This window comes from Andrena cerasifolii, chromosome 3, assembly GCF_050908995.1.
Source record: "Andrena cerasifolii isolate SP2316 chromosome 3, iyAndCera1_principal, whole genome shotgun sequence".
Taxonomy (NCBI): Eukaryota; Metazoa; Arthropoda; class Insecta; order Hymenoptera; family Andrenidae; genus Andrena; species Andrena cerasifolii.
Genome location: NC_135120.1, coordinates 22,320,498 through 22,553,466, shown reverse-complemented (window position 1 = coordinate 22,553,466; position 232,969 = coordinate 22,320,498). Strand labels below are relative to the sequence as shown.

At 43.7% G+C, this 232,969-nt stretch overlaps 16 protein-coding genes across 35 annotated transcripts; 7 read left to right on the top strand and 9 right to left on the bottom strand.

Annotated features, from left to right (window-relative positions):
- Positions 1 to 19,648: 19,648 nt before the first annotated feature.
- Positions 19,649 to 26,853, bottom strand: LOC143366603 (large proline-rich protein BAG6). Of its 5 annotated transcripts, none has more exons than XM_076807755.1 (21): positions 26,706 to 26,853; positions 26,342 to 26,434; positions 25,552 to 25,672; positions 25,284 to 25,472; positions 25,001 to 25,196; positions 24,817 to 24,935; positions 24,581 to 24,740; positions 24,383 to 24,506; positions 24,093 to 24,293; positions 23,828 to 24,017; positions 23,623 to 23,754; positions 23,329 to 23,542; positions 23,004 to 23,251; positions 22,782 to 22,928; positions 22,622 to 22,703; positions 22,420 to 22,540; positions 22,007 to 22,310; positions 21,783 to 21,916; positions 21,504 to 21,713; positions 21,279 to 21,386; positions 19,649 to 21,203 (listed from the first exon to the last, which is right to left on the bottom strand). In XM_076807755.1, the coding sequence occupies exons 2-21, from the start codon at positions 26,402 to 26,404 to the stop codon at positions 20,781 to 20,783; spliced, it is 3,486 nt and encodes a 1,161-aa protein (XP_076663870.1). In that variant the 5' UTR covers positions 26,405 to 26,434; positions 26,706 to 26,853; the 3' UTR covers positions 19,649 to 20,780. The 5 variants fall into 5 exon arrangements, with proteins under 5 accessions (XP_076663870.1, XP_076663873.1, XP_076663869.1 ...); XM_076807758.1 differs by having other exon boundaries at positions 22,809 to 22,928; positions 26,509 to 26,775; XM_076807754.1 differs by having other exon boundaries at positions 26,509 to 26,774.
- An 8,880-nt stretch (positions 26,854 to 35,733) lies between these two features.
- On the top strand, positions 35,734 to 54,798 carry Ltl (leucine-rich repeat-containing larval translucida). The gene is made up of 8 exons (XM_076809116.1): positions 35,734 to 37,046; positions 41,222 to 41,390; positions 43,779 to 43,912; positions 46,203 to 46,464; positions 48,461 to 48,739; positions 48,826 to 49,071; positions 49,886 to 50,087; positions 52,269 to 54,798. Exons 1-8 carry the CDS (start codon positions 36,667 to 36,669, stop codon positions 52,484 to 52,486), a joined length of 1,890 nt encoding a protein of 629 aa, XP_076665231.1. The 5' UTR covers positions 35,734 to 36,666; the 3' UTR covers positions 52,487 to 54,798.
- Positions 54,799 to 54,811: 13 nt separating this feature from the next.
- On the bottom strand, positions 54,812 to 56,321 carry LOC143367374 (uncharacterized). Its single transcript, XM_076809118.1, has 4 exons — positions 56,045 to 56,321; positions 55,378 to 55,599; positions 55,098 to 55,304; positions 54,812 to 55,010 (listed from the first exon to the last, which is right to left on the bottom strand). The coding sequence occupies exons 1-4, from the start codon at positions 56,187 to 56,189 to the stop codon at positions 54,859 to 54,861; spliced, it is 726 nt and encodes a 241-aa protein (XP_076665233.1). The 5' UTR covers positions 56,190 to 56,321; the 3' UTR covers positions 54,812 to 54,858.
- A 414-nt stretch (positions 56,322 to 56,735) lies between these two features.
- LOC143367371 (uncharacterized) lies at positions 56,736 to 59,909 on the top strand. The gene is made up of 4 exons (XM_076809114.1): positions 56,736 to 56,962; positions 57,357 to 57,404; positions 57,740 to 59,732; positions 59,822 to 59,909. The coding sequence occupies exons 1-4, from the start codon at positions 56,912 to 56,914 to the stop codon at positions 59,833 to 59,835; spliced, it is 2,106 nt and encodes a 701-aa protein (XP_076665229.1). The 5' UTR covers positions 56,736 to 56,911; the 3' UTR covers positions 59,836 to 59,909.
- A 200-nt stretch (positions 59,910 to 60,109) lies between these two features.
- On the bottom strand, positions 60,110 to 61,545 carry LOC143367373 (uncharacterized). The gene is made up of 4 exons (XM_076809117.1): positions 61,289 to 61,545; positions 60,700 to 61,199; positions 60,426 to 60,617; positions 60,110 to 60,351 (listed from the first exon to the last, which is right to left on the bottom strand). Exons 1-4 carry the CDS (start codon positions 61,543 to 61,545, stop codon positions 60,110 to 60,112), a joined length of 1,191 nt encoding a protein of 396 aa, XP_076665232.1.
- A 97-nt stretch (positions 61,546 to 61,642) lies between these two features.
- LOC143367370 (uncharacterized) lies at positions 61,643 to 69,656 on the bottom strand. 3 transcript variants are annotated; one of them, XM_076809111.1, is made up of 12 exons: positions 69,512 to 69,656; positions 68,699 to 68,773; positions 68,155 to 68,357; positions 68,006 to 68,073; positions 67,851 to 67,928; positions 65,590 to 66,056; positions 64,643 to 64,802; positions 64,358 to 64,540; positions 63,781 to 64,272; positions 63,575 to 63,710; positions 63,269 to 63,491; positions 61,643 to 63,166 (listed from the first exon to the last, which is right to left on the bottom strand). In XM_076809111.1, the coding sequence occupies exons 2-12, from the start codon at positions 68,722 to 68,724 to the stop codon at positions 62,608 to 62,610; spliced, it is 2,595 nt and encodes an 864-aa protein (XP_076665226.1). In that variant the 5' UTR covers positions 68,725 to 68,773; positions 69,512 to 69,656; the 3' UTR covers positions 61,643 to 62,607. The 3 variants fall into 3 exon arrangements, with proteins under 3 accessions (XP_076665226.1, XP_076665228.1, XP_076665227.1); XM_076809113.1 differs by having other exon boundaries at positions 64,643 to 64,799; XM_076809112.1 differs by lacking the exon at positions 69,512 to 69,656 and adding an exon at positions 69,320 to 69,342.
- Positions 69,657 to 70,181: 525 nt separating this feature from the next.
- LOC143366925 (protein zer-1 homolog) lies at positions 70,182 to 74,609 on the bottom strand. The gene is made up of 9 exons (XM_076808398.1): positions 73,837 to 74,609; positions 73,280 to 73,547; positions 72,882 to 73,191; positions 72,588 to 72,793; positions 72,326 to 72,497; positions 71,888 to 72,211; positions 71,666 to 71,815; positions 71,342 to 71,594; positions 70,182 to 71,275 (listed from the first exon to the last, which is right to left on the bottom strand). Exons 1-9 carry the CDS (start codon positions 74,309 to 74,311, stop codon positions 71,076 to 71,078), a joined length of 2,358 nt encoding a protein of 785 aa, XP_076664513.1. The 5' UTR covers positions 74,312 to 74,609; the 3' UTR covers positions 70,182 to 71,075.
- A 460-nt stretch (positions 74,610 to 75,069) lies between these two features.
- On the bottom strand, positions 75,070 to 78,864 carry Rnrl (Ribonucleoside diphosphate reductase large subunit). The gene is made up of 11 exons (XM_076808397.1): positions 78,703 to 78,864; positions 78,490 to 78,578; positions 78,129 to 78,306; positions 77,670 to 78,033; positions 77,272 to 77,576; positions 77,033 to 77,195; positions 76,567 to 76,955; positions 76,295 to 76,482; positions 75,870 to 76,178; positions 75,593 to 75,781; positions 75,070 to 75,495 (listed from the first exon to the last, which is right to left on the bottom strand). Exons 1-11 carry the CDS (start codon positions 78,737 to 78,739, stop codon positions 75,238 to 75,240), a joined length of 2,469 nt encoding a protein of 822 aa, XP_076664512.1. The 5' UTR covers positions 78,740 to 78,864; the 3' UTR covers positions 75,070 to 75,237.
- Positions 78,865 to 79,057: 193 nt separating this feature from the next.
- Positions 79,058 to 84,386, top strand: Gat-1b (GABA neurotransmitter transporter-1B). Its single transcript, XM_076808400.1, has 15 exons — positions 79,058 to 79,288; positions 79,397 to 79,636; positions 80,885 to 81,182; positions 81,294 to 81,513; positions 81,586 to 81,687; positions 81,763 to 81,931; positions 82,014 to 82,146; positions 82,216 to 82,350; positions 82,446 to 82,549; positions 82,633 to 82,757; positions 82,849 to 82,961; positions 83,021 to 83,152; positions 83,233 to 83,436; positions 83,518 to 83,685; positions 83,792 to 84,386. Exons 3-15 carry the CDS (start codon positions 80,949 to 80,951, stop codon positions 83,891 to 83,893), a joined length of 1,941 nt encoding a protein of 646 aa, XP_076664515.1. The 5' UTR covers positions 79,058 to 79,288; positions 79,397 to 79,636; positions 80,885 to 80,948; the 3' UTR covers positions 83,894 to 84,386.
- Positions 84,131 to 85,278, bottom strand: LOC143366934 (male-enhanced antigen 1). Its single transcript, XM_076808414.1, has 3 exons — positions 84,829 to 85,278; positions 84,677 to 84,748; positions 84,131 to 84,599 (listed from the first exon to the last, which is right to left on the bottom strand). Exons 1-3 carry the CDS (start codon positions 85,066 to 85,068, stop codon positions 84,384 to 84,386), a joined length of 528 nt encoding a protein of 175 aa, XP_076664529.1. The 5' UTR covers positions 85,069 to 85,278; the 3' UTR covers positions 84,131 to 84,383.
- Positions 85,279 to 88,851: 3,573 nt separating this feature from the next.
- On the top strand, positions 88,852 to 96,153 carry LOC143366899 (DNA-binding protein D-ETS-6). 2 transcript variants are annotated; one of them, XM_076808348.1, is made up of 5 exons: positions 88,854 to 89,210; positions 89,953 to 90,195; positions 95,062 to 95,326; positions 95,597 to 95,730; positions 95,791 to 96,153. In XM_076808348.1, exons 1-5 carry the CDS (start codon positions 89,060 to 89,062, stop codon positions 95,913 to 95,915), a joined length of 918 nt encoding a protein of 305 aa, XP_076664463.1. In that variant the 5' UTR covers positions 88,854 to 89,059; the 3' UTR covers positions 95,916 to 96,153. The 2 variants fall into 2 exon arrangements, with proteins under 2 accessions (XP_076664462.1, XP_076664463.1); XM_076808347.1 differs by having other exon boundaries at positions 88,852 to 89,210; positions 95,597 to 96,153.
- Positions 96,154 to 99,048: 2,895 nt separating this feature from the next.
- LOC143366922 (putative ATP-dependent RNA helicase DHX34) lies at positions 99,049 to 105,275 on the top strand. 3 transcript variants are annotated; one of them, XM_076808391.1, is made up of 15 exons: positions 99,051 to 100,426; positions 101,094 to 101,260; positions 101,350 to 101,556; positions 101,633 to 101,765; positions 101,833 to 101,981; positions 102,067 to 102,299; positions 102,387 to 102,573; positions 102,647 to 102,841; positions 102,913 to 103,122; positions 103,204 to 103,572; positions 103,643 to 103,818; positions 103,900 to 104,010; positions 104,077 to 104,198; positions 104,588 to 104,846; positions 104,921 to 105,275. In XM_076808391.1, exons 1-15 carry the CDS (start codon positions 99,739 to 99,741, stop codon positions 105,195 to 105,197), a joined length of 3,483 nt encoding a protein of 1,160 aa, XP_076664506.1. In that variant the 5' UTR covers positions 99,051 to 99,738; the 3' UTR covers positions 105,198 to 105,275. The 3 variants fall into 3 exon arrangements, with proteins under 3 accessions (XP_076664507.1, XP_076664508.1, XP_076664506.1); XM_076808392.1 differs by lacking the exon at positions 104,921 to 105,275 and having other exon boundaries at positions 99,049 to 100,426; positions 104,077 to 104,211; positions 104,588 to 104,718; XM_076808393.1 differs by lacking the exons at positions 104,077 to 104,198; positions 104,921 to 105,275 and having other exon boundaries at positions 99,049 to 100,426; positions 104,588 to 104,735.
- Pig-v (phosphatidylinositol glycan anchor biosynthesis class V) lies at positions 105,247 to 107,555 on the bottom strand. Of its 2 annotated transcripts, none has more exons than XM_076808401.1 (2): positions 107,446 to 107,555; positions 105,247 to 107,370 (listed from the first exon to the last, which is right to left on the bottom strand). In XM_076808401.1, the coding sequence occupies exon 2, from the start codon at positions 106,874 to 106,876 to the stop codon at positions 105,401 to 105,403; it is 1,476 nt and encodes a 491-aa protein (XP_076664516.1). In that variant the 5' UTR covers positions 106,877 to 107,370; positions 107,446 to 107,555; the 3' UTR covers positions 105,247 to 105,400. The 2 variants fall into 2 exon arrangements, with proteins under 2 accessions (XP_076664516.1, XP_076664517.1); XM_076808402.1 differs by having other exon boundaries at positions 105,247 to 107,061; positions 107,446 to 107,537.
- Positions 107,556 to 108,191: 636 nt separating this feature from the next.
- On the top strand, positions 108,192 to 138,725 carry Tsl (membrane-attack complex domain containing protein torso-like). 4 transcript variants are annotated; one of them, XM_076808412.1, is made up of 5 exons: positions 108,192 to 108,226; positions 115,138 to 115,755; positions 116,128 to 116,276; positions 135,073 to 135,736; positions 136,212 to 138,725. In XM_076808412.1, the coding sequence occupies exons 4-5, from the start codon at positions 135,101 to 135,103 to the stop codon at positions 136,605 to 136,607; spliced, it is 1,032 nt and encodes a 343-aa protein (XP_076664527.1). In that variant the 5' UTR covers positions 108,192 to 108,226; positions 115,138 to 115,755; positions 116,128 to 116,276; positions 135,073 to 135,100; the 3' UTR covers positions 136,608 to 138,725. The 4 variants fall into 4 exon arrangements, with proteins under 4 accessions (XP_076664527.1, XP_076664526.1, XP_076664525.1 ...); XM_076808411.1 differs by having other exon boundaries at positions 116,044 to 116,276; XM_076808410.1 differs by having other exon boundaries at positions 116,032 to 116,276.
- LOC143366930 (tetratricopeptide repeat protein 5) lies at positions 136,911 to 140,936 on the bottom strand. Its single transcript, XM_076808403.1, has 8 exons — positions 140,369 to 140,936; positions 139,823 to 140,173; positions 139,504 to 139,746; positions 139,374 to 139,427; positions 139,103 to 139,288; positions 138,651 to 138,823; positions 138,415 to 138,559; positions 136,911 to 138,337 (listed from the first exon to the last, which is right to left on the bottom strand). The coding sequence occupies exons 1-8, from the start codon at positions 140,450 to 140,452 to the stop codon at positions 138,218 to 138,220; spliced, it is 1,356 nt and encodes a 451-aa protein (XP_076664518.1). The 5' UTR covers positions 140,453 to 140,936; the 3' UTR covers positions 136,911 to 138,217.
- Positions 140,937 to 141,110: 174 nt separating this feature from the next.
- On the top strand, positions 141,111 to 232,727 carry Ubl3 (ubiquitin like 3). 7 transcript variants are annotated; one of them, XR_013084856.1, is made up of 6 exons: positions 141,111 to 141,583; positions 219,718 to 220,093; positions 221,917 to 222,025; positions 223,299 to 223,484; positions 224,990 to 225,179; positions 225,259 to 225,465. XR_013084856.1 is itself a non-coding variant. In XM_076808415.1 (5 exons), the coding sequence occupies exons 2-5, from the start codon at positions 219,995 to 219,997 to the stop codon at positions 225,055 to 225,057; spliced, it is 462 nt and encodes a 153-aa protein (XP_076664530.1). In that variant the 5' UTR covers positions 141,111 to 141,583; positions 219,718 to 219,994; the 3' UTR covers positions 225,058 to 225,465. The 7 variants fall into 7 exon arrangements, 6 of the variants coding, with proteins under 6 accessions (XP_076664530.1, XP_076664533.1, XP_076664531.1 ...); XM_076808415.1 differs by having other exon boundaries at positions 224,990 to 225,465; XM_076808418.1 differs by having other exon boundaries at positions 141,119 to 141,583; positions 223,320 to 223,484; positions 224,990 to 225,418.
- The last annotated feature ends 242 nt before the right edge of the window (positions 232,728 to 232,969 follow it).

The following is a 232,969-nucleotide window of genomic DNA, read 5'->3' as shown; positions in this document are numbered from 1 at the left end:
AGTTACTTCTTTTAATTAGATCTATTAAATGGTAAATGTTTTATCAATTGTTTAAACAATTAGAAAAAAGTTATAAACAAAAATATTAATAATGTTTTTTAAAATTCGTTGTTTCACGTGAAATCTGAACTGAATGTTTAAATAATTATGAAACAGCGTAAATCATATTTTTTTCCATACAATTTCAATTTTTGTTGTATTGCGGAAATATGCTCCTCGACAATCGAATAACTTTTGGATCCCATTGTAACGTGCCTTAAGGGGAAAAGTAAGCCATTTTTAAGATTTTTTCAGAAATAATTTACAGTTTTCATACAAAAACTGTATTACCTATCTTTAGTACGAGTCTTAAAGCAGCATAGGTAATACAATTTTTGTATGAAAACTGTAAATTATTCCTAAAAAAAATTCTTAAAAATGGCTTACTTTTCGGACGGTCGCAGTGGTATTCCCCCTGAAGCTGCACGACGAGCAACGTTCTTCTAACATTTATTAGGAAATAATACGTGACACGTAGTAAGAAAGTAAGATAATTTATGTATATACCTATTTTTTTTACCATCAAAGTGTTATTTCATGTCTACTGTTGCATGGAGCATTGATAATGAGAATAACTTCTATCAGTAACGCATTTCGATGTATTTGCTCACGCATGGTATAGAAATGGATATACCTATTGTTGAGAAACCAAATAATTTTGAAAATCCAGTACATTTCGCTTTTCGACAACAAGAGTTCACGTGAGTGAAGTTATCCTCCATTTTGTGAAAAATTACAAAATCCCAAAAATTTGCGTTGTAATCAGGAGGAAATTCCCTACATATCCACAAAGTTTCAGAATTTTTTTAATTTTCGGGTTCGGGATCATCCCTTGTTAGATATCATTCAAATGCCCCAATATCGAACTACATCGCGCACAGTTGAAATATCTTTACGAATACCTACATCCACGCAGTATCTAATTTATTAAACGCAGCTTTATTTATGCCACATACTTCCTCTTCAGCCACCCATAATCTCTCGATCCCGTCGTTCGCTACCCCTCGGTCGCAATACCAGAAGACTTCCTCCAGGGTCGCGAGCTCCTCTTTTTTCCCCCCTTTCGGTTGCCGCACATTCGCTCCGTTCTTGCAGCCACGAATCTTTCGGATTGGAGTTCACTCTCTCTCTCCCCGGGTCATCTGTCATCCTTGTCACGCTCGTTTTAGCCCCTTCTCGTTTTCGTTCCCGCTATCTCGACCCGACCGACTGTCCGTTTCATCCTCGACCTCGTACTTGCAGTGTACCTCCCCATCCCCTTTCTCACCCCCTCGACAACACGTTGGATGTCCTTCCGCCCGGCTCTCCCCGCACCGCCCGGGCTCTTTTCGTCCCCGTGACTCTGCTCCCCGACAATGTCTATAGCTGACGGTATACACGCCGGTTACTACAGGCGTGTACAACCCCTTTGGACGGGGTGGCAAGCATCGACGACCTTTCCACCTCAACTCCCTGCAAACAATTATTATCACTTTACCCCCACTGCACTCAGCCCGGTGACACTTAATCTTGGCGTTATTTAGCGAGAAGGAAGAAACTGGGGCGAGGGGTGAAGCGGAGGGCGCAGTCTTGCGGGTTAGGAGACACGGAGTGGAGCGACGGGGCCTTAACGAGGGGTGACACGCGAGCCGTGCTCGTCACGAAAATTCCCGGCTCGCACAGTGTATGTATCACGGAGGCAAATGGAGGAAGATATTACGAGAGGCCCGCTAATGACACAGTGGCCGAGCAGCGTGCTTTAAAGATCGTAATTCAGGCTGATCGTGCGCAAAGAGAGGGGGAAATCATCACCCCCCCCCCCTTGGAATTAAAGTGGTATGGGCGAAACTGACTTCCCTTTTTTAACCGACTTCGAAAAGAAAGAGGTTCTCAGTTCCAGGTGTTTGTATATATATATATGTATGTATGTGTGTATGTATGTATGTACACGTATTATGTATGTCCCCGAATTTCTCCATAATTACTGAACCGATTTTGGTGAAACTTATTGCATTTAGTTTGGCTTCCATCAACTTAGGTCATGGAAAAAGAATTATCAAAATCGGTCAAGTAGTTTTGAAGTCACACCAAAATATAAGAAATCTGTTTCATTATAATACATTGTATGCGCGGATAGGCAAAGGACGGAGTATCAGGCGTCCGAGAAACAGAGATATTTATTATAATATATATTGTATATCATGTTATATTTGTATCATAATATATATATTATTTAAACAAATGCAGTTATATAACATAAATAACTAAAAAGTACAAAATAAAAAAATTTAAAAGAAATTAAAATCGAGTTAAAAAAAATAAAAAAGTGCTAAAAAGTAAGAAATAATTTTGTTCCTTATTTAATCTACGACTCCCAATATTTTTATGTCCGCGCCATATTTACACAGTGCAAATGATGAGACGCCGACACGACAATATTGAGAGTCGTAGATTAAATAAGGAACAAAACTATTTCTTACTTTTTACCGCTTTTTTATTTTTTTGAAGTCGGTTTCAATTTTTTATACATTTTTTTTTATTTGTAACTGTAAACGCACATGTCTTCTAAGTTTTAAAAATATCCTTCCCCACAAGATACATATTTTTTTTGAGACAGATACACGGAGCAATCGACAGCGCAGTATCAATCCTCGTTTACTTTATTAGTTAACGTTTACCAGTGGCAGGCACGTTTCGCTGGAAATATGCAAAACACGAGAACCGCTTGCCGGCGTACAAGAAACAGATATCCGTGCCGCATAATTCGAGCCGCGAAAGCTGAAAAGGGACGCGTCATCGCTTGTCATCGAACTGAAACACCCGATACGAATTCCTTGCCCAGCTATCTCCTGACACATCGGCGACTCCTTTAATCGCGTAAGCCCCGCGCAGAAATACGACGATCCCCCGAATATCAAGCGCGGGCGTCCAGTTAACCGTGCGATAATTCGTTCCTCCTTTTCTTTCCCCTTGTTTTCGAACGTAACGCGAGCCTCGCATCGCGAGAGGAACCGGTTGCCCTCGCCAGCAAACAAACCGGAGAGTTAACATCGCGTTTCACAGCGTCGACTTTGACGAACGGCTGACGGTGCCTCAAACATCTCCGCCTTTGTCGTATTTACCCAACGCTTTAGCGACTACGATCCCCTTTTCTTCCACGGCGACTGTCTTCTTAAAGCCGCCCGCGGTAACTGCTCTGGCAGCGCCCGACAGGTTCGACGGTGCCCTCTTCCTTTTTTCTCTTTCTTCCCTTTTTACCGATAGAAATCTGATGACGAGTGGTGAATGGCGCGTGACCATTGTACAAACAGTTGCCACCGATTCGCGTTTATCAACAACGATGACGAACATTTAGGATCATCGATGTTTATAGTTTGTTTAGCGGGAATGTTTGCCAGCGTATGGTTTATTAACGCCAATGGAATCCGCACGGGGCTCCGCTATTTATTTACGCCGCTCTATTGTTCTGGTCGGATTGTCGGGCTAGAATTGATCGGCGAACATGAAATCGGTCGCGCGAAGGGCGTAATAAATTTAACCGGATCCGGAGGTGTAAGATTACGGGCGACGTATTGCGTGACTCTGGTCGTGTAACTCTATCGATTACCGAAAGGAAAGCGGCCTTCTTTCACGTACGCGCGGCGCGCCGCACTTTCGATCCTCCCGTTCGTATCGCGCACGCAAAAACCTTAAAGCGGAGCATGTCTCTTAATAGTCGCACGTACTGACCGAGGAAGCAACAGCGAAAGAAGTGGCGCGAGGAGTGGAATGAAATTTCAATTTTAGGATAAGAAGAAATTTACAAAAACCAAGTTTTCAGCAGAATCTTTTGTATCCAACCGCCTTTTTGTGTAAAGTATTTTTCATCCATCTTGCGCGTAGCTAAATTTAAAAAAATATATAAAAAAAGTTTTATGTTAAACGATTTTATTAAAAATGTAGTAAAAACTAAATTAATATGCACTGAAAGCTGAAAAATAATTCTTTTCTTGTACTTCAATTTTGATGGTGTTGAAATGGGGTTTGATCAGTTTAAATAAAATCGTGGGGCACGATATTTCAAAAGAGGATATGAAACAGTTTAATACTTTACCTTCTGGTTGCACGTGGTACCTCGCGATTTTATTTAAAGTGATCAAACACCATTTTAATACCATCAAAATTGAAGTACAAGAGAAGAATTATTTGTTGTTATTAGTGCATTTTAATTTAGTTTTTACTACATTTTTAATAAAATCGTTTAACATAAACTTTTTTTATATATTTTTTATTTTCTAGTTTTTAGTGTTTGTGAATTTACATTTTACAGCTCAGGCTCCTTTACAAATATCTTTCATTGCTGTATACAGTTTAAAAGTTTGCTTAAACATTGTAGTGCTACTAAGAAAAAGTAGAGACTGCTTAGCAAATCAGATAAGAGCAATACTAAAATGGTGTAAACTGGAGAGTTGAAGAAAATTTACTTTTATTACGAGTGTTACAAGTTTACTAAGAAAACTATGTACATGAAAATATTTTATTAAATATCTGAATAATTGAATAAAATAGTTCTTTTATGGATAAAGCGAATATTAAACGTAATAATCAGTATTATTTACACTAGCGTCAGGTACTGGGACGTGTCCAGGTATTAGGACATTTACCTTATCATTTGATAAAAAATTTATTTTACAGTCCACGAGTTCCAACACAAAATAGAAAAATAACCAGATTTTCAGGGGTCAATCACACCCCCTTAGACTGACTTTGGGCATCAAACAAAACCTGAGTTGCAATCAGAAGGAAATTCCCTACGCATTCACAAAGTTTCCGAATTTTTTCAAATTTCCGGGTTCGGGATGCTCCGTTGTGAGAACTGTGTTCTCGGAATTATCGCGACAAGATCGGCGAGCGACGATGATAATCGCGGAATGGCCCCGACAGAGCCGCGGAACGTGACTCCTCGCGAGGGCCGCGCGCGTGCGGTCGCCTCGTTGGAAAACGTGTTTATTGGTTAATTGCATCATTCTTGCCAAGTGCCCCGGCTGCCAATTGGCTCTGGCCATCAATCGGTACGCGACGTGTGGACACGTCCCCTGGATATCCGGCCCGAAAGCATTTCGCGGCTACGTCGGCCCGAGCCGCACCTCGAGCCGGCGGGGTCTCCTTTCCCGATTCCGGCAACGACGACCGTGGGCTCCTCGCGCGGTAATCATCGACGACGAACATAAACCGATCATTGTCACTGTCGTTTTACGAAACGCTCCGGCCGTAGGAGTCGCCCAACCGACGCGGCAGATCTAATCGAACACCTCTATTCATTCGAGCGAGCCGACTAATTGACGACGCGCAGCTCGATGGACAGGTAAAGGACAATACCAAGTTTATGGAGTGACAGGCTCGTTCCTACTGAAATACACGCCGCCCGAACCTATTGCCCTGTCCAGCGTCCCATCAGATCCTCCATCCTGCTTGATCGTAATTTCGTATCGTAATTCTATTCATTGCTTCCACTTAAAGAGTTAACGAGGCCGGGTCGCGGACCGGAACGGTGCCGCTTCCGACGGAACGATCGAAAAATCATTTTCCACGAAAACACCCGTAACGCCGCGATGTGCTCCAGTGACCGTCACTGTTTCCACGCTTCCTGATAACGGCCGCGCGCGCCAGCCCACCGGTATCAGCCGGCCGTGCGAGAATTAATTGCCAAAGCGGCGATAGATCAAGCGGAAAGTTTTATCTTCCGCCTCGAACGCGCGGTTAGACCGGCAACAGGCGCGGAAAAGTAACGCGACGCGGGAGGGATCTTTCGGGCAGAGTTTGTGTATTATTCGACTAGCACGGGGAGGACACCGTGTGATAGACGTCGATTTTTATGAGCCTCGGCACGATGGATCTAGGGTTGATGTTTCATGTACTTATTGGAAATTGGTTATTAAATAAATCAGCCTTCTAGTTTTATATTTTAATTTTATTTAGCGGCTAGGATAGAATGTCTTTCTAAGACAGTATACAGAACAGAAGTGAGCTCTTCTCTAACAACGGACTGCTTTATCACCGTTGCCAGATATTGAAAGAAAAAGACGCTCTACACACGTATCATTATCTTTTACTATATTCAGCTTTCCCTGGATGTTGAGTCATTTTTGCCTTTTAATAATTACAGTAATCCAACAGTACTGTCAGTGTCCCTATTACTGCCACTTTATTTATTTCACTTAAAAAAAATGTAACGTATAAAGAATAGACATATAAAGAATGTACTGTAATAATAAGAAGAACAGTCCCAATTTTATGATAAATTATTTCTTAAACTATTCATTATACATTGCGTGTTGGCAGTAATAGGGACACTGGCAGTAATTGGGACATTTACCCTATGTCGAAAATAAGTAAAAAGGTGTCCGAGCGTTTTAGCCAATAGGCTTTAATAATAGAGAGATTAACATTTAAATTATTCAAAATTTCATAGTGGTCGTGGTGTTTTAGTCAGCAAAAATCCCTCAGTACCTGGCGCCCCCGGGGGAATCCCCTCTAGAGGGGTCGGGGTGCATTTTGAAGATTTCCTCGAGTTAAAAAAAAAATATAATAAAATAATTAATAAAAAAAATGTATAAATTTTTTAACGTGGAGACATCTTCAAAAGGCACCCCGACGCTTCCAGAATTGAATCTCCCGCGGGCGCCAGGGTAGTGTGGGATTTTTACCCACTAAAACCCCACGGCCACTATGAAATTTTTAATAATTTACATGTAAATATCTCTATTGTTAAAGCTTATTGGCTAAAACGCTCGGACACCTATTTACTTATTTTCGACATAGATCCATCGTGCCAAGACTCACCAAAATCGATATCTATCACATGGTGTCCTCCCCTTGTAAGTTTTTATTCAAACGATCTCCAACAGAAATTTCGAATATAATGAAGTTATTCGAGAATGACTTATAAATTTCCATTCGACTAAATTTGTATTCGTTATTCATCGTTCGAAGAACCTCCGTGGCGAATAAGTGTCAGAGGCTCGGCCTCCGACCCGCGCTTATTCGTCACGGAACTCTTCGAATGACGAATAACGAATAAGAATTCAATCGAATAAAAATTTATTCGACTAATGCGTAACTAACTCCCGCCTTGGGGCAGCCTGAGCGGCAGCTCGATATTTCAAAAGCCGTCTCGAATCGTCGCGTAATAAAACTACGATAAACCGGGTAAAAAATAATTCTGGCCCGGGCAGATAACGCGCGGGGAATCAGGGGGCCGAAAAATGAAAAAAAAAAAAAATAGGAGAGCGGTTCTTTGGCCCGTGGAAAAGGAATTTTATCGCGCGCCGTTCGACTGCGCGCCGCGCTTCCACCGGGGGACGGAACAAAGGGGGACGTAAAAAAAAAAGCTCGTGAAAAGAGAAGATGAAACCGAGACTATTACTTTTTAATATATCGTCGCTTTTTATTGCGCTTTAATTGTTCCCCTTTGTCCGGCGATGTCGACGACGACGCGGAGAAATGTGGTCGCGGTTCATACGCGGCCATATACCATACGGGCGGGGCGAACAAAAAAGGAAAATATGAAACACCGTTCCTCCGTGAGGTAACCTCTTACCGGGGCGCTCTGACATTGCGGTAAGTGCAAGATAAAAAAAAAAAAAGAAGAAGAAGAGGAGAGGAGGTAGACCGTAACGGGAACGATATTAAAAAAGAGGTAAAGAGAGAAGCGGAAGGGAACGGCGGTGGAAATCGGTAGGAGTGTTTTCGTCACAGCGCCGAGACGAGGAGAAATGACATTACATACCGCGAAGGCGCGATGCAGAAAAAGCTCTCGAGCGTCGAGCAACGCTTCGCGCCCGTCGACGACAGCCCGGCGACGGCTATACACCGTCGTAGTCGACGGCTGCAAAAAAGCGCTTGAAAAGCTCCGGTTGCCTCTGACTCGAATGATCGCCCGGATTCGAGGAGCGCGGCGATTATACGCGCGCGCCATTGACGCGTTCACGAACGTTTACGCGTCCAGAAGTGCTCCTCTTTTCCTCTCGGCGACTGCGGGGGCTGAGAAACAATAGCGTGGAACTTGATGTTTGATTCGATCACTCGCGGAACCGTAATTATTATTCCCCGTTGTTACGTATGTCATAATTCCGAGATTAGGGGCAATGGCAACATTACGTCTGCCTATTTCAAACATTTTTGTATCTTTTTTTAGACGTACCTGCCCTTGTATTTCGTTCAAGAGTGGTCGCGATATTTATTGCGATTAGGGTTTGCGGTATCTCGTTGAATCGGGAATACGACATCGAGATTGTGGTAACGATTAATTCAACGAGATTTGTTGAACACGCTCTTGACAGTGTCAGTTTCGAATTCGAGGAAACTTCGTGCCCAATCTTCGCTACGCCATTGAGTACTCGCGGCGAATGTACAGGGTGTCCTGTTGAACGGGACTGCTTTAAATGTTTCTGTGATTTTCAATGATGCGGTTGCCGCGTACTGTGTAATTTATAATTTTATTGGTAAACACGACTAGGTACTTAGAAGTAAGGGATTCTTATACAGAGAAATGCGCCGCCTATGACACAGTTCGAGAAAATTTGACTTTTTTTCGGACTTGTAACATTCAATAGCTGTTTTTTTTATAGCTTTTCGCCCCCTGAAAACGAATCCGCAAACCGTTTGTCGCCATCACCCTCAGTTTTTGAGAAATTTTGATTTTGAAAAAATTTGCGAATTTTCAAATTTGAACATCTTTTGCGTCGAAACGGTAATACTTATTCGGTTGCTCGTTGCGTGAAATTATTGTATGAATCCTCCTGAATACAACGATATATGTTATTATTGCATTATGAACATTTAAATATGTTTAAACAACGATGAAAGGGAAAGGGAGACCAGAAATGCACCCATTTTTGAAGATATCTTTCAATTTATTTCCAAAACTAAGGGTTTAGGAGAAAATCTGACTATTCCACGAGATGCAGCAGACATTTTTCCATCGGAAAGCATCAACAGAAGTGGTAAGTCATGTTTTGTTTTCAACACAGAAGCGAAATAGTTTGGCAAAACGCGCGATGCCGACAGTGGTAGTCATTACACTAACAAGGGAAGATAGCGAACCCGAAAATTCAAAAAATTCTGGAAGTCTGTAAATACGTAGGGAATTTCCTCCTGATTACAACGCAATTTTTGTTTGCTGCCCAAATTCACTCTAAGGGAGTAGAACTGATCCCTAAAAATTCGGTTATTTTCTGATTTTGTGTTGTAACTCGTGAACTGTAAAATATTTTTTTTTACCAAATGATAGATCTAATTAAACGAAGTAACTTTTGTCTTGAAACTTTTTTTCTATCTCTTACAGTTCGCGAGTTATAACACAAAATCGGGAAATAGCCGAATTTTTAGGGGTTAATTTCACCCGCTTCGAGTGAATTTGAGCAGCAACCAAAAATTGCGTTGTAATCAGGAGGAAATCTCCTATATGTTCAAAAAATTTCAGAATTTTTTGAATTTTCGAATTCGGGATCCTCCCTTGTAAGCGGCAGTGGATCGCGCGCCGCCGTTGACTACCACTGTCGGCACCGCGCTTTTTGCCAAACTATTTCGCTTCTGTGTTGAGAACAAAACGTGACTTACCACTTCTGTTGATGCTTTCCGATGGAAAAATGTCTGCTGCATCTCGTGGAACAGTCAGATTTCCTCCTAGACCCTTAGTTTTGGAAATAAATTGAAAGATATCTTCAAAAATGGGTGCATTTCGGGTGTCCTTTTCCCTTTCATCGTTCTTTAAACATATTTAAATGTTCATAATGCAATAATAACTTATATCGTTAGTTTTCGAGAGTGTTCATAGAATAATTTGGCGCAACAAGCAACCAAGCAAGTATTACCATTTCGACACAAAAGATGTTCAAAGTTGAAAATCTGTAGTTTTTTTTCAAAATCGAATTTCTCAAAAACTGACGGTGATCGCGACAAACGGTTTGCGGATTCGTTTTCAGTGCACGAAAACCTATAAGAAACGGCTATTGAATGCTACAAGTCCAGATGGCTGTCGAACTGTGTAATCAACTTGTCGCAACGTAATTGGCGAAGACTTTAACAGTATTTTATTACACCTTTCTGGACTTCTTATTATTTTATACGCGAAAATGAAGAAACAGTATCGTGCCGCGCGAATTCCTGCCAGAACGTCGTGGCCGTTTCTGTTTTTACACCCTGTACGCGCGTACGTGGCCGGCGGGGGCTGACTGCGGCCTAGCAAAGAGGGTGGGTTCTCTGAAGGCTGACGGTTTGCGAACACGCGACGGCAAAGTGTACACACACCCGACGTCACAGAAAACCGCCGGCGTGTATAGCCTACCTATGGAAAATGGTGAAGCGTGTTTCTGCCCCGGCGTCGAATCAAACACGCGCAGCAATAGTTCCCCGACGCCGACGCGTCTATTTACGACGACGGAGCGGTAAAGTTTCCAGGCAGGGGCTAGCCGTCGCGGCCCTACGCTCTCCTCGGGTTAATAACAAACACCCGCCCGGCTCTTCCCCCGTTGCACGCGCGTCGCCGTAAAAACTGATCGTCGGAGGCGAGAGAGATGGACGAGGAGCGACGAGTTCTCTGGGAGTGCGTAAAGTACCGCGTATAACGTGCGTGCTAAAAGGACGTCTTCAACGAGAGTGGAAGAACGGGAGGCGAGGAAGTGGAGAGAGGAGCGATCAGCTCGACGCGACGCGGAGCAACGTTTCGTCTTTCAGCGTGTCGATGATCGCCAAGAAGACGCGCTTCGCCGCCGCAAAACCATAATTCCTCGTCGGCCGGGAAGAAACCTCGGCCGCTTCTGACGACCTCGGTTACTTTTCATCCGTCAAAATTCAACGGGTACGGCGGACAGACGGAGGAGCAGGAGGATGTGTGCGGACACCGAGCGGGGGAGGAACGAAGGGGCAGCCGATAGCCTGACGGAGATGAATGGAAGGAAGGAGGACGCGAGCGGGTATCGGGCGGCAGACGAGGACAGACGATGGAACACGGTACACGGCGCGAAATGCTCTTCACTGATTTCCTTCTCTAAATATGGCCGCCTTCGTACATCCTCTCTTTCTCTATACCGAGGCACGGTGCGGCGCGCAACCCCCTTTCCGATAACCACCCATAACCGCCCCTGCTTGCCCGAGGTTCTACTTGATTGCCAAGGCGTCTTAACCTCGGCCCCGGTCTAGTCCGCGCGGACTCGCGGTGCTCTGCTCGCTGCGCGGAAAAACCAGCGAGACAGCCTATAAGAGAGCGGTTCTCCGGCCGGCAGCCAACCTGAGCGCGGAAAAATCCACGGCGACGCCCAGTGGGCGAATAAAGAGGCGTAATCGGGAACGAAAAAGGCCAATCCTGCCGGAAGAGCGCGGTAACACCGACCAACTGGCTTTCATACGGCGCGCTCGTTGACAGCCAGCCGTTAAGTCCGCGCGGACTGTTCCCCACGACCTTTATTATACCTTTCTGCGCGTATGCGTGCCGGTGTACGTGTGTATAGACGCGGCTGCCACGACGCACACACCGAGAGGGTAGCCTATACTCCCGCTGGATCTCCTCGAGTTCCGACCCGTCCGTAGTAGGGGGGCTCTGAAGAAGGAAGAGGGTACGACCCCTGGGGGTCGCGCAAGAAAGACGAGAGAGGCAGGGGGGGGCGGACGGTCACCAAATGAACGAACATTTCCGTGGCACGGGTACCACGAAAAACGTTGGAGCGCGGAGAATAGCCGTTGCTTTAGTCGTAGTAGGGGGGGGGGGGGGGGTGGCGGTGATAGTTCCGATGTTGGTAGTAGTTGGAAGTCGTCGGGACCACTCCACACGAACTGGCCCAGCCAATTAATACCAACGCCTTTCGCTCCCAGACTCCGAAAAATCCCCTTGTTCCTAGCCGCGACAACGAGCAGCCGCGAGCTCCATTCGACGATATCGTTCCCTGGTAGCCCGACCGTTTCGTTGACAAGTGCAACGAAGGTGTTATCCCCACCGCGCGCGCGCGCCGTTGAAAAAGTTTCGTCGAATCGGACGCTCCGGTTCCAGCTGGGCTATACAAGGTGTCCCGGGTTTTATCGATCAAGCTATGACAGTTCCGTTCCAGGCCGTTCCTTTCCACGCGATATAACCCGCCCTTTCAATCTCACGTTCTCGGCACCGGCGCGAGCACTCGGCTTCACGTCTATCGCTTTGTCTCCGGCGGAAAGTGTTCGACGGGAGGATGGAAGAACGGGCCCGACAGGGAGAGACAGTCCAAACAGAGAATCCGGTTACTAGCTAATGAAATTATACCCCTGCCCCTTCCCGCGAAAGTCAGTCGACACGATACCGCGCTATCGGGCGATTACAGACTTATCGCGCAATCCGAGGCAGCGCGGTTCGCGTCCAGCGCGAGAGTTCGTATCGGCTCCGAGCGGCGGTTCGCGATCGCCGGCGTTTTCGATGATGTCGAAAGGGCAACGTTAATAAACCTCGGGGAACTATTGCGTCGCGTCGGCGCCGGAATCTAACGAATACGCCGACGCGGCCAATTATATCGTTGTTCAGGGTATTTACGAATGTGGCGACGGGCGGACGGACACGCGTCGGTCCGACCCTACGGTACTCATCGATGGAATCGCGAAAAATCGACGCGAGGCAGAATCGCTCCGGGAATAATGCCTAAGGAAAATTGGGGGACTGGTCGTAATACACGCTTGATATTAATTTTGAAGAGAACCACGAACTTTTGAGCGACAAATCTGGTAACCCACAGCATGCGAGAGCTGCTTCTTGACGATATTAGCACCGTCGGTTTTAGTGACAGTTAGGTACTAATCATTTTGTGGTTATAGCTCAGAATTTTAGGATTTAGAGCACGTAAGTAAATGTTGTCTTAGCAATTTTATTTCAATCAACCGACAGTAGAAACCGTTTGAATTTTTGCTTCTTTGTCGCAAACGAATCAGTACATATTGGTTTATTGTAATGTCTAAGCGTTTTAATAATTTGATGTTCAGTTTCTCGTTTGCTGAGATAAAACGCAAAAATTCAAGCTCTAGGTGAATTGTAACATGTACTAAATGGTGATAAAGCAAGCTATTTGCTAACACACCGGAAAAAGATGCTCTAGGACAACAGAACAATCGAGAATCCAAAAAGTAGAAGGAAAAAGTGTAGAGGCAAAAGTAAAAAAAGCGAAGAAGATTTTGATAGAATCAGATGATTGTTTAACCAATGTACCGTGAAATGGGGGAACATTGGCAGCAGGGGATAACATTGGCACATGCCGGGGTTACATTGGCACCTATACGCATTCGAGATCGAGATTTTAGGGACTGAATTGTTTCAACGTTTGCGGTTAGATATCCAATAATCGCCTGTCAAATAGATAACTTTGTTACGTTATACATTATATTATTAATAACATTAGATCGCAATAATGCCTAGATCTTATACAGCGTCTACCGGGAAGAGGAAGTATAAAGCATTTATAGATTCCGATCTTGATAAAGCTTTAGCTGATGTTAGAACTGGAATGTCTCAACAGCGAGCTAGTAAAAAATATAATATAAGTAGAGGTACTATTCGAAACCATTTGAAACGTTCTTGTAACAAGCCTGTGGGGCATCCAACTACTTTAAGCACTGATGAAGAAAAAGTTATAGTAAATACAATGTTGGCGGTGGCTACATCGGTTTATCCTTTAAACCCATTTGACATGCAAGTAATGGTTAAAAAATATCTCGATAAAAAAGGAGTAAATATCCGTTACTTAAAAAACAAAAAATAATTTTACCGTATATCAAATGTTTAATAATGATCTGTGTTTTCATTTATATTTTTTAGACATGTTTATTTCTGTTCATATTTGTATTTAAACAAGTAAAACTGATGTGTTACAATTTACCCCGGACTGGTGCACATTGTAACAAAGGTACAGAGTTGTTTAAGGTGAAGCTAGATGTCTATTTAACACTATTTCTACCACGACCGGTGAAATGACCGTTTTTAAAATTTCGATTAGAATTTCCTACACACAACGTAATTGAATCGCCTTTAAACTTCACGACTTTTCCTCAAATATACGTATGTACATGATATGCTTCTGAATACAGTTACGTAGGATTATCGGATAATGTCTTATTCGGTGTACCATGTACTTTAGCATGTCTATCTTTTGTTATATTAGGTACAGTTCTTTTTCCTTGTAAACATTTATGTAAAGAGGGCTTCGGTCCGTTTATAAATAAAATAAAATAAAATGAAAATAAAAAATAAAAGAAACTATATATTTTTATACGTATGTACATCATATACTTCTGAATAAAAGAAACTATATATTTTTATATAGTTTATAAATAAAAAAAAATAAAAAAAAGAAACTATATATTTTTATACATATGTACATCATATACTTATGAATAAAAGAAACTATATAAAAATAGAAAAAAAACTAATAAAAGAAACTATATAAAAATATATAGTTTCTTTTATTCAGAAGTACATATGATGTACATACGTATATTTAAGTAAAAGTCGTGAAGTTTAAAAGCGATCGAATTAATTTTTGTCAAATTGGCTATTACCTTCCTTCGATATTAAAAAATATAAGTTGCGCCAAAGACCAGCCATTTGATCAGTCGCGGTAGGAATAGGTATACGCGAAGTGTCGGTAGGAATAGCGTTAAGTGAACAAGATTTTTTCACGTACTATCGCGCAATCAGTTCACCACATACGTAAGTAGTAAACCACGCAAATTATTTCCTGATTTGGGAAAACACTTTGGAGAAAAAACTGTGAAAACTTTAATCTCTCACAATCTGCCCCGGTCTGCCCTACAGAAAGTATGCGGTTGAAATTACAGCCTATGGACCTGTTAACCGAAGGAGGTAAGCTACCTCGTCACTCGACCGTGTTCATTCCGAGAATCTTCGGCTCGTCTTGATAGCGGATCAACACTTCCGGGACACATGCCTACACGCGCAGTGAATCATAATGCCTACTTCGAGGAGGCAACTAAAATAGCTCGGCGAAAAATCAGAAACTAATCGAACGAGCATTATCGACACCCATTCAGCATTATCAGCGCGCGACAGTAGAGACAACGATCTCGCCCAGCAGCGATGGCTGCTGGAGTGGAACGCCTTTGGGCAACGCGACAGCGGTGCTGATAGCCGGGGCAGCGAAAGGTTAAAAGCTCTCGATCTCGGTAGATTAGAGGCTTGTCACGGAACTTTAATAATTACGCCGCCGCGGAATGAATAGGCGCGCGCCGATAGCCGGCGGGCAGCCGCTCGCGAGATTTCAATTCCACGAATCCGTCGCGGGTCGCCGAAAAATGGCGGCTGGATGGTACGCCCCGTATAATGTGGCGCTAAACGTAACGCGCCGATAAATTACAATCAATCTTGGCACGCGGAATGTTAACGGGAGCGCGCGTGTTCGCGAAGCACCCCGCTCGCGCACGCTTACGACGCCGCGTTCGCAACAACTTCTGCCAATGCTCGGCCGTTATTTCGGGGAATTCCGGCCGGGCTGCGCTCGGATTAAATTAATAATTGATTTTACAACGAGCCCCGATTTATTAGCCTTCCCCGGGTGTTGTACATAAAACTGCACTTATCCCACTCTCTTTTCCCCGCCGCCCCTTCCCCGCGCGGCTGCGGAAATTCCGGCTCCCCTTTCGCCCGGCGCGGCACCGGGGGCTGCTCTCGCCCCCGGAGATTTTCGATCGATCGTTTTCAATGCGGTGTCATTTCGACGAGAGCCAACGTCGAGCGAACACTCTCGAAGCTTAACGATCGTTTTATAAAATGACGTGACCCTCGTAATTTCATTATGCCTTAATCCGGCGAACGCTCGCGTTGCGGCCGGCTGGAGGGTGGCCGGGAAGCGAGGAAGAAGAGGGACACCCTGTCGACGGAACGGGAAAGAGTGAACGCGCGAGGGAGGGGGCGGCGGGGCGGGGAAGGGGGAATGACGAAACGTTGAAAAAAGGGAGGGAAGGTAGAAACCTCTCCTCGATATTCAAGAGTGGCACTCGCAATATTAACGAGCGCCTATTAGCGAGTGGCAACCGGTACGGTGGGGGGTGGAGGAGGTGGGAGGAGAGCGGGGAAATCCGTTTTGCTTTCCTTTCTTTCCTGCTCCTTTTTCCCATTTCTGTCTAAATACAAGAAGGGTTGGCGCGAACCATCCCCCCCCGCCCTACCTTTCCCCGGCTCGCCTCCTCTCTTTTTACGGGGCCGTTTTTAATTCGAACCGTTGCCCACCCTCGTTGAATCTTATCGCGCGATAGGCGGACTAAATGTCGAGCACGGAGCCCGAAAGACGTGCCTTAACAAATATATTCCGAATGCAGCGACCCCGTTATCGCCGCGAAGAAGCCCTGCCGCGGAACGGCAACGATACACCTGGCTCGCGCGTTCCTGCACCCAGTCGGGCTCTCTTGGAAGAATGTTTACGCGGAAGGAAAATCGCGTACACCTTGTTCTCTTCATTTCAATCGATAATAACGGTTTGGTGGGTATTTTATTATCCGCGGAAGGAAATCGGTTGGCGATAAATTGCGCGAGGTTTCCAGATGATGCGCCTGCTTGAATTTGTTCGAACGACGTCCTCTCTGGATTTTCCTACTTCGAATATTCCAAGGGTGAAAGGGCTGTTAATATTGATCTAATTTTCTGTACTGGAAGGTCGGCGGGAATCGAGGCGGTAATTTGGAATACCTCAGCCGGTATATAATTTCAATTAGACGCAAGCTTCCAGATGCTCGCCTCGATTCCGTAATGCGGCGAGGAAGCGTCACCTGCCCTATCTACGTCTGCCCGATACCTGCGCGATAACTGATTTATCGCGTCTTCACGTCGTACGTCTGCAGGCCAGTATCGCGCACAAGCGATCGACATCGTGGAACGATCTAATCCGTTGTATCAACGATAATGCCCCCTTAATCCCCGATACGGTCGGGAATAATAATTGATCACTTCGAAGGCTGTACGATTCCTTGTACGAATAACTGTTTTATTTAGATAATGACTGGCTGCGGCTCAGCTGACGCCTGGCTAATTTTGAACATTCGACTGCCAAAATGCGAGTAACCGATAGTGGTGTTAATTCGTCGAATATGCAATGGTGTGGACAGAGATTCACTCGACAATCGCTTCCAAGATATTTCACCTATAGTGACTCGCATTAATATTCGGATACTTTTTAAAATCGCGTAACTTTTTTAGAATTCGTCCAAACGACTTGAGTTTTTTTCAGAAGCTAGAAGGATTAGTTTGCTAACTGACGCGTTTCGTCGTTTTGAAAAAAAAAATGTATTTGGTTGGAATAGCGAAAAGAATAGTAAAGGTCGATTTTTAAACTTTTTTTGTGAGCTTGTAATGAAAATTCAAAAAAAAACGTTTGTAGATTGAAGTAAGTTGTATACGTGTCTCAAATTTCATGAAAATCGGTTATCTTTGCTCTGAGCTATGAATGCTTAAAGATCGTAAAATAAGATGGGGAATCGCTGATTTTGGGAATTTCCGCGATTCTTGACCTTATTTTACTATCTTTAAGCGTTCATAGCTGGTATACAACTTACTTCAATCTGCAACCGTTTTTTTTTTTAATTTTCATTACTGGCTCACAAAAAAGGTGAAAAAACGACCTTTACTATTTTTTTTTACTATTCCAACCAAATACATTTTTTTCAAAAGGCCGAAACGCGTCAGTTAGCAAACTAATCCTTCTAGCTTCTCAAAAAAACTCAAGTTGTTTGGATTAATTTTAAAAAAGTTATGCGATTTTAAAAAGTGTCCGAATATTAATGCGAGTCACTGTAAATAATGAAGTAAACAGTTGACCGCTAGAAGCAATAACTTAAGAGGTCAGTCCACTGTGCCGGTTTGAAAAATTAAGCTATTTTAAAATAAATCTTTTTGGTATTTAGTAAGCTACTCTTATATTATACAAAAAAAATTAAAAAGAATTTCTTTAATTTGTTTTAACAGTTAAAACGCAATTATCTCAAAACAACTTTTTTTCAACTGGTGCAGGTGATTGCAAAAAAAACTATTAGACCAATCAGTCTGAAATTTTTACACGTTATTCAGAGCATCAGTGGCTATGGCCGGGACCACGGGAACCTTTTTAGATTAACCATTTCATACTTTTTACAAGGGAAAATGATTGAAAAATTCACTGTATTTCGACACTTAAACTTCAAACCTCCGCCATTTTGTTAAATTTTTATCAGTAAAAATAAGCCTGGTTCCGGCGATAACCACACTCATAGTGATTACAACACACTTTGATTTTTTTGTTTCAAATGCGTCGTTCTCCCGGAACCACCTGCACCAGCACTGCATCGCTTTCTCAAGGCGCTCACATCAGTGCTATATATATTTAAAAAAAAACTGTTTAAAATTTAAAATAGATTTTATTTATACTGTCAATGAGTGTATTAATAAGTAGACAAAACATTATTTACGTTGGACATTCCGTTTACTAAAAAATAAATCCTAAAAAAATGACAATTTTTTCACGACAACGCAGTGGACTGACCCCTTAAATTCAATCAGCTCGATGTTTCTGTCTATACGCCCCCTATACGCCCATTTCAAGGGATAAGAAAGAGGACGTGTGAATTGCGTGTGCCACGGGAAAGAGGTACGTGAAATAAGTTTTAATATTTAGTATAGGGATCGAAGTTTGCAATGATCTCTTGTTACCGTTTGATACGCTAGCAGACTTAACTAGACAATATCAGAAAAAACGTAATCATGGACGAAAATGCTACTTGTCGCCTGTATAGAGTATTCCCTAGTAGCATTTCTGGTTGGCTCACAGTATCCCCAAGTTGGGAATTAGTTGGCCATCAAAATGCCAACAATAAATGCTACTAGGGTTAAGTGACCAAAAAACACCAAATGCTGTCATAGGCCGGTATTCACAGTCGCTACTTATTCTTAAGCATTTGCTTAAGAATAAGTAGCGACTATGAATACCAGCCATATCTTTGCACCGTGTAAATGAGAGGAGATAACGGGAACATTGAAACGACAGATGGCGACAGCTACAAAGGAAGGAAAACTCTGATTCCAGTACATAGAGAATTTCAACTAACCAATAAAATGTCGATTGGTAGTTGGTTATGAAATAAAGGTTTTCTAGGAGTTTCACTCGTGTCATCTCGATGTCCCTTGCATTCTCTTAAAGTTTCAAAGTAACCAATCTCTACAGAAAAGAGGATTACCTGTTGACGTCATTTGACTATTGCCGATTGCATTACACAGAGTAGGAGACGCAACAGACGCGTACACTTGGAACCGCATATTTCAATTTTCCTCGAATAATACAGCTTAGGATCCCGGACCTATGTCCCAACTCCAGGCAGCAACTAGTCTCGATCCTTTTCTGAATTCCACTTCTCCTTCGCTTCGAATAGTCTGGATACGGTTGTAAAGATATCCGAAAAACACACTACAGAAAATCAGCTTCGCAGTTCCAGAGACGCGCCAACAATAAGGACGATTTAAATGGGTTTATAAACACCTCGCCAGCGCCCCCCTGCGAGCAGAATGGCGAACTAAGAAACTATTGCGAATTAATATTGGTGCGAATTTTAAACACAATTGATTAGCAGAATTTCTCGAAGTGAAAATCATGATCGCATAAAATTACTTCAGTTACTTTATTTATTAACATTATATTAGGATCTATCAAATATTTATACTTGGTATTACTTAATATTAATACGACCACGAATTCGAATCGCCTGCTATTTTCCTATTAGGCTGTTCGATCCCATTTCTCCACGTTCGAGGGCTCCTGAATTTTATTTGAAAGTTAGAATGATCGAAAATTTCGCGAGTAAATTCTGTCGGGATTGTACATAAAAAATAAGGTCCGCTTTTCAATTATTCAGCAACACCGCCGTCAATCGAAATCAAATATCCGCACAAATTATACAGAGGCGTGTTATTTGGGGTAATGTTTTATAACGCATTAAACAACAAAGCTTACGTGATACAAACTATCATCTTAGTCGATCCTCGATTACAGTGTGACGTATTAAATCGCAGTTAATCGCTTTTAAATACCATCGGTGACTTCCCTCTTTTTTTTCCATTAAAATTGAATATTACACTACGAGTTCTTACAATTGATATCGGTTCAGCAGTGTCATCGGTATTGAAGAAGATACGCTTGGATATCGATGACACTTGAGTAACGTGTACAATATATGGATAGGTCAGAAGTAAGATAGTCATTAATACACATTGCCATCTGTATAATACCTACACAGGTGTCATTTGATTAATACACTCCGTTTGCGCGAGAATAATCCTACGGGGAAAAATGCGTTTTAATAATGAAAGAAGTGTTCCGATATAAGTGGCGTGTTTTGGGATCAGTTTATGCTTAGAGTACAACGGGAGAGCAGGGGTAGCCGATTTACTGCAACTTTTAATAACATAGATGATACAGTATTAATTATTTAACATATTTATACACTGAAAGATCGTCCGATATACCTCACAATGCTACAGGCTATGCGAATTAAACAAATAGTTTGCTCTAATGTCCCATTGTATTACATCGTTCCAAGATACTTTTAAAATGATCATTCTGTTCCACTAAACTGGGCGTATACAATTATAATTACTAGTGATATCTGTGGTTACAACTTGCGAATATATCTGGTATATTCCTTGGTCGCTCTGTAATTTCTCACTTTCCTCGTGCTACCTGACTTCCCCTTCATAGATACTCTAAGCCATTCGTGAATCATTCTCTCCTTATAAATTATTATTTCGGTTGCCCATCCTGATCCGCGAAGTATTTAGTCGCGTTAGGGAAACGCAACGGGTCCGGGAAGTCTGGTGTGCCGTATCCACGCGGGTTCAAGCAGTCCCTGATCGCTTGACCGAATGCACGCCTGACGCCAGGATCTACGGCTACAGCGACCGCGGCACCTTCGACATCCTCCACGCCCGCCCGGGACACACCTTCCCTTACTAAACGCTCCATGGACGCTGCTATCGCTGAATGGTTCGGAGTCGGACTGACCAATAATCGTGGTTTCTGCTGCTCGATCAGTTTGCGCCGCTTGGTGGGCAGTGTACCCAAGTAGGCGTCGCTGAACGTCGCCACGCCGCCGTTCGTCATCCCCTGCATTTGCAGCTGACGACGTTGCCTGACACCGTCCCGCGCAATGATCGGCACCCAGTCCTAAAAGAAACAATTTATTACAGTATTGTCATCATACGACATAAAGCTGTGGGCGCACATTAGCCTTAGACTTACCGAAGGTAGTGCTTCGTGACCGGGAAATGTTTCTGGGATTTCGTCCCCGTCGTCTGGCACGGCTGCCTCGAAGTTTGTTCTTTCCTCTACAACCTCAGTCTCCATGGGCTGGTGTAATACAAATTTGTGAATGGTTTCGCAGAACGAACATGGCGCAAGGAAAATTTTCTGTTCGGAATCAAGAACCTTTCCGTTTTAATTATCGATACATATGCACGAGCTTACCTCCACTTCGGATTGCGTTTGCGAAGGTTGATGCACTGGTGCCGAGGGCGTCGATAATTGTTGAGCAGGTACATCCTTGTATATTAAAAGTGGAAGAATTTCTGAATCTGGCGGTTGCATGATATGTCGCAGATAAGTACGGTAGGGAACGAAAAGTAGATTCAGCATCCAGTGGCGTTGTATGGTATTACTGCCCTCCAACATTTCACTCTGCATAAGACAAGAGCGTTAAATCGAGACTACAATTATCGAACGGGTTGTCTAAATAATGAAACTAACAAAGAACCGTGATGCAATAGCTTCCAATCCTGCCTGTCCACCGCTAATGGAATATCGAAGCACCGCGCATAATTGCCTTCCCCCGTTGTTCACAATAGTGGCAGTTTCTTGCCCAAATCTGGCGTCAGTAACGTCTAGAAAAAAAAAAATAATACATGGCACATCGCGATTAATAAGTGGCAAGTTTAAATTGGACCCCATAATCTGTGTGAAAGGCTACGAACCAGCGTTGAACAGGATTTGTAATATTTCTCTAACGGGGCGACGCAGTAAAGCTTCCACGGTCGCACAAATGTCTATGCGCGAACCACTTCTGCCATTAAAATCCTCTTCTAACACTAGCAGATTCTGAAGATGCGGTCTAAGTTGCGAGAATAACAGCTCGATGACTTGTTCTTGCATTGCTTCCGTCGTGGTGTTTGGAAAAGTATTTTGGAAGAATTCTTGCAACGGTCTTCTTAGATGAGCGATTGGTTCTGACCCGCCGAGTCGCAATCTTAGTACATCCTCTAGTGTTATATTTTGTAACTAAACAATTTCCAAGACAGTATCTTACGTTAGCTCGCAGCAAATATTACGAATAATATTTGATTGATATTACGTATAATATCACTTTATATGAATATATTTTAATTACCAGTAATATACATAAGTTTGTGAATAAAGATTCATGATTTGCTGAATCCTGTGTCGTCATGAGTGACGTAAAGGTAGGCAGAAGTTCCGCCAAAGTAGGACCTTCGGAGGAATTACCACTCCTAATAATGAAAAGTAATATAGAAAATGATGCCCCACTTTAGGAATAAATAACTTAAATATTCTACGAGTGATAAACACACCTATCTCCTATGATTCCCACGCGAACATTCTGGTTAGTAAACATCTGCATTACGCTACCAAAACTGTCGGCCAAATCAGTATCTGCGATAAAAGGAAATTATGCATACATTGTCAGTTTCAAACGTTCAAGGGGCAAAGTTTATGAATATTTAGCGTTACTGTTGACATTGATGCCGGCATGATTACCCGTAGCCCTTATTACTTGCTGCAGCAGATTTCTGAAAGAGTGGTTCGCATTCGTTTGCGACGTTGTCACAGGCGTAGTGTTCGACGAGGTAGTGTTGCTGGTCATGGTCGAAGTTGTTGCTAAAATAATTTTCACCACACATTCGTACCTCGTCAGGCGGTAATTATTATTCAACGTGTACTTGAATTGTATACCTGTTTGTGCCTGGGACTGAGTTTCAGTCGTGGATGTTTGACTCGTCTGTGTCCCTTGCGACGTACTGGAAGTTGTGGTTGACGTTCGACGAACGTGGTGCGAATTACAGGGAAGGATTGGATCGAAATCAAGTCCCTGCCCTATACTCATCCCAACACCCAACGGATGAGTTTGCTGATGGAATACATGCGGTCGCGATGTACTTCTGGTCTGCGTCGCTGTAGTGGGATGAGTACCAACGTTGCTTCTACAATAGGATATAATGATTGAAAGTAATTAAGAGGATTACGATTTATCAGAGAAAGCACATCCCAATAAACCTACCGCGCTTGAGTACTTTGCCCAGCGGCTGCATTTCCATCGTGCGACGCGACAGTCTGTTGCCCTCCAGCTGTTGGAGGATTCTGAGTTGAGATCGTCGTAGTACTAATGCCACCTTGTACCATGTGACCAGCAACAGCCTGCATTAAATTTCGAATGAAATCTGCCGGAGGGTTTGAACCCCAGGGGAATGCACCGGCGGCACCGCCCGCTCTCCCTATAATGCCAATGGAACAACATTTTACTGATAAATTATTTTCAATCGCAACAACGAAACTCTTTCGGTTGTCAACTTACCGCCATTGTTGTTATTGTTGTTATTACTCTCACCGGCTTGAGCTTGCTCACTTCCCGATGCCGCGCTTATGTTACCTTCGGGGCTTACCTCCATCAACACTTCCACGTTATTCGGCAAATTAAAGACTGTACCTGAAAAGTGATTTTCCCTTTCTTATCTAAATAATGTGCGCGGTTTAAGCTGTAGCTAAATTACGGCACGTACCAAATGGAGACTGTGTCTGCTCCTGTTGTTGCTCCGTCGGCTGTGCACCAGCCTCAGATTCCGGCCGCTGATTGTCCTCTTCGTTACTTGCTTCGTTCGATTCTGATTGCCCAAGTGTACTCGTAGAGTCGCCGTTTTCTTCATTGCCGTTGTTGTTGTTCGCGTTTCGACTTTGTAAACTGATGTGTGCCTAATAGAAACACATCGAAGAACGATTTCACGATACGTAGCAGTAGATCCGAATGTTCCAGCGACTCGTGCTCACCTCTACCTGTATTGGTATACCGGAGTGCATAACAGCCGAATGCTGTATAACGATTGGTCTACATCGCAGATTTCTGGGCGGCTGCTGACCCATGTCGACTATTATGTCACTCAAAGCGTGGCAAGCGTGGGACACGTAGTGTAGACACTCACTGACACCATCCACGATCCTCTGATTTTCGTCTACACCTTCAGGTCCTGCCTGGATATTAAAGATTTTTTATTTCAAACATTTCTGAAAATAAAGTAATTTACGTTAGCACCATCTGTTCGAGAACATCGTGCACTTACTGCTACAGGTAACGAAGGGTCAGCCAGCATAAGTACGCGATAGCGTTCTATATATGGTCTTAAACGATCTTGAGTGTTTAACAATCGCTCCAATAATTCTGCCATTTGTGGGGGTCGTGGAAGTCTGAAGATAACAAGTTCATTATGTATTATAACTTTATATTACGAACCATAAAATATACGCCTAGGAATCATTACTGTGCCGCGGATCGCCTATTAGATGGCCCATCGTTAGTCGATGTAGATCCTTGAGGTTCAGATTGTGACTGTTGCGAGTGCTGTGGCTCTTGTGCATCTGGCTGATTATCGTCATTGGCCTCGTTCACTGGCACCGCTTCGGCACCATCATCGCCATTACCTGATTTACAGAAATTACAATTTTGTATAAAGACACATTTTCTATTTGTTTATCTACAGTATCTGTTTGTACACACGTTGTAGGAACGTAACGTTGTTTGCCCCAGCCGCCGACAGCGCTGCCGCAAGCGTAGCTGCGGCAGCTTCCACTAGTCTGGTCCCGCCGTTTGTTCTGCCTTCGTTAGTACTGAAAAGACTAGTAGATTTATCGATTTATGTTACGGAGGTATACCTTCATTATTATTTATCATTTTTACTTACTAATGTTCTGTCGCTAGTTGCTCAACTTGTACCTGTTGAGCCAACGGTGGTTCGTTGCTCTCGGATGACTGAGGATTCAGAGGACAAGTGGGATCGTCGAGTCTATCCATAAGTTCATTTGCACGATCCAGCATTCGCCTCGCCACGATTAAGCGACTATTAGACAAGCTATTGCTCAACTGTGGTACTTGCAATCCTGATAGAATTAATAATACGTGTAGAGAGAAGGAAAAGTATTTTCAACACACAGGGCATAGCGCCGCGAGACTATTAATAATTGTACCATGTGCTTCCACCAAATACATAGCATTACCATGCATTTGAGCACGAGTAAGCCGATAGTGCGTTCTCTGCGGATTTTGCCAAGCTTGCGATCCATGATTCTGACTTTGACTCTGACCCCCGTCGTTCCCTCGCTGACCAGGTTGGGGCGGCGCACGTTGCACCAAATGTATAACTTTTCCATTAACATCTGAATCACGAACATTTCTACCATATTACACAGCTCCGAGTATGTTTTCACGATCGAAGGAGTTTGGAAAATATCTTACCATAATCATTTAACTTTTTCTCATCTTGGAGGACTCTGCCACAATAAATAAGTCTCTGCGAATCTGCTGATACTGCCACAGCCTCCGCTATATATTCTTTAAAACCTCTCACTGTAATTTGCTTTAAAAGGAAAGGCAATTGAAATATACTTTCTCAAATGCTTCTTAACTATCAATTGCATTTCAATTAGGTGCAATCAAAATATGCATAGTTTTATTAAATTCATCTGCCACGCGTCAATAACTTTTATCACGGGATCAAAATCGATTTCAAAGAAAGGTTAAAGCGTAACTTCATAATATTACATCATACAAGGGCATTTTCATCGTTTGTGTTTGATATAGGTAACATAAGGAGAGCACTGCAATGTCATATGCTACTCAAACGTGCTAATTATACGAAAGTACCTCGATTTCGTCCACGGTACTGAAATTATTAATCAACTGACTAGATGGCTACATATACATGTACCTAAGAATCCATAGTGCATACATTAGCAATTCCAAAGGTAATGCGGGAGAAGCTGGTCAATAAAAGTAAGAAATAATTTTGCTTGAATACCGTAAATAGTACGAAAATACAAAGCATGCTATGCAGAGGACAACAGAGTCTAGATTCTAGATCTATAATGGAAGTGATGACACGGTTGAGAAATGATAATACGGATTGATTCATTAATAGCTGCGGGATACACCATTCGGGACATGACGAGCAATAATATCGTTCGGGTCGTACGCAAACAGAAGAATTCGTTGTCGGGTAAGTGTGGGAGCGAAAAAAAATACTTACGTCGTCTTCCAACGAAAAAGCATGATTTTGCGAGTCCAAGGTCTTCACCGTAAGGTCGATCATCGTGGATCGGCCGTGACTGACGCGGCGGAACTAGAATTCAGGGAAACGAACGGGAATATTAGAATCGGAGGGTGCGTAATGCAGAATCGTCTTGGTACACTCACGCGAGCACGCAGGTACAAGCTGTAAACGATACTCGGTCAAGTAACGAACTAGTAACGAAACGAAATACTCGACGTTCCCGGACCACGAACGAGGACTGATTATTAACGCGAGTCGATTTCAGGGGATCGAAGAATTACGTAAGAAAACCCTGTCGTCGCCGATTTTATCGTGCGACCGTTTCTTTCAATGAACCTACCGATGAAATTTAACAGCGACGGCCGACACGACACACGTTATTTTACCCAGAATTCGCTTTACCAGCGACACCGCGCAAGCGCTGCCAATGCACAGGACGAATTATTCCCTAGGCGGAACGCGAATCGGGAGTGCTAAGAATCGCCGACTTTCTACGATGCGCTATGGTCGTGAAGTTTCGTACATGTCTGCTAGATGACGTCACTAAAACACATGACGACAGATGGATCGATTAATCGGATTCATTAATTTGAATTTACGAACAGAAACCATCTACGTATCAGTAATGTAAATAAAATACGGGCGTTGGCTGATAGTAAAAGAACACTGTTACGGAACATAATAAATAATAATAGAAACATAGTGTTGGTCTCTGAAAACTTAAATGGTTCTAAAATCACATATGTGTCAATAATGCAAGCAATGGCTATAATCACATTGCCTTAGAAATTTTTAATCGAGGCATACGAATAAGCCAATTGTATTACATATAATAAATTACATACTATTAATTAATATTTCAATCACAACTTAAGGGGAGAGGCCTACCTAAAAATTTTCGAAAAAAATTTTCTTGAAGTACTACATCTTGAAAATATTCCCTGAAAGTGTCAAGTTAAACGCGTTTTCCTCAACCATAACTAAGAAATTAATGAACCGATTTACTCGAGGCTTTGCAGGCTTATTTTAGGGTTAAAAATCTAAGCTCTATCGGGAGCTTTTCCTTTTTTTGCCTCGATTTATTTTACACTCGAAAAACGAGCGTTTCTTTGCCAAATATCGTTGCTTCATCTTTCCGCAGCCGTCACATCTTCTCAAAATAATTTTTCCAAAATCGGGCCTGATAGCGCCTACATAATTTCATATATTATCTAAAAAATTACGAATTTTCCATTTGGATGATCCTGCGCCGAGCTACGGTTGTCACCGCAAAGCGCTTAAAAAAGGACGTCTCGGTCATCGCCTATAACTCACAAACCTTTCAATACTTTTTACCACAAAAAATACTGAAATATCCGTAAAATATACTCTTTCCAATAGACTAATGTTAAATACTAAAAGTTCATCTTTTCTTTTAGAAAAAATTCCCAAAGAAGCACATTGTTTTGAGCAGTGGCGGATTTAACAGAGCGGCTGACGAGCAGTTGCCACCTGGGCCCCTGCCCAGAAGGCCCCCAAGGGCCTCATCTCCTTTAAAAATTATGATTAGATAAGTATCCAAACATTTTTTTCGTACTACTACCCTTCGCCCGTTTTTAGTAAACTACCTCTTCATTTTCCCGAAAAAAAAATGGGCCCGTCAGAGCGTTAGCCAACTGGGCCGTTTTTCTTAAATCCGCCACTGGTTTCGAGCGTTCTAGTCAGGCCTGCCCCCTTAAAGTGATTACCACCCTTAATCAGTAAATGTGCAGCGTGCGAACGAAGGACAAGCCTGCGACAACCACGTCTGCGAAATGTCTCCTTTTCGATTTCGTCGTCTCTGCGGATCTCGCGACGAATCATCGGAGAAGCGGCGGAGAGATCTGTGCCGTGGATCGGTCAGCAGGGGCACGGATCGACGTACCCTTTCGGCGGAGGCGTGGATGGATTCGGTTGCGCGCTACCGTGGCATCCGTACATCGAAATCGAGGGATCGGTCTGGCACGGACATCGCGTGATCCAACGGGAGGATGAAAAAGAGAAGCGGAGAAGACTCATGGCAGGCCGATCGCATTATTCAGATTAGGGCATCGACTGAGCCGCGCGGGTGTGCGTGTGTACACCGGCTCGGCTATGTGTGCGCATAAACGTGTACAGGCTTATATCGGTAGAAGATAATACGGCCGATCGTGCACCGCAGAAGAATGTTAATGGTGCTTCAGTTTTGTATGCAGGAAGTGACGGCGCGTCCCGTCTCATACCGTAGCGGGCCCCGGCGCCCCGGCGTCCGAGCAGAAAAACGCCCAATAAGACTGATAGAACTGAAAAACCGAGAGATTCACCCGTGGCCGTGTCGGAGGAAGGAAAGAGAGATGCTCCTTCAAATCCCATCATAAACACACACTGCCAGGGGCTCTCAACGTTGTTTCTCAAAAAACCACACAATATTTACACACTACACGTATCATTATTCCTCCCTGCTCTCCCTGGCGGCCAGCAGCCCCTGGTATCCTCAAATTCCAACACCAGCTCTACCTCCACGCTGGAAACAGTGTTTCCGGCGACGTATGGGCGAAGGCTCGCTCGGGTATGCTAATTCGTAGAAAGCGAGCCGAAGCTACGAGGCAGATTTTACGCAGATCCTGCAACGGCTGGATAATCGTTTATCAATGCAGAAAACAATTGAGACGCGAGTGGCACGAGGCGCGTAGCTTACGCTGCGGATCGGGCCGGCGGGTATTTGGCAGATGAAGACCGCTGTGTATCGATGCAGCGTCGGAAGAAGTAAGGGTTACATGTTGGCCCTATGAAGCAAGAAATAGAGAGGCGCCAGGCTGAGTTGCAGCTTCGTAATGATGTAGCAATCTCGATTTAGCATGTCTCGCAGTCTTGCCCGTTAGTAGGTACTTAACTTACTTTAGTAGCGCGAGCTTTGCCGCTCTACTAGCGTTAATTTAGCTCGCCTGGTCTTCTCTTCGTCACGAACAATAACTATGAGACGAGAAGAAGGGGGAGCAAGAAGGAACGGATCGAGCTGCCGGGAGAAAGGAAACGAAAGGAACGGGAGAATACACATTAGCGGTGCTTGCCATGATCGATACTCGAATTGAAACATATGCCGTAATAGACGCTTGAATTAATCGCTGCCTGATTCGCCTATCCCGCTGTTCGGCGCTCGAGAGCCTCCCGCGTTAACCAGCGATCCCGATACGGCTCGAGATGCACGATCGTCGGCTTCTGGGTTATCTGTTTGACTGATAGTCGCGCGGATTCATCGATCGGCGATAGAAGTGATCGCACGTTTATGGAATTCGACAGAGGGGGATCTAGAGACGCGGCAGCGTCTCGACGCCAAGTACAGGAAAGAAAGTACGGGAAAGACACCCTGTATATGTCGACTGTCGCTACCGCTATCATTTACTCGTCGCACGGCTATTCCAACCTAACCAGAAACTTATTTCGTTAATATCTCATCACGCCTGCAATATTTCCTAAATTTAATGGTATTTTTCTTATGTAAACCGCATATAAGCTTTCGAATAAGACCAATTTCAATAAAATCGGTCCACGCATGACAGAGATATCGTAATATCGTCTTATGGATCAGTCGGAAATTTTAAGATTTTTCTTCGTCTTCTTCAAGAAATTTTTTCGTCAACATAATACGTATACGCGTTACACGCACACCTTCAGCCAAAAAGAACTAATACACGTTTCGTTTGTCAATCGCTATGTTCACTATGCAATCTACTGCAAATTTTGACAGCTTACCGTCAAGTTATAACCAAGTTGTAAACGTGTTTTACAAATATATACATAAATGAATTTCTTTTTAATTTAAATGATAAAAACCAATTTAAACCAATTCCACCGATCCAATTGTCTTGAAGCTTTGCAGGCGTGCGTAGTTTGGATGACAATACAATATATTTAAAAAAAAAACCGAGAGGATGAAAAAATTATCCAGTCATCAATTAATAATGTAATAATAATTTATAATATTGAAAATTATCTGAAGTCATTCTCTATGCAAATTATCTTCGTAAAAAGAAGTGAGATCTCCATAAAAAACTTGAGAAAAGTAAAAAAATTACGTTAAGTACATGAAATCAAATAAATCATAAAAAATAGAAGATAATAATAATTATAAAATAAAAAAAGATAAATACAAATAAATACTTTAATACGAATAAACATTTTATTCAAAATACTTGACGCTGCGTCCCGAATTGGTGCCGCTAAACTGAATAAATATGTATAAATTGCATTAATCTTTATCTTTCTTCCTTGTGTGTGCGTTCATGAATGTGTGCGTGCGCATATGCTACGTATGACATTAGAATTAAATATATGTAGAATAAATCTGACTGCGTTTCTAATATGTATATGTATATGTATTTTAGATTGTAAGGGAGTTATTGTAAATTATTAATACGAGGACAATTAACATTTTTTCTGTTTCGCAGCGCCAAGTATTTTGAATAATATATTTATTCGTATTAAAATATTTATTTGTATTTATCATTACCTTCATGTACGTGCATCTCATTTTGATTTCCCTTTTTTTTATCTTATAACTATTATTATCTTCTATTTTTAGTGATTTATTTGATTGCATGTACTTAGCGTAATTTTTTTACTCTTCTCAAGTTTTTTATAGACATATTAATTCCCAGAACGCACGTCTAAGGTTACACCCAACCCAGGCGAACGGTAGCAAGTAGGTACTCGGCAAGTTACACGAATCCGGACACCTCGAGCAGTGTATTTACAGCTACGAACGCGATCCCATTGAACCGAGCCTTAGATATCGGGCCGATCGATTAGATCCCGCGGCGAGACCGGCATGCTCCAAATACCGGACCCCAAGCGAGCCCTCCGAAGAATTCGAAAGGCCAGCAGGACTTTGGCTATCTGGTGTCACCTTAATGCCCCTATATACTCGAAACTGCTACTGGATGCTGCCTCCTCTCCCGTCCTCGTCCCTCCGCTTCCCGATCGCCTCTGTTTCACGGCGAAGAAAACGAGGAGCTCGCGTGCGTGTCTCGGAGCTATGCAACAGGGAGATCCAGGGAAGCTGGGAGGGAGGGATATAAACCAATATACCGAGGCCGGTGGCAAGCGAAGACTGCGTGACACGTCGGACGCGTGCGTGTGCGTTGGCGCCAGGCCGCATTCTCGCATTCGTTAACTAACACATCGAGTTAAGTCCCTCCGCATCGGAGCTCGTGCCTTCTCCTCCCCTGCACACTTCCCCCGCCCCCCCCCCCCCGGCAACCCTTCCCTCCTCCGCACGTTCATATCAAGAGCGGTCACGGGTCCCAAATTTGCCATCGCGCGAGCAGGGACGACGGTAGGGTGAGGGGACGCGGGACAACGATTTGTCCTCGTCCCGTTTGGACGACACCGGTACGCGGTTAAGATGACCGGTTTCCACCGGTGCGCACCGTGTTTCGGGACAAAGCGGTTCTCGGGAAGAGCATCGTCATCCAGCCTGATCGTGCCCGCGAATCGAACCGCATTGTCTTCGTTATCGACGATGATATAATCGTTGCCGCGCGCGCGCGCGCGCGGTGCCCGCGAAGCGGACGCGGCTCGGACGAGCGAGCGATGAAAACAATCGAATCGCCCCGATACCGGCTATCAATTACGAAACGTCTTGTTTCATTTCTCCCCGCGTGTCGGGCGTTTTTCCCGTTTTCTTTTATTGCCTCGGCCTACATCGCGGCCCGGCTCCGCTCAAGTGCTCCCGTTCGCCTCTCTTGTGGCCAAGGCGAGATCCATTTAATATCGTCTCCGGTCGATAGAACGGCCGCGATACGGCATTCATGGATCATTAATGATACGAGCCGGCCGCGGAGACCCGGCCGAGCAATTTTCTTCACCACCGGCCGTGGAAAAGCGTGACACACGGCGGCTGGAATTCGCGGAGATCCCCACCCCCACCGCGGCGTGTACGGGGTCGTGAAATATTTGCTTTCGCCTCAATGATCCGAGAAGAGACGAGCGGCCGCCGAGGCCGGGTAATTAATCGGTATCAGTTTACAATGAACGAAAGGGAGCGTTCAGGGAGGATTTATGATTCCAGTGATCCCGTAACGACTATTCGTTACACGTTAACGAGAAAGCTGCGCGGTTTCCAGATAATGCAGCGCTTATTCTCATTTATTAAAGCGTCTCGGTTTGATTGAATGCGAGAGCCAGTTAATCAGTAACGTAACGAGAGAAGAAAGAATTGCTTCTGCGTCGTGTCGGGAGTCGTGTAAAAGTGACGCGACGGGTGGAGCACCTACCCGAACTATTGGCTCCACTGTTGGTAGGTGCTTCAGCAGTCTCGCTCGCGCATGCCTGAGTTTACCACTGGCAGAAGCGTGCGGTTAAAAGATCTGGATATATTGTTTCCAGGATGCAGTCGCAAATGCTTCTGAAGCCTGAAAGGGAGCAGGTGCAGAAGCCAGTTATTCTCCGAGGAGGCTTGAATGGCTCGTAAAGTGTGTAAAGTTAGCTCGAAGATGTCAACGGCGACGTCGCGAGACAACGATGAGGGGGATCGGAAATTTCATGGAGCGAACATTCCAGGAGCGTTCTAAACTGTTCGTTCCCCTCGATATCCGTCATCCGCCTCTCGCGGGACACTTACAGGACGCTGCCTCGCCCCGGAGCGCGTCCCGAAGAAAGGGGGGACATTCCATGCGAACTCGGACAAATTTCGGAGTTAGTTTTCGTAGATTGCTGAAATTTGAATGTGGTGTAGTGTTTAGTGATATTTAAACGTACCTGAAAGGATTTGTCAAAATTTTGAGAAATGACGATTTTACAGCTGTTTCAAGTTAAGTGCTAACTTTTTTTCAATACATTATAGCTATGGAAGTAGTAAACGGATGGAGATGAGCTTTACGGTGCTTATAGAGAAGACATTGAAGTTTTAAGAAAAAATTATTTCAGTTTGAAAAAAAAATTGTTTAATCATTTTTGTGCAATTATTTTAAACAAATGTAGTTTTTTAACATCGGGCGTGATTTTAAAAATCTGAAAAAAGGAGAATATAGAGTTCTATCCTTCCCCTTGATGGACAAATTTTCAAAAATATGGACATTTTAAAATTGGCCCCGTAAAAATTGCCGAAAGTTGACGCTGCGTCGCCCAGCATCGCGGTACTCGCAGCGACCAAGCGGCTATACCAAGATTCTCGAAAATGGTAAGTATTTGCAAAAAACTGAAGGAGGAAAACTCTTAGTGTTTTTTATATCCAACATAATACGGTATCTCAATTTTTGGTGTTCGCAATATTTTCCTTGAAACGAGGGTGACTTTTAGTTTTTTAAATGGAATGCTATATATTTTATTACCCAATATGAAAGCGACTGTCAAGACAAATTCAACCCTACGGTATTCAAGGTTAGGAATGAAGTAAATATATTGAACTATCTATCTAGTAGATTGAGTTTCTTTCTTTCATTCCTAACTTTGCGTGGCCTTGAAGGTCATAGTGTACCGTATGGTTGAATTTGTCTTGACAGTCGCTTTCATATTGGGTAATCAAATATATAGCATTCCATTTAAAAAACTAAAAGTCACCCTCGTTTCAAGGAAAATATTGCGAACACCAAAAATTCAGATACCGTATTATGTTGGATATAAAAAACACTAAGAGTTTTCCTCCTTCAGTTTTTTTCAAATACTTACCATTTTCGAGAATCCTGTATAAGAATATCAGGTATAGCCGCTTGATCGTTGCGAGTACCGCGGTGCTGGGTGACGCAGCGTCAACTTTCGGCAATTTTTACGGGGCTAATTTTAAAATGCCATATTTTTTAAAATTTGTCCATCAAGAGGAAGGATAGAACTATTTTCTCCTTTTTCAGATTTTTAAAATCGCGCCCGATGGTAGAAAACCTGCATTTGTTTAAAATAATTGCACAAAAATGCTTAAATTTTTTTTTTAAACTAAAATAATTTTTTCTTAAAACTTCAATGTCTTCTCTATAAGCACCGTAAAGCTCATCTCCATCCGTTTACTACTTCCACAGCTATAATGTATTGAAAAAAAGTTAGCACTTAACTTGAAACAGCTGTAAAATCGTAATTTTTAAAAATTTCGAAAAATCCTTCGAGGCATGTTTAAATATCGCTAAAGACTACGACACATTCAAATTTCAGCAATCTACGAAAACTAACTCCGAAATCTGTCCGAGTTCGCGTGGAATGTCCCAGGGGTGACGGACATCTCGCGACGCGAACGGGCTCGATCGGGGGAGAAGAAAGATGTCTGGTGATAATAAAGGAGCGCAACACCATTCGCGGAGCGCATGCATGCGCCGCAAATAAACAGGCGTCGCTTTACACGCGTGTAACTTTAAAATAAACACACGTTAACAACGCCGGCGAACTTGCGTGGGCACGCAGAATGTAAATACCTACCCAGAATGAGGGTCGTTACGCGCTGGGGAATGGCACGGAAATGAATTTTACGAGCCGCGCGGATCCGTTCTCGTGAAAATAATAATTTACGTGCGCGTGCGGGAGCAATGATCATAAACGTCACATTCGTATGCCGATGAAGCGAGGAGCGTTTGAGGTGCGCAAGGGATTACGCGCCTTCTCGCGTCTTCGATTGTTGAATAATCACGGAGATACGGTATGCGATGCGACTTTGCTTTCAAGGTATCAGCCGTTTACGAGGTCCGAGTGCCGATCGCATGTGTCTACTAGCTACTGCAGACGGAGGAACGAGGACGGGAGGAGAGCGAGAAAGAGATAAATCAGAGAAGTTGCCAAGGAGGGATGGAGACCGGACGAAGTGAAAAAGAAAGAGACAGACCTACGAGCGAATTATCTGGTATTTTCTTTCAGCCTGCGGACCCCGGAGCGGCTAAGCAAAGGTCAAAAGTTGAGCAATGCTCTCGTTATCGGTGCAAACACCGCGTTCGCGTAAGTATGCAGCGCGCCGGCACGGACTTCTCCTGCCGTCTTGCGTGAAAACGTTAACACGCCAGTCGCGGTCCGGCGCCTTTGTCGAAGAAAACCTCGATGGTGTCGGGGGATGCTGGCCTCTTCCTTCGAAAAACACCCTCGCTCCGGTGGCGGCGGTGGTTGAAGAAGAGGCGACAGCGCAGAGGTGGACACCGATCCTCCGCTTGACGCACTGGTTAACGTTGCCTGTGACAGAGAGGGGCGCCCTCGCGATGCACCCTTGGGGCTGGCACGATGGAGGTGGTGCAAGAAGCCGGTACAGGGAAGCGAACGGACGACCATCTCTCTGCTCGTTTCACGCTTAGAGCTTCCGGTCGGCCGTCTGAGCGAAACGGGAGATAAATAGATGGACGGTGACCGATAAGAGAACGGCCAAGGGTGGATGGAAATGGCGAGAGAAAGAAAGAGTGGCCGGCGTACGCGCATAATGTACGAGTCCTGAGAGGAGCCGAGGTCCCTCCCGGAGGCGCCGCGCCGCGCCACGGCACGACGTTGCGACTATAAGTAAGTCTCGCGCGGCGCGCCGCGGCTTAATGCCGTTGCCGCGTTCGTGGCGCCAAGAGGAGGGCCCATTGGCGACGATAAGCCTCCTTCGTGTCCGGCACGGACGAGAAAAAGAAAGAGAGAAAAACGGAGATAGACACACAGCAGCCAGCTTTCACCCGCGTTTCAGCAGTGAGCACGCATACACGTACAGGAATGTATACGCGCATATAACCCGGACGGGGTGTGGATCGCGACAGTGTAGATAATACGTAGCTGTCAGCCGTGTCCGGCCAGTGTCAGTCTGCGGTTGGTGCCGGTCAACAGTGGTCGCGTGTCTTCTCCCGCGGCTCCCGATAGCGGCAGCCTCTCCAACCCCCATCCGTGGTATTCCTGCAACGTCCCTGGGTTCCATCCGTTCCCGTAGACCTAGCCTCTTCCACTTCCAACGCTCTGTTGTAACCCGCGTGGTATTCCCTGGAAGCACAGCGCGGTACAGTTCATCGTTCAAGTTCACCCGAGTGACACTCCAACTCCCCTCGCGGGCGTATCGTCCCGCCCCGGCCCCCGAGCCAGTGGAAAAAAACACTTGGGATCATCGGAGTTGTGTGTTACCGCGCGCTGTCCTACTCCGCGGCGGCTACGTACTCGGCAGCGCGGAAAGGAGGGCCGGTCGCAGGTGTCAGCGGCAGGGTGGCAGAGCCGCCGCTCGCGACTGACACAAGGAGGTGGTGGCTGGCTCCGTAGGGGGTGCGCATGGTCCGTGCGGCCCCGTGCTCAGATCACCCCTGTCCACGAGCGCGGACCTTTCTACTGGCCGTTTGGATGGTGATCGTCGCGGTCGCGCCCTGACGTTCCAACCCACCATGTCCGGCCTGTTCTACACGCTGCTGGGCCTGGCGGCCAGCACGAGCCTTCATTGCGCTGTCCGCCGCGAGATAAGCCCGTGCACCTGCCGGCAGGAGGAGTTCTCTAGTACCGTTATCAACCCGGCCGCGGCCGCTGCGGCTGCCGCCAGCACCGCGAACAATGCTGCCCACCATGGACACGGGGAACGGATCGAGGTGGTGTGCGAGCGAATGGACTCATTCGAGCAGGTCGCGGGGGCGTTAAGGGGCAAGTTCACCGCCGAGCAGCAGATCACCCTTAGGGTGTCCCACTCGAATCTGCGGGATATATCGCGGCACGATTTCAAAGAGCTACGGATGTCCATCACCAGACTCGAGCTCAACCACGATCATCTAGGGTGAGTGTAAGTTTGTCACGCTTGCGAGTCCGGCTCGCGACCAAGTCGTATCTCCTCGCCGTTCGTTCGTGACTCGGTGATCTTCCTTCTGTTTATTAGCGCTTTATCGGCCCCGCGTGTCACGGAGCGAGCATACTCCTTTCACCTATCGCGCAAGTGCCTCCGAGCTCTTACCTAGATTTCTTCTTCGTCGCTCCAGGCACGCGCAACTGTTTTATCAATGAATTTCTCATTTTCTCGGGTAGACAGCTTTGTTTAATGACAGGTAAGGGAGAGTGGCGGAATCGCGAACGCGGGGTGAACCCGAACACCGAGGTATTCGGTGGATTCGCTTGCCCTGTCCTCCCGCGATATTGTTACTTGATGTAATTAGCTGTGTTCGGTATTAAGGATGAACTTCAGTGACAAGCTTAGCCAAAAGTTAATCCAGTTACAAGATATTAATAAGGCTTTTTTTTCCTGTGATGAAAACCAGTCAGAAATGGCAATGGTGTATTTTTATCGGAAATTCAGTTGAATGCGATCTTATTTTTTATCTTGTTTTGCTAATTTATTGAATGCAACTGTTAGAAATGAAATAATCAAACTATAATTTTCCTTTTTACTTATATGAAAAGCAGTGAAAAGTGTGCCAATGTGATGTATTTGGTGAGTGTTGATCATATATATCTTAATTATATTAATAAAACTCTAAGTTAAATAATTTGAAAACTACCGAATCAATTTTTCTAAAATTTTGCAGAGGGTTTTACTATTGCATAAAGATCGATGCCTCCAATTTTCAAAGATTTTCGCTTACTTTGAATGTTACTGAAGTTCATCCTTAAGGAAACTGTCACGACAGAAGGCTGCGCGCAACCGCGAAGATAATGCTCGTGAAATGTTTTCGTAGCTTTTCTTATAATTTTACGCTCGAGTATTTTGAGTCTATAGTGCACTAAAACTGTACCACCCAATAAAGCATAGTGGTTTCGCAGTTCCGTTACTTAATTCTAAGTGAAATCACGGGATCACTTTGTATATATACATGTTCGTATTTGTGTTATTCGAAGCTTCTTAACTTCTGTTCATTTCGGGTAATTACGAGCAGCGTGTATGGGGCTGTTATGGACGATGGCATTTACCCTTTTCTCTTAACATTTCGAAGCTTTTTACCCCGGAATTATATTAGGAAGCATATGCGCACATATTCGTTGGAAGATCTTGAGATACCCGTGAAAGAGGTTAAAGATAAAAGACTTTCAATCGGTCTGGATCAAAGAAGAAGAAAGACTGTGTCAGACCCACAGCGTGGAAGAAAACCAGTGTTCAGTGAAGACCAAGAGAACTCTAAGCAACCGTTCGCATTTACCCGGCTAGCTACGAGTAATCGGGGGCAGAAAGCGTTTTGTCTTCCTTTCAAAAAAATGATTTGTGTCTTAAAGTATCTCTAATTCTTTGCGCTGCCTTTGTAGATAATTAACCAAAGCTCAATTACCCGTAGAGTAAATCTGATTAGAGTCAATGCCTTTGCTTAAATTTAAGTGTTCCTAATTCCTCTACTCTCCCCTACGCGTGACAGGTGGAACGCAAGAGTGGTAGATAATGTGTTAGGCGCTGTGCTGCAACCGCGTTGTCCCGTACGTCTCTTTTCACATCGTTCGCGTGTCTAGCGGTCCCTTTAGACTGCATTCGGATGCTCGGACACCGTCTCCGGCCCGATTGCTCCGAAACAAAGGGTCAGCCGAGGTGGCGGAGACCGGACGCATTCGCTCGAGATCGACCTCGCGGTTTCAAGGAATCAGATGTAACACCAAGGAAATTCTTTCAGCTCTCTCGCTAGCCGCCGTTGGAGAAAATCGTGCGACGCGACGCTAGTGACGCGCGGATAAGTGGTATCAGTCCACGCTTACTCTAACCACGCGTGTACACGTTCTGATCGAACGAAGCGTACGTGTTTCCAGATCCTCTCAGCTATTTCTCCTCGCTGTTCTCTCGCCCGTGTTTACTGTTTTCACTTCTGACGCAAATCCAGCATTTTTACCCGCGCGCCGCAGCTTTCTGCGCCATCCCGTTGGTAAGTGCGCCTCTCGAGAAATGGTATCTCGGCCGGCGAAGCTTGCGCGTCGGAAACTATCGCATCGCTGCAGGTCCGCGTGAAAAGAAGCGGATTCTCAGTGAACGATCCGAGCGAGCTGTCCGCGCTGTAACGGGGATCGCAACGTCGCCGGTAGCGTTTCGCTCGTCTGACGGTAAAACTCCTCGGCCACCGGCGAGGCAGCTTTCGTGAAGCACGAGGTACAAAGAGAGCACGGACAAAGGAAAGGCCAAGTCAACGGAACCGTGCACGTACACAAGCGGCGCAGAAAGTAATTACGGCAGGTATTTCCGCGCAAACATTCGTCATTCAAGGCTCATAGAGGAGCACGCGTGCAAACGCACCGCTGCGCATTGATACGGACGACAATATCTTTACAAAAGGTCATCGTCTGATGTTGCGAGCACTGAATAAAGATGCTTGTACGTAACAAAGAAGCGGCTCCAATTAGTGCGATTATTTCGCAAACCGGCGGCCACACGTGACGCGCAGGGCGGCAGAGATCGTTTAGTAGCGGTCGCGCGAAACTCACCTGAAGATCAGTTCGCGGGGCAGTGCGGTCCTTTAATTCGCATTATGGCCACTCTAATGAGGCACGCACGCTGCTATCCAAAGCAATTACTATAATCGTCCACTCCTCCATTTATCTGACGGATGACAATCTTTATTTTTACATATTTTCACAGCGATAATGTACCGAATAATATGCCGATAACGATGCAGAAAGTCGACCTTCGAAATTTCTACAACCCTTGCAGAAATCACCCGCCACATTGCGCTGGTCGAGCTGAATCCTCGCCATCGGGAATTACCGTAGAAGGAGCTCGGCGCAAACGATTCGGAACTCGTTCGTGATGCATCGATAGTAATCTATGCAATCTCGCGGTTTTAAGGCCGACCTCCTGATTAGGGATAAACGTGGCGGGAATTATAAGCCGGCATGTATCTAGACAGACCGGCACAAAGGACGCGCGCTGGTCTTCCTTGATTATCCCGACGCGCGGCTGGCAGCGACGAGAGAAAACGAGAGTCCTTGACGGCGGCGAACGATCGTCGAGAATGCGTCTTCCCGCAGAGAGGCAAGAAGAGGAGAGAAAGAGGCGAGATCCAGCGCGAGAATGAAATCTTAATCGTGCCTGACCTCTTCGAGACGAGTTATCGACGGGCCCTGCGCTTATCGCCTCGGAATAATTAAATAACGAAATGCTGCGGGAGCCAGCGTTATGTGAATAATCGAACGATAACGACAGCGCGTCGCTTAGAGCGACGACGCCACATTGTGCCGTCGCGTTTACTATCGCGATGAAGATCCGCACCGCGGGCCGGAACGCAGATGAGATTGCACGGCGATTAAATCCGACGAGCCTATCGACTGGCGTTCAATTTCCGATGTCGCAGAGGCCCTAGGAAGCTTGCTCTATGTTATTCTCATAACGAATTATCTAGTTTACACAAGCCAATGTTCAACTTCTCGGGACCTTGATCGGCACGAGTGAAAAATGCGACGAGCATCCCAAAGAGTGTACAGAGAAGCACGTTTCTGTGCTGCTGGATTCAACCTAGCGGTGCGTTCCTTCGAATTAATCGCGACAGTGTGGTCTGTTTAGCTTCGATCGGGACTAGGACAATCGGCGATAACTTCGTTACACTGCTGATAATTGGAAATCGATTGCGCGGCTGTTGTCAGCCGTGTGTTTACAACGGCCACATGTTGCTCGCCGCGCGATCGCTCGCGGGCGACGATAACGCGTTATCGGGAGATGGCATACCGAATTTCTCGGGGGCGAGGAGATTGGAATTTCTCGCTGTCCGCCGGTTATCCCGGAGGATCAACGCTGGCAGCTATCGAGAGATTTTAATCGCCCGTAAGAATCGTCCTCCGGACAGTCCCGCGATTAGAATGATCGAGGGAACGCGTCGCTAAAAGGCGATCGGTGTACCCTCTTACGTAACGAGTCTCCTTCGCATTTCCGACGCAGACATTCAAGAGACTCGTGCGTTGGGCTCCGCTGCTACTCCACCTCGTGTCGAACCCAGCCTGTCCTGGTTAATCGTACACTAATTAATCGATATAAAAAAGCGACTTGATGTTTTGTAGGTTCGTAGACGGCGATGTTTTCGCGGGTTTGGGAAGAACGCAGTATCTTAGTCTCGCGGATAACGAAGTGCCGTCTATACCGAGGCACATTTTGTCGCACCTCTCGCTGCTGCGGACCCTAGATCTCAGCAGAAATCGGATAAGCCGTATAGACTCGGATGACTTTAAGGTATGCGCGTGTATGCAGAAAAGCCTGCTTCACTAACCACTACACTAACCCTCCCCCCGATCTTCGAACTTCCATTTCGAGACCTTGGCAGCAACAGGGGTGCAACTCCATTCTCACAGCTTTTGAATTGCGAATGTACGTAAAAAAAATTCTACATCCTTTATATTTTTGTTTTCGGCAGCTCCGGACTTGCAGAATTCGCCAAGAATAGAAATAAAAAATCTTTTATTGGCTGAATAACTACTATTCGTTAACGTTCTCTTTTCAATATTAAGGCACAAAGCGATAGTTTTATTAAACAGTTTTATTTTCTAATTTACTCGAAGTTGGTAAATTTGGAGCTGCGCCCCTCTCACTGCAAGCTCCTCGATTCAGACGCCCCGATTGGCAAGTTCGAAAGTCGAGGACCCCAGCGCGCGCAGATATACACCGCGTGCATGCGATTCGGCGGTCTGCGAAGGCGGAGTTGAAGCTATTCCACACGTGAAACGCGAGCACAAGAAACGGGACACGCGGATGAAACGGCAACAAGCGGTAATCGTAACGCCGATCGTCGCCTACGGAGTACGTACCTCATAAACAGGAAGAATATGAGCGCGCCATTAGTGACGATCAATTACGACCGTTGCTGTAACCTTTCTTGACCGTTATACATATACTGCTGACTCCTTTCGAGCGATGCATTTATCGAACCGATTAAATTCTAATCTCGCTCGAGCCTGACTTGTGGAATACACGCAACGCCTTGGGCATTCCAGTTCTCGTTACACGAGGGAAGCATGGAGCCAGGGGCTGCGGACTGTGGCGAGATTCTGCGGAGCAGACCCTGGTTTGACGAATTAAGAAATAACAGAAAGCACTGCGTTAATTACGTCGGATTAATATGGTTAATCAGCAACGATCGCGTAGAGAGGCCTTCGCGTCCTCGTCTCTTCACCCCTGCTTTTCTTTTCTTTCGTGCAAAATCAACAAGACGGGCGAGAAGTGTTTGCTACTAAAAAGGAGAGTATTTTAGGTGTCCGCCTCCGATCATTTTGATTTTTGGATATGTTACAGAGGACCGAAAAATAAGAAACACGTGTTTTTTATTTTTCCCCGTTTTCATATTTGGCGGGTGAAAGCTGCGTTCAAAGTTAGGGTTGAAAAATCATTTTTGTGGATTTTTGAAAATCTGATGAGTCAGTCATATTTCGCATCCAAACACACAAAATTCGTCCATCGACACTGTTCCTCTATCTCTAATAGTTCTCGAGATATTCCACAAAAATGATTTCTCAACCCTAATTTTTGAACGCAGCTTTCACCCCCCAAATATGAAAACGGGGGGAAATAAAAAAACACGTATTTCTTATTTTTCGGTCCTCTATAACATATCCAAAATTCAAAATGATCGGAGGCGGGCACCTAGAATACCCTCCGTGTAAGCACGTTTCACGCGCGCCTCGGTGACGTACTCACAGCCGACGTATGAACGAACAATTCATCCCGAAGAGAGGAAGACGGCGAACAGCGAGGTAGCTGGGGCTTCCCTGGCGCTTCACGCGCACGTGACTGACCACGTGCAGGCAATTGTCCGGCCAATCGTTCTCCAGTCGATTCGTGCTACTTACGAGGCTCTTTTCCACCGCTGCCTCGTGCTGTTTACCTTTTTCGCTAGCTAAAAAAGATAAAAAAAACAGTATAACAGAAGCACGCGAAAGCTCTTCTTACCTTCGATACGGTCTCCACTTCACATCCCCGCATTTTCTTCCTCGGACGCTGAAAACTCCCTTAGCAGCGACGGCTCCATAGCGGATCTTATATTACAAAACAATCTGCTCGCGTTACATAACCGATTCTTTCCCCCGCGCTGTTGCTTCCTCCAGGGAAATCGGAGCCACTGCGTTGCACTCCGGCTTACTAATTCGCGAGCCGTCCGCGCGCGTTGCGGCAAATTAACCGCTCCGACTCGATCCCGTCGTCGCGCATCCGCGCGGAAAAGAAAGGCAGGGTGGGGGAGGCTGCAGATAATTCTGACGTAACATTAACGCCCGTGTCGCCTGTTATCGCATCACGGGGGAGAAGAATGTTTATCGCGGCGCGGTAAACAGCGCTGATTCGAATTGATTGGCTTCCTGAGTGCATGCGTGACTTTATAACGCGTGTCCGCCACTGTGGAACGCCGCGTGCCACGCGGACGCGTCCGGCTGCGATCCAGCTCCCGATTAAAAGTTGCGCCTCCTCAGGTTTTAATCGCGTCCGTCCACGCCGTTGAATACCACCCCCTTGAAACCGCTGTCGCAATTTTCGCGCGCAATGAAATTGCCGCCGGTTTCGAGTAGCGAATACGTCTGGCGTAAACGTTGGACGCGCAGCGCCTCTTATTCCCCGTCGACGTCTGATTTTCAGTACAACCCGACGCTGCAGCACCTCTCCATGGCCGGGAACGCGATCTCGGAGATGGTACCGGGCTCGTTGCCGCCGCTGGTGAAGCACCTCCACGTCGGTCGGAATCACTTGCAAAGCCTGAATCGGACCCTACGGTACGACAGTTTCTAGATCGAGGATGAACCAGCAGCGCTTAGATTGCTGAAAAAGAATTCGCGTCCAATTCGCGACGGCCACGCTAGAACGTATCCGGACGTCTTGTTTACGGTTCTGACGGTGCCACTTATTTAATTGGCTCCACTCGTCGCTGATGCGACGAGCAGTTCTTAGGACGATCGAACGATCAAGCATACGTGTAAGCTCGCGTGGTACGTACGTGGAATACCGGGGGCAATTAAGAGGAAAGTGATTCTACGCCTGAAAACTCAATGGGAACGGCGGGACGCTGCTTCTTGGACGCGGAGCTTCGTTTTCCAGAGGAACGACCTTGATGCTTTGAATATTTATTGTTAACACTGACGGGCTTCGCTGTGTTATAGTTTTAGTGATGATAATAATTCTTTATTGCACAGTAGATATTACGAAAGAAAACGTATAAGAAAACGAGAAGGAATAAGAAAAAGGAAAAAGAATAGGTAGTTAGAACTTTAGGGGAGGTTCCGGTCTAGAGCCCCCAAAAATAGGTGATCTTTAGGAATTTATTAAAGGGAAACTACGGTATATAATTTAATGGGACTTTTTGCACTGTATTAAGGATGTCTTACATTATAGAAATATATTTTTTGTTTTATAATTGATCATTGCAGACGGCACTGGGGAGTCGTTAAAGTCAAGACGTCAAAAAATTGATTAAAATCGGTGGGACCTGTATATCCAAAAGTTATTATCCGATTCGACTGAAACTTTTTTTATTTTGAAGAATATACTTCTGGCTAGGGGGGATAGCAGAACAAAAATGCAAAAATTACATTTTTTAAGAAAATAACGACACTTGATGTTTGAAATCACTTTTCATCTATATTTTTCGTCCTTTCAACGCCTTTGAAAATTATAAATTTTCAATTTTTTGTTTTTTTTCTGGTCTCCCTCCTAGCCAGAAGTATATTCTTTAAAGTAAAAAAAGTTTCAGTCGAATCGGATAATAACTTTTGGAGATACGGGTCCCACCGTTTTTCAACATTCGAAAAATGAAATAAAAAAAAATCGACTTTTAGACCGGAATCTCCCCTTAACGAAGCTCTGCACAAGAGAAGCTTATTTCTCGGTGGTAACTAGGGTTGCTACGTTTCTTACAGGAAAATAACGTAAATTTGCTTTCGTGGAGTATGAAGGAAAGTAGCCTGGAGAAAACTGAAAGTACATTTTAATCTTATTAGTTTTTATTTCTTCCAAACATATTTATTATTGCTTTTAGCATTACAGAGCAAGTTTTTATCATTTTTGAATAACTCGATGGCATTATTGCCCTCAATATTCATTAGGGTGCGTGAATTTTTTCAATGTTTCAATTTTAAAAACGACTAGTGGAAAAACGGTACAATTTCAGGTTTAAAATTAACCACTACCTTTAAATTTTGTGTATTGCATTATTTATCTAGTTGGAATTTCACTTGAAATTATAAAGAAATATGAAAATTACTAAAATTATTAGAATAAAAATTAATAATTGAGCTTATGAATCGCAACAGAAGCGAACAAGATATCGTTTCTTTGGTGGACTTTGTTAAATAGCATTAAATTTACTACATAGATGACATATAGCTAGATCTGTTGCTAAAGTTACACATATTCTCATTTTATAATAAATACACATTTCCATATATTTTCACGTGATTGTAATAAATACTAAATTCCACATATTTGTATTCTCATTCTCATGCTTTTAAGCAAGACTCACTTTAAGCAGTCTATGAATATATATTTTGTAGTTAAACCTTACTTAATTTTCACTATTTTCAACTGTGATTAGAAGTAGCTAAACCTCACTCAACTCAATTGATAATTTCAGATTCAGGATTAAAAACAGCATTACTCTGTCACTAGTCATCCTAAATGTTTAAAAAATTTTAAATGTACCCATCAAATTGACGCACCCTAATATTCATATTGAAACATACCCGTAAAGAATTTGTTCTTTATTAAATTAATAACGGCCTTGTTACTCTCATCCCGCATACTTTATTGTTATTCAAAAGTATAGAGTACTTTTACGCAAAACAGCGTAAGATACTTCTGTTTTAAAGTACGGGTGGCAACCCTAGTGGTAACGTGTGCTCGGAGCTGCCGTGCACGAGAACACGGTACCTCCTGGAGGTTTCAATTGGATAATGCAGCTATTTCACGTTCGTTGCGTTCGCTCGACACGGAGCGGCCGTATAATTCGATCTGTTTTAAACTCCCCGAGAGCGAAAGGCACGCGATCCACGTGGCGCAACTTTGTTACAGGGATCTGAATCAGTTGGAGTGGCTGCTAATTAACGCGAACGAGCTGACATCCTTGGACGGCGAGCTGCCGTCCTCCGGGCACAACTTGAAGATGCTCTACGCCGTCGACAATAAGCTCACTCACCTGCCCGCGGAATTCCGCTATCTGCATCGCTTGGAGACTCTCTTCCTCCAGCACAACAAGATCCGCAGCCTGGACGGCACGTTGCAGAAAGCTCGGCGACTGAAGTTCCTGGAGCTTTCGTACAACGATCTGCAAGAGGTAATCCCAGCCCCGCTAATCCGTTATCACCGCGCATGGCTTCCGCAATTTTTTATATCTTATCTAAGCGCGTGCAAACGATCCACCGCGCGGGCCCGGCTTCGGTGTTCGCCCGGCTATCTATCGGGAACGGAAATAATTCCCGTCCAACTCCAAGTGAAAAGTGCTCGCAATTAATACAGCGGATTATCCGCGATCCCACGTCGGCGTTAGCGCGACGGGCGCGCTGCAAAGCATGCGGATGCACGCGTAAAGTGCCGGCGCACGATACCGGGGCATGATAACGCGTGGAGGCGTTCGTCCAGTGTTCCGTGCATTAAGTCAATTACTGCATCCTAACGTAATTATTATGTCGCGCACTTCCGTCCTGCGGATTAAATTTTTATTGAAACCGACGGGTATACGCTGGTCTTCGCCGTATAATCCGCCCCACTGGCTTTCCTCGCATGATCGATCTCGACGCTGTCGCGTCCAACCCTTGGGTGTAGTGTTCCTGATTTCTCCATGTTTCTTGTTTCCCGAGAAATCAGAAATGAGATCTTGTTTCTTGAGAATTCTCGAGAAGTTGGAAAAAAATATTGCAAAAATTATGCTTTTGGAATAATGTTGATAATATCTATCAAAAACACAGGAAAACTTTAACTAAGTGATTATTCCTGTCTAATTTATACAAAACTTGTGTAAATGAAAAAATAGATATTAAATATAATTGGTAAATTTATTTATTTAATACAAAATTTGTACAAAGCGAAATATTACTTTGTGGTTTTAAAATTTATTTTTAATTAGCGCAATGCGTCTAATGTAGCGTCAGCGAATCTATTTCTTTTTGTGGCAAAATCTGTTACTGTTATATTTTCACGTTTTATATATATATATCTATTTTGGCTGTTAAATGAAAAAATGCGTCTTTTGAGCCTTTTGGAAGAAATTCTGGATCGTGCAAAAATTTTATACGGGATACAGTAGTCTTTTCTCCTCTTTTCTATATTTCTTCTTTAATAGCCACAAGAAACTCATTCGGTACTTAATTCAGTATGCAATTTTTCTAAATTTTTTATTAAGAATTTAAGAGCACCTTCAGCAGTTAATAATATCGAATCTTCTGTGCTGTTATTAATCAGATGTATTATAAGTTAACTTACTTAAGTTTCTCGAGAAATTCTAGTATTTCTCGAGGAATAAGAAATTAGCAATTATAAAATTTCTCGAGAAATTCCCGAGAGAGCATTCTCTCGAGATGGAACACTACTTGGGTGTACTTATTCTAATCAGAGCCTCGACGGGACTGTTGAGCTTTCGTTACCCGCGCTGTTGTAAAGTGTACAACACTTGCGAATTATTTTTCCTTCTGCCTTCTGCACTTTATGAAAAATCCCCGCCACTTTTACTCCAGTTTTTCAGCCTGGATGTACCTATTTACAGGCGTTGAAGAGAAAAACTCGTCGTTTCGTAGAAAATGCAAGGCGCGTGTGAAAGTTCACTGGCGAAGACCATTCCAAAGTGGAACTATTGCGCGAAAGGTGTCGCCAGAGTAATGGAAGTGACTAAAGCAATACTTATTTATAATAGTAGTCGTGCACTCCTTTATTTCTTGTTTAAAGACAACTACATCGCTTTATAGTTCTTAATACAGAATTTTTAAAAGAGACTCGTGTCCTTAACTTAAAAACTGTAGAATACCAAATAAAACAAAGAACGGGTAAAAATTAAAAAAAAAAAAAAAAAAACACTCTAAGATCGTGAAGTAAAAAAGTACAACGCGCGGGTCGTCATGTTATAAAATAGGGGGCGGGTAACGAAAGGTTGATAAATCGTAGATAAAACGTAGAGATTGAGCCAATCGACGCGTTGGACGTTCCAAACGTCAGTGCCTGTAAATTGTACAGAGAGCTTTTAATTGCCATCGTCGAACAGTAAGCGACGAACACCCTGTAGCAAAGAAATTGAGAATGGTGGTGCATAGGAATATCGGAAGGAAAATGTGTTCCCTCAGTTGACAGAGGAAGATTTCATAGAGGCGGAGATGTTGGAGGACCTCGAGCTCGGGCATAATTCTCTAAAATCGCTGGGCGGCGGGGTCGGTGCTAATGGCGATGGGAGCGGGGGCAACAGTGTCCTTTACCCGCTCAGGTCTTTGAAGAGCTTGAACTTGACGCACAACGAGCTCCGCGAGTTCTCGTTCGCGTCGCTCCGTGGGCTGCGCGAGCTACGGTTGCTAGACCTCTCGAACAACAGGATCGCGAGGCTTCACAGAGGGAGGACACCCTCCGAGGTACGTGCCCGACACTTCGGTACCTTCGTTCCAAATTCCAAAGCTTCGAGGCGCGTCTCTTCTACACGTTCCCGTCACCTTCGCAGAACCTGGTGGAGGAGGAAGGGGAGGAGACGGCGGGCGGGAATATTCAGGACATGCGCTTGCAGCACAACGAGCTACGGAGCTTGGACGGTTCTTTGTTCCTGGGGATGAAGGAGCTGCAGAGGCTGAATCTCAGTCACAACGCTCTGGGCCCCACGATCGGGCCGCGTGATTTGCGGGGACTCGATGGCCTCAAAGTCCTCGATCTCTCTCACAACGAGCTAACCACTCTCGAAGACACGTCGGAGGTATGGCATCAAGTTAATTCCAGGATGTTCCGCGAGGAATACCTCCGAGCAGGGGTTGGAAACGGTTACGATATCGGTTTATGTTGTTGAAACAGTTATAGCAGGCGAAAGAGGGTAAACCAACCAGTAATTGACCGCATAGCCAGTGAATGACCATTAAGCAATGGAAATGTCTATTGTAAATTTAAACATTATTATATGTTTATGAATGGAGTGTAGTTGCACTTTTAATATCTGATGTGTTTAGTTAATTCTTATTAAAAGTATGCGGTCATTTACTGGGCTTCTACACATTTTGCTTTGCTCTGAGCTATAAATACTTAAAGATCGTAAAATAAGGTCAAGAATCTCGGAAATTCCCAAAATCAGCGATTCTCCATCTTATTCTGCGATCTTTAAGCGTTTATAGCTCAGAGCAACGTTAACCGATTTTCATGAAATTTTAGACACTTATACAACTTACTTCAATGTACAAACGGGTTTTTCGAGTTTTCATTACAGGCTCACAAAAAAAAGTTGAAAAAACGACTTTTACTATTTTTTTTTCTACTCCGGCCAATTGCATTTTTTTCTCAAAACGACGAATCACGTCACTTAGCAAACTAATCCTTCTAGCTTCTAAAACAAAACTCAAGTCGTTGGGATTAATTTGAAAAAAGTTATGCGATTTTAAGGAGTGTACGATTATGGCTGTGAGCCACTGTACCTGTAACAGTTTTCAACCCCTGCCTACGAGTGGCCTTCTTTTCCCTTATTTCTCTTTACGCACCGGACACCACGTACCTAACACGGCAATGTTGCGTTGCGGGCTTAGACGTGGCTTCCCTCCCTGGAGGAACTGAACGCATCCCACAACCGGCTGGTCACCCTGTCCGAGAGGGACTTCCGCGGGTTTCCGGTTCTCTGTTGGGCGGACGTCAGCGCGAATCGGATACGAACCCTGATGCCGGAGCTCGTGATGAACACGCGTTGCACCGTCCACGGAGTCCAGGATGTTCTTCGTATATACCTTCAAGGTGAGCGAAACCACGCGCCGACGCCTTGGTCCGCTGGGCCGTCCCGCCGGGACGGTACTGCGTAACCGTCGTGTTTGCCGGCGATAAAAAGAGCCTTGTGGAAAATTCAGTAGGGCCCCGTGGCCCCTCTGCCTAATGAGCCGTAACGACGATTGATAAGGCCCAGAGGAATTGCCAGCGAGGCGTGAACGAAAAACGGAAGTCAGAGGCAAACACAGGTGCGCTCCGATTACACGGGCGTTATCGGATCGCCGATTCGCCGGCGACGAATGGAATCGTGTTTGCCTTGCTCTATTAAACTGATACATATTTGAGCAAACTGTAAGCTCTCGGCAGCTCCGCGTCTTTGTTTGAACAAACCTCGCGTTTCTTCACCATTTAACGCGCTCGAACACGGAACAGTTCCTCTGCAGAAATTACACCGAGGCGGCGTTTAACGCCGTAGGTACATTTCACCATCGTCCAGCCAGCATCTGTAATGATGCATGATGTTTAAAATGAATTCTTATAGTAGATACTTATAAGTATCCCTTGAGATATAAGATAACCCTTCGAGTAGATTCTACGATCGTCGAAATGCGCGGGCATTGCCTGCCGACCGGCTAGCGACACGCGAAAATCCTCTTCCCGCCGATGGGGTCACGATCGAAGGGAAAAATATAGCGAAGAGAAACCGTATCGAGGCTCGCGCTTTAATGCGGACGATCGTCTGGCCGGCGCGGCGTTTACTCGCGACGGAATAAATCGATTACACGATGCAATGGGCGCGCCGCGATCTCTGCTGGCTTCCACCCTCGCAAGGATAACGACGAGCGACGGACAGGCGCGTTGAATGGGCGCCAGCTTGTAATTAATAAACACGTCGTTAAAGTGTCGCGAGGATGGACGGGCGCTGAAGTAGATGGAACGGGACGGAAAGGGAGGGACGGTTCATGAGCGTGGCCGGTTGTCGGGAGAAAATAAATGACCGGCTGATAATAACGGTGGCTCCCGTTCGCCTCCGGGGCCGTGCATTTATTATTTTGTTGTAAGAGTTACATTTCACGCGATAACCCCCGTCGTGGCGCCATCTCGAATTATTTATTGTATACCGAGGACGGCTGGGCCGTCTGTTGTTATTGTTAAAATAATACGGCTTTTCGTCGGCGCCGTTATCGTGTCCAATCCCGTTATCTCGGCCCCGGTTCCATTATGCCTCGGATACCCTTGTTCCTTGTCCACGTTCTCTCGTCCAGCGAACCCTGCCCGAACCTTGAGCGACCCGCGACACGCGACGCCCGTCGTCTTCTTGTTATTCCGCTTGCAACGCGACGATTATGCCGCGTCTAATGCGACGGTCTTAGCGACCGCGTAAACAAAGATCTGTCATAAACATGGTCATCGACATTCGCCGAGACCTAATGGGACTTTCCTTCGACAACACCTGTCGGATAATCGAACATCAAACTTCCATCAAATCTTGCAACACCAGTAATTACACCACCCCTCGGGAGTCTTCTCGAAGGCAGTCGCGGACTGGCCAGGGTGTCAGCTCGCCCGATGGCAAGTGGGCCCCGTGGGCCCCCTTAAACACCAGACGAAATGTTAAAAATGTTAATGAGCTTTTAGTAGCTTGAAAATATAATAGAAGTTCCAATAGTATTAGGGTAAACCAACCAGTAATTGACCGCATACCAGTGAATGACCATTAGGCAAAGAAATGTCAATTATAAATTTAAACATTATTATATGTTTATAAATGGAGTGTAGTTGCACTTTTAATATCCTACTTTTTTAGTTACGCGTATTAAGCAAACATTAACACGTACAATTCTTATTAAAAGTATGCGGTCATTTACTGGGCTTCTACACGTTTTGCATTTTATAATTTTTTTTTAAATTACGATAAGAATGAGTAATTATTTCTATAGAAATTTCAAGAAAAAAAAATTTAAATGCAATTTCAAATGCAAAATCAAATGTCATTCACTGGTTGGTTTACCCTACTGTATGCAACCAAATGCTACGATTTTACGAACTTTTACCCTAAAATTTATAATTGTGGATGGGCCCCCTTTGTCTCCTGGCAAGCAGTAATATTTTTAGTCCTAGTCCGCCACTGCTCGAGGGTATCTAACGAAGCGACGAGGGACGGAGGAAACTTCCCCTTTGCGATCTCCCGATCTGTTTTTCTGCTTGCAGACAACCCAGTGCTGTGCGACCCCGGGCTCGCGGATCTGACCGTGGCCCTCGAGGTGAACCACGCCAAGGTGTACGGTGTGGCTAACGACTGCCCGACCACCACCACGACGCCGACGGAGCAGACGTCGCCTCTGCCGCCGTTGCCGCCGACGCTGTTGCTGGCCGCTGCGGTGGCCGCTTCCGGCGGGAACGTCTCCTTCGCCGCGACCCTCGAGTAGACCCACCCGCGATCGGCCAGCAAAAGGGGTGTCACTCGAACGGTGACATTGAACTTGAGTTTTCGTGAATGTGAACCGGATGCTCGCAGAGCCGGGCATCGTGGGTCTTGCCGCGACCTCGCTATTCAATTCGACACGGACGTTTCAGTTCCTTCCTTCGACCTGCGCGCGTGCATCTCAAGGTGACGTCCTGCAAAAGGGGAATCATCGTTGAATCGCAGCACGGGACGTGAACGACGCCGATCGAGTCCCGATGAAATGGACGCTGACAATCGTAGGGCGTAACTCGCGTTGACGATGATCGACGGCCGACCACCGTTCGCTATACCGCGACTGTAAGCGTCCGCTCGACGGACGTGCACGCGTCGCGCCCTTTAGTAGACATTAAGCGACGAGAGATATATATTTATTTTAACGAGCTTCGATCACATATCGCGAGAATGTGGTATATTTTACGACGGTGGGAACCGGTTCCCGGGGTTCGGCGCGGTGGAAATGGCGCGGGGACTGCGAGAGGACGCGCCGCGCCAAAGGGGAGAGCGAAAGAAAGAGGGAGGACAATGAGCAAATTGTACGTGTCTAGCACGTGTCTACTGGAGCCTCTGTTGTATAATAGGTGACATTACTACACGCTGTAAATAGTCATTAATCCTGCTGACTCTTGAACGTCACACACCCTCGACATCCTCCTCGAACTCGAATTCGCGTGCATCATCCGCTTCCACCTACGGTCTATTAACGTCCTTCGTGACAATCGTGAACACGTGGCAGGCGCTGCGCTGAAAAAGAACGGCCTTTAGTGTACGCTAGGGGTAGCTTATTCGATCGAGCTCGAGATCATCGTAAATCATCCACGCTTCAAAGTATTATATCCATGACGCTTGTACGACGTATCGTGTATCATGATCATCGTGCTCCGATCGCATATTAGATTATTCGTTAACGGTGTCGGACGATGCGACTGGGATATGGCGTAGACGGCGGGGCGATGCGCAACACAAATGGCAGACACGATCCACTCCGTTCTAACAGTTAGAGAAATAAATGCTGGATTTAACGAGGAAGTCGGCTCGCTAGGTGTTAATCGTATCAAAGCCGAGGATGGATTCGATAACGCGAACACAGCTATCGCGCTTTACATCGTAGCGGAATCCATCGACATTCCCATCCCGTCTACGGCTTCGATCTTTAATTGAATTCTTGAATGATCAAGAAAATGAACGATCGGCCGGGTCAATAGTGTAAGTGAAATCTGTTAACTTTACGTTGTGTACGCGATATGGGCTGATTGGCAGTGGGCGATCAATTGACCCTCCCGTTAACTCGTGCCAATAGGGATGAATTGTTATCAACGTGCTTCTATGCATACATAATCAATTGGCCCTTTCCATGTACCCGAGTAAGGCGCGCAAATAATTTCGTACGTAACTGCACTGGCATTCGAAATTACTGTTGCGCGAGCAAACGGGAAGAGGAATGATTTCGAATTTAGCTCTGGAGATCTCCGCCTCGGCGGAGAGCTGAATGCCAGTGGGAAACGATCCAATTTCGTTCGGCGAACGCGGCAGGAAACGGTACCGATGAAACCCCATCGAAACTTTGCTTGTAACGTTATGCCTTCGCTTTGTTCCTTTCTCTCGTTACAGTCACGCTTTCGTACAAAACTGTAATCTTGATCCTTTCATGTAGAAATTAGAAGGAATTATTATTATTACATAACTGTTTAATATATGCGCGGACAAACAGTTGTTAACGCACGACTGCTAGCTTCGTCGGCTAGGACTCGAAATCAAAATGATTTATCGGTTAAGTATTTTACATAAGCGAATTATTAAACGCCGCGAGAAGCAAAGAACCAATTGTTGAGTATTAAACGATGTTTATAACGCTCGTTTGATAAATAAATGAACATGTATTTAAAGTTTTAGAAAAATTTCACGGCTCTTTTACTCCGAACCGCAGCTTATTCTCGCGTGCCAAACCAATATAATTATGAACCTATCTCCGTAGGTGCCATATACAAACAGAAATCGAATGGGTACCTGTTTGTAATTTTAGTACCTAAGTAATTTATCCGCACTGTGATTAGCAGTTTACTGTTTCTAATACGAATTGTAAGCAGATAGTACGTCGAGACACGCGACAGAATATATGTAACAATACCAGAAGATTACTGTACTAATGATAAACACTATATTTTAATAAGATCGTACCAATGTTAAGTCTGCGGTGTTTAATGCTGTAAGCTCTGTACGAGTAGCAATGCGTTTTAGGTATCTTAGTTTTTATTAATAAAGGCTTTAATCTTATAAGATATAGTTCCAATACTGTAAAATTATATATTCCCCTTAGCGCTAACAGGTCTTATGTTGTCACTTTCCATTCAAGTAGTATTTCAGAAAAATATGCCTCAGTCTACAAAGGAACAGGGTTACGTCCGAAATCTCTGATTGCTTATAGAAGTCAACGATTCCCTTGAAATCGTTCAAATGCTCTGCCTCAAGCGCCGGTTGAATTTTTTCCACTGAAAGGAGACGTGATTAATCCAGTATACTTATGACATTGATTTAATAAATATAATATTTAAAACCAAGAACGGTATATTTCATACCTTTCCATTGATTATTAGATTTAAATAAATACACAAAATATTTGTCCGGTGCGACATTGTCGTGTATAAAAAATGATATTTTTATATGATCGCATTCTTTATCTTCGATTACATGTACGTGGGTGTCCAGATACTGCTTGTAAGTGTGACAGGCACGCTTAATGGCATTCCATGTTAATAACTTTTGTTCCTTCTTTCGCTCGTATTCTGAAATAAATATTGCCAAGCATTTATAACAGAAATACCGTTTATAACAGAAATGTCGTTCGTAAGACTCTACCTTGCTGCAAGTCAACCATCTCGATAGATAAGTCATCTCTCTTCAATTTCGTATTATTTATTTCTTCTCTCAGCTCTTCTTCTCGCTTAATCGCATTGCTAATCTTTTTGTCCACTATTTTCTGCTGCAACTTTGTCGCGTCTATTTCAGACTTTAGGCTTTCGATCGTTTGTTGCAATTCGGATATCTTGTTAACGCTCAACGTTCTGTTCTCGGAACACTCTATACATGTAATATACATTTATGTGTACAAACCTCACAGTCGTCTCCTTAATACGGTAAAAAAGAAACCAGAAAAATAATTTCTATGATAAAGAGAATTTCAACTATAAAAGTTCCATAATTTTTTGATAATATGGGATACAACGACAGAACAATGGTTGGAATATGTAAAATGTACATAAGTGATATTAACTTTCTGGGTACGTATGTAAATAAAGTAATGAAATCGGATAATTCGATAATTAAATATTTGTTTCCCTTTCGACCAAAAGACGTCAGATGTAAACATGCGCGATATCTAACGCTCGATAGTTATTTAACAAGTTTTAGATAAGTAAATTTCCACGCATAAATTAGAACCCATCACAGCGGTGGGCAAATACCTTTCCGTTAATGTTCAATACAACGCTCAATTTTGTAATTACAATGCATTTTACGGACTTACCAATTTCATAGGTGGCTGCATCTGCGACTTTAGCGGCAATTTTCGCACGAATGCTATAACAATACGACACCAACTTTTGCAACACGGAGAAGTCTCTATTCTGAAGAACATGCGCAATATCGCAACTTAACTCCTCCATCATCATTACATCATTATTTCATTAATGCTAAAAAATACTTTTACAACGAAACCGTAACGCTGTAACGTACACAATATTTACTAGGGTGGCCATTTCAGATGATTTAAGATTCGAAGTAACAGAACCACCAATGAGCGAAGCAAATGTTACTAGCCGACGTAGGATGAATTTACGAAAGTCACTATCGAGATGGGAAACGTGAAGTTGTATACTCGCTGAAGTTAGATATAAACAATGAAGATTCTAAATTCGAAATTATTTCGCGGACTTTGAATTGTAACGCTGCTAAATCGCGAAGAAGGGAATAACGATCGATCAATCGATAACATTTCATGACATAATTGCACATGCTAACATGAAAGAATCACTGTACTTAATTCACGTAATTACGTATGTCTCTCCTGGTATGCCATCGGCGCCCTTATTTAACGCTTATTTCATTCAATCATTTTTCAAAGGATCATAATTTAACGAGCTGTTTGTAATGTTTGTATTAGATAACAGCGCGCACGATGTGCGGATTGCAGTAACGACCAAATATTATGGCGGGCCAGCTATTCAAACAACTCTTGACGCTGCCATATACCTGTGGCAAATTCGACTCCTATTGACACAGTTGCTTCCTGTAAGTTGCAAGCATAGTATATAAGTGCCGATGAAATCCGAATAGCAGCATACAATCATCGACAACTGGTCTTCAGCTTGTGTTACGACAAGCATTACCGAAAATGATCAAGTTCTTGCAAATCTTCGCCCTCGTTGGCATCGCTGCTGTTCTGGTACGTTTAACGCTATTTCATTTCATTTTTTCTATGTTCTTCTAGTTTTAATCTCGCATCGTTTGCTTCATTCCCCATTAAATATTTATATTATTACAAACTATATATATTTAATAGAAAATCATAGTTCGTCATGGCGGTATATACATCCGTTTTCAAATCATTTAAACTCGCAATTTTGCGCTACTCTATTAATGGCAGCTTTTTATTCTTACATATTGAAATATTCAAAATATTTAAGTTCCTGACGATTATCGGTGAATAGTAGCAACTATTAAGCAATCGGTTTCTTTTAATAAAAAGGAAGTTACATTGTAAATGAAAAGGGGCACCTTTAAACTTTAACTCAACTCTTTTACAAAATGACACATTTCAATGGATTTCTCAAATGCAGGCCGTACCAGTTCCCCAAAATGGATCCGGATCGGCGAACAATAATGGAGTAAGTACGAGCAGCTAATTATTTGCACCTGTACGAAATTAATTCTAAAACAGTTACCAATTTTGAAAGATGTCTGGCAATAAGTGGTATCGATATCGAACATTAACATTTGTACTGACTCGTATGTCCTCATTTTTATTCATACTTTTCTTTAATAATTTCGATTCAAGTGTTCGCAACACGTTCGCAAAGAACTCGAATGTCTTCTAAGCCTGAATAAATAAATCGCTGGTGTCTTTAGTATACAAGCGGCGCCTTTCAATTCTAATACCGATCAGAATTCCTCGAATGCTGTACCGTCTTTGCGTAAAAATAATTCTTCGGAAATCTCTTAGGCCACTGGAAATGGAAAGAGCGGTTCATCCGACATCGCATCTGACATCCTCGGAGAGTTGAATAACATCGTAGGCACTGCTGAACTCCTCATCCAGGATGGAGTGAAGAACATCGCCAACGAGTCTGCACAAGTCGTCCAGGACATAAGACAGCAGTTGCAGGAGGTGACGGGCAAGGCTAGGGGCATCCTGAACCAGACATTAGGCGATGTAGAACAGACTCTGAAGAACGTTAACGACGGAGCCTCTAAAGTCGTGGATGGCTTGTTGAACAACACTCACAAAATATTGACTGGTGTCCAGGACGATATAACGAAGGTTGTGCATGGGGTACAGGACGCAGTGTCTGGACTCCAGAACACCACCGACGACGTTGTGAAGGGCGTAAGCGGCGAATTGGATGACATTTTACAAAAGGGCAACGGTGCTTTAAAGAACGCCACCGGAGCTGTGGGAGACGCGGTGAATCATATAAAGGGTCGTGCTACTCAAGTCGTCGGCGACACGATAACCAATGTGGAGAAGCAATTGGGCAACGTTAATAAGGATATTGACAATGGCGTGCAAGACGTGAGTGGAAATGCCAAAGATCTTTTGGGTCACGTTACGTCGTTGCTGGACCTTACCAAGGACAATGCTCAGACGGTGATCGGTAACGTTTCGGATATCCTAAAGGATACGGTGGGCGGCCTCGTCAAGGATGGTCAGAACGTCGTAAACGGTGCGCAACAGGTTGTCGGTGGTACCGTGTCCGATTTGACAAACGAGATTTCCAAGATCCTGCAAGGTCTGAAAAATGACTCTCAGCCGCTCGCGAAGGATGTCGCCAAAATTGTAGAGGGTGCGCAGAAAGAGCTGTCCACTATCGTCACCGACACCACGGACGAATTGAAGCAGGTCACCAATGACTTGGTCAACGATGGGGGCCGCGTTCTTGGGGACGCCGCTGGTGTCTTGAAGAATTTGGGAGTGCAGGTTGCAGATACCGTAGGAGACGTCGTGAAGACAGCGTCCCAGATCGCCGGCAACATCGGGGGAGAAATTAAAAATATCACGGATGACGGTCAGAAGATCCTGGGCAATGTGATACAGACCATCGGGCAACAAGTGCAGGAAGCAAAGAACAAAACCGCCAAAATTGTGGGTAACATCAAGAATGACATCGAGAACCAATTGGGAGTTGTTAAGAACAACGTCGACAAGTTGGCCACTGAGGATAGCGACGTGAAGAATGCCATCAAGCAGAAAGTAGATGAAATCAGTCAGAACGTCGGCAATGCTGTGAACACGTTCCAGGACAGCGTGCAGCACGCGTTGCAGGGCGTTATGGACCAGACTTCTAAAATCGTAGGCAACCTACAGAACATGACGCAGCATGGAATCTTGAACATTGTAAAGCAATCTAATGGAGCTTTGAAACTAGCGAAGAACACGCTCGACAACGTTGAGAACGATGCTGCCGGTGTTGTGAATAACACGGTATCCGCGTTCAATACTGAAGCTGGCAACGTTTTCAATACTGCTAAGCAACTTATCCACGGCGTTGTGGACGACATCAAGAAGGCGGCAAGCAAAGTCTTTGACGAAGCCAAGAACAACACTCAAGGCGCTTTGAACGGCGCTACAAAGACAGCTGGCCAAATAGCGCAAGACGCGAAGACCTTGGGTGGCGACGTCCAGCATGACGCCTCTGATGTAGTGAAGAACATTTCGGATGGTCTCTTTAACGTTTTGGGTAACGTTGGACAAGTCGTAGGAAACACGGTTTCTGACGTCACGAACCTCACCGGCAACGTCGTCGACAACGTGAAAGATGCCGTAACGAATACGGTTGATGGTATTGCGTCAGGCGTATCAAAAACGATCGAAGATCTCAACCCCGGAAAGGTGGTGGGCAACATCGCAAACACAGTGATAGATGCTGGGAGCCAGGCCGCTAACGTCGTCAAGAATCTGAATGATGATATAATCGGCGGTATCGGCGGTCTTCTAGGTAATATAAAAATAATTTCAGATGAAACATTCTTACAAAATTTACTTCCATTCCAATCTTACATTCGTCGTTTATGTTTCTGTTTACAGCTCCCCTGGGTTAGACGACCGAATACGGGAACGCTACATCGAGTATGAGAGACCACTGAACAATAACGTAAATCAATTTTGAATGTAAGAACAAGTGGTATCAAGAATTGGCATTGGTATTTTGAACTGATGAAATTAACGAAGAACTAATGCCAAGGATTGGTATTGACATTGTGTCGACCAAAATATATATGTCTAAGTAATTGTAAATGTATGTAACCGGTATTTGTTGCGTCAGTAAAGATAAATAAATAAAAATTCTGTCTAATTTAATTAAATCAAATGAAATCATTGAAATGTTATGTTAGATTGCGACTCCGATGATTGTAGATCACTCCAGCAAGCCACTTCTGTCATTTCCAAATGTCCATCTTCCGTCAGTGTTAAGATTTGTTTTCCCGAACTGTCTTTCAGCTTAATCGCTAAATCTGTATCAGAATTGGATACACTCATCATCGTGGAAGTCGTGGACGATTCATTAATCTCAACAGGTTGTAAAACGCGTACATATATCGACTGACCGGTATTGTCTGTAATTTTAATAGTATTTCTATTACGAAACATTCTGTAATTATATAAGTACTTTGAACGATAAAATTCTTACCAGAAGATAAAATGTTTTGCATTGGCAAATTGTCCGAGGTTGACAATCTTATTATAGGTATATTTTCATTGCGATTTGAAATGTGTGATTGTGAATACGCTTGAATGGCCATAATCGGTACGTCTTGTTGCACTGTCTTCTCCAAAATTGGAATATCCATTATACTTTCACTAATGTCTTTCATAGACGAATCTGTAAAATATTTGCGATATAATTCATTAAGCTAATAAAGAACTTAACTTCTAAGATAGCAGAAGTTTAGATATAGCGGGACCTGTTTGCTCATCTCGAACTCCACTTTGGTCGTGCGGTTGTTCTTTCAAACTACAGTTATGAGACTCTTGCTGACTTCCAAGAAACTGTACGCCACACTTGTCGCAGAACATCTTCTGCTTCATTCGATCTCTGTTATGATGTACCATAAACGAATTATGTGGAGTTGTATATTGACACTTGTCGCATTGCAACCAAACGTTATTCTTCTTATTCTTATTGTCCTCGGTAATATGCGAGGATAAAATAACATCCCTCTTTTTACCCTGACAATTGCTAGCAATTTGATTGTGACACTTTCTGATTTGCGGTGGCTGCGAACGTCTCTGCTTTTCGTTACTGCTAAGAAGTTCTCCTTTCTCCAAAGAATACTTCTGCTCCAAAAATCGCAGGACATTGTCACGCACGTTGCACATCTCGACTTCGAATCGATCTAGCGTGTTAATAAGATTGGCACAGCTTCGACAAATCACATCGTCTTCGGATATCACTACCATGTACCTGCGTTGCATGAAAAGGACGGTGGCATTGCATTTCAAATGGTAGAATATAGAGCTCGGTGTTCTATACGTAACGTAATATGATACTACCTTTCGCCAACCAATTCTCCAAGCTTTTCTATTACTCTGGATCTTGATGTCTGTGTTCTACACGTAGCCAGTGCATAATGACGTCCCTGGATTTTTGCGTCGCACACAAAGCATTGTAAATCTTCTAAAGCTTTTGCCTCGTTGCAGTTTCTTGCAGTATCGGAGATAGTATTTACATTAGTACAGTTATTAGTAATATCTTCAGGGCAAATGTCATGATATTGATCTATCGACAACATCGAAGATGTATCTGCCATTTGATTAATCACAATAACTATTCTTTTATATAAACCAAGGTTAAGATACAGGAATAGGATATGTAAAGCGTATCAGCTGTAAGAGATTAATATGAAATAAGAAATCAATCTGTGCTTTCTGTTACGAGTATTACACTGTACTTTTATTTTCCATATCATAGGATACAGCTAGCTTATTTATATAATATAGCTCTTCCCAATCTATTCTGTAAAAAGAAATGGTGCAGTTTTAATGGTATACCATCTTTGTGAAGATCAGTAAAAAATAAAAGAATGATCACTGGACAAAAAAAAACACGGTCGGCGTGTCAGTCTCGAGAATTTCTGAATTGCATTTTGAAGCAATAAACATGTTTTTCTTATTGACAAAAAATTGGAAAACACGATGGAATTTACATAATAGCTTTTATTACACTTATCTCTATGTGACAAGTTTATCGAATTATTATACGACCATTTACATTAAGAATTAGAAATCGATATTTATTGTTTCCCAAAGACTTCTCATCAAATAATCTTCTGATGCACAAATAATCGCTACTTTTACACAACTATACTTAAGATACTTGTACGAATTTCCTTTACAGTTCTTGTTAACGGTAACGCCACTAAATGTGCGTAGATAGTGACTGAATTACAAAGGAATTGAACATCTCATGTTTATAGTATTGGGCGTACATTTCAAACATGTCCAATATTTGGAGAAAGAATGCCAAGTATCGAATTACATTTAATCCCGTACAAAAGACTTTTGTTCCATTTATATCCTCGTACGAAACCATAATAAATTTCGATCAATCGTTTCTACATACACGAGTCTTGATCGTTAAATATCTACAACAAATTCGTGGAAAACGAAAACAGTTACTGTACACGCTACTTTGTGAGCTTCATTCGACACAGTTACGTAATTTCATAAAAGTAATTCATCTGTATAAAACGCTGATCATTAACGTTTCCTACGATTAGCATTCATAAAACTTTACGTATACGTTTATGGGAAAATGATAAAAAAAAAGCTTTATCAGGATATGATTGAAACGTACTAATAATTCTTGGACTTTACATATCTAATTTCTCAATTTTTACTTTCACCTCCTGTTTCTTTATACTTTCTTTCTCCTCTATTTCACTTTTCTCAGTGTCCCTCTCCTTTTCCTTCCCGGAATGCGGGAGGAGTTTCTTATCTGAATTACGGAAGCGATCGTAACGAGAGTCCTCGTCGTCGCTGGATTTACCTCCAGCCTCCGTTTCCCTCAAGATATCCCCCAAATCTTTGTCAACATCGTCCCACAGTTTGTCGCTGCCATCCGGCGGATAATCATCGTCATCCTCCTCTTCAGCTTGCCCGTTTTTGTTATCTTTCGTGATCTTTTCGGGCTCGGAGACGGCTCCTTTCTGTTCCACCGGTTTGCAGGATTCGGTGGCGTTAGTACCATCAGCCGTGGTTGCTGACAATGTATTATTTGCAGACGGCGTTTCAGAATCTAGCGGAGATTTAACGCTCTCTGTGGTATTTACAGCATTTGGTACAGAAGCTGCATTCGCAGATGTCGATGATTGCAGATGTATTCTCTCCGCCTGTCTTCGTAACGCTTTATCATCGTTATCGCGTACGTACCTATATAAAGCATTAAACTGATGTCACTGCCTCCGTAACATTAAGAAGAAACGAACGTATACGTATATATTTGTTTTATAAAACAAATATCGTAATTCATACCGTTTAAGGTGACTTCTGGTTGAACAGTGAAGTGCTATCGCCCTTTCACTATTTTCACTACGCGGTAAATATATCTTGCACAATTCGCAGAATTGTACCTCAACGCGTTTTATGTATTCGGCTCCAACCTTGATCATCTGTTTGCTTTTCGGTTTCTTCTCCGCATCGATCGTACCTTCGCATTCTGGTTTCTCTTTCTTCTTCTCAGTAGACTCTTCATCTTCTGCTGTCGATTATTCTCATGTAGGAATCTGCATCGCGCTCGCGTATGTTTAAAGTCTCATCAAATAACATCTAATAACGTACCGTCAACATCACCCACGGAATCCAAAGTCATGAAATTATCGAGATTAACCTCCTTGTCGTCTTCTTCGGGTCCACTTGAATCGGCCTCTGCTTCACCATTGCCGGCGTTCATTCTTTCTTTCAAGGCGCTCTTCCTCTGAAAGAGATAAATAGAGAAAATGTACCGACGCATTAATAACGGTTCAGCGTGCCGATAGATACAGTACCTTGATATGATCCAGCGAGCAGACGTGGGTTTCGAAGAGCATCGGCGATCGGAATTGGATGCGACATACGCGACAGAACGGCGTCAGGAATCGCTTCATTTGACGATGGGACTCTGACAGCTGATGGACAGCTTTTAAAGAACGGTAATTTAGCTTGCATATCGGACAGAACATGGTGCGAGAAGGTAAAGTACCGCGAGCCGCATCACGGGTCTCGACGCGTCGTTGCTCTTGCCGTTGCAACACGCGCATACGAGTCAAAGTGGCCTTATGCTGCGAAGCGATTCGTCTCATCGCCGCGCTATGGCGACCCGAATACAAATGTAGCGAATAATCTTTGAAGGTAACGCTTCGATGAGCGCAATGCGGGCAAGTCAGTTTTATGAATTTCCTTCCGTCTCGTCTGCTCGGCAATTCTTCAGAGCCGGTGTTTCTACCGTGATCTGTCTTATTCTCGTCTCTGTCCTCATCGTCGACATCGTCTTCGTCGTCCTAAGAACGTACGCAAGAAATTCGCCCATTGTAATGGAAAACTTAACAATCGCTATGAAATGAGAACGTCGCGGTTTGTCCTTACCTCGTGCTTCCGATCGTCGTCCTCCTCTTTCACCTCGTCCTCCTTTTCGTCCTCGTCTTCGGTATTTTGCCTCTCCCGATCTTGCTTCTCTTTCTTTCTTTTCTCATCTTTTTTCTTTTTTTCCTCCTCCTCATCCTCCTCCTCCTCCTCCTCCTCCTCGTCCTCATTGTCGCGTTCATGTGGCTGAATTAACGTCGATAAACGTTACAGTAAGTACTTGCTATCTTAGCCGGAACGCGTTACAAAATAGTACGGGCAAATACCGTAGCAGTCTTATGGAGTTACCTTTTCATCATCATCCCAATTACTCTTGTTATCGTCATCTTCTTCGTCATCATCGGAAAATTCAGCGTTAATAGCTTTGGTCATCTCTCTATCCTTGTCCTTCATGCTGGTTCCTGATCCTGACTCCTTTTTACTTCCGGATAGCCTAGTAGTACCGCTACTAATGACACAGCAATTTTGTTTTGATTTACATTATTTCCCTTCGTCTTGTTCTGCTTCCTTTGTCTTTCATTATATCATCAACCAAAAGTTTTTTTTTTATATATATTTTTTCTTAGTTGATACACAGCAAATATCGCGACAGTTTTTGTTTCTTTTTATTTATCCCCCATAATGAATGCATTTCGTACTGCAATAAAGGTCTTTAACTATTTCAGCCTTTTTGCATCGCATTGTGCTCCTTTACATCTTCGCATTTTCGCGTCTTAAAATATACATGTAAGAAACAACGTTCTCATACTGGCTTTTAGTCACCGCTATACGTGTAAGAATGATTAAACAATGGATCTCGTAAAGTACAAGTATTATAGTAGTTCTCGTATCAAAATTAATTACGTATCGTGTATATATATAGATATATATATATATATGTATATATAGTTTCGATGACACGCACACAACTTGTATCTATGCGTACCAGAATCGATTTCCCTTTTTTTTATATATTTTTATTTTATTTAGAACCCTGCGAAAAGTTTGCCTCTCGACAGTAGAACATTTATATATTGGTTTCGTGCGATCATTTGTGTCATTTTTTTTTTGTTTTATTTTGTTTTCTTTTTACCATTTATGTCTATCATCATCTCGACTCTCATGTCATTATAGTCGGATATATATATATATGTATGTATGTATGTAGTCAGCGTCGTTTACTGACAAATTATAAGCAAGCAGGCTACTAGGACGGTATTTGGCGGTTTGGTAAGTGATTTATGAATTTTAATTACCTCCTGCGCATTTTGGTAGTGGTCATGCGCACACGCTGGATGTAGTCTCGCGATCGCGATCCTAGCAGCTTGCGTCGATAGTCGAGCGAGTGCAGAGTACGCTTGCGAGCCATGACGATGTCCGATCGAGAGCTAATGCGATGGAATCCACCCCCTCTGCCGCTGCCGCGTGTCGAAATGCGACCTCTGTAGTTTGAGCTTTGATGCGATATTCGCCCTCGGCTCGAGGTATATCTTTGAGTCGGAGGCGCCATTTCGCTAATCCGAGGGGGTGGTGGAGGTGCATAGCTCCGTGACGCTGAATGACGGTCCTCTGAGCGGTGGTATGACGAGGCGCGCTCACTCTGTCTCTTGTCATCATACACGGCTGAGGATGACGATCCCTTATTATCGTCATATGGCGCTGAAGCAGATGAGCCACCGTACGACGAAGAATACCTCTGTGAGCCGCTACCGGTACCTCCACCCTGCCAAATCAAATTCAATTGTGCTCCTTCCCATTTTATCTTTCTCTCTCTCTCTCTCCCTCTCTCTCTCTCTCTCTATCTCTCCCTCTCTCTCTCTTTTCCTGCCCTTTGCTCTTTTATTTTTTTATACTCTAGCATACACTTCTCCCCATTCTGTTCCCTCCTATCATATATTCTCCATACATATATCTTTCTAATTCCATACTCTGTCCATTCTTTTGCGCTCCCTCATATTTAACTCTCATTAGACAGTGCCAATCGTATAGTATTAAAATCGTCCAACCTTTGCACCGTTACGGTCACTACACCCATTCCCGTTGGATCACCGAATAATACAGATTTTACCTTCCCTAAAGCTTGAAAAGCACCTAAGTTATGTTTGTTTTTTTTTCTATTATCTCTCACGTTTCAAACGTAAATATAACTTTGTATACCGCTTTTTTTTATATATATATATATACACACATATATATTATGTTATATTGAAAACAATCTTTACGGTTCAGAAAATGTAATTGCATTCTTGTCGTTTCACTCCTTGACACGATCTCTGAATAGCAGCTATGATCAGTATTTTGCTTCCTCGAAGGTATTGAATGAAATTGAATTCTGGATGATTCTGTATTAACTGTTGATAGACCTTTCCAATTTGCATGACATAAAGATAGATACGTGTGTTTCTATACATACTCGTATTTTTAAAGCGTTCTCTCGTATAATGTTTTATACGTCTCACGCATGGATCAAGAAATCAAATAAAACTAGTGGAATTGCAGTTCTAATGATTATGTCCTTGCACAGTTTTCTTTAAGGGTAAAGGGTACGATGGAAAAATACTTTGCGTACTTCCAATGCTCGTGCGAAGCTTCCCAGCGTATATTCTAGTCTCAAAGTCTACCTGTGGATATGCGGTAGAATTACGCATATAGAAAAGGCTGATGTTTCTCGGTGATTTGTTAATCAAACGTAACATAGGATGCATGGACCCTTTACATTGGAAAGGTCTACGATTGCTTTGACATTACTGACAATTTCATTATCCCAATACATAGATTTAATTGACGTAATTTAGAAAACTGCACGAAGCATGTTTTGTTAGAAATTTATGCGGTGCGGCAATGCAGGGACGCTGTTAACATTTCGATAACTGATCTGCGATTGTGCAGGGGACTGGTTCAGTTGCACGTATCGTTATACACAGAGAACAATACAGATGTAATGTCAGCATTCTAAAATTCATATTTTTTATATATCTATTCATCTGTTCGTTCTGATATTTTTTTTTCACCTTGTTCTCGTTAATGCAACTTTGTGCTGGCAACAATATAAGTACCACCTAGGTATATTTCATCTTTTAATTATGTGATGTTTTCGCAGTGTTCCACCAGTAGTGTCCCAACGCAAAAAGAATGGGTGTTCAAGTAGCCGTTGGCTCGTCGCTTGAAAGGAAAGTATGACGACTTATGAATGCCTTGCCTATTACTTCTTTTTTTGTTTCTTTTTTTTTTAGTTTTCATAAATACTTAGACGAGTGTCCTGAAATTTCTTTCTACATCGAACATAAACGTTTCAAATTACATGCTCAAGTCTCTCAATGGTGATCTTTCAGGACCATCGTTTAGTCATACTACGTTATTGAGAAAAAGTAAACAACATTTTGTGAAGCGGGGCTCTCAAGATGAAAAAACAGTTCTTGACCACAGCACGGCAGGAAATTGAAGCAAAATAGACTAATGCTTATTCAAGGTGTGTTGTAATCAAAGTATCGCTATATAGATATCATGAAATATATACCTGGTAGGAGTCGCTTCTCATCCTTTTACGAGTCGAGTCACTCGATGATCGATGTTCGTCTCTGCCAGAGTAAGAATCCTAAGGAATATAACGCGTAATTACAGCGTCGACAGGGATTCTTCTGCAGTCAATCGTTAAGTTATTCCTACACTTACCCTTGGTCTTTTGTAACTGTTCGAATGTTCACCCCGCCCCCCTCTGCTGGAATATCTTTCAGATCCTCCTGTTACGAACACACATATTCTTGTATATTATCGAACACGTTTATAAAGAAACATTTAAACCACCATAAACTCTGACTAACCAGAATTGTATTTTGAACGGGAATCGTAACTAGTAGTCGAGTATTTAAATCTGCCTCCTCTAGAAGATGAATAACCTCCTCTACTAGACATGTTTCCTCCCGTTGATCCACTATTCCATTCGTTCCCACTACCACCTCCCCGTCCTCTGTAAGAACTGCCTCCGCGGGTGTTAAACCCACGTCCGCGGGAGTTCATACTAGAGCTATAAAAGCAAGAGATTAGAAAGTATTTGAAGCTTCCTAGCTCGCGAAGATTGCTAATATTCTTCCACCCTTGAATTGATACGAGCACGTTCTTTGAAGATTAATAAAACTATTAGGCATAAATGTAATACTCGTTAGCGTACATTTCTCAAAGATAACAAAAAAGACTGAGACATTTTATCGGGAAACTAGATATTTTCAATTTCCATACTAGGTAGATCGCTTGTACAAAGTATAAAAAATATTTACATACTAAGCGTTACGTAATATATAATTTTAAATATAAGGAGACAGTTCTAACGGATTAGTTAATAAATATATGCATTGCATTGTTACCAACCTGCACTTAATGTAGCTGTAACTCATAATTATGACTTACAGATGACTTATAGATGTCAGATATGGTATCAAAGGTCTGTAGACAAAACAGAAATGTTTATGTATTATGTACATTCAATGGGTATTATTATGCGTATGGTAGTTTAAGCAATTGTTAAGTCATTTGAATAAATCTACAGTTTGCGAAACAACTTTGATATAAACTTTCTTCAACAGCCAAACAATGGGACGTACATATTTGAATTCTTAAAATCTTCTTCAATAATTGTATTACATGTACTTTGATAGTTCGTGAAATTTATAATTCTTGCGAGTCTAATAGAACTTTCGCCAGGAGTAAAACAATTCGTCTACATAACTCACGCATTAATGTTTAAAATTAGCAATAGTTCCTTAGGAATAAATATTCTCGATGGCTATTTACTACTTAAAATTATCATGACGGCGGTTTACACATTTCTGCGAATGTTGATAAGCATTTCAATTAGTATTGTCTCTGCAAAACGTGCACTCTTTCCTGAATGAAGTTAAGAAAAATAAGATCGTACATTATATTCCTCTCGTAATTGCACGGCTGCAAGTAAACTACTCCGGCGTATATTCTCGCTCGATAAATTTATACCTGAATATCTAGCGAATGCCTCAGCGACACAATATACAATTTCTGATCGAACTGAACACGTTTTCGGCACGAAGATCAATAACTTCATTCTCTATTCTCAAAACTGAACGGTTGCACTCCGCGAGAATCTTGGGAGACTAAATAGTCGCCCTTTAGCGAAAAACTCGTATTTAGTGATCACGAAAAACTCACCTCTCCCGGACTGCGGGAATCTCCCTTTACTAAATGCTAGCGCCTGTAATTTCTATGAAATCTCGCTCGAAACTCCTCAGACATGCCGTGGACGCGCAATTCAGATAAAATGTCTTCCCCGTGGGGCTGTGGCGTCACTCTTCTTCCAAATTCTAACGAATGCCGGGAACGGAGGAACAGGACCGGAAATCGATACCGTCACTACTCGTGCTGTACTTGTGCTTTATTTACGTTGCGCGATAGATTTATTAATATCGAAATCATAAGTAATGTGTTAATAATTCCGGCTGAATTTGTTTCCGTAAATACGCTTTCAATACTTTTAAACGATTGATTCTTTGCTCGGTGTATAGACATGTCAAAATCGATACGCACGATGCATCTTAAACCGGCAATCCTTTGAAAGATTTCACTACACGATAGAGAGTATCTGTTATTAATTGATATAATATATTTTATTGCGATATTTAATTATCAATGGTAGTTAGAGTTGTACCGTATAGATCTTTTTATGTTATTTTCCCATGGAAATATGTTGAAATTCTGTTCTGCGTAAAAGTATCTTTCATTTTCCCGTTTGATGAACGATGTTGACTAAGTTAGCTTAGAAGAGGATTCAGGTTTAAGGGATTAAGAAATGAATGCAACAATTCAGTCTTATACGACTATATATGTTAGACGGATCAGGAATTTTTGCAATTTATTAGACGTATATATTAATATTACATAACGATTATAGTGAAAAATCGTTGAGATAATAAGTTGCATAATTTCCTTGCTGGAGATATTAACATTTATAACTGAAATCTATAAATTTGCTGCAAGTCGGCGTGTAATATTTCTTTCGTCACGTAATTTTATTTGACAATTGCATCAGTGTTGTAAAAGAATTTTTGATTAGAAATAGTATAAACGTACTAATAGGTAAACTTAATTTAGTTCGTATCATTATTTATCCTTAGCCCTATTTACATAATAGCTTAACGTATTTTTCTATTTCAAGTATTCCCATCGAATAAAATTTAATGGCAACTGAAAAAAATCGATTTATAATACAAATATCTACAAAGGATTCATACGAACGTATGAAACTTAATATAAACTTATAATGTCGAAGTTCAGTTTATCATTAGTATGTACCTAATACGGAGAAATACAACTTTAATCTAGCTTCAGCTTCTTCTTGTTTATAGTACAGCGTGACTATTTACACAAAACCAAGAACATGTTTGAATTTGGATATTGTTCGTGACGATTAATAATAAATATCAAAAATATCTTGTAGTGGCTAATTAATTAAGAGTACAATGATATCGTTCCACACGTTTTTTTTTCAGAAGTACTTCGTAACGTGTAGTAAATAAAATATGTAACGAAACGTTCGCGTAATAGAAAGTGTGAGTAAGATTGAGCATTCATTCCATTTCAAATTTACATTTTAGCAAATAAAAGTACAAATTTTTTAACTGTTATAACCTTACTCACGCTTCTCTTATTATAAAGGATGAATATAAAATATTCTACTTTTGAAAATGTTACAATAAAAATTGCGAAAATGATTTTCTTAACCATCCAAACCGTATTCTTCGTCCATAGATGATTGAAGGTCATCCATATATTTGGAGTTGATACTGTAATTACAGCAATTTTTAACCACAAAATGTGCGAGCTCTTTTATGCGGTGGTATGGTTTCGGGTGTGATATCAAAGAATTCAACTTTTCAAGGCCTCCTTCTCGTATAACCAATGTGCAGTATTTCTTGGCTGTTGGAGGAACAATTGGTTTCAGTGAAAAAATAAACGTTATTTATATTTTCATTGTACACTTACGATAGACAGTTGTGAGATTAGCGAGTGCCCAAACCGCCCAGTGCTGACACGGGGGTGTGTGGTATATGTCCAACAAACGTAATAATGGTAAAAATGAGCGATAATTGATATTACGTTTTGAAAATATGTCCCAATGTTCAATAGTCTCGACCATAAGTTCAAGCACCTCGTTCCGAACTGGTCTTCTAATTGTCCATGCTTCGGTACCATCGGATGCTATATGAGCTAATATACCAGCAGCATTATAAGCTATCTAAAAAGAAAATACATGTTCTCAATATTATAAAACCTCGGTTATCGATAAAAATACAGGTATGAGAATACCTCGATGCCATCGCTGTCGAAGGGTAGTAAGTCTGCAAAGAATTTGATGTGCTGTCGTTGCATTAGCTGTACTCTGAGATGCTGTACTTCGGCAATATTACCCAATAATCCCATCATATTCTTTAATAATTCTTCTCTGTAGGGATATTGCTGCGCAAAGGAATCGTGTTCGTAAAAGTTTATTATTTTATCGGTAAGCTAAATAGTAGTAACTCTACACACCTTCACACACTTATGGAAGAGGTCTATGCCTGTTGCATCGAGGAACCGTTGACAGTTTATAGGGGTCTCATCGGTCACGTTCCACATAGTCGACCATGCCACCTCCAAAACATCATCAGATATGTCACACTCGACTCTGTATTTTATTAATTCAAGCATTGTTTCGATACAACCCAGATTGCCTAATAAACGTTTCTCTCTGCCAGTTACTTTACACGCCAAACTGTTTAAGAGGAATATCCCAACACGCTGGACGTAACTTTCATGCTCCGCATGCTTGGCCGAGTACAGAAGCAGTTTCACCAATGCTTCATAATTTGACATCTTATTAAACATAGAAGGCAACGTAATACTATTAGACATATTTTCAATTTCCAGGAAACACTTGATAATACAGGCAGAATATTATTAATACAAACAAGTATGCATGATACGCACCACATCCTGTGGTATACGAAAGTAGCATAACGTCAGGCAACCATTGTGCATCATAGATTTCTCATCTTTATAAAGGTTCATTCCAGTGAGAAGAGTATGGATAATCCTTTCTTTCAATCGCGGTTCTAGTTCACTCCTTTTTTTCATTTTCAGAACACAAACAAGGGTCGCGCTGCAAAGAGAAAGTATATATTGCATTCGATCTCGCTTTTAATATTCATTCTACGATAGGTAAATTACTATATCGCACGTAATTAAATACCTTCCAGTTATTTGTATATGTTTCACTTGTGGATGTTTCTCCATTGCTTCCAATATTGCGCAAAGCGCTTGATCCATTCTATGACAATTCTCATATCTATAGATATGATAAAGATCGTTCAGTACCCTTTCCAAGAAACCAGGCTTATTATTCATACAGACATGAGCTGCGACCAGTATTTGATCTTCATTTGCATCTCCCGCTATCTGATGTACAGAAGCATAATACAGTTAACAGAACGGAACAGGAAATCTCATCGTTTTAAGTAATACGTGATATTTCTTCTATCATTACCAGTCTTGCTGGAATATTACGTCTTTTACAAGCCTCATCGTTTGTTCCGTATAGTCCTAAAAACTGTAAAGGCCTGTCTACCCTTGAAGCAAGACCTGGTATATGACAAAGTTCATTATTATCGAACGCAGAATAAGAAGAATGTTCCACTGCTAGTATTTGATAATCCATTGCTTGTGTTCCCGTTAAGTTTGTGCCGCTAATGTCCAAAGAAGTTAATTGCGGCAAGCCATTCACTATGTTGGACAAAATTGCATGGGGGTTTTCAAATATCCCGCGCGACTGCTTGAATTGGGAGATATCCAAATGCCTGATCACAAACATAACATTATGTAAAACATTTTATCTGAAATATACTATAGAATTTTATTCTGTAACAGATTGGAAATATAGGATACCTTAATTTTCTCAAACGGCAGATGTTGTTAACAAAAGCTTGCGCCTGAGTATTAATCTTGACATTGTGCAAAACTAAAGATATCAGATTGGGCACCAAGTCGCAAAACTCAAAAGTGCCCACATGAGAATTATAAGATAAATCTAAATGTGTCAACATTGTTAATCCAACCAAAAGTATGTTATATTCTGGGGCACTGATCTTCAAATGTTCCAAAGCCAGACATCGTAGGTGTGGTATCTTAAACACGTATCCCCGTTTCTGGTATTCTGGTAATTAAACAAGAAGTGTACATTAATTTCATAAATTATTAAAGATATCTCTTAGCGTGATTTCTACAATTTGGAATATTAATCTAGTCTGACGTAATTCTTTTTAATTACTAACCAGATACAATGCGAATGTATATTAGTACTTTAAGAATGAAATTGCCTTCTGATAACGAGTAAGATTGCCGTCATGTTTATAAAGATCCGACAAAAGTGCATTTTCCATTGGATTTATTCCATCGTCAAATTACTTAATTGTAAATAAGGATAAAGTGAAATTCACTCTTACTAGTAAGGTTTGCTGGAATGAGGGAAGAGTCTGCTCCACGACACATTAAACTATGTAAATTATCTGCATTGGCATTTATGCATTCGATAGCGCATTCCGTAACAGCAGGGCAATTCGTAAGTTCCAATTCAGCGAGCTTGTGGGAAGCTAAAATCTTTGCCGAATGGTCAGTCATATTCGATCTTATAACTTTGACGCGTTTAAGTTTTGTTGTCGACGTATCGCTGAACATATGAAATAACTCATCGTGGTATTCTATGGTGTTGCTCTGTAGAACGAGTTCAATAAGTTTATCGCATATTTCGGATGGTAGTACCAGTCCTTTCGAGAGGCTTCGCAAGCAGATCTTCTTTCCCCATTGCTCCTTTACCGAGATTATGTCTAGATTCTTACAGATCACCCGAAAACAAAATTCTACCAGGGATTTCGGGCCCACGTATTGGTGCGAACGAAACAAGTCATCTAAATCGGCCATTCTGCACGGCGGCTCAAACAAAGTTGCGTGAAAAGTCTTTTAAGAAAATACTGCCAGCAATTACGCAATTTCAACTGTCAAATATGTTCGAACGCATCAGCTGGAGCATCATCACTGTCCGAATTCTGCGGGAGATAAGGTTTTCATTAGCATCGTATTCTCCCACCAGCGACTAACTAAATCATTATACGTTTAATCGGCGCAATGCCGAATCACTCACGGATGAGTCCAAATTAAATGCGTTGCCTTAAGCATTCAACGAAATTTTCCCGTTATACTACCTAATAGTACGCAACTACATATGTGTCAGTTATGTATAGCTAAACAACACCAACTCGACGATATCATTGCGCTTGCGCAAGCAGCGGTTAGGGGAACCGGTCCCCTCCACTCCTGAGGAAGTCTACTAATAGAGATTCTCATCATCACGGTAGTCTCTTGCATTTCAATCTATTGCGCGTCAAGTATCCGTGATCATGAGAATCCCTGTCCAGCGGAATTCTTCACGAGTGGTGGGGGAACGATTCTCCTAACTCTCGCTTGCACAAGCGCAAACATCTGAGCAAGGGAGTGTTGGCTATACACACATAACGCGTCTGTAATTTTGACATTTCACTTGACTGCCGTAGTAGCTCTATCCCTCAACACTTCGTTATCAACATTGTTTGCAAATTAGTTGATTAGGTATTCTGTACCGCGCGAAGGTCTGAACGAAATACTATATCGTGCAGTCGACTATAACAAGATACAAATGAAAATGGGGATGAAACACTGTATTTGACGGTCTTCTAAAAATCACAACGCTACAAAAGGGGCGTTTAAATATAATACTTATAAAAATATAGAATACTTAACGTTTATAGTATTCCTAGATAAAAAATTCAAAAATCTTAAGTACGATTTAGACTACTTGTGAATGATAATTCTTATGATCCACACGCCATACACGCATCTCCGTTCTCGCGAGAACACGCGAGCACAGTTTCTATATCTTCGTTACTTCTACTTTGCAACCATCCATTATTTTGTACAGCGGCGAATTCCTCCTCGGTCTCATTCTCCGAATTCAGGGTCTGGTTGGCCGAGGCGATGCTGGTATTTCGTAGTTTCGATTTATCCACTGTAAACTGAAGAGCATTCGCTGCCGGTTTCGTTCTTAAGTAGTACATACCGGTCTTCAAACCCTACAAATAACAAAGTATTTTTCATACCGTAAATTACGACCAAGCTAAAAGTAAGATAAAAAAAAAATGTAACGTTAATCCAATTTGTCGAGATTACCATTTGCCATCCATAAAAATGCATTGAAGTCAATTTTTCCGTCGTCGGTTTAGCCATATGAACATTCAATGATTGCGACTGGTCGATAAAGGCACCACGATCTGCTGCCATTTTCAAAATCGTCTTTTGCGGTATTTCCCAAACTGTTTTGTAAAGCATTTTCAACTCGTTCGGTATACATTGAACACCCTGCATATTTAAAATTATATTAATACATGCTTCTTTTTAATCGATATTGCGCTACTGGTACAAATGAGAAATGTAGATTAATACGAACCTGAATAGAACCATTATCTGCTATAATTTCATTTTTCACGTCCTCGTTCCAAAGATCTCTTTCCGTTAAGTCTCGTAATAGGTGAGGATTGACAATTTGAAATTCTCCAGATAAAACTCGCCTTGTATAAATGTTACTGGTATATGGTTCTATAGATTCATTGTTCCCTAAAATTTGCGCGGTAGATGCTGTTGGCATGGGCGCAATCAGCAAAGAGTTTCTAACTCCGTGTTTGGCGATTTTTTGTTTCAGTGCACTCCAATCCCACAGATCAGTTGGCGTAACATTCCACATATCATATTGTAATATCTGAAAGCGTATTGATATTACTAATACATTATAATTTAACGCGACACATCGCAAGAATTATAATAAATTTAATATTGGTATAAAAGTTAATTGCCCCTTAAATTCAATTCACTTACGCCTTTACTAACTGGACTGCCTTCGTATGTTTCGTATGTACCCTTGTCCTTGGCAATCTCACAACTAGCTTCTAGCGCGCTGTAGTATAACGTTTCGAATATCTGAATATTAAGCTTTTGTGCCTCTTCACTTTCGAAGGGATACCGCATTAAGAGAAACGCGTCTGCGAGTCCTTGTATCCCAATCCCTGTAATAAGCGCGACAAATATTTATAAACAGTACAAACGCGCGAACGGATACTTTTTATAGATAACAACTGAATATTATTTACCAATAGGCCTGTGCCTTAAATTGGATGTTTTTGCTTCTGGAATTGGATAGTAATTGACGTCGATAACTTTATCCAAATTATGAGTGACAACTTTGGTGACTTTACGAAGCTTCTCGAAGTCGAAAGTTTTAGTCGCAGCATTTACGAACATATTGACGGCAATCGAAGCTAAATTGCAGACAGCAACTTCGTCCGGACTAGAATATTGTACAACTTCTGTACACAAATTACTACATTTGATCGTTCCTATGTTTTGATGGTTTGATTTACGGTTGCAGTGATCTTTATAGAGCATGTACGGAGTTCCTGTTTCAACTTGCGCTATAAGAATAGCCGTCCATAGGTCTCTGGCTGGAATTTGCCGTTTATATCTTTTTTCGTTCTCATACCTGATAAAGCACATTTAAGTCAGAATAAAAAGTTCGTAATTTTTGTCATACATTCTGTTGATTGCACGACAACGTACCGTGTATAAAGAGCTTCAAATTCATCACCCCAGACATCAGCTAAGCCAGGAGACTCGTGTGGGCACATTAGGGTCCAGACACCATTCTCCAGAACCCTTTTCATGAATAGGTCAGGAATCCATAGGGCATAGAACAGTTCTCTCGCTCTGTGTTCCTCCTTGCCTAATAAATAATGTTAAATTCAATATTACCAGAGCCGAGAAGCATTGAAAATACAAATAATTATTCAGCAATTTACCAGTATTCTTTTTGAGATCCAGAAATTCAAAAATATCTGAATGCCATGGTTCCAAATATATAGCGAACGCTCCTGGTCTTTTGTTTCCACCCTGATCGACATATCGAGCTGTATTATTATACACTCTGAGCATTGGAACCAAACCGTTAGATACACCAAGTGTACCAGCTATCGGTGTGCTTTTTGCTCGAATGCAATGTACATTAAGTCCAATACCGCCAGCTGATTTACTAATAAGCGCGCATCTTTTTAATGTGTCGTAAATTCCGTCGATACTGTCTTCGCTCATCGTCAGGAGGAAACAACTGAGTAGATAAGGGTCCAATTAATATTCCAGATTGAAATACTATCAGTTTAATCGCTAGATTAGAACATAATCGTAATTATTAGGAACTTACCTAGACATCTGCTGTCTCAAAGTACACGCAGAAAAGAGCGTCGGCGATGCATGTGTAAAGTATCGTTCCGATAAGAAATTATAAGTCTCTATAGCTTTATCGACATCTTCGCCATGAATAGCTACCGCGACTCTCATTAACATATGCTGTGGCCTCTCCACAACTTTTCCATATATTTTTAATAAGTAACTTCTCTCCAGCGTTTTAAAGCCAAAATAATTGTAACTGAAATCTCTGTCATAAATTATAGCAGAATTTAACTTGGTCGCATTATTTTTTATGATATTATAATACTCTTTGCTAATAACAGGCCTGGCGTTATCTGTATATTGTTCCCTCACATGGTGCAAATCGTGAATCACCTCTGCAAACAAAACGAAATAGTCGAAATGAGAGAAAGCCAGTGATCATCGATCAAACGTAAAGGGATACAAAAGTAATTTGTATCCTCTGCATTACCACTGAAACTCTTCTTCGTTTCTTTATGAAGATTAGAAACCGCAATCCTTGCAGCTAATATAGCATAATCTGGATGTTTGGTGGTCATAGTAGCTGCAGTTTCAGCAGCAAGATTATCCAATTCAACAGTGGTAACTCCTGAATATAAACCACTGATAACACGGAAAGTAATCGCAGCCTGTGAGGGCAGAGAAATTAACAGTTTAATCTTAATTCTATAACCTCAGGAACAGAATGTTTTTACAAAGCAGTGGTAGAAAGTAACTTTAATTGTACTTTGTAGAGTACTGTGTCATGCTGCGGTACAAGGCAGCTTTCATTCATGTACAACGAGCAACAAATACTTGGTAATTAAACTTACAGGGTCCACATAATCCATGTCTAGATTGTAGCATAATTTTTGGATCCTAGACGTTATTTTGTCGAAATGAACATCTTCTTTGCGTCCATCTATCAATGATAAAGCTCAGTTTAATGTCACAGCAAACTGCGTTTGCGATGGAACAAATTTAAACTTCGTGAAGCAACGGTATATAAAGATATTAATATTTCGATTACACCTTACGATACTTACCACGTTTTAGTACGAACATCTTTCCTTTTCCACCCATTTTCGATTCGCGATAATTCTCTCTTAAATCTATAAAGCTCTCCAAAATCTCCCTGGCCCTACGAAAATACGGTGTTCTCTTAGTTTGTGTTGTTCCGGCTTTTGGCGCGAACCGGAAGTGGGGTTAATCACGTGATACAACTATCAATGCCGTCCGTACGAAACTGTTTCCTGTTCAATATTTAAACTCTATTTAATATTTGAACAGGTTTTCCTACATCCCATTAATCAGCGAGTCTTTTTAGTGGCATCCTTGCGCGAAGGAATGTACAGTAATTGAGACAATTAAAATGAAAAGATTCCACAGACCTTGTTACAAATAATATCAACATTAAGCTGCTACAAAACTGTTCAAGGTTTATATACAAAGTGAAGGCATTGAATTTCCGTTGCAGCCTAGAAGAATCAGAGTAGAAGCGTCGACGTAATTCTTACTTTTCAAACGAGTCGGTGATATTAACCGTAGGCACAAAGTCAAGACCGAGCGTGATCTATAGCGTTTTAAGCTAGGCTCGTCGCAGAAGGGAGCAATTCGTGGCCGCATGCATCGGTATGGTGAATCGGTTATTAGCGTACACCAGGGGCCCTCTCATCCTTCGCATAGTGCACCTAAATATAGAGTGACACTGTGGCACTAATTTGTTGAATGAAACGATAGGTGTGTTGGTGCCTGGGGGACTTGAACGGCATTGTGGGGTAGAACTGCTAGGGTACGCCAGAGAAATCTCGGCACTCGGCCGTTCCTGAGCGCGATTTGTGAACGTAACGACGCGGGCCGACGGACGACACGCTCTGTAAAACTTTCTCGCCCATTGACGTTCTATCATCACGCCGTTATCAGATATTATCGGCCCAGTGGAAATCTCGTTCGGATCGCCGCTTGCGAGGCCGTGGACACGTACGTACATTGCTCGACTTGCATGGGCCAAATAACAGTATCCTTTCTCCGCGAGCGCCGATTACCATCGCCAATAAAGTGTCGGTTAATACTTGCTCAGTGATCACATCAGATCTATTCAAGACTAACTGCCACGGTCAAACGTTCTCGAATGTCTCCTTTAGGCTTTATCTACCACCGCTCCTCCCTTCTTTCGTTTTTCACGGGATACCAAAAGCCTAGCCTATTGGAGCGGAAAGCGAGAAGGGATGGCCGTTCTCTCTCCTCGCCGAAGGAAATATTCGGGTTCGTGTTACAGATCACAGAGATATTTTATGCTCTTGCTTGTGACGACAACTTGAAGAATAACGTAACATCCATCGTTGTACTTTTCCGCTGACGCACCATTGGAATTGATGCAAACAGAGGAGGGAAATTATCCCAAACTTTATTTATCTTCATTCGTTTAAGTCGGCTGCCGCATGCAATTGGAGCTTATTACACAATTGAAGAGCAGAAGTTGTAAATCGTTTTACACCCGGAATGGTATCTTTAAAGGACGTTGCACCCCGTGAATTCATTAACGATCCTCTGCTCACGGCGCGATCTTGCTTGGGCCCCGGAAATCGGCCGATCCTCGAATCGATTCGCCGCCACGGCCGCGATAATTCTTCGGAGAGGAGCTCGGGCGTTTAAGGTGGAACGGCAGATCCGCGGACGAATAATTCTCCACATCCCACTTTGCGAATTGGAACTTTAACTCGGCGCGATGATGCATCGCGGCGAGACGTCCGCCGATCGGCGGCATCGCCGTTCCACGTGACGATCTCTCCCGATGACATCGTTTCTTTCACCGATGGTTAATCTAAAATGGGACAAGGTTGCCCGATGGGAACTACGTTTGACAAACGTGATTCCCGGAAGTGGCTCGTTGTCTGTCATCCATCATCATCAAGACCCTTGTACCGGAGCCGTGTCTCACGCAGTGACGATGACCGCTCGACATTTAAAAGTTCTCCAGGAATGATCGCGTCATCTTTCACCGACTACCCGCTAGAAACTGGTCCCCATTAGCACCGCTCCTGTCGTTTACTTAAACTTAAACGTCGAAGCGTATATAGACCAGGAGAACGGTTTAATCACTCTGCAAACAGAAACATGGGTCGAGCAGTGAACGTTCATTGAAAAGCAACGGATGTAACGTAGCTGAATACTGAAGAATATGAATGATCCTTAGGATTCGCTTTAGAGAGACTTGCATGTTTGCAGATTCGAGCGAGACTCGATAGGATGAGGTGAATTCGAACCATTCTATACTTCGGATTTAAAAATAATGCCTTCGAGTGGATCAGCTAAACTACCCAAGGTGGACAGGTCGACCAGTCCTCTGCCCAACAAGCCCGTCAATCCCGTCCAAGAATTGAAAGCCTTGTTCGCTGAACCGCCCTTGAGAGTCTCGAATGGCGGGAAGGAGCAGGACTTCCGCTTCGAGGCGATTCAATGCCTGCAGTCCACCGCTTACACCGAGCCGAAAGCCTTACCGGACCGAGGAACTTGGAGCAGCAAGGTGAATCCGTGAGAATCACTGTCGCAAATTCGTAACAGTGGAGAGCAACTCCTGCAACAAAACGTTATGCATGTAGATACCTAATGCAGACCTGTCCCCGCTCTTTTCAAGGTCGAGTTCATCTTATCGGTAGTTGGATTGGCAATAGGATTAGGAAATTTGTGGCGTTTCCCTTACCTCTGCTACAAGAATGGCGGTGGTGCTTTCATGGTTCCTTACTTTATCGCTCTTGCGCTGGCCGGGGTGCCCATGTTCCTCATGGAGCTGTCTCTGGGACAGATGATGACTATAGGTGGATTGGGTGTCTTCAAGATAGCTCCGATTTTCAAAGGTTCGCATTTTACGTCACTTCACACCGGTGACCGAACAGTAATCGCAACTCTCCATCATCCAACAATAACAGGTATCGGATACGCTACCTGCGTGCTCTCCTGTTGGACGAACATCTACTACATCATCATCCTGGCCTGGGCGCTCTTCTACTTTTTAGTTTCCTTACGAATCGGTATGGAGCACGCGCGACAGTCTTTGCACGTCGAGTAGAATTCCTTTATAAAGCTTGTCTCCTAAATCTGTACAGACGTGCCATGGAGAGCGTGCAGTAACTCCTGGAACACGCGTTACTGCCTGACCTCCGCGGAGCGTTTGGAAGCGTTGTGCTGGCCCGAGAACGACGACACTATATGCGCCACTTCGATCGGCAACTTAAGCCAGAGCTTACTGAAGGACCCAGTGAAAGAATTCTGGGAGTAAGTTCGCACAGGAAAGGGGGATATTTAAGTTCTCGCTCGGAACAAACACTTTGGCTCATTATTCTGTCCTTTCGAAAAGGAGGCGCACCCTTCAAATCTCCGACGGTATAGAGCACGTGGGCTCGATAAGATGGGAGCTGGCTGGTACACTGGCCGTCGTCTGGATCATGTGTTACTTCTGTATTTGGAAAGGCGTGAGATGGACCGGAAAAGTAATCCCAGAATGTTACCGTCGCCCGTTGGTGAGATATGCGTATCGTTAATCGTGAAACTTTACGCAGGTCGTTTATTTTACATCGTTGTTCCCGTACGCGTGCTTGGCGATCCTCCTGGTGAGAGGATTAACGCTTCCTGGAGCAATGGAAGGCTTGAGATATTATGCGACTCCAAACCTTTCGAAGCTCGGCGATCCTGAGGTACTCGGGCGTATATTCTTCACTCGTTGATTCGCAACGTTATTGTTTAATCGTATAAATTACGATTTAGTTAATGTCTCGATAAAAATCCACAGGTATGGATAGACGCGGTGACGCAAATATTCTTCTCCTACGCGCTGGGCTTGGGCGCGCTGGTTGCCCTAGGAAGTTACAACAAGTTCAACAATAACGTTTATAAGTGAGTGACTCAAGAGTAATTTCCATAAAGTAGGAATGACGCTGCTTGATACATATCAATTAATATATTTCTATTTGTCTCAGAGATGCGCTCATCGTCTGCACGGTGAACTCGTGTACCAGTATGCTCAGCGGCGTTGTTATATTCTCCGTGGTTGGGTTCATGGCCCACCAACAACAGAAACCTGTTGCGGACGTAGCTGCCTCCGGTAATCATATCTACTATGAAATCAGAAACCTGCGTATATTGTAATTCTGCGTTTCTGCCTTTAATTTCTATATTTTTCATCGTCTAATTAGGTCCAGGACTAGCGTTCCTGGTTTATCCCTCCGCAGTTCTGGAACTACCGGGATCATCGATCTGGGCTTGTTTATTCTTCTTCATGCTTATTCTTATCGGTTTGGACAGCCAGGTAATTTGAAACGTCTTAATAAGGCTATCCTCGATAATTATGATTGTTATCTTTTGTAGTTTTGTACAGTCGAGGGCTTCATAACAGCCGCTGTAGATGAATGGCCGCACCTTCTAAGGAAGAGAAAAGAATTGTTCATAGCGATCGTATGCTTTATCTCGTACCTCATCGGTTTATCTTGCGTTACTGAAGTAGGCATCCGATGAAATGTTCTCTTTGTGGAACGCGTATCAAACTACTATGTTAAATGAATATATTCTCACATTTTTAGGGAGGGATGTACGTATTTCAACTCTTAGATTCATACGCCGTGAGCGGATTCTGTCTACTTTTCTTAATGTTTTTCGAGTGCGTTTCTATCTCGTGGGCATACGGAGTGAATCGCTTCTACGATGGTATTCGTGACATGATTGGTTATTACCCTTGCTGTTGGTGGAAGATATGCTGGACGTTTACTACTCCTGTTGTGTGTATGGTAAGATATTGCGAAGCGCGTAATCTTCAATCTATTTTTGTAACGTTACAATGTAAATAACGTCTTCGATTCTGAATTTAGGGAGTCTTCACGTTCAACATAATCAAGTTTGTCCCCGTGAAATATTTGACGTACGAGTATCCATGGTGGAGTCATGTATTAGGATGGTTTTGTGGTCTCTCCTCGATGTTATGTATCCCAATCTATATGATCTACATCTGGTGCACAACATCTGGAACTGCCTCCGAGGTATATCACTTAAAAACCATCTATTCGATCTATTGTCTTGATATTCCAAGCTTGTAACATCGATACTCGTCGATTGTGCAAGATTTATCGAGTACTCTTCTTCCAGAAATTCCGGAAACTAATAAGAATAGAAGACGACGTTGCCACTTTAAGAATGAAAATGAATCCAATCAAACCTGCCACTATGAATGCGGAACACGAGCTCTAACACTATGTGCATTATGCCCTTATTCAATGACCATCAACGATGCATGTGTGTTATTTCCAAGTATGACTGGAGGAAAACGTGATTTCATACGTTGAACAATACCATTACACATAATCATGTAATCATTTATCATGACAAATAAAAAGCTAGCGTTGGTACAAAGTGAAATGCACCGGCAATATAAGGTACACACTTATAGGAGATAAGGGGGTTCGAATTTCGATATTTAGAGTGTAATTAAGATAAAATAAATACTTTTATTTGTCATAATTTACACACTGTCAGATTTGTCTACCGTATACAATTGAAGAAGGTGTGCATCATATCCAATGCACAGAAACTGGTAGAAACGAGTGAAAGTATCTGTTCGTTCTTATTAACGGTTTCACGAAAGTTTGAAACTCGAAGGAACGGAAGAGGAAATTAACTTCTAGCTCGTAACAAATCGCACATAAATCCATGTAAAAATATCAATTAAAAATACTTAAATTCATTTCTCCCTATTTTGTATTTCTTTAATGCGTCCAATAAGTCGTTCCTTCCACTCGTCTTCGGACACAGTATTTGCCCATTCAGGAATCGCCGTAGTCGGTAGCGTGAACGATGCCATCATGGACTTTACTTGATTGATTTTATCCGCGTCCATATCGATATTCGATCGATTATGGGGAGACGACCAGACCTCAATTGTTTCTGACATGCAGTCCTATACAAAAGGCAGATGACAATAGATGCAAAGAAGATACAATAGCACTATTTTCACAAATCCAAACTACTAATTACAGGTTGCAGTTCCATCGACGGTAGCGGCAACGATTGACTAGGTTCGCCCGCATTGGATGCCCATTCGTCATCCTGCGAATTAAAGCGTCGGACTTATAACATAAAAATTCATCCCCTGCGAATACTAAGCCGGTAAGGAACAAGTAACGTACATCATCCTCGTATAACATTGGATCACTATCCGCGGGCATTTGAGATAAAGGTACGTATCCTGCCATTCCTGCATCATCGTCTTCGCTGTCCGAATCATTCATTCCTCTAGCATCAAGTTGTAAGTTCGGTGCCGTTAATGTTTCCTCGATAGGTTGCTGCGTAGGGTCAGGAGACATTGTGCATCCCTTTGTTTCTATATTTTTAGCACTACTTGATTTTGTTCCGAATGAATATATCATCTATTTTATTCACGGTCGGAAGTTCCTAACCCCACTTTCGCGATCAACGATTCTCTCTGTATTAGAAACTTAGAAGAATTGGTCTTATACGAGCTAAATGGAATTCGAATTGTACTAGCGAACTCTTTGCTGAAATATTTCGAACGGAGCGATTTGCGAATGTCGAGAAATTGTCTAAAATACGGAGGTTTGACAGCTCACAGCTGATTCCACGTACTTTTCAGTCTACCGTGTGCTCAGATGAATCCTGCGGCTCCAGATAAGCGCCAGGAGAGCGGAAACTTTATTTTCCCTGAGAAATATCAATCTACTGCTGTCTATATATTGCGCGCGTTTAAAGAAATCAATGTAAGTACGTTAATATCTCTAGCAGACATCTGTGCATTTGTAATAAACATTTATATATAAAGAAAGTTCTCTAGAATGTTAGGTTTTAAAAAACACTTTGTCCCTCCACTTCTAGCAATCATAACTGCCAATATTTATCACGAACATATTCGTGTCGCAATTATTATTTCGCTGGAAATATCAATTTTTTGATATTCGAAATACGGTATGGCATCGACAGCGCACGCTGTTTCTATTTCGAATTTTTCCACGTCGATAACGTAGGACGGAATGTCGGCAACGTTGAGTTTCATAAGAAAGTGCATTGATAAGATAAGTATGACAATTTTCTTCACTTTGAGCCGTTAAAGACACTGTGCCATTCTATTAGAAGAATGTTCAAATTGTATGCACGTGTCCCTTGAGTTCGTATTTAATTTGGATCGGAATGAATGAAGAACAGGGTGACGCAGAATTATATGAAAATAAAAGTTCGATGAGACTTAAGGAAGAAGGAAAGCAAAGACCTGCGCGCCCCTTGCGACGAATAAGTAAACGCGATCAGCTGCTCTTCTCAGAACATTAGTAATCGCCTGGACAAAAACCGAGGCGAATATAGAATATGTGGGCCATTAAATTTACCAGGGCACAGCTTGAACTTCTTACATCTGGCCGACTAAAATCTTGAAGCCATATTCGAAGAACGTATGTGTATGCAGGATATTTCCTACACTATGGATATAATTTCAAAGAAAGGGACGTTCATATAAATGTCCTTCTGAGCCTTCCTGTATAATTATAGTTGCTCTCACGTTTCAGTAACTCTATGCAGTACTTATCATTAACGCCCCATACATCAACAGCAGAAACTCCTGATCGTATCAGAATGCCAATGATAAATCGCTTTAAGGATCACATTCAAGTCCACAGTGATTACTTCAAACAATTTCTATATGCGAGCAACAGATAAAACTTGGATGTTTCGTTCATCTTGACCACTGAACATCTCCATTACATTGATTTATAATATCGAACTTAAGGGGGAGATTCTCGTCTAACAGCCCCAAAAGTAACTGATATTTAAGATTTTTTTTTTAAGAAACTGTTGGTCGCAGTGGATTTAACTCTTTTCGGATATAAGGAGGCATCTTTAAACTTGCAGAAAATATATTTTTTATTATAAATATTTATATTTATTTATATATATTTATAAAATAAATACTTATTAATTATTTATATATATTTATAAAATAAATATTTATTAATTATTGTCTAAGTAATCCAATCGGCAAGAAACCGTCGATTTCAGTCGTTCAACTTCGACGGCCTGAAGTGGAGCGCGATATTTGCGATTTTTTTTAAGAGAAACCTTCAAATTATATTAATTGAAAACTTTACGCCTATATTTGTACATATTTAGGCAACATTTTACGAAAAATTTAATTAAAAAATAACGATACCTAAAACTTTAAACGGGTCTTTCTCAAAACATTGTTTTTCGAATTATTTAGTTAGCACGATATCTCAAAAACCAATCACCCGATTTACTTTAAACTCGGAATATATCTTCAGTAGATCTCCCTTTCTCGTTGTTAATAAAACTAAGCCGGTTTGTGCAAAATTAGACTCTTGCGACCTAAAAAAACAGCGAATTTTTTGCAGAAATCGATGTCTATTTTAGACGCTGTCACTTCTTTTTTACTTTTCAGTATTTCTCATTTAATCTAATTCAGACGATAGCCCCTCTCACACAGACTACACAAAATTTTAAATTTTTCATTTCAGACAACTACAACGGCTGATGTTATGCTAACCATGCGCATCTGATTTTTGTAAGGCGCTCTATTTGAAGCGTTATAACTCCGGATATACCCACTACATTTGCATATAATTTTTTCTTCATATTCTCTAAAGCTTGACAAATAAATCCACAGAGCTGGAGGTAAATATACTTAATGGTATTGTTTTAAAAAATTCCCAAAGTTCGCATTATTCTTCGCCCGCCAAGGTAGGGAGACCCCTTAATGCAATCGCTATTATGTATCATAAAATTTGCCTTTCAAAGCAAAATCTATTCAATGGCGACTGGTCGGGATCGCCAGCGAGAACTTTGCGAAACGATCTGTGGGCCAATAAAGATCGTGAAACCGCAGAAGAAGCTACACAGCAAAAAAAGAAAAGGGTGCATTGCTAACACTTTCGAAAGGTTACATCGCGCACGGTTCAGCGCTGGCTCGCCCAGTGCCCGGAATAAGACCAAGAGGAGGATGACGAAGAAAAAAAAAAAAAAAATAGGTAAAGATGGCCGATCAGCCGTGATTCAGCGGTCGGCGATGTACGCCCCGAAACCGACCGGTCTCCTTCTTGATTCCAGGAATCCATACTCCGCCAATGGGGCCTTCGGCATCGACTCCATTCACGGCCACCGTCCCTCGCAAACGTGACGACACTCTGGGAAGCACGCGGCTGATTCCACATCAAGAGGTGATCGTTTCTTTAGAACCGGCGTGTCCGTCGTCGGTGATCTCGTAGAGACGTAGCGGACGGGTAAAGTGGTTGCAGGAGACGTTCCTCGTGCTGTCCACGTGGGAGGCCGGCGTGCAAAATTTCGTGGAGATGAGCGGGACCGTACCTTGCTACAGTGATCGATGGATTAATAGATCAGTAAGCATCCGCGACTCGTCTACCGCGAATGACGAAGTGTACCGGGATCGCTCTTACGGTGACTACTTAGAGATCCCGCAAGACTATGTGAGAGCACCGAGGTGGTACATTAAATTCGATTTCATCCACGTCTCGGCGTGCAGGAGATAAATAAAGATCCCTAGTGGCTCCGAGACTCGTAAAGTGTCCGGCGACAAGCTTGCAATTAGCTGCGGCAGGGGAGAAACTTCTTTAAACTCACAGAATGGAATAGAACAGTTTGCAACTCACTGATTTAAGAATGCAAGTTTCTCCAAACCGATAATCACCCTGACACGATTACTTACGCGATAATCTCGAGCGCGTGTGCTCCGCCCGGATCCTCGTCCGGAGAAAATAACGTCGATTACCAGGTGGCCTTTTCCATCCGGTTTCTCGGCTGAAGCTGACGCGAGAGAACTGCCGGGCAGGATCCAGCGGAGAAATCGGCGAGCCCCGATGACGCACGCGGCTCGCTTCAAGGAAACGAGTGAATCGGACGGTGCTCGAGTCACTGCGATCCCGAGAGCGATTGCCTCTACTCCGTCGATGGGGATCCTTCCAGCGGATTAAGGTTCCTCTGGAACAGTCCGATTAATCTGAACTAGCCTAGGCGGGAAGAATCCCCAGCGCTGCGATTCGTACATTAAAGAGCAAATGTCCAGCTTATGTATTACACATGTCGGTGAGTCATCGGCAGTTGGAGAGGAACAAGAGCACCGAATCATGTTCATCCTCGGTGATCGGTGAGAAAAAATCGCGCGACGGCGCGCGGAGATGAAGCCAGCAGGCAGGGTCGCGCGTCTGGGAAGGAAGAAATGGGCGAATAAACGATATCTGCGGTGCAAGGAACGTGCCACTGGGATAACATCTCGGCGAGTGTATTGCCGCGCAGGATGCGGATGGTGGTGTTTTAAAGCGAGCAGAGGAGTCCGACCGTGCGCGCCTGGCATCATTGGCGAACGCAGAGGCTACGGGAAAGATGCTTGAATTGGCGATTCGTTGGCGAGCGAGTTTCAAATTTATGCCATCGATCAGACGTCGGGACGGACGCGAGAGTGGATCGAACGCTGGTGACAAAGATTCGGCCGAGCGGCGAAAGATGGAGGGTGATCCGGTGATGGTCCCGTCTGGTAAATATTCATTTATTAATCATAAACGGGTTAGAGCACATTGTATAGCAAGGACACGTAACATTTTGCGTGTTGAAGGAAAATAAATCTACATGTATGAATAGTATATGAAATTGTACTTAACAGTGGAGAGAGAAATGAAAAAATAGGGGTGAAGAGTGAGTAACGAGAAATGAAAAATGTACGATGAAAATGGAGATGAAGATAAGAATGAAAATGAGAATGAAAATGAAGATGAGAACGAAAGTGAAAATATAAATACATAGAAAGTAGAATAAAAGTGAAAAGTGAGGGGTGGAAGTAAAAGTGTGTATTAGTCGTGTATAATAGTCTATACTATTTAAATTTAGTTTTGTCGCGTTAACGGATTAACCCAGACCTAACACAGACCAGCTATTTTGATCGTTCGCTCCTGGCATTCTGCGCAATTTACTCTTTAACACGTCCACAGACTCACGAAAGAAATCAACTGCATCAGCATATAAGTTTGCTCGTTGTAGTAGCCGGTTAATCGGATCAGAAGATCCATATTTTGTACACGATATGATAGAATAAGGGTTTTTTCCCTGAGCGATCTGGGTGGAGCATGTAGTTTTATGAGTCCCAGCAGGGGTGGACAATCAACTTGGCCTTTTAGTATAAATATCTTTGGAGCGCTGTCTTCTTCAGCGAAGTACCTGGCGGAAGTTTCCTTTAATATAATGCGACGGTATAACGAGTAACAATGAACTCTGTCGTACAGACCCGTCGGAATGGAACTCGACGCACATAGCGTCGTGGGTTTCATGGTGCGGCCGCGCGTTTTCCATGGTACCGCCGCCGAGTGTTACGCTCCCATCGACAGGTAAGGAGCTGCTGAAGCTACCCTCGGATTACTGGCAACGTATCCCTGGCGGGAAGACTTTGGCACGGCACCTTGGATACCTGCAATTACAAGCGACCGGCGTGGAAACTCCAGATTTGCTGCAGGAGCAGAAGATCGATGGTGAGTGGATCCTTTCACCTCTCCACGCGTCATTTTACTATTTAGATAGGAGCGCAGCGTATGCCGTTTCCTCTGCCCCCTTCTCTCTGCCACTCTTCTCGCCATGTAACCTCGAAGATCAGCTTCGGAATAGAGTATAACAGCGTCGTTTATTACACCCAGCATCGCGAGGAAGTCGATGCAACCGTTGCTGATACAATTCCCGCAGCGAGTCCAAATGGATCCATGGGGCTTAGGGAAGGTTAATAGGGGTCCCAGGTTCAGATTGAAAATGACCGGACGAGGCTAACCGTTCCCCAGGGCTCCGCTGGTCCACTCGCGCCCGCTCTTTGACCTTATCTAAGGCTTTAACGAGCGAGCGATCTATTAGAGATAAGAAAGGTCCGGCAGAAAAATAAATATCGCAGGCGATAATAGCCTGGCCCCTTTCTTCGTTCCTCTTTCACCAACCCAGCGTTCGATTGGACGAAAGAAGGATGTCGATCGTTTGTACGATTCTCCAGAATACGGTCCGCCATCCGAGCTGGCTCACTTAAACGATCCCATTTCGTTATTGAATAAAAAATGCCCAGGTCTGAAGCTGGAGTAGAGAAGGCATCCTCCCTCGAAATTTTCAATTCGACACTGAAACGTGAAATATAGAAAGCTCGCGAGGAGGGGGTCGAAGGGCACGCGGAGGAAAAGAACGAGGAGATCTCGACGAACAAAGGGAGCCTGAAGTTTCGAGGGGGGTGCGCGCGCGGAGAAAAAGTTATTCCGTGGCGCGGGGAGCGAAGAACGCCGGGCCCGAGTTTTCCGCTCGCGAAAGAGGGAAAGCCGTCTCGCCTTCCGCGGGCGTGGAAGAACGAAGAAGAGCGGCGTAGTCTTGGCAGCGTAAGCCTCGGAGATATATCGTCCGTTTGAATAACGTTGTAGGTGCTCTTGGGGGGGAGCCCCACTCCGCGCCGGCGGCGGCCGTTTATTAAACGAATCAGTGTTATCGCGGTGAGAGAGCCCTCATGAATAAACCATCGAGTGTTTAGGGCGGCGGAAAGGTGGTGGCATCGGGGGTTACGGCCTCGCAGTAACCGCTTCTACCCCTCTCCTTCCTCCCTAATGCCGGCGACGCGGGGGGCTCGGGGTGGTCGGCAAACTCTAACGGGCCAGGGGCGGTAAGCCCGCTACGGGGTGCGGCTATATTGTTTTCTTGATGAGCGCGAAACATCCCCCCGAATCTCCGGCGCATACGGGATAATTTTACGCGTCACTTGGTACCGCAGAACTTTCGCGCCATCGCAGACGAGCCGGCGCGAGAGGGTTGAAAGGGGGCGGCGCGGTGCACCTTTTCGATTAAGTAATCCCCCGCGCGGCATGGAAGCTGATGATCCTTGCGAAAGTGACTCTGCGCCAGCGATACCAAAGGCTCAGGTAGACTTCGAGGATGCGCAGGATGCCCGAAATACGCGCTACAAGACTTCACCAGAGCGGGACCAATATTCTTCTGGGACCTAAAGAATCGTCTTTGAGCTTCTTTTACCCGCTCTTGCACCATGTTCTCTGTTATCTACTTAGGTATACACTAGGTATACAAAGTCTGCGTATACACTATGGTATGCAGAAGTGTCTGTTTATGAAAATATAGAAATATCCTTGAGTTCAGGTGAAAATGTATTTGTAACATGTGCGTGGTATGTTTATAATTCTAGTAATGTCAAAGTAACAAATTAAAAATGACCAGAAGTTAAATATAGACAATAAAACGAAAAATGTCTCTGAAAAGTCACCAGATAAAGTCTGTGTACGGCTACGTGAAATGGTGATTTCCCGAAACAGGAGTGGGGATTCCCCGGTTCCTAACTTTAATTCTGGTTTAACGAAGCTCTGCGCAGATTGATACGCGTGTGCGTGTATTATTTATAACGGTGCAGTAGGTTTGAACAAACAAAACTAGCATGGAATACGGAGGAAAAGAAATTTCTGTCAGTAGAAGGAAAATTATCGTGAAACTGTGGAAAGAAGGTAAAAGTTATCGAGAAAAAGGAAAAATAATAGGAAGACGACATTCATCCGTTCAAAGAGTTGTAAATAATCTTAAATCAACGGATATTATAAAGTCTGTATTTAAGTTCTGGTCATTTTTAATTTGTTACTTTGACATTACTAGAATCGTAAACATACCATGTACATGTTACAAATACATTTTCACCTGAATTCAAGGATATTTCTATATTTTCATAAACAGACACTTCTGCATACCTTAGTGTACGCAGAACTTTTTATTCCTAGTGTAAATTCCTCAGTACCTATTCATCCAGTGGCGGACTGGCCCGGGTGTCAGCTTACTGAGCGAGTTTCACATTGTGGAGAAAAGTCTTTTGTAGGATCAGTTAAAATTCCAACAAACAATATCGATCCGTTCCCGAGTTACGATGTTCACCGTCTTGAGAAATATAGTTTTGAGAAAAACGGCTTTAAAGCAGGGACTCCTACCGGTACGTAAAATACCGGTAGTATAATATTCGGTTGTATGTTCGTAACCCTTATAGAAACCGAAATACGAAAATACCGGTATGAGATCATACCGCTATATGAAAATACCGGTATATTCACCTGTATTTACCGGTAATTTTTTCGGTTTTCCTATATTATCACAATTTTCAAGATATTCGTAAGCAGAGGGTTAAAACCAGTATTATGTTAGCGAAATTGTATCGGAGCCGATATACTACCGAAATCGCTGTAATACCGAAACAAAAAAAATTACCAGCATTTTTCTGGTAATATGTAATAGCGTGATCGCGATTGAAAAAGAATACGATGGTACAATGTTACAACACAGTTGTTCGTGCCAAAGGTAGGTAGTAGAATGTTTACGCAGCATAACTAGTGGAGTATTCCTTAACACTCCAGGCGGCTAATTAAGCTCAAGTGAGCTTAAAGCTCCGGACACTCGACGCGGTGATTCATAATTTTAAAAGTAAGCATTAAATCGGATATACCTAATTTTAATTGTACTTTTTTGCCACTTACGTATTTCTTCAAAATTTTCTTTATCTCTTATAAAAATTAAGCGCTAGCCTTATAGTTGCGGGTGGGCCCCCTTTGTCTCCTGGCATCCAATATTTATATACCCAGTCCGCCATCCTATCCATCAACTGGGTAGGAGGTCTGCGTTCTCGCATTTTTGCACTGGTTTCTCTGGAAACCTCGAATTTCCTTGCACCTTCCCATTCATGGCGAGTGAATCGTGTAATCAGGGTGAACGAATGGACGAATTCCCAAGAGACTTCTGTTGCATCTTCTCTGCTCTGCGGCTAAGGAAATATCTGTAGGTCGATGCGCCCTGAAATGAGAAGCTTAATAAAAAGAAGAGAATCAGGAGCATTGTAAAAGAGAGGGTGAAGCTGACGTTTGACTGGAATGTGTAAGCTGGCATTGGCCCTGGCGATAACCAGAGTGGGTGAAGCGAGAGGTACACTCGCATACCGTACAGAGGTGTAAAGGTATTCCGTCCACAGGGGTTAGAGAGTGGGGGCGATAAGGGCTGAAATCACCGGGGGCAAAGATCGCTCAGTTTCTCTCTGTCCACCGACTGGTACGTTTTATTCTGCGCGTATCCACGGTTTATCGGTATCGGCCATCGAGACTGCATTCTACCCGCGCGTGTGTATATAGATTCGTCTACGTGCCTGTGCGAACTGTTAAACATGTAACACGCGCCTCGCTCCTTCATTATTCCCCCGGATCGTGCTTACGCAGACATCTATAGATCTCCGTGCGATCGCGCGGGAAACGTTTGAATCGTGCATACCTGCACGCGCTGTTTCTTGAGTATTAAAAACCGTTCTATGGATAAATGTTAACAACATTTACGCGCGAGGTGTGTGCAACGCGCATCAACATTGGATGTGATGAATTGGAACGATGAAGGAAGCAGCCGAGAAAAGATTCATAAGTTCGGTTATTCCGTTTAAATCAAACCGTATCGGCGTAGACTTATTTCACGAGCATTTTTCAATGTTGATCCTGAAATTCACGAGGAACGTTTAAGTGGAAACAAGCACCGCGTGGAAATGGCTACGAACTTTTTATCGGAATGCGGTGGTGGGGCGGTTAAGCGATAAACGCGGATGATTGCTGTATTAGAAGCGTGGCCGATGTTGGTTAGAGGATTAACAATGGGCCTGTCAACCACCGTTGCTCGCGCGGTGAAGGATTAGGCTCACGATATCGTTCGACACGTAATGTGGAGGATTCAAACGCATCCGCTGCATCTTCAGCAGGACACCAGATTCCACCCTTCTGCAGCTGCCATTCTTTACAACGGTATCTACCGTTACTGCATTCTTGTCGCGAACGAGTAGCCACGTCTCCCTGTTTAGATACAGTACAATAATTAATTGGAGTACTCTATATGAGCTTCCTCGCGTAAGCTTCTCTTCTGGGGCTTAAACCAGCTCAACATCTGCCTCTCCCTTCTAATTACAAGACCACAGTAATTATAAATAGACTCGTTTAATACTACAAGTATAATTCTCGCGAAAAGCATCTAAAATATCAGAAAAGACAGCTTCGCTGGAAGCGATTACAGAAATCTAAACCGCGAGATTCTATCTATCCACGCAGGTCGTCGAGGACCTCGTCCAGTCTCTCTTTATTCGTTTTCCTCGATCAGAGGTGACCAAGATTCGGTTATCGGTATGAAAAAGCGAGCGTGGCGTGCGAATATATGAATGGAGGCGGGAAGAGAACGAAGGAGAGGCTCTAAATAGAATGTTAGAACGGATGGCGCGACCATCACTAGTCTCCTCGAATCGACCTCGCCTCGAGGCGAGAGGAGCACGGTGGTCGACTGGTGCATGCGTGTTTCTGCTTCTATTCCCGCAGAGAGGTTCAGCCTCCTACAACGGACTTGCTCGCTGATTGGATCGACAGCAGGAGCCGGCGGCTCCGGGGCGGTCGGAGGCGGACAGGTTCAACTTTGGCAATTCCTGCTGGAGCTGCTCTCGGATTCGTCCAATTCATCCTGCATCGCGTGGGAGGGCTCGAACGGGGAATTCAAGCTCACCGATCCGGACGAGGTAGCGCGGAGATGGGGCGAACGGAAGAGCAAGCCGAACATGAACTACGACAAGCTGTCCCGGGCCCTCAGGTAAACGTGGGCCTCCGAAATTTCATCGTTTAACGTTGTGTCAGGCCGCAATCTCATCGTTCGCTGCATAATCGCCTGAGTCGATGCAGCGCCCGGTGTTCGCGTGGTAGCGATATGTGATCGACAAGCTTGGACCGGGAGTATACTTGTAGCTGATGATGATCGTGGCAATCGAAGCTGCTGTATTAAAGAAACAAGCAAACATAACTCTTTAGTGAACGATATTCTGATACTATGTAGTAGCTATGTAAAGTTCTCTTTGCCCTGCAGATACTATTACGACAAAAACATAATGACGAAGGTACATGGGAAACGTTATGCTTACAAGTTCGATTTCCACGGCTTAATGATGGCCTGCCAGGCCCAAGCTGGCGTCACGTTGGAAGCATCCCCGTCGTCCCGAGGTACAGGCGCGAATTGTTATCCTCACCATTTGCGTCACACTCATCAGCTATATCCGACAGGACCGTCGGGTTCGCAACCACCATCTGTATCGGTAGGTCCAGCAGCGCTAGCGCCACCGCCACCGCCGCCGCCACCTCCACCGCATTACTGCTGGCCTTACCATCGGTATACTCCACCGACGTAATACAAGGAGTTAGTTGTTTTACATTTTCGGCAACGTGAAATGTCATTCCATGCGACGGACCATGAGAAATTATACTGTCGTCAGTGGCGGATTTAAGGAAATGGGCCCAGGTGGCAAACGTTCTGAGGGGCCCATTTTTTTCTGGGAAAATGATGAGGTTGTTTACTAAAAACGAGCTAAGCGTAGAAGCACAGGAAAGAATATAGTGTTTGGATAAAATCATGATTGTTTGTCTTGAAAATGGCCCAGGTGGCCCTGGGGGGCTTCTAAGCAGGGGCCCAGACGGCAGAGATGGGCAAAGAATTATTTTAAATAAAAAATTGATTTCGAATAAAAGACAAAAATTTTAGTCGAGACTCGTCAAATAAAAATAACTTTGGGTTATTTTTATTCCGAGCGCCTCAAATACTTTTTTTATTCGATAAGAATTCATTCGACGGCAACGCATGATTTTTTTTATTTGACGGGAATTCATTTTAAGCTTCGAATGGTTTTCTCAGTTTCATTCGTACTTTTATTCGAAAATTATTCGAAGTTCGAATAACTTTGGGCGAGCCTCGAGCGTCTTTGACAGAAGCCGCCGGCTTCTCGAGCCGAACGACATTGTATCGTTCACCCGTCTAATCTGCAGCGCGGAGTTGCTCGGCGATGCGTCATCGATTATACAGAAACGGAATTTCTGTATTTTTCGTCGTATCAATACTTAGAAGATACAAACATGGAGGAAGCATGCAATGGGCGAAAATGTAGACGGCGGTAAAAAGAGAAAAATATTCATGAGAGACACCCTCTCTCTTTCTAGCCCCAGGGGCGACAGCATTTTTTTTTATGTTAGAAAGAGAGGCGGTGTCCCCCATGTATATTTTTCTCTTTCTACCGCCGTCTATATTTTCGCCCCTTGCATGCTTCCTCCATGTTTATAGGCTCTAAGTATCATATGTACATAAGTACATACAGTCTTCCGATTGTTGAAAAGCCTTTGTGCTCGGATTATCGGGAAAGACCTACCCACCCCACTGTTTTGCTTTCTCACTGTGAGCGAGGACCTTCGGGCCCCCGTAGACCGCCCGTTGACAGCCGAAAGCAATAAAACCGACGAGCCACATAAATGTTCATATTTTTGATAAGTGTTGATGAAAGTATTACTAATGGATTTTTTAGGGTTTCCCGACGAAAATGATACCAAACCTGACATAATTTGAACTATAATTAACGATATTAGGCATACAATTAGTTTGCAGGATTGAAAGCCCGTTTCGTTAAAAGTACTCTGATTTTAATTTCTTTTTTGGTCAATTTAATCAGGAAAACGCAAGGAATCCATTGGTGTCACTTTCGTATTGATACGACGAAAAATAAAGAAATTCCGTTTCTGTATAATTGATGACACATCGCCGAGCAACACCGCGCTGCAGATTAGACGGGTGAACGATACAATGTCGCTCGGCTCGAGAAGCCGGCAGCTTCTGTCAAAGGCGCTCGAGGCTTGCCCAAAGTTATTCGAACGTCGAACAACTTTCGAATAAAAGTACGAATGAAATTGAGAAAACCATTCGAAGCTTAAAATGAATTCCCGTCGAATAAAAAAAATCATTCGTTGCCGTCGAATGAATTCTTGTCGAATAAAAAAAGTATTTGAGGTGCTTCGAATAAAAATAATCCAAAGTTATTTTTATTCGATGACTAATAAAGATAAAGTCTCTTTTATTTGATACGTTATTTAAATAATGCCCATCTCTGCCAGACGGCAACTGCTCCTCGGCCGCCCATTAAATCCGCCACTGACTGTCGTCCTACTAAAGGAACGACCAACGTAACCTAAAGAAGAGTGACTTACTTAATCGGTGACCATGAATGAGAATAGCTTGATATTCGTAGTACTTAATGTCCCTGGAGACTCACTAACTGTACAATCAACTGAAAATAAAGTATTACGATGGGATCTGTTAAGTTACTGGCAAGATCGTACGGGTGACGATATTATTAACACGTGCGTTAAGAGCAGAATGAGTGTAATACATAAATTAAGAAACGATTGTATACATATCGATATTACTGTAAATACATTACTATATTTAGATAAATATAATTAGGGATAGCATACGTGAGGTATAGAATAGATGAAATATGAAATGTAAATTTTTTTCACACGGCTCGAAGTCTCCGAAACAATTTACCATTTTCGTATCGCATGCGACATTATCGATCCGGAATAGAATAAGAATACCATCGCAACGCCACTAGCGGTTAGAAGTAACATTAAATAAAGTGAGATTACCAGTCCTTTTTATCATGTAAGCACGATTTATATTCCCCTATAAAAATTCGTCGTTACCCCAAACATTTCTTGCTATGATTTAGAGCAAATCAATGTCAATACTGTTCCCACATAGTGGCAAATATTAGAAAAAGTTGTGTAGAAATCGGTCCTCTGGGTGAACGGTGACTCTGGAAACTAATGTAACAGAATCACCGAAGTATTTACCATCGACGAAGTATTTACCTATACCTGGTCTGTGGTATTTACTTCGTCTGTAAAAATTTAAACTTCAAAAAAGAGGAACGAACGTACGGAGAAGCCTGTTTCTTCGCCTCGCAATTCATCGCCGACGTTGTAAATGCATGGACGTGTTATAATAAAGCCCAACCTTTGATCAATCTTTAAATATCTTTGTTCGTTTCTTAATAGTTCTGGTTAATATTCAATAATTAAATTTAGTCCAGTTCAATAATCTTTCGCGAACAGAACCCTTTTGGGTTCCACGGACACCGGACCACATTGAAATTCCCTCAAACAGTCAGAATTCCCAGCCGGCCCCGCAACAGTATAACTGCAGCCATTTTGGAGCAAAATCGGAAATAACATAACCTAAACGTTTATCTATCTCTTTCTATCAGTATTTCTCTCTCTCTTTCTGTCAGTAATTCTGTCTCTTTCTATCAGTATTTCTGTCTCTTTCTATCAGTATTTCTGTCTCTTTCTATCAGTATTTCTGTCTCTTTCTTTTTTACAGTTTCTTTCTCTGTCTACTTCCGCATTTGCTCCAAATCGCGGCAACCAATCTGCGACGATACACGTTGTTCCGATCACTGCCTAGAGGATCGCTACGTAACACGAACTTCTATGAGCTATGTTGGTCTATCCCATGCCTCGTCTATGCCTCGTTTGTGGTATCGCTTAGACTGCATTAAATTAGCGTCTAATTTAGTGAATTTTATTTCTTTAACATTAAGAATGAGAGAGTAACGAATGAATTCAAAGATTGATGTTTAACACTTAACATTCAGTTGGATCTTACTGTACATTAATTTACGTAAATAAACAAGTGTCACTCATTCAATTCAATCCAATTATCCAATTGACAATTCGGATTTTGCGACATTGCGCCCAGATTTAAACAGCATTTGAAATAAAATTGCAATGCAGAAATTATTCGTATGAAATAAGTGTGTGTAATCGAAACAATTAGTAATGAACTGCTGGTTCATGACAAGGACAGGATAAATTGATATAAACGTATAAGTTTATACAAGCTGTGTTTATGTCCCTAAACACATAAATCAGTAGAAGTGATAGAGTGTTTTGTATGAGGACAAATTGTCTCAGTATCTCCTCGCAGAACTTAGAGGTTGTTATAAAAAAATATATAAGTATATTTCGCTATACAACAGACGACAAACATTGATCGACTTATATTTGTATAAGAAACAAAATAAGGAATAGAAATCTCATATGTAAAAAGTGTTGTACATACTTACATATACGTATAAGGATAGCTCCATAGTTATGTCATGAATGCAATATATTTTTGCCTACTAAAATATGACTTCACGATATGAATTTAATAAAGCTAAGAACGAATATCAATACGATGGTAGGCGAAGAAAAGATAATTATGCCTACTCAAAATCACCGTCTAAAATAAGTTCGAATAATCAGACTAGGGAAGGTTGTTCCTCTCGAGAAAACCATAATAAATCTGACAAAGATTACGAAGATATTTATTTCAGTAAATACAAGCATGAACTGAACAAAATATTCTCAGGGAACTTAAATGTAGTACAAGATGTCGAAGATTTCTGGAGATTTGTTAATAAGTACGAAGCTATACAGAAGAAGCTCTGTACACCTTATACCTTGCCTGACTTTTCTTTGAATACAATTGGTATCCCTAAAGCGTACCACAAGCTGCACTGCATAAATTTTCAACTAAGTTTCAATTTCAATGAACTATTCGCACGTGTTCCTCCGATCGAAGCCTTAACAAGAGAGCAATTGTTAAAGTTTCAGAGCGTAATTGTTTTATATTTGGACTTTAAGCAGAAAGAAAAGTTCGCTAAGTTGAAGAAGCTCAGAGAATCCCAAGCGAACTTGCCAGTTAATCAGCATAAGCAGGAGATCGTCGAAGCAATAAAGAAAGAACGGGTAGTTATTATAGCTGGCGATACCGGCTGCGGAAAGTCCACCCAAGTGCCTCAATATTTATACGCAGCAGGTTTCCAGAAAATTGGTAATGATAACACGACTATTAGGGTTTGTTTGTTTTTAAAAACCGGGTTTGAAAACCAGTTTATATTTATAAATTTGTAAAATTCGAAAACCAGTTTTTAAATTAAAAAAAAAAAACGGTTTTATATACTATACTTCCCCGCGTCTATCCTTACTTTGTCCGTTTTTGTTTCCTCCAAAATTAAATATGCTGGTGTATTGAAGTCCAAACCTAAAGTCCACCTTATGTATTTCTCCTGTATTTTCTCTACTTTTTCTGCTTCCCTCCATCCCTAAATTTCTGACGCGTACAGCAAGATACTTTTCACTATGCTTCTGAATATTCTCATTCTTCTCTCAAAATTGTAAAAGATTTATATTTTGTGCGGATTTTAGTTATTTTAGTTGTTTTTTTTCATTTGTTTTTGTATGCAGTCTACTTTATTTTGTTCTATTTTTGTAATTCTATAAATATTAAGGAAACTGAACATTTTTAAAATAAGTACAAATATTTATTTACCATTTTAATTGTATATGTTTTGTGAAAATTCGAAAACCGGTTGAACCGGTTTTTTTGGGAATAGTGGAATTCGAAAACCGGTTTTTTTAAAAGTCGGTTTTTGTATAAACCCTAACGACTATGTCGTCGCTCCGACATTACTGATTCCATTGATAATATTTTCTTACAGGTTGCACGCAACCCAGAAGAATAGCATGTATATCTTTAGCTAAGCGTGTAGCTTTCGAGACATTAACAGAGAACCGCAGTGATGTCGGCTATCAGATCCGTTTCGAGAAACAAAGGAATCAAGAAACCAGAATTACCTTTATAACAGAAGGTCTCCTGTTAAGACAGGTAAAAATGATAATGTAACGAGTCGATACTGTTAGAGATTATACGTAAGACGTTACGATTGTAATACGAGTATTACGTGCTTTGCTTAGTTATCTGGCGAGTCTGAATTATTGCCTTACGATGTAATTGTGCTGGATGAAGTACACGAACGTCATTTACATGGAGACTTTCTCCTTGGCATCATGAAGTGTGTTATTGATCAAAGACATGATTTAAAACTAGTATTAATGTCCGCGACTATTAATATCGAACTGTTTAGTAACTATTTTGCGAAGGAAGATGTTAAAGTAATACAGGTATATTTACAATCATTTGTAAGTTGATAGTTGGGCTTCTTAAACAAACGCACTGATAAATAATTTGTACACACAGGTTCCTGGAAGATTGTATCCTATTCAGTTATTCTATAGACCCGTTACTATAGAAGATATTCGATACAAAAACGACAGATTCAATCCGAGTCCTTACATACAAATATTGCAACTAGTTGATCAGAAATATCCAGGTAAAATATATTTGCCTCTTGTTCGAACTTCGATTTTCGACCATATAATGTCAACAGGTATTTTCAGTGACCGAGAAAGGCGATTTGTTAATATTTTTAAGCGGGATGAGTGAAATTACAGCAGTCGTGGATGCAGCTAAAGAATACAGCCAGAAGAAGAATAATTGGATCGTTTTACCGCTTCATAGCACTTTATCTATCAGTGAGCAAGATAAAGTAAAATTTTGCGAATATATCCATAATATAAAACCTCCTTTATTTGTAGTTATCATACAATTCACACAGTATTTTCTTTTCGAAGGTATTTGATTACGTTCCTGACGGGGTGAGGAAGTGCATTGTGTCTACTAATATAGCCGAGACTTCTATTACCATAGACGGGATCAGATTTGTTATTGATAGTGGGAAAGTGAAGGAGATGAGTTACGATCCATCGTGTAAAATGCAGAGGCTCAAAGAATTTTGGATCAGCAAAGCTAGCGCAGAACAACGGAAAGGAAGAGCTGGTAGAACTGGGCCCGGAGTGTGTTACAGGTGTTATATTAAATTTCAGCTAATGCTTCGTAATGCTCTCATACTTCCACGTAACAGAGGTTTGAAGTAAGAAATATTTTCATACAGATTGTACTCGGAAGAAGAATACATGGCTTTAGAAAAGTATGCAACGCCAGAATTGCAACGAGTGCCTTTAGATTGTTTACTTTTACAAATGATAGCCATGGGGCTTCCGGACGCACGAAAATTTCCATTCATTGAACCACCACCAGCGGAGAGCATAGAGAACTCTATATTATCCTTAAAGGAGCATGTTCGTATATGTTCATTGAATCTTTGCCACGTGCCAAGACAAATAATATAGAAGTATATGCTCTTCATTGTAGGGTGCGCTTACGGACAATGAGAAACTAACATGTATAGGAAAAACGCTTGCACGCCTGCCTGTTGACATAACAATAGGCAAAATGTTAATAATGGGCTCAATATTTCATCAGGTAGAACCAGTATTGTCGCTAGCCGCTGCTTTGAGCATACAGACACCATTTACGAATAGGGCGTACAGGGATTCAGAGTGCGAGGTAATAGAACGTAACTTAAGAACTGTGATTCTTTCAAATCGTATTTCTCAACATAACGAAACACTTTAAAGACATCCAGAAAAAAATTGGAGTCCGATCACGGGGATCCAATAACGCTGCTAAATGCGTTTCGGGAGTGGTTAGAAGTGAAACAACAAAGTTCTCAAGAGTCCAGGGGTAGTGGAAGTAACAGTAGGAAATGGTGTAGAAGAAGAGGCTTAGAGGAACAAAGATTCTACGAAATGACAAAATTGAGAACTCAATTTAAGGAATTACTTCAGGTTAATACCTCTATGAATTTATTAAGCTTATTGTTCATAGGTGTATCGTGAATAAGCTCCTTTACTGTATCATATTTGTAGGATTGTAGTTTATTAAAAAGCCTCCCGGAGCCAAACTCTTCTATGACGAGTACAGAGCGCGCTATGAGGCACGGAGAATTAAAGCTTCTGAAATCTTTGAAAAGAACTTATAAACAAAGCGCGCCTAGGAAGCGAAAGCAATTAAAGCTGGAGTCCTTTGATATACAGTTGGAAGATAACGATCAGGATGACGGTGAAATTGATATAAAAGATGTGGAGTTTCGAATGAGAAATGATCCGAATCAAGTTCAGAATCTATTAACAGCAGCTACTGCGTGTAGTTACAAAGACTTAACGATGCTGAAATTAATATTATGCAGTGGTTTATATCCACAGTTTTCAAGTGCCGATGAATTCAATTATTGTAAGGTAATACGATTTTGTATATTTACATTAGCTTAATCATTTATCCAGGAGTAACGTAAAAAAATCTTTACAGTCAACAAGTGAACAATTATTTCACACAAAAGCAAAACCATACGTTGCCTTACATCCGATGAGTTTCTTTGGGAATCATCCGCAGATATTGCAATTAGAGGAAGCCGATATTGTGTCAATACCAGGATTCAAAAGCAAAACTCCTGTTAGTTCGAAGCATACAATATTAGCGTATCTGTAAGTCTCTGATAATATTTTGAAATAACATAATGAATTTTCCGCTAATTGATTGTATACTACTTCAACTGGTATTAACAGATCTCTTTTGGAAACAACGAAACCATATTTGGTGAATACACTTAGAATGCCAGCTGCGCAAACGTTACTTTTATTCGCCCATGAAGTTGACACCAACAGTACATTTTCAATGTAAGTACGATCATATTGCATCTGTAATAACATCTTTTACACATGAACAATTTCTCTGTTTCGTAGGATCGCATGTGATTCGTGGTTAGCATTAGAATTTCCTATGCCCGATAGTGGTCAAACATTATTAATGAAAGCTACCAAATTACGAAATAAGTGGGACTTTTTATTAAATCAGCAATTACAAGGTATTAATTAGGGGTGGGTTCGAAGCTAATTTTGAAATTCTCGAAACACGAAGTGCTGATTCTTTTGTGTAAGTGGAATATCTTACCTTAAGAACTGGACTAAAACAGAATTTTTGCATAAATTTGTATTGTCCAGAGTTAAAGAATATAGAAACAAAAATTGTATAAGACCGATTCTCTTTATTAATTGATTTTACACTTTTTCTTATCTGGCTTTTCAAGAGTTTTGAATCACGAAAAAGTGCAAAATTTCGACTTTTTGAAACTTTTGGGGTTTCGACGCTTCCAAGAACCCATCCCTAGTATTAAGTGAAGTATAATATGTAGTAACAAGTAATCTTTAACATACATTTTTTAAATGGAATGTCAATGTCACGAATATTCTACAGATTCAAGCTCCAGTAACAGCGAGAAAAAAGATTTCAGCGAAATTGAATACACACTTACTCAGGAACTAATCGAATACATGCACACCACAATTCCATATACAGTGAAACGACTTCTACCGGCTGATCTTAAGACAATATACGTGGGAAGCGGTGAAAATGATATATCCATAAATCCAAATCCATTTCAACCCGACTTTCCAGTAATTGCTAATTCAATCAAAGGAGGTGTTCGTGTAACGAATATCGTTACGTATAATTGGTAAGTCATCAGCAATTAAATCTCTGCACATAAGTGGCAAATTACAAAACATGATAATAATTTGTTGTTTTTAGTTTGAGAGAAACTGAATGGAGTGAAAAGCTCGCCACAGAAATGCTAGAAGTAGAATGGCATTGTCAGAATTGCGAAATGCAGGCAATCCTCACGAACATAGAAAAGTTACAGCATCAAGAAACTTGTACAAAACAGCACACAAAGGAAATTGAGAAACTGCCTTTCTGCATAAAACGTAAACCAAACACACAAGCATACGAATGCCCTGATTGCAAACAAACATTTTACCTGACACCGATTGAAATACTCAAGCATAAGAAGTCTCACATTAAATAATCCCTTTCGCATTGTGTACAGTATCAATCTATAATTTGTATATCAAAAATATATTTATATCGTAATTAATAACTTAAACCGCATTCTTTATTACAAAACAATATATATAAATTTTACATTTACTTATGTATACTTATTATCGGTGTAATAGCGTATTTATGTTAATTACAAAATTTTCGTAGATGCTACAATGTGTATGCAAATTATGTCCATGGTAAAAAGTTTGCAAACATAAAACAACCTAAAACCGTGTATCCTAGAAAGTAAGATAGTATAAGTTTATCTTTCAAAACGTATTTCTTTTGTTTAAAGAAGAATACTTTCCATCTAGAATATACATGTTCTTCATTTTCATACGCAGCGTCATCGTTACACCGATGTTCATTGGATATAGTTAAAGCACAATACCAATATACTAACGGACTTGCTGAACATATTAAACGTGTACTTACTTGAATGTGCACAAAAAGAATGCAAAATATAGTTAAGAATAAACCGTGAATAACAAACACTAACATTTCAATTGGATATTTCTTCGCTTCAATGGAACGCTTATTTTTAACATCGTCGATAAATCCCAATGTGCACAAATACTTTCTGTGCTCATTGAAGTATTCTTTGATACATTTAATCATGATATACAGTATCGGAAATGCTAGTATGAAGTTTGGTATTTGCTTTATTTCATAGTAACTGAAAAATCCTACATTCCAATATTTCTTTTGTATGTAAGAGTATGCTATTGGGATTTTAGCGTGACACCATTCTACTTTGTCGCTGCCTAGTAATATTAAATTATTCGCTGCGCTATAATTAGCAATATGTTCGGGAACAGATATTTCATTAGAACGAGGAACGCAAAATATAATATAGTTATATATTTGTAACAAAACAAACGGAGCAATCGAAATAATTATCGTGTTACACATTGAACAGAAGCTTTGTAAAGTAGATATTGTAAATGCAAACTGAATTAGCGTCTTGAATGAAAGATTTTCGTGCTTTGCCGTGAATCTATGGCACAAGTGTTTCAATCCAAAGTATATAGGAAAACCTATGTTGATCATGCCGTTCGATCTTGTAAGAATAGATAAACCAATCGGAAAATGTACGTATTGATCCAATTTAATCGATCTCAATATACTATAGTACGTCAAATAAGCAAATAAAGACTCTGTGTAAACAGCAGAGAAAAATATAGAAGCTGGGTTTACGCAATAAAGTATTGCTGCCTTATAGGCCACGCTTGTCTTCTGTAATACTGTCTTACTGAGATCGTAAAATATAATGGCAGATTTTACAAAGCATGTGGTATTAACCAATATAGCTGCGATAATTATAGAACTATGAATATTCAGCGTGAAGAATATTTTTCTTATAAACATGGCAACAATTCGAATTAAGATGGGGTATAATGGATAAAAGGCTAAACTGTTTTCGTACGTATAGCCGTACTTAGCGATATGTATAAAGTACTGGCCATCCCATCTTGCGAGACCACCAAATAAAAATGTAACTATATTATCAGGCAATGAAACTCTATCGGAATTATCGATAGGGCTTCTAAATGCATCTGCGCTATGATCGGGGCATAGACAATTAAAAGCGAACTGTAAAATTAAAACTGTTACTCTGCTAATTATCGCAAACCAAAATACTTGTCTTTGTGGTTTATACATTATTACTGTATTACATATTAATTTAATATATCTGTTAATACATATTCTTGGTTATCCAATAATAAACGTCATTCATTCTTCTTGGTTTCTAATTTCCCTTATTTATGATAGAGATATTGCGAGCACGTTATGGACATAGGATGATTCATTTCTGTCCAGAATTCTTATTTTACAAGAGCGTAAAGCTAAAATGAATATTTAAGAAAGTAACGGTTTGATTCAAAATTACTTTAGGAGCTCTAAAATTTATAGTTGATGAATCTATACCACACATTCAACTTGCAAAATATCAAATTTGGTTATTTCGAATATAACTTGAGGAATATATTTTGTTAGATATAACTATGTATGTACAAAAAGGAACCCTCTTTTTACGTATCATTACAGTGTATAAATACTTTAAATGCATATGCATGTATTAGGACAATCTGCAGTTCAAATGTTTAACCTAGTTTAACCTCAAAATGATCCGTAAGATATCTGGTTATTCAATTCTAAAAAAAATATATTCCTTCATTACATACGGATAATAAGTCGAACATAGCAGAACTATAGATTAGAATAATTACCTTTTACAAATACAAATACACTAAACAATGCTTTAGTTATATATAACAGTCGTATCATAACATTGATGTCCACACAGCTCAAACGATTGTGGTTGATCGAGATTAGCGATACGCGATATTTATCGACAACTGTATATCGATATTTGCCTGTCGATATATCGACAACTGTATATCTATATTTGCTTGTCGATATATCGAGAACTGTATATCGATATTTGCCTGTTGATTTTGTATCGATATTTCAAAGCCTAACAAGTGCTCTCAATCTAAACAAGTCACACGTACACAAGCACGCACACACCTTTCACCATTTCTGCCCATTTCAGAGTAGTTTGCGGTCGGTAACGTAGGGAACGACATTGAAATGGTAAAAAAAAATTTTGAGTCGCCAAAAATCCTTCTCGCAAACGTTATTTTTATGCAAAATGAAGCTATTTTCACAATTTCAGCCTAATCGGGTTTGACTAGTTTTCGGAAGTACAGCCGATTGCGAATTCGCTATGAAATGGTAAGCCCACACAAACTCTGGACAGAAAAATACATTGAATGTCCAGTCTATTCTACACCTCGTCTGTGACCACGCGTGGAATATCTTTACTGATCGCCAGACGGTCACAGTAAATGTAGTTACGTGAACAGACGCCAGCAGCAGCGCCGTTTCACAATGAATTCAGATTTCAAATCAATCAAGAACAGTAAGCCATTAGAATTTAAATGGCATGTGTGGCACAAGTGGTTAATAGATTTCACGCTGGGTAGTAGGCACACAGAAGGAGATATGGTAATTATTCTTACTCTTTCATAATTAAGTATTCTAGAAGTTCCTTTAGGTGCAAGAAACTCGAGGTTACTAGTAAAAGGCATTATCTAATTTTCCAATACTCCTCATAAACAAATCGCGATGATCGTGCAGCAGTTACAAGAACAGGTATTCAATAAAATATAAATACACGTATAAGAATAATCACGAAGGGCAGAGCCTTACGATCTCGGAACTTAGGGCTTAATAAAAACAATATACACAAGTCACAGCAAGAATTCAATAACAAAAGATTATTTCAAACCACGAGGAAACATGAAAAACAATTTAATCTCGTGCACACTTATGCCGTATTGGTCGACTAATCTGTCGCAACTATCTTCTTCCTTTCCGTCCCCATTAATCTTTCCTACTACGCATGAACGCGTTACTCGCATTCTAGTACCCTTTTTACGTTCCATAGGCAGTGCCATAAAAACAAAAACGCGGCAACATATTGCGCGGGTACACCGGCGTATAAGTGTTTCACGGAAACGCTAATCTCCCTGTTGGCTCGTGTGTCGGGGAATCGAGACGCAGAGGAACGCCCGTCGACGCAATCGTCTGACGTTTGTCTCCTAACGGTCAGGAATCGCTAGCAACGCGAAGCCGGTTACAAGGTGACATTAATCGGTTACCTCGTGCAGCGGCTGCCTAAACGATCGCGGACTTTCGATTTATTACGAAAGCCCAACGGCCATTCGCTTCTGCATGTGCGCTCGCGCACAGATTCTTGGGAGACTGCACTTATGATAACGTTCGATTTCAAGGCCGCCAATGCACTCTTACCTAACCTCGCGCAACCGGTTTCCTTAGACTCTGCCAATAGTTCGAGCAAAGACGCGCCACCTTCACGCGACGCAAGGAACCATGAAATTTTATATCATTACCATGTGATCAAAACAAAACACAGTCAAGTTTATGCGAATTCACGTTCCGTAGCCAAGTGTCTCGAGTGGGCTCTTCGTTGCGTCATAGCCGAGGAATTTGTACCTCAAATCACTATTGACACTAAGTAGTTATTATTAGATAAATTATTTCTTGCATTCGTCTATATTTAGCATAGGCTATAACTGTTCTTATCAGCAGAAACGGTGAGCTGTCCTTTGTAAACTAATACCTGCAACAGACATTGCAACCTGAGCGTTTACCGTGTTGCAACGAACAGCGCTTACGCATTTCCCCGAGCCTTCCCTGCCTAATTATAATATTCTCTGTTTCATGCTGCCCGTTAACCGGTCCGACCGTATTTCATACTGGCTGATCGCGAAAGGGTCGAGTTCACTTTCACGAGCAGGCGCGCGAGAACCGCGGCTCCGAGGAGTCATTTTTCTTCTCTTTTTTGCGTCCCTTTTTTCCCTGCGAAACAGCAGCGTGTCCTGCGCGAACATTGCGCATACTGCGCGATAGGATCGCGTGTGCGCTCTTCGTCGGCAGCGAGCGGCTTTGTCTACGCCCTGGACGCAAGGCGGTGGAGTTGTAGCTGCATAGGAGCGAGCTGCTGAGACACGCGTTGATCGTGACTAATGTGACCTTCACCCTTGCCTCGTTTCACCGGCTGGTCATTTCTCTCGCAAGTGGCTGGCTAACTTCTTGAGGTAGCGTTGGCCGCTGGCCTGGTTGCTGGCGCTTGGGCGATGGGACCATGCAGGGTTGCATAGCTGACATTTGCATGCGGTGCTTCGTCCAAAGTGCAAGGCTTTGGGTACTCCGTACTTTCAAGTGATTTAGCTAATGCTAACTTGTTTCTTCAGATTGTAGCGGAGAAGGAATGTAGAAAGTAATACCTAAGATGTTAGCTTTGAATTGGTGACCTGCTGGAGATGATATCGGGTAGCATTGACACGCTGGAGGTGATAGTGGAGTCCGTAGAACTTGGAGTGTTCTTCGGGTATTTTGGAGTTCTTTGGCTCCTGAGGTCCTTGGGGTCCTTGAGGTCTGAGAGGTGCATGGGGGTTTTGGAGGTGCTCTGGGGTTCTCAGGGTTCCTGGGGTTCTTGAGATCCTCAATTCTTCGAGTCTGTAACGTCTTCAAAGTTTCCGCGGCCCTGAAGTCCTAGAGATCTCTAAGATTCCCTTAGGCCGCGTCCAGATCTGAACCGAACAGCCAACCGAACGCCGCTTATGAAGATCTGGACGCGACCTAAGGGAATCTTAGAGATCTCTAGGACTTCAGGGCCGCGGAAACTTTGAAGACATTACAGGTGTGATTTGACGCAACGTTACATTCAATTAATTTTCATTTGACCAATTTTATAACATCCACGTTTTTCAAAACATGTCCATAAAGAGGAAAAACAGGGCTTGATCCTCCTATTTTTCCAAATTTTTAAAAAGGTGCCTTCAACTATAAAATTGCATTTGTTTAGAACAATTACATAATAAATAAATGGTCAAATATTCGTTTTTATTAAGTGAAATAATTTTTATTAGGTACTCTTATATCTGCACTGTAAGCACCCAAAAGGTCATTTTTATCGGTTTATTAGTTCAACAGTTATAATTTTTGGAAAAATAGTAAACACTATATTTCAAAGAGCTGTAACATCCACAATTTTTGACATTTCGAAAAATCCTTCGAGATATGTTTATATACCCCTAAAGACTACAACATATCCAAGTTGCAGCAAAATCCGAAATGTTCCTCCGAAAAGTGTCCGACTTCGCGTGGAATGACCCACCCGATACCTTTTACGACGACGGAACTGACACGGAACGGATATGTGTGCGCAGACCTTTAGGGAGTGGCGTTCGGTTCAGATCTGGACGCGGCCTTAGGTTCAGGAGGTCCCCGGATCCTACAGGTGCCGGACCTCCTAGAAGTCTAGAACCTCCACTTCTCTCCAGTATTCCTCTTTCACTTCCTAAACAATTACAACTTCGCCTCGAATTTGCAGTCGCTACAAGTGGCGCCGTCGGGAACAGCTGATGTAAATCGCCACTCGAAGGATCTACCCTTCTCTCGATCGTTTACAAACCGCAACGGAACCGTTCCTCGGTCGCGGCGATCTTTTCAACGGGACACTGAATATCGTCAGAAGACGGTGGAATCACGTAACGCTTCGGTAACATTACTTAACGTCGATTAAGCGTTTTTCTTTTGCATCGGGGCCAGCGCCGATTCGCACGATAGCCGTGCCATTTCTTTCCCGCGCGGTCGCGCGATATCAGAACTTTCACGCTCGAAATGCTGGCCGATAGATTGCGAAATCAGATGATATTTGCACAACCGCCGCGGCTTACCGTTCGCTTATATCAAATGCCAATTACACGAACAGTGATAACAAGCCTCTGTTAATTGCACCTATCGATATCTCAGCCGGAAGAAACGCAGATCGATGTATTAGACGAATTATGGGCCACTTGTGTTCATCAAGGTCGTAATTGGTACCATGAATACAAAGCAACTGTAGAAACGAGATAGCCTACTCTGCGGGGGCGTATCTCATCGGTCATGTTAATTAGTTACACGTATCTATCAGGCAATGTAATTTAACCAGAGGAAACGACAGTAGGAGGATTGCAGCTATTTTTGGACGACAAGTTGAACTTGCTGCGCGAGATAATATTGTAATTAGAAAAAATTAAAAGCGACTTAAAAAGAAGAAATAAAAACGCCCTAAAACGTACAAAATAATTTTCTTCCTAATTTAATCTACGACTCTCAAATTTTTTATGTCCGCGCCTCGTCATTTGCACTGTGTAAACCTAGCGCCGACTTAAAAAATTCATAGTCGTAGATTACGTAAGTAAGAAAATTATTTTTTACTATTTAGCGCTTGTTATTAAGTCGGTTTTAACTTTTTAGTTTTTTTTTTTACTTTTTAGTTATTTAAGTTGTATAACTACAATTATTCAAATAATGAAGTCGGTTTATGAAACAGATTTCCTATTTCTGCTGTAACTTCCAAACTATTTAACCGATTTTTATAATTCTTTCTCGACGACTTAAGTCGATCGAAGCTAAACTAAACGCAATAAGTTTCGTGAAAATTGGTCCAGTAGTTACAGAGTAATTAGCGAAGGAACATAAAACATACTAGCATACGTACGTACACATCGAACGTAGAACCTCTTTCTTATCGAAGTCGGTTAATAAATGAAGACACGCTTGACGAAGGATCTTAGAAGCTCGATATAAATTCCGAGGGATCTAAAGAACTTCAGGGGTACTTAGACGCATTTCCAGCGTCCTCTCTCCGCTTTACCGTTCACCAAATTAGCGACCGAAACAATCGACGTTGCCAAAGTACAGGTTTCTAAATTCTAAATGAACAGCAATGTGGCAGGTGGTAGTGCGAGAACATCGTCGATTCCATTTACAATGGGCGATCGTGAGAAGGGAGAGGAAGTGTTGAAGTTGCCGCGACATGGGCTTCATTGTTATCCAAGGAACGACAGGAAGAAGAGCTACCCGCAAGACAAGGTGGAAGCTCGCGCGTAATGAGGCGAATCGGATCGGTCGGTTATGAAATACGCAGGTACGCGATCGTTCTCCTTGCAACAGACGCCGATGAGGTTTCAAAAGTGAAACGATTGCCACACTTTTTATTCCCCGTTTTGTCGCTTGCATATTCACGCCTTTTTTCTGTCGGTCGCACGGTCGCCACTGAAACGCTCTACTGACACGGTGTCACGCGGCGTGCCCTGCTACTCGAAAGACTTTGGCACGTCGATCTTCAGACGAGCCTGCTGTGGATCACTACACAAAGATCGCTGTAATCGCGCGTGGGAGTGCCCCAGTGCAGTGCAATTTTGTATAGAGACGCGACGTTTGTAACACTCGATTTAGAGTTATATTAGTAGAACTTTTAAATTTCTCCATCTAATTTACATTCAGCAGATGCTGATTAACTTCTGACGAATCGAGCGGATGGCCCAAGGTTTCATAAAGGTCAGCCTCGGAGGTAAACCGATGGATGGCGTCAAGGATACATCCTTGACTATATATATTGCAATTCACTGCCGAGTCCCCTAACTTATCCTGAAAAGTGTTTCGAGTTAACCAGATACTGTATAACAGTCACCCCAGAAACTACGCTTTCTACCAGCCACCGCATACCCCACACAAACTATTCCATTCTAAGGTGAATGTCCCAATTTCTGCTCATTTAAGTAGTTACTCGTCATAAAGAGGGTGTAAAAAATTTGTTTTTGATCAACATTTGCAGAGTAATTGATTAATTCCTTAATTATAAAGGAACCAGTCGGAAACTGTGTAAGAAAGATATTTCAAGATGTTTAAATATTAGTAATTTGTAATTAAATATAATGATCTAAATGTATTTCTGCTGACGAAAAATAGCGATGTATTTCTACTCACCATTTGTACCAATTTCTGCTCACATAATTAATATGTTGCCTTTTTAGATTAAAATAAGTTACATCTTTTATGAAGATGTTTTATAACACAACAGTAAAGCATAAAGTAATGATAAAAAATAAAATGCCTTCGAATAGAAATAAACCACTAACAGAAGTGGTAAGTCACGTTTTGTTTTCAATACAGAAGCGAAATAGTTTCAGCTATCAAATGTTACAAGTCCGAAAAAAAGTGAAATTTTGTCGAGCTGTGTTATCGAATACCAATGGTGACGCTATTCCTTAGCATAACCAGCTAGAACACGGTCGAAAAATCAGTCTTTCATTTTAAAAGTTTTTCGTTGCTTATGCTGCACATTGATTAGCCCCAAGCTCGTGCAAACCTCGCGTAAATGTTGAAATAATTTAGAATTATTTTGTTGCAACTATAGGGTAGACCGGGGGCGATTGTAACACGTTAAATATCTCAAAACATATGATAGATATTAACACTAATTATGGATATATGATGAAGAATGACATTTCGAATACACACATCCATATCCTAGCAGTATAGATACAAAATAGACATGCATAGTGAAGAAAATAACTTTTAGATACCCTAAAGTAACTTTTCCTTACTGATTTAAAATTGTAATATAAATACTCCCTTTGCAAGTACGTGTTTTCTCTATTTTCTAATATTTAATCTGGCGATTTTTAAAGTAATACTGATCGTTACTTATCACTTTTAAGTGTCTCGTTAATAAAAATTTATAATTTAAGTTGAAAAACCTGGTCGGGGGCGATTGTGTCATCGGCAGTCGAGGTCGGTACCGCGACAGAACCGAATAGTGACAAGAAGATTAATAATATTGTCTTGTTTGCATGGAATCCTATCCCCGCACAGCACAAGCACACCAAATAAAAAATGGGTGCAATGTACTGAATGTAAGGATTGATCACACGAAGAATGCACCATGCAAATTGTCCATAAATTTTACTTTCTTCATTTATTATTATAATTAAAATCAATAAGTATTTTAATTTTGTGAAGTTAAATCTGTCCTACTACTATCGACTCCATGCAGTGTTACAACCGACCCGGGGTCAGGGACGATTGTAACACTTTCTCCGCTTCTCATTTTTTATTAATAACCGGAATATTACTTGTCACACAGCGAAACTGTCGTGGCTCAAATAACGTCAGATAAGTAAGTAACATATTCGTAAAAAAAACTGTTGCTGCAACTGTAATAGTTTTTGCGCGATCGTATTCCAAAGTCAAAGTGTTACTACCGCCCCCGGTCTACCCTCGTACAAGCGTAACGCTTATAATAATAAGAAAAATACGAGACGAGCAGAAATGGGGACGAGTAGAAATTGGGCCATTCACCTTAACTCCAATTCCAACGAACCTATCCATCCCACACACTCATCGCCAGCCTGCACACCTCCACTCCCCTGGATTTACATAATCATAGGTATCCCGCACCCCTCCAGCAAATCCGGGATGATAAATATTCTCCTCGCAGAGTGCCCTGTCAGGCGTAACTCCCCGATAAAGATCGGTAATAATCGTCGATTTTCCAGGACCGCGGAAACCCGTTTCTCCAAGGAGCGCCGGGGCCCGAGAATAGAATCGCCCGCCGCGGCTGGATCCTCGTGGAAAAGGATCGATGTGGCCGCTGGAAAGGATCGCCCTTATCTCTGGTTTACCACCCACCGCGAGGCTGGAGTCTTCGCTCATCCACGCCCCCCCGTTCGCGACGTGGTGTGCGTGAACGCGCGCCTCTATCAACATTAACGCCTCGCGCGTGCACACACTCGAGGGTGCACGCGCGCACCCGGCGCGGCGGCGATCGGCCGCTCCGCTCGCCGCGAGTAGATACGAAAAAGCGGCCGCAGTCGCGAAGGCTCGGTGCTCGCGGTTGGATCGTGGCGCGTCGCGATCGCGGAGCAGTGAACGGCGGACGATCGTGATCGATCGATCGATCCCCACGAAAGGAAGACGCGCGAGCCTCCGGTTCAGCAGAGCTGAGCGAAGGAGGGACGAGTATCTGGCTGATCAGAAGCCTTCAACGTTTCGCTGCCCCTTATCGATCGTCGAGGATCGATCGAGGTGGATCCTTGAAGCTTCATTGAGATAAGAGTGCTATTCTACGCTTTGAGATCCCGGATCTATGGATCGCGCGGATTCTCCTGGAGCAGGTATTAACAATTTGACTGGCCCGTTAGGTGTGCGTGACTGTACGCGGTAAAAAGCGAAACTGAGGCTCATTTGCCTCGCGATCATCCCTCTTTGCTTTAATAATCTGTCTCCGTTTCATTAGGTCCAGAAGAGTTTAGTTTAATTATACGCAAGGAGCAAAGGATCAGTTTCATATATCCGCGTACATTTTGCATGTAACGTAATCGCTTAAACGTACGCCTCCGCTGCGATCTAAGAACGCTTCACGCTGAACGCGGCAGTCGAACTGTTGATAGATATCCTTCCAGTGATCTATCGCGGTACAGTACACCCAACCCAGACCTTGAAGCCGCGCGTTAAAACCGACACGGTGAATAAAAGTGTGTGAACAGTGCACAGGGAGGAGGCCGGAGTGGCGGTTTTGATAACAGTTCCGTGGAGAGCGATGATCAAGCGCCCAGCCGGTGGATCCACGTAGCCGCAGCGCCATTGGGAGATCAACGGGGGACGTCGGAAGATGGAGAATCCTTGAGACGTTCAGGTGAGCCGGGCTTTGTTAATTATTTAACAGTGTCTAGACGGCCGTGCCCGTCGACTTCTCGGCGACCTGCCGCCCGGCATTTCGGCGGCGGACGTTTAATTCGGTTGGAGTGAGGCAATCGCCGTGGGACAGGATCGATGGCTGGATCCAATATCGATGCTAGCCGCTTAATTGCCGCGCCGCTTGTGTATCGAAACAGGTGTAATTGAGATCTCGGGCCCCTTTGCGCAACAGTTGCGCAAGCCCCCGCTGCGCGGTTTCTTTGGAGAAACAAGGGAAGTTTAATTAAGTTCCGTACACTTTTTTGCGCGCTCCTTGCTGGCTGATCGTTTGATAATAGGTTGAGTTTGCCGGGCTGGTGCAAACGAGCATTCAGGCCTCTTTGTTAATGCTTCTGTCACAATACACGTGTCCCTGGGCTCCGTTGCGTTTCAGCATCGAGGTCGAGTGACTGAGTGGTCCCGAGATGCTTCCGGTGTTCCGTAGGTTGTAGGAGAATTTGAGGAAAGGAGAGGTGTCCTGTTTGAATGGAAAAGGGATCGTGGCTGAGGGGAATATTCTAATATCGAGCGTGCAGCGTGAGAACTGGCGGGCGAATATACACGTGCCTACTTGTAATGCATAGTTTCGAGCAAGCTGTTCAAGTATATAACTATTTATCTCTGTTACGTGACACGTGCCTTTTCATAAACGGTTGAAATAATGGCACAAGAGTGGCTCGTCGGAAATAATCGAATTCTTCTTTACATGGAAGTGAAAAGTATCTCTCTCCTTGGTAGAATAAAGTATTCGAATGCTGATTATCCTTGTGCTTCAGCTATTATCGTAGAGGAATTACTTTCCAGCGTTGTGATATTAAAAATGACAATAGTCAAACTTGAGAAGTGTTGGAACTCGTGGATCCGTGATTTTCTTGATACAGAGTCTTCTCAATCGTTCTCAACTTCTCTCGTTACATTTTTAAAGTATTTTTGAGGACCTACAGCCATCAGCGTCGCTTATAAACGCAAGACAAAGGGGCATATTTTCAAGAACCGCGCAAAGTGGTGTGTGTCTGGAACCGATCTGTCGCGAGCTACTTCGTTAAACTAGGCCTCCATTCAGGAAGAGAACTTGTATATCCTCGAAACGAACATGCACTCTCTAGCACGTGAGTGTTTCAGTTCGAATATTGCGTATCGACTTACCCAACACGTTATTCAACCTGCCGTACCGCTAAACGCCGTATTACGGGCCCAAATCTCCAGCCGGATTACACGTTGCTATCGCAATCGAAGCACGCCAGAATATCCTGAAAGAAACGATTAAAAAATAGAAAAATGTACGTGGAAACAATGCAGTTAGTGAAATATTCAGCTGCCAGTCTCACCGTGGCCCATCCTCGCGAAAGGAGCGTACTAAAAGAGAGCCTCTGGATGATTTTATGACTTTAAAAACGCTTACTTACTCAACGCGAACTCTTTCTGAAACAATACAAATTCTCACAAATACAACTGGGGGAGCAGGAGCGGATTTCGAGATTTGGCATTCCCAGTCCGCCGCCCTTTTTCTAAAATACCATTAAATATTTTAATTAAAAAGAGTTGAGACAGTTTTACAATTAATTCAATATGACAACTCGCATATAAATTCGACAGCTCCCAAATTTGTTACACGAAAGCACAGTGAATTGCTTTTAAAGTTGTCTGTAGTCTCCGCGTTCAAACCTTTCTCAATTTCTTTCGCCCAAAACTTGCCTATGTGCAAATCCACGCCAGGAGGGAAGATAGTTCGAAAATTGCACAAATGTTCTTGACTTTGTCCTCCTTCCTCTGAAACTGCTACCGGGCTGCGGCGGTTTTCAGAGAAACCGCGAGATTATGCGAAAGAACGAGCACCTAAATACATCTAGCAATAATTACCAGGCTGAAGACGACAGAGCCCGCTGAAAGTTGGATTGCGGCAACGTAGCCTTGGACTCGTTGTACTTAGGGGACCAGCAGGCTCATTCTAGTCAGCCGTGTATCTCCGTGCAATTTCAAACGACGATGTGGATAGAGCTCTAACAAAGTTCGCTCCACCGACGGAAAGCAGCAGCGTTTACTCGAGTTCTCACTAACGATTACAACCGAGAGCAACCATTAATAATCCCAATTCCTCTCGATTCCGAATAACAAAGGGATGCTCTGTACCCCTCCATTAGAACACACGTGCCGAACACGTGCGAAAACAAGGGTGTTCATATGTGCTCCAACACACAGATGCCCACATTCCCGTGAGAGCTGCTAGGTTGATTAATAACACGGCAAGCTGTGCTTACGAGGCAGCTTGTAGTTCCCATTTGGCCCGAAATTCCTTGAGACACCCACCATCATCCATTTCGATCCTGCGAACAGTATTTTGTAAATCATTTCCAATTTCTAAGGATGAATGGTCAGCGTTCCGTGGCTCCTGCGATCCTCGGTGACCCAACGTTGCTCAATATGCAAACGAATTTCGGAATGTCGGCCGAAACGCGAAACACAGAGGCAGGCAGTTTTCGAAATCGTTCAAGGATACCTTCTGCTCTGCTTCTGAAAACGAATTTTTGTTATACGGGTCAAGGTGGACGTTGTAGACGTCCATCTACTTTGCGCGTCGACACTCGCGAGGTAAATGATTAACGTGATTAAGGGTAAAAGTTTCGAAGGCGGTGGGGAATCTATTTCCGAAACTGAGGATATTGATTCTAGAATTCGCTGGGCAACGAGACTGGTTCGTTTCGTAACGAATTATCGCCGTGAACTTTCGTTGCCTTTATTACACTTTCTCTATCTTAATTTGGCTCGATATACTTATAATAGAACACCACCCTCCACCGAGCGTTGCTCAATACGTTTCGGTAAGCGAGGCGATCTCGTCGGTGCTCATTCACGTATAAACCCGAGTTGTTTTACTCGTACGTGCGATTATTGGCAGCTAACGGGTGTGGAATACGAGCGGGAAAAATTAGAGTGGAACAATGTGAGTCAGCATTGCGCGAAACCGCGCCGCTATTTGTGCGGTAACGGACAATCAATGAATCTGGAATTCTTATTCAGCCAGCGACTAATACCTCCCATTGCATGTTCTTCAAAATCGCGATACCTGAAGGGTAAGGTGAAATTAAGTTTTAATAGTTTAGTCCACGTGTACAGAAGCAAGGTTCAGTGAATTTAATTTTCTTATATAATTCTCTTCTTAAATAATTTCTTGCTTTACCTTGACGACAGCAGCTGGAAGCTTACGTTTAGGCAAAGACTGGGAACATTCCGTATCTTGTTCCAGTGCAGAGCAGACGTTTCCTGTTTTTAACCAGCACCTACATCGAATATTTAACTTTACAGCCCTTTGTGATTCGACATTTCTGTAGTCCCAGTTGCCACCAACAAAATATGCTAGAAATCGCAAAATCACGAAAAATGGACATTCCTCTTCCTCCCCTCACCCTTCGCCTATACTAAATGATATTAACGTAGAAGAAAGAAGCGAATGCCAATGTCTATTAGTGAAAGCGGCTCGCGGAGGAAATGACGGGGGGAATTTCTTCACTCTCTCGCTACACCCTCTCATCTGCATACATATGTACTAGGGTGTTTCATATTATAGAGGTAAAATTATAATATTACATTTTTTACTTTGCTCATGCCATGGTTCCTATTAATATAAAAAGAATATCTGACAAATTTTTGAAAGATTGAGTAATATTTTAGAGGTTGCACACTTTGCACATTAAATAATATGTAGTGGGCTAAGGAAACACGATTTCCAATGATAATTATTTTTATTCTCATGTCCTTAAAGAAGAAACTAAACTTCGAAACCAAGCAAGATGGAGTGAGCATTTAATCTCTAGGGGACCACCGTACAGGACACAGGGTGGACGAAAAGCAGAGTGAGGTCTGAAAGACCACATCTTGGCTCGATTGGATCACCGTAAGGAATTTTTGCTATTGGGCAGGCCGTAACGGTCACGAATTATCGAGCAAAGTTACACGAAAATAGCACCTTTGGAAAATTGAAACACCCTAATACGTACCTACTCGTATTCTTCTATAGTAGTATAGTAAAGAGAGTTCTAACCGAAATTTGAGTTTTGCGTTCAATGCACGTTCAGAGTGATACGATAGACGTTCAATACAGTTCAGAGTGGTACGATAGACGTTCAATACACGTTCAAAGTGGTACGATAGACGTTCAATACAGTTCCGAGTGGTACGATAGACGTTCAATACAGTTCAGAGTGGTACGATAGACGTTCAATACAGTTCAGAGTGGTACGATATACGTTCAATACAGTTCAGCGTGGTACGATAGACGTTCAATACAGTTCAGAGTGGTACGATAGACGTTCAATACACGTTCAAAGTGGTACGATAGACGTTTAATACATGTTCAGAGTGGTACTGGCGCCACAGGTGTATTGAACGTCTATCGTACCACTCTGAACTGTATTGAACGTCTATCGTACCACTCTGAACTGTATTGAACGTCTATCGTACCACTCTGAACGTGTGTTGATCGCAAAACTGAAATTTGGGTTAGAACTCTCTTTACTATACTACTTTCGATCTTTTCCCCCGTAGACGCTGCGTCACGCCATGATTCGTCAAACCGGTGCAGCATAAAAGTCCTTGCGGAGGAAGCAGTGAAAACGCATGACCATACATTTCCCATCGACTTCGATCTTTTCCCAAACACAGTGTCCGACAAGTCACCGTGAATCAGCGGAACCAACTGAGCTCGGCCAGTTCATTAGGATCAACTTATTGCCCGTATCGATCGCGGAGTTTCGTGGCTCGAAACGCAGGTGCAGCCGGGGGCCACTTGATAAATCCAGCACAGTTATCTACACGTTCCCGCCACATTTATCATCGGCATCGCGCGTCGCGCTTTCGCGCACGTTGAATGCGCGCGATATCGCGGCGACACACGGATACGCGCGCGGCGAAGAGAGAGCACGACCCGCAACCACGTGCGGGCGCGGTTGACCGTCCTTATGCTACTTACCCACATTTTCAACCAGGAACAAGCCTGAGAATAGTACGATACGGATACTATTAGCAGTGCCGTCGATCGCCGTCCATGTTTTGCAAGGAAAATACCAGGAACTTGCACTTTCAAACTACTTCCAACGACGCGAATCAACGCGCCTCGACCTTATGCACGTCATCGGCCGCGATCGCCGCGATAGAAACTGATTACTTCGTGCGCCGTTGGTGAAACATTGTTATTGCCGTCTATGGATATCGCTCGAGAGGCAGCAGATCGTGAAACCGCCATATAAACGCGAGCAAACTGCTGCAAATGGATGAGCACGCGCGAGTTATGCCCGGAGCGCGGAATATGGGAGTGCTGGTGTGATTTACCTGGATGCAGTCAGTGTATGAACGAACGTTTCGGACACCTGTGGAAATGATTCTGTCCTGATGTTTGGGAGTAGCTTTTCTGCCGCTCACGATTCCACCACTCGCACTCCGCCTCGTCGGCTATCACGCTCCAACGAATCAAGTATAAACCGCAGAATCGTTGCCCAACGCGACAATTGCTCGAGGTTAATGTCTCAAAGCTGTTCACGTCGCTCGTTGGAGAGAACACTGTGCTTCCAGCTTGATGATTGTACGTACAGTGCTCTATGAAGCAACGATGCGACGCGTGTATTTCGGCGGAATTTGAATTTTCAGTTGGCCTGGGTGCAGGGTAGTTGTATTTTGATTAACCAAACACAACTGTAAACAAATTTGGAAAATATTCATGTCTGCAGGTTCCTTTTCCTCCTAAAAATGATTATATAATCATACCATATAGGCGAAAATTTTAATTTTAATGTTCAGTTGGCGCGAGTGCGGGATAGCTTTATTTTGATTAACCAAACAGAACTGTAAAAAAATTTGGAAAATATTCATGTCTCCAGGTTCCTTTTCCTCCTAAAAATGATTATATAATCATACTATATAAGCGAAAATTTGAATTTGAATTTTCAAGTGGCCTGGGTGCGGGATAGTTGTATTTTGATTAACCAAACACAACTGTAAAAAAAATTTGGAAAAATATGCAGACATGAATATTTTTCCAATTTTTTTTTACAGTCGTGTTTGGTTAATCAAAAGACAACTATCCCACACCCAGACCACACACACAACTGAAAATTCAGATTTAAATTTTCCGCTCTGCCCTAACTACACAGCCCATTTTATACACATTTTACTCTTGAGAAACACTAATTAATCTCCAGCTGTAGTAAGAAATTCCTCAGCTGATCGATTAAACGAGGCCGATGGAGAACAGCGAACGAAAGAAGAATGCATCGTGCCCATTTAAATTCCCCCAGTGTTTTCGCGAGAAAGTGCAAGTAGAAGCAAAAAGGCGACGGTGCGCCTCTGAAACGCTGAACTCTGGAAGACCATGCCGGGCATTGCAAAACTACCCACCTGTATACGTTCCCGATGAAAACGTGACTCCTTTCGAGATCTCGGCGATTGGCCTCTCATGCGGCACCACGTACCTTTTCCACGCCGAGTCCTCTTCCCCTAAGATACATGGCGCAAGATGATCCTCGATCCGCGAAGAACAACGCGTTCCCTCGGCCCATCGAGCCCGCAAACCAGACACCGGAGCTGCATGTTTGTGCAAATGTCACGCCAAGTGTTGCGGGACCTGTACAGGGAATTATTCACTCAGCCTTGCCCACACTCTTCGCCCTTTTTTTACCGCGTAACGTCTCTGAATTAAACAACTCGACGTGCCATCGTTGTCGCCTATAACCGTAAAACTCGAAACTTAATCGCAAGCACGAATTGTTTGCTCCATAGTTTTTACTACAGGGCTATAAATAACGACGACCATCTTCCTTTTGATATTTCCATTCGCGGAATAAATTAATTTTATTCCCCCATCACCTTGTTACTCGTTTGGTGTGAAAAATACTCACGGTCGACTGGAGCCTGTCTCGGCTAATGCAATTATGGTAATAGGGATGAAGATAAGAGGGCATAGGAGAAGGACATTTTTTTTACTGCTCCGAGGACTTCTTTGGAGAAGTCTACGACGAAGCGTGTAAGGTACTCGCGGCAAGTAACTGCTCTTATGCCACGAGTTCTTAAGGATGTGTACACTTGAAGAGACTATGCAAATGTCAGCTTGATACTCGTGGATATAAAAGGAATACCAATATTATCCTTCCTTCGCGAGACGCGCTGTAACCAAGAGGCACTGTAAGTCTGCAAAAATCTGGTTTAACTCGGTCCAAGACAATGGAGATATGACTCAAAACTCGAGGACACGTGGGATATTATTCTGCATACTGTGGCACGCTCCTCGGAGCAATTTAGAAGACACGTTTCTGTACAGGTCTATTAATATCTAATATATTCAAGTCCTCTTCGTTGGAACGTAAGAGGCTTCATCTCTGGTAATATCGTTTCTTTATCCGGGAAGAAATAGTCTGGCTGTGCTCCTCCTTTAAATTCTCTTCTGCGAAGGTAAGAGGAGGACGAATGATCTCTATTTATTTTCAGCTTATCTCGTTGCTGGAGAGTATTTCCAAGAGCTTCTTCTTATTCCCATTTTCCTATGCGGGAGAAACAATAGACGATGCATAATGTTTTCTGCTGCACTAGAAGACGTCGTAGAACGTCGTCGGCGGATAACGCGAGCGCTACCAACTCGTTATCAATCACTTGTATAAACGGTGCCGCGTTCAATATTGGCGCATCTGCAATTCATGCAAACATGGCCTGTCGTAAACACAAATTGTTAGGATGTTAATGGATCGTGGTCCATTGGCTACAAGCAACGCTATACCCGTCGCATTAATAATCTCGATGCGGCATCACGTTGGCGTGTTACGTTGCTCATAGAAAATTATATTCGTACAGGCAATCCAAATATATTCGCACCAGGCCCTGCTGAAGACTCTTTGCACCCCATGCGAGCTTACCAAATATTGCTTTTTATTTATAATGCATTTATTTGAGTTTTCGACCACCTTACTCTCCCACCTTCTATTTGTAGCTTAAAATATTTATAGTAGAACTCGTAACATTTAACTTGAAAGTTTATTTTAAAAAATACCAACAATGATATCACTTTGCGATCCTTGTCAACTTTACGCCCTTAGAAGCTGCCTATTTTTTCCTACAGGGACGTTTTTAGCAAACTAATCTATTGTTCGGTAATTTTCAAAGAACCTTCAAGTTTCATCTGAAAATGCATCGATATTTACATCCACATCCCCATCGAACGTATCGAATATAATTCTCAGAGCATCCAGAGGGGATCGAGGAGTTCGATAACAGCGCTGCAAGTTACTCGGACGAGTAATTGAATAAGCGAACTGCCCCAGTTGCCACAGTAATAGTACGCGATCAACGGCGCCGGGGCTCGAGATTACAGCGCGTTGTTCGCGGACTTATTTCCTACCGCATAATGCCCGTATTCTATCGCAGCCCTGGACAAGGAACGTTTGCTTCTGGGGACCACGCGAGTCTCGCAATTAATTTACATTCGTGCGTCAGTCGAGCGAACGACCTCGACCGCCACGAATACGAAATCCACCATGAAGAATAAAGCAATCCGCTCTCTGTCCCGGATCAGGCGTGTGCTAGACACAGATGTTCATCAGAAACTGGCGTTATTAGAAACCACTTGAACCCCTCGACTTCTGTTCGAGGGACTTAAACAAGGCTTCGCAATTCCGCGCTAATACTGCACGACTCGCGAATATTTATCGCGGGCCCCCAGTCAACGACACTTCGCACTCTCGTCCGCCGGCGGCTTTAGCGAACGATAACGCTATTCGCGTTGCAAATGTATCTCCACGCGTGAGCAACGTGTAAGCACCGCTGCGTAAACTCGCGCGGAGGCTGCGGCGTTTGTTTGGAAGTAGGAAAGGTTGCCTCATCGCGGCACTGGTAGACAATCTACTTGCGTGCGGAGGATAAATGGTACCTCGCGTTGACGTTTTCTGAAGGAATGCTCGCGTGCTTTGTCGAAGCTGCGAAAAATGGAAAGGCATGCACGGTCGGCGATTAACGGAGGCGAAATTACGAGCGTGATTGTTCTCGGGGCGGGTGGAATTAGTGCAACAAGTGTGCAGCCGCAACAAGTGCAGGCTGTGATTGGAACGGCAACGCTGGGTACTCGCGCGTTATCTTCTGGTTGTCTTGCAACAAGCATTCAGTCAGTGACCCATAACAATTAGTGTCGCCGGGGGAAGGGAGGCTGTACGATACAGAGGGGAATGTTGATTAACGGAAGTGGAATAAACTTGTGTGATCCGGTAGGGTAAGTCCATCTGGATTCCTTGACCCTAGGCGCGTACCTCGCTGTAATTCGTGCAGAGAGTAGAAATAAAAATGCAAACTGAGCTTGCTGCTTGGAATATAATCCAACCATCGCGGGAGATAAAATACTATTTATAGAAACATCCACATGAATAGTTAACATCAATTTTATTAAGGGTTGTACCTAGTCAGGCGGACGAAAAGAGGCGAATGTTTGGGAATTTTTTTTGAAAAAGCGGAAGCGTATATTCTTATAGAACTTTTTGCGCTTGAAAGAGCAATATTTAAGGAACATTTGGTAATTTTTTGGTGGAAAAATACTTACGTTTATAATAAAGTAACAATCGATATTCAAGAAGCATTTTTAATAATTTGGTTTTGCGGTGAGCACTGCCATTCGGAAGCAGAGTATCTGAAATCAAAAAACGAAAAAGATTTCGTTAGTATATTAATGTATCCTCAGGTTGACGCAGAGAATTTTCCGAAATATTAATTTCAAACAAAATGGTTGGTATTTAAAGTTGAAACCCTGATTTTATCGTGGAAAAATCACGTGAAATAATCAGGATTTCAACTAAAACCCCATCGAGACCCCACTGACGAGGTTTTACCATCCCTGAACCCCCAGAACATCAGGTCTCAGTTTCTTTTCATAAAGAATAAGAGTTTTCATTAACTTTAATTTAGGTGTGGTCCGAAACTACACATTTTGTAAAGATGCTCGAATTTGTTTTGAATCGATTGGAATTTCCATTTTTGAGTTATCACTGCAAAACAAAAGAAACTTTTTTAAAAAGCCTCTTTAATGGTCCATCTGTAGCGTCATATATAATGCATATTTTTACTAAACAAACAAGTTTTTTAAAGCTTAAGAAGTTAATAAACTTCATGCCAAAGAACAAGTCTCAGTTTCAATTTATTTCTTTGTAATTAATTATAACAGAAATGCTTCGTTTATACAGTAACGGTTGCCTAGTACCCTTAAGGAACAACAAGAAACATGCATTTCCCCAAAAATTTCCGCCAACTATTTACCGTGCGACACCACGCGAAACCAAAGCACATTAAACCTGTGTAAACATTGAAAACAATCTCCCCGTAGCGGGTACGTGTGAACACTAATAATGTACGCGGAATCGTCATCGAGCTCCAAGGACGAGCGACAGATAGCCATCGATCCTGCATCGATAAGGATCACCGCGAAAATCTGCGCACGCGACCAGCGTTTGCAAATGCGCGGGTAATGTAAGAGCGCCTCCGTACGTTCGTCACGTCTGCCGTGTAAAGGAGGCCGTTTAACGGGTATCGGATAGGAACGAACGAGACTGATAATCGAGGAACCCCTCGGCCAAGTGGCTCGTTTCGTTCGAAGGGAACGTGGTGCACGTGCACAGAGTCAACGCACCGATGAATAACGGCCACGGGGTGGCCGCGTAAGCGGCTATAAATTTTCGAACCGTTAGCAGCCCCAGCCGCTCGCGATACGGTTTGGTAGAGAAATGAAATCACGGCCACGCAGCACGGTGGACCAAACGGATTCTATTCGCGAATCGCCTGCCTCCCTTTCTAAACCCGTCACACGCTTGCAATGCGAGGAATGGCGCGAACACGTCATCTTAATTCTGCACCCGCTGAACAATGAGATTGATGGACACGCGGAGCGAAGGTCCCGCGATGTTCCCCGTGCATTTCACACTTCGTAGCTTCGCAGCCCGCGCAGAATTCGAGCAGGAATTCGGTGGAACGTTCCGGGATTCGTTAATTCTTTCCAGATTCCTTGGGTAGGTGTTTACTTCGGCCATTTAGCGGTGTTTATTGCCGAGATCGTGGATAGTGATAGTGGCGCTTTTAATGCAAATTCAATAAAAATTCGTTAGGTGATTTTACAATTTTATTTAACCCTTCGTTCACACACCTCTCTTTTCGAGCAACTTTGACATACCTGGGTGGCTCACACCCAGCGCAATATTTGAACAACTGCCATTATCGTCTAAAGAATCCAATCGTCATAATAAAAATCATGGGTCAGTTTTAAAGTCTCTAGAATATATTCCAATAGTTTTTTCAGTGAAATTTAATCATAGTTTTTGGGAAAAAAATTCTAGATTACCACATGTCGAGAAGAAACGAAGGAAATCTTTAAGTCGTTGTAACTCTTACAAATTACAATATTATAAGCTAAAAATCTACAGAGTTGTTGCTCGGATATAATATTTTGAGAGAGAAAATAGTTTCTAAGTCAGCTTTGGAAAAAAGGTATTCATTTTGCGCATAGAAGGTACAGAGCGTGAAAATCAGCTGAAGGGTGGCTCACACCCAGCGTGTTAACGAAGGGTTAAAGGGTTAACGCTCGGATGGCCGGTTCTTTTGGGAGGGATGCAAGTTGGATTGGTTCTGATACAATCTGCTCCCTATGGTTGTAATTTAGTCTAGCAACTTTCACTCCTCCTAACCTAACCAATCCAACTTGCATCCCTCCCAAAAGAACCGGCCATCCGAGCGTAGAAGCAAGTGCGAAATAAAAGTAACGGTGCGCGTCTCGATACCGCAGATGTACCTGCCTAAGTAGCATTTCTGAAGGAAAAGAATAGTCCAGCCTTTGGGCTTGCCATCCCTAACCCAGACCTTTGGCAGGTAGGTATCAGTTTCAACAGGCAATGCCACCCGTGGCGCCAGTAAGACCGTCCCCGGTCCTTGCTATTCCAAAGGGTTTTCTTCCAGTGAAAATCAGTAATTTTGCAAGCGCAATATCTTAAAAACCAGTGGAAATAAAGTGTATACATTGAAGCTTATTGAATTTGTCTTGGAACGCACTATCAACTCAGGTCTTCAAAAAAAAATAGTTCCATTTGAAAAACCGAACTTGACCATCGTATCTTTTAAAATAATAATCGAAAAAAATATTCGTCTCGGCTAATAAATTAGCCCCCTCGAACCATTCAATTACATATTTTTTAAAAAATTTTATCTCCAGTACTTTAGGAGATATCCAGTTGTCCAGTCTTCCGCGGACACCCTGTATAAGTCTATGGGTGCCAGGGCCCCTAGGTCCCCCGTCTGGATGCTCTACGATTGATAATAATGAAGTTATAGCGAAATTGGGAGGAGCTTGGTCGTGTTTAGTATGAAAGACAGTAGGAGAGGTTTTACAAAAGAAAGAAAGAAAGCAAGTATCCATTTCCCCTGCACGACCTATGGGCAGTGAGTGGATTACCATGGAAAAGGTACATAAATCTGTTGGAAGCGTGTAACGTTACAGTGCGATGAGGGAACATTTAGATCGTCGGCTGAAAGAAACTGAAACGTTTCACTGTGACACCGCTTCCTGCGTCTAATCTACTCGGGCGCGCAAGAGCCCCTTTCAAGTCTCCCAACTACGCGACGCTACTTAAATAATTCTTCCCCATTGACTTCTGCGTCACGTAGAGCCCGTATCTTTGTAACCAGCGACAACTGAATCGCACCGTCTCCATGTGCTCGATTGTTATTTCAATGGTGATTTTTCGTGACGCGGCTACTCGTCGCGCTATTATCGGCCGCGCACGGAAACGCATCGTACGCGCGTCGCTTCATTCCCGTGGATATCTTCTTCGGACTCGTTCGTTGCGCCTGCATCCCCGGGGGGCATCGTTTCTGCGAAAAGGTACGATTAAATTCAGCCCTGTCGCGCGTTCCTCGCGGTTCGCTCGACCCGCCGCGAGGTTAGGCATTCCTGCGCGTCTCTGACACGCTGGATCGCATTTGTTTCCAGCGCTCGAAGCGTTAAGGGCTGGTTTATAAATTAGCTTCAATGATGCCGTGACCTGATAAAGGGTTCTGGAACGGCAGAATGCTGACATTGAGATATTCCAAGACGAAATTGTTATTTTTTATATTTTCTATTTTATCAACGCAGTTTTAATCTTGCGGAGATCATTCTGCAGAGATCGGATGTTAAACTTTGGAGGTGAAAGTTAATAACATATACAGTGGCGGACGAAAGAAAGTTTACACCAGAAGGATTAGTTTGCTAAATGACGTGTTTCGTCGTTTTGAAAAAAAAAATTGCAATTGGTCGGAATAGCGAAAAAAATAAAAAAGGTCGTTTTTTCAACTTGTTTTCTGAACCTGTAATGAAAATTCAACAATCCCGTTTGTAGATTTAAATAAGTTGTGTACACGCTGAAAATTTCATAAAAATCGGTTAACGTTGCTCTGAGCTACAAACGCTTAAAGATCGCAGAATAAGGTCGAGAATCGCGAAATTCCCGAAATCAGCATCACTTTCTTTCGTCCGCTACTGTATGTTAAAAGAAACTTCAATTTTTAACTTCGATTCACAAAAAAGAACAAAAAGAATCTGTGCAAGCTTGAGGTAAAATTCAACTTTTAAGGGAGAGTGGGGGAATTGCGAACGCGGGGTAAACACGAACACCGCGATATTGTTACATGATGCAATTAGCACATTGCGCGCCGAAAGTTTTACGCGCGAAGCTCCAGAATTTCTCTGGGAACACTGACAAACCCGTTTATCTGCAAGCGAGTCCCCTTGTTCAGCCGCGCATTTAATGCATAACGCCGATTACGCAACCGTTTACATATCCCTTGCTGCACCATCAACCAAGAGTGCAGGAACAACGCTGTTTACGATCGTGGCGCTAAATCTTATGACACTTTCTCTCTGCTTCATACTCGAACGGAACTATTCGCCGCGAGCTGAGGACCCGACGACCGCTAGACTGTAACACACGAGCGAGATTGTTCTCGAAGGATCCACTAAATAACTCGGACGACTAAATCTCGCTGAGCTATCCTTGGAACTCTTAAGAGGACACCGAATAGGTTAAGTCGCGAACAATGCGTGGGTCGCATGAACTTCAACCGTCTGTACGCCCGTGAACTTCTAATCCACGCCGCAAGCCGCATTCCTGCACCTAACAGAGAACGGCGAAAGTGGAACCTGCTCCACTTCCGTTTCACTAATTTGGAAGTTGGAGCGTCTTGGCTAGACGAGTGTGCATTGCAGAACACGCAGCTGCAGCGCTATTTGCTTCTAAGAGGCACGTTTATGTTGGAGCTGCGATAAACGATAAGGGCGAAGCGTCGAAATACATTAACGTGAATGTCCCAATTTCTGCTCGTGTCCCCATTTCTGCTGATTTCGTATGTTTCTTATTATTATAAGCGTCACGTTTGTACTATAGTTGCAACAAAATAATTCTAAATTATTCGAATATTTAGAAGGAGTGTTGCACGAGCTTGGGGCTAATCAAAGTGCAGCATAAACTAGGAAAAACTTTTAAAATGAGACTCATGATTTTTCGACCGTGTTTTAGCTGGTTGTGGTAAGGAACAGGGTCACTGTTGGTATTTGATAAATGGGCAGACAATGGTTTTTTCAGTAAAAGTTCTTATTTAATAACAAAAACAGATACCGCATTGTGCTCTAGATTTTTTTACTGTTTTTGATTATTTTAAGTAGAAAACAGGTGATTAGGTTTAGGGTCAAGTGAATCAACGTCGTGTCCGCATTTCTACTCACAAAAATTTTAGCAACATAACCTCACAATTCAATATATGCTGTAATTTTAAGCAACAAAAATTTTAGCAACATAACCTCACAATTCAATATGTGGTCTTTCTATTCGAAGGCATTCTGTTTTTTGTTTATCATTAATTTATGCTTTACTGTTGTGTTATAAAACATCTCCGTAAAAGATGTAACTTATTTTAACCTGAAAAGGTAACATATTATGTGAGCAGAAATTGGTGCAAATGGTGAGTAGAAATACGTACATCGCTATTTTTCGTGAGCAGAAATACGGACATTTAAAGCATTATATTTAATTACAAATTACTAGTAGTTAAACATCTTGAAATATATTTCTTAAATAGTTTTCGACTGGTTGATTTATTATTAAAGAATTAATCAATTACTCTGCAAAATTTGATCACAAACAAATTTGTTACACCTTCTTTCTGACGAGTATCCTCTTAAATGAGCAGAAATTGGGCCATTCACCTTATATTGTTTCGTAATGGAAGTGTTTACATTGGAGCAGCGAGCAGAGCAACGCTTACTAGATGACCAACGATAAAAGCATCGAGAAAGAAATTTTTTTTTCTTCGCTATTATCGCCGATCTCATCGACATATAATGAGAAACCTTAAACAACTGAAACAGTACTATTATGACAGCTCCACAATGAACACATCAAAGAAAGATATTTACCAGCGGCCGTAGCCGTGATGGAAAACACCGGTTCTCGTTAGATCACCGAAGTTAAGCATCAGGGGGCGGTGTACTGGGGAAAGATGGGAGACCACCTTTCTCCCGGTGCGCTGCTGCTGCTGGGATCCGAAGGAGAGAGGAGGAGGGAAAAAATGTGACTATAGTTCGTTGGGAAATATAATAAAAAATAAGCTTGAAACGCCATCCTTAAAACACAGGAAAACAATAAAACATAATATAAGAAAGATTTTTTCGAACAGCTTTTATCGCCGCAGTTATCGTCGCTCTGATCGTTTATCGCAGCTCCAACATAACCGTACCCTTAGGGTCCTTCTGCTTTAAATACTTTCGCGACACAATGACTAAGTCGCTTAAACAGCAATTTCCGATGTATTAACTTTCGATCGTTCTCCTGTATGCGGTAAAAGTGTCCCAGCTGGTACGTCAGGTGTCGATGTTGAATAGTACCACATGAAATGACGTGTTCCTTATCACAGTCTCGGTACGAAAGCCGTAACAGATGAAATCACCACGGAGAACCCTTTGTCGTAATCTCATGAATATGTACGGCCGCTTTCGTTCGCAACGCGGTAATCGTGAATCTGGGTATGTGGAACGATCTTCCTTTCGAGATAAGTCGATAAAAAAGCTCCCTATTACGCGAGCCGGTTGCCGTGCGGGCGTGGGTGTTTTTGATGGATACCGAACGGGACCAGTCACTCCACTATCGTGGCGGAAACGTTTTGGGGAGGCAACGATAATCGCGATACTCGTCGCCACTTTATTGTTCCACTTGTGGTCTTCTCTTGAGGAATTTCGAAACTTTGCGTCCGATGGTAAATTGTTTTCCAAAGACGGCCGGAAAGGTTAATGGGACAATGGAGGAAGATGCAAGGAAGAATGTCAGAGTTTACGCGACTCTGGGAAATCGGTGCCGCGTCACGACGATTGCAGATGACTTTCGATGGGATTGGAATTGGCGAAAGCGTGAGATGTGGGTCAAGGGCGATAAGGTGTTTGTAGTACGCATAATTATTCCCGGTTCGCTCGATTAATTGAGGTTTGATGACTGAATGTTACGGCGTTGGTGTTACTGCACCCCTTTCGTTGCGTAAGGATTAATTGAACCGTAGAAGAATCAGTGCCTTTGCGAGAATAATCACGAATGTGAGATTTCGCGGTGCTTGTTAAGAAGCTGCAGGCGGGGCTAAAGTCTCGCGCTGGGGACTTCAATTCCACTTTCACTCCGATTGCGCTTCATACCTTCCTCGATTCATGTAAGGCTGCGTTTACACTGATGCAAGGACCAGGGATGCCGAATGTGTGTGCGTCATGCACGGGGCACCCTGGACCTCTAGGTACCCCTCAGTTTTCTGATTCTCCGCCGAATTTTCAGAAATTGTTTGGTCCTCCTAGTATTACGCGTACTGCCACGCTGTATATCGCAAAGAAAAGTAAACTATATCCACGAGCTACCATAGATAGCACAAAAGAATGGGTAGGGTCTTCACAGGTCCTTCTACCGAAACAGTAGATCCGCCGCGGTGAAAGGTCTAATTTTGCAGGTGACATTCCACGTCGTTCGTTACCGTAACGGTTCCGTACGCGACCAACGAATTCGTTCCTCGTGTCTTGTCACCAGACGAATGCAACGCCTACATTGCACCGCAGACCGTTCCGAGAAATGCTGCAGACCAGAAATCCCGGGCTCGCACATCGACTAGTCCAGATTACTTTGCTTTCTTCTCATCTCTTCGTTCCGCTGTTGCCATGGTGTCGTAAGAATGATTCGAGATGGCGAGATGGTTCTTTACTATCGACACAGCTCGTAGATGTAGTCTTTGTCTTCACAATTTCTATTATACAACAGTGCAAAGTTTCATCAGCATTACTTATTACTACTATTCACTAATTGGAGTATATCCTATCCTAAAGAGACATAAGGAAGCAGAGTTTCTCTTGTATATTCAAACTATGAAAAAAAAACCGAGGCAACTGTACAATTGCCAACGTGCGAGACTCCGCTCAAAGCAGAGAAGCCCGTTCAACAAGTAGAACCAGTGTTTCCCGAGTCGTGGTTAAAGGACCGTGTTCCTAGAACGATCGCCGCGTTGGAAGAGTTCCAAGGGCTCGAGCGGAAGCTTGGCGCGTTACACGATCCCTAAGAACAACTGAAACCATTCAATGACGTCGCCACGGAACCTTGCTCTTGAAACACTTCTTCGGTCGCATCGCCGTGCAAAAAGATGCCACCAAGGACTGGACGGTTACCCTTGAGACGCCTCGTTACAGATTCTAATGCGTACTAATAGACTCACGAGGCAAAGAGAACTCTGTCCAGCGACAGTTCATCCTCGTTGCCTGGGGCTTGCTGTTTGTGCGCCCAACGACACGGAACCATGACCACTCCGATCGGACAGGTACTGTCCCCTTCCAGTGATACCGTTAACACGGGTCGACGTATAGATCGCAGTGCATAGCAATCAATCGCGCCAGACGGACGTTTATCAAGATGCATGTACAGGTTCGCCTGCACGCGACCAGGTGAGACGATCGGGCCCCTCGCTTCAGGGATCGAGCAGCTCCTCCCGTAGCCTTCCTGATTACCACCGGCCACGAAGAGGAGAAAGGGGAAGGCTTACACGGAGAGCACCGATGGAGTAAGGTACTCGTCCAGCGGCCAGGTGGGGATGAAGGTCGCGGGACTGCTTTGCTCGAGCAAATGCCTCGGCAACGTACACCTAGACCTACAAAACGAGATAATTCGCGGCTATCTACCGGTGACTCGCATCGCGCGTGCACTTGCCGGTCCGAGGTGCCCGCAGACGCCACTGACTGGGGGCTGGGAACGAAGACCTCTGCGCCTTCTGACAAGTGTCGCCTTTAGATCAGCTTGGTCGCGCGAGAGGTGTAAGTGTCGCTCGGCGTCGCGCGGATCGTATCGATCTTCCATTCGTGATCGATGAGACGGGTACTCGTAGTCGCTATTATCGCAGTACAAGTGTCATTCGGGGTGTGATGATGCGAGTCGTTTCCAATACACTTGTATCTGCTCCTGTCAAGTACCTATAGCTTCCATCTTTCTGAACCACCGCAGGGTATCGCTTTATAGGTAGATTCAGGAACTTACCAGGTGCCAAGCAGATCTAATTGCATACCTACATGAATACCAATACCGATGTTAAAGCTTGTAGTACTATAACCAGTAGCAGTTCCAAAACTAATCGTTACCTTCATTACCTCGCCATATTCCTTCCCGCTCACGGTACAAGCCTCTCGACTGAATTCCGCCTCTTGTGTCCAGGTGCTTCCGCCGCAGGCAGCCGCGAGAGATGTGGTCGAGAACGCGATTCTTGGTGCTGGCGTGGACGCTCGCGTTGCTGGTGGGAGGAGGGTTGAGCGACGGGTCGCAGAAGCCGCGACTCGGTGGCGCCGTGAACATCTTCAGCCGGTACGGCTACCTGAGCATCAGCATGCGGGTGGTGCCCAGGAACGACACCGAGACCTGGATCTTCCGGGAGCCGACCCTGGACGTTTTCAGGAACCCGGTCCTCGCGGCGAGCAAGCAACGCCAGCAGACTGCGTTTTTCGACGGTGACTTCCACATGGAGTTCTGCGACAACATCAGGCAGCTACTTCAGGCCTACTTCCGGGACTTCACGTTCGAGAGGCTGGAGAGGCCGTGGCGGGCGTTCACGGGCAGCTGGTCCAAGGCGGCGATCGCCCGCCACCTGGGCATCAACTCGTCCTTCATCACCGGGGAGCACTGCTACGTGCTGGTGCGCGTGGCCAGGTTCCGCGAGAACCAGAAGCTGGCCGGCACCGCGGACTCGATGATCCTCGACGAGGCTGTGCTCAAGGAAACCGAGAACGTGACGGTCGGCGACACGGCGAGCGTGGTACGGTTCATCAAGAACTTCGGCTCGCACTACATCACTGGATACGTCACGGGAAACTCCTTGTATCAGGTGAGGATCACGGTGATGGAGAGGTACTTGCTATATTTTGCGCGGTTCACCGTAACCTAGCTGGTATCCTTGTCTTTTAATATCGGGGGAGACTCACGATGGACGATGAGACTTGTCTGTCTTGTGGAGTGTTGGATAATTTCCATCATCGAACTCGGGTGGTAGTTGCGCAACTCTGTTAGCTGAAATTCACTGTGTATACTCGTCGAGCATCTAGCCTCTAGTGCTTTAACAATGATAAATATCTTTATTCGCGAAGAATTCTTAGACCTCTCGAGACGAGTGTAATTATGATTCGAAGGTAAACGTAGGTGGTTTATTGTATCTATCTTACGGATGTGTTGCGGTCTGTAGTTGACGATTAATTAAATTGCTGGCGGGTAGGACGGCGATGGCACCGTGTCGCCTACGTCGATCGATTAGACAAAGAAGCAGGAAGTAAATGACTGTTATTAAAGTAAAGTGTCTGTTGCAGGTGTTCGTCTACACGCCACAAGCGTATTTGCGCATAAAGGAGCGCCTGAAGACGCGTGGCGTGGCGGACCTCTCTAATCTTGAATTAAGCAATTACTTCTCGCCGTGGTACGCGGAGCACATGGGCTCCATACAAGCGGCCAGCGGAAACCGCACCGTCGAGGCATGGGCGGTGGAGCGGCTACGGAACCAATACTACATATTTACATACGCCAGTCTGCTGAAATTGCACGGAGACGCGACCCTGCTGAAGCAGCTGGACGGGCTGCTTGGTAACGAGGCTCTGCTGCAGCTGCAGCTGCGGACGCTGGCGCCAATCTTCAAGGATCCTCAGCGACGCGAGTGGTTCCTCGAGGTGATCGACAATTACTTTAAATTGTGGGAGGTGAACATGTGAGGAGGATGCACCGTGCCTACCTGATCCCGAAAGGAGACGAACAGGTCGTGCCTCTGCTCCGCTTGCGCGCGATGGTATCCGTCGCGCAGAGGCCCACGCTGCTCGCTCACATAATGCACCCAGAAAAAATGATGATGGAGGAAGTGTCGACCGATGACTCCGACGGGGATCGATCATCTGTGACAATACGACGATCACTAAAAGACGATCAAGCCGTTAGTCATGGTCCACTGGAAAAGTTCGCTATCGTTTTACGTAGAACGGATACGCTAGGATACAATAGGGAAACGGCTGACAACCGTGTTGTTATAAATAAGTATTTATTATTATAATCGATAATAGAAAACATTTTTATACAAACGTTTTAAATATATCACAAGCATTTTTCGCAAAAGGTGTCCTGACTGAAAAATAAGCGACCGCTTGTTCCTGTACTCATCGTTGTATCCTTGCCACCGGCTCGCATCGTACTATTTCCATTCCCTTCCTAATCGAGGATAACGCGATAATTATAGAAACAAGATTCGCGGTTTTTTCTCTTCTCCGTTGAGTTTGATTCTGTTCTTTTTCTTCGAGCGAAGTGAAATTCGATCGATCAACCGATACACGTGATGCTTATTACAAGTAGATTTCATCCTTAGAAAGTTATGGACGTTTTTAGTCGAGTTTTTAATGAATGGATATAAATATTTGAGTACGTATAAAAAAAGAGGGATTAGTTTACGTCGATAATACGAACAAGTCAAAGTTCACTTTATTGGCACGGTGAAACGACTGATGAACAAAAGTTGTGTTGAAAATTACGTGGTCCGTTTGTAAGTGAAATGTTACGTGCTACTTTAATCGTAATGTTCGTTTAACTATTGTCTCTCATAAAAGTAGGCTTGTAATGTTAAAGTTAGCAATCGACGAGGAATTCGAAATCGTGTATAGATTAAAAGATACACAGGAATGTTACACAAATCAGTATTTTTATACGTAATTCAACTGTACTATGTATAAATTGTATTGTAATTGACGTTTAAGCTAGCAAGGGAACCCTGCGAACCCGAACCCACGGATTTTTGTGAAACGTTGCTTGAAACGCTCCTAAGAAGTAATATTACCCTCCGAATCTAACGTTTAACAAGGTTTTACAAAAATATGCTACTGCAATTTTGAAGTTACTTTGCAAAAATGTAATTGTACGTAATTTCAACGATTTCTTACATCTATGCGCAAAGTCTCGTCACAATCGGTGAATTAAGGTTCCTGAGAGTCCCTTGTAAGGTAAACGTATCGTAAATAAAATATAACAATACTTACGGGACGTGAACTTTCATGTAAGCAACAAATTATGTGAAAAGTTTTTAAAATTCTCTCCAACTTGAACGATATCTTCACGAGTGAACGCGCAACAATGTAATGTCTATTCACCTATCTCCAGCAATATTGACTGTGGTAAGATCATTTAATTCTAGGTATGTAATGATAATACTTGGACTTAAAATTCGAATATCACATCGGCTATTGACGATGACACACTTCCGCGCTCGAGTTATAGGAAAAAGTCTCACTGTCAACTATATTTCACTATAAATTCTTAGATGAAAGTTTGTGCATTAAGCTCGTTAGTCGGTTTTCTTAAAAGTGTGAAACTTCGCAGAGGCCTGTTGCTCCCTACCTAGCTTCCTCCCGTTAACGACCAATATAACTGGCGTTTCGACGCGAATAGATTTGAAGTCAAACTCCTGAAAGAAAGCATATTTGCATAGATTATTTTTAATTTCGACTTTCAATATACTACGTCTATACACGGTTCACTCACGTTATTCAAATAAGTGAACTTTTGATGAATAACGTAAGGTTCGGGTATAGCAACAGAGTCTCCCACGGTAACTCCGCGACCTTTGGCCAGGTTGTATATAGTTACGGCGATGCATGTCTTCTCTTCGTCGACGAGACAAAATGCGCTGGAAAGTTACATGTGTATTTATTAGCCAAGGTAATAAACACTATTTCCTACGTGTTTACGATTATTTAAACATTACAAACTGTACTCACAAAGGTACACAATCAGTGTCTTGTATCCAACACACTACTTTCCCCAATATAACTTTCTCGGGATTCACTCCAACAGCTAGGTCTTTCAGAGATATTAATTCTAATTTTACGGATTTCTGGCCAGACGTAAAAGAGCCACCTTTGTATGGTCCCAAATGTTTAACATCCAATGCCTACATTGAATCAGAAACCTATAAATATGTATATGTACCAACGGCATACGTTACGTTTATATCGACGTGCGTTACGAAAAGTAGCACGTTTCAATTTTCTTACGAAAAGTAGCACGTTTCAATTTTCTTACGAAAAATAGCACGTTTCAATTTTCTTACGAAAAATAGCACGTTTGCCTTCGTTTTCGTAACGCACGTCGATATAGTCTTGCAAGATGAAAGGCATTGTCAAGTCGTTTTAAATATAGAGAACACATATGTTTCTTTAATATTAAATACCCGTATCATCTGGTACAATCTTTTAGGCTTCACTCTTCCGTTATTGTTTACTAAATTTTGTACATCCTTCAAGTATTGTAACAGTTCATCCCTTTTACTATGCGGTGTCTCCCATATTGGATCCAGTAACATCGCTCTCTCAAATGACTTCAATGCGCAACTATACTCCTCTTGATATTTCAAAGCCTGATACAATTTATATAAATGTTTACCGATTACTAAGTAGTTACGCTAACTTTTGCGCTATATTCTGCGTTTATAAAGTACTTGCCACTCCCTTATTATGAAACAGATGAGAATTACTCCCCGCTACGATGTCTTTCTCCTGGAAATAATTGAAGAATGTTACTCTTGGACGCTGAGGCTATAGATTAAGAACAATCGTATCGTAAGTAACTCACTGCCTGCACGTAAGCCGACATACAGAAGCGTAAAGTTGCAGGGCTCTGTGCTATTGTAAAGAAGGAAGACAAATAAGCATTTCCTAAGATCGCCCAAGAAGTACCATCCGCTGTGTCGAGACTGACCGCTTCTTTAGCATATTCCATTCCCTGCTGTACATTTTGAATTCGTTGCTCAGCGTTTGAAACAGGCTCCTGTCTTAGTACCATTGACAAATTTCTTAAAGATATTTTATTTCTACCCTGCAAGGTTTATTATTAAATTATTGTAATAAAAGATCGAGAACCGAAGGGTATATGATTATTAAAAAGTTTTTACATGGCGTAAAGCACCGACGAAACAATTCTTCGCCTGTTGTATGTCATCATTCTTCCAATAACATTCTCCTAATTCGTTCCACGCTTCTACTAAGTTAGGTTCTAGCTTCACAGCTTTAGTTAATAACTCCTCCGCTTGCTGGGTAAAGTGTTCTGTAACATTCAACGCTTTCCCTTTCAAGTAATAATACTTTGCCCGCGAGCCGTCGATCTCGTACCCTTTGCACTCGTCGAACTTGTTCAACGCGTCTCTCATTTCTTTCTCCACGTCGCCATTCTTTTTAATCGCTTCTTCGATGGAATGATTCTCAAAGTAATGGTCTCGAAAAAAGTACAAAGTATCTACCTTTTCCTACAACAGACGTTAGAAGAATAAAGAATGCATGTAAAACTGTGTCGCGGTGTTTCTCAGATATTCAGACTATAGCAACAAATAACGTTACTGCCGTTTAGAAGGAGATAGGGCGAAGTTATTTTCTACGAAGCGACAAGAAAGTATAGGCAGGACTATAAATCGCATAAATCTAGAATTTGAAACGGTATGTACCGTCAACGCAACGATAGGATCTTCTTTGACAACATTCGCAGATTGTGCCCCTGCAACCACTTTATCGTCTATAATTGCGGACATTTTTTAAAATACTTTCATCAAAGAGTTTATCACAGATATTTTATTGTGCGTCAAATATACATGAAGTACGTAACATTATACATCGTTCACGCTTGCACGCGAATCAACGCCGGAACAAAACAATATAATCTGTCATTCGCAAACTGTCAAAATGTTAATAACTGTACAACAGCGAACAAAAGAGGTTATGTACAAATATTGATGTGCCACTAGCGTAAGGCACTGTTTACAATGCCATCAATAGTATCTTATTTCCAACAAAATATCCCCGCAATGCAACAGATTTACCAATAATTCCACATCTTACTAAAAAGAAGAGACATTAATCACGAAACAATAATACAAAAATAAATTACGATTCACGATTAAACCTATACACGGTGTCCCGTACAAAGCGCTACAGTCTCCAAGTTTCCTTAAAACCCATTACACCTAAAGCACGCTTAAAGAATAATAAGAAATCGACAAGAAAACATAAAAGCGGCCACTTGGAAATTACAGAAACGATTCCATAAATCCAATGAAGTACTTGTAATAAACTTTCCAGCACGAGGCACCCTTTACATTATTCTCAAGCCTCATTCGCATATTCTCTAATAGTTGCACGGCGCACCAATAGGAGCGTCGCGGGAGCTCCTCCCACTACTGGCGGGGGGTGCGAGTCGAACGGGGCGACTAGTCGTTGCGCGTAGTCCGTGACCGAAGCTTGCCCAGTGAGGCTGCATCGTCTCAGGATCGCCATTTTATGTGTTTGGCTGTGAGACTGGGACGGTGGGTGCGTGCGGTTGAAACTACAGAGCGTATTCCGTGTGCATTGCCCGCAACATGTTACCGAAATATTTCGCGCCCGACATGTACAAGTAACGACAGGTGTCGGAGTGAGTGATCGGGCAGCGGAAAGGGCTCGGGCCGAGATGGTCCCGGAATAGTGAGCTGTGATAGCGTGAGTGTGTTTTCCATCAAAGAGTACAAGTGCGTCGCACTGGCTTTCTCGCTCCTGTCACCGTACCTCCATTGCCTGTGTCACACGGGGAGCTCGGCGTTGGGTCAGATTACGGGCGGCCTCTGGATTCCTCGCGGCACCCTCGTCACCCATCTACGATGAGTTCGCGCAACATACCATCGGACAAGGTGAGTCTTGTCACTTTCGGCCTCTCTAACATGTCTACCGCACCCTTCCGCCTCCTCGCTAGCCTTCGTCCTTCGCATCCACGCAATCCCCCCCCCGGCGCCCGTTACCGATCCCGGTGGCTATCATTTTACTCGGCCGCGCTTTTATTCACCGAGCCACGGCAATGAAACCGTCAATGCGTAAAATCTCCCTCGGATCAATGAGAGATGCCCCCGCGCGTATCGGCGACTGCCTCCTTTCCTGATCGGGCAACGGATGTGCAGCCTCGTAGCAGCGATATACCAGTATCTCGTTATTCTTTCTCCCCCCTCTCGCGTTGTCGGCGCACTATCTGCCCGTTTCCTTCAAATCCGTCGATGCAAATGTCCCTCGCTCGGACACTGCCCAGTCACCGAGAGATGCCACTCGACCGATCGGGAGTATTTAACGGCGGAACCGAATTTCGCGCGGCAAACGCGTCTCACCCCACCAATGTGCCTACTATTTTGACGCTCGCTTCATTCACCGCGTACAGTTACCGTGATATCGTGCCTCGTAAGAGTAACCTCGTCAGCAGAGATTCACCTATTCCTAACCGTTTCAGTGCCGCCATAAATTGGCGCCAGTGATTAATTACCGCGCGCGCCTTCGATTTCCGGGGACTCCCCTTTAAGTTCGCCCAGTTGTACTCGCAATCGCACTTGTGCTCCTTCTTCGCCTCTTTCGAGCGGAGAGCCTGCCTCGGCTGTTATATTCCGCTGGTCGGAATCCTCCGCTCCTAACGAATCAGTCGTCCCGCGAAAGTCGCAGCGAGCGTTCCACGCGTATTCCGATCTGACTGCGGATGCGTTTTCACAAAGTCGCTCGCTCCTGTGCGAAGTGCACGCGTCGCTTCTAAACGGGCCCGTTTAATTACCACCAATCGCATTAGCGCGACACAAAAGAAGCCTTTGCGCTCGCCGTTGCGCCTTCTTCCATCGATTCTCGCGTCCCCCCTGCCGTCTGGGTGTTATTAAATCAGCGGGCAGAAGGGGGCACGTTCGTTAGCCGTGGGACACGCGTTTAACCGCGCGGGCTTTAGAATAGATCCGCGACCCGGCCTATCCCTCTAAAAATATCGCGGCCGTCGAAAATTCGGTGGCAGCGATAGGCCGTAAAATAGATGGAAAACATTTGTGCGCCTGCATCGCGCCCATTATGCACGGCTGTTCACGTCTATTTTCGTCTGCCGCCCTCCTCGCGATTAATTGGCGATATTGATCACGCTCCTCGCCACGGGCGAATGAAGATTTACGGCGAAGCCAGCCGAGCGATGGAAACGGGAAGGAAAATAAGGATCGCCTCCAACGGACCATTGTTTTATTAATCCCCGGCGGTAGTAGCTGTTCCTTTTGAATTTTTCATCGCCCAAGGTCGGCACTTTCTTGGTCGCGGCACGTTGAAAATGGCGCCTTCGACGCTCCGTTTACCTCCGCGGGATTGTTACAACTTTGGTGGGTGCTTGTTTAACGGATCTTAGTCGGAGTGCTGGCTTCTGAATTTTTAGCAGAGGGATGAAAGAAGGTGAAGGAGAATTCTTCGGGACGGAAACAGAATTTATGTGGGTCACTGTGATGCGGAGTTGGGCAAAATGTAATCTAATTACAACTTACAAATTGGGATTGAAATGTAATTGCGTAGTTGGTTACACATTATTTTCTGTAATCGTTCATTTAGGTAGTTGACGAAACCAAATGGTCAACTATCTAAATTAACGATTACAGAAAATAATGTGTAAATAACTACACAATTACATTTTAATCCTAATTTGTAAGTTGTAATTAGATTACATTTTGCCCAACTCTGCTGTAATGCGATTTTCATTGGGATCGATACGCTTAGATTGAGGAAAACCGTGGTAGCAAAGGATTAAAATGATTTGCGAAAGAATTGCGTAAAAATTCGCGATAATTAAGATTATATGGGTTGTACGCGGTGGAGCGGCGAAAAACTCTAAGCAAATGGCAGCTGTTCCGCCACGCTGACGGCGAGTTTTCAATTAAGAAATGTTTTCCGCGGAGAATTGCGAGCCGGAGGTTAGTTTCGTTAGAATTAATCGTGCAAATTGAAATTCATGGCGAACTGCCGCTCCGCCAGCGAATTCCGCGACCTTTCGACTGCCGATGTCGCGGGCGTTCCGTTATTTATTTTAATCCTGCGGGCGACGTATTCGCAGGGGAATGTTAAATGGTTCGAGCCGAGTGGGCGTTAGAAGTACCTAGCTGTATATCTTCATAAGTTTCCACTTTGCTCCGATATAAATTGTTCCTTGCGCACTAGCTTACCGGCAAGTCTTCGCACGAATTGACAAATTCTCTACTTGAAGCAAAATTTCCGCCGCCACGGTTCTGATATTCTCTAAGAAACTTTCTCCCTCCTCGCATCGAGGGAGCAAGTTACGCATTTCGCGGTTTCTGTGCCGACCTGAAACAGTGCGTACGAGACCCCTCTTTAAGACAAAGAATACCGGAATATCACTACTATACTGCTGACTAGTGTTCCTTCTCGAGAATTTCTCGAGAAATTTTATAATTGCTTATTTCTTGTTTCTCGAGAAATACTATAATTTCTCGAGAAACTTAAGTCTAGGAAAAATATTATAAATCTCATTTATTTTCGTAAATGAATGTATTACTAGTTAATCGCGAACGTATAAACACATCTACAATTTAAAATACATCTTATCAATAACATTAGAACCCATATGAATTCCAATAGAAAATCACAGTACAGAAAATTAGATATTATTAACTGCTGGAGGTGCTCTTAAATTGTTATTTAAAAATTTAGAAAAATTTATACGTATAAAATTTTTGCATGATCCAGAATTTCTTCCAAAAGGGTCAAAAGACGCATTTTTCATTTAACACCCAAGATAGCTATATATAAAACCTCAAAATATAACAGTAGCAGATTTTGCCACAAAAAAGAAATAGATTCGCTGACGCTACATTAGACGCATTCTGCTATTTAAAAGTAAATTTTAAAACCAAAAAGTAATGTGTCGCTTTGTACAAGTTTTGTATTAAATAAATAAATTTACCAATTATATTTAATATCTATTTTTTCATTTACACAAGTTTTGTATAAATTAGACAGGAATAATCATTTAGTTAAAGTTTTCTTGTGTTTTTGATAAATATTATCAACATTATTCAAAACATATAATTTTTTCAATATTTTTTTCAATTTCTCGCGAATTCTCGCGAATTCTCAAGAAATATCTTCCCATTTCTGATTTCTCGAGAAACAAAAAATATGGAAAAATCAGGAACACTACTGCTGACCCCATAATCCGTGCCATGGAGGAGGTCAATCAGTGCCTCGCGAATATAGATTTGTTCTCTACATCTCAAAATTCATTTCGGAATCAATTGTTTGACCAACTCTTACAAGGGGAGGACACCATGTGGTAGCACCGATTTTGATGAGCCTTGGCACAATGGATCTGTGTAGAAAATAAGTAAATAGGTGTCCGAGCGTTTCTGCCAATGGGCCTTAATAATAGAGATATTTACATGGAAATTATTAAAAATTTCATAGTGGCCGTGGGGTCTTAATGGGTAAAAATCCCACACTATCCTGGCGCCCGCGGGACATTCCCTTCTGGAGACGTTGAGGTGCCTTTCGAAGATGTCTCCACGTTAAAAAAAACTTTATAAAATTTTTTTATAAATTATTTTTTTTATAAATTTTTCTTTTAGCTTGGGGAAATCTTCAAAAGGCACCCCGACTCCTTCAGAGGGGGAATCCCCCGGGGTCGGCAGGGTAGTGTGGGATTTTTACCCATTAAAACCCCACTGCCGCTATGATTTTGTGAACAGAAAGGTACTCTTCTCGCATCTGGGAGCTATCAAAGCTAACGCGATCATCTTAGACACATGCAGTTCATCTCCATTTCTCGTTACAAAAGAAAAGAAAGAAAGAGTTAAGTTTCGATTCCACCGCGACGTCTGCAAGTCCTTGATCATCGCTGAATCCTCGCCGTTCGCTTCACTTGCGGTATACATGGTTTATCAATGATATTCGCTGAAGTTCGACTGTTCGAGGTACATAAAGCCTGAAGGGAACAAAGTGTTTCATTGCGGGCGATTTCGTTGCAGCCCCGCGCCATTGTCGTTGATATCGAGCGGGGGGTGAGTGAGAAGGAGCGAGAGAGAGAGAGAGAGAGAGAGAGAGAGAGAGAGAGAGAGAGAGAGAGAGGCACGGTCAAGGTCGATTAAAGAACAGAACGCATACATTTCTTTTCTTTCCCTGGAAAAGGGATGTCGGGCTCGGTCTGCACGAGATGTTTCTTCCTCCGCGAACAATAAACCGTGGTGAATGCGGCCAGCCCCTCCTCGTTTCGCCCCGATCGCTCGCACAAGTAAAAATCGAGCTATCCGTACGAAAGAGTCGGGGGCTGACGAACGGATCAAGGCGAGGTCCGCTATTGTCCAACGTCCAAATCGATTTCCCGTGTCGGGACGTGAGCTTTTTTCCCCCGTCGAAAGTGCAGGCCGAGTCTAGAGCGGCCTCTGGTCCCTTCCAAATAAAGACGGAGAACTTTTCTAACGTGTCCCATCCTCTCGTCGCTAGAATTTCCTCGATAAGTCTACCTGCAGCATGCGCGTACCTTTTTTTTTCTCTCTCTCTCTTTTTCCACATACACTGATCCCCCTCGTTATTCTGTATCGAAAAAGTATCCAGAAGGGACGAGTAGGTACTTTGTTAGATATTTCGTATTTCCTATCGAGAAGCAGCTTCATCAAAGTCAATGCTCGAACCCCCGCGTATGATCGTTGATGAAAACTACCTACTCGAAACGATTCGATTAGCTTTGCTCGGTACGCGGAGGACTGTTGCCGCATCGATCGTGCCGGCGTCGACTATTTCCCACCGAATGCAGTCGGCCGGGGTGCTCGCGAGTTATTCGAGCGATCAAGCTTTTCTGAGCACACGCGCTCTAATTCGAGGGCGTATCGATGAAGCCGACTGCAGTGCCGCTGGAACTTCCGAACACATTGGACGAAAGGACAAAGCGTTTCCCTCCGCGAGAGGCTCGAACGCTTTTAAACCCGAGAGCAGATCACCCGTTGCCTACCCCCTCCCTTTCTCTCTCTCTCTCTCTCTCTCTCTCTCTCTCTCTCTCTCTCTCTCTCTCTCTCTCTCTCTCTGTTTCTTTGATACGCGCTTGATCCCGTTTGATGCGTCCCGTTTCAAAGCGGAAGCTGCCGCTCGCTACCTCTGCGGGCAGCGCGCGGTTCCGCTCGTAACGTGTCCCCTATTCACCAGGGAAAGTTACCGTTGCCTTCGCTGCCTGGGGGCTTTTTAACGCCGCCCGGGATCGAGATACTGCTCGCTGGAGTTTTACGATACGTATCGTGAGCCACTGGAAAAGCGAAAAGGCGATGCGGATCGGACACTCGGCGCCCAGCACTCGAAGCGTAACGGGGGAATACGATCGATGGCGTGCGTACAGTTTCCTAAGTGGCTCAGGATCAAGGCGAACTGCACGACCGATGCGGGATCGCGGCTCGTTAAAAAACACTACCACGTGGATGTTTCTTTCTGCCGTGCTCGCGGAACGTACTCCGATCGAGCGTTTTACACGAGGAAACCTTGATTGTTATCGCGAACCTCGCTGTTTCCATTCTTGCTATCAGGCGACGGTTTTTGGAACCAGTCGACGGAGCGGACTCTAGTTTCGAGTGGTATTTTAATGGTTAGGGTGAAGCAGCCGAATATGAGACCCATTTCTTGAAAACATCGTTACTCTTCACTGAGAACACTTTTATTAAAAGTCGATACACGGTTTAAAAGTAGAATATGCATTCTTTAGCAACCTACTGGGAAGTAGGGTAGACCGGGGCGATTGTAACACGTTAAATGTGTGAAAACTTATGATAGATATTAACAGAAATTTTGGATTTATGATGGAGAATGACGTTTCGAATACACGCATCCATATTCTAGCAGTATAGATACAGAATAGACATGCATAGCGAAGAAAATAACTTTTCGATACCCTAAAGTAACTTTTCCTTACTGATTTAAAATTGTAATATAAATACTACCTTTGCAGGTACGTGTTTTCTCTGTTTTTTAATATTTAATCTGGCGAATTTTAAAGTAATACTGGTCGTTACTTGTCACTTTTAAGTGGCTCGTTAAGAAAAATTTATAATTTAAGTTGAAAAACCTGGTCGGGGGCGATTGTAACATCGGCAGTCGAATAGAGTATATGTGAAAATAAAAGAATATTTGTAAAAATCATTATACACTTACCACTTCAGAGGTACTTGTAAGTTAATCGAACCACCTCAAAAACTTTCTGCAACGTATTTCATAAATATGTGCTTGCTCAAGATGCTCAATTGATTACAATGCCACTGTGCGGACAAAACCACTAATACACGCTTATTAAAGAATTAGCATCGCTGTGACATTCAAGAGTTCTGTAGCGGAGATAAGCTGGGGTCTCATATTAGCAGAGATTGTCATATTCGGCTACTTTAGCCTACGGTTCGGAGGGCCCCAACTTCCACGAAAAATTAATGATTTTATCCAAACACTATATATCTTTTTGTTCCCCACAATTTTCATACCACACGCGCTTAAATTTATATATAATTCTGTTACGTATACATCCTCCGCTTGTTTCCCCTTTTTTAATAATCTCACGCCAAACTTGAACACTAGCGTGCCATTTCTCACGAACGTGTTCGACGAATCGCGTTGCCAGGGGGAAGGTTTTTTCCATAACAGTGTTGTCTCCGATGGCGCGCGCGCGCGACGGATACTAAACCGCAAGCCACGAGCCCTCGTCAAGAGAATACTCGGGACCCCCTTTTGGCGCTCACGAACTCGCCTTTGGAACCGTTTCCCCGTTCTATTTTAAATCCCTTGTTCTTTTTGCTCGCCGGGCACAACACGTGGCGTGTTTACACGCGGTACTACGGAAGTCCTCGTTAATGGGGCCTCTATATTGAGGCGAGGCGCGGCTCATAAGGGGGAACCGGTCCTGTTTACGCGCGAAGCAAATAAAAATTTGTCGCGGCACGCGCGCACGCGCTCATTTCGAAGAGGCCCGCGCTGGAGCAGCGTCCCGCCGCCCGGCTCCGTTTGTCCTGCAAATATCTCACGGGGAACACCCCGAGCGCCGTCGACAAGTGTGCGAAACACTCCGGCTGGCTTACATGATCCGTGACTCGTGGCAAATTACCTTCGCTTAAACGGAGGACAAAAGAAACCGTCGCATCATACACAGAGTTGCGCCGTTTTAATTGCTCGTGCCTCGTTCCGCTGCCTTCTTCAAAGCTCTCTCGCTCTCTCTCTCTCTCTCTCTCTCTCTCTCTCTCTGCTTGCCACGTTTTCGCGTTCGCTTAATGGTGTCGTTTATATTACACCTCCGAAGGCTAAATATTGATTCACAAACGCTGGAAACGAGGTGAACAGCGCTGCTACAGCTTTACAATTTTTTTTTTTTACTCTCTTCAGCTGGATTGCAACCTGGATCTTTCCTATAAAGAGTGACCCCAAAATGAAGCCTTTTTTAGCCCCTTTTTGGTCCCACGATTTTGGAACTGAATTTGGTGCCAAATGATAGCTTATGATGAGACATCAATCCCGATAAACTTTCAAGTTGAGGTGACAATTAGTTTCTGAGATATGAGAGGTGAAAGAAGTGAAAATTCATTAACATAATACGTTTCGATGTATACATTTTTTTATGTCATTGCGATAATTTAAACAATTATTTCCAGGGGTTTTGCTGACTGCTAATAACGAATCTGAACTTAGATTTTCAAAATTCTGAACTTAGATTTTCAAAACCCCTGGAAATAATTGCTTAAATTATCGGAACGACATAAAAGTCTATACATCGAAGCGTATGGGCTGACGCGTTAATGAATTTTCACCTCTCATATCTCAGAAACTAATTGTCACCTCAACTTGAAAATATATCGGGATTGATGTCTCATCATAAGCTATCATTTGGCACAAAATTCAGTTCCAAAATCGCGGGACCCAAAAAGGGGCTATATCTTGGGTCACTCTTTAGTCCTATAATCGCATTTCCCAGCATCAAATATTGAGAGCTTCTGGTACGTTGAGAAAGCGAAGGGACATATGTTGTGAAACTTTCTCTACCGCCGTCCAGATTTTTACGAGCTTCGGAGGGCGGCTTAATTAATCGTTGCGGGAATATTTCTCGCGGTAAGCGCGACACGACGTAGCGGCGTCGAAATGGGTGCTTTCAGATGGACCCGGAACGTCCCGTCGTGCCGGAGCCAATAGCCCCCCCCGGTACCTATGTAAATTCGATGAGTTAGGTTCCGCGAAATTCATGATACGTTAAGCATACATTGGCGGACTGCATTCGACTGATTGCATCGGGGCCGATATTCTCGTATCGCAATTGCCGGCTCAATTCGTTACCGGCGCAGAACAGGGACGACGGACAGGTGCATAAGCAACCGGGCTATATTCACGATCGTTTTCGAGCGGCGATAATATCCGACAGTGGCACGTAACCAGCCGATATCCCTGCCATAATAAACCGGCACAATGAACCGCGGGGACCGTAACAGATGGAATTCTGCGAGCGGCTGGTAAAAAGCGACGCATCTGTTTCCCTCTTGTGCCTGGTCGCCGGTGATAAAGTAGAATTAAGCAATTACACACCCTAATTCCACTTTCGAACTGGCAGACACGAGCCAGACCTCGCGATTCGCGGGGATAGGCGTAATAATTGTAATAGCATAATAGAATACGCCTGGCGGTACTATAAGATGATTGTGGGACATAAAAGTAGATACCGCGATTTGTAGAACAGGCCAGTTACATTGGAATAGCTAATGAGCTATTCCACGTCAAAACGAGTAGGCGAAAAATTTAGTTTCACCGATTCTCTTCAAAATTACAGCATTTGCCGATAACCTTGCAAAAACAAAGTATACTAAATTTCAACGGCCTATGTCAAATAGTTTTCGATATATTTAATATTAAAGTTTCGAAAATTTAAACAAAATCGGCTGACGCGTCATCACTTAAACTGTAATATCTCGGTCATTTTTAAAGATAGTGCCACCGTCTTGGGTTCATTTTAAAGCTGAAGGAATGCTTTCTTAAAACGTATATAGAATATTTTGTTTATTGTTAATAAACTTAACAGTAATCGATGTCAAAGTTTTAAATCGTGATTTGACGTTCCCACCCACGGTCCGGCTTGAAAAAAAAATACAATTCGATTCGTTAAGTCTTCAACTAATAAATGCCTCTTTAAAAAAAGTGGAGAAATTTTGGGAACCATGTAGTTCCAAGCGGTGTGCACTATCGTAAGTTTTATTTTTTTATTAACTGTTCCCAAAATCTCTCCACTTTTTTTGTACATAGGGAGGAAGTACCCCTGGCACCTCGCGAAGAAAAAGGAAAAAGGAGATTAATGTAAGCACGACTGAAGTGATTCAAGAGCTTTGTAAAGAAAAAAAAGAAAACTGGGGTATATTCTTCAAATCAATTTTTATAATCACCTAATGAATTTCATTGGATTTACATTGAAAATATTTTTCCCCGTTCAACTCGGCTGCCCCCAAAGAAGGGGCTTTGTGAAAAGAAAAGAAACCTGGACTTTAATCTTCAAATAAATATATTTTAATCACCTTTATTGAATTAGTATTGAAAATATGTTCATCCCTTCAACTCGGCTCCAACCAAGATTAAACCCTGAGTGCGTCACTGATCCTTGGTCACCGCATTCCTTGACGAAAATGAACTAGGAACGGATTAGTTTCTCCTTAGGTATTGAGTCCCAAAGGTTGTCTCTCCCCTCGTACCCTCTTCCTGTTACCACCCCGCCGTCGACTTTAACCGCCCGATACCAGTTCATCCTTCACCGAAACCTTTCGCCACCGTTCAAACCGTCGCATGAACGTCCCACTGAGGGGGGACGACTTCCGTTGCCAATGCAGTGCGGTAAAACTAACGCGTAATTATATTCCACCTACGCGTTCTCGCGTTTCACGCAATGCCAGGGGGGGGGGGGGATCTCTGAAAGCGTAATAATACGCCGAGACATTCGCGAGAGGGGGTAAGGGTCATCTCCGTTACGCTATTAATTACTTAGAGCTTCAAAGCGAACGATAATGAAGGGAGGGAAGAAAGAAAAGAGAGAAGGCTTGGAGGAAGACTCATCGCGCCGCGGTTCCACGGAAAACGGTAACCGTAACGGCCGTGCCGAAGAGAAAGAAACGGCCAGAGTCGTGCTTCGGCCTCTATCGTGGAGAGAGACCGAGACTGGCGTGGATCACGGGTAGGAGAGTGGGCGAAGAGGGAACAGAGAAAGGCGGATGAACTGGCCAGACAAAGACTTTGTGCCTGACGTCAGCGCCCCGTAAGTGCAGCAGAGTGCATTCGTACTGTGCTGCTCGATATATATATATATCGGGCTGCTTTCGCGGAATACGAAAAACACTATTGTGTGTACGAACGGGGAGTTCGAGTCTCGCAACGTCAATGGCAGAGCCTTTAAGATGGAGTTGACCTTATCTTTTCGCGCTTCTCGCTATCTGTGTCTCTTTGTAACGGAGATTGGTATCGCGTAAGCTCGTGTCTTAAAGGTGGAAGTACAAAGGTCTCCTCGAGGAAGACACCGGTATGACTCGCGCTGCGACGCGCAGCAGGATACATTTAATATCCTTTGTCTTCTGTCCGCCAAGTTATAATTTTAGCCAGAGCACAGGAACCCCAGTGACGAGACACGAAGCGCACAGTGATAGGCCACTTGTCCCTTCGTGTCAGGGCTTTTAGCTAGTAATAGATCTCTTTTGGAAACCATGCTTCTGCCACGCTCGTCGCTGGTTCCCTTCTGCGGCGCGGCTCTGACGTCAGAGGCACCCACTGCTTCGCAGAGTGAACGTGTCCCAGATACTATCCGCGAGCCAGAAAGGTGTATCGCGCCCGGAACGGCCCTAAAGCTCGCACGTAAGGGCGAGGATCAGTCGTTACGACATGGCAAGCAAATTTACGAGGGGTTCTTGCGGGTAACAGTTTCCCGTCCGCGGCGCAAAACCGCTCGAGTTTCCCTGGCGTTACGTGGCCGCGTGCAGAGCGGCACAGAGATAACCTAAATTCGTTCTTTCGCGATCTTCCATTTCCGCGGTATTTACGGGGCGCGCCGAATTATTCCGCCGCGGTATTTTTCCTCCGCCTTCCACGGCCGCGGGAACGTGAAATTTAATATACGCGGCGCAGTTTCCCCCGCGTAGGACGCGCAACAAAAAATGTTGGCTTTGGAAAATGAACCAACCGTAAAAAAATCATCATGCCTTCGGGGGCCCACAAATCGTGTTCCCCATTCGCCGCTGCCATCATTCTCCTCTGTGATCTTCGCGGCAGTCGATCTACATACATATATTTCAAAAAGTACCGCGACCCCCAGCCCTGGAACGACACTGCTGCAGTTTCAGAACGTATCTGATACTTCAAATTGAAATTGGAATATTTCCAAATTCACTTAACGTCTCTGAAAAATTCTTTTGTAGGTTTTTCTCTGCAGAAATCTTCGCAGATGATATTTAAAGCTTTTGTAGGGGAGACCGGGGCTAGATTTTACTGGGGAAGGTTGTTACAAAGGAGTTTAAATTTTTTTCGCTGGGACTATCACTTTGACGATGAAGTGGCTGATGTGTTTCAACCATGCACAGTTGTATATGTTGTTTGTTTGTAGTCGGTTCACGCGTTGGCACTTTATTACAGTTTTTTTTTGTGTTTTCGGTACTAATAGTAACTTTTCTCTTTCTACTTCAATCTTTTCTACCGAACAGACAGGTAAATGTGTGTAAACTAATATTATCACGTTTGAATCAGCGTTCTTTTAGCTACAAATTCGTACCAAGAACATGAGAATACACCAAACTGGTATGAACTTGTAGCTTTTTATAAAGTAAAGTAAAAAATCAAAAACTAAAAAGATTTTATTAAAAAATTTTAAAAAGGAAACTGGTGACATAAAAATAAAAAAAAACATACAGTAAAGAAAAGGCAGATGGGAAATAAAACCGTCACAAATAATAGACACGAGTCCCCGTATGAAACGGACGACGATAATTAGTGTAACTGACTTCAGTAGTTTTTTTATTATTTTTAAAATAGATTTTGTATTGTACATTTATTGTAATAGATTCTTGCCATTAATAAACTTACTTTTGTCCAAGGAAAATATAATTATATTACTCATAATAAGCCTTATTTCGTAAAATTTAATCCTGTAACAATTTGCCCCGTATTGTGTAACAACCAGCCCCTACTCGGGGCACGTTGATACAACATGTCTCGGCCTTAAAAATGGCTTGTTTCAAAGTCATGGTTTTCGTTTAATTACACGCGATAGCGGTCATCGGTAGAGGAAAGAACGTACTTTAAGTGAGAGTCATTGATAGTATTGATTATAGAATGCAAAAAAAAAAATTTAAAAAACTGAAAAATGTAACAACTAGCTCCGGTCTCCCCTAGTAAGAACATTGACATTTTGGAGTGATAAGCTATATTCTAGCGTCTACCGACACGTTTCTAGAGAATTTTAGAATTTCCCCGGAGTGCCGTTCCTGGGCCAGGATCCACAGAAGAAATCGACTTCATGCGACGAACATTAACCACCCTAATCCCACGTAATTGAATTTCCCCGAATAGTTTCGCGCCGCAGCACGTAAAGTCCCCCGCGCGGCCCGTCAAAGGGACACACCTCCATTACTCTTGCTTCGGTCTAATATTTCAGCCGTCGCCGACGTCACTGGAAAACGTCGCTTGGGGAGCGTTAAGTAGCCCGTCACGTAGCACCGTTCGCGTAAAAAGCAACCGAAAACAGGGACACTGCGAACGTTAGCGCTCGCAACGTGTCGATCCGCCGAACTTTCACGCGGCGGCCCTGGCTATTACTCAACAGCTCCGTAGCGAGCCGAGCGGGCCGCGCCGATTCCGTTGCGCGCCAGCAACAAAACGGGCCTCTGCGTAACGTTTTCATTGCCACAATTCCGCGGAAGTTTTTATACGCTTTCGTAAAAGTGTACCTGACCGCGCGCAAAGAGAAAGTGCACGGACTACTTGTGCTGTACTTGCGAAATTCCGATTCGCGCGTGGCCCGGTTCACTGTATCGTGACTCGTGGTCACCTAGATGGTGCTAGGCTACAGAGCTGCTGAAATGTGGCGTACATACAAAGAAAAAAAAATGGAAAATCAAAGTGAATTCAAGTAACTTGAAATTTTCTTCTTTCTCTTTTTTTGGATGATCGTACTCTTCTCGGGCCTTGGGTGATAGTAATCTGTTATCTGGGACATTCCACGCGAAATCGCACACTTTTTGGTGTAACATTTCGGATGTGGCTGACATTTGAATATGTTGTAGTCTTTAGGGATATATAAACATATCAAGGCGACGCAGCGTCAACTTTCGACAATTTTTACAAAGCCAATTTTAAAATGCCCATATTTTTGACAATTAGATCATGAAGGGGAAGGGTAGAACTATGTTCTGTTTTTTTTTCAGATTTTTCAAATCGCGCCCGTTGTTAAAAAACTGCATTTGTTTAAAATAATTGCACAAAAATGGTTAAAAAAATTTGTTTCTGAAACTGAAGTAATTTTTTCTTAAAACTTCAATGTCTTTTCTACAAATCGCCGTCAACCTCATCTCCATCCGTTTACTACTTCCATAGTTATAATTTATTGAAGAAAAAAAGTTAGCACTTACCTTCAAACAGCTGTAAAATCGGCATTATTCAAAATTGTCAAAAATCCTTCAAGATATGTTTATATATATCCCTAAAGACTACAACATATTGCGCCCGGTTCACGTGCTCACTGTCTATCATTTTATAGTAACTATTGAGGATGTAAGAATTTCTGTGCGGTACAAAGGAAGTTTGATTAGTCTTCTGCTGTACCTTTTCCGAGCTACTCGGAACTCGAGTGTCTGCTATCGGTGAAAAGCAAGTGTTGGACCCGATTCCGCCGATCGTTCGCGAGCGTGTACTCCTCGGTGAAATAATTGCGGATACGGACGTGGCGGGGAACGATAGCGGCGCCGAATGACAGCCGGAAATTACAATCGGCGAAATTACACCGAGTTTTCGACGCCGTTTGAGAAGCGAACTTTCTCCGGTCCGAGAACGTTTACGCGAGACAATCGTGTTTCGTGTAAGCGAATAACGGGTCGTGATGAATATTCATGAAGGCGACGGAGAGGGGGGCGTTATTGTACCGTCAGTTTAAGGACACATTGCTGGAGGATGCTTAAAATAAAGGAGTCACCGAATACCACACGACCGTGGGGATTTGTCGCCAAATCCTAGATCCTTCAAATTGAGTCAGGTCGCGTGCGGTGGACGAAAGATGAGGGTAGAAGTGGAAAGATGCTTGAAACGCGAGGTCAGTGGAGAATATACAGTGGCTCGCATTAATATTCGGACACTTTTTAAAATCGCATAACTGTTTAGAATTGGTCCAAACAACTTGAGTTTTTTTGAGAAGCTAGAAAGATTAGTTTGCTAACTGACGCGTTTCGTCGTTTTGAAAAAAAAATGTATTTGGTTGGATCGCGAAAATTCCCGAAATCAGCGATTCTCGACCTTACTCTGCGATCTTTAAACGTTTGTAGCTCGGAGCAACGTTAACCGATTTTTATGAAATTTTAGGCACGTATACAACTTACTGCAATCTACAAACGGTTTTTTTTTTTAATTTTCATTACAAGCTCACAAAAAAAGTTTAAAAATCGACCTTTACTATTATTTTCGCTATTCCAACCAAATACATTTTTTTTTCAAAACCACAAAACGCGTCAGTTAGCAAACTAATCCTCCTAGCTTCTCAAAAAAAAACTCAAGTCGTTTGGACCAATTCTAAAAAAGTTATGCGATTTTAAAAAGTGTCCGACTATTAATGCGAGTCACTGTATGCTACCTAATCGTACCACGATATACGGAATATTTGACAGAATTAATTATTGCGCAAGAGAAACGAACGAGATCTGTGATACGATCGCACATACGTATCATGTGTCGCGTTAGAAGCGTTAGAAGTACCGTCTTCCGCAGCCTTACCTTCACCCAGTCCGGTCGCTTCTAATCTCTTTATTCTTGCCCCATTTTCTCTGTAATCCCAATAATGGTGGTCCAACTAATCTCGTGATTGAGTAAGACGGGAGAAGAACGCGTTACCAGCCGTTTAATATTGGCTCCTAAGTGTCTTTCGACAGACAGATGCTCTTGTATTAGACTGCGAACAGTTCAAGTCAGAGGCACGTCTGTTTAAACAAGAAATTGATCTGAAATGGCCGCGTGCATTCAAGGAATTCCGCGGAATAAATTCTCTACTACTAACATACTAAGTACCTACAATTAGCACGTGAGACAGGTCGCGATCGTTATATCTTTCTTTCAGTCCAAGTTACTGCGCAACTTGAGCAGCTCGTCCAGCGATTGTGATAGCTTGAACGTGCGCGCAAGCTTCAGCCCGCTTCTAAATTGACACGGCGCACAGTGGTTTGAATAGAGGAAAAAAGTCAGTTTTTGCATGTTAAGTACACAGAATTTTTTCAATACAATTCCGTAGTAGGATAGTTGAAGCACCAGAACCAACAAGAATTTTCTGTAAATACCATTAATTTGTAAGGAAATTATAATATGAAAGTTGGGGAGTAGAACACCTGCAATTTTGAGTTACAAACACACTATCTTTCAAGTAGAATTTCAACTATCTGCAAATTAAAAAGAAAAACGCAATTTCGTAATTTGATTATGTTCATACTGAACATATATATTACATGAATTAAGTCAACGACACCCTCGTTGATTTCAGTAGGACATAAGTGGAACAAATAGGTATTTTTAACAATAGAATCGAAGTTTAATTAGACTACTTTTTCGCGACAGCTAGCGTCAAGGTAAGACTTAATACTAGTGCTGCATTATACCTTTAAGTACATAATCAAACAGGTTTCAGCTGCGTAAACCTGCGGCTTTGGTGCAGGGAGCATTTTTTCTATAACTTTTACCAGTAAGTATTTGGAGTATCTTCCCTTCGTTTTTCATAACATCGAAAAATGTTTTAGATAAAAGTTGAATAGTTTCTAGGAGGCTATAATTTAATGTAATTAGTTTTTTATATGTGGACGCATAAAGGGCATATGTATATAGGTCACCGATGTTTTTTGTTAAACGGAACCATATATTTTTTAATACATTACTGGATTATTCAGTTCATAATTTTCTATGACAAAGTATTACCTTGTGTCGGAAAACTATTAGTTTAGGAGATATTTTAATTTAATCATTAATATTGACACACAAATATCTCCTACACTAAGCAGATATTTTGTTTTTATCAATTTTGACTTCATATTTATAATCAGCGACCTCAAAAACCCCGGGATAGCAAGTTTCGTATAAATTGAAGGTTTCACATTGATGTTACTATATTTTTTCCTTGATATGGGGATTTCGGACCACTGTGCGGCGCTCGTTGGAAAATAAAAGAAAACAAATAGCCACGCTGTGCTCTGAGTCGCGCGTGGCCTGTATTTGCAAAGTAATGAGCTGGAAATTATTCGACCACCGCGAATATAGGGAAACGTTAATTAGAGAATATTACGCGCGCAATCTACGCAGCGTATCTATCAATAATGTATAGTAGTGATTAATTTTTTTCGCTGCCGCTCGTGTTATGGATCGCTGAAGGAGTCGATCGCGATATCCCATTACCGGCGAGCAACTTAGTAACCTTGGTACCGATTCAACGACGCGATAGAATTTTGCGAAACACTCGCGCGAAATTGCTCGGCAAAATGTTCCGTTAATTGCGTTATACGGCCGGCCGAAGCTGCCACCGTGTTACTTTGTTTACGCAATGGCAAACAATTAACCACAAACGCGGCCGTCTCCCGTTTACCCGGGCGCATTTGCGTTTCGCGTTGAGCAACCGCGTTTTTCACGGCTACGCCGTTGTAAGCGGCTGGTCGCCGCGGCCGAGCGCGCGAGTTCTCCGCAAATAGCGCTCCGCCGATGGGAGGAAAATTAGGCTATCTCAATAGAAAGCCTTCGACTTTCGATGCCAGACGAAATCCGCGCGGCAGAGGTGGCTCCCGCTAGCGTTTCCTCTCCGCCGCGATTCGCATTCCTCGAATCTCCCTTAAGGCTGCCCCCCAAACCAACGCGAGTATCCGCTCCGCGCCGCGGATCAGATAAGGCTGCAGTTTGTTTATACGTGGCGGCTTAAGCCGCGTATTCACATGCGCATTCGCCCCGAATGTGCATTCGGCGCGCACCGAATTTTTGCTCGTCCGGTGTTCGGCGCGTGTTCGGGGCGCGGCGCGCATTCGGGCCGATCCGCTTGCTGGCGGTCCATCAAAGCGCGCATTCGGGTCCGAACAATACCATGAAATGGACGCCGCAAATTTCACTCAACCCCGAACGCGCGCCGAACGTGCGCTGAGCTCCGAACGCGCAAAAAATCGGTGCGCGCCGAATGCACATTCGGGGCGAATGCGCAGGTGAATACGCGGCTTTATGGGCAGTGTTATCTGACCCGCGCCGCGAGATGATTCGCGTTGGGTTGGGGGAGCCTTTAACCCTTAACTGGTATACTGTTTTTGGCAAACATGACTGGTATACTGGGGTCGTGGCAGACCCCAAATAAAAAAGGACACAGAAATTTGCAAAGTCGACACTAGATCACCCTCTATGAATATTTTGTTCTTAGGTAATGTATAAAATAATAGGAACGTAGAAAGTTCAACTATTAACTATAAAATTAATTAGAAATTCAGTTGACAAACTTAGACAACCAAAAAAAATTTTGCAGCCAACTTTGCGTGGTTGGGGTCATGTGCGACCCAGGATACCAGTTAAGGGTTAATTCGTTGGTCCCGCGCGTAGAAGAAATCACGCGAAAGTTACGGCGGCGGATCGACGCGTGCGAAGGTTGCCGCGGGTAATTATGAAAGAGAATTACGAGAGCCGCGGCAGGTAATCGCGGATTGGCAGGGCGTAATGCCGTAAGATGGAACCGGATTAGCCTCGGAACGGTATTTGTAGAGACTCGATCGCGTGTACCTCGAAGTACCGTTCACGTATACCGTAACGTTGTTGTTATAGTGTAGTAAGTAGTTCACGAAGTGCCGCTTTCGGGCCGCGGAAAAGTTTATCCAGGACTCGCCGCTCGCTCGTCATTTACAGCTTAACGCTCGAACTGCCCCGCGGAAAAATAACGTAGCTCCGGCAGCGCGCCATGAAGCATTAAAACTCGGCACCGATTTACGATTCTCAGCCTGCAAAAGGCTACTGGACAAAAGACAGGAAAAATAAAGTGACGGGATTACTGTTGCAAATCAGTCGTTTCGCGTGGCGCGAAAATTGTTTACGCTTCAGCATCAGCCGCGATGTTAGAATCGCGGGGTGCCCCATCGCGCCCCGCATTTCATACCATTTACAGAATCTACATAGAAATTGGATCTTCTTTCTTCCCGTGTAACTGGCTCAGACATCTCTAGGGTCCGTGATAGAAACAGGATGGAACGGCTTGATATTTCCAATGGTCTTCCATTCGGACTTAAGGGGACTTTCCGGTCTAGAGCCCCCAAAAATAGGTGATCTTTAGGAATTAATTAAAGGAAAACTACTATATATAGTTTAATGGGACTTTTTGCATTGTATTAAGGATGTCTTTAGTTATAGAAATATATTTTTTGTTTTATAATTCATCATTGCAGACGGCACTGGGGAGTTGTTAAAGGCAAGGCGTCAAAAAATTGATTAAAATCGGTGGGACCTGTATCTCCAAAAGTTATTATCCGATTCGACTGAAACTTTTTTTATTTTGAAGAATATACTTCTGGCTAGGGGGAAACCAGAACAAATTGCAAAAATAACATTTTTTTTAGAAAATAACGACACTTGAAGTTTGAAATCACTTTTTCCCTATATTTTTCATCCTTTCAACGCCTTTGAAAATCATAAATTTTCCTTTTTTTTTGTATTTTTTACTGGTATCCCCTAGCCAGAATTATATTCTTCAAAATAAATAAAGTTTCAGTCGAATCGGATAATAACTTTTGGAGATACAGGTCCCACCGTTTTGAGAACTGATTCGAGAAAAACGCGTTTAAAGTTTTACGTGAGCGCTAGTGTTCCTTCTCGAGAATTACTCGAGAAAATTTATAATTGCTTATTTCTTATTTCTCGAGAAATTTTATAACTGCTTATTTCTTATTTCTCGAGAAATACTATAATTTCTCGAGAAACTTAAGTCTAGGAAAAATATTATAAATCTCATTTATTTTCGTAAATGAATGTATTACTAGTTAATCGCGAACGTATAAACACATCTACAATTTACAATACATCTTATTAATAACATTAGAACCTATATGAATTCCAATAGAAAATCACAGTACAGAAGATTCGATATTATTAACAGCTGGAGGTGCTCTTAAATTCTTATTTAAAAATTTAGAAAAATTTGTACGTATAAAATTTTTGCATGATCCAGAATTTCTTCCAAAAGGGTCAAAAGACGCATTTTTCATTTAACAGCCAAGATAGCTATATATAAAATGTCAAAATATAACAGTAGCAGATTTTGCCACAAAAAAGAAATAGATTCGCTGACGCTACATTAGACGCATTGTGCTATTTAAAAATAAATTTTAAAACCAAAAAGCAATGTGTCGCTTTGTACACATTTTGTATGAAATAAATAAATTTACCAATTATATTTAATATCTATTTTTTCATTTACACAAGTTTTGTATAAATTCGACAGGAATAATCATTTAGTTAAAGTTTTCTTGCGTTTCTGATAAATATTATCAACATTATTCCAGAAATATAATTTTTGCAATATTTTTTTCAATTTCTCGAGAATTCTCCAGAAATATGATCTCATTTCTAATTTCTCGAGAAACAAAAAAAAAGGAGAAATCAGGAACACTAGTGGGCGCCGAGTGGCCCGGTTATTGTCCATGCATTTGCCGCTACTCAAATGCCTATAACTTCGGGAATTTTACGAATTCCAACAAATCCTTTTAAACGCGTATTCCTAAAAGTTTGAATATCCGAAAAATGAAATGAAAAAAAAAATCGACTTTTAGACCGAATGGTCCCCTTAAACCACCAAACGGAATCGCTCCGCCGTTAAATGATAGTGACGCAAAGATCGCGTAAACCGCGGGCCGCAGCGGACGGTACCGTATGCGTTTCTAATACCCGTCGGGGGAGACGTACGGGTCTCGTTCGCCTCGCAAATCGGCCAACGTATTAAACGGTTGACGAAGCTACCTGGCAAACCGTATTGGACCACCTATCCAACGGCGGTCCGTCCTCCCAGTACGTCGCAGTAATGCCGGTTACACCAGGGGCCCAGCAGCCGCAGGATGCGGTTGGTATTCGTGGCACGCTTTGCGATTCAAATTCGTTAGACTAATGGGTGGACGTGTCGGGCGAGGCTCGCTCAATTTCGCGGGCATAACGGCCGAAAGTTGTAACCCGCGTGCGGTGCCCGTGGAAAATCCGAGCCCCGTGGCCGGGTGCTGAGGTGAATAAGGCTAATTTACAGGCGGTACGAGCAACCGACGCGCGGAAAGTTGCACCCGACCAGCCTTGAAACGATAAAGCGAGAAGGGCCATTCCCGGGCCATTGTTGCGTGCAACTTTCAAGTGGCAAACACTTACTTGCCGGTGGAGCCGTGCCCGGTCAGTCCTACCGTGCTTCGGATACACGCCCGCTGCTTAGTTCCTGCTTCTTTTCGGCTACCTTAACGGAGTTGGAACGGAAGGGGTACATGTGTTTAGAATTCAGTGGAAAGCTTAGTGGAAAACGAATTAAAGGTACTTACAAGGAATTGGTTCCCACTCAGATCCAATTCTGGACAGGCTACTCAAGTTTCTAAGATCGCAGGGGTGACGAGGGAGCTTGCGAAGCAGCCTCGTACATCGCTTTTATGCTACTTCTTTCAGACCACTTTCCTTTTTTACCTGTTAGACTGGGAGGAAGGCGCGCGGAGGTGTCTAGTCGCCGAGACGGGATAAATTAAACTTCAGATCCTGGGGTTTAATCTGGCGCTCGATTCCGTGGAAAAGATTAAAGGCAAGATTACGGGTCCGAAATGAAAAAACTTTCTCCCTAAATTCCGCCCGATTTTTCCATCCGAACTTAGCGTTTCACTGGGTCGTAAACCCTGATAAGGTTGCACGACGCTAACCGGCGTTAAGAGTGTCCCGGTAATTTTTGTCCGTTCAGCGCGAACTTCGAACTGCTCCCTTTCTCACCGAACTTTGATACAAACATCTGAAGCACCTGAATGAACACACTCTCCGAAATTTCGAGTTGAAATGTCTTGAAACAACGAGGCGTCCTCTTGCTCCACTTCTGCTCCACAAACAGTGCTCGAGTACACACTTCTGCTGCTCGAAACTTCGTTTCGTCTATCAGACCGACTGTCTCGCGTTGGAAATCTGGATCGCCTAATTTTCATACGGGAAATAAGTCGCTATAATCCGGACAGGAGCTGTCGCAGCCCCTGCAAATGCGATTCTTCTCCGTTGGCGCGAAAACCGACCGGCGGTGCCCCGGCTAAACGAATTTCATTTCAGCATTTCGAGTTTATTCTAGCTGAAGTAATCTCGATTGTCGGGTGTTGCTATATAAATTCACGCCGACCTGTTATAAAGCGCGAGCGTAAAATCGCGGAGAAAATACATAGCGGCGGAGGCGTACGACCAGCTGGATTTACCTTTCTCTCCTGCGCGCGTCAATTCCCTCGTCCCGCTCGAACGCCCGGGGAGTCGCGCGGGCGCGCGCTAGCCGCCCGATACTTGGCATTTTATCAGTGCGGGCCGCTGTTCTCTATTTATTGAACGTGTAATTGGAGCGACTCCAAGGTTAAGGGTATTTCGAAACGGCCCCCTTTTTTCGCTACGAAATCGCATTGAAACGATAAAGAAATCCGTGTCGCGATAAAATTGGCACGTTGCGGACTCTCGAGTTGCGGGGTCATCGTCGAGAATTCTTCTGTGGGGGCGAGTTTTAGCGGTTGGGACAGCATTCTGCGTTGCAAAGTAGATTCCAGCGAGTCTGCAAGTGTCTTGCGAAGTAGAAATCATGAAATACGCGGGAAGTTTGTGTAGGATCTTTCTCGCGCCTCTCACGGGTATTAATTCTCGGTTGGTCCCGTGGATTTTTCGCATCGAGACTGCTTCCCTTAAGGGGGCAGACCACTGTAATGATCCGAAATGTCAGGGTGTTTTCGGGAATTTATTTCAACCAAACAACGCAAGTAAATCAATGTATTGCTTAGGATAGTTGATAACAGGGGTTGAAACGGTTCCGAGAATAACTGTTTCAAACTGTTATGTATCGGTTCTGACTGAAACAGTTATGAAGAACCGATATTCTAAATAACTGTTACGAGAAACCGAAATTTCTGGCTATATCGATTTCGGTTACGGTTCTGCAGAACCGATATTATATCGGTTCCGTAACGGTTATATATCGGTTTTATAACAGTAATGTATCCTATCTGTTACGCATCGGGTATGCGTAGTACGTTCCAAAATATTTACGATCAATGTCACATTTTTTTAATGGAAATTCGATTTGTTTATAAGTCTTTTTATCGCTGAGCCTCTGTATCTGGTGTCTCTCTTTTCAAAACTCCATCAATGCAGGAAAAGCCGAAATGAAAGACAGCATCTGTAAATTAAGTATTGAAAAGAGAAAAATAATTAATATAGAATTAGTAGTAAGTTTGTACATATTAGGAAAGTTATTGCTGTTAGTGTTAGCAATACTTTAAATTAAGTGTCAAATTAATATTGGTCGTAGTATTTAAAAACATATCGGCATAATGGGCCGAAAGAAATGCGACATTGTTCGTAAGTATTTTAAAACGTGCGATGACAGAATGAAAATGCGATGTACAGTTGGAAGTTGCTCTGCAACAAATTCGGTATGTATACGCAATTTATACTTTGTGTAAATTTTTAAACAATTAAGGGGGCACTCCACATTAATAAGGGTTTAACTTAAACGTAACTTAAAAAAAAAATTATTTCAAACTACTTTTGAGAATCAATTTATTCTTCACAGATTTATTATTTAATCATAATTTAAAAGGCGCTTACGCATGGTTGAGGCGAGCCCAGCCCATAGCGAGAGTTTACTGTATAAACGATATATAACCGTTACGGAACCGATATAGGCCAGAACCGTTTTCACTCGTAACTGTTTCAAGATTTTTTCGGTTCTCATAACTGTTTCGAAAACCGAAACCGATATCATAACTGTTTTCAACCCTTGGTTAATAATGTACATATCGAAGGGTAAGAAAAAATGTTTCTCAATCAAATTCATAAATCCGTTTCCTGCACACTCTTCGTCAAAATATGCACTGCGGCAAAATCGTGCTTGTCGCGTTGACAGTGCCTAGGCCATATGGTTAATCCGAATCTAAGAACCCAAAAGTATTTAGAAACTAGAAGCCTACGTCTATTACGCGACGATAAAAAAAAATCAAAATCGCAAAAAATTAGAAAATGGCGGACCATTGAAAAAGAAATCACGTTTTCGGTACACAAAATTGGGGAAATGTTGATAACAACAATAGAAGCAGGTCGTTGATTGAAAAAACTGATCGTCACGTAATAGCGACGTGTTTTTCGTATAATAAGTGCCCTTGTTCATGTAAATCGGACGTATAGTTTTCTCTGTAGACTGTCAACGCGGTTGAAAAATGTCATTCTGGGGAAAACTCATTCAAAGTTCCGCGCGGTTCAGTCGCGCTTGACACCGCTTCACGGAAAATACTATATCACCGTCAATTTTGCGAGTTTCTTCATAGAAATTTGGAAAGAGCATTCTTGCCACGTACGTCTTTCACAGAAAATGTGAAAAAGAGAAAATCGATTTTTTCGATTTTTTACAGTGGTCTGCCGCCTTAAGCCCAACCACACTTCTCGACTTTTATTCTCGAGTTCCAGTTAAACTTTTCGTTCTGCGACGGGGACGAAAATTCCGTGGAAAATTGTCCGCGCCTCTGAAGCAACAAACCATCGGCCACCGATAATTAATACCCCCAGTTGCTGCACTCCTACTAAACGGTTATCGGGGGAGGGGGAGCGAAGGCTCCGTCGAATGGAACCACGTCCTGGCCAGCCCGCGTCGCTCTAAATTATGCGCATAACTACCCCAGCCGCCTTTTTCCCGCGCCCATATTCCCCGCTGAATATTGGAGCGGCATAATAAGCCCGCTGGAACACCGTCCGCGGTCCCTCGAAAGGGGATTCAAAGATCCTAGAGAAAAAAAGGAGCCCAAGGGAGCGGCTACCGATGCCAGGTCTGTCGGCGAAAGGAGAGAAGAAAAGATGGCGGGGGTAGCGAGGGAGGAGGAAGTAGGAGGAGGCTCGCCCGAGGCATTAACGAAGAAAGCTTTCCATGCGAACGGTTAAGTTAGCTTGGAATTTATGGCTGCACCGAATCAGACGTAAAACACCCACGGCCAAAAGAGGAAATCAATTCGAAAGCTTCAGCCGACTGGTGCTCGCTGGAACGGAAGTCGCGAGTCTGACAGCGCCGGCGGGGCATGCTGGCGAACAGAGGCGGCCGGTCACGAAGACCTGCCACCAGGAGTCTTCGAAGCGCAAAAATCACTGGCTAATCGTTGATGAACCACTGGAATGTGTCGTAGGAACCGCGAGATCAGCGCCTCCCAGACGGGATTGTGGATCCGGGGTCTTGCTTTGGACAGCGTTTAATATCCGAGACAGGTCGCGAGCTCGAGGAGCGACCCAGTTGGACGGGCGGGGGTGAAAAAGTTGGAGGGACCTGGGTAAGCGACGAGAAGTAACTCGAGGATGATTAACTTTTCAAGTTGCTGCCGCGGGATGACGCAAAGTGTTGTCGGGCCAAGTTCTCCCGGTCGGACCACCGTTCGGTGGGAATTTTCTGAGCCACGGATGTAATTCGAGCGACGCATCCTTGGCCCCCGGGGAAAACGCGTTTACGCGACATCCCGCCCGTTCGCGGCGGTGTTTCGAAATTCGGTATGGAACATTCAGAGGCGATACAGACCAGAACAGCTTTCGAAGCGGACTTTGAATTGCCCGTGCGTCGATTGTGCTGCTAAAGGGAAGTCTAAAGTAAGCTAGGAAGGGGAAGAATGTCATCATTAGTCACGGGGATTTAAGGAGACCGTCTGATCTAAAAATCGATTTTTTTTATTTCATTTTTCGAATGTTCAACCTTTTTGAAATTCGTAAAATTCCCGAAGTTATAGGCATTTGAGTACCGGCAAATGCATGGGCAACAACCGGCCACTCGGCGGCCACGTAAAAATTTAAACGCGTTTTTCTCGAAACAGTGTTCTCAAAACGGTGGGGCCTGTATTTCCAAAAGTTATTATCCGATTTGACTGAAACCTTTTTTATTTTGAAGAATATACTTCTGGCTAGGGGGTACCAGTAAAAAATACAAAAATTGAAAATTTATGATTTTCAAAGGCGTTGAAAGAATGAAAGGTATAGGGAAAAAGTGATTTCAAACTTCAAGTGTCGTTATTTTCTAAAAAAATGTTATTTTTGTAATTTTCTCTGGTTTCCCTCCTAGCCAGAAGTATATTCTTCAAAATAAAAAAAGTTTCAGTCGAATTGGATAATAACTTTTGGAGATTAATCAATTTTTTGACGCCTTGACTTTAACGACTCCCCAGTGCCGTCTGCAGTGATGAATTATAAAACAAAAAATATATTTCTATAACTAAATACATCCTTAATACAATGCAACAAGTCCCATTAAATTATATATAGTAGTTTTCCTTTAATTAATTCCTAAAGATCACCTATTTATATCGTCCCTTTAATATATCTCGACGCCCATAAGCTGAATGTCCCAAGTTCTGCTCATTTCAGAGGTTACTCGTCAGAAAGAATGTGTACCGTGTCCCGACACACAAAGCCATTCCACTCCTTCGTTAGGATCTACCCCTGTACTCTTGACCGCTGGAACACGGAACGTATCAGACGGCTTTAAGCTCCACTGCAAATGTTCGCTAAATTTCCTTATCGATCGTCGGCCGGGTCATCGGCCGTTTGGAAAAAGCGAATCGCCGCTATAAGCAGCTCCGAATTCACGTGGGCGTATCCGCGGGCGGAATGAAACGGGTAGCGCCTACAATAGCAAGAAGTCGCTATAAACGGTGATCGATATCATCAATTATATTATTACTGCCTTTCCGTTTCTCGCCGAGTCACGAGGGAAAAGGGAGACTTTCGCTCGGCCAAACGGGCCCGCGATAAATGTTTACTTCCCCCATCTCCGAGGCGTTCCCCGACAACGTAAACGAGAACGTCACGATTCCGTCCTGAGCCCACATACGCTCGCTCCCCGGAGATGTCGCCTTTTTCTCCACCCGCCGCGATATTTTTTGCCCGTAGCTCGTAAATTTCGACGGTATTTTTAGCGGCGCCAGGGATCGAAACAATGACTTCCCCCGTTTCCAACCCCCTCCTGGCGTTTCTGGGGCACGGTTTTCGTAAATTTCAGCCGCGCCGAGCGCGGAGACACGGTGTCTATATTTACACGCGCGTGGTTACGGTTGCATCGAACTCTGTTGCCGGTTAAATCGGATCCACCGATCGTCTCTGCTCTTCGGGGATGCTTGCTTCGTCCGAGGGTTAGAATTGCTCTCCGGCACTGTGGCTTTTTTTCTCGATAAGCAACTGGGAAGTTTATACGTCGAACAGAATACAGAATGTTCGATGTTATCGCAAATTGAGTGCGGAGGGAACCTTGCACTGTCGCGGCTTGTATTCTTCTGATTGGGGTGGTAGGAAAGGTTGCTATAATTAAAGCGTTACCCTCTAAGCGCTGTTTATACCCCGAAATAAACGCTCTACAACTCGCTGGATTGTTTTGAAGTTGTTGGCAAGGTTCTCCAAACATTAACTAATCGCTGTCTGTACAGAAAACACGTTCTAGAGAAGCTCACCCCCCACGCGCGCACCGCTTCTTTGCCCTTTACGCGGCACAGTCGACAAACCACACTCGCGCACACATCTTCCACGGGCTTTTGCAATCAAGTCGGGCGCAATTAAGAGCGGCCCGCGGTCCCGATGTAATCAAACGTGGCGATTAAATCGGCTGACAAGCAACTCGTTGCATTAACCCGCCTCTGTGGCGCAAGTCTCGTTGCAACACGCGCCCGTAGGTGCAGTGAAACCTGGTAACAGAATATCCCCGGCTATCGGGCGCATCCTCAAATTAATCGGTCGCGCAATTTATCGTCATTCACGATGAAGTTCGTGACTGACTTTCATGGACACTTTTCCTTGTGTACTTCGCGATCCACAACGATCAAAGGGGGTGGCTATTCGTCGGTAAAAAGTTTCGCTTAACTGTCTATACGATTCTCCGTTGCGGAGATAGAACGGGGCCTCAATTTGGCTCGTCTGTTTTCAAGTTTATCGAGGCGGTAAGTTATCAGGGCGCGGCGTAAACATGTTCGCCCGAATTTCGCGAACTAATTAAGAGATTTTGCCAGTAATTATGCGCTAAGCTAAACTACTTACAGCGTGGCGTAATACAGTTTAGCACAGTAAGTTGCTCATGACTCGCGCCACACAGCTGAGCGTAATCGAGTAACGATCTCCATCCACGCTTCTGCTCCCCCTGGTTTTTTCCAGCGGTTTCGCGTGCAAGCTGAAAGCTGCTCTGTTATTACACCTTGGCCAAGGGAAAGCGAGGTTTCTTTTCGGCGACTGCTGCGAGCGTGTATGCTTCGTTATCGCTCGAGGAACGCATCGCGTTCGAGCGTTCACGATCGATTTACTTTCGCTATTCTTAGAGCCCCGCGTGCTGCTGATCTTAAGGGTAATAATACCGTGCTTGGGCGGTCTTTTGTGACGAACACTTTCATTTCACTCGGTAATATGCCACGGGAATAAAATTCAAATCTCTGCTTGACGCCAGCTGAAGCGTCTCGGTACAATGGAGCCCCGAGGGCTTTCGAATTTTCTAAATATATCCGCGCCGAATGTGGAGCCTGGAAAATCACTCTTCTCGCCGATCTTCCTTTCTCGTTCCCGGTTCTCGGCGTCACGACGCGCTGATCGCGCGACAACGCGACCTTAGGGACTGTCCAATTCAACGGGGTATCGTTGGATCGTGTCCTTCGTCACTTCCGATCGAGCGATCCTCACTTTTTAACGCTCTTATCTGCTAGCTTGCGTCTCGGTGCCAATTTATCGACAACGACGTCGCGTTACATGGTCGCTGGGAAACAATCGGAGGATCGATATCATCGATAACGTATATAAACCTCGATACGTTTGCTGACATTGTAGCCGCATTGAGACAAGGTGGCAGAGCCAAACGATTCGGTTATCTGTTTGGAAACTCCCGCTCGCGAATTTATTTGCTCTTTTATATCACACCTCGCGTTAATCAGATTTCTGTAGATTGTGGTAAGCCTTTCTGTATTGGCTTCTAATATCTGTATCTCTGTCTGTTTCAGGTAAGAGACTTTGCATATTCTTCGACACTCTGAAAGGATAAGCGTGTAAGTAAATTAAAAGAAAAAATTGATTGAATGCAACTGGTTCTTCGAGGGGGCCACTAATTTTGTTCCGTCTGTAACGTATCTACTTCTGGGGTGGTCCTTCATTTTAAGTGCTCCGTGACTTTCTACATTCTCACGCGAATTACTGTCTTTCATGACTGAAATGGTAGCAAAGCAAGTTAACATCACACTTTAAGAGTTTTTTTTATATGATTAATTATAAGCTCTTTTAAATCGAGAGTCTATAACAGGGCTCTACAAGGTCGCTTACGCGTAAGCTCGGGGTTCTCCCACTCTCATCCGCGTTGTCAGGGACACCGCGCGACGCTAATGCTTAGTTTACACCTGGCGAGTGCTCGGCCGAGTGTGCCCACTGGGCCGAGCACACTCGCCCAGTCTGAACGCATATTCTAGTACTCGGCCGAGTAATCCGGCGGGGAAGATTTTCACTCGGCCGAGTAGCAGACCGATGACTCGGCCGAGTCACTCGTCAAGTGTAAACCCGGCTTAACCGCGAGACGCTAACTGGGCTAACCCGTCATGGCAGCCTTCGTAGCGTCGCGCAGTCTCCTTGACAACGGAGGCACGCTGCGCTAAAGAAAGATTGGAAGGGGAAGCAGGCGCGTGAGGGGCCCCGACGCTGGAGAGCCCTGATCTATAAACACTCGTGACAATCGTCGCCTTTACATCAGCTACATTATATACCTCCGTTCGAACTAGGGTTTGAAAACGGTTATGATATTGGTTTCTGTTCTCGAAACAGTTGTAAGAACTGAAATAATCTTGAAACAGTTATGAGTAAATAAAAAAATATATATAAAAAAATTTTATGTTAAACGATTTTATTAAAAATGTAGTAAAAACTAAATTAAAATGCGCTAAAAACTAAAAAATATATTTTTTTATTGTTCTTCAATTTTGATGGTGTTAATATCACTCCAAATAAAATCGTGGGGCACGATATTTCATAACAGGATATGAATCACCTTAATACAGAAGCAAACATCGAAATGAATTTGTTGTTAGGAAGTTTTCATTCGCGTTAATGAAACGAAATATTTTAATTGCGGGATACAGATTGTAATGTGACATAAAATTGATAAACTGTAGTTGATGATGTTCCACTTGCCAAGCGATTCTTCAACTTCTGGTTGCACATGGTGCCCCAGGATTTTATTTAAAGTGATATTAACACCATCAAAATTGAAGTACAAGAATAGAATTATTTTTTAGTTTCTAATGCGTTTTAATCAGGGGTTGAAACGGTTCCGAGAATAACTGTTTCAAACTGTTATATATCGGTTCTGACTGAAATAATTATGAAGAACCGATATTCTAAATGACTGTTATAAGGAACCGAAATTTCTGGCTATATCGATTTCGGTTCCGGTCCATAACGGCTATATATTGATCGGTTATAGTACACAGTAAATTCTCGGAACCAATACATACATTACTGTTACAAAACCTATATATCTGTTATAGAACCGATATACATAATACAGGGTAGATGTACCGTTTGTGGGCATTGCACTGTTTTTGGCCATTTGCATAATTATCTCGTTTTTAAATTGCTTGCAGATCGTTATTACACGGAGAATTTCACGTCATAAATATTTTGTTTAATATACCGCCAGAAATACAAGGTTACATTTATTGCTTACACGGAAAAATATATTTTTTAAGAACTGGCCAAAACTGGTGCAATACCTTAAAGTGGCCACAAATGGTGCGTCTACCCTAGTAACCGAAACCGATATAGTCAGAAATTTCAGTTACTTATAACAGTTATTCAGAATATCGGTTCTTCGTAACTGTTTCAGTCGGAACTGATACGTAACAGTTTGAAACAGTTATTTTCGGAATGATTCGAACCATCCACCCAGAAAGCTAACTGTGCATGAAGAAAATCGTAGGATCCCTTCCAAAATCACCCAGATCCTCAACCCTCCACATTTTTTCCTCATCTCCAATTCTAGAGCGATACTTGCGCGCCCCATTCCCCGTCACTCATCTCACAGCGAATCAGTTGGATGTGACCACTGAACCAGCCTCCTTCCACCCTCCTATCAAAGATCCCATGAAGATTAAGTTATCCAATTAAACTGGGAATGAGATCGGAATCAGTTCTTATCCCCGTTCGTTCGCAGCGTTACAGTCGTATTAACGGCCTCGGAACGATCAGACCCCTCGATCCCCCTTCGGAGGGCAAGGAGCCGTCTCGGTGGCTGGCCGCGGTACAGAGGATCGGAATCTATTTAATTAACAATCGTCCGCGAATAATTAGCTCGCGGAGCAGTCGCTGGTTAGCCCGGGCCCCCGTAGGAAAGAAGAAACTCCCTCGTAACCGAGCTTTCCTGTCCCGGCTGTTAATTATCCCCGGGGAGCCGCGGCAAGAAACGATGACGAGTGAAAGTGCGTGGAGGGAGGGGCTTCTTTATTCCAGGAACAGCTTGGATGATCGTCGACAATAACATTCCATCCGGTTGCAAGCGATGCTTCCACCTCGAGCCACTTCAATTACCGCTGGCTAGCGAGGAAGCGTTTTCACTTTTCTTATCCACGATCGTCTCGCGCGTAGGATCAAAGCAAACCAGCGTGCAATTGTTTCCTATTTCTTCTTCTGCTCGGCAAAAAAAAAACGACGCGCCATCACACTGGTCAGTCGAGGTTGTAAGTTCAAGCATCGAGCGATGAGACCGACCGATGTAACTCTGATCGAGAATTCGGGTCGATATATTATCATAGCTCTGGCAATTCTTTTGCGTGACGCTTGAAACGTATTTAAGGGGAGGTGCGCCACCTTGGACGCATGAAAATGAAGATTTTCTATTTCAGTGACTCTGAACCTGTGAATCGCAAAGTGTTTTCTGGGGGTCACCACGTTTTTTTTTTAAATATTATTAAGTTGGAATTATATTCTGAAATATCTATTTTTAATGTGTGTTTCTACACCTTATTAAATTTATCTTACCTTGTAGATGGGGGAAGGGAGTCGCAGGTTATTTGCGTAGTATAAAAGGGGATCGCAACTCAAAAAAGGTTGGGAAACGATGTTCTAAAAAAATTTGTTAAATAAACGTATGATTTTCATGCGTCTAAGGTGGCACTCACAAGGGAACACCGCGAACCCGGACTCACCGATTGGACCGCAACTTTGTGGGTTTTTAGAGTGACTCAAAACAAGAACAACGGTGTTAGAATCATTTAGGCACCCACGTCATAAAAGGGGCTGCACGGGTGAGCCTAACCAGTGTGACGAGTGCAGCGACGCCATAGCTGTCATAAAATTAGCATGGGGGTCCTTAGGACTTTTCCCAAAAGGACAACCGAGGACTTTCCACAGGATGGAAAGGCAGTCTTCTCTAGACCTCGAGTCGAGAAGGACCCCATCTTTACTCTTGTTTCTTCATTGAATATATATATGTCAGGAGGCCGAAAAAAGGGTGGTCTTTGGAAATTTTTTACTATATATATATATAGTAAAAGACCACCCTTTTTCGGCCTCCTGACTGAGCATGACCCCTTAAGGTGGTGTAAACTAACCTCAAAGTCAAATTGGCACTTCCACTTTTTCGCATATAACTCTCTAAGTACAACAGACAGAAAAAAATGTTTCAAACAAAATTTTAATAGTGCAATAAGCGCTACAAACTTGCATTAACAAAATTTTGAAAAGAGTATTTTTCGTCAGTTATATATTCTTTTTTTAACTCTTTTCAAAATTTTGTTAACGCAAGTTTGCAGCGCTTATTGCACCATTAGAATTTTGTTTGAACCATTTTCTTCTGTCTGTTGTACTTTGAGAGTGATACGCGAAAAAAGTGGAAGTGCCAATTTTACTTTGAGGTTAGTTTCCACCCCCTTAAAGGGCGATAGGGCCCAAATGAAAGACACCGTTGTTCCTGTTTTGAATCACTCTAAAAACCCACAAAGTTGCGTTCCAATCGGTGAGTCCGGGTCCGCGGCGTTCCCTTGTGAAGTGGATTCAGAGTGGTCTCTTTGTGTCAGCGTCAGCAACTGAACTCTCCATTCCAAAACAGGGAAACGATATTTTTTACCGCTCACGCTGACGCCACTGAATATCCTCGCGGAAGTAACACCGTGTGAGTCCGCTTTTACTCCAATACTCTATCGATGTTACGTCCTCGCAGTATCTCTCCTCGCTACCATAATCCTCGACGAGGCGGGCTTTGCATTGGCACTTTTTCTAGCTCCCGGCTCCTGCATGGGAGCGGTGGTTTCGTAAGAAAGCCTTCTTGAGCGTTGCACGGCGCATCCGGCGTTTAGAAGCCGCTCGGTTCGGTGTGGCAACGCGTCGACTGCGTGAACAATGCGTGCCGCGAGAAATAAGCCGAGACGGTGCCAGTTTCGACAGAGAAGATTTGTATCTGGACGGCTTTAGCCGGCGCAGTTGGCTCGCGAAAGTTTGAATTGTTCATCGGGGCGTTCGGTCCAATATCGCTTAGAAAAATATCACACCGGTGCCTGGAGCCGTCCTACGAAAAGCGCGCTTCCTCGGGGCCCCACGGTGCTTTCGAAAACGTTGGAGGGAAAACAAAGCTCGCGCACCCCGGTGCACCGGCGAAATGCATTATTTACTTTCTAACGTTGTACGATTCCTGGAAAAATATACACGCGGCAGATATTCAAACCGCGGTGAAAATAACGTTGCGTTTTCGCGCGGCTGCATAGAACTACGCGTAAAGCCCGACGCGTTTCTACCCAGGAAGAGATAAATGAACAGGAGTCCATGGCGATATTAATATCGATTTATCTCGGTAGCCTGGATCGAATCAAGAATGAAAGTGACTAATCGCAATCGCTGGGGCCGTTGCTGTTGACCTTTGGCCCCTCGCGGGCCGTTTTATCATCCGTATCTTCCCCGTTTCACTTCTGGATCTACCGATACTTAAGCCCAGCCGTATCTCTTCCCTTCAGCGCGAAAGTAGAAAACAAAAAGCACGCTCCGCGCGCAGCGTCGCTCGGGGCGGCGCGTTGCAACAGATTCCCCAGCGAGCGGTCGCGATTTAATATTAAATGACCGATCGATGAGAGGGGGGGGGGGGGCTTTTTCCTATCTTCGAGCAAAGGTGAAGGCGATACACAGATACAGGCGTAATGACGTTAACGCGATGGGAGAATGAGGCACGCGACTATTCACTGGACACCTACTCGGAGCACAGAAATTTCATTGAAACTCGGTCGCACGTCACTTATATTCCCCAGAATTTGAAGGCTCCGCGTAAAAGGCTCCAGCGAAAGCATCGTTATCACTGCCAACCACGGTTCAGAATCTAATCACGATCAAAACCACGTCTGCACCGACGCGGCTCGGCTAACGACCAGAAATCTCGTTCACGAACTAACGAGCGACAAAAGTTGATCCGTCCGGCTGGAGGACCCCGTCGATAGCCGCGTTTTTCACGTGGCTGGATAATGCAAGAACGCAGCGCCAACAAATTCATTTCCACGCTCTAGCCGTACAAAGGCGTAATACCGGGATAAAGGCCGGTACACGCGTCCCATTGAAATCCACCCCTCTTTGCATTGGCAGCGGGTAGGGGGGGAGGTTATCCCCCGGGGAAGAGCTTCTAATATCGTCCCGTTTATCGATTTATCCCGGGAACATAACGGACACGTATTGCGGATCGTACGTCTCTCGTCAGGATCCGTGGCATTTCCTGCATCACACGCCGCCCTGTGCGGTGCGCCTCGGCGCTCGCGCGCGTGTGCACTTCCTTGGAATCGATTTACATAAGAATATCAGCCGGTGCGCGCCTCCGCGTGCGTGTGGGTTGTGTGCACACGGTCGGGGCGAACGGAAACGAAAAAGGAGAGGAAGAAGACCTGGATGCAACCCGAGAATCGATAGCTCTCGAGAAGGTGTCACTGCGAGCGGGGAGGGAGCCACACCAGATTCGCCCGCGCGTCACGACTACTCGAGGCCTCCTGAAATAGCATACTTTTCTTCATCGATCAGTCTCGCGTCTGCAGCCACCTCCGCGCGCCCGCCTCGCCACCCCGTTGCAGCCCCTCTCGACGCGAGAAGGCCGGGGGTCGAGGTTAACCAGCCCTCCTTCGCGCGCTAACTCGCTGCTGGATTATTTCGCAGGCGACGCTATTTGGGTGGTCTCGTATTCAATTACCCGCCCCTCCGGCCGGCCCCGAAAGTCGAGTGACGCTCCTACGGGCTCCGAATCGAAGGAACTGCACAAGCTTCCGCTGGTCGAGGATTTTCCTCAGCTAGCCGATTGCGCGCAGACTTGGTGCTTCGGCTGGGAACGCTTTCTGCAGGAGGTGCGAAGAATGCGGGGTTTGGGGATGTTTTCGCGAAGGAGAGACAGTGAAAGATGGTCTATCCTTGTGTACGCGGTTGTGCGACTGCAGTTAATACTTTATTAAATATGGATTGCTGGGAAAGTTCATATCGGAGTTGCAGAATTTAAAATTCGAAGGCAATGTTTTTGTATGGAATTAGCATTTTACTGAATAATGTATACGCCGCTCGCTGGAGTTTCATAATAAATAATCCCTTTCGAGTCTCCACCAAAAACGGAGCAAAAGCTTCTTTGCTTATACACCCCTGGTTGTTAATACACGAATAATTAATGTTATCAGTTCGCGACCGTGCTGGGTAATACGTCAGACTACGGTTTTGCATGCATAGGTACGCTTCACACGAATCCAGGCCATGTATGGTAAACACGGGTAAGTCCGTGATAGTTTTAGAATTTGTCTATTAACTGCTAATATTTACATATTCTGAAAGCGAGTCTAGGATATAGTGATAGGTCAGACGTCAGAGAAACAAATAATAGGTTAATAGAAGTTTACTAAGTATATTTAATTGAAAATATACAAAATTAAGTTGTCATGACATACTCTGGTTACTCCGTGATAGTTTTCGCTAGCCCGTGATATGGCCATCAGCTACTTTTTTAATATTATTTTACATTATTTTGTATTATTTTGTATTATTTTACATTATTTTGTATTATTTTGTATTATTTTACATTATTTTGTATTATTTTGTACTATTTTGTATTATTTTATATTATTTTATATTATTTTATATTATTTTATATTATTTTATATTATTTCATATTATTTCATATTATTGTTATTTTGTGCATAGTCAATCGTTTCATGATCGTTAGATGTCTGACAAGGGAAGATCCCGAAACCGAAAATTCAAAAAATTCTGAAACTTTGTGAATATGTAGGGGATTTCTTCCCGATTACAACGCAATTTTTGTTTGCTGCCCAAATTCACTCGAATTGGGTGGAATTAACCCCTGAAAATTTGGCTATTTCCCGATTTTATTTTGTAACTCGCGAACTGTCAGAAATAAAAAAAAAGTTTCAAGGCAAAAGTTACTTATTTTAATTAGATCTATCATTTGGTAAAAAAATTATTATATATTTCATGAGTTATAACACAAAATCGGAAAATACCCAGATTTTCAGGGGTCAATTACACCCCCTCAGAGTGAATTTGGGCATCAAACAAAAATTGCGTTGCAATCAGGAGGAAATTCCCTACATATTCACAAAGTTTCAGAATTTTTTTAATTTTCGGGTTCGGGATGTTCCCTTGTGAGACGTAAGCAAACATTGTTTCTGATATTGACCATAAAAATTTCTCAAACAGTGCAATCAGAAACGCAGCTTCTGGCACACGAAAAATAAGAATTTAGTCACTTTTCATAAGCGAAAGTAACACTGATGCCTTACTATATAATAATTTCAAGAGTAAGACTTGTTAAAGTGTCATTTTACCATCACTTACCTGCAGTTTGAACTTTCCATTTATCTTCTAAAGCTCATATAATACATAAACCATCGATCGTCCACAACTAGCACGAAAAATTTCACGAATAATGCGCTGCTGGAACAAAATGCTCCTGACTCTATCACCCTACCTTCAATTGACTAATTATTTCCCCACAACACAAACTAGAAAATCAACGCTATCTGTTAGTGTTTGTTCCATGAAAATTGATTCAGACAATTTAGAGTTGCAGATAAATGAAAAAATATCACGGAGTGACCTGTACCACGAACTTACTCGAGTTTACCCTACCTAAGCATAGGATATCGTATCAGCTTTAGCCGACACATTTACAGCCGAAAAACTTCAAGCTTCTAATTAGAGCTCGGACTTTCCCCTCGGCTTTCAGTACCCATATCGCTGGCACATCGTAAACCTAGCCAGATTTCCATTTGCTCTGGAGTTATCGAAAGATTTTAATCTTTTTTTTTTCAAGCCGCTGATATCGCCACTCAGCGATAGGCTGTATCGTTGACGTGTGCGCTTGCGAGGTTTCGGTATTGACGTCATCAATCGGAAGCGTTGACAATCCCTTGTAAATCTAATTGGAAAGTTCGAGAGCGTTGTCTCCGGGATCGATACATCTTTTTCCACAGTCAGCGAGAAACTCGCGGCGAAACGTTCATAACCGCGCCTTTGTTCCCTCTCGCGCAAGACTGCGCTGTCAGCCCACTTACCCTTCTACCTCCAACTTAATTCGTACCGATGTAGCGTGCCAATCCACCGATGCCCGTCGTTACACTTATTTATTGCGCAGGCATGCGCACTGGCAGCCTCACTACTACTCGGTAGACTTTGTACTTCAATTTTACTTGTTTGCACACACGTGTCTCTGCACTTTGCGCAATGCAGGCTCGACAGCGGTAATAATAGTAAATCGTTAGACACACGGGCGCAATTAACGTCTCATAGAGTGGCGACAGTGAGCCGCGGTGGACAGAACGAAAAGTCGGCCCGCCCGATCGCAGCCTCTCGAGAGACTTCAGATTCGAGATTAGCCCGGCTCCTCTGAGGCCCTTAGGGAGCGGCCTAATTGCTTCTCGGTATACTTGTGCCGCGACCGGCCCTTTTCAACGCCTCCCGGAACCTTGAGCTTTCCTTCCCGAAGGCGGCAATTCTTTTGTAAAAATAGCGGTGATCGCTTTCTCGAACGGCCGCCTCTTTTCCCGTGGAAAAAGCCGCTCGGCTTATCGCGTCAACTTGTCCCTTAATTAATCCTGGCAACTCGGCTGTGTTTGCGATCCAGTTAACGGAGGAGCGAGGCGTTCGCTGAAGTCTCGTGGTAGCTCTTGGAAGCCTTAGACGCGAACGAGATAGGTACTTCTACGCGGTGGCATTTTCCACGAACACTTTTGCAGAACACACATGTTTCCACATGGCTCAGTTGTTGTCTACTCTGTCGAGTAGATGAGACACGCAGTGCATACCTAACGTGTGCCAAATTTGGGTCAATTCGGTCACCCAAAGGCTTCTTGTACCTAACTAATCGCCTCTGTCTTTTTTCCAAGTTCCCAGAGCTCCCCTTTGACCCGACTATTGCTTCGGTAGTTTCTCCCTAAACAGCTTCCCGTGCCTCGTTGTTTGCCGAGCACGGGCTAATGAAGCGCCAGATTAGGGCGCAGCAGCTCCTCCCCGAGCGTCGTAACAGTTTTGGATCGAATAAAACCGGGCCCGTGGAGCGGCGGAACGATCTCGTTAAAAAATTCACGGCTTATCACCTTTACAACGGAAGCCCATTCGGGCCCATGAATAATAATTAAAGGTCAGATTGAACGCGGGGCGGGTTTGGAGGGTCTAACGAGTCGCCTGCATGTAAAGCAGATTACGCGGAGCGAGGCGCGCAGTTTGAGAACAGGCAATCGGTCCAATAAGCCTGATCCGATCGGTGCCTCCAGGGACTAGATGCAAACTCCTGCGACTCCGTTAGCTAATCGAATCGTCGTAGCGAGAGCCTTAAACTCTCCTGTACCGCTGCCGCTCGTGCCCTGAACATCCTACTCGTCGAAAGCACAACCCTGCGTGGCGAAAGGTACGCATCTAGGGTGAGTGTGGGTATTACTGCGGAAGCCCCGATTACTACGGATATCCTAAAGCAGATTATATTTAATGTTGGGAAGTACATAACCCTGGGAAATTTTTGGTAAAATTATTTTAAACTCTATTACAGATATTTATTAATAAATATGTGCAGCAAAGTTATTATTAACTCTTTTATCGTAGTTTGAAATTCGTCAAGGCGAAACTTCGGTCGATTCCCCATATGGCGGTCATGAACAGCTACTTGAAAAAGATTTCGTCGATGACAGTGCAAAACCGCGTTTGAGCAGTTTGTAAATACCGCGTTTGAGCAGTTTGTAAATACCGCGTATCTGCAAAAGTAGCAAAATTGAGATCTCGTGCCCACAGTTGGCAAACGTTGTTTCGCTTTTTTTAAAAGTCACGCCAGGTGAAATAGCCAGTAGGAAGCCGCCTTTTTACCAACGGAATCAGCAGGTTCAAGGATACCGTAAATTTGTCTCTCTTAGCAAGTTGGCGACAAAACCGCGCATTTGCAGAGAAATCAGGCGAAGTGGCGGCACGTTTGGTGCGTGAAAGTGACTTTACACAGAAATTAAGCATTTTTATGGTGAATTGATGTTAGTATTTATTACAAGGAGTGCTAAAACTGTCCCAAAAAAGTTCAGTCAAAGAAAACCCCCTTGAAATGGCAGAAATAATATACAAAGTTTTTTCTTCCTCCTGTAAAATCGGTAAAATGCAGAACCGCGGTATTTGCAAACTGCTCATACGCGATTTTGCACTATCATCGACGATTTATGTTTCTGTTATTAACAGTAATGCATGTAATGCAGCGTTATTACTCGACAGAGTAAGAGTTATTTTTTCAGAACAACAGTAAATCAGTCATCTACATTTTAGTTTCAATTTTTATTTCTCACCGCAGTATTAGCTGCAGTACTTTGCACCATGTGTATGTATTACTGCGGACTGACGACTGCGTAACTTAACTTTTTCTCCGATCGTACGTCAATCTAGCATCCGAAGTGAGCCGCGGTGCTTGAGTCACAATTACAATTGTATAAAGATGCCAAGAAAAGATAAAAGTGAAAAATTTTTTTTTAAAAAAAAATAACAGAAAAGTCAATAGGCTTTCTTATACTAGTATTTCGCCTAACATCAGTCCGTAGTAATACACGCGCAGTAATTGGTATTTCGTTAGTAACTGGCACGCAGGAATGCATGCATGTCCGCAGTAGCTCCTGCAGTGACATAGATGTTTCAATCTCTGTGTATTTAATTACATATGCCTATTACCCCGTCCTCACATTTTTTTATGGAATTATTAAGGTCCCAACTTCCTTTTAAAAGAAGAAAGAGGGATTTTCATTCATTTCAGCATAAAGTTAACCTATCTTAAAAGTCCGCAGTAATACCCACACTTACCCTACTCACCACGAACTGGCAGCGTCATCAGAGACCTTAGAATTACATTTTACCTACAACCCCCACGTTGCGTCACCAAACGGTAAGCACTGCGAGCAGCCACCCGTCCTTCCATGACGTCGCGTTCTCAGGATGTCACCCAGAAACTTACGTAACGCGTCCCTCGCCGAAGGGCCGAGTAGGAGGACCTGCATTTCCCTGAAATCGTCGATAACGCGCGGATCCCGGAGCAGCTCTGCGAATTTTCCTGTCTAGGCGATCGCTACTTTCCCACATCCCCAGGAGGCCGTTTCCAACGGTTGCGTCTGGCGTCAGCTTCTCCCAGGTATCGCTAGCAAACTGGATGCTACCTGCCAGAAGGTTTCCTTTTCTCGTCTCGTCTCGTGCGTGGTTGCTGCGCCGCCCCGGAATACGTGGAATAAACTCGCGCTACGAATCCGCCTGTGTAATACGCCGGCGTGCCTACACTTAACGTGGGAAGAACGCCCCACGGAAGAGGATCGGGTAGATCACTACGCCGCGCGGCTGCCTCGGCGCGTTATTGGGAATTCCCGGTATCAGATACGAACCGTGTTCTCAGTTTTATCGTACGACGGGCTCCAGACCCGGTCGGGTAATCCGATGATTTGGATCCATCGAGCTTGTCGTCCCTGCGTATCTCTCGGCGATAGCTTCTCCTCGGTTCGTGAAATCGATGGTTCAAAGCGAACGTAATCCAGTGCGAGCCTAGCTCCGCGCCGGGAGCGATCCGAATAAATTGCGGAATCGCGGTAGGATTGCGTGGTTGGCGTGGAATTTTATCAGTTTCTGCGGCAGTAATTAGATTCCGCGAGAATCTGTAGAACGGTAGCTTTGGATAGTCCCTTGTTCGGAGGCATGTGGGAGCGTGGCCTAAGTGTGCTGCTCGTAATGCACGTGGGAGCGCGACTTGACGGTTCCACGGTTTCCCAACTTTTAACGGGACGAAAAGTATAGAGCGCAGGGAATCGACGAACCGGCGGGGAAGCGGATCGCTGTGAATAGAAAAGGAGATGCAAAAACAGAGAGGAAACCCTGGCGGATTATTTGCAGGTGAAATAAATCACTGCGTCAGGCATCAACATCGCGCTCATTAGTGAAATTACTGGCAGTCCGGCCTTCCAGGAGAAAAATAATAATCCCTCTCCTACTTCCCGTTTCTCTTTAATCAAGACGTGTCTAATGCACTTCCGCAACAAACCCGTTGCAGCAGAAAGGAGACTGTCTCTTGCCCCGGACAGGAAACCTATTTCACCGCGAGAGCAGAGGAAACGGGGAAGGAAAATACGCCTCTGAAATCCTCGGGAAAAGATGCAGGACTCTGACCAGAAAGCAATCTCAGACTCGCGTTTGAGACAGTCCGGTTTCGGGGACAAGTAGACGCGGCCACGGAAAGCTAATCTGGGTTCCTGCGTTAGGCGAAAAAGTAGGGTAGGGTGGGCCTCAAAGTCCGGCGGGTAAAAAGTCCCGAATTCGAAATCTCTATTCCTAAACAATGTATGGAGGTTCGCAGTATACTTATTGCTGAATGATAATATTTTCTAACGTATATATCGCAGAAAATATAAAGTAGGGGAGACCGGGGCTAGTTGACTAATTTTTAACATTTCTAATTTTTATAAATAGACCGTTGCTATTTTGTTGACTTGTTGCACACCAAAAGTTTACAAATTTCATTAGGTGCACAGGCTTAATTTTTAAAATTGTTTTAATTGAGTCTAGGTCGTGGTTTTTATTGCATTTAGAGTAGTGAGACGAATAAGCCAACAAAAACCTCTACTGTGGGGTTAGTCGACAAATATCATGGGGTTACTTGACATTTACTTTTCGGTTTTAAACCTTTGCTTGCGAAAGGCGTATATATACGCTGTCACAGTGCCATCAATATATAAGCAGCCAATTCCATCAATATATTGGGGTAAGTCAGGGAGAGTATAAAGAAATAATGCTAAAATCTTTAAATAGTGTTTTTGTTTTAGTCGAGCAATTTTTTTTAGTTTTTAGACCAAAGTGAGCCTCTGACTTATATTTTTATTTTTTGTTAAAGAAGTCATGCTTTCCTTTCAATATTGTATACCAAAGAGACTTGGTTTAATAAATATTTTTTTATTTGAAAAAAATTTTTTTACTTAGTTTAATATTACACGAAAATACATTAGGGACTTTCTGCCGCATTGGCAAACATTTTGTGGTATAACTCAACCGAAAATAACAGTAGGCATCAACAAATGAACTTCGTGAACGTAAAGCATAATAGTTATAATTTATACAAAATAACACCAGATTACTCCCGATTGTTAGTACTAAATTTTACATAGCTTTATACGAAAAACAGGACTTTTAGACTCCCACCCTACCCTAAGGAGATTCGAGATTAACTCGATACCTTCGAAATCCCATAGTCCTCCCTTGTCAATATCAATTTCAATTTCAACGCGCGTATTTTATGAAATTCGAAATTCCTAAACTTCACTCCGATTAGAAAGTAGACTTCTCCGTAGGTACACACGTGGATAAGCGATATTTCCCGTAATCCATAAGCGAAGCTCGCATATCCAAGTATTCCATTCGCTTATCAAATGATACGCGACGGAGCTAGAATCTCTAGCCGCCTCGTGTTTCTTTTGGGAATCGAAATGTCACCGAAATGTTTGCGCATTATACAGGCAGCCGGCGTGTTTTCAATGGATTGTAAATACGGTTTCATAAAAGAGAGACTTTTGCGCAACCGGTTCAAATTAATCCTCACCCGACTGAGTTAAAAGTGGAGGGCAGCAGAATGGCTGGCGCTCGGCGACGGAATATAATTCCATTCCGACTGCTGAACACGCCCGAACAGCCGAACACAGTGTATACGCGAGCCCATTGCGCGTGTTTTTTCGTCAATTAATATTGCGCGAGTCGCGCGCCCCGCTGACAATAAAATTTCACCCCCTACTCTCGCCTGCATTCGCGCCGCCTATTCGTGCAAAATGATCAATGAGCAGAATTAAAGTCTACTGTCAGAGACAATTAGAGGTTCCACCGTTACATGTCTCGCCCAGGTCCCTACAGCGATTTTTATTCCTCCGCTTGGATCGCAACCACCCCGAAGAACAGGCCATGAAACCGAGGGGCGATAAAACGCACGGTCGATCCTCGATTTCGGCGCCTAGCTGACCGTAATTTCCCACAAAGACCGAGCTTCATTTCCTGCCCCCCACACCTGGGAGCAGGAATCCGGCCGTGGCTAAACAAAGACGACCGGCAATTTGGCCGAGAAATCCTAGACAAGGATTGTGAAAAGGGTTTGGGATGGCAGCGGAATTTCACTTGGAAATCGAAATCCCTGACCCACGCTGATCGAAAGGCGCTTCGACCCTGGGCCGTTGCTGGGTCCGTGGCGGACAGAAGCAAGTCGAGAACGCAGAGGCTGCAGGACGCGTGACACGCGGCCAGTTTCGTTAATATCGGGCAGCCCAGGCGTTTCTAATCGCGGAATTTCTATCGGGGTTTCTCCTCACGCTCGTTCCACTTGTCACACACGTTAATTTTGTATGCCAGGAGCGATATGGATTTTATCCTCGACAGCTTCGTTTGGATTCGTTTTCGCTTCTTCCGCTTCGAGGAGAGGTGGGGTGGAATTAAAGGGACTCAGCGTGAAATGAAATTTGTGCGTGGAATTTGGAATTTATGGGTGTTGGTTGAAATAAAAGAAGCTTATTTTCGTTTGTATAATTGCTCTCGGAGGTGTTTTTAAACGATTCTTTTTCTGCATGGCGGGGCTAGGAAATTTGTATTTGCTGGGTGCACGCGTGGGTCGAAGTTAGGTCAGTCTGATTTAGGTCGTTTGGCGAGCAGGTATTGAAGTAGAAATCCATTCCAGTTAGAAATCCTCTGATCTTGAACTTCAGCATCAAAAGATGTTATTTAACAGTTTTGTGTATTAGAAGCTTGAAACCGTATCAATTCTCAGATCCAAGGTCCTGTAATACGAAACTATGGAGCGCTTTCACTTTTCCATTCATATTTTCGAGCCTCCCCATGTTTTCTCAACCTTTACGACTTCTTTCACGATCGAAATTCATGGTTCCGCACTTTTCAGAGTTTTACGCGCGACTCAGTTCGATCGAGTGACCGTACAAACTGAAATAAAGCTACCGCGAACCGCTATTCGGGATCGCCTATTTACAGAGTTTATTTGACTCGACAAATGACGATTATCGGGGCGGTCTGGCCGCGGCCGACTTCAAAGAGGCCGGCGCAAAGTCACGGCCGTGTTTGATACGATTTTTTCCCCTTTGCGATTCCATCCCGCGGCCCGGCGTGGCTGCAAATATTTTCATTGGACCGGGATAACATTCCAGGCGGCCCGCCTTGCGAATTGTCTTCATAAACGTCCCCCGAAATAGCCAGCACGTCCTAACAAACGTGATCCGACGCGTGCAAGGACCCAATTCCGCACCCTCTCCTGGCTCCACGGAGAGCAAGAGCAGCCAAAAGTAATAAATGCGGCGCGTGGATGTGCGTCAAAGAGCGGAGAGTAGAGTCGGGCGTTTTTTTCCATTACACTTTGGCCTTTGGTTTCCGAAATCTCCCCTATCGCCCAAGTCGATTCTTCAATCGAACATCACCCCCACGAACGAATAGGTGTAACGTCACATGGGGTCCAAGGATTCTTCAAACTGTAAGCTCCGAATAAACGAAACTTATTTCACATTTCATACAACGACGTATATAGCATGAGCCACCGAAGGACTTAAGATATTCATCATTATCGCTCACCTCCGTCAAGAGACCGTGAGATCCCACACGGACAGCCTACACAGGAGATCCCAGCGCAGCAACTCGGAGCACGAACTTCCGTTTCTAATTCCAGTGGAGCATGCAGGATCCTCGCAGCTTCGAACTCCCGAAAGCATGGGAATCTTGGGCACACGTATTCGTACGCGTGTGTGTATCGGAAAGCTTTCGCCTCGTTTTTCCTGCCGCAGCTATTCTCCACGGAAATCTTAGCAGAAACATGACCGTGGTAATGCGAGCGTCGCGCCAAGCCAGACGGGTTTTGCAGCGGGCGGGCAGGCGCTCTGGCTGCGCCGGGTGGTGGCCTAGCAGCACATAATACAGACCAGGGAGGGTGGAAGCGTGTGCTGGAGAGAAAGAGTGACAGACAGGGTGGCAGGAGGCTGGAGCGAGAGAGGGCGAGAGGAAGAGAGACTGGCGAGGACGAGCGAATGCCACGATCGATCGGCACTCACCAACCAGCGGGGGTTCCCTGTATATAGACATGTTCTTCTGCACCCTGCACCACCACACCCACGCTCTCTTCTTTCATCCTTCTCCGCCCCTATCTCTGTGCCTCTAGGTCGCTCCATCCCCCCTGCATCTCTTTGCCTCGCTACCGTGTATTTCTTTTTCCTTCTCCACGTGATTACCACACGACTCTTTGCTCTCTTTCTCCCTCTCCCTTGTCCAAGGAGTTCTCTGATGAACGACGGACATCAGTAGAAGCAGCTGTTTCCAACAGTTGTCCCAGTGCTTTTCTCTCTTTCGATATTTGTCTGTCCCCGCTTCCCTCTCCCTCCCAGTTCCACCCTGCTCGATCACCGCCGCCCATTTTCTTCCCTCGAAGAAAACCCTCCCGGAGGGAGGACCGCAACGAAGTCGCAATGAAAGGCCCTTACGCGGTCACGAACGCTGCGAGGGTGGAAAAACCGCTGCCGATGGGAGGAACGTTGCTTGACTAATGCGTTCGATGGGATTCGGGGTCCACCTCTGCAGAATCACGGAATTCCGCGGCTTTCGTCGTTCCGTTGTAGATTTCTAGTGGAGAGAGTGGAAGTACTCTGTGATTCGTGTCGCTCTATGCTAGATTCATCTTCAGAGGCTCCCAAAATCCACAATTCGAGCCCATAGAACGTAGAACATAACCATGTCGTTCTCATAAATACACGCGCCTTTTACAAGGAGCCAGCTCGCCGCGCCTACCCTCCTCCACTCTTTCTACACGCACGTGCAACACCCCTGCGTTCTTTCTCGCGTCTAAAACTTCGCCGACTTTTTTTTTTTCTTCTGCGACTAGTTGTTCGCACCTTTTTTCTCCCTGGTCAGTCGAGCAGCGCCGAAAAAGGAAGCCGCGCGACTCCAGCCTCTCCACTCTCCCTTTTCTTTTTCTTCCTCGCATGCAGCCGCGTCTGTTTTTCTGCAAGGATGCACGACTACCGCCCGTGCTCTCGCACGCGTCTACTTTTTCACGCATCTTCCTTGTGCTCGTTTAAGGGGTTACGCCACCCTGAAAGTTTTGAAAACAGGTTTTTTTTTTCTTCGCACTTTCTTATTACGTAAAGTTTTAAGAATAATTTAAGCCATGGTAGGCGCAAGAATCCCCCAAAATAGCCGAGTTGTAGGCTTTAAACGAGGCGCGGATGTCGATATTCCGCAGCAGGTAGCTACCATTCTACTTTTCTTCTTTTGCGTTTTTCTCGAAACTACATTTTCAAAGATGACCTATCAAATATCTCCAAAACTATTTGTCCGATTGAGTTCAAACTTGGCACGCATATTCTTAATGGTATTATCTACGATCTAGCATATCAGTTTTTCCATCCTATACCCCATTCGTATATAATTAACGGTTTAAATTCGCTTTTTCATGTGAAAAACGTATAATTTTTTCACTTTGCTCTCATTTGTGCAATAATTTTTTTTCTCTCAAATCCCTGTGCTACATCGTAGGTATTTTATTAAGGAACACGAAAATCATCGGGTTTTTTATTTCAGACGAACATGTTCGTTATAATGTGTTAGGTTAGTGACGCGTGTAACGGCGGACGAGCTTCGCGGGAGAACAAATAACTCGGTCATTTTTTAATATTTTTGTACAGTATTTATACAATACATGCACTAATACATGCTCTCCCTATAAGAAGAAAATAAATAATTTTCAACCTCATACTATCGGTAAAAAAAATTCGTCTAGTTTAGTGCTGTTTCGAGCGCCTCAGGGTGACGTAACCCCTTAAGCCACCGCCTCCCTTCTTCTATCTCCAGTTGCTTACACCTTTTTGCCTCCAAGCAACGATACAAAAAATTATTCCCTTCTTTCCTCGCTACGTCGCGCAACGTTCTTTTCGCACGCACCTTGCCCCTTTTTTTGCAGCTAGTTCCACCTTTTTCCTCCGCTCGGTTCGTCGAGCACCGGTGGAAAAACGGGGCCGTCGCGCCTCCGGCTAGCCTCACCCTTCTTCCCTCCGCTCGCGTACAACTCCGTTCGTCCTCGGGCTCGCGCGTACAACTTCGCTCGCCATTCATGCGGCGCGTCTAATTGTAAATGGGCCATTATCCAAGCGGACGAAATTCAAGACGAGTGTCTCCGTAATTCGAACTCAAGTTCAACATATTAAGACGAGCGAAAACGATCGCGCGACAAATTGCGAGCCCCTTGGGTGTCGCCCGCACAGAGAACTCACTGTGGTCTCCGCGGATGAAGGAAGATGTATGTAACGGCTTCTTAGAGTGCTCCGTCGACAGTGGATTCAGGCGAGATTGCACCGAACCACCCCCGGCCCGCGTTGGCACTTTGGATCACCGGTAGCCTCGTATCAGGAGCTTAGTTCGTAATCCATTTACGGTTTATTGGGCCACGGCGCGGCCCCTGGCCCCCGGCCGAACGACACACCCCGCTCGCCGCGTATAATAAAGGTCGCCTCGCGCTCGACACGGGAACGCTGTTTGTTCCTTATTATCTCGTGAAATATTGGCCCCCGGGCGGCGGAAGTTCGTTACCGCGATACGTTCTGCCCGCCGACGGAATTACGGCCGCCTTTCACGGCTTCGTGGATGCTTCTTTCGTTACTCACGGCCGCGGGACCTGCAAATTGGTCGGCGCAAGCTGGCGTGCAGCAGCTGCACGCGCGACCGCGTACCGCACACTCGGGGAGCTCTTTCGCTTCGCGAAAGTTGCCACGGGGCAGCATTACGCGCGCCAGGAAGATACGAAGCGCCTGGCTATCGCAACTTCCTCCCCCGGCAGGGGTGGAATACATCTTTCAGAGATTGATTGAATATCTTGCGAACAGATATGCGCAGGGACCTCTCCAATGCAATGCTAACTTGTATTGTTATCGTTCCGTATCAATGTTTCTTAGTCGTTCCGATTGAATTTCCATTTTTTCCTCGATCCTGCTCCGCCGGAGTTGGAACGGCGGTTGTTATCGGGCCACTGGCGAAGAGAAACCACGCGCTGAAATATTACTGCCGTACCATCGATCGGGCTTCACCCTTCGCCTCGTCTGCGATCGCAACTTTATTCAAACGTCGAACTCGCAGGACGTCTTCGTGCACGTGGAAGCGTGCAATTTACCGTAGGGACGTAATTGGCGCGGCGGTCAGCTGGGTCGCTTCGCACGATATATCCATATCCGCGCGCAACCTGACACGCGCGCCGATTTTCGTAACAAACCTTGTACACATTTGTACTTCGGAATAATTGAAAGCAAAGCTAGCTGCATCCTTACACCGCGTTCCACATTAGAGCGTACTCGTTTCGCGCTGAGATACGCTGTTGGTTCTTAGGGAAGACCGGGGCTAAAAGTTCCGATTTCGATAAAACGTAAAAAACGACTGGAAAATAATGTGGTTATTCTCTTCACTATTGACTAGTTTCTTGTTAAATTTCTTTTATTTTCTGGTATGAATAGGTTTTTCGTAAAAAGTAATTTATTTGTGGCTGATCGAACTTTCTTACCCCTATATGGGGCAAGTTGTTACTAACAAGGGAACATCCCGAACCCGGAAATTCAAAAAATTCTGAAACTTCGTGAATATGTAGGGAATTTCCTCCTGATTACAACGCAATCTTTGTTTGCTGCCCAAATTCACTCTGAGGGTGTGTAATTGACCCCTGAAAATCCGGTTGTTTTCCGATTTTCTGTTATAACTCGTGAACTGTAAAATAATTTTCTTACCAAATGATAGATCTAATTAAAAGAAGTAACTTTTGTCTTGAAACTTTTTTTCTATCTCTTACATTTCGCGAGTTATAGCACAAAATCGGAAAATAGCCGAATTTTCGGGGGTTAATTTCGCCCCCTTTGACTGAATTTGGGCAGCAAACAAAAATTGCGTTGTAATCAGAAGGAAATCCCCTACATATTCACAAAGTTTCAGAATTTTCTGAATTTTCGGGTTTGGGATCTTCCTTTGTAAGATATAAGAGTTGCCTTTTAATGAAATATTTCATTTTCTAATCTAAAATAAATAGACAAAAAAATAATAATAGAAATTTTTTTACTTATCTGGTACGCGACTAATAGGTCCTTGCCTACAACCACACAATTCGCTGTCGCGGACGCTATTAAAGTGGGCGACAGAGCGGCGTGATCAACTCACACGGAAAAAATAATTTAAAGTACCACGCTCTTTTTATTTTGAAGATAGAGCCTTCGGAACAACTTACCCCCGGTCTCCCCTAGTAAACCGGCAGGGAAAGTGCTACGACCAATCTCTTAAGGCGAATGTCCCAATTTCTGCTCATTTAAGAGATAACACGTCATAAAGAAGGTGTAAAAAATTCGTTTGCGATGAAAATTTGCAGAGTAATTGATTAATTCTTTAATAATAAATCAACCAATACAAAAACCATTTAAGAAAGATATTTCAAGATTGTTAACTATTAGTAATTTCTAATTAAATATATAATGCTCTAAATGTCCGTACTTCTGCTCATTTAAATAATTTAGAATTATTTCGTTGCAACTGTAGTACAAACGAAACGCATACAATAATAAGAAAAATACGAAACGATCCGAAATGGGGACATGAGCAGAAATTGGGGCATTCACCCTATATGGAACGCAGTGTAAGTAGAAACTTAAGTAGAAACAGCTTGTAACGATACCTTGAATCCGCCGCAAGATGGCATTCCGACCGACTCTCTCGCAACTTCTCCCTCAACTATTCCGATAACGATTCCTATACATACCTGTTTCGTCCTACACACCCCCTAACACCCGCGCGTCTCAGGTAGAGCCCCAAGCTGAAACGCGCAAGCTTCCCTTTCGCTCCTTTCGCCCTACTTCCCACCAATCTTCAATCCCCGCTAAAAAGCTTAATTGGATCTTACACAGAAGACGCGTTTTACCAATTAGATCCAATCCCGAGTAGCATTCCCTTCAGTTCCCGCGTTACCCCTAAAATTTCGCGTGTACCCGAGACCTTGAGACGAGATACGAACAATAACCGGGGTGACGTTTATTCCGCGACGGTGGCGACGGAAAGAACGACCGCGCCACTTAAAGCCGGTCGATAGGCACGGCCTCCCGCGGCGGTGTTCGAGTGGTTCGCAGCCACTGTATATGCACGTGGAGCGTTATTCCTTGGTTCGATACCCGGGGCAATCGCGGTGTCTGCGTTAGCCTCGTTCCTGGCAGGAACTTGGGAAAGGTCGGGTCTAGGTCGCGTGCCTAGATTCACGCGCGATCCGGCGCAGCACACGGGCGTCCCTCGGTGTCGTAACCGTCGAGCTTTTAATGAAACGCCTCGGAACGACGGACACGATCCTCCTTCGCCTCTCTCGCGATCCTGGAATCGCGTGAGCTCCCACAAACGGCGGGGGACGATGATATTCGAAAGAAACGCACGCGGGCAACTGTGTGCTGAGTGGCGCTCGAAGTGGACGTAGAAAAATAGGATTCTTCCGAGACGGATAACTCGCCACTGCAATGCTGAATTACGGACAGCGTGGGTGGATTTGGGGGAGTTTGAGAGAATAAACTTTGCCCTTTAAATGTTATAAATCGATGCGCGCTGGCATAGGTCGAACGGGAGGTCTGGTAAAAATTGGACGGCAAAGGTCGATCGATAAATACGAAGTACCTGATAGCGCATACCATTCACGAGCTCGCCTAAAGAAACATGCATATTCAAATTTCTTTGATCCATCGGACGTTAAGCGGTCGATGAATATTCAACGTCCACGGCATTTTCACTCGTGCAGCTTGATAATGCAGGCAAGCATCGCGGCAGGTATTAAGTCGCTACCTACGTGCTAATAATTGCAATCAAAGCATTATCCTTTATCGGACGCGACGTTTCAATAACGTGCGTGGAGGCTAATCGATGGAGCGCACACATTGGCCGATCCTCCGAGCTGTGTACTCTTACTATCGGAAGATAAACATAAAAAAAAAGCGGGACATTCTATTCGAAGCAAATATTACTGTAGCCCGTTGAAAACGACTCCGCCGTATATCTGGACATTTCAGACAGAGGGCATTTTCTGCTATTAAATTTTGATTAATGCGATTTATACAGCTGGTGCTAAGTACAGTGGCGCAAGGGGCCCTGCAGCACCCGAAGAAGAGGCGTTGTAAGAAGAAAAGGAACCTGGATTTTATTCTCTAAATAAATTCTTATAATCGCTTAATGAATTTGATTGAATTGGCATTAAAAATATTTTCATCCCTCGACTCGGCTCCATCCAAGATTAAGTTCCGAGTGCGCCGCAGACCTCAGCCTCAGCTTGAAATCTCAGCCAAATTGATGCGCTCCCCTGGTAGATATAAAAAGAAAGATAACGTGACGGTGTTTGTAGCTAGGATAGGCTTATCATTCCTCAGGGAGGATTTATATTTCGTTTTTCTCAGGGAGGACGAATGTGTTAGGCTCACCTACGTGGTGCAGCGACACTTCTTCAAGTTCCGCCACCCCGGCCGGCTGTCGGGTATCAAATTCGCCGAGCGGATTCGTTCCCGCCGGCCGAGGGGTTTCCTCAGAATTCGGGTCGCAATCAGGACGTATGAAATTTAATATCGGCGCTGACGTTACGGTGGGAGCCTCTATTGGATTTGCATGAGATAGCTGGCGAAAGCCCCTGTCAGCATTCCTCTGATTTCGGCCGTAAGTAATCGACCGAGCCGACCGCTCCGTGTCGATGTTAAACAATGCATGTGCAGTTTTAACGTCACGGGTATCCTCGGAATCAGCGGCGAATACGCTCGCCGATTATTCCGATCGAACCGATGCTCCCGGTCCCTCGGGAACGATGCAGAGACAATGGAGTTTTGATAGAAGGATGCCGAGCGGTCCTCGTTGAAAGAACCGTGAATCTAGAACCGCAATTAGGTTGCTTCTGTCGCCAATTAGGCCACATTGTTCTTTTCGAGCTAAACGGCCGGGAGAAGCGGTAACAACCACCCCCGATGAATCGATACAGCCCGTTTTAAGTGAAATCCTCCGCTCGCGGGCCCGTGCGTGACAGATTCGTTAAATCTGTTTAAAATTTCACGTATTCAACAGTCTGTTTAAACTGGCACACGCCCCTGCCGCGTATGTCGGTCAATCCCGTTATATAATTAAATATACAGCGTTAGGCGCTCGTTACGCGGTTTCAAGTGGGAATTTCTAGGGCTTTCGAGCCCGGCTCCGCGGATCCACGGTTCTTCCAATTCGCGCCACGGATAGGAACCCGGAATGCAGCGAAATTACAACTGTTAACCCTAATTGATCCCTAAGGTTTTCGTCACCACGCGCCGCTTATTAGCGACACTTCTGGGTCGAGTACGCCCGCACCGAGGCGAGCTGGGTGCTTATCGCTGTCCACTCGGTGCACTCTGACACCCCCTCGGATCTCTGTGTTCCTCGGGGAGCTCTGAACGCACCCGTCACATTTTTAATATTCCATGAAATAGATGGTTAACAATTTTATAGCCGAAATTGGCCGTTTAAAGTGCGACGTATTTTGAGAGATGACTGCGCCTCAAGGATACGTTATAAATAATCTCGTATCTAGCTCGTTTCTTAGTGAATATTCTGGAAACAGGGTGGAATAGAGGTCGCACACGGGTCGGTATTATTCATTCCCAATTTCAGCCCCCAAAGTAACCGCCCGCTAGCAACAAGACACCCCCGCGTTCCGAGCGTCAATATTGCAGCGAAAAAAGACGGAGGATAAAAAGCTTTTATACGAACATCACTGGCTTGACATTCTGACCGCGCGTGTCCTCGATAAGCAGCGCAGGATATTGTATGGAAAGCAGCCCTGCACCGCGGGAACGAATAAATCCGCGATCAAGATATAATGGACGGCTCGCCGGGAAAAAAAGAAAGAACGGGGAGAAGAATATCGATCGACACGTAACATGGATTCAGGTCTCCGGGACGTTGGAAATAAGCCAGAAAGTGAAACTGGCCGGCTCTTCAGGTTGCCTATTGCCCTATCTACCAGCGCGACGCTTTCAATTCGGATAATGGCACTGTTCTCCCATCGCTGGAATATTTTAGTACACCGATATTCCCGACAATGCGCCCGACAGCGCTGTAAAAGTGAAATTGACTGGATATAAACCGCTCCTTCCCGTGCTACGTTCACTTACATCTGGCTGCTGGGCTAAAGCCGCGCTCCCACGTGTGCGACAGTCGCGAGTATCGTGGAATACACTCGAAGCTGTACGTGCATGAAAGGCTCGTTGGAACCCTTCAGCGATCACAATGGACGATGCTTGCGCATTCATTGCTGCCTTCATAGGCAATCTTTACGTTGGAAATCGCCTTTATGCAGGCTTGTATGAAGTATTCAGCTATTTAAGGGCAATCCCAAGCTTCGGTAGATTAATCGTTGCGAGTTAGCGTTTCCGCGAGTGTGTACCAGAGGCAGTAGCGGATTTAACCTGGGCCCCTGCCCACAAGGCCCCGCCAGGGCCTCATCTTCCAGCGTAAGTTGAACTATTCGTTATCATTTTCTCAACAATACTGTAATGTGGAATTATTGGCTTCATTATGCGTGCATCAACAGATTTTGTTAATAACGCATTGGTCGTTCACCGTTTAGTATAATCCCCATTACTTATCTACGATGTCCCCATTACTTATCTCCTGTGTGGAATCCCTATCAGGAAAATGTATTACATTATTCGAACGCGTTCAGCATAAATTCGTGCGACTGCTGGCTTTTAAACTCGGTACTCCGATGTCTCGACTGTGTCGTGAATATAGTTCTATTCTTGAAGCCAGCGGTCTTTTCACATTGGAACATAGTTGATCTCTACCTGATCTTACTTGCCTCTTCAGCATTATTAATGGTTACATCGAGTCTGCGGACATTTTGGCTCTGGTTAATCTTTGCGCGCCTATTGTCCCTATCAGATCGCCTTCTCCTTTTTACTTATCGAGACACAAGACTTCGTTTGGTATAATTAACTTCATTAACAGGATATGTAAATTAGCGAATCTTTATAGCGAACATGTCGACTTTTTTTAATAGTACTTACATCGGTCACCTTTAAACATAGTTTTGCGGGCTTTGGCTCGCAGTGACGTCTCTGTGCACATTCGTTAATTCTAATTCTAATTTTATTAGTTCATTAGTTCTATTAATTTCTAGTATTATTGTTTGTTTATTTATGTACCTACTGGCTTTTCTTCTCTTTTCTTTTCTTTCGCATTGTTTCTTTGTTAAATTTATGAATTGTTCACTGTAAACTAAAAGGTCTTTACTCGTAAATAAATAATAATAATAATAAGAAGAAGAAGAAGAATAATACAAATAATAAGAATAATAAGAATAATAAGAATAATAAGAATAATAAGAATAATAATAAGTTATTAGTTATATTTTTGGTTTCCCATAATTTTCATACCACACGCGTGTAAATTTATTTGAAATCCTGTTATGTATACAGTGTTAGGGATGGGCAAAAGTTTTATTTAAATAAAAATACGAATAACGAATCAAAGTTAAAAAAAAATAAAAAATGAACTTTATTAGTCAAATAATCTACTTAGTGTTAAAGTAACTTTTATTTCATCCGTTATTTAAATAATTTTTATGTAGTTAATGCCCAACTCTGTACAGGGTGTCCCAGAGGGATGGGCAAAAGTTTTATTTAAATAAAAATACGAATAACGAATCAAAGTAAAAAAAAAATAAAAGATGAACTTTATTAGTCAAATAATCTACTTAGTGTTAAAGTAACTTTTATTTCATCCCTTATTTAAATAATTTTTCATGTAGTTAATGTCCAACTCTGTACAGGGTGTCCCAGAGCATTCGCCACCTGGGCCTTTTTCCTTAAATCCGCCACTGAGGGCTTAGTGCTCCACGTGGGAGCGCGGCTTAAAAGGCGAATAGCAGGGATTTATCGGGACATTATCGAGCGTCAGAGTGTCCAATTACGGAGGAGCCGCGATGGCCGCCCATCGGATATCTAGTAGGAAGTGCAAATTTTTCGCGTCATCGCCTTGAGGGAAATTATCGCCGTCACGAGGCCAGCTAGAACTCGCTGCTGCCAGCAAGCCTCGACGGCTACAGAAACATTCGCAACGGATGGGACAGCATTAGTATTTATTAACCTAAGGTCGTCCCGTAATTGACGTAATTACCAGGCTCCAGATATTCCGCAAAGATAGGGAAAATTACTCGCTATCAGCCGGTCGTGCGCGCTCGTCCTTCGTTAACGACGTCGGAATTTCATTAATTGCCATCGAACCGTCCCTTGTCGCACCCCGGCGCGGGTTCCGCCGCGAGATCTCCACAGTTTCATACTTTCCCTCCCTCGAACGATACAGTTCTAAATTTCCGAGTAGTTACACTCTCGGCTTCGCCGTTAACGTACGCTGGCCGATCGATCCCGCTGGTTTATGTACTCGAAAATCGCTCGGCTCGTAAAATTACTCGTTACGTCCGTCGCAACGGAGGCAATCGATGAACGCTAATCGCCGTGCCGCCACGTGCAATTATCAATTACAATTTCGCACGAGCAGCCCAACGCTCCTGCTCACGCAACACTCAATTACATATCTGCCTCTTAACGTTTTCCCTATTAAATCTCGTTGCCACGGCGCGTTTGACACACGATCATACTTATCCTCATACGTAATTCATCCCGCTGGTAACGCGACGTAATCACCGACGCAGGGGCGGTTTTATTCATAAATAATGGAGATAGCGATCGGATCGCTGGGTATCTAGATCCGAATCTCAATTAGCGAACTTCCTCGCCAGCTGGTAGCACGCGACAGGACGGCGGTGGCGGCCGGCTCCTCGGCGTGCTTTCTCGTGCGGTAAAACCACATTGTCGTCCCAGCGTGATGATAAATCGGGCCCCGGTCATCATTCATAGCCATTCGTTAACGACACGGGGAACTACAATTATTCTAATGGCCCCGTCTGCCGGCTTGGGAGTCCTAGCTGCGCCTCGTGGCTATCGACGAGCCCCGCCACAGCGACATTCAGATCCGTCCATAATCCGCGGTTAGATGCAATGATAGTGATAAAACGCTACCGTGCGTGTGCAGCACCCCTGCCTTCCCACGTCGCCCGACTCGTAATCCGTATCCACGTCGACACGCGCGTCGTCTTTTCGTTTCATTGTCACGAATTCTCTTGCACGCCTGCTACGCACGCAGCAGCGTGCAGCGTGGCCGCGTGGGAATAGACGGTTCGTCCACGATGATCGATGCTCCACTGATGCGTCTAATTTACACTGGCGCAACGAGGTAATGGGAAATTGTCGATATTGGGTGCGAACGGAGGTGAGCTCCGTGGTAGGAAAGTTGTAAGTAGTTCGCGTTATGGAAGCAATTTTCGTAAGCGGTTGGTAATTGATGATTCCTTGTTTTGTCCACGTCGCGGGGCCAACGTTCTGTTTTGCGAGGCTTCCGGTGCCTGGTGCATTCGGAGGGAGTTCGGGTGCACTTGGTACTTGGGGGCGATCCGCGCGTGTTTTAAGGGGAGGTTCCGGTCTAGAGCCCTAAAAAGTAGGTGATCTTTAGGAATTAATTAAAGGAAAAGTACTATATATAATTTAGTGGGACTTTTTGCATTGTATTAAGGATGTCTTAAATTATAGGAATATATTTTTTGTTACACAATTAATTATTGCAAACGGCACTGGGGAGTCGTTAAAGTCGAGGCGTCAAGAAATTCATCCAAATCGGTGGGACCTGTATCTCCAAAAGCTATTATCCGATTCGACTGAAACTTTTTTTATTTTGAAGAATATACTTCTGGCTAGGAGGGAAACCAGAACAAATTACAAAAATTACATTTTTTTAGAAAACAATGACACTTGAAGTTTGAAATCACTTTTTCTCTATATCTTTCGTCCTTTCAATGCCTTTAAAAATTATAAATTTTCATTTTTTTGTATTTTTTACTAGTATCCCCTAGCCAGAAGTATATTCTTCTAAATAAATGAAGTTTCAGTCGAATCGGATAATAACTTTTGGAGATACAGGTCCGACCGATTTTGAGAACACTGTTTCGAGAAAAACACGTTTTAAGTTTTACTTTACAAATGCCTATAACTTCGGGAATTTTACGAATTTCATCAAATCCTTTTAAACATGTATTCCTAAAAGGTTGAACATTATAAAAATGAAATAAAAAAAATCGATTTTAGACCGGAACCTCCCCCTATGAATGTATCGGACGTACAATATTAGACAAAAGTATATGAAACTTGAAATACTTGAATATCTACGTCTTACGCATAGTAAATCTAGATTTAACGAACTCGAACGACAGTTGGAGTCTTATTTTTACTCCTAGGAAGGTACTTTTCACTTTACAAGTGCTTTCTCAAGCATTACTTGCTAAACTTTTGCCAGTGAAAATGCCTTGAATTCACAATTTTCTCAAGCTATAATTTATTTCTTTAAAACGGTGTAGTGAAAACAGTTGTAACTTGCCAGATATTTTCATCTACCCATATACTACATGTAAAAAAAAATTAAAAACATTGCTACTATTTCTTCAAAAATTTTTCAGCTGTTTTATCTGTCAAGGTCGTCTCTTTCCACAAGAGTACATGTAAAATCAGTAAAAATTAAAATCGTTATAACTCAGCAACCATCTAACGAATTCGTTTAAAATTTTTGGAGCACATCGGTAAGATTAGAAATAACAATCTCACAAATTTTCATCGACTTGGCAGCATTTTGAAGATAGGTCCAATACATCCTTAATAAACACGAGGCTAACGTGGGAGATTTCTGTGTCACTGGCGCAGTGGTGCGGCGCTCCTCAGCCATTTCACAGTAGAACCGACATTTATCTGCTTCGCATTGGAGCACACAAAATGCTCGGTTCCGTTTCGTCGAGGCGACGCGTCAGATAGTATCGATTATGCGCGCCAGCGTTTTAAAAGGCATCCGTCTCTCCGAGTGGCCAGCAAATGTGATCTTGTAGCGCATTGAAAGGTGGGTCTATCGGGCCGTTTCGCGCTGAAAGGGCGCCCCCGTATGACAGGATAGTCCGTGCCCTATTCCAGACACTGCGCAGCTCTCGGAGGCTGAAAGGAGCGCTCCTCCGGGCCCAGGTGTCGCTGGACCTTTTTCCTGGAAACCAGCCACGGGGAGGATGTAACTCGAGTCGCCGAAAATCCTACCGCGGCCCGTTACCTTAGGACCGTTTCGTGCGTCATTTCCACGAAACACATTCGTACACGGCCCACGTTGATCGCTCCTCCGTCCCTTCTTCCTCAGCCACGCTCGCTTTCTGGAATTCCAAGGAACATCAGATACGTACGTACACTCTCCCGGCCTCGCGATCGATGAGATACCACGGACGCCCGAAATCTCCAGCGTCCACCCAGCAGCCAGGTCCGAATGCATCGGGTACACGCGCGTTTGATCATCTGTTGATAGGCAGCCATCTGTCGAGGACAGTCGGCTTTGTTGCCCGAAGACGACCCTCGCAGCTCCCAGCGAGGGCTCGGCGACCAGGGGCCCGATTCTCCAGCGATCCCGATGAATTTCGGTGAAACAGGGCTATCGGGTGCGCTGCACGGGGAACCGGCAGACAAAGTGGCCATTAGCTTGGAGCCTCGAGTGTGCTAGAGATTGTGGCGACCCTGCGCGCGAGCGGTGCAGCTATTGGAACGATAGGAGCCAGCAAACCGCGCGTTCACGAGTTTACAAAGAGTTGGGAAGAGGAGCCTGGTGCTCCGCGAGCCTGGGCAAGGGGAAGTTAATAAATTCGAAAGTTCCGCGGGGGTGCGCTGTTTGTAACTGCGACCGACAGGGAAGAGAGCAACGCAGCGCTGGCGGAATTCTCGCGATACAGTATTTCCTCGCTACGGGCTCGGTTTGGTGAACGCGATACGGACTTTTCGCTATCCCCATCACTTCTGTCTCACTTTTGTCCGGCGAAGGCGAGGGCGAGATGGAACGAGAGCGAGCGAGAGGCACTGAAAGCGAGGGAGGACGGTACAGACAGACGACGGGTTGATGTTTTGTCTCGCTCCGTCTTTCGGACGCCTGACACTCTGTCCTTTGCGTGCGCGACGGGTCTGCGTGAAGATTTTGCGGTTTTAGTCATAGATCTTAAATACCAGTGGAAATAAAGTGTATACATTGAAGTTTATTGAATTTGTCTTGGAACGCACTATCAACTCAGGTCTTCAAAAAAAATAGTTCCATTTGAAAAACCGAACTTGACCATCGTATCTTTTAAAATAATAATCGAAAAAAAAAATTCGTCTCGGCTAATAAATTAGCCTCCTCGAACCATTCAATTACATATTTTTTGTAATTTTTTATCTCCAGTACTTTAGGAGATATCCAGCTGTCCAGTCTTCCCGCGGACACCCTGTATAGCCGGAGCGTAAGCTGAGGGGGGTGTAAGATTCGCGGTAAGGGGAGCGCTACAGGCAAATCGGGTAACGCAGTGGTTATGCGTGCCGAATGCTTCCGAAGCTAACCCGACGTGCCTGTATCTGACCTCTGCCTTCCCCCTCCAAGCCTACCGTTCCCCTCGCCGATAGTCCCAGCGTCTGCTCCGTCTATATATGTCTCTATAGTTTTAGTGCTCACGGTAAGCGCTTGCAACCATCGCGCACGCAGTGTTCCATCTCGCTCGTCCCTTCAGCCAGAAAGAAGCGAGAAACGAACACTCGTAATTGGGGCTCTGTTCACGTTACGGGCTCGACGACCAGCGAGCCGTTAACGAGTATATACCGTAGCTTGCTGACTATTCAGCCGAGCGAACGTATCAGGTGCAGGTTGGCTGGTTAAAAGTGCGTCACGCGCAGGGTATCGTCCACGGGCGATACGTCAATCCCATCGCCTTCGGAGACGTGGCTCGAGGCACTGAAAGGATCCGGAGAATAGCTGCGGACCCTCCGAGAAGAGCGATTCCAGCGAACAATGACCAGTCGTTATCTTGACCGGCGTTTGCCGTAATTTCTGCGAAAGCCTCGGCGGGCCGGGGCCCCCCCTTTTTCCTCCGATTCCTCTTTCGCGAGCTGCCTTCTAGCTGGAGGCACGCATTGTGTTTGCCCGGCGCTGACTGTATCCTTTCCGCGAACACGATCGCCGCAACAATGCCGGGCCCGCTTTCGCAAAGGACGGCTGAGTCTGTGGGGGGATAGTTGGTGGCCAGGATATCACGGTGAACGTAGAGCGGGGGAGTTTCTGCGACTGTTACGCGCAACCCCCCCCCCGCGCTTTCTAATGGCCGACGTGCACAGTCGATCCTTTCGCCAGACGATTCGAAGGGATATTGTGAGCTCTTGGCGAGATTCTGCGGGATATCGGGGAGAAATAACGTCCCGCTGTGGAGGACTGCACGGGGTTGCAGCACGTCGAAACGTAGCTCGTTATTCCGCAGTGGATGCGCGTTTGGAAAGATCGTGGGGAAGGGAAATGTGGAGGAAGGGTGCAGATTTATGCCCTGCTAGCTGACCCGTTACCCGGTTTCACCCGGGAATTATTTATGACGTTTGAAAAATAAGAAAGCCTAAGCAAAAAAAAATTAAGTAGCCTGTAATCTAATCTAGGGCGCATGTAATGTATGTTGCAAATTTCAATGAAATCCGTTCAGCCATTTGAGCGTGAAAAAAGGACAATTAAACAGAGAACGTTTCACTTTTATATATTAGTAAGGATTTGAGGAGCAAGAGTTCGGTGGAAGAGAACCAAGCGTTCCCCGGTCACTGCGATCGCTGATCTTGAGCAGAAGCCTTGCGGGAGTATTGTCAGAAGAACTGTTACTGACGCGAAGCAGTACTGTGCTCTGCAAGTCTCGAAGCAGCACAGGCTTTCTTCGCGGGAAAATTGAATTGGACACGCCGAAGTAGAATCCTGGGTCAATTCGTCTCGCCTCTACGCTGCGCTCCCTTGCTCGTGAAAATTGTGCTTGACACACTGCGCGCGCAGCTCGTTCCCTGTTTTCCTCCTCTGTCCCTCGATGGAGCCGTGGAGTCTCATTCTAGGGGAGTGGTTTTGTAACGGTAATAATCGAGTCGCGGAACTACCTAAACGGTGTTCGGTAATCGCGATGATTCATTCGGAGCAATAATTAGCCGGCGCAGCAGTCGTTACACGAGACCTCGCGCGAAAGTAATGAGGAATCGAATGGCTAGAAGTATCTGGTTTCACGGGTCATTAATCCGTCTTTGTTTATATCGCCCCCATTATCTCTGCGAGTCGGGTATCTGCAAGTAATGCGCCATTGTGCCCAGGTATACAAGCTTCCTTGCCGACAATACGAGAGGGAGAGGGGATTTTTATTTATTTTTTTTTCCATAATCGCGTTGCCATCGTTGCTCACCGGCTCGTGCTCCATTTCGTCGCGTTTAATAACCCGCGCGGGGTGCATTAGTCCCCTTAAAGATTCCCGTCGAAACGTTACCAGCCAGAGAAGCGTGTCGCGCGAGGTCTAAAAAAGCGCCCTCCTTAAAAAGCCGCGGGACGATATCGCGTGAAACATCGTCGGCGTAGCTGCGAGAACGCCATTAGTCACCTCGACATTGATCCCATTATCCGCCACCCTCCTATCGCGGTATCAGCTCGTAAATACGACGCTACTTTATTAATCCCGTGGACTTTTTCCCATTAAAGGGAACGGCCCTGCATCCATTCCCTTTATTACTACAAATTCGAGCGGGGCAGCTGGGCGACGTCCTGACGCTTCGTAGAGATACCGTCAGTCAAGGAAAGATCTAATCGGAATCAGAAGCGTAACTTTGAATCAACTGTCATTTGGAGAAAGGTTACTTCCACGTTCTTTCCTTCACTAACCACAGAATTCATGATTGAAACCCCTCCGTAATCACCAGGGTCGGCGGAGCAAATTTTCCCCGAGTGTGGAGTTGCAGAAGAGAGTAAGAAATTAGAGAATGTAGAGATTTTTCTCCTGATTACGAAGCAATTTTTTTTTATGCCCAAAATCACACTAAGGGGGTGAAATTAACCCCTGAAGATTCGGCTGTTTTTCGATTTTATTTTCTAACTCGCAGTCTGTAAGATATAGAAAAGAAGTTTCAAGACAAAAATTACTTCTTTTAATTAGATCTATTAAATAGGAAATGTTTTATCAATTGTTTAAACAATTAGAAAAAGTTATAAACAAAAATATTAATGTTTTCTAAAATAGGTACAGTAGTCATACGGAGCCTACCTTATAACCAGGTATCCCTAAGGTTCGTGGAGCTATATTTTGATGTCCCGGAACTTTTTACATATCTATTATTTGTTTTTTTTATACAGGGTGTGTCACGTATCTGTCATCATGAAATTTAAAAACCCTAGACCTTTTGTAAGTTATTCTACTCTTTCTTTAACTTACGTATAGTCATTGCACATATCATGATTTGTTTTAATAAAGAATATTTAAAAAATTATTTAATTTTTAATAAGTTATTATGTGTACAAATATGTATGTTTAAAAGTTTAATTTCCCATGCGACTTCTTATTTTACTATTTTTCTTTAATCATTAAAATATGATTTCTATTAAAAAAGGCAAATTTTTATAAAAAAAAATCAATTATTATTCATATTTCATGCATAATTAACTATAACAACAGATAGACGTAACAAAATCCTTCGTTTCGAAGTTTGTCCAGCTAGACCGGCCGTTTGGCCCACTGTGCAGCGTGAAGCTCGCTCAGCTATTACCGTGGCACGGTCGGAATGGAGGACGCGGCCAGGAGGGCGTCTCTCACGAAAGTCGAGCACGGACTACACCTAACCCAGCCTTATACGCCCCTGTAAAAAAAGGAATACATCGCATCGGTGGATCCCGCGGCAGCAATAAAGCCGGGGACGTGATGCCCGACAGGGGAGCGACATCCCGGGGCAGGGTTGCTCGGTCCGTGGCGGAAGCGTGTCGGCGTTATCCGCTGCCCGACCCCGAGTCACGTTCGGCTCGCCGTTCCGTCTGAATAATTCCTGGTATCTCGTTGACCCATCTCTGGATGCGCGTAGGAGAGAGGGGCGCGGAACAAAGCGGCTGCACTTCTCGCGCCGCCACCTTGGGCGCCTCCGCAGCGCGACGTAAAGACGCCGTCGAGGTCGCGAGGACCTGGACACGAGGGAGCGGGCGAACGGAGGTAGCACGCGCTGCCGACCGCGCCTCTCTCGAGGGAAGGTCGCGCTCGCTGATCCGAACGAGCAAAAGCAACACCGCGATACGGATCTCGCTGCTCGATGCGTCCGCTGTACGACAGCCGAAAGGCACACGACGCACGGCGTCTCTCTGCTACTGCGCCGAGGAACGTTTCAATTCCGAGTGGCTGGATTAAGCCTGAGCACACTTTTTACCGGGGTTGCGCGATTCACGGGACTCGAAGGACAATCGAGCTGAGTTATTCCCTGCGCTGAGTCTCGAGGAGAATTGGAAGGATCCCCCTGGATCCCTTTTAGATTTCTTCTGGATCTCTTTTGCGCCTTGGAGCATCGATCGCGGGGGATCCTTAGGTTGTTATTGGAGGCGGTAGGAGCGCGGAGCGTGTAAAGGGTATTATCCGGAGCACTGTTTACAGAGGAGCCCCAGTCGAAAATTGAATTCCGTGGGAGGGTATAAAAATCGTAAGAGGAGGATCGGTTGGTGTGTTCCCGAGCTGCGTCCGCAGGAGTTGCAGCGGCATCGTGGCGCGGAGTCCTTGGGAATAACTTGAAGCAACGGAGCGGGGAATCGATAAAGCTTGCCGCGTTCCGGTCGAGGCGGCTCGGATGTTCAACGAAAACGGAAATCCCCTTTCGCGTCGTTTCCACTGGGAAGCACCCCAAGCGAGTCCCGCGTATTCGAATTAACGGGGGCGGCTTCTGAACGTTAATAGCCGCATGACGCGCGAGGGGAATATAATAACGCGCGACGCGACTGCGAGGGAGGGTGAAACAAGAGGGAGGTAAAGACAAAAAAGGAACAGTGGCGAACGAAATGCCGTATGAACTTATAATTGCATTGAAAGATGGGGGCTGGCGGTGCTGCTTCTCATTTGTTAAGCAAGTCGCGCATTGACGTCACGCGGCTACGCGAAACGGAGCAACGCCAATGGCACGGTAGAGCCGCGGCACCGAAAAGGGGGAGGCTCGGGCGACGAGACACGGTGGGGATGATGCAGCCGTTATCTGGCTATCTCTCGTGCCCGCCCAGAAGTCCCGAAGGTATCGACACACATCCAACGGGGCATATTTTTCGACGAGCTTCTTTCGGGGCGAAGGACGCGCGGCTATGTGGGTCATTCTGTATGCATATGCGCATAGATGCACCCGGTCCTGCACCCGTGTGCCCCAATGACCCGGTTCGCGGATCCAAACGCGTAGCCTCGGCAACGTGACGCGCGCACTCGCTGAATCAAGGTAAACCCCCGATACACATGCACGTACACATCGCGCTCGCTATTAGGCCACTCGTCTTCCTTCTTTGTCCCATGCAAGCGAGCCTTTGTACGCGATTCTTCGTTCCATCCTCTTCGTCGGAGGCTGCAAGTAGGTATACCTCTAAGGTGCAACGAAATCTTCGCAATCGTGTGGTTATCTTTTTTCTTCGTATGTTGCACTAAGAAGGGGGAGCATCCCGAACCCGGAAATTCGAAAATTTTGAAACTTTGTGAATATGTAGGGAATTTCCTCCTCGTTACAACGCGATTTTTGTTTGTTGCCCAAATTCACTCTAAGGGGGTGTAAGTGACCCCTGAAAATCCGGTTATTTTTCGATTTTATGTTATAATTCGTGAGCTGTTAAATAATTTTTTTACCAAATGATAGATGTAATTAAGAGAAGTAAGTTTTGTCTTGAAACTTTTTCCCTACCTCTTACAGGTTGCGAGTTACAAAATAAAATCGGAAAATAGCTGAATTTTCAGGGGTTAATTCCACCCGCTTAGAGTGAATTTGGGCAGCAAACAAAAATTGCGTTGTAATCAGGAGGAAATCCCCGGGATCTTCCCTTGTAAGTAAAAATTTGAATTGCGACATATTTGAATATATATATATATATAGTATAAGTATTTGACTACATTTTATCTTCACATTATTAAAATGTCCGCGATATGGTTAATGGAATGTATGAACACAGCATTTTAGCTGTGTATATGTAGTTGTGTCACCTTAAGCGCAGTTGGAAGGCACCTTTATGTACTTGCAGCTCATTTTGATTTCACATCTTTTTTTATATTCCAATTATTATTATCTTCTATTCTTTTGTGACTTATTTGATTTCATGTACTTGGCGTAATTTGTTTACTTTTTTTAAGCTTTTTAAGGGGATTACACGTGACAGCAGTGTTCTTCCTTTTATTTCTAGTTTCGTAGATATAAAAAAGATGCAACTTTTGTTCAAACTTCTTTTCGATATCTCTCAGCGTCCTCGAGATATTCCACGATAAAGAAAGCTGCATTTGTCTTCAAGGGTCGATTTGACACCCTAAAACCGCACTACGACGCCAACAGAAAACAGTTCTGTGTTACGCACGCGAAGCTGCGTAAATTTTCTGAATTTCCGCGTTGCCTAACTGCTCTTGTCAGCTGAGCTCCCCCTGTGTATCATCTTGAAGCTACCTTTTTTCGTATTTGCGGAGCAACGAAGACGCTATTGTTATTGTATACAGCGATATGATAGCGATAATATTGACGTAACAGTATCGCAGCGATGATATTGACACGTACATCCAGCATTATCGACACGGCAGTACAGCGAAATTGATAAATGGTGTATCGACGTTACATATTGACGTGTCGATAAACCCTGACATCGGTACATCGTACCGTTGTTCGTTTTTTTTTTTTGGAGGAGGCGATTGGCGTAGGGAAGGAAGTCGCCGGTGGTCTATTTTATTAGACGCAGAGTCGGTTAATCGACGCTTGAACAGAATCGGTACACGTTGTTGTAACCCATCAGCCCCGCTGACCGTTTCCGCGCGAAATTCCCCGTTTCTCGAGTATTTACGTAATGACGCGGTGACCTGTTTCAGCTGCCGCTTAAGTATGTAAATTGCGCGGAATTACTATTGTGCCGCCCCCACTAATCTTCTTATTCAAATTGTTGCTTTTAATCTTTTCTCGTCGGCCGACCTAACACGTTTCGGTACAACCATGTCTCGATTAGTTTCCTGCCAACCGCGTCGCACTTTCCACTCCAACTTCCCGTCTGCTCTTCATCCTTCATTCTCTCCGCAGTCTCTTACAGTGGCACCCTGTATCAATCGCGATTACTCGAACAGCACGCACCTTAATCACTGAGAAATCGGTCGTGCGCGCTTGTGCTTCCAGGGATCTTAACTCCGAAACGATAGATGCTCGTCCGTTTCGACGCAAAATTGCTGCCGACGATGGCAGAGCCGAAGGGAAATTTATCCACCAGCCACGCTACCGTACAAAATACCTTGCGGATGGAAAGATCGATCCTTTCTCCTTGAAGTGAAAGCAGTGAAAGCCAAATAAGACGCGTACTCGGTGGAAAAGAGTACAAAACAGGCGACGAATCTGAATCGGCGGAGCGCGCGATGGTGGTTATCGGCGAGCGAATTGTGAAATTGACATTTCAGCCCGAAACGATCAGGGCTGTGGCGTGCGTCTCGGGTGTCGAATGTCAGCGCGCGACGGGAACGTCGCGGGATGCAATGGGAAACGATATCCGAGCGGGCCGAGCGAAATAGTGTCGCCTACTCAGCTTCTCTTACGCAAGAACGGCTCGCTCTTCCATCCACGTTTTACACTTCAGCCTCCTCGAGTGGCGGTGCTCCCCGCGCGACTCTGACCTAGAATTTTAAAGATGTATTTCTTCTTTGGATCCGCTACTCTAACGTGACCATAATAAACCGTAGCCTTCGAGCTAGATCCCGAAACGATTCGATTGGCAGCGTATGAATCATTTTCGTCGCCTTGGCTGCATTATTCCAGCATCGCGTTTCGAACTTATCTCGGTAGCCTTATAATTAGTCCTGTTGCAATATAGTAAGTAACTATAATCTTGATACTTGTCGCTCCATCTATTGTTCGACAGCGAATTTGTACAGCGACCTGAGTTTAGTTGAGAGCGACTATTCACACACAAGACTGTAACGATATCGAACGTATTGATTGTTAGGCTTCCAGTAATTCAACAACCATTCCAACAGTTATAGTTAGCAAAATTGTATTTTACTATTGTAACAATTCCACAGCTTCCGACGTTCTTGGAGTCGCTGGACAATAATTTCGAGATGGATAAAAATAGGCTGACAACGAAGTTTCTCCTTCCCGACGATTTTCTTCGCTGCGACTTTTAATTTTCTCGGCGAGAGATGTATCGTGGATGATTTACGATTACTCTACAACGCCAAGGGAAACGAAGCGCCAGGCCCCGCTTTTCGAATCCACCGCGACATGTGCGTGAGAAAATATTCCTTATACCCCCTCCGCCTCCATTAGTCAGCGAGGGATTATTTCACGCGTATTTGCTTAATGGAAACGTGCATCCTTAATGGGTTCACGATGGCCCACGCCATAATTAGCTCATCGGGGCATTAACGGACACGCGGGTGTTTTGAAAGTGACTTTGAACAGATGTCGGTCGAATTGGAAAAAAATGCTGGGTATCGACTTACACTCGTCCCCGACTATGGACCTCTAGTGTTCTTTCCTTCCACAGAGAAGTAGAAAGACGATGAAATACGAGCCTCGATTCTAGGCGGGCTACGCCTACGTCTGCTCGACTAAATAGGCCGATCCTTCGCAGGAGGGTATCATAGCGCCGTTTGTCAACTGACAAAGGAAATTTTTCACGTGGCCGTAAACTACTTACCCTTGTTAGTCAGTCGTTGGAAGGGTTCTTGCTCCAATTGAGGGGTGAACTAAGTAGTATCGTAATCCTGATGCATTGTTTATTATTATTTGAAACCTGTACAAAATCGTACACCATAGTTATTCCTGAAAATAATTGAAAGAAGCCTACGTGCGTTTGGCAATTGTTTTCCGCCATATTGAACTGTTAGTCAACAGAGACTCGTGACGAAATTAGGGCTGTCCGAGTAGGGTAGGGTGGGGCTAAAAGTCCGGCGGGTAAAAAAGTCCCGGATTCAAAATCTCTATTCCTACAGAGTCGCCAGTCGCTCTTGGAGGTTCGTGCGAATTACACGACGCCTTCGTTATTTTATGTATCGAAAACCAAAAGAAATACGTCGTCTTTATTGTTTCATACGAAGTAAAGCACAGTTTAAAAGAGTATGAGACAAGTAGGTACGTTAAGATTGTATGTTCCTTTAGTAATGTTTACATGATATTGTTTATTGCTCAATCGTAATATTTTTTAAAGTATATATCGCTGAAACTATAGAGGTACCATTGGGGCACAAAGTCCCTCCGACTGAAAACATATATTTCATTATTTGTGTTCATAATAAGATGGCCAAAGTATAAAGAAATGATGTCAAAATCTTTAAGTAGTGTTTTTGTTTTAGTTGAGCGATATTTTTTAGTTTTTAGTTCAAAGTAAACATTTGACTTATATTTTTATTTTTTGTTAAAGAAGTCATGCTTTCCTTTCAATATTGTATCTATAGGTACCAGAAAGAATTGGTTTAATTAATATTTGTTGATTTTGAAAAGAGTTTTTTACGTATTTAGTTTAATGTTACAGGAAAAGACATTAGGGACTTTTTGCCCCGTGCGAGGGGCAAGAAGTCGATTTTGCATTGACAAACATTTTGTGGTATAACTCAGCAGAAAATAACAATATCAACAAACGAACTTCGTGAACGTAAAGCATAATAGTTATAGTTTATACAAAATAACACCAGATATCTTTAGATTGTTATTACTAAATTTTACACAGGTTTATATGAAAAACGGGACTTTTAGCCACACCCTACCCTACTCGAATATTTGAGTAGCTTTAAATTCGTTCCGAGCCGAGACTCGAGAAAAGCGAGCGGCTCGAAGAGAGAACCGAGCAGTCCGGGTATGTCGAATAGTTTGAGGCTTGAATGTTACGAATATTTTAGAATACATATGTTTATCTACTGGACAATGGTTCGTAATAATGTGAGTAATTAAACTGTAAACTGCAAGTGTAAATATTCTCTAACTATTCAAATTAATTTTACGCGTAGTGGAAATGGAGGAGGGGGGCGGAATGGGCATTCCGTAAAAGTAAAACTTTTTTATTTTTAAGAATATACTTCTGGCTAGGGGTGAAACCAGAACAAATTACAAAAATAACAATTTTTTTAGAAAATAACGAAACTTGAAGTTTGAAATCACTTTTTCCCTATATTTTTCATTCTTTCAACGCCTTTGAAAGTCATAAATTTTCATTTTTTTGTATTTTTTACTGGTATCCCCTATCCAGAACTATATTCTTCAAAATAAAAAAAGTTTCAGTCGAATCGGATAATACCTTTTGGAAATACAGGTCCCACCGTTTTGAGATCACTGTTTCGAGAAAAACGCGTTTAAATTTTTACGTGGGCGCCGAGTGGCCTGTGTTGCCCATGCATTTGCCGCTACTCAAATGCCTATAACATCGGGAATTTTACGAATTTCAACAAATCCTTTTAAACACGTATTCCAAAAATGTTGAACATTCGAAAAATGAAATAAAAAAAAAATCGACTTTTACACCAGAACCTCCCCTTAAATAACAGAGAGTACAAAACCTTAAGTATACGGTTTTGGTCAGGTTTTCCGTATAGTAGTAGTAGTATTATAGTTACACATAATTGATGCTCAACTTATCAATTCCTCCTACCTACTTTTCGCTTCATGCAGTTGATCAATTTGCTCGCAGAAGCCTTCCAAGTGCAGTGTCCAAGTTGATTGGGGAATTGCTATTTCCACAGCTTCCCCCCGTCATTGCACCGCACCTAAGGCAAATGGAAAAGGTATAACGAAGCACAGCTGTTCGTTACGTTCGCTTAACGAGTGCTTTAACACTCGAACGGTAACGAGTACACTTAACCCATCTGCATTGATAAGCGTGCCGCTAGATTTTTGCAACCTTGATCCTAATCAAGTGGATCGCGGCGCGGCTGTGCCCGCGCTCGAAGGATTCCGCTGAAAATACTACGAACCGTGTCACGGTTCTAAGGCAAGCATTCTGCGCGAACAGTTTGTCGGGCAAAAAATCACTGTCGACGCTGTTGTGCACACAGGCGCGCGGAACAAGCGAATATTTCTGAAGCGCGACCCCATTGTCCATTTCCAGCGCCCCCCCCCCCCAGCATCTCTGCGCTCCTCCACCCTTTCCCCGCGTTAATTCTGAATTTTACAACACCCGCCCCGGGTATGACACTTTTTGACAGATTTCACGTGTTTTCGGGAACGCTTCGGTGTACATTATCGATAAAAGCCGAACGAATGGCTCGCCCGCGCTTCTGTACCACCCTTTCCCCGCGGTGCACAAGGGACGCGTGAAAATTCGCAATTTTCGCGGGATGGAAACAGAGTACATCTGTTCTGCGAATTTTTCCGAAAAATGCGCGAATTCATTTCAATAAACGCTGCCGTGTTAATTCGTGTTTCTCGAATTCTCTCCGCCCGTCCGTAGTTATTTGAAACCAATGGGGAGGAAAGATAAAATTTTCGTTACACGCGCAACTGCGAAGCGCTTTTTCCTTTCACCCCAGAACACGAAGCTATGCAAAACAGAAGACCTGTGTGAAAGAATAAAACAGCTGTGTATGATACATTAGAGGGTGAAATTGTTAACAAGGTATTTTTCTAAAATATTTGCTTTAGTTTCCTCTTTTTGTGCGATAGCAGTAAAGAGTTATTCCGTGAATGGACGAGGGGTGATCTCGAAGAATGGATTTCGGGGGGAGAAAGGCGGCGGGAATGGGTGCTTTTATTTCTCAGGGTTCCGCGGTGGAAATTTCGTTTCTGCAAACAGACGTGGTGGCTCGTACAGCGAGCAGCAACGCGGTCGGCCGAACCGGCACGTTGTGACACGATGCATAATACAAATTGGTGTTCTCGCGTCTGGTTTCCGGCCGACGAGTTTTCATGACGATCAATGACCCGCGTTCGATCGTCCCCTCGGGACTCCACGGCACCGTTGTTATTACAACCGATGGCTATAGGCTGGTCCATTAATTAGTACCGAAATTGGTTTAGAATGGATTCCTCCGCAATTCGCTGAAAACATTCCATAATACCATAAAGCTCCATCGTCCTTTCTCTCTCGTTAGCGTTTTTCTCCCTCTCTGGTGTCCCATCTAACTTGCCCGCTCCAGTTCTTTGGAAAATTACTCCCCAGCCGCGGACACCCCCTCCCTGGATCTCATCGCCGCGTAATTTCAATATGCATCCGAGAAGACCGATGGAAACCCGAAAACCAGCCGCTGCTGTATTGAATCAGTCGTCCCGCGAGTCCATTACGCCGTAATTTCATTCTGTTTTATCAGCGACGGTTATCTCTACCGATTTCACCGATTCGAAATGGAATTACGAAGGGCCGGTAATAGCGTGACGCGTGCAATTGCTTGTTCCGACGATGGAGCACGAGGTTTCCACGAAATAATTCATCTCTGTTTGCGCGCTTTAGAATAATACCCAATCCACTCCGAGATAATAAGTCGACGCTCGAGCCTCCTCGGCAATCCCGGCACTTTCAAAATCACCAGAGATACCTGCAGCCTTTCAAACACTTCGCTGGCCATGGGTATCTGGATCCGAATAGCCAGTGTTTGAAACACAGAAGACCTCCGCGGCCCCTGGAATAGCGCACCCCTAGAAAGGGAGATGAATTAGCACTCTCCAATATCGCGCTTAAAGCGATCAGGGTAAGAAGGAAGCGGCGGCAAGCTCGGCTCCCTTTCGAAGCTCGAAAACTCGTCAGGCAGATAGGAAGAAAGAGAGAAGACCACGGGCGACCGGGCCGACACTACATTCATCTTTGAAGCACCGTTTCAAAGCGTCACTTTGCGAGCCATCCAACTGCGTCAGAAGAACGCTCATTGCGTCCCTCTGTTCGAGTTCCTTTCTCCCTGCTGTCGCTCCAGGCTCATCCCGCGCAAGACCCCGTCGATATATCTTCTTCCTTCCCTTGTTTTTTTTTTTATTATTATTTTATTATTAATCCCCGCGGGTTGGTCTTTTCTTAACAGAACGTACGAGGTCCGTATTTAACGCCGTCGCCGAGCCACGAGACACAGAGAGCTCTACCCCTTTCTGTGCGCCCCCTCTCCTCGCTTTATCTTTGAGGACTAATTGTTGCTGAACGTGCGGTTGAACTTGCACGGGAACCGGGAGGCTGTGAAGTGTTGTCAAGCTGAAACAACCTTTCCCACCCAGCGGGTGCTTTTTAAAAGCATCCGCTCGTGGGCGACGCATCAGGTAGCGCACACGTCCCAACCCCCCGCCCCCCCACAACCCCGTGCACATGGCCGCCGCGGAGCGTGTGCACGGCAAAAAACCGAGTATCGAATGCTACCGCATGAATAAGTCCCTTTGAACTTCCCCCACCTTCCCACGATTCGCTCCGAAAAATCTCTCGGCATCAACCCCTTTAGCCGGCGGTCCCGCCGTCACCCCTTCACGCTTCACGCCTGCTCCACACAGGTGCCACGCAGGTTGCCGTGAGCCACTCGGCTAATCCAGATCTGTGTACGCGCGTAGGAGCTGCGGGGGGACGCTGTGTGATGCGTTGAAAGTCGTTTCAAAAGGGGTGCATTATAACGGTGCGCGGTGCCGCGGAGCGTCTTGGCTCCTCACTTCTGATTGGTGTATTTGCATCAGGGCTTGAAACCGTTATTATAAAGATTTCGGTTCTTGAAAGAGTTTTGAAGAACCTTTGTTCGGAATAACCGTTATAAAGAACCTAAATATCAGACTGTATAAGTATAAGTTACGGTTCTTATATAGCTCTGTAACTTTTATTTTTTAGGTTCTATAACTTTTATTTTTTAGGTTCTGTAACTTTTATTTTTTAGGTTCTATAACTTTTATTTTTTAGGTTCTATAATTTTTATTTTTTAGGTTCTATAACTTTTATTTTTTAGGTTCTATAACTTTTATTTTTTAGGTTCTATAACTTTTATTTTTTAGGTTCTATAACTTTTATTTTTTAGATTCTATAACTTTTATTTTTTAGGTTCTATAACTTTTATTTTTTAGGTTCTATAACTTTTATTTTTTAGGTTCTATAACTTTCATTTTTTAGGTTCTATATAAGTTACAAAGCGGTTATAGAACCGATTCTTGTAAGGATTCTACAGAATTTTACAGTAAATGAAATCACAACATATTACAACTATAGATTACTCTGTGTAACCAACTTGTTTAAAAATTATACATATACATATGTACAAATGTGTGCATAATATATATTTGCTTACTTATCTATAATAATTTTTAAACAATTTAGTTACACAGAGTAATCTATAGTTGTAATATGTTGGGATTTCATTCACTGTAAAATTCTGTACAACCGTTACAAGAATCGGTTCTATAACCGCTTTGCAACTTATATAGAACCTAAAAAATAAAAGTTATAGAGCTATATAGGAACCGTAACTTATACTTATATAGTCTGATATTTAGGTTCTTTATAACGGTTATTCCGAATAAAAGTTCTTCATAACTCTTTCAGTCAGAACCTTTATATAACAGTTTGGAACAGTTATTTTCGAAACCTATTCAAGCCCTGATTAGGATTTTATAGAGTGTTGTGCTTTTTGCGGTTTTGAGAGGTCATAGAAGTGTCTATTTGGAAACCCACTATGTCAGTGATTCCCAACTCGTGAGTCGCGAAGTGTTTTCTGAGCGGTCTCCACGGTAATTTCTAATTACCGCCACTTATTTATTTTAATTATTAAATTAGAATTGTAGGCATCCTGTTTTTTTAACTTATTAAATTTACGTCACCTTATATGGGGGAGGGTGTTGCATATTATTTGAGTATTATAAAAGGGATTCGCGACTCAAAAAATGTTGGGGAACACTGCACTGGCAGGTCACCCTATTAAGCCGGGAATCCACCGGGAAGCTAAGCTATGCTATGCGATGCTATATTTTAACGTAGCTTTTGGTGGAAACGGTTCCATAAGAATGCATTGAAGCTAATTTTTTTAAAACGTAGCATAGGATAGCGTATCATCACATAGCTTAGCTTAGCTTCCCGGTGGATTCCCGGCTTTATAGAATTATTAGGAAATGCGATACTACGGGCGATTAACAATTTAAGCGGCCTTGCAGGCACACTTGCATTGTTCATCCAACCATTCTTCGCTACCACTTGCAACGTCAACTGGTTGCAAATGTTTCGATATAACCTTTTCCCGAAGTTGAAGACTCTGGGAGATGCAAACACTGCGTGTCGATGCACAATCGACTCCAGCTTTGATTTCCCTCGGACTTACTGACAGCCGTTAATGGCAGTCGCGACTTGCGACATCCCTGGTCTCCCCGGTTTCAGCCGGCAAGATGCTCGCGCCGCGTTTCCAACGCCCACGAGCGTCGCGTGGGACGGTCGAGCCTTATGTGAGGCTGGCTCGCTTGGAAATATTTGTCCCGGTGTATCGTTAGCTGGCGGGTCCAGTTTCGTACGGATTAATTATAAACTACGAACTAACGGCATTAACAGCGGCGCGCGGCCAGAGTTTTGCATGACATTAAATTCTATTTACGAGCCGCGTAGCCGAAGCCCGGCTTTACGACTCGCGGCTGCTAATTAATTTCCTATTACCCCTCGCGCGCAATTTCGCCGAGCCTCGCGACAAACACCGTGTACGAGTGCGCCGATAAAATTATCCGCCGATTCTTGGCGCTGTTCGACCGTCCTCGTTAATAATTTCCGCGACAAAGATGCTTGCCTAAACGTCCGCGCCGCGTAGGAACTGTATAACGTTTTACGTACTGGAAATAACTAAAAATAAATAAATAACATAATTATCTTTATGTACAGAAATTCAGATAAATAATATGCCAGCAATGACTTTTTATCGTCTCGGTTTGGAAATGTTCAAAAGTTTCTGTGGTTAACAATGGTGCTGTTTTTAAGGGACTTGTGAAGGGACTTCAGATGTTAATAAGTTAAACTAGATACCAGCGTGAGCTTGCACAATCGTATTCGCAAATGTGACGATTGAGCAAGGTCTGGGAGTACCGAGAAGATGCAGGATTCTGGTATTCGTCGTCACTTGTATCTTGCATCTGCTCCGAGGAATATCCTCGAGTTCCACTATAAAGGATTAAACTTCTGAGATTACCGGAGCCGCGCGAGAAATGTCGAAACCGTAACAGGAAAGGATAGAACGCGATACAGTAACGCGTACAAAAGGGTACTATTGTAGAGAGGAGAATACTAGAAGAATAGAGCGTCGTGGAACACCATTTCAAAGGGGCACGACTGTGTTTCAAAGTATCTCGGTGAAATATCCCATTCGCTATCGGAAGAGCGAGTGCTCCGCTCTATCGCGTAAAGCTCTGCGCTTGGTAGTGGATCCGGAAGAACCTCAGACCGTGGTAGACGTCGCAAAAACAGGACTTCGTTGGATTAAGTTTCCCATGACGATAAACACAATGGTGAAGCATGTAAGAGGGATGATGGCGCCCTCAAGGTCCCATCGTGTCTTCCAATTTCTTACAGCGACCCTCTACTACCCTCCAATCGACTCTATCGCGGATAGAATCATTCCTCGATTGGTTTGTTTGCCCTTCGAAGTAGAAGTAGAAACGGGACACAGTTCCGATCATTCTTCCTTGATTTTTCGTAGCTATAGTCGGAGAGGGAGTTATTGATTGCTGAGGTCACTCGGCGCGGCTAACCCTACCACCTCGTTTAAGGAGGTTCGATACCGGAGCAAAAATTATGAGAAATCTTTGAATAGTGTTTTAATATAATGCTCAAAGTGTAGTCCGCATTGTGTCAAAATTTCAAGCCGATTGACCGCACGGTTTTTGAAAAAATTGAAATCAAATTTTGCACTCTTATACAGAGGCTGTTATGGGAGAGGCGATACAGTTTCTGTAGAATGTTACACAGAATCCTTAAAAATGATGAGAAAGTTCTAAGAAATGTTGCAATGAGAAGCTTAAATATTGCTGTGAAATTCTGAGAAAGAAAATCGGACATGAACCGTACCGATTTATTAGATAATTGAATAAATAGACAGTAATGTGCTCGTGTTTTTGGAACTGCGTGAAGGAACTGTTTGAAACGTGGCAACGCTGTACGCCGGGTAGTCATCTATACAATGTATACTTGTGCAAAGCATACAGTAAAAATTGGTAAAAACACCACCCAGCTGTAAACAGATATTTAGTAATTTGTTGCGAACAGGTAGAAACGCGCAAAAGGACGCCACAAGTGTGAGATGGAAAGAGAAAAAAAGATGGACGCAAAACGACGTTGCCGCATTTCACTCACATATTTTACGCTACTTTTAATGAAAATATTGTGCTTCTAGCTGCATTAAACATACTTTTTGTTTAATTGAATTTCAAAAGAAAATATGTAGCAATAATTTTATTAGGAATACACATGTAAATAACATTTTTGTCTACATATTTTTTTTATCTAACAAGGGAAGATCCCGAACCCGAAAATTAAAAAAATTCAGAAACTTTGTGGATATGTAGAGAATTTTCTCCTGACTACAACGCAATTTTTCTTTGCTGCCCAAAATCACACTAACGGGGTGAAATTAACCCCTGAAGATTCGGCTGTTTTTCGATTTTATTTTCTAACTCGCAATCTGTAAGAGATAGAAAAGAAATTTCAAGACAAAAGTTACTTCTTTTAATTAGATCTATTAAATGGTAAATGTTTTATCAATTGCTTAAACAATTAGAAAAAGTTATAAACAAAAATATTAATAATGTTTTCTAAAATTCGTGGTTTCACGTGAAATCTGAACTGATAGCATAATCCATATTTTATTCCATACAATTTCAACTTTTATTGTATTGCGGAAATATTGCGAGTTAGAAAATAAAATGGAAAAATATCCGAATCTTCAGGGGTTAATTTCACCCCTCAGAGTGAATTCGGGCAGCAAACAAAAATTGCGTTGTAATCAGGAGGAAATTCCCTACATATCCACACAGTTTCAGAATTTTTTGAATATTCGGGTTCGGGATCTTCCCTTGTAAGGTTGGTATCCCTGCAGAGCTCCCATGTATAAGCACAGGCTTACCCCTATCGCCGGCAGCCCCGCAAGTGAGGTATCGAACCTCCTTAAGCGGCTCATTAACTATATTCCAGATTGCATGCTACAAAGAAGATTGCAATCTTTCAGTTGCACGTATTGACTATTGACAGACGCGAAACAAGATCGACTACCTTCGTGAAATCCTGACTCAAAGTACACAGCCAGATAAAGCGCCAACTGCTGCAAAGAAGAGCCCGTGTCACAATAACTCCTTCTAGATGATAAAAACTGGCACATGGTGCGCAGATAGCGACGGCATCATCAAAGCCCACACGTCGTCGCTTTTACCATGATTTATCGCGAACAGACCACCCCCATAACCCTTGGGATCGGACTTTCAGGGTGTTCCTCTAACCAGCACGTACGATTCCCCTCGTTAAGAATTCTCCCCTGTATTCTGACAATCGGCTACAACGCAGCAATTGACAAAGGAGAAGAATTCTCGCGTCATTCTCGAACCGACGTGGAACAAAAGTAGGATGAATAGTTTCAGGAAACTTCAGATTCTTACTTCAAAACTAGGGTACATAATTGAGGAGTCCTTGTAGAAAACACTGTAAGCGCCAAAATTAAAAAAAAAATATCGGAAAATACGCGCCAATGTTAATACCTACTGTAGCGTAGAATTTGATTTTTGGCATTTCAGTGTTTTCTGCAAGGACTCTTCAATTCCACTTTCACAGCTCCCGTTTCGATTCTGTTTTGTACCTCGATAGAGCCGAAGGAGAATAAAGGCAGTCGCTTATTTTACGAATAGAAAAGTTTATAAACAAATCAATAATTAGTTACTATTAATTTCGTCGATTCGCGACGATTCAGAATGCGCGACGGCCTGGTAAGGTCTACGCATATCAATTCCGTGACGGCTGAGTGATGGAAAATATCGTTCCCCTGTTTTAGAATGGAGCAGTTCACACTTGTCCGTGTCAGTTACTGACACTGGCCCAAAGAGACCGCCGACACTCACGGAACTGATATGTCTGCCCAGTCCTTTAGTCTTCCAAATCCTCCCGATTTCCGGGACTATACCGAGGACTTTGGAGAGCCCCCGGTTTCGAGCAAGGTCGGAACCGATTCGAATCGATCGGCGGATTGTCCAAGGGAGAAATTGGGACGACCGCCTCCGCTTTGGCCGCCAGGGGACGATAATTCGTTGCCCGTTGGGCGACAATGATTTATGCCCGAGCAACTCGTAGCGGATTCTCGCGACCGCAGGGACCGCAGAGAGGGTCATGGAGCAACCCCCTTCAGCGCGACCGCGAGTCCGGCTTCGTCGGTAATTATTTATGTTGGCCAGTCTTCGCGCGGGACGGTAATTGAATTTGCGTCCCCGTCGTAGAACGGCCACTGACCGTAATCCGTCGGGCGTGAAAACGCGCCGGGGGAGGGGGCGCGAAGAAAAAGCGGAGAGACCGAGACGATTAATACGCTCTTAATTGTCCCCGTCGTCGCGCGAATGAAACGTGCCCGTCCCGTCCGCGGCAATTGAACACTCGTTAACAGGATCTTATGCCGTCTGAACGCACGAATTACGACCCTCTGTTCGTGTGAGAAACGAGCCGGCTGGTCCGAGGGAGTGTTTTATCTCGAAATCAATGGATGGGCTGATCGCAAGTGGCTCATTAACACTTTGGGACGGGTGCTGAAGAGTGTATCGATGCTCGATGGTTTCCTTTACTGTCAACACGTTAACCCAGTTGATCCTAACTTTTAGCAGCGAACACACCCCCGGAAGAGACGCATCAATGCTTCACGTTTTACCATCGCGCAGTAGTCAAAGTTTCCATGTGCATATAGCAACTCCAAAGCGAAGAATTCTCATTGCGCGTCGCGCCAAGTTTCTAGTCTAAGCTCATTTAACTTCGCGCGCCCTGCGACCGTCTCCGCCTCCACACCCGGAAGTCCCAGCATCCCCAACGCGCCCCAGCACAGCCCCGGCTCGGCGTCCGTAGAAAAATGTCGCTTTTCGACATGTTTACCGCTGGAAGGCGCGACTACGTGACCAGAACGCAACAGCCAGGCTTAAAGGTTTAGGGCGAAGTCACCGGGTCTAATTCCTTTTCATACGGCCCACGGGTGGAGACAGATAAGAGACGTATATGTACACGGTGAACCGTAAATACCGTCGCGGTTCCCGAAGCCTCTCCTTCGCCGCTCCTCGAGCGAGTATGTACACACTCTTCCCTCGTCCTTGAAACGCAAAGCGGCTCCCTCTGGGTCGGCGGGGACCCTCGGAGTTAAACGCGCGGTGGAGAGATACGCCTCGAAGGGCCGCGACATTTGTGATTCAAAGTGTACGGCGAGAAGGGCGCGGATTAAGGGTGGCTTTGAAAGAAACGGGAATTACGACACGCGTAGGGACAGGGGCACCGCGGTGTTACCTTGTGGCTGAGCTTGCCTCTCTAACAAGGGAACATCCCGAACCCGGGAATTCAAAAAATTCTGAAACTAAGTGAATATGTAGGGAATTTCCCCCTGATTACAACGCAATTTTTCTTTGCTGCCCAAATTCACTCTGAGGGGGTGTAATTGACCCCTGAAAATCCGGTTATTTTCCGTTATAACTCGTGAACTGTAAAATAATTTTTTTACCAAATGATAGATCTAATTAAAATAAGTAACTTTTGCCTTGATACTTTTTTTCTATCTCTTATATTTCGCGAGTTAGAAAATAAAATCGGAAAATAGCCGAATTTTCGGGGGTTAATTTCACACGCTTCGATTGAATTTGAGCAGCAAAGAAAAATTGCGTTGTAATCAGGAGGAAATCCACTACGTATTCCCAAAGTTTCAGAATTTTTTGAATTTTCGGGTTCGGGATCTTCCCTTGTAAGTTAATATCGCGGGAAGGCAAAGCGCGCGGCGCTGGTCCTTGGGATATCAGTGGGCCGAGGGAGTGGGAGCCTTGAGAGCTTTAACGAACGAAATTATTGCTCTGTTTAGCGAATTACGGCGAGCAGCGTCCTTCTCCGTAATTGCGACACGGGAGCGTCGAGGCTTCTCGCCTTTTTTTTAATGATTCTTGACGGGGGTGGGGGTTGTCGCGAGGGCTCTGCGGTGTCGATGATGTTAATGGTGTTGTGTTTTCCTGTTTTCCAGATAAATCTACGCCTCATTCTTGTCAGCGGTAAGACAAAAGAGTTCCTATTCAGTCCAAGCGACTCCGCGGGGGACATAGCGCACCATGTGTTTGAAAACTGGCCGGAAGGTGAGTTACCGTTGCCACTTCGTCGCGATTCGTTACCGCGGGCTCGGCGTACGCGTCCGTCCGTTTAAAACGGGCCAGGGCCCCTCGAGAATCGCCGCCGCTTTTAAATATAAGAGCCGTGAAAACGGACCTCCCCGCTTTGTCAGCCGTCCCCGTGCATTCGCGAGATAATCGCTCGATAACACAGTTCGACAAAGTTTCACTTCTTCTTTGGACTTGTAACATCCAACAGCTGTTTCTTACAGCTTTTCGTCCCCTGAAAACGAATCCGCAAACCGTTTGTCGCCATCACCCTCGGTTTTTGAGAAATTCGAATTTGAAAAAAAATTGCAAATTTTCAACTTTGAACATCTTTTCTGTCGAAACGGTGATACTTATGCGGTTTTAAACAACGGTGAAAGGGAAAATGACACCCGAAATGCACCCATTTTTGAAGATTTTTCCTCCTAGACCCTTAGTTTTGGAAATAAATTGAAAGATATCTTCAAAAATGGGTGCATTTCGGGCGTCCTTTTCCCTTTGATCGATGCTTAAACATATTTAACTGTTCACAATGCAATAATAACTTATATCGTTGTATTCGGGAGGGTTCATAGAATAATTTGGCGCAACAAGCAACCGAATAAGTATTACCGTTTCGACACAAAAGATGTTCAAAGTTGAAAATTTGCAAATTTTTTCAAAATCGAATTTCTCAAAAACCGAGGGTGATGGCGACAAACGGTTTGCGGATTCGTTTTCGCGGCACGAAAACCTATAAGAAGACGGCTATTGAATGTTACGGGTCCAGATGGCTGTCGAACTGTGTAATCGAACGTCTCGGGAACAATGGACGTAAGGCAGGGTCCGATTAAACGGCGGGACCCGCTAATCTGTCACTCGAAACTCCCTCGATCCCGTGGTCGTATCGACGAGCGAACTTGGAAACGTAATGGTCCAACATCCCTGAAAAAAATATTCTGACATCCAATCCACTCTCTGCTTGAACTTCAATTTTCTTTTTAAACACTTTCTGGGAGACGGTTTAAGGAACGGGGTAGTTTCATAGTTTAAGGGTTGAATCTGTTTCTACTTCGTACTTTCCACGCTCACGAATCCAGACGGGGATGGGGGGTGGAAAATAAAGGGTCGGTGCTCGCAGCCAGGCGGAAAGGGGCTGATGAAATTATCAACGTGACGAAGTGTCCGCGTTTTCCGGCCCAGCGGGTGCACGGTTCTTTCCCCGTGCCGCGGGAAACTCTGAAAATATTCAAGGCGAGGCCGTGTCTGATAGGGCGGCTCCTTTGTCTTTCAGACTGGGCGGAAGAGGCGGTCGCCAAAGCGGAGATCCTGCGGTTAATCTACCAGGGACGTTTTCTGCACAGCAATGTCACGCTCGGTGCTCTTGGGCTTCCTTTCGGGAAAACCACGGTGATGCATCTGGTCTCGCGAGAGAATCTTCCCGAGCCTAATTCCCAAGGTAAGCTATCGACCTCTTCCATATCGCCGTCCAACAACCGTCCGGCCCTTTGCACCCTTTCATGCTAAACAACCGTAAATCCCGACGGAACTCGTTCAAGGGACATTCCACGCGAAATCGGACACTTTTTGGAGTTACATTTCGGATGTGTTTTTGAAATTTGAATATGTTGTAGTCTTTAGGGATGTATAAACATATCTCGAAGGATTTTTGACAATTTTTAAAAATGTCGAGTTTACAGCTGTTTGAAGGTAAATGTTAACTTTTTATTTCAATAAATTATAACTATGAAAGTAATAAACGGATGGAGATGAGGTTTACGGCGATTTGTAGAAAAGACATTGAAGTTTTAAGAAAAAATTATTTCAGTTTAAAAAAAAATTGAACAATTTTTGTGGAATTATTTTAAACAAAGGCAGTTTTTTAACAACGGGCGCGATTTTAAAAATCTGAAGAAAAAAAACAGAATATAGTTCTATCCTTCTATTTCATGGTCTAATTGTCAAAAATATGGGCATTTTAAAATTGGCCTTGTAGCACCGCGGTACTCGCAGCGGCCAAGCGGCTATATCTGATATTCTTATGCAGGATTCTCGAAATTGGTAAGTATTTGAAAAAAATTGAAGGAGGAAAACTCTTACTGTTTTTTATATCCAACATAATACGGTATCTGAATTTTTGGTGTTCGCAATATTTTCCTTGAAACGAGGGTGACTTTTAATTTTTTAAATGGAATTCTATATATTTGAAAGCGACTGTCAAGACAAATTCAACCATATGGTATACAAGGTTAGGAATGAAGTAAATTTTCGAGAATCCTGTATAAGAATATCAGGTATAGCCGCTTGACTCAACTTTCGACAATTTTTACAAGGCCAATTTTAAAATGCCCATATTTTTGACAATTAGACCATGAAATGGAAGGATAGAACTATATTCTGCTATTTTCAGATTTTTAAAATCGCGCCCTTTGTTAAAAAACTGCATTTGTTTAAAATAATTGCACAAAAATGGTTAAAAAAAATTGTTTCTGAAACTGAAGTAATTTTTTCTTAAAACTTCAATGTCTTTTCTACAAATCACAGTAAACCTCATCTCCATCCCTTTACTACTTCCATAGTTATAATTTATTAAAATAAAAAGTTAGCACTTACCTTCAAACAGCTGTAAAATCGACATTTTTCAAAACTGTCAAAAATCCTTCGAGATATGTTTATATATCCCCAAAGACTACAACATATTCAAATTTCAGCCACATCCGAAATGTTACCCCAAAAAGTGTCCGATTTCGCGTGGAATCTCCCTCAAGTGCTATTCAAATTCTCCTATAGCGGTAAGAGGGGGATTCAGTTGAGCGTTGTGGTGAATTTTGCAAGGGACTCGTGTCCGTGTAATTACCTTACGAATTACAACGAAGATATTGTAATAATAGTAATAAGGTACCATGGCAATTAATGTACAAAACAGCGTTGCGTATCTGGAATTGAAGTTTTCGCCAATTACAGGTCTCCTCCCAAACGGCCAATACATGCACATCCAATCCGTGGACTCCGAATATTCCACCGACAGCTAGTAGAAAAATCCAAGTACCCCAAATCCGTAGTGACTCCCTGATCCATGTCTCCGCGAGCCTTCAAACCCATGCTCCTACCTCATCGAGACCGAAGACACGCTGAGAAATATCACGGATAGATGGTAGTACTTAATTGCTGTTTACTTGCCGATATTGCGGTCGTTGTTTTTTCACTGACAAATACCCTTTACGCTCGGGCAGCCACGGCGATTTACAGCGATACTTGCCCCGGGTTCTCTTCGGGAGGAACGAAGCGGAGGAAAGAAAAATATTACCTCGGTTTACGGCTCGCCTGCAGAAGTCGAGGACAACGGTCCTTCGCGCACAGAAAAGAATTGCGGCTCGCCGCGGGGCGGAAACGTTGCGTTTAGTAGGAATGATGAACGTGCGCGTTGCAATGCATAACGCTGCTCCCCCTCGGAATGAATACTCGCCGGAGAGGACTCGAAATGTTCGGGTCCGTTCGAAATGAGAGCCCAGGGGAGCTGGGAGAAATTCAGGTAGCTCTGATATTTGAGAGATTCCAACAAAATCGCGGTGGCTCGTTTTAACGGGAATGAAGAAAATTGCTGCTTAAAAATAAGCTTAAAATTATAAAAAAAAAAGGTGAACTTGAAGTATCTTTCTCATTCCTGAGAAGGACCTCCACCCCCTGAATGAAAACTGTGCTCCCCGCGAAGCATGTGGCAAAGCTGGACGTTTCAAAGCACGGGTAGGCCTTGAGAGGCCAATTGATTTTCTTCCCACTGTAGAGTCTCTCAGAAGCCGTGGCTCTCGCTGCGCTCCAACTACCCTTAACACTTCTCGCCGACCCCAAACAAACACTCCTATTCGATACACACTCTTTCCACACCCCTCTTCATATTCTTGGCTCCAAACATCTCATTGCCCTCTCTGCTTAAGCCTCTCCACCCCCACTCGCATTGCTCGCAGCGGAATCGTCCGCACCTGAATGGCGGGTTGTTAGAATCTAGTTTGCGCGACGGGGAAGGATCTATCTTTGCTAACGAAACGCCCGTTCTCTGTGTTGCAGATCAAAGGCAAAAGAGTAAAGGCGGCGGGAGTAGTTGCTGCTCAGCTTCCTGTAACATACTTTAAAAAACAACGCCCGGCTGCCCTGGATCGTCGAGGTGTCGTTCGGCGCGCTGAGCCAGCGCACGCGTTCTTCAGGCTGAGCCATGGTTTCTAAGGTTTTATGCTGGTGTATGATTGTTAGTGGCTGAGCTCGTGAGCAGTGTAGCGGGAGGGGAAGGAATGTGCGTCGAGGGAAGGAACGAATGGCAGGAGAGGGAACGAGACCGCGACGCGGTTGTCACCGGTGCGAGCGGACGCGTCGCGTCGGCTCGGCCGCGGTGCACAGGAAACGGCGAACACGACGACGCTCGCCGCCGTCCCAGGCGAACTCCTAGATCGTCCTCTGGTTTTTTAGACAATTTCTCAGACAGGATCTATCGCGTTGGCAGCGCGAGAACGAGGATCGGATCAACGCGGCCGGAGGCCCCTCCCCGCAGCCGCTGCCCGCGCTCCGTTTCCGCGGCAATCAGGCGTATGTATATTGATCGACGTGTGCGTGTGCGTGTGCGTGTGCCCGATTAACCGAAAGAAGAAAGGAAATGGTCTATTTATGAGGCACCGCAGCGGGAGATCGTCGCGGGACAGCTTGTAGGACCGCGGGGAAGCCACGGGTGTGCGAAACGGGGGGAGAGGTCGCGCTATTCGACGGGCGCGAGATCTCCTGCGCGGGACGTGAAACTCTAATTAGCAAGATAAATTTCTGAAAGAGATTAGGAAGAAGGTAGAGCCTTGGATGGAGGAGCGAGCGGCCGAGAGAGCTCTCTGGAACGGCGCTACAGTGCTTAGGAAACTCAACCAACTATCCGACTACCGCAGCGTTATAGTAATTATACGTAGACGGGATTGCGAGCGTATGTTTATCGAGTGCACGTGTTTGCGCTGGAGCGTGTGTATATGTCGCGTGTGTATGTGTATATGACGCGTAGGAAGAATGAGTGTGGGTCGCGTTTGAAAGGTCCGCGAAGAGAGTAAATTTATGTTGTGATAATGCAGGTAGTGAATATATTATATATATATATATATACATACTATTATTAAAATTATATAAAATATATATTATATATATATATATATGATGGTATGAGAACATGTTGACACACAGTTAAAAACTCTCATACGGATAGACTTTATTATCATGAATTTAAAGTAATATTATGACGCCACTTTGAGAGTTTAGTATTCTGGATAAGATTACAGAGGAAAAAAATGAAATGAAAGGACATTGGATCTCTAATGGTAGTTATGAATTAAATAAAAACTCAAATATATTTCCTGTTAGCACCTTCTGTCCTTCATACCTCGCCCCATCCCCATCGTCCTCCACCTTCCCCGTCCAGCCCTGTCGTCGCACTTTGATTCCCCCTTTGTTCTGTTTCCACCCCCTCCGCGCACCACCACCACCATCCCCCTCCCCCGTCCATTTTTAAATCGATCGGGCCTAGAACGTCACTCATAGACCGAGACGATCAATTCACGTTGATAGGCGAATATACCACCCATTTCGAGGTATTGATTATTACATAGTTAGGTACACGACCGTGAACCGTTTTACGATTAGTTGTAGCCTATTCTATACTCACAACTATACTATACCTGTAATGTACTACGACTCTTTACCGAATGCGTAACACGTGTATATAATATAATAATGTTCTTACGTAGTGGAACCGATCGAAAATTCACGAAGCAAGTACGTGTCTTTATTTAATTTATTCCGTAACGAACATCCGGCAGACGATCCATCCACTTACTCCGCGAGTACCGAGATCCCCCTCGAGCCGTACGAATAATCTCAGCTGCGTTCGTGTTTATTATCGAGCTTTCCACCAGCCGGGCATGCACCGGGACAGCTCACGATCCGCCGTTACCGCCGTGCTCCATCCTACACGCAGAAATCGATCGTTGGCCAAGATCTCGCAGAGCACCGTCGCCCTCGTTCGTTCGCGTTTCCCCCTCTCTCTCTCTCTCTCTCTCTCTTCTCCCCTTCTCTATTATTTTCTAAATAATGTTAAGACTAAGTAGACTTACCTATAAATGCTGTTTATAAAGTAACAAAATTGTTTAGCACGTAAGTTTTAAAGTTGCGAATAAACACATCACATTGTACATGGACTATCAGAGGAAAAAGACCCACGAAACCGTGTCCGAGGGTGTGGACACGCGACAAAGAGGCTCGGCGCGCGAGCCTGCGTTCGACGGGCGGTCTCGTCCGATCATCTCGCCGACGGTCCGGGCACCATCCCCCCGGGGATCCATCTAGCCGAGTCCCGAGGACTTCAGCTCTGTTGGACGCGCACAGTCGCGTCGCGCACGAAACAAGGAATCGCTCTGTAACCAAGCTTGCTGTACAGTTCCTTTGACGTTACAATATTACTTTAAAGTCTTGGAAGGTACGGTGGAGGAAGAACGTGGATGAAAGGGAAACGAAAAAGCGTCGCCGTCGGAGCTCCTTTTCCACGCGAAGGGGGCGCGTCTCCTTCGAGCAGGCGGATTCAAATTCTAGAATCGAGTTATCTCAAACGTTGTCAGGATACGCGTATATGTGTGCCGAACAATAACGAGGTTCGCAGGCGCAGTTAAGAAAAAAAGAATGACGAAGTTTTACGCCCACCTTTCAATCTGTAGTTGGCGCGTGCGCCCTGGAAACCTCGCCACTGTTCGGCGCGCATGTAAGGTCCTTTGTATAAAAGTGTTTCGCGAAGTAGAGATCACTCGACACGGTCCCATCTTGTCCCGGAAATGTTTCTAGCGGTAGTCCTCCCCGTCCCTCTTTCTCTCTCTCACTCTCTCTCTCTCTCTCTGTGTCTATATTAAACGTCCGTTGTTCTCATTTTGATTTCGTCGGTACCTCGATACGATTGATATGATCTCACCGAAACGCCACGAGAATACGCGCGTCGCAGCCGCTAGCTGGCCGACGAGACGGGGACTTCGAGCGCCCGTGGGAAGCTACTTCCAAGGAGATCGCGAAGGAGAAAGGATTCGTTAATTGTAATCGTAGAGTGTATAATATTAAACTGTCGCGACTCTGGCTGGCGGCGGGCTTCGAGGCGGCAGATGGCGATCACCTAAAATACCATTCGAGTCTCGAGAATTGAAGGGATTCACCCTTGAAGATCTTCGCGGACCTGTTGTCTCCGAGCACAATTGCTTTCTTGCGAACATGAGCGAGCCGCGTCGAAACTCCGCGGGCCGATCTGGGCTCCGAGAATCCTCCAGACTCGAATGATATTCGACCGAGGGAGGGAAGAAGAAGTTGCAAGCGATCAGTCTGGCCCAGCGCTACGTGCGAGCCACCACCCCCCTTCTCTTTGCTGTTTAAACCGAGACAAAAGAAGCTAGAAACGACGAAGACACTCGAATAAAGACGAAAACGGTATTCTTGAATACGAACAAAAAAAGAAAATGAAATAAACATGCGCAGTCTACCTGGAGGAATATACTTAACGCATTACGTCATATCAAAATCCTAGCGGATAAGGGTCGAAGCGTAGGTTTATTTGTACACGCGCCTCGGTGGAAGTGCGCTGGACGACGTGCAAGCGATTTTCGTGAAATCGATCGCAGAAGTCCGGCGCGCATCGTGCGAACGGGGAAGCGTATCGCCACAGCGATTCTCGTTAATGGTGTTTAGCGCGGAACGAGCTGATTACAGATTTCCATCGCGTGCGCCGCGGAGAGACGGTGAAGGAGGAGAGCAACGAGGTCGGGATCCTCGCCGCGCGCGGACAGCATTGTCCCCCGCGATTGTAGAATTGTAAAACGTGTTCCGTTCCATTGTGCTCGAACGTGCGCGTGATCTATCTCCGCGGCGACGAAAAGAGTCCCGTCGAGGACGATGAACGACCTGCCGCCCGGCTCTCTTGTCTCGCGCGAACCGAAAGCTGTAGTCGAGCCCAATTCACGCTGGACAAGTTCGATCAAACGTACCCATCGACATTCTTCGTTCGTGGTGGAATACTTTGCTCGCTATAGTCAGGAGAAGTTGGGGCGGAGCTCTTTCCTACGCGAAGATAAAGGAAATTAATGGAGGGAATAATGAACTGCTTCTGGTGACACTACGTTTCCTTTCAAACGATCTTGCTCGTTTCTCTGTGTGTAAAAGAAGTAGAGTATGGTACGAGTAGCTAAATATATTTTGCTCCACGACAACGTTACTGTGCTCAAACATTTTGAGAGATCCGAGAAGCACTGTGAGTGCCAGAAATCAAATCCTACATTGTAGCATTCCTATTGGCACCTAGAACGTTTTCCGGTGAAAAGTTTTCTTCTTAATTTCGGCACTTACAGTGTTTCCTAAAACTCCTCCTCGTTTGCGAGAAGAAGCTTGAGCAGCCAATTGCTTTTGTCCAGACTATAGCGAGGCTGATTCAGCGACCATCACAGGCACACTGTGAATCAACGAAAACATCCCGAATACCTTCTGTATTCCAGATCACAAAGAGACTCGTAATCTTATCGCATCCAGCAAACAGGTTGAATCAATGGAACGCATCAAATTTAAAAATCAAAACGATCCGCGAGAATAGCCACAGTGGTGAAACGTCAAGAAAGTCTCTGCTCAAGGGATCGCCTAAAAATAAATCGACCGCCAAACAGTTTGCTCGTAAACACATTCCAAGCTGATACGAATCCCAACCCCCCCGCGACGTCACCTCTCCCCCCCCCCCCCTCAATTGATTATCCGCGTGAGCTGCGTTGAAGAATAGAGAAATCGTTAGAAATTCCGTGTTGTTCAATGTTGACGTTGTCGAAACGTGACCGTAGAGTATCTCGTTGTCCGGCGAGGCAGCGGGTCGTAACACGGCCGTGGAAACGTGGGACGTTCGTGTTGTCGGGCGCGATTCTTATCGGCGCGCCAGGATTCTCGATTTGAAAAACAAAAGAAAAGTGTACAAAGCGAACTATAATTTTATACGCAAATCGGGATGTATAATTTACTTGGAACCCGCGAACGCAACGCCTACCGTTTAGATCTAAAGCAGATCGTTGTATAAAATTTCCGATCATCTCTACTATCACTCGAGCGACGAGTAGCCTTCCCTTTCTTTAAACATAGGACTCCTGTTTGGAATTCAAAACGCTTTCAAGGCAGACCGAGCCGCTCGCTGCGTCGACCGGTAATTTCTTTCCGAACGGTCCCCGGAGCTAACAATAAATTCGTCTTTGGTCCCATCGATAAGGGGGAATGTGTAAAAAGGTTTTTCAACTGGCCGTCCTGCGTAGAATATGGCGAATGTTAAGTACATTATTTGAGACGCTGTCCTAATTGTTGCCGCAAACGTGTCGGTGCGTGTGAAATTGTAAGGAAACGATCCGACGTACTAACGCTGAGAGGTGTAACGAAATGTAACACGCAATAATTTTTGTAGACCTTATGTTAATAAAACCGATGTTAATGAACTCTCCCGTATTGATTCGAGCACGCAAAGTGATTCAGAGGGAAGCGATAACGTGGGAACCGGTCGAAACCAAGCAGGACTACGTAGATACGCCGCTGGTTGCCGATGATTTTTGACAATTATTCATCCATCTGCGCGTGTTAATTTCGCCTGGGTGTAATTAGAGACTCGACCGATGGACACAGTGGCGAGTAACCCACCCCCGACGTCACGCGAGTCCCCCCCACCCCTCCGCTTACGTTCCCATTCGCCGTATGGAATTTTTCACCCCTTCGCCAAAACGCCCCCCCGTGCGACGTATCATTTCGAACGCAGCCAAGTATCTTATCGTACATGTAACATAGAATAAGGAGTGTGTCATGCCATAAAAGCGACGATGGTTAAACGTTTCTAAACAGAGGGGAAAAACAAAGTGGAAACCAATGATTTCCGAATCACGTAGCGATAAATACCCATCATGTTCATTCGCGCGAGAACTCGCCCTCTGACAACTGCTGTACAATGAAACGTTTCGTTCCCCCCGTTCTGACGCGCTCGCCGTTCGATTCAGAAGCATTTAAGCACTTTTCCTCTGCTTTCTGATTCATAATGTTAATTTTAAAGTAGCACGTCATAATTAATTCTAAATAGAATAGACGTTACGTTCTATCGCTACTTTTAGGTAAAAAGGGGGAAAAAAAGGAAGAAGAATACCACTCACATGTAAATAGTGTGACGAACAATTAAATTGGATAATAACGGTCTTAGAGATTTTTTCAACTCAAGGGTTTCTTGGACAGAATAGATATAGTTTTGTTATCCGTTGCGCAAGAGACGAACAATTATACCGATTCCTTACAACAGGGCACAGCATAAGAGAGGTGTTGCGGCGCGGCATGGATATTTCTATACAGTATGTAACTTTCTACGATGTAAAGGTCGGCGTGCACTGCGAGGAACCGTCTTGTAATTGTTGATAATTTTTAAACGAGAGTGGGCGCGAGGCGTGTCCACATACTGTGCCGTCTTGTAATGAACTTGTCGATACATGTATATCAAACTTTTGAGAACTTATTGTTAAGCTTGCGTTACACGCCTCATTTGTAAATATTAGATCATATTTTTGTCTGTAGCATAATGAGGATTTTAACTGCAATTTATTTAGTTCATAGTATATAAAATAATAATAAAGCTGGAAAATATAATGGGACAAAAGCGGCGTCGTCATTTATCCGATATCTAATTACTTCGAGTGTCCTAAATTGTAATCGTACCCGCGACGTAGCATCCCCTTCGCAACCACTGCCGAAGTTTCGTTATTCTTTAGTTACTGAACTTTCATGCTTTCCTGTGCCTGTAAGTATATCGATTATAGTTTTTTTTAGTTATTAGCGGTTTGTGGATGCAATTCGAAGAAATGTGTCGTCGCTTTTCAAAATATGGACCCCTTATTACTC

Coding starts and splice junctions, on each gene's coding strand:
- LOC143367373 (XM_076809117.1), bottom strand. CDS start 61,545: ATGGCAGATACATCTTCGATGTTGTCGATAGATCAATATCATGACATT. Junction 61,200..61,288: donor GGAGAATTGGTTGGCGAAAG/GTAGTATCATAT, acceptor CATGCAACGCAG/GTACATGGTAGTGATATCCG. Junction 60,618..60,699: donor AGTTCGAGATGAGCAAACAG/GTCCCGCTATAT, acceptor AATATTTTACAG/ATTCGTCTATGAAAGACATT.
- LOC143366934 (XM_076808414.1), bottom strand. CDS start 85,068: ATGATATATTCATTCGGAACAAAATCAAGTAGTGCTAAAAATATAGAA. Junction 84,749..84,828: donor CAATGTTATACGAGGATGAT/GTACGTTACTTG, acceptor TTTAATTCGCAG/GATGACGAATGGGCATCCAA. Junction 84,600..84,676: donor CGTCGATGGAACTGCAACCT/GTAATTAGTAGT, acceptor CCTTTTGTATAG/GACTGCATGTCAGAAACAAT.
- LOC143366925 (XM_076808398.1), bottom strand. CDS start 74,311: ATGGCCGATTTAGATGACTTGTTTCGTTCGCACCAATACGTGGGCCCG. Junction 72,212..72,325: donor TTCGTATACCACAGGATGTG/GTGCGTATCATG, acceptor ATGTTTAATAAG/ATGTCAAATTATGAAGCATT. Junction 71,595..71,665: donor TCGACAGCGATGGCATCGAG/GTATTCTCATAC, acceptor TTTTCTTTTTAG/ATAGCTTATAATGCTGCTGG.
- Gat-1b (XM_076808400.1), top strand. CDS start 80,949: ATGCCTTCGAGTGGATCAGCTAAACTACCCAAGGTGGACAGGTCGACC. Junction 81,932..82,013: donor CCAGTGAAAGAATTCTGGGA/GTAAGTTCGCAC, acceptor CCTTTCGAAAAG/GAGGCGCACCCTTCAAATCT. Junction 82,550..82,632: donor TTCAACAATAACGTTTATAA/GTGAGTGACTCA, acceptor TATTTGTCTCAG/AGATGCGCTCATCGTCTGCA.
- LOC143366899 (XM_076808347.1), top strand. CDS start 89,060: ATGCTTGAATTGGCGATTCGTTGGCGAGCGAGTTTCAAATTTATGCCA. Junction 89,211..89,952: donor TCCGGTGATGGTCCCGTCTG/GTAAATATTCAT, acceptor TCTGTCGTACAG/ACCCGTCGGAATGGAACTCG. Junction 90,196..95,061: donor GCAGGAGCAGAAGATCGATG/GTGAGTGGATCC, acceptor CTATTCCCGCAG/AGAGGTTCAGCCTCCTACAA.
- Pig-v (XM_076808401.1), bottom strand. CDS start 106,876: ATGTATAAACCACAAAGACAAGTATTTTGGTTTGCGATAATTAGCAGA.
- LOC143367374 (XM_076809118.1), bottom strand. CDS start 56,189: ATGATGATGGAGGAGTTAAGTTGCGATATTGCGCATGTTCTTCAGAAT. Junction 55,305..55,377: donor GATGGTTGACTTGCAGCAAG/GTAGAGTCTTAC, acceptor TATTTATTTCAG/AATACGAGCGAAAGAAGGAA. Junction 55,011..55,097: donor ATCTAATAATCAATGGAAAG/GTATGAAATATA, acceptor GTCTCCTTTCAG/TGGAAAAAATTCAACCGGCG.
- Tsl (XM_076808412.1), top strand. CDS start 135,101: ATGTGGTCGAGAACGCGATTCTTGGTGCTGGCGTGGACGCTCGCGTTG. Junction 135,737..136,211: donor CGGGAAACTCCTTGTATCAG/GTGAGGATCACG, acceptor TGTCTGTTGCAG/GTGTTCGTCTACACGCCACA.
- LOC143366603 (XM_076807755.1), bottom strand. CDS start 26,404: ATGATCGACCTTACGGTGAAGACCTTGGACTCGCAAAATCATGCTTTT. Junction 24,018..24,092: donor GTATACCAATACAGGTAGAG/GTGAGCACGAGT, acceptor TGTTTCTATTAG/GCACACATCAGTTTACAAAG. Junction 22,704..22,781: donor TGCCGGCATCAATGTCAACA/GTAACGCTAAAT, acceptor CTTTTATCGCAG/ATACTGATTTGGCCGACAGT.
- Ubl3 (XM_076808415.1), top strand. CDS start 219,995: ATGCCCGAGCAACTCGTAGCGGATTCTCGCGACCGCAGGGACCGCAGA. Junction 220,094..221,916: donor CCGCGAGTCCGGCTTCGTCG/GTAATTATTTAT, acceptor CCTGTTTTCCAG/ATAAATCTACGCCTCATTCT. Junction 222,026..223,298: donor GTTTGAAAACTGGCCGGAAG/GTGAGTTACCGT, acceptor CGTGTCTGATAG/GGCGGCTCCTTTGTCTTTCA.
- LOC143367370 (XM_076809111.1), bottom strand. CDS start 68,724: ATGAGTTACAGCTACATTAAGTGCAG. Junction 64,273..64,357: donor ACGACGATCGGAAGCACGAG/GTAAGGACAAAC, acceptor GTACGTTCTTAG/GACGACGAAGACGATGTCGA. Junction 63,167..63,268: donor ACCAGAAGTCACCTTAAACG/GTATGAATTACG, acceptor TGCTTTATATAG/GTACGTACGCGATAACGATG.
- Rnrl (XM_076808397.1), bottom strand. CDS start 78,739: ATGGGTGGAAAAGGAAAGATGTTCGTACTAAAACGTG. Junction 78,579..78,702: donor GATGTTCGTACTAAAACGTG/GTAAGTATCGTA, acceptor TATCATTGATAG/ATGGACGCAAAGAAGATGTT. Junction 75,782..75,869: donor CAGATAATGGTTCTATTCAG/GTTCGTATTAAT, acceptor TTAAATATGCAG/GGTGTTCAATGTATACCGAA.
- LOC143366922 (XM_076808391.1), top strand. CDS start 99,739: ATGACTTCACGATATGAATTTAATAAAGCTAAGAACGAATATCAATAC. Junction 101,982..102,066: donor CTATCAGTGAGCAAGATAAA/GTAAAATTTTGC, acceptor TTCTTTTCGAAG/GTATTTGATTACGTTCCTGA. Junction 102,300..102,386: donor GGGCCCGGAGTGTGTTACAG/GTGTTATATTAA, acceptor ATTTTCATACAG/ATTGTACTCGGAAGAAGAAT.
- LOC143367371 (XM_076809114.1), top strand. CDS start 56,912: ATGATCAAGTTCTTGCAAATCTTCGCCCTCGTTGGCATCGCTGCTGTT. Junction 56,963..57,356: donor TTGGCATCGCTGCTGTTCTG/GTACGTTTAACG, acceptor TCTCAAATGCAG/GCCGTACCAGTTCCCCAAAA. Junction 57,405..57,739: donor GATCGGCGAACAATAATGGA/GTAAGTACGAGC, acceptor GAAATCTCTTAG/GCCACTGGAAATGGAAAGAG.
- LOC143366930 (XM_076808403.1), bottom strand. CDS start 140,452: ATGTCCGCAATTATAGACGATAAAGTGGTTGCAGGGGCACAATCTGCG. Junction 139,289..139,373: donor TGTTTCATAATAAGGGAGTG/GCAAGTACTTTA, acceptor AAATTGTATCAG/GCTTTGAAATATCAAGAGGA. Junction 138,824..139,102: donor GATTGTACCAGATGATACGG/GTATTTAATATT, acceptor GATTCAATGTAG/GCATTGGATGTTAAACATTT.
- Ltl (XM_076809116.1), top strand. CDS start 36,667: ATGTCCGGCCTGTTCTACACGCTGCTGGGCCTGGCGGCCAGCACGAGC. Junction 41,391..43,778: donor TAGACTCGGATGACTTTAAG/GTATGCGCGTGT, acceptor TCTGATTTTCAG/TACAACCCGACGCTGCAGCA. Junction 46,465..48,460: donor CGTACAACGATCTGCAAGAG/GTAATCCCAGCC, acceptor GTGTTCCCTCAG/TTGACAGAGGAAGATTTCAT.